Source organism: Drosophila miranda (assembly GCF_003369915.1).
Source record: "Drosophila miranda strain MSH22 chromosome Y unlocalized genomic scaffold, D.miranda_PacBio2.1 Contig_Y1_pilon, whole genome shotgun sequence".
Taxonomy (NCBI): Eukaryota; Metazoa; Arthropoda; class Insecta; order Diptera; family Drosophilidae; genus Drosophila; species Drosophila miranda.
Genome location: NW_022881603.1, coordinates 10,893,803 through 11,182,160, shown reverse-complemented (window position 1 = coordinate 11,182,160; position 288,358 = coordinate 10,893,803). Strand labels below are relative to the sequence as shown.

At 46.5% G+C, this 288,358-nt stretch overlaps 10 protein-coding genes, 1 long non-coding RNA gene and 12 pseudogenes across 15 annotated transcripts; 15 read left to right on the top strand and 8 right to left on the bottom strand.

Annotated features, from left to right (window-relative positions):
* The first annotated feature begins 2,816 nt into the window (after positions 1 to 2,816).
* LOC117191961 lies at positions 2,817 to 6,247 on the top strand (annotated as a pseudogene).
* An 8,687-nt stretch (positions 6,248 to 14,934) lies between these two features.
* LOC117191973 lies at positions 14,935 to 24,538 on the top strand (annotated as a pseudogene).
* LOC117191413 lies at positions 24,445 to 27,503 on the bottom strand (annotated as a pseudogene).
* A 13-nt stretch (positions 27,504 to 27,516) lies between these two features.
* Positions 27,517 to 30,605, top strand: LOC117191412 (annotated as a pseudogene).
* On the bottom strand, positions 30,578 to 31,357 carry LOC117191411 (spondin-1-like). Its single transcript, XM_033396287.1, has one exon. It carries the CDS (start codon positions 31,355 to 31,357, stop codon positions 30,578 to 30,580), a length of 780 nt encoding a protein of 259 aa, XP_033252178.1.
* A 10,396-nt stretch (positions 31,358 to 41,753) lies between these two features.
* LOC117191410 lies at positions 41,754 to 45,790 on the top strand (annotated as a pseudogene).
* Positions 45,791 to 49,399: 3,609 nt separating this feature from the next.
* LOC117191984 lies at positions 49,400 to 50,125 on the bottom strand. Its single transcript, XR_004474132.1, has 3 exons — positions 50,041 to 50,125; positions 49,557 to 49,974; positions 49,400 to 49,491 (listed from the first exon to the last, which is right to left on the bottom strand). It is a non-coding gene; the product is annotated as an uncharacterized LOC117191984 (long non-coding RNA).
* Positions 50,126 to 70,478: 20,353 nt separating this feature from the next.
* Positions 70,479 to 85,084, top strand: LOC117191951 (annotated as a pseudogene).
* Positions 84,679 to 168,399, bottom strand: LOC117191958 (putative helicase mov-10-B.2). 3 transcript variants are annotated; one of them, XR_004474122.1, is made up of 6 exons: positions 88,088 to 88,197; positions 87,895 to 88,028; positions 86,978 to 87,839; positions 85,570 to 86,919; positions 85,339 to 85,514; positions 84,679 to 85,262 (listed from the first exon to the last, which is right to left on the bottom strand). XR_004474122.1 is itself a non-coding variant. In XM_033396698.1 (5 exons), the coding sequence occupies exons 3-5, from the start codon at positions 87,795 to 87,797 to the stop codon at positions 85,462 to 85,464; spliced, it is 2,223 nt and encodes a 740-aa protein (XP_033252589.1). In that variant the 5' UTR covers positions 87,798 to 87,839; positions 87,895 to 88,028; positions 168,349 to 168,399; the 3' UTR covers positions 84,679 to 85,461. The 3 variants fall into 3 exon arrangements, 2 of the variants coding, with proteins under 2 accessions (XP_033252589.1, XP_033252590.1); XM_033396698.1 differs by lacking the exon at positions 88,088 to 88,197 and adding an exon at positions 168,349 to 168,399 and having other exon boundaries at positions 84,679 to 85,514; XM_033396699.1 differs by having other exon boundaries at positions 84,679 to 85,514; positions 88,088 to 88,201.
* Positions 88,320 to 91,095, top strand: LOC117190460 (annotated as a pseudogene).
* On the bottom strand, positions 91,068 to 91,853 carry LOC117190455 (spondin-1-like). Its single transcript, XM_033395528.1, has one exon. The coding sequence runs from the start codon at positions 91,851 to 91,853 to the stop codon at positions 91,068 to 91,070; it is 786 nt and encodes a 261-aa protein (XP_033251419.1).
* Positions 97,914 to 129,044, top strand: LOC117191962 (sphingosine-1-phosphate lyase-like). Its single transcript, XM_033396704.1, has 6 exons — positions 97,914 to 98,062; positions 98,345 to 98,487; positions 127,096 to 127,757; positions 127,820 to 128,268; positions 128,325 to 128,471; positions 128,534 to 129,044. Exons 2-6 carry the CDS (start codon positions 98,355 to 98,357, stop codon positions 128,892 to 128,894), a joined length of 1,752 nt encoding a protein of 583 aa, XP_033252595.1. The 5' UTR covers positions 97,914 to 98,062; positions 98,345 to 98,354; the 3' UTR covers positions 128,895 to 129,044.
* Positions 102,725 to 121,248, top strand: LOC117191964. Its single transcript, XM_033396705.1, has 2 exons — positions 102,725 to 103,511; positions 120,356 to 121,248. Exons 1-2 carry the CDS (start codon positions 102,740 to 102,742, stop codon positions 121,231 to 121,233), a joined length of 1,650 nt encoding a protein of 549 aa, XP_033252596.1. The 5' UTR covers positions 102,725 to 102,739; the 3' UTR covers positions 121,234 to 121,248.
* LOC117190454 (sphingosine-1-phosphate lyase-like) lies at positions 129,623 to 136,288 on the top strand. Its single transcript, XM_033395527.1, has 6 exons — positions 129,623 to 129,651; positions 132,183 to 132,289; positions 134,340 to 135,001; positions 135,064 to 135,512; positions 135,569 to 135,715; positions 135,778 to 136,288. Exons 1-6 carry the CDS (start codon positions 129,623 to 129,625, stop codon positions 136,136 to 136,138), a joined length of 1,755 nt encoding a protein of 584 aa, XP_033251418.1. The 3' UTR covers positions 136,139 to 136,288.
* On the top strand, positions 157,958 to 165,340 carry LOC117185920 (annotated as a pseudogene).
* Positions 164,936 to 168,439, bottom strand: LOC117191957 (annotated as a pseudogene).
* A 141-nt stretch (positions 168,440 to 168,580) lies between these two features.
* On the top strand, positions 168,581 to 171,601 carry LOC117190452 (annotated as a pseudogene).
* On the bottom strand, positions 171,574 to 172,365 carry LOC117190451 (spondin-1-like). The gene has a single exon (XM_033395524.1). The coding sequence runs from the start codon at positions 172,363 to 172,365 to the stop codon at positions 171,574 to 171,576; it is 792 nt and encodes a 263-aa protein (XP_033251415.1).
* A 5,084-nt stretch (positions 172,366 to 177,449) lies between these two features.
* Positions 177,450 to 186,404, top strand: LOC117191960 (sphingosine-1-phosphate lyase-like). Of its 3 annotated transcripts, none has more exons than XM_033396701.1 (6): positions 177,450 to 177,522; positions 183,447 to 183,607; positions 184,475 to 185,136; positions 185,199 to 185,626; positions 185,683 to 185,829; positions 185,892 to 186,404. In XM_033396701.1, the coding sequence occupies exons 1-6, from the start codon at positions 177,488 to 177,490 to the stop codon at positions 186,250 to 186,252; spliced, it is 1,794 nt and encodes a 597-aa protein (XP_033252592.1). In that variant the 5' UTR covers positions 177,450 to 177,487; the 3' UTR covers positions 186,253 to 186,404. The 3 variants fall into 3 exon arrangements, with proteins under 3 accessions (XP_033252592.1, XP_033252594.1, XP_033252593.1); XM_033396703.1 differs by lacking the exon at positions 177,450 to 177,522 and adding an exon at positions 177,958 to 178,114 and having other exon boundaries at positions 183,450 to 183,607; XM_033396702.1 differs by lacking the exon at positions 177,450 to 177,522 and adding an exon at positions 177,958 to 178,114.
* An 8,659-nt stretch (positions 186,405 to 195,063) lies between these two features.
* On the top strand, positions 195,064 to 204,018 carry LOC117191971 (annotated as a pseudogene).
* On the bottom strand, positions 203,614 to 206,977 carry LOC117190450 (putative helicase mov-10-B.2; the record flags this gene model as incomplete). Its single annotated transcript, XM_033395523.1, has 5 exons — positions 203,614 to 204,448; positions 204,504 to 205,685; positions 205,744 to 206,611; positions 206,667 to 206,800; positions 206,860 to 206,977. Coding segments are annotated over 5 exons (2,355 nt in total), but the record flags the coding sequence as incomplete, so codon positions are not given.
* Positions 206,978 to 207,256: 279 nt separating this feature from the next.
* On the top strand, positions 207,257 to 209,906 carry LOC117190449 (annotated as a pseudogene).
* A 4,014-nt stretch (positions 209,907 to 213,920) lies between these two features.
* Positions 213,921 to 217,082, top strand: LOC117189812 (sphingosine-1-phosphate lyase-like). Its single transcript, XM_033394872.1, has 5 exons — positions 213,921 to 214,304; positions 215,154 to 215,796; positions 215,859 to 216,307; positions 216,364 to 216,510; positions 216,573 to 217,082. Exons 1-5 carry the CDS (start codon positions 214,129 to 214,131, stop codon positions 216,796 to 216,798), a joined length of 1,641 nt encoding a protein of 546 aa, XP_033250763.1. The 5' UTR covers positions 213,921 to 214,128; the 3' UTR covers positions 216,799 to 217,082.
* Positions 217,083 to 288,358: the final 71,276 nt, after the last annotated feature.

The following is a 288,358-nucleotide window of genomic DNA, read 5'->3' as shown; positions in this document are numbered from 1 at the left end:
TTGCTTGTGATTTGTTCCTGTCATCCATCATACCGATCTGCCATGACAACAGATGCATCGCGGGTTGTCTTTACGACTCCCGGGCCACCTACTCCTCACCACCTCTCGGCAGACAGACAACAGGTTCAAAAACACGAAAGCGGCTTTGTTTTAAACAAACAGGTGCGAAACTACAATGAACATTTACCTACATGACTTACTCTAACTTATTCCAATATCACATTCCTTCACAGATTTATTCGATATCACAGTCCACCAGGCAATGTGTCCGTCGCAAAATCCCTGTCCATTTTTTTGTTGAACGGCAGTGACTTACGTTCACTTGCGACATCGAATAGCGACAAAATGTTCAACTGTAATTCGTAAGTCCCTATCACATATTTTATATATCCGTTAACTGCCTCCGTCTATCCATCCCTAGCATCAATCACCCCGCGCCATTAAGGACCAGCTTTACGCTCACCTTAAGCCTGCAGCAGCGACTTCTGCCGGGACAGCTAAACTGCACTTCGCGAGCTGTCGTCTTCTCCACTAAATTTATTTATTTTTTTTCATTCCACGCATCTGCCTTTACCAGCCCGAGTGACATTTCTTGTAATACCACCCGAACCTGCGTCAGTCCAGATGCATGCGAATTCGAAAATAATAATTGGGCGCCATTTGTTGCACTTGGCTTGTTTCCCAGAGGGCAATGCCGGCTAGCTGTCGACCCCAGGGCTGGGTAGTTCCCCTTGCCCGCCAAATGTAGACAAAAAAGGAGACATACTACTTCTCGGGACATCAAAACTAACAACAACCTAACAACAACAAAGAAAATCATAAACAGACGGCTATCAAGTGGGTGAAGCTTGGGTGTTATCACTTCGCGCGCCCGCCCTACCTGTGACCAAACACAACGTTCATTTTGGCCACCCTCTGCTGGAACGGTAACGGCTGGCCTAATCCATGGCTTACGCCACGCGTCCTCCCTCTATTTTAAATTTAATGCATCATGCTTCAATATATATCCAAGCTTTAATAATCGTAAATTGACAATTTCATCTTTCTCATTAATAAATAGCTATACTCAAAATTATCACTAACCACTAAGAAACACCAAAACGTTCGACACAAAGGCAAACAAGGAAATAACTGCTGAAATTTCGTTCAACCAACAGAGATACCCTCACCCATACGTAATGGAATATGTGTAGATGAGTGGATCCAGTTTTACGGGAGTTAATTTAACTCGGGCCCCTACGGAGACTTAACCTACCAAGAGCTCTTGATAAGGGTCCCCGGGACATAAACAATAAACAATATTTTTCCACAAATCGCTCGACCAAATACGGTGGACTGATGGGACCCCGCGTCACCCACTAAGGGTTAATCTTCTGGCACTGAACAGCTGATCGCAGATTTAGGTTCGTGAAAGGTGTTGGTGTTTTTACATATTTTTTTTTCAGGGGCCAAGATTTTTTGTTAAACGGTTTAAGCTAATACTAATTACCAAATAAAGGACACACGGAACAAAATAACATTTAATGTGGAACGGTGTTTGGAGTGCGGATTATGTTTTTTTTCTTTAAGTTCAAACGACGTGGGCGATCGCTGGCCGTGGCCGGTCAGCCCTAAATTTATATAGGTCCGTGTATACGTGTGCGCGTGTGTGTGTGTGTGAATAGGGTTTCGGGGTTGTTACTTGGTGAATGAGACCAAACGTGTGGCACGCACTGGAAGGCGATGCAACGATCGTGCGGGGTGGCTAGAATCGCCCTGGCAGCTAAATCGTTCTCTTTCACCCTCCCCCTTCACACGTCCCGCGCTACTTGGCTCACACACGCGCAACTGGAACGAACTCACTCAGGTTCCGTTGGGCAGTCTTCTTCTCTGCAGTCGACTTTCTCGAACTCCAGTGTCCCTCTCCAGGAAACCTTCTGGCCCGGTTCTGGTGGCTAATATTCCTTGCCGGCTGTTTGTAAAATTTTCTGCATTACAACCTATTTTATCGCCCGCCTTTTCTGTACTCACTTCAAACTTTCTGTTTTAAGCACAAAATTTCCAATTTCCCCAGTGACGGCTCCAGCTCCCCCCGATGTCCCCATACACCATCGAGCCTCCCTGGACTTCCGCTAGATGGCGCGTCGCCCTCAGCCCTGGCCACCTATCGTTCAGGTGGGACTGGAACAAAAGAGGACAAGTCTGTCCTATAAATTAGATTTGTTTTTTTTGTATGTTTTTGTTTTGTTCAATCCGTCCCCTGGCTTATCGGGTCGGAAACACCCCTGACTTCCCCGTGAGCTAGCTGGGAATGATAGGCCAGGGTGGCAAAGAGGCGGATCATAGCAAGATATCGTGGTTTTTTATATGAACAAATTAAGGATGGGGTGGACCCACAAGAGTAATTATTTGTACTATTATTGGTAATATTTTCAGCGGTTTAACTCAAATTGTTATCCAATTGAAATAAATGAGGCTCACGGGCGCTAAGTTCATTTTTTTCATTGGTATGTTTGCAGTATTTCTGTGGGTCAGACGGTCACACTGCAGCTCTCCTGCAACGAAAAAATTAGCCGTAATTTTGAATGGTCTATAAAAAAGGGTATGGACAACAGGCAAAAACAGCCAATGCAAATTGCAAGGTTCGTAGGAAATGCACCTCTCGTGTGAGGACAATCGGCTTTGTTTCTTCAAGGTATATTGGGCCAATGGGATGGATTTTACCTTAATCCGTTGGATTTTCTAGGCCGTTCTAGCCGTTGTCCACACCCTCTTTTTTCTTCCATTATGTGGAAAGTGAGTAGTAAATGTGTAGTAACCGTGTAAGTTTTCTCTCCAACGATTTTTTCTGGTAAACAGCGGTGAACGCGCGGGCAAAAGGAAAATCCATTTGTTTACACAGTTGATTTCCTTTTTTTTCAATTGTAAACCTTTGTTGCGAAAACAACGATAAAGTTAATTGCATTATAACAAGCCTGATTACAGATTACAGAGGTGAGTAACCGACAACGCACCAGCCGCCTCATCAAACACTTAGCCGAGCCTTTGTTTTCATTGCGTGCCTGCATCAGCTGGTGCAATAATATAGCATAGTGGCGTATCGTATCAACTAAATTCGAGAGATACTACATGCCCAGACCTTTATCAGCGTTTAGTCGACCACTTTGTAGCCCACATTCACGCTTCGAATCAGTTATTTGCCAGAGGCGTGCGCGTGCGGCAGTGTTTGGCTCTTACTCTCCGGAACGCAAAATCCATAACCGATTCTCATTTCAGCAGCGGAAAGATGCGCCCGTTTTCCGGCAAAGATTGCTTAAAGCCCGTCACCGAGGGCATCAATCGCGCCTTCGGTGCCCGGGAGCCCTGGCAGGTGGCCACCATCACCGCCACCACAGTGCTCGGCGGTGTCTGGCTCTGGACGTTTGTCTGTCAGAATGAAAGTGAGTTTCCACTGAGAGAGAGGTCTTCTCAAAATACATCACTATCTATAAGTAGGCACTCGTAGGCAAAAGTCAGGCCACCTAGTGTCTGTCGATTCCTTTCACGCCGTTGTCGGCGGCGTCATAAATTATAATCCATCAAACAATCTTATCTGCCACGGCTTGCACTTTCCTACGCAGCCCACCAAGTAAATACCCAGCCTAGCCGGCCCATTTTTGTTGTTTGACTCAAGAAATCGAAATCGGTACTTATGTATACCCATGTACTATGTACTTTGTGCCTTATATAATAGAGTTCGAGTGCCATGCACCCGTTGTGTGCCCTTCCTGAACTTTTGCGTTTAATCTGGGAACAGATTACAATAGATTAGAAACCAAATTTATATATACACAACAATTTATATATAGCCAAACGGCATAGCTTCTGGCTTCGATAAGAATATCCGCTAATACGCTAGTTGGAATTTAGTTTTCAATGGGCTCTCCCTTTTAGCTCCTTTATCAGTCAGGTGGCACCTGTTTGGAAGCACAAGAGATTTCTTATGACTAATCCCCTAAATGGAAAACGTTCTACGAATTCCAAAATTGGAATTACAATCGGTTTTCTAAAGCAACCAGTTGGAACCCGAATTCTTGGAAAAAGTTCCTTTCCGTTCGGCAACTTCCCACAAGACCTGTCTGGCTTCCACGATATGCTATCGTGTTCCAGCGACTACCGATCGACACATTCTCATTATAAAATGATTCATCATTTTATTTCATGGTTCGATACGCCTTTAGATAAGCATGCCTTAGGTTATTCGATAGGGGAATATTGAAATTAGTTGATCAGGCGATCATTCCTCCATCGCTTTGTTTGTTGCAGGTCTCTACACGCGTGGCAGGCGGCAGTTCTTCAGGATCGCCAAGAAAATACCCGCAGCTCGGCGACAGGTGGAGGCGGAGCTTACCAAGGCCAACAAAGACTTCGAATCGGCGATCAAGGAGAGCAACGCACACCTCACATACACGGTGACGCTGCCCGAGAAGGGTCTGAGCAAGGAGGTGATCCTGAAGCTGGTGGACGACCATCTAAAGACAGGTCACTACGAATAGCGCGACGGTCGCGTCTCCGGTGCCGTGTACGGCTACAACCCGGAGCTGGTGCAGCTCGTGACGGAGGTGTATGGCAAGGCGTCGTACACGAATCCCCTCCATGCGGACCTCTTCCCGGGCGTCTGCAAAATGGAGGCCGAGGTGGTGCGTATGGCCTGCAATCTGTTCCATGGAAGCAACAACAGCTGCGGCACCATGACAACCGGCGGCACCGAGTCCATTGTGATGGCCATGAAGGCATACCGGGACTACGCTCGCGAGTACAAGGGAATCACCAGGCCGAACATAGTCGTGCCACGCACCGCGCATGCGGCCTTCGACAAGGGTGGCCAATACATCAACATCCAAGTGAGATCTGTGGACGTCGATCCGGAGACCTTCGAGGTCGACATGAAGAAGTTCAAGCGTGCCATCAATATGAACACCATTCTGGTGAGGATTGACCCATGTTTCCCCAATTTATCCCCACTAATTCTAGCCTTATGCCGCTCCAGCTGGTTGGCTCTGCTCCCAATTTCCCCTACGGCACTATCGACGACATTGAAGCCATCGCCGCTCTGGGCGTAAAGTACGACATTCCCGTCCACGTAGACGCCTGCCTGGGGAGCTTTGTGGTGGCACTGGTCCGCAATGCCGGCTACAAGCTGCGTCCCTTTGACTTTGACGTTAAGGGCGTAACCAGCATCTCTGCCGACACGCACAAATACGGATTTGCTCCAAAGGGATCGTCGGTGATCCTGTACTCTGAGAAGAAGTTCAAGGATCACCAGTTCACAGTGACCACCGACTGGCCAGGCGGCGTCTACGGCTCACCCACTGTAAATGGTTCCCGTGCCGGAGGCATCATCGCCGCCTGCTGGGCCACCATGATGAGCTTCGGCTACGATGGCTATTTGGAGGCTACCAAGCGCATTGTGGACACGGCTCGCTACATTGAGAGGGGGTAAGACTGGGTACGAATGCACTTGGACTACGGCTGACCTTATCGAAACTCCACAGTGTTCGCGACATCGATGGCCTGTTTGTGTTGGGCAAGCCAGCCACTTCCGTCATTGCCTTTGGATCGAATGTGTTTGATATCTTCCGACTGTCGGACTCGCTCTGCAAGCTCGGCTGGAACCTGAATGCCCTGCAGTTCCCCTCTGGGTATGATAGATCTATTAAAACCATAGTTAACCATGCTTAAAATTTGGTATTCTGTCTACCAGTATCCACATCTGCGACACGGACATGCACACCCAGGCCGGAGTGGCAGACAATTTCATTGCCGACGTTCGCAGCTGCACGGCGGAGATCATGAAGGATCCTGGCCAGCCCGTGGTCGGAAAGATGGCCCTGTACGGCATGGCCCAGAGCATACCCGACCGCTCGGTAATTGGCGAGGTGACCCGCCTCTTCCTGCACTCCATGTACTACACGCCCAGCCAGAAGTACGCATCTGCCTCAGCTACTCTTCCTACAGCTCCCACCCATGCAAGCATTTCATCTGCAGCGCTACTGTTTTTAGAACCACCTAGAACTCCGTGTTATCCAAGCAATATTTATATATACCTGAAATTAGAGCTGTAATCGAGGGTACAAAAAGCGTCGTCAACAAAGTTGATTCTGTCTACGATATAATCCTACCAACCGGAGGCAGTCTTTCCTCAAAGAGCTATTTTATTAAAGTGATTGTTCTGTGTAAAGTGTTAGAAAAATATAAGTATAGTACATTTTGTATACTCATCAGTCTATTAAGAATTGATCTCATTTCTCTCGATTCTTGATCAATTTGTTGCCTTTTTCTTCGATTGTCGTGTACATTTGTTCCCCAAACAATTAACCATACTCGTAATTGCTTCAGCGTGGGCCCCTGCATTCCGGTCTGATCGGATCTGACCCGATCTGTCAGACGCTTTGCCACGCGTCGGCGTTTTAATTTAGCTGTTGCCCACATGACACGCCCATTTCCTTTGTGTAATTTATGCCGGTTTTCTCGGGCTCTGTTCAAATTGTTTCAAATAAATTTCAGTAGCGGAAACATTTATCTAAAGGACTGCCAGCCAGAATCCCGTGGACACGCGTCAAGTGTCATTTTTTCAGGAGAAATTTCGAAAAAATTAAAAATAGCCAAAAACCGAGCAACAAGTGTCATTCGGCGGAGGTGGAGATCAATTGGAGGCATTCATTTTGGACTGCAACAAAGGCGAAACCTGTCACATTAACAAGATGCCTACGCTGACACCCTGCTACCCCAGCTTCTGCCCTCCAATCCTCTGTCTTCCCTGCAGGCCTTATGGGCTCGCATTATGGCCCCAACAAATTCGGCTCAAACCGGGTTGCAAAAAAAGTTCACTTCGTAGTGACGCAGCTCTGAACGGGGCCCCAGCGACGACGACGCGCAGCTGAGCGAGGGCGGAGCAGAGAGCCGGGCAGAGCCGGGCAGAGGCAGAGAGCACCCAATGGCCTCAGAGACGCGGAGCGGCTCATTCGTTGTGCGCTCGTTGAATCGCCGAGACGTTGGAGTCGCCGTCGTCGCTGTCGTTGTCGTCGCGTGTGTGCAGCAAACAAAAAAATAAAATAAGACAATAAATATTTTTTTGAGAAAAAATAAAACCTGATTTCTTTTAAAAATTGCATAAATAAGTAAAAGTTTCCTCATTGTTGGGGCCAGCAGTTTATCGAAAGGGGAAGGGGGAAAGTGGCGCCCAGAAGGTTGATCCCACTTTTCCGTTCTACCTGTGTGAGTGCGAGTGTCTGTGTGTATGGGTGATTGTGATATGATATATGATATGAGGGCTTTAATCCATCTCAAGGGGGAGCTCCATTGACCGGACTTTGAGGATTTTCAATTACTTAGAGCGCCAGCAACTCTTCCAAAGGAATACTCGTCCGCCCCAAGGTAAGTTTGAAGCTCATTTCGGATTGGAATTTGTTGATAAGTTAAATAGCTATATTAATAGCCAATTATTTAGTCACCATTATAGCCATGAATTGTTCATTAGCAGTTTTTTCTGTATCGATAAGGTAAACACACTTGAACATTACGCATACAGAGAGACCCACCTATGGAGAAGTAAACATCTAGAACTCGAGAGCAAACAACTAGTTGTACTATAAACTGAAGTACTATAGACAGTACTATAGATGAGGTATCTATCTAATGATGGGAAAGGTTTCGTAGCGGAAGAGTGTAATTTCTTTAATGGAATACTAGATCGAGTCTAAAGATATCGGATATCTCTGTAGCTTCTATTTATTCTAGTGCTCTAGTGCTCTTTTCTATTTATTTACCTCTTTTTTCATTCACTATTTGTTCAACTTTCCATTCTCTTTATACCCATACATCTTAGCCTCAACTTATCATCGTTTATTCTTTCTCCAGACATATCTCCACCTTGAGTTTGCCTTATCATCCCCAGAGTCGAATAAATATAGCGCAGGTATTGGAAACAAAATATTAAATTAATGCGCAAAATGTTTTTATCCAGCACTCATATAGAGATTCCCATTCCTAGGCTAATTCCCATACCTCATCCGCGTTGGTATTTTGTTTGCATCTTGATAGGCTCGGACAGAGCCCAGCGTAGAGATAAGGTTCTCCGGTCGCTCAGTTTCTCTTTTGATTTTAGCCTACTACCATGCATTTTTTTTATCTTTCCGATAAGATATGGCCAGGGACACACATACCATATATTTGTGGGGTATATGGAAGTCTTGCTCTAGTTTTTGGCTTTGGTAGGCTCTCGTTTGGGTTGGTTGTTTGGTCACCGTTGGCATGCAAGGAGGCAATCAGTGGGTGCTTCCCTGCAGGATCAGATGTATTTGGTCAGATAAAAGGAGTAGGGACAACACATGGCAACCCAACTGGATCCACATATGGATGGAATCGCTCCATGGCCACCGCTGCCCCAGCCGGGCACAACAAGTCCACTCAAAGTTGTTTGCCGCACAACAACAGAAAACAACGGAAGCACAAACAAAACCAACCCGGGGCAACCCCCAGTCCCCAAGCCAAAGGATATTACATCCACCGCCGACTGGCCAGCTGGGTGCGGCTTTAATGTCTGGCGTCATTATACCATTTATAGCCATGTTTTCCGAGAACTTTCGCTCCTCCCTTCAGGGTGTTTAATCGATAAACCCACAGTGGCCCGAGGAAACTCCTTTCGGCCCGGCATTTCGCCATTTCATTGCCGGCTCCTCGGTCGCCATTTGTGTGCTAATTGCAGATCGAGGCTAAGTAACTGATTTGCTTATGGGGGCAAGGGATTGGGAGTCAGTGTGGGGGTGTTTACTGTACCCAAGCCAAATGGCTTGGACTCGTTAACTTTGACGTTAATTAGCTTTTGGAGTTTCGCGAGGCGACGCAGTCGAAACATGTGGCAGCATGAGTTGGCATGGAATGTGGTTAGCCCTGGTAGAGAAGATCAACAAAGTAGAGGCGAGTAATTGGCAGTTTTCCCCAATGGAAATTTGTTAAAAATTTAAAACTTGAATGCAGATCTAGAGATAATCATAATAATAGAATACAGAGAGGAAATTATGTACAAAATATGGATACATATATGAAATAACTATCTGTATCTTTAATAACATATTTCAAATCGCAATCTCTGACAGTTCCAGCAATAAATACCAATCAAGCAATCATCAGTTTTTCTTTTTCTTTAGTTTCTGTGGGGTTTCCTTCCCGCTCCGTCCACAAAACAAAAAAACGCAACATATTTCACAGTTGGTAAATATTTTCTATGCATATTTGCAACGCTCCAAAAAGCCCAATAAGAGGCAGGCTGGCAAATGCTTTTCTATTGCTTTCAGCAAGAGATTTGCATAAGGCTACAGATATGCACACAGATACTATTTAGGGGATACATGTATGCATGGGTAGAGCTGCAATTAACATCAAACACGGGCGGTGTACAGACAAATACTTATTGACTTCTCTGATTTGAAATTGAGATCCGGCGAACGGAACAGAACACGCCTCTGAAAGTGTTTTTCGTTTCGTCTCAAGATTCTGTGTGTAACCTTCGCACGACTAGTCGACTCTACTCTCGACTCTCGAGTCGAGTGACGTGCTGTCGAGTTCTAAGCAAACCCCGTGCGACGGGACGGGGCTTAGATGATTACCGAATGACATCAGCACTGGGAACAAAGCAGAGTCTCCAAAGTGTGACTTCAACCTGTTCGAGTACGGCTACGGGTCTGGCTATGGGTGCTGCTCTTTATGGCTTTCTTCTTCAACGGATCCAGCGAAAGCCTGTTGCCTCAATTATAATACATCTACCCATAATGATCTCCCCCTCATAATGATGATCTAACAGGTGGGAACTGCGGTTAATCGGTTTCGGGTACTGTGAATGGATCATGTTCGCGTTAATTGTGCGGTTTGTGGGGGGAAGGGGAAGTATGCTGACAAATTGCCCGACAATGCAATGAAAAACAACTTTAATTGATACAATTGAAAGTCAATGTTCACATTGATTGGTTAACACCATTAGCATTTGATTTTCTAATGCACATTCTATGCAAATACTGGAAAAGTGGAATATCTATCAAGTCTCCTAAGCATACCCTTTCTAAGTACTCAAGCCCTCGAATCGCCTTTATCTGTGGACCCAGTCGATTCCTTTGGGCATATCCATAACAAATAACGAGGGGGAACGTTGTGAGTTGCTGCGGACACCGCAACTCTACGGTTATACCCGATACTAAGTCAGTATGGCTCTCCTCCGGCAGACGCCGCTAATATTAAAAGACACGACAAAGAGTGCGTGCGAGAGAGACAGAAAATCAGTCTGAGCGTGACGTCGGGCGCTGCGAAGCCACTGAAAATTGATATGTTCCTATTGGCTATAAAAATGATCTGATCTGATCCAGATTCAGCAATCTGATAGATATGGTCATTATCTATGATTCTGCGTTTTTAGTTTTCTCGAATGTGCAATAATGTGGATGCAACAGATTTTCGTCCTTTGTGTGGGCGGAAGGGGGTGGGGCGAAATTTTGAGATACACGTTTTATAGTAAGATCTAACAGGAGTGCGGATACCAAATTTGGTTACTCTAGCCTTAATAGTCTCTGAGATTTTTGAATATTCCCAGATTTTCGTCCTTTGCGGGGGCGGAAGGGGGTGTGGCGAAATTTTGAAACAAACTCGTCTCGGTCCGATATATTAGGAGTGTGGATACCAAATTTGGTTGCACTAGCTTTTGTAGTCTCTGAGATCTAGGCGCTAATGTTTTACTCTAAGCAAAGCCGCCTATGCTACGTGTGTGTTAGAGAGAGACAGGGCGAGAAAAAATGAAATTGTTTTCTTGATGCTGGCTATAATAATACTACGATCCAATTAAGATTCCGCAGTCCTAAAGATATGGTCATTCTCTACAATTCTACGTTTTTGGTTTTCTCATATCTTTAAAATTGTGGATGCCACAGATTTTCGTCTTTTGTGGGGGCGGAAGTGGGCGGAGCGAAGTTTTGTAGCAGTGACATATCACAGAAGTCTGGATCCAAAACATCGTTGCTCTAGCTCTTATAGTCTTTGAGCACTAGGCGCTGAAGGGGACGGACAGACGGACAGACGGACGGACGGACAGACGGACAGACAGACATGGCTCAATCGACTCGGCTATTGATGCTGATCAAGAATATATATACTTTATGGGGTCGGAAACGATTCCTTCTGGACGTTACACACATCCACTTTTACCACAAATCTAATATACCCCAATACTCATTTTGAGTATCGGGTATAAAAAGAAGCCAAGCAACAGACAAGAGACACTGACATATTCTTGTCAATTTCCATTTGCAGTCAGCAGCGTCAACTAAACTAAATCAATCTTAATTAAATTAAAAAAACCCAAACCAGGAATGTCAGCTTAACTTTTGGCAAAAATCAGCCACAAAACAAAGACAAAGCAGAATTAAATAGAATTCGAGCTGCAATTGAAACGAAAAAGTAATAAAACAAGGATCGACTTATATGCTATATTCGTAGGGCAGATAAATATACTCGCAGCTTGACATAAATAGGGCGTTCCGCCTTAGCCATGTCGGTCACGTCGGGAGGCTTTGCGTGCCAGTTTTTACAAGTTTCCGATAATAAATAATAAATATTCGTACGAGCAAAAACTACGAGTATTCCATTGTCACTCTCCAGCTGCCTGGTTGGCTGTCTGACTGATTTAGATTGTAATGGCCCATCTGCATATATGGCCTAAATGGTCTCCAGTGGGGGGCATATGACCCACTTCCCTCGGCTTAATGCGCCAGCAGCCCACACTTGAGTTTCCTCATATTCAGCCTCTCTGTCTGCCATGGAATTTCCTTGACATTGAACCACATTTAGTGGCAAAGCAAAGCCCGAACACAATGCTTATTTTATAGAATGAATTCCAAAGTCAAATATCCAACCAGTTTGTGCAAAACGCAATTTATATATATGTAGATGAATTTCATTGTCTGGCTCGAAACCAGTTTTCAAAACATTTACTGTGTTCCAGCCGAAATCGCAAAGTCACTCTCTTGTTAGGATGAGATGAGTTCTTCGATCAGCAAATTTGTCATTGACGGATAGCTGTTTCTTAATTTTATATTATTTTCGAATTAAAGTACGAATTTACGAGTAATGCGCGAAGTTTCCTTTAAGCGGCAACGTCTAAAAGCTAGCCGTCGAGTGCAAAATAAAGCTTTTGCTTAAGCTTTGAAACTACGCTACGGTCAGTGTTGCTGTGCTTCAAGTTTGCTGATATTTTTGGATGAAAAACTACTACGTTTTTGATTAAAGCGATTTATTTAAACAACTAAACTAACGTTTTTTAAGTAATGAGCAATGTTTGTATTTCGTTGTAGAGGAACGGCAGTCCTCTATTTTCTTCTTTTGACTGGAAAAAAATACTCCAAGCTCGTAGTGATTCATGACATACCCCTAAAAGATATGTTTTAATTGATTTCAATTTACTATAAATGATCTAATTCAATTTCGCTCAACATTCAATTCGTTGTGGGCCACTCACAAATCGATTCGCTAATCGTTTGGCTTCACCTCCGACCACAAATCGCGCCAATGAACTGAAATGATTTCACTACAGCAGAGGAGGGAGCGACGGATGGGAGTGGAGTGGAGACGACTGGAAGAAATAGAACTTAATTAGTGGAAAATACGACGCACCGATGTTGTTGATATGTGAAGAGAGAGAGGATGGGGAGAAGCTATAAGAGCTATAGAGAGGGGCCATCTAAATGTCACTCATAGTACCATTCGGAAGTCTAATTCGATTCTGATACACTAGCGCAATATATTTAGAAGATTCCATCATAAGAAAGGAAGTGCTCTCAAAGACAAGACAGAAGTGGGAACTTCTAGAGTTCACCTGAGGCTAATTCTGAATGGATAAGGTATTGGGTTGCTCTATAATTTTATCTGTAAATATATTAGCTTGGAGTATATAATACCACGTATAATATAAACTACATGGTTCGAAGTACAAAAGAATTCTTAAATCAGAATGCTTTTCAGTACAATATCATATTAAAGAATGATAGGTTTGTTGGACTTCCTGTCAGGTTTCTTACATTTTTCCTCCTAATTTCTTTCAGTGCATAGGAAATATTAAATTTTAAGTTCACTTTTTTTTGCCTTGTTTTTGTGCTTGTGTCATGTCTTGCCATCCATACAACACATCATCTAGATTCGAGATGACTATTTATACGCACGCGCCCCTTTTTTTGTCCCGAGGGCTCTGCCGTGAAAAGCGTGAAAATCGGTAGAGCGAGATAGATGCATCGTGCACATGTATGTACATATGTATGAACCATATGTATATGCAACTGCAACATATCTTCTATTTTCGGCTGTGCTCTCAGAGCGTGACAATTATAAGAGATTATCAGGATGTTGAGGGCAAGTCAGAGTCGAGACGCGTGGGCGACCACAAACGATGCCGCCCACAACCCCGGGCGCCTCTCCCAACGACTACTACTGACTATATCTTTTTTATATATCTGCGGCAAATTTCATGAGCTACCTAATAGACTCTCTAAAGAGTTCTGTCCTCATCAGTTCAGCCAAATGTGTCGCCTCCAACTCCCCTCCCAGCTGTTTATTTATGTAATCCGCCTGCAACACCAAATGTTGCTGAGCTCGCCAAATGTTGCTGCTGCCGTTGTCACATGCAACTCCGATGGCGGTTACCTTTTTTGGCGCACTTATGCAACTTATGCAAGTACATACTTACTACACCCAGTACCAGTCGTGGACCCAATTCCCACTGGCCAGGAAACGATCCACTTTGATGTCTAGTCTTTAGGCTGATTGACTGATGGCCCGAAAGGAAGTTGCGCCAAAGACTACTTCAATTTAGAAATTCGAATATATTCAAATGGGGGGAATTGGCAGTCATTCTGCCCGATTTCAGAGTGGAATGAATGACGGTCTAAGCAGCCAAGGGTTCAGCAACATTTGGCGGCGGAACGGGCGGCAGTGTTGGCGACGGCTTTAAATAAATCAGCCGTAAAGACAAGACAAACAAGAAAGGAAGTCCAAAGACGAATTCCGAAGCTGTTGATACTCTTACATATGTATATAAACTCGCAATGTCAGCTATAAGATATACATATGTAGTGCCTTTAAACCTTCAACAGACAGATAGGCATAACTGTATTGACATGATGTGCTATATTGATCAAGATATACCATAAATTATGATTTCATCTCTTTGTGGCAAATATCTGCTCAAAACCACAACACCCTCACCAAGCGAATATCAAGAGAAGGGGAAACAGACAACCCAAAGCAGAAATTGAGGGAATAAGTTGGAAAAGAATGGTGGCCTTTGTTGCTGGTAGCAGCTACACCCACACCCACCCACCCACACCGCAGCTAAAGCCAAAACTGGAGTGCAACTATTTTTAATTCCATGCAAAATGTGCACGGCAACATGTTGCCGGCACGTCGCACAGTGGATATCAGGTGGCCAAAATCAAAAATCCAATGAGCGGCTTGGATAATACGAATAATATTCAGATTCACGCATATGATAAGTCTTTCAGAGATTTTAAAAATTCAATTTAGGTAATATGGACACTTAGAGTTCACCAATCTACGATTTGTGTTTTAGAGCGACATATGTACGTATTTATGTGTCGCAACTACGAAGGAAAAACATCCAAAATAGCCCCGCCATAAGTATGGTCCACAGTATGATTTTTAACGCCAAAAGGTCCAAAGGCCCACTGTGCGGGCAGCTTGTTGCTTGCGAGAGCTTAATGTTGCTGGCGGGATGGCGGCGATGTTGCTGCCGCTCAAAATTGAACCAGACGCCGGCGCAAGAAGAAGTCCAATTGGAAAGAGCGAAACGGTGCGGAGCGCGGAAAATGTGAAATGTGTTTAAAAATAACGAAGGCTCGGGAAAGTGAATAATCATCAGAGACGCGCGTACTCCAAATTTTGAGCAAGATGAGCAAGAAAATGTGGAACAAGATCTTTAAATCAAAGTCGCAGAAGCCTCAGCCACTGGCCAAAATCAATAAGCGGCACAGTAGGGGCATCTACGAGGAGTACCAGCAACTCAACGATTTGCTGGTCAGCGAAAAAGCTCAACTAAATTTCTGCAATCAAAGGGAAAACGAAAACGAAAATGGAAATGGCTGTGGAAATGGCAGAATTAACGTATTTGAACAGCAGCCGCTGAAGAGGTCTTTCAACTCATTGCAGCTTATTGAGGCGCAACAATCACTGCCGCAACAGCAACAGCAGCATCAGCAGCAACAGCTGTCCACATTTTCGCGCGTCCGCAATACGTTTTCCCTCAAACGCAACAGCAACGGCAGCAGCAGCAGCAGCAATAAAGGCAAGAAAAATCTGCCCAATGCCAAGTCAAGTGAGTCGGACACACCTCCAGGTGTGGGCGCAGCAACGCCCACTGAACCTGCAACAACAACAGCAGCAGCAACTAACAATAACAATCAACTGCAACGCATTCTGATTGTTGTCAATAAGATCGACGTGTTGTCCACTAACCAACCAACTAACAATCATTTGCATGCCAAACCATCAGAAACAGCAACAGCCCCAGCAATTAAGCCAAGTAATTTTCACTGCAAATTATCAACTAATACACAAATGCTAAATGAACCGTTTTAGTTTCTACAAAATTGACCAAGTGAAAGCGCTAAGTGGGGGGGAAAATGTAAATGCTGGAACAGCTGCTTAATCTGCTTCGAAGAATCCAATGCCAAGACGACCTTTTCATTGACTCCTTCTAGTACTCGTATTCTTATCAATTCCGAATGATGTCACCTCCCGTTTGACCAAATACTCGTAATGAAAGCGAAATTGAAAATCTGAATGATTTACTGAGAACTAAGAGAGGACGGGGCCCTTTCATTAGGTTCCCACTGTTTTGGTTCATGGGAAGCATCGCCAAGTGTCAAACAGTTGGAAGTTCAAAGTGTGGCCAAGAACTGGAATGAGAAAACCGTTTGTATTATGCTTTACCTTATTGCACATCAGAAAACAACACATTTATGGGCCTGATGTCTTAAGTGGCTTACAGAGCTTGCCCAACAGCGGACCGACAACAGCTGCAACGAAAAGACCCATGAAAGACTATGGAAAATGCTTGGAACCGACTAGACGCGGACTAGTGGATGGAATGGATGTGGATAGGGAATCGTTTGATTATGAAAGAAGGAACAGACACATATATAGTCTATTGAAAATTGCATTCATCACTCAGTTGTAGGGCTTTAAACTTTTGATCTAGTAAACTCTTGACCATCTGAAATCACTTGGCCGAATCATTGCCATCCATTCTCTATTCTCTCCATGCAGTCAGATCTGCTCAGGCTCCCATTGGACAGGGATGCTGTTATTATTATAGATCTCAAGTGGGATGAGTGGATTCATATAATGCAGCAGTGGATTTGATTCTGTTGCATTCTGCGGGCGTCATTAGCACCGACACGGGCCAGAGCAGTCGTGTGCAACGGCTCTTTGCTGGTTTGGGAAAAGAATGCGTAACATAAAGCTTTGCATTGATTTCAATTGAAACGAGAGAAGCTGTCCCCGCGAAGGGGGAGGAGGGAAGACTCCCAAGATGTTGCGGAAATTTCTGCTCCCCTTGTCTCATGCGTGCCGTTGATTGATGTAATCTTTGCTGGCAGCCAGTCGTGGGTGCTCCGCTGGCCTCGCATTGTAATTGGATTGCCGCTGTCTGGCAGTAGCTGCCATAATTGATGGTATTTTTTGCTTACCCCACAATGTGATGTTAATTATTAGTTTTTAATGCCCACACACAACCGAGAAAGATTTTTTCACAATTAAAACTAAATAATGGTGTAAACACTGCTTAGTTATCGATCACTGATATCTCCATGATTTAAAAATCGAAATCGAAATATTGGCTTGCAACCGCGAAAATATACATACATATATTTACATATATATACATATTTTGTGAATATACAGCATATACAAAACATTGTCAAAGTGCTCGCAGAAACAGAATTGATTTCTTACATTATCTACTTCCATATAACCGCACCACGCAGCCACATTCAACACGGAGGCCGAGTTGGAAGCGCCCGAATGCGGGCAGGAGGAGGAGCCCTCTTCGCCGCCGCTCACCCGAGGACTGCCGCTGCCCGTGCCCGAGATAGTGGCCATCAACCCCAGCGATCTGACGCCCTGTCCGTGCTGCAGCCGCACCTTCAACTTGAATGCCCTGCGCAAGCATGTCGTCGTCTGCGAGAAGATCTCAAAGAAGCGCAATACCTTTGATTCCTCGCGCCAGCACCGCGAGGGCACAGCACTTTCCACGTATGTCCTTCCCAAAAACTTTGGCCTGCCCAATGCTGAGAAGGTGTCTGGAGTTCACACCCCCACCGCTGGGAGTCGGGATCCCGTAGGCACGGGATCCACAATACCAACAGACGTGAGTACATCTGCCAATCAATCGAGCCATCGCTCAACTCCTTCTCTCTCTCTCTCTTTCTCTTTTTCTCTTCTGGATGCTGTTGCATATTCAGAGTGTGGGCTCTCCTCTGCCCATTCGTCGCAACTCCCAAACCGAGCTGGTTCGCTCTACGGCCCGAGCTTCCGTGCGTAGAGCAGGGGGCACAGCAACAGGAACAGGAGGTGCTGCAACATCGCCCGCAGGCGACCCAAACCATGTACCAGCCTGCGATCGCTCGCTGGCCAAGCGCATCAAGGGTGTGGCCTCCGAGCACTGTCCCCACTGCGAGCGGAACTTCAACGTGAAGGCCTTCGACCGGCATGTGGAGTGGTGCAAGGAGAAGGCGATTCAGGCCACCATGAAGCTGACCAACACCCAGGAGACGTCGAAAGCAAAGGAACGGCTGGACGCCAGGAAGCATACAGGCCGCCCAATCTCAAGTAAGCCTGGTTTTCGATGACATGTCCTTCGACATATGTATTCTTGTTTGACACTAGTCACACACTTGCCACAAACCCAGACACTACCAATTTATTATTCCAATTATTTTTTCTGTTTGCCGTTTCAATTTCCACTCGCAATGAATAATTATAGGACGAAGCGCTCGATCAACCGGAACAAGTACTCCGGAAACCACGAGGATCTGCTGGACGCCGGCGACATGACGGCCCCCAAGCAGAGCCTGATGTCGCTCCAATCTGCCAATCAATCGAGCCATCGCTCAACTCCTTCTCTCTCTCTCTCTTTCTCTTTTTCTCTTCTGGATGCTGTTGCATATTCAGAGTGTGGGCTCTCCTCTGCCCATTCGTCGCAACTCCCAAACCGAGCTGGTTCGCTCTACGGCCCGAGCTTCCGTGCGTAGAGCAGGGGGCACAGCAACAGGAACAGGAGGTGCTGCAACATCGCCCGCAGGCGCCCCAAACCATGTACCAGCCTGCGATCGCTCGCTGGCCAAGCGCATCAAGGGTGTGGCCTCCGAGCACTGTCCCCACTGCGAGCGGAACTTCAACGTGAAGGCCTTCGACCGGCATGTGGAGTGGTGCAAGGAGAAGGCGATTCAGGCCACCATGAAGCTGACCAACACCCAGGAGACGTCGAAAGCAAAGGAACGGCTGGACGCCAGGAAGCATACAGGCCGCCCAATCTCAAGTAAGCCTGGTTTTCGATGACATGTCCTTCGACATATGTATTCTTGTTTGACACTAGTCACACACTTGCCACAAACCCAGACACTACCAATTTATTATTCCAATTATTTTTTCTGTTTGCCGTTTCAATTTCCACTCGCAATGAATAATTATAGGACGAAGCGCTCGATCAACCGGAACAAGTACTCCGGAAACCACGAGGATCTGCTGGACGCCGGCGACATGACGGCCCCCAAGCAGAGCCTGATGTCGCTCCCCTCCACGACCTCGTCCGTGCGCAGTGATAAGTGAGTACCAAGGGATAGATATAGTTATAGATATAGAGGCTAGAGATACTTAGATACACCTAACCCAATCGCTCCTCTGTCGTTGCTTTGGTTGTCGTTGACTAATCCCCCGTATCCCCACCAGTGTCCGTAATTGTAAACGTATCCTTGTGGTAGACAGATACTTCGTATTGCGCCTTGCGCCTCACCGTAGTGAGAGCATATATATCCATCAGCGAACTCCACTCATGCTCCTCCCACTCAGCCCTCCTAAAGCAAATAAGCTGGCACGCCCCCAACCAAAGAACGGGACGCCCGCAGTCCGCAGCAAGGCCGAGGGAGCCAGGACAAAAGTCACTCAAAACACAGTCACCTTGTGCGTGACCCAAGACGACGATCCACCAGCAGCACCAGCTCTGCCAAAGGAGCGCGTCCTACGCGCCAAACGCAAGCCTATCGAGACTTGTGACCGCATCACCGAAACCATGGATCGCTTGCGAAGCCAATCCAGTGGCGAAACCCTCCAGCTGGACTGTGTGACCAATCGGGAAAGGGTCGATGCTGCCGAGGAGGAAATGTTGCCGGCACTCAAATTCGAGGATCTCAATCGGTTGATCAAGCGAAAAGGTATGGGTTTGGGTTCTATAGTCAGATGTAGGGATATACCTTGTATATATGGGATGCCATGGGGTTCCACTGACTGTAGCGTGCAGTTTCCCAATTAACTTGGCTTACGAGTACTTGTCGGATCTAAGAAGCCGGAACTTGTTCATGGTTCGTAATTAATGCGCGCCGCCGCCTCAAAAGCATTCCAAAAAGATCACCGATGCATTAAGCTCTATAAGTGGCTGTCTAGGTGCAGCTATCGTATACAATGGATGGGTTCTTAGAGGGAGAAGTGAAGGGTAACGCGAGAGTCTCGAGATAGAAATAGAACAAATAAAAATAATATATATAGTAGTCTTGTAGAGGTTCCTATAGGATCATGGCATTTAGATTTTAGATAGAAACTTTGAGAAAATAGAACCCATTCATACCAGGATTTTTTATCGAACTATAAGCTAATTGAAGCAACCTCCCATACACCCACACGCTGCCCACGTCAGGCCCTACGACCATCGTAAAAGCAACTAAAATGGATGAAACACCGCAGGAGGTGGTTAAAGTGAAGGTGCGTTCCTCCACATCGCGCGTCGCCGCATCCGCACACGGGAGCATCCCAGCTTGGAGTTGCGCAACTTGGAGCAATCACCGCCAACTAAGAAAGCGAACTCCATGCAGATATCGACCGAAGATGATATGGATTGCAGCCTTGTGCCTCTGTCGCGGAGACCGCGTGTTGCCTATTCCGATTACGAGGACGATTCGCCGCGAGCCGAGATCCAAATCAAAATGGAAACGACCACCACGCGAACTGTGTGCCGGCCCAAGAAGCGGACTGGCCAGGCCACCATGGAGATGAACAGTTCGTTACCCATGCGGGCCCTGCCCATGCCCCAGCTGCAGCAAAGCCTGGAGGCCCTCGGCCACACCATGAGCCATACCAAGCTGCCCAGACTGCACCTCGGCAGCGATCGGCTGCAGTTCGAGCGCGATGTCATTGAAATGGACAACGAATCGAGTGAGCTGGAATGTAGCAAGGAAAATATGATGAGGAGGTCCGCGAAGATCCTCGAACGCACGTCCAGTCCGAATAGCGGAGAGTTCCCGCAGGTCGAGCACAGCGACGTAGAAGCTGAGAGCGATCAGCGGCCTGTCACGAAGCTGCCTCTTGTGGCCAAGCAGAGCGGCAGCAGGATCAGTCGCTGCCTGGTGATGCTCGGGCAGGACGAGGATGGAAAAATGTACATCAAGGAGCCGCCTGCCAAGGACGACAGCCACTCGCTTCCCAATTCCCGCCGCGGAGGCACCTTCAAGAGGTTTGTAGCCTGCTAATCTGATTCACCCTCCTCCTCTTCCTCCTCATGCCATTTCACCCAGACGACAGCCAGGCTATGCACAGACGGGCGGGTTACCATTAAAGCTTTCCCACAGAAACTTTCTACCATTTTGCGCTCTTTCTCTCACTTTACTGCATCCTTTCCAATCTCCTGCATAGCGGCCTCAGTGGAGTCAGCGTCCGCGACGACAAGTACGATCCCTTCCTCTCGTCCAAACGTCAGCTGGAGGAGCTTTGCTCCCCCGGCACGCCGCCGGAGCAGGAGGAGGTTTCGGTTCCCCAACAGCCACACTAACAGCCACACCAAGTCTTTCCATGACCACCTCGTTGACCATGCCGAGCAGCAAGGCACCGCCGACCACACCGAAACCCACACCTGCCTCCAACTTCCGGCGCACTTCCTCTCTGCGGGCCCCCCGGCGCACACCGCTGCTGCCTAGTCGTCCGTTGTTTGCGACCAACTATCGCCCCACCATACAGCGGGGCCTCTCCGACGAGGGTCCCATCTCCACGAACTTCCTCAAGCCGGAAGAGTACGACGAGATGCCGGTGCGCGCCTCCTGCGTCAACGACTTCCACAGTCCACGCGTGGTCCGCCGGGATACGAGTACGTCCAACCGCAAACAGATGCTGAAGCTACCGGTGGGCGTTGGCGCTGCCAGCGAGACCACAGCTCAGGCACTGCCCGGGCGTAACGTGGCCAAGACCGACTCCCTGGCGGTGTTCCTTAAATACGAACACGAGCTGGAAGAGCTGAATGCCAAGGCAGCGGAGGTGGCAGCCGCCAGTCAGCTGACAAGCAAGGAGCTCAAGGATAAGAGCAACAACCTGAGCAAGCAGAACTCGGCCAAGAACCTGACCACGTCCAGCAATCCCGGCCAGATGCCGCCCCTGGCCCTGACCACGGTGACACCAGAATCAGCACCAGCCACAGCCCCACCCCCAGTTGCCGTGTCGGCCAAGGAGAATAACGAGAAGAGGGTGCCCAAAAACTACCAGCCCATTGCCACCCCCTTGCGGCTGGAGCACATCAGCAGACCAGCGACGGCGACGCCATCAGTCCATCAGCCCGTCAGCGGTGGGGCGAACACCCTAACACCCATCAAGCTGGAGAGCATCTTCGGCTTTGGCCGTCCGGCCGCAGCGGGCGGCGGACAGTTCATCGACCCAAAGCTGATCAACGCATGCGATAATCTGCACGTGTCCAGCGGCGTAGCCTCGGATGCCAGTTCCACGCCACAGCAGCTGTCGCAGAGCCGAAGTCGGAACAGCTCTCAGTCGACGATCACCTACGAGCGACGTCAGTCCGGAGAGGCCAGGAATCTGCTGAAGCGAAAGATGCGCTTGGGACGCAATCAGTTTCTGTACGATGCCTCGTCGGGGTGCTCCGCCGACGATGAGGCCAATCGGTCCTCAATGGAGTACGACGAGCAGTGCTGGCAGCAGCAGCAGAAGCAACTGCTGGCCAATCCACTGCCCCTGGTCAACATGCCCACCTTCGACGACTTTGACTTTGAGGAGATTCTCTCCTCATTCGAGAACGAGAATGACGACGAGCAGTTCCCGCTGTTCAAAGATTGTCGCGAATTCCTGCTGAATCGCACGACGAGCAGGCAACGCTCGTTCCATAAAGCGACTTCGACCCCACAACAGACCACTACAGCCACACTGAGACCGGCCACCACCAGTAGCATCCTTCAGCCCAAGTCACAGCCCACTAAAGACCCTTACACCCACAGATCCAACTCGAATAGTTCGAATAGCAAGGGAGGCGAGAAATTGCAGATGCAGATGCAGCGCCAGCAATCGAATGCATCCAGTGCTAGCAGCCACGACGAAAAGATGCAGCAGATGCCAGTGCAGATGGTGGGGAAGAGGCCAGTCGAGGATCAGCAGAAGCGGGAGATCTTCATCAGCATCGAGACGGAGACAAATGCCCACGGCCGTTCCCCAATTTCACCCGACTCCCTGCGCCACATGGTGGGCAACTCACAGACGCCCATCGACGTGCTGCACATCGAGAATGGCAACGAGCCGGAGCACGCTCGGTTCAGAAAGATCAGCGATACAGAGGACGCCTATGTCGACGCCCAGGGCGGGCCTGAGGATCGGGCCAGCCAGTTGGCTGGCAATGCCAACAGACTGGCCCTATTATCGAGCGACTCCGTCCAGGTCAATAACGCTAAAAATCTGATCCAGCAAATGCAGAGCGAGTTTCGGCAACTGGGCGAGGATGCCGGCGCCTCAATCCGTACCCTGTTCATCAGAAGACCCGAAGAGCAGGGTACAGCAAGGGAATTGGATCCGGAGCCAGTGCAACAGCTTCAGCAGCAGGAGCAGCATCAGTTGAAGGCCAGCTTCCCCTTGACACCCTCAGCATCAGCGGATTCCGACGAGCTAAGCAGTCTCGATGGTTATCCCATGTCCTCGTCCCACTCGTCTCGTCGCGGCGCTAGCTCCAAGCTAAGCTCCGACTCTGCCTATGGCAGGTGAGTAATCTGCCATGATGACTTTCATTGAATAATTTGTCTTGCATTTCTATTGCAGCACCAACTCCCCCTACAGCCTGTCGCGACAGCGGTCCGGCGACCTACAACCGGGTACACCACGCAACCAGAATCTGCTGCGTCCGCACACGGCCAGTGCCAAGCTGCCGAGCGCCATGACTGATGTCTCGACCCAGGCGCACACTGCCTATGGCACTCTCAAGGCACGTCAGAGGCTTTATGGCGGCGGCGGCGGCGCTATCAATAGCATTGGCAATGGCAATACCGACGGAGCAGAATCCTCCAGTGGATCGGAGCACTCTCTGACAATTTCCACGCAGCAGCCGCAGGAACAACAGAAGCACAATAGACCAGACAGCAACTACAACTACCAGCAGCAGCAACAGCAGGTGCAATCCCAGCCAGTATATAACAACAACAACAACAATGGGCAGGCGTCGCTGACTCCAACCACATCGCAGCATTCCCTGCTGAGCTGTAACTCCGCGTCCAGCCTAAGTTCGAGTATGAAGATGTCCAAGTTCTGCCACGAGTGTGGCGGCAGGTTCATCATCGAGCACGCCAAGTTCTGCATGGAGTGCGGCGTGCGGCGAATTATACTCTAATCTCGGGTCTTAACCCCACGTAGATATTGTTGTACCCCATCCCCCACTCACAAAATCACATCGCAACACACTCACCCTGATGATGGATGCTGGTGACGAAGAGCGTCGCCTCCTGGGGTCGGGGTCTTTTATAAGTGTATACCAAATGAGTTACTCACACGCAATCGAGGCAGCTAAGGAGAGCGTTTGATATGTCCTACACACAGAACAATAATAATATTTAATATATATATTTTATTATAAACCAAAAATGCGAACACAAATTTTTATATCGAACGAACGGAGACAGTCATTGCAGAAGTTCATTAAATTGAGGTTTCTCTAATTAACTTTGCATTTCTCGTTAAGTGCACATTTCTCTGACTCAAAACAAATGTAAACCATTAATCACTTTAAAAAAGAAAAATTGTTGATTAACAAAGACTGAACGAATTTATACGATAGGCGATGGACAAAAAAATTAAATGAATGACAGGCTCCTCCGCAAGCAAGATCGTAACTATTTTTAAACATTTTTCGAAAACTAACGCAGCAACTCCATTGTATTGTATTCTTTATAATCTGATTACTAATTATATAGAGACACTGCTTAAATATATACACTCTAAATGATAATGCTTACACAATTGCATCTGACTATCAATCCGGTTGAGCGTACCAAACGACATCCATTCATGGGAACTACTCATCCGGTCCGAGGAATTTCTCAAATAATACCTATTCTTTTCCTTTCGTTTACAGTGAAATAAATGGAGCGCTTATTACAGCTCTTAAAGACCGCAAGAGCAAGAGCAGCCCACTGTTACAGATAGACAAATAATACAAATAAAATTAAAAAAAAAATTAAAGTAAATGGTTACAAACAGATGCGTACTTTAGGAATGTTCTAGGCAGTCTCTGGGTCTTGCACATATAATTATCAGGGTACAGCAGCCGTTAGTCCTAGCTTATATCTCTAGAAGATTTTGTTCGATTTAGATTAGGGAAGAGCGTAGCTCTATGATATATTTAAAGCATTCATCATGGCACAGATGGCGGTAAAGATATTATCTGTAAAATAGGTGGTATAGCAAAATAAATCCAAGACTGTAGTTTAAGCACTTACCCATTTCTGGGATCACTTGCTTGGCTTTAACTAAGGCTTTTTTCGGATTTGCAGTGTTCACATTTTTGCCATCTTCCAAATCACTTATAGCCACATGTTTTACCACGAAGTGCAATGAATCTCTCTTTTTGAAGAGATACGTTTGATGTTGGATGCACTCATCAATGATGAACTTGAAGTCGGGATGATGGCGAAGAGTGACGGGATTACCAATCAGTATGAGCAGCGCCTTGGGCCGCGAAATGAGCACATTGATGCGACGCGGGTTACGCATGAACCCCATATAGCTGAACGAACGCACCAGAGTGGCAATGATGATGAGCTTCTCTCTGCCCTGATAGGTCTCCACGCTGCCAACTTCCACATTGCCGAGGCCCTGCCGCTTAAGCTTCCGAATGATTAGGTTGCCCTGAGACGTGTATGGAGCCACCACACCGATGTCTTCCTGCTTTACCTCTATATTTGGGCCGAGGCCATTTTTTATCAAGCGCTTGACGTGCCAGCACAGAACCTCTGCCTCCAGCGAATTGAAGGAGCTGGTGGTGTGCTCCTCCTTTTTGGTGACTCCATGTGTGGCCTGGAAGATGATGGGGGACTGGCCATTGGGCAGCACATCCAATTCAGCGGCAAGGTTGACCTGTTCGTCCGGAGCCTTTGCGATTAGCTCTCCGCCGTAGTAGAGCTCGTTAAAAAGACGCACGATCTCGGGATGTGACCGATAGTTACGACGCAGACGCACCTGAAGGGTGCGATCGTAGTTGCCGTTCTCGTCTACCTTGTAGCAATCCGATGCCAGTAGACACTCCATGAGAGATTGATTCAAGCCAAGGGACGCAGCCCGGCTGCTTTTGATCACTGCTCCCAGCTGCTTGTGATCTCCGGACAGAATTACATGACAATCTTTGTTCTTTTTAACACCCACAATGCCCATAATAGTCTCCGGCACGGTGGAAGCTCCAGCCTCGTCGATGAATATGTGGGTGAAAAAAAAGTCAGGCGGCCGACAGTAACCAATGTGGCCACGATGATGGTATACGTAATCACATTACGCACTCGTAGATGCTTGAAAAAATGGTCCGAGCAATTGGAGTTCTTCAGCAGCAAGGGCGGCACCAATTTCAGTACCTTCTTGAATATGCTGCGTGAATAGATTCGGATCAGCGGCTTTTCCCTTAAAAACATGAGCCGAAAGTTTCCTTCGATATACTCGCACAGTTTCATGGCAATCGTGTCGCAGGCCGAGTTCGAACCGGCTGTTACAAGGATGCGGCTTTGCGGTCGTCGAAGGCGCACCTGTAGAATGGCCTCCACAATGGTAGTGGTCTTGCCAGAGCCTGAATGGATAGAAGGTGTGAATTGTGTACGACTGTGGCTAGCATACCTGATGCTTACCTGGTGGTCCGAACACTATAAATGGAGCTTTGGGATTGGGTTCAGTCACAATCGTCTGCACCGCCTCCAACTGTTCTTCATTGTCGCCTATGGTCTCGTTCAGCAGCGAAATATGTGCTGGAGGAGCTTGCGGGGGCGGCGGTTGGATTTGCATCCAAGATGGATGTGGTTTAGCCAATTCGGAAAGGGAAAGAGGTAACGACGGAGACCTGGCATCTCCGGGAGCATATTGACAGCGCGGTACATAAAGCGAAACGGAATACGCGTGGAGCGGAGAATTACATGAAAGCGTTGCGACTGCAACACATTGTCGTCTGGAAGTTTTCCCCTACTGAACTTGAAGTGAACACTGGTGCGGCAGACCTGTTCCACACTGGCCACATGGCGGCGCATCGGATCTTTAAAAGGCAGTTGCTCATGCGGATGTGGAAACAGGGCCGATATGAGCTCCTTTGGCAGCGGCGAGGCCATTAAACTGCACTTGGGTATCAAGCAAGACAACCTCATCGATTCCCGGGGACACCACTTCCTCGGCATTTACAGAATCTCTAGCAGAGAGAGCGACACGAAATGCATTTATATGTACTTTATGAACCGCCACATCCGGCTCGATGAGCTGCGAGTACAGCTTCATTGTAGTCACATCCTCGATAGTAAGCAGAGTCAGCATCACCGAGGACGCATTGTAAAACTCCAACTTCTCGGTGCTCAAATAATGCGCAAAGATGGCGTCATTGTCGGTCAAATCGTCGTCCATAAAATTGTTTGTCTGGGCCTGCAGCATTTTCGCATTGGGCTCGTAGTACGGCAGGTCGCGCGTAAAGCCCGATGTAATGGAAAACAGTAAAATGCACTCCCTGGTACTCCTCACCTACCCGTTCTGTATCCCGATTCCCGGCATAGTTTCTCCGGCATTCGTTCCGTTTAATGGTTCCGATTTCGCTAGCTGTACCGTTTGTTTTAACCAAAAATCCACCTCGGTGCCTATATGCGACAGCTGCCGATCTAACTATAATTTGAAATTCATTATTAGCGAACTTCCACTAGTTGTGCTGCATGCTCACTTACAAGTTGCAGATTCATTCCTCTTGCGTGCATGCGTGTTGATGCCACTAAAAACAAGAATACACAAGTAAAAACAGGGACTGCGCGATAAGCATTCAGTAAAAAAAAGTTCCGTTAACTCTTAGCTCTGTCTGGTAGCTCTGCTCTGCGATTACCCAGTCGATAGTATCGAGGGCCGTTTGTTTGATCTCCTGTTGATTAACTTAACCCATTGTAGACCATTGGGTATTAAATGCACTCCAAGAATATTAAGAAACTTGAAGAACTTTAGCGCTGTTCTGGTAAAAAATATCGTTGCCCTTTTTTATGTATAGAGAAAGGACGGAGAAAAAAAACAGATAGAGAAAGTTCAGTATTATTTTCTGCGGCGTAACTCACGCTGTTCACCTGTTTAATTTGAGGGGGTTTAAGGGGGTTAAGTTTGCTGGTGTGTAATGTTTACAATGGACCAGGCCGACTCCAACGTTTAATTGAGGAAATTGAGACCAACGATGTGCCGGACGATGAGTTGGAGCAGTTCGAGGAGACGCAGCCCCTCAGGATTGTGGACATCATAGACATGGCTACAGGGGAGGCCGAAGACAGTGACCAGAACTACGACTACGAGGAGGAAGGAGCGCTAATCAAGCGCTATGTGCAGGGAGTCCAGTGCCTAGAATTCCCAGACTTCTGCACAAAGCTCGAGCCCAGCGACGAAGATGATGAAAATAATGGAGAGGAGGAAGCAGAGGAACAACCCACAGTGTCTGCGCAACGAAAACCGCCGGTGGTACAGCAGCAGGAAGGTGCTCGCTCCGGCGGTGGCGGAAATCTGGGGCGCAAGAGCCAGCTGAGCCCCGCTCTGCAAGGATTGATGGGCGAGGCGAACCTGAGCTTCGCGTACGGTCGGTATGAGACAGCCGAACGGATTTTCATGGAGATCATCCGCCAGAACCCGCTGGCCAGTGAGCCGTTCTACACGTTGGCCGAGATCTATGAAAATCGCGACGAGGTCAAGTTCCTGCACTTCTCCACTCTCGCGGCACACTTGAACCCTCAGGATCGCGACATGTGGTTAAGAGTCTCTGATTTGCTGGTGCAGCAGGGCAACATGGCCCGTGCCCGTCTTATTTATACAAAGGCCATCAAAGTGCTTCCAAAAGGTTACTTGTTAAGGCTCCGAAAAGCCCAGCTGCTGGAGAAAATGGGCGAGACGAATGCGGCCATGTTCACGTAGCTCAAGATGCTGCCCCTGATGCCGCCAGAGGAGTGGAGCACGTGCCTTAGCACGGCGAAGAATGTGGCTCGTTTCTTTCACGTCCTCGAGAAGCATGCGATAGCTCTCGAGGCCATGGAGGGGGCGTACAGTGGATGCGAAGCCCGCTTCAGCCTGGAGGATCTCAACATGTATCTCGAACTGTTGATTATCAACAAGCGATACTCCAAGGTGCTCAGTTGCCTCAGAGAGCGAACAAACTTTGAGCTGGAAGACGATCAGGAGGAGAGCCTGGAGATGATTTACTTTTGCGTCATACCCGACGACTACGCGCCCGAGCTGAGGGCCAAGCTATGTGTGAGTCTGATCCATCTGCGGGCCCACCACCTCTTGGGCTACCTCATCCAGAATGTACAGGAGCACATCCTGTCCGTGGGCCGCGTGGAACTGTACATGGACATCACGGAAGCCCTGATGCAGGAGCACAAGTATGCCGAGGCCATAGCCCTTATGAGTCCCATCACCGATGGCGATACCTTCGACTGTCCCGCCTTCGTCTGGCTGTAGCAGGCGGAGTGTCTTCGCCAGCTAAATCGCAGCAATGAGGCCATCCAATGCTACCAGAGAGTGGTTCATCTAGCCCCCGTTTGCTACGATGCCAAGTTCACGCTGTCCGCACTTCTGAAACAGCAGGGCCGGCATGAGGAGGCCGTCGAGGCCTTGGAGCAGTCTGGCGAGGTCGAGGGCCAGCCCTTGATTGCTCGCCTGCTCTACGAAAGATGCGTAATGTTGAAGCAAATCGGGCGCATCGAAGAGTTTCTGGACGTGGGATATGTTTTGCTCAGTAGACATTCCATCAAGCTGAAAAATCGCGAGGAAATGATAGCGGCGGCCAACGGCGGAAGTACCTACAACGCCGAGAGCTTAAAGGCCATTATGCAGATGCGAAGTCTGGCAGCTGGGGCAACGGGATCAACAGAGCCGGAGCTGCAGGCAAAAGTACTTACTTGTTCGATTCCGAAAGAATTCCATTCAATTGAATGATCTTTAGGATCCCGGCAAGAGTGCCGCATCAGAGGCCTCCGATCTGACCATCAAGAATGAGTATGATCTGTTTCTGGACCTGATGCGCACGGCCCACACACATGGCATGAGCAGTGCCGCTGAGAAGCTCTGCTTCGCAATGGTCACCACAAAGAGGTTCACGTATTACCATTACGAGATTGAAAGGATTATGATACTGGCCTGCTATTTCAATGACGACTGCGCCATTGCGTTTTCGTATCTGCGTGAACTCATCGCAAAGCAGCCGAACCAGATAAACTTGTGGAACCTGCTCTCCCTGCTCGTCCAGAAGGGGGAGGACATGCGGTACTGCCGCTACATAAGGCGTCTCCTGCATCGCCAGCCCCTTGTCGACCAACAGATGCGTCTCTTCCTGGGCCACTACCATCTCAACTGCAGTTCATTCAAGTACGCCCTCAACGTGTACGTGCCCATGCTACGCGAGAATCCGGATCCCCTGGTAGCGCTTTCCATAGCCGTCGTCTTCAATCAGTTGGCCCTGCAGAAGAAGGTGCTCCGGAAGTCGGCAGCCGTAGCTCACGCGGTGGCCTTTGCCGAGCGGTACAAAGAACTCCGGTCTGCTGGCGATGATTTCTGCAGGTGCGCTGCCCAGCTGGAAATCTTCTACAATATCGGAAGCATCTACCATCAGGCCAATATACTCCACCTCGCAGTCGAGTTCTACGAAAAGGCCTTGGCCGTGCATCATCCACTGATTGCCGAGTATGAGGACACTCTGGGACTTCAGCACGAGACGGCCCCTGGCAACACCTGGAAGGCCCGTCAGTATCTCATGCGTTACTGTGTGGTGTGATATATGTATTTAAGATGATCAATAGAAAATAGATGAAAATATGTAATTGTGTTTATTTGAATCTCTGTGGAGACGTACATTGAGTAATTGGCGACGATGTTTGACCAAACGCTTGGGACAGGACTGGCCGCCATGCTTCGGCTCGCTTATGACAAAGCGATGGGCCTCGGAGAAGCCGAGGCCGCAGCTGACGCTACAGGCCGACCAATTTTCCCACTCGGACATGATGCAGCCTTTGGGTAGATTGCCATCCTGGTGAGCTGTGCTCGAGGCGGAGCCTGTCATGCTGCAGGTGTGCAGACAGTCGTTCTCCGTAAGGAAGTTGTTCCGGTTTCCACGGCAACCGCCGTAGCTGAACGCATCGCAGCGATGGGCGTGCGGATTGAAGGCGTAGCGCTGGTAGCTGCCGCGGCAAGGACCAGAGTCCGGCTGTTGAACGCAAATGTCCTTGGCCAGCTCCATATTGATGTGGCAGTCCTGCGGGTTAACACACTCCTTCTGTTGATGCAGCTCCATTCGCTGCGTGCAGTTCTCCTTCTCGGGTCCGTTCTCCAGCAACAAGAGACGGGTGCGGATGGTCACGCCGCGACCACAGGTTGCTGAGCACGGGCTCCAATCACTCCACTGTGTGGTGGGACAAGTCGGATCGGGCAGCTCCACTTGCTCGTAGGTGCAGTATGGCCGCATGCACTTGTTCTTCTCCACGATGGTGATGTGCGGACAGCGCTTGCGACCCAGATGGTTGAGAAAGGTCTGCATGGTGATTCCGATTCCGCAGCTGGCAGAGGTACTGGCCATGCCGAAAACCTGGTGCGAGAACCGTCAGCGGAGCACCGGCACCAAGGAATCCAGCGGAACACCGACTGGAGACACGTTTGTGTCCCCACACACCAACCCCCCCCCCTCGCTTACTTATTTATTTCACTATTTATTTATTTGTTTTCTTGTTACGATTGAAGGTTTTGAGGATTACGTAGCCAGGAACTAGGTGTTTAGTGGAGTAGGGTAGTCAGATAATAAACAATCCAATTAATGTATCACGAAGATAGTTAAGTAAATAGGGAATAGACGATGGAAAGGAGTACGTTAGGAAAATTGGTTGATGAGTGACCCGGAGATTTTTAAAGGGTCGGGAAAGACAAGGCGTAGCCCAGAGGCACAGCGCAGGTACCAGCCGTACAACATGCCGACGACTCGGTCCCAGGACGGTAAAGCCGGCAGTAGGCCGGAAGGGCCGTCGCAAGTGGCGGAAAACGTACATGCGGGGTTGTACCAGGAGGACCCAGAGGTCGGAGCGGTAGGAGGTCAACAGCGAACCCGTAAGGACCTGGTGTTACCGTCCGAGTTAAGCTCAGCCGTGAACGCAGCCTTAGCCCAAGCACAGGAGTCCTACCGAGCGTCGCTCGGGCAGCAAATGGAAGCGCTGAGATCGTCAATGCAAGCGGACATGATAGACTTCATGCGAGAGATCAACGCTGTGGTGGGTTCGTTAAAAGCGGAGCGAACGGCGAGTGATGCGAATGGAAGGAATCGGGGATCAAATGCAACCAGTCTGGGAGGAAGTCAACAGGAAGCACCCGCGAACCAGCAAGCACATCCAACGCACTTGTTCGTGAACAACCGAACATTGGAGGCCGATCAGAGGACCCAAGCCGATCAGAGACCCGTGGAGGAGTGGCGGTTCAACGGGATGGGCGCAGGAGCAAACCCTAACAGGAATCGACCGAGTTTCGGAGAGGCTAGGCAGGAGCAAGTGCAGATACGAAGATGGGGACTTAGCTTCGACGGCGATCCAAAGGGGATGCCTGTGGCGGAATTCATATTCCTGGTGGAGCATCTACAGACGTCGTATCAGGTACCGTGGGCGGTACCTGGATGGTACTGGTACTGGATGCATGTTCGGACGGTAGAAATGCCGGACTGGCCGAATCTGAGATATGGTCTCCAGCAGCAGTTTCAAGTTCGTCGGACAGAGTTTGAGCGAGAGCAAGAGCTCAGGGAACGCCGACAACGCCACGGGGAGTCGGCGGACCAGTACATCCAGGAGATGTTGGTGTTAAGGTCGAGATTGCTGAATCCGTTCTCGGATTATGATCTAATAAAGATCATAAAGATCAATATTAGGGATGCAATTTCGAGGGTGATTTATCCAATGCAGATACCAAATCTACAGAAGCTGCGAGAAGAGTGTGCGGACGCCGAGAAACTGCTGGCGACGCGATGGACAAGGAGCGGTCCAGACCATGGGGGTAGTAGGCGCAGGGAAGATCACAAAGTACATGAATTGGATGCGAACACTCACGACCCGGAGGAACAGACCGAGGCATTGGATGCTGTCCATAGGACAAGGGAATCCGGAGGCCACCGCACCCAGCTGAAGTGCTGGAATTGCGCTCAGCCGGGTCACACCTATTTTGAGTGTGAGTCGGCCGTGCGTAACCTGTTCTGCTACAAGTGCGGGCTGGCCGGGGTCATCCTCCCTAAATGCCCTAAATGTCGGCCGGGAAACGCGAAAAGGAGCACGACGCAATTGGAGGAGTCGAGTTCCACGTCGCCGCGAAGCAGCCAATAGATAGGCCCCCCAACGTTAAATTAGATACCCCTAAGGAAAGAAGTAGCAATAAGAATATTTACACTACCATATATAAGGTTAACCAAGCGGTATTACCCGAAGCTAGATGGTCCGAGCGCAAGCCGATAAAGGAAAGACAGCGGCAGTACGAACAGGCCAGGAATCGGATAATGGGGGACGAAGTCGATGAGAGTATCCGAACGGGAGCAGTCAGAGCACAGCGGGCTCGGGACAGGTTTCAGGGGCGCAAGAGGAGGCGGCTCCAGGTGTGTGCTGCAGTCCACTCGGCAATTCGTCAGGATGACAGGCCATTCGCACGAGTGAAGTTGGGCCCGAGGACGCTGATGGGACTACTGGATACAGGGGCATCGGTGAGCATTCTGGGGAAAGGCGGCCTGGAACTGATAGGAGAATTGGAGCTGAAACTTCAAGACATAAAGAAATTCTCAGTACAAACAGCGGGCGGCACTCCTCATAAAATACTGGGACATGTGTCGACGGTAATGACGTATGGAGGCCAGAAGCAGACTATGGAGTTGTTCCTGTGTCCCTCGCTGAAACAACCGCTGTACCTAGGGGTCGATTTCTGGCGGAAGTTTGGTCTGGCTCCGCATATAGTAGGCTTAGAACGACACAAGGAATTAGCCGAAATTGATGCTGAGGTGCTGACTAGGAGTAGCCAACCAACGGAACCGCACGAGTTGACGCACACGCAGCAGAAACGTCTGGACCAGGTGAAGAACAACTTCAGGGCATTCGACACACATGGTTTGGGAAGAACGACGCTCGAAAGGCACGAAATTCAATTAATCGAGGGAGTGATTCTACCCGATATCTGTGCAAGAGCTGTTGTTTGCCGAGGTGGACGAAATGTTGCGTCTCGGAGTCATCGAAACCAGCGAGAGCCCGTGGAGCATTTTGGCAGATAGAGCTGGAGCCTGAAAGTCGGCCGTACACAGCATTCACGGTGCCGGGCAGACCACTCTATCAATTTAAATCGATGCCCTTCGGGTTGTGCAATGCAGCCCAACGGCTGTGTCGGTTGATGGATCGAGTAATTCCACAACGACTCTGAAGCCATGTCTCTGTATACTTAGACGATCTACTAGTTATTTCCCGGACGTTTGAGGAGCATATACACCTGTTAGAGGAAGTGGCCAAGTGTCTCAAGGAGGCAAACCTGACAATTGGAAGAAAAAAATCGAAATTCGGCTATAAATATTTAAAGTATTTAGGGTACACCGTAGGCGACGGCGCGCTTAGGACAGATCCGGAGAAAGTACAGGCGATCACCCAAATACCAATGCCAAGGAACGTGAGACAAATCCGGAGATTTTTGGGGACAGCTGGCTGGTATCGGCGAAATTTCTCGGCACTCTCGGCTCCTCTGACAGACTGTCTGAAAGGAAAAGGGCAATTTAAGCTGACGGAGGAGGCAGGAAAATCGTTCGAGGAGCTCAAAAAAGCACTTACCAGCGCCCCCGTGCTACATCACCCAGACTTTAAGAAGCACTTCTTCATCCAGTGTGATGCGAGTCACGTGGGGATTGGAGCAGTTCTCTTCCAGAGGGATGATGAAGGAGCAGAGCACCCGATCGCATTCTTTTCGGCGAAGCTAAGAGGGGCACAGCTCAACTATAGCGTACAAGAGAAGGAGTGTCTGGCGGCGGTAAGAGCCATAGAGAAGTTACGTGCATACGTAGAACTGATGCCATTCACGGTGATAACAGATCACGCGAGTTTGCAGTGGCTCATGCGATTCAAAGAACTGGATGGGAGGCTATCCAGGTGGTCGTTGGCTCTCCAGGCTTATGACTTCGAAATCGAGCACCGCAAAGGAAAGGAAAATATCGTCGCCGATATGCTGTCACGTCCCTTTGACGTTGACGCTATCGACTTCCTGGAGTTCGACACCACAGCCTTCGAGGATGAAGAATACCGAAGAAAAATCGAGTCGGTCCAGAGCGATGAGGATTAGTTCCCAGACCTGAAGGTGGAGGAAGGACTGCTGTTTAAGCGCACACAATTTGGCCGGCCGGAATTAGAGGAGTTTTCGTGGAAGCTATGGATCCCGGAAGCCCTGACGAGCACACTGATCCAACAGGCTCACGACAGCGATGTGGCAATGCATGGAGGAATCGCGAGGACACTGGGACGGCTGCGACAGTTCTATTATTGGCCCCGGATGACCGTGCAGGTGAAGGCATATGTGGCTGATTGTGACACCTGCAAAGAAACAAAACATTCAACACAGGTTCACCGTCCACTCATGGGGGCCGAAACCAGAACCGAGAGGACGATTCAAAAACTGTACCTGGATTTCCTGGGTCCATATCCGAGGACTCGAAGTGGCAATGTAGTCATACTAGAGGATGACTTTATGTTCTAGAGTGTAAAATCTCAACCAGATCGTATAATTATTATAGCCAGAAACAAGAAAATAATTTCATTCTTTCTCGCTCTGTCTCTCTCTAACACACAGGTTTCATGGTCGGCTTTGCCAATTGCAAAATATGAGTTCAAGGATCTCAGAACCTATAAGAGCCAGAGCAACCAAATTTGGTATCCACACTCCTGTGATATCGGACCTTGACCGTTTCGTGTCCAAATTTCGCCACACCCCCTTCCGCACCACCAAAGGACCAAAATCTGGGGCATCCACAAATCTCAGAGACTATTAAGGCTAGAGTAACCAAATTTGGTATCCGCACTTCTGTTAGATCACACTATAAAACGTATATCTCAGAATTTCGCCCCACCCTCTTCCGCCCCCACAAAGGACGAAAATCTTTTGCATCCACAATATTGCAGATTCGAGAAAACTAAAAACGCAGAAGCATAGATAATGACCATATCTATCAGATTGCTGAATCTGGATCAGATCAGATCATTTTTATAGCCAATAGGAACAAATCAATTTGCAGTGGCTACGCAGCGCCCGACGTCACGCTCAGACTGATTTTCTGTCTCTCTCGCACGCACTCTTTGTCGTGTCGTTTAACATTAGCGGCGTCTGCCGGAGGAGAGCCATACTGAATAAGTATCGGGTATAACTGTAGAGTTGCGGTGTCCGCAGCAACTCACAACGTTCCCCTCGTTTATTTATTGCACTATTTATTTATTTGTTTTCTTGTTACGATTGAAGGTTTTGAGGATTACGTAGCCAGGAACTAGGTGTTTAGTGGAGTAGGGTATACAGATAATAAACAATCCAATTAATGTATCACCAAGATAGTTAAGTAAATAGGGAATAGACGATGGAAAGGAGTACGTTAGGAAAATTGGTTGATGAGTGACCCGGAGATTTTTAAAGGGTCGGGAAAGACAAGGCGTAGCCCAGAGGCACAGCGCACGTACCAGCCGTACAACATGCCGACGACTCGGTCCCAGGACGGTAAAGCCGGCAGTAGGCCGGAAGGGCCGTCGCAAGTGGCGGAAAACGTACATGCGGGGTTGTACCAGGAGGACCCAGAGGTCGGAGCGGTAGGAGGTTAACAGCGAACCCGTAAGGACCTGGTGTTACCGTCCGAGTTAAGCTCAGCCGTGAACGCAGCCTTAGCCCAAGCACAGGAGTCCTACCGAGCGTCGCTCGGGCAGCAAATGGAAGCGCTGAGATCGTCAATGCAAGCGGACATGATAGACTTCATGCGAGAGATCAACGCTGTGGTGGGTTCGTTAAAAGCGTAGCGAACGGCGAGTGATGCGAATGGAAGGAATCGGGGATCAAATGCAACCAGTCTGGGAGGAAGTCAACAGGAAGCACTCGCGAACCAGCAAGCACATCCAACGCACTTGTTCGTGAACAACCGAACATTGGAGGCCGATCAGAGGCCCAAAGCCGATCAGAGACCCGTGGAGGAGTGGCTGTTCAACGGGATGGGCGCAGGAGCAAACCCTAACAGGAATCGACCGAGTTTCGGAGAGGCTAGGCAGGAGCAAGTGCAGATACGAAGATGGGGACTTAGCTTCGACGGCGATCCAAAGGGGATGCCTGTGGCGGAATTCATATTCCTGGTGGAGCATCTACAGACGTCGTATCAGGTACCGTGGGCGGGGGTGTTGAAAGCCTTTCACACATTGGTCAGTGGCCACGCAAGGGATTGGTACTGGATGCATGTTCGGACGGTAGAAATGCCGGACTGGCCGAATCTGAGATATGGTCTCCAGCAGCAGTTTCAAGTTCGTCGGACAGAGTTTGAGCGAGAGCAAGAGCTCAGGGAACGCCGACAACGCCACGGGGAGTCGGCGGACCAGTACATCCAGGAGATGTTGGTGTTAAGGTCGAGATTGCTGAATCCGTTCTCGGATTATGATCTAATAAAGATCATAAAGATCAATATTAGGGATGCAATTTCGAGGGTGATTTATCCAATGCAGATACCAAATCTACAGAAGCTGCGAGAAGAGTGTGCGGACGCCGAGAAACTGCTGGCGACGCGATGGACAAGGAGCGGTCCAGACCATGGGGGTAGTAGGCGCAGGGAAGATCACAAAGTACATGAATTGGATGCGAACACTCACGACCCGGAGGAACAGACCGAGGCATTGGATGCTGTCCATAGGACAAGGGAATCCGGAGGCCACCGCACCCAGCTGAAGTGCTGGAATTGCGCTCAGCCGGGTCACACCTATTTTGAGTGTGAGTCGGCCGTGCGTAACCTGTTCTGCTACAAGTGCGGGCTGGCCGGGGTCATCCTCCCTAAATGCCCTAAATGTCGGCCGGGAAACGCGAAAAGGAGCACGACGCAATTGGAGGAGTCGAGTTCCACGTCGCCGCGAAGCAGCCAATAGATAGGCCCCCCAACGTTAAATTAGATACCCCTAAGGAAAGAAGTAGCAATAAGAATATTTACACTACCATATATAAGGTTAACCAAGCGGTATTACCCGAAGCTAGATGGTCCGAGCGCAAGCCGATAAAGGAAAGACAGCGGCAGTACGAACAGGCCAGGAATCGGATAATGGGGGACGAAGTCGATGAGAGTATCCGAACGGGAGCAGTCAGAGCACAGCGGGCTCGGGACAGGTTTCAGGGGCGCAAGAGGAGGCGGCTCCAGGTGTGTGCTGCAGTCCACTCGGCAATTCGTCAGGATGACAGGCCATTCGCACGAGTGAAGTTGGGCCCGAGGACGCTGATGGGACTACTGGATACAGGGGCATCGGTGAGCATTCTGGGGAAAGGCGGCCTGGAACTGATAGGAGAATTGGAGCTGAAACTTCAAGACATAAAGAAATTCTCAGTACAAACAGCGGGCGGCACTCCTCATAAAATACTGGGACATGTGTCGACGGTAATGACGTATGGAGGCCAGAAGCAGACTATGGAGTTGTTCCTGTGTCCCTCGCTGAAACAACCGCTGTACCTAGGGGTCGATTTCTGGCGGAAGTTTGGTCTGGCTCCGCATATAGTAGGCTTAGACCGACACAAGGAATTAGCCGAAATTGATTCTGAGGTGCTGACTAGGAGTAGACCAACGGAACCGCACGAGTTGACGCACACGCAGCAGACACGTCTGGACCAGGTGAAGAACAACTTCAGGGCATTCGACACACATGGTTTGGGAAGAACGACGCTCGAAAGGCTCGAAATTCAATTAATCGAGGGAGTGATTCTACCCGATATCTGTGCAAGAGCTGTTGTTTGCCGAGGTGGACGAAATGTTGCGTCTCGGAGTCATCGAAACCAGCGAGAGCCCGTGGAGCATTTTGGCAGATAGAGCTGGAGCCTGAAAGTCGGCCGTACACAGCATTCACGGTGCCGGGCAGACCACTCTATCAATTTAAATCGATGCCCTTCGGGTTGTGCAATGCAGCCCAACGGCTGTGTCGGTTGATGGATCGAGTAATTCCACAACGACTCTGAAGCCATGTCTCTGTATACTTAGACGATCTACTAGTTATTTCCCGGACGTTTGAGGAGCATATACACCTGTTAGAGGAAGTGGCCAAGTGTCTCAAGGAGGCAAACCTGACAATTGGAAGAAAAAAATCGAAATTCGGCTATAAATATTTAAAGTATTTAGGGTACACCGTAGGCGACGGCGCGCTTAGGACAGATCCGGAGAAAGTACAGGCGATCACCCAAATACCAATGCCAAGGAACGTGAGACAAATCCGGAGATTTTTGGGGACAGCTGGCTGGTATCGGCGAAATTTCTCGGCACTCTCGGCTCCTCTGACAGACTGTCTGAAAGGAAAAGGGCAATTTAAGCTGACGGAGGAGGCAGGAAAATCGTTCGAGGAGCTCAAAAAAGCACTTACCAGCGCCCCCGTGCTACATCACCCAGACTTTAAGAAGCACTTCTTCATCCAGTGTGATGCGAGTCACGTGGGGATTGGAGCAGTTCTCTTCCAGAGGGATGATGAAGGAGCAGAGCACCCGATCGCATTCTTTTCGGCGAAGCTAAGAGGGGCACAGCTCAACTATAGCGTACAAGAGAAGGAGTGTCTGGCGGCGGTAAGAGCCATAGAGAAGTTACGTGCATACGTAGAACTGATGCCATTCACGGTGATAACAGATCACGCGAGTTTGCAGTGGCTCATGCGATTCAAAGAACTGGATGGGAGGCTATCCAGGTGGTCGTTGGCTCTCCATGCTTATGACTTCGAAATCGAGCACCGCAAAGAAAAGGAAAATATCGTCGCCGATATGCTGTCACGTCCCTTTGACGTTGACGCTATCGACTTCCTGGAGTTCGACACCACAGCCTTCGAGGATGAAGAATACCGAAGAAAAATCGAGTCGGTCCAGAGCGATGAGGATTAGTTCCCAGACCTGAAGGTGGAGGAAGGACTGCTGTTTAAGCGCACACAATTTGGCCGGCCGGAATTAGAGGAGTTTTCGTGGAAGCTATGGATCCCGGAAGCCCTGACGAGCACACTGATCCAACAGGCTCACGACAGCGATGTGGCAATGCATGGAGGAATCGCGAGGACACTGGGACGGCTGCGACAGTTCTATTATTGGCCCCGGATGACCGTGCAGGTGAAGGCATATGTGGCTGATTGTGACACCTGCAAAGAAACAAAACATTCAACACAGGTTCACCGTCCACTCATGGGGGCCGAAACCAGAACCGAGAGGACGATTCAAAAACTGTACCTGGATTTCCTGGGTCCATATCCGAGGACTCGAAGTGGCAATGTAGTCATACTAATAGTCCTCGATCACATGTCCAGATATGTCTGGTTGATGGCTTTGCCTAAGGCGACGTCTTCGGCCGTGATCCGATTCTTGCACGCCGAGGTCTCGCGCAGTTTGGCGTGCCTGAAATAGTGCATACCGATAATGGAAAGCAATTTGTGTCAGCTGAATTCTCTCAATTCCTGGATAGGAGAAGCATAACGCACCTGAAGTCGGGGAACTATGCACCGCAGGCGAACGCGGCCGAACGAGTGAACCAGACTGTACTGGCAGCAATAAGGACATACGCTAGTGAGGATCACACGCGCTGGGACGAGAAGCTGTCGGAGATCCAGTGTGTGGCTAGGAGCGTTATACACACGGGTATCGGGACGTCGCCATACTTTGTGTTGTTTGGGCAGCACATGTTTACTAGCGACCGAGATTATAAATTGGCACGCAGACTGGGCGACGTAAATGATGCACAAATGTCCCCCTTGGCGAGGAGTGACAAGATGGAAATAGTCCGAGATGAGGTCCGAGGAAACTCTCATGAAGCCTACAACAGAGCGAAGAACAGGTATAGTCGAAAAGCTCGAGAAATTAGGTACTCACCGGGTCAGGAGATATATAAGCGGAATTTCGTGTTGAGCAAATTTAAAGACAACATCAACGCGAAGTTCAGCCCAAAATACGTCAAGTGCCGAGTTAACCGGAGTATGGGCAACAGTCTGTACGAGCTGGAGACGTTGCAAGGCTCACGTATTGGGGTGTTTCACGCAAAGGATCTGAAGCAGTAGCCCAGGCATCTCAGTCGATGTAGCCAGAGACTCTCAATCTCAGGGTGTGGGCGATGGCCTACGTTTGGGGTCCCTTAATTGAAAAAGCCCGCCTGCTTGGCATTCCCGTTTCGGCGGAGTAATCCTGGAAACGGTAGTGTGGTGTTATGGGCGGTTTTGGAGAGAGCCGATAGGTATCAGGGCTGGAGAAGAAAGAGACAGCGGCATCTATAGTGGAACCTGGGAAGCAGTGGCAGAGTTGCGTGGGAGAAAAGGAAACGGGGCGAGGAAGAAAAAAGGGAGGTTTTCCGGTGGAGAATAGTGGAGGCCGCAAAATTGGTGATCGTGGAGACGGCGATCCCACCAAGACATCAGCGGCAGGCATCAACATCAGCGGAAGCGGCGGACATCGGCAGCAGCAGCCCGGTACTGGCCAGGCCGAAAACCTGGTGCGAGAACCGTCAGCGGAGCACCGGCACCAAGGAATCCAGCGGAACACCGACTGGAGACATGTTTGTGTCCCCACATACCAAAACAAAGATAAAGTGAATTGCATTATAACAAGCCTGATTACAGATTACAGAGGTGAGTAACCGACAACGCACCAGCCGCCTCATCAAACACTTAGCCGAGCCTTTGTTTTCATTGCGTGCCTGCATCAGCTGGTGCAATAATATAGCATAGAGGCGTATCGTATCAACTAAATTCGAGAGATACTACATGCCCAGACCTTTATCAGCGTTTAGTCGACCACTTTGTAGCCCACATTCACGCTTCGAATAAGTTATTTGCCAGAGGCGTGCGCGTGCGGCAGTGTTTGGCTCTTACTCTCCGGAACGCAAAATCCATAACCGGCTCTGGCTCTGGACGTTTGTCTGTCAGAATGAAAGTGAGTTTCCACTGAGATAGAGGTCTTCTCAAAATACATCACTATCTACAAGTAGGCACTCGTAGGCAAAAGTCTGGCCACCTAGTGTTTGTCGATTCCTTTCACGCCGTTGTCGGCGGCGTCTTAAATTATAATCCATCAAACAATCTTATCTGCCACGGCTTGCACTTTCCTACGCAGCCCACCAAGTAAATACCCAGCCTAGCCGGCCCATTTTTGTAGTTTGACTCAAGAAATCGAAATCGGTACTTATGTATACCCATGTACTATGTACTTTGTGCCTTATACAATAGAGTTCGAGTGCCATGCACTCGTTGTGTGCCCTTCCTGAACTTTTGCGTTTAATCTGGGAACAGATTACAATAGATTAGAAACCAAATTTATATATACACAACAATTTATATATAGCCAAACGGCATAGCTTCTGGCTTCGATAAGAATATCCGCTAATACGCTAGTTGGAATTTAGTTTTCAATGGGCTCTCCCTTGTAGCTCCTTTATCAGTCAGGTGGCACCTGTTTGGAAGCACAAGAGATTTCTTATGACTAATCCCCTAAATGGAAAACGTTCTACGAATTCCAAAATTGGAATTACAATCGGTTTTCTAAAGCAACCAGTTGGAACCCGAATTCTTGGAAAAAGTTCCTTTCCGTTCGGCAACTTCGCACAAGACCTGTCTGGCTTCCACGATATGCTATCGTGTTCCAGCGACTACCGATCGACACATTCTCATTATAAAACGAGGGGGAACGTTGTGAGTTGCTGCGGACACCGCAACTCTACGGTTATACCCGATACTAAGTCAGTATGGCTCTCCTCCGGCAGACGCCGCTAATATTAAACGACACGACAAAGAGTGCGTGCGAGAGAGACAGAAAATCAGTCTGAGCGTGACGTCGAGCGCTGCGTAGCCACTGCAAATTGATTTGTTCCTATTGGCTATTGATCTGATCTGATCCAGATTCAGCAATCTGATAGATATGGTCATTATCTATGATTCTGCGTTTTTAGTTTTCTCGAATGTGCAATATTGTGGATGCAACAGATTTTCGTCCTTTGTGTGGGCGGAAGGGGGTGGGGCGAAATTTTGAGATACACGTTTTATAGTAAGATCTAACAGGAGTGCGGATACCAAATTTGGTTACTCTAGCCTTAATAGTCTCTGAGATTTTTGAATATCCCCAGATTTTCGTCCTTTGCGGGGGCGGAAGGGGGTGTGGCGAAATTTTGAAACAAACTCGTCTCGGTCCGATATATTAGGAGTGTGGATACCAAATTTGGTTGCTCTAGCTTTTGTAGTCTCTGAGATCTAGGCGCTATTGTTTTACTCTAAGCAAAGCCGCCTATGCTACGTGTGTGTTAGAGAGAGACAGGGCGAGAAAAAATGAAATTGTTTTCTTGATGCTGGCTATAATAATAATACGATCCAATTCCGCAGTCTTAAAGATATGGACATTCTCTACAATTCTACGTTTTTGGTTTTCTCATATCTTTAAAATTGTGGATGCCACAGATTTTCGTCCTTTGTGGGGGCGGAAGTGGGCGGGGCGAAGTTTTGAAATATTTTTGTAGCAGTGTCATAACGCAGAAGGCTGGATCCAAAACATCGTTGCTCTAGCTCTTATAGTCTTTGAGCACTAGGCGCTGAAGGGGACGGACAGCCGGACAGACGGACGGACGGACAGACAGACAGGGCTGAATCGACTCGGCTATTGATGCTGATCAAGAATATATATACTTTATGGGGTCGGAAACGATTCCTTCTGGACGTTACACACATCCACTTTTACCACAAATCTAATATACCCCAATACTCATTTTGAGTATCGGGTATAATGATTCATCATTTTATTTCATGGTTCGATACGCCTTTAGATAAGCATGCATTAGGTTATTCGATAGGGGAATATTGAAATTAGTTGATCAGGCGATCATTCCTCCATCGCTTTGTTTGTTGCAGGTCTCTACACGCGTGGCAGGCGGCAGTTCTTCAGGTTCGCCAAGAAAATACCCGCAGTTCGGCGACAGGTGGAGGCGGAGCTTACCAAGGCCAACAATGACTTCGAATCGGCGATCAAGGAGAGCAACGCAGACCCCACATACACGGTGACGCTGCCCGAGAAGGGTCTGAGCAAGGAGGTGATCCTGAAGCTGGTGGACGACCATCTAAAGACAGGTCACTACGAATGGCGCGACGGTCGCGTCTCCGGTGCCGTGTACGGCTACAACCCGGAGCTGGTGCAGCTCGTGACGGAGGTGTATGGCAAGGCGTCGTACACGAATCCCCTCCATGCGGACCTCTTCCCGGGCGTCTGCAAAATGGAGGCCGAGGTGGTGCGTATGGCCTGCAATCTGTTCCATGGAAGCAACGACAGCTGCTGCACCATGACAACCGGCGGCACCGAGTCCATTGTGATGGCCATGAAGGCATACCGGGACTACGCTCGCGAGTACAAGGGAATCACCAGGCAAACATAGTCGTGCCACGCACCGCGCATGCGGCCTTCGACAAGGGTGGCCAATACTTCAACATCCATGTGAGATCTGTGGACGTCGATCCGGAGACCTTCGAGGTCGACATGAAGAAGTTCAAGCGTGCCATCAATAGGAACACCATTCTGGTGAGGATTGACCCATGTTTCCCCAATTTATCCCCACTAATTCTAGCCTTATGCCGCTCCAGCTGGTTGGCTCTGCTCCCAATTTCCCCTACGGCACTATCGACGACATCGAAGCCATCGCCGCTCTGGGCGTAAAGTACGACATTCCCGTCCACGTAGACGCCCTTTGACGTTAAGGGCGTAACCAGCATCTCTGCCGACACGCACAAATACGGATTTGCTCCAAAGGGATCGTCGGTGATCCTGTACTCTGAGAAGAAGTTCAAGGATCACCAGTTCACAGTGACCACCGACTGGCCAGGCGGCGTCTACGGCTTACCCTCTGTAAATGGTTCCCGTGCCGGAGGCATCATCGCCGCCTGCTGGGCCACCATGATGAGCTTCGGCTACGATGGCTATTTGGAGGCTACCAAGCGCATTGTAGACACGGCTCGCTACATTGAGAGGGGGTAAGACTGGGGACGAATGCACTTGGACTACGGCTGACCTTATCGAAACTCCACAGTGTTCGCGACATCGATGGCCTGTTTGTGTTTGGCAAGCCAGCCACTTCCGTCATTGCCTTTGGATCGAATGTGTTTGATATCTTCCGACTGTCGGACTCGCTCTGCAAGCTCGGCTGGAACCTGAATGCTCTGCAGTTCACCTCTGGGTATGATAGATCTATTAAAACCATAGTTAACCATGCTTAAAATTTGGTATTCAGTCTACCAGTATCCACATCTGCGTCACGGACATGCACACCCAGGCCGGAGTGGCAGACAATTTCATTGCCCACCTCCACATCCGCACGGCGGAGATCATGAAGGATCCTGGCCAGCCCGTGGTCGGAAAGATGGCCCTGTACGGCATGGCCCAGAGCATACCCGACCGCTCGGTAATTGGCGAGGTGACCCGCCTCTTCCTGCACTCCATGTACTGCACGCCCAGCCAGAAGTACGCATCTGCCTCAGCTACTGTTCCTACAGCTCCCACCCATGCAAGCATTTCATCTGCAGTGCTACTGTTTTTAGAACCACCTAGAACTCCGTGTTATCCAAGCAATATTTATATATACCTGCAATTAGAGCTGTAGTCGAGGGTACAAAAAGCGTCGTCAACAAAGTTGATTCTGTCTACGATATAATCCTACCAACCGGAGGCAGTCTTTCCTCAAAGAGCTATTTTATTAAAGTGATTGTTCTGTGTAAAGTGTTAGAAAAATATAAGTATAGTACATTTTGTATACTCATCAGTCTATTAAGAATTGATCTCAATTCTCTCGATTCTTGATCAATTTGTTGCCTTTTTCTTCGATTATCGTGTACATTTGTTCCCCAAACAATTAACCATACTCGTAATTGCTTCAGCGTGGGCCCCTGCATTCCGGTCTGATCGGATCTGACCCGATCTGGTGCGATCTGTCAGACGCTTTGCCACGCGTCGGCGTTTTAATTTAGCTGTTGCCCACCTGACACGCCCATTTCCTTTGTGTAATTTATGCCGGTTTTCTCGGGCTCTGTTCAAATTGTTTCAAATAAATTTCAGTAGCGGAAACATTTATCTAAACGACTGCCAGCCAGAATCAGCCAGTGTCATTTTTTCAGGAGAAATTTCGAAAAAATTAAAAATAGCCAAAAACCGAGCAACAAGTGCCATTCGGCGGAGGTGGAGATCAATTGGAGGCATTCATTTTGGACTGCAACAAAGGCGAAACCTGTCACATTAACAAGATGCCCACGCTGACACCCTGCTACCCCACCTTCTGCCCTCCAATCCTCTGTCTTCCCTGTAGGCCTTATGGGCTCGCATTATGGCCCCAACAAATTCGGCTCAAACCGGGTTGCAAAAAAAGTTTACTTCGTTTTAAAAAAGTTTTAAAAAAAATAATATAAGACAATAAATATTTTTTTGAGAAAAAATAAAACCTGATTTCTTTTAAAAATTGCATAAATAAGTAAAACTTTCCTCATTGTTGGGGCCAGCAGTTTATCGAAAGGGGAAGGGGGAAAGTGGCGCCCAGAAGGTTGATCCCACTTTTCCGTTCTACCTGTGTGAGTGCGAGTGTCTGTACTCATTTTGAGTATCGGGTATAAAAACGAGGGGGAACGTTGTGAGTTGCTGCGGACACCGCAACTCTACAGTTATACCCGAAACTTAGTCAGTATGGCTCTCCTCCGGCAGACGCCGCTAATATTAAACGACACGACAAAGAGTGCGTGCGAGAGAGACAGAAAATCAGTCTGAGCGTGAAGTCGGGCGCTGCGTAGCCACTGCAAACTGATTTGTTCCTTTTGGGTATAAAAATGATCCGATCTGATCCAGATTCAGCAGTCTGATAGATATGGTCATTATCTATGATTCTGCGATTTTAGTTTTCCCGAATCTGCAATATTGTGGATTCAACAGATTTTCGTTCTTTGTGGGGGCGGAAGGGGGTGGGGCGAAACTCTGAGATATACGTTTTATAGTGAGATCTAACAGAAGTGCGGATACCAAATTGGGTTACTCTAGCCTTAACAGTCTCTGATATTTGTGGATGCCCCAGATTTTCGTCCTTTGCGGGGGCGGAAGGGGGTGTGGCGAAATTTGGACACGAAACGGTCAAGGTCCGATATCACAGGAGTGTGGATACCAAATTTGGTTGCTCTGGCTCTTATAGGTTCTGAGATCCTTGAACTCATATTTTGCAATTGGCAAAGCCGACCATGAAACCTGTGTGTTAGAGAGAGACAGAGCGAGAAAGAATGAAATTGTTTTCTTGATTCTGGCTATAATAATTATACGATCTGGTTGAGATCTTACATTCTAGAACATATAGTCATCTCCTACGATTCTGCGTTTTTGGTTTTATCGTATCTTTAAAAATGTGGATGCCACAGATTTTCGTTCTTTGTGGGGCGGAAGTGGGCGGGGCGAAGTTTTGAAATATTTTTGTAGCAGTGACATATCACAGAAGTCTGGATCCAAAACAACGTTGCTCTAGCTCTTATAGTCTTTGAGCACTAGGCGCTGAAGGGGACGGACAGACGGTCGGACGGACTGGCAGACAGGGCTCAATCGACTCGGCTATTGATGCTGATCAAGAATATATATACTTTATGGGGTCGGAAACGATTCCTTCTGGACGTTACACACATCCACTTTTACCACAAATCTAATATACCCCAATACTCATTTTGAGTATCGGGTATAAAAAGGAAAAGAAACATATGCACATGGGTATTTTGGGTACTTTATCGCATGGCCTACTTATATACTTATTCGTGAAATTAGATCTTGTAAGCCGACACCTCGTACAGCTGGTGGTGGGGACGCCACGTGACCTTCAACAGGCACCGAAAGACAAGACAATGTCCACTCCAGTGCACTTATTTTCCCTCTCTCTGACATCTGTTACCGGGCCAAACCGAAAGTGATGCGGAATGGCCATGCCATGTGGGGCATGTGCAACGACTGCATTTGAAGGTGAGCTTGTCCAATTGGAACGACGACGACAGTTGGGCCCGAGACTTGGAGGCAGACAGCTGTCACAAGCTCTTTGGGGGACCAGCTCCAAGTGGGCTTTTGTTTACATCGCCTTTGGTTCAATGCTCTGTGGCAAGAAGTGGGTTCAATATTTGTGCCACATTTCAGTTCCACGTTCTGTTCTCCCGTCCCATCCCTGTGTGAGCTTGCAGCGATTGGAGCCGAGCTTAAAGCTTGAGTTTCGGACGTGGGAGTTGCATGTTTGATTCGAATTTCGGAATGAAGAAATATCTAGATACGGTTCGTCAGCGTCTCGGTATGCTTCGAGTGGGTGGTAAATCATGATGATGCTTCTCCAAGAAAACGATGAGATGTGATATTCATAAATAAATAAATTAACCAAATAAGGAAACAAGTTTGAAGTGGAAGATTTGGGGGGCATGACTTTTAGGATTGTAACAGAGCTATTTGCCCCCCTCCCATGAATCTCTCCAAGCAGCACAATCAGGAGCCTCAATTGCGTTACTCTTGACTGGCTACTCAGAGCACGTCCTCAAACGGCAGCCCTATCCCAATATGGCCCTCACATTTTGACTGTTCCGAAAACCACTTCATATGCATAACAGAACATTTGGACTGGACCTGTGAGGGTGCGGCAGGGTAGGAAAACCTTTCAACTCGAATTATGCACAATAATCTTACATAAATTTAGGTCTTATCTGTGCGTAGACCCCGAAGGAAACCAGTAATTTGGTGGAGTGGAGGAACAGAGCGCGGCATAAATTAGCTCTGGCACATGTGAAAATCGAAACGGGTTTGTCGCTTCAAGTGAACACAAAACACACAATTACAACAACAGCAGCAGCAACCATAAAAAACTTGTTCTATATTGTATAACATATGGCGTCTGGTTTATCTACGACTTTCTGAACACAACTAAGGATTTATCGATTGCGTTGTATGCGATTGACAGGCGTGTTATTAGATTAGCCTATCCATAGGCACTCGTATCTATGGAGTGACATCTTCATGGAGTAGAACATTTTCTACTTGGTCAAGTGTGGGTGGATCATTAAAGATTATTGGCCTTCAGCTCGATCTAATAATGGGCCTGGCCCTGACCTTTCATATACAGATTTTCATCGCACCAATTAGTTCCAATTCATTGAATACTTCCATGGCATGGCTCAGAGTCGAGTCTGACCATTAGCAGCGCCAAAAAAAGTATAATTAAAAGATGCCCCTCGATCCACCCGCTCACCCCAAACAGAGCTTACTCTCTCAAGCACTGAGAGAAGCTGGAGAGATACAGATACAATATCTATGTACTATGCAGGGGGTAATACTCACTCACACACAAAAGATATTTAATTGCTTTTAATGCAGATGTTGAGTTCACTTTCTTTTCGCAATTAAGAGAAAATGCTCGGGCCCGTTCTGAGAGGCTCAGTCTCGTTCGAACTGCGCCCCAATCGGGAGGCTCAAGGCGAAGTTTAGCGGCTGAAACGAATAGTAAACGGTAATTGATTTGCTTATTAGGGAAATGTGTCTGAAAAAAAACAAACCAATTTAATCATCCTCGCCAGCCTGTCCCCAGACACCTGTCTTTCCAGCCTGGTCGCTCTCATTGTCCGTTTGGAGGATTGCGTGAGCCGAGCCCCTTAAAAACCGTATCTAAGTTTAGACGATTTCATCATATTCTGCTTTGCGTATTCATTAGATAGAGATACACGCTTCTGCAGCGGTTGTCTGACGCTATTCGTAGTCTGTTGTTGGCTTTCGCAAATTAGCTTATATGCGCTTAGCTCCATTGGTGAATGTTTATTTGGTATTTGGCCTGGCGCAGCGCAATCTGTCTCTCTGGCTGTTGCTGGCTCCTCACGTTTCGTAGCTGGTGAAATGCTTAGATACTATAAAACCAGAAAGAAGAAAGGGTAGCCTCGGGCGTCGAAGCCTTGGATATGATATCATACATCATACCCTCTGAAAGATTATACAAGATATCTCTGCACTGACAGCTCGATTAAAATTCATATCTCACGCTCTGACCTTTTACAGATCCATACGACAACGAACCCAACGAGGGAGGCGCAGGCGGTGGAGGCGGAGGAGGTGTAGACGACTGGGGAGGTGGGTTGCAGGAGTAGAAGGCGCTGTGGAGGGACTGCGACCCAACTCAACTCCAATTGCAAGTCGCGGCAATCGCAGTCTCAAATTATATGCCAGCCGCAGCATTTCCATAAGTTTTTGGTGGAAACTGGCTGCGAACAAAGCGAATTTCAAATGTGAGCCAATCACAAAAACTACGGCAAAAAATAACCAAAAATAGCGTGCAAGAAAAAAGAAATATTGTGAAAAGAAAACAACAAAAGAAACAAGGCAAAAGTATTTCCAAATTTTTGAAAGTGCATTGAAAACGAAAGGTGATTAATTGGCAATGGGCAAAATCGTTAATTAATATAAATTAAAAAACCCAAAAAGATACTCCAAAAACGCGATAAAGCAACTTGCATGTTCGGATAAAGAGAGTTTGGCGCTTTTTTAAACGCCAGCGACTAAAGACGCGCTCGCGTTTTTCTTACAACAAAAAAGCGGAAGAGAGATAACAAAAAACGGGGGGGAACGTTGTGAGTTGCTGCGGACACCGCAACTCTACGGTTATACCCGATACTAAGTCAGTATGGCTCTCCTCCGACAGAGGTCGCTAATATTAAACGACACGACAAAGAGTGCGTGCGAGAGAGACAGAAAATCAGTCTGAGCGTGACGTCGGGCGCTGCGTAGCCACTGCAAATTGATTTGTTCCTATTGGCTATAAAAATGATCTGATCTGATCCAGATTCAGCAATCTGATAGATATGGTCATTATCTATGATTCTGCGTTTTTAGTTTTCTCGAATGTGCAATATTGTGGATGCAACAGATTTTCGTCTTTTGTGTGGGCGGAAGGGGGTGGGGCGAAATTTTGAGATACACGTTTTATAGTAAGATCTAACAGGAGTGCGGATACCAAATTTGGTTACTCTAGCCTTAATAGTCTCTGAGATTTTTGAATATCCCCAGATTTTCGTCCTTTGCGGGGGCGGAAGGGGGTGTGGCGAAATTTTGAAACAAACTCGTCTCGGTCCGATATATTTGGAGTGTGGATACCAAATTTGGTTGCTCTAGCTTTTGTAGTCTCTGAGATCTAGGCGCTAATGTTTTACTCTAAGCAAAGCCGCCTATGCTACGTGTGTGTTAGAGAGAGACAGGGCGAGAAAAAATGAAATTGTTTTCCTGATGCTGGCTATAATAATAGTACGATCCAATTCAGATTCCGCAGTCTTAAAGATATGGTCATTCTCTACAACTCTACGTTTTTGGTTTTCTCATATATTTAAAATTGTGGATGCCACAGATTTTCGTCCTTTGTGGGGGCTGAAGTGGGCGGGGCGAAGTTTTGAAATATTTTTGTAGCAGTGACAGATCACAGAAGTCTGGATCCAAAACATCGTTGCTCTAGCTCTTATAGTCTTTGAGCACTAGGCGCTGAAGGGGACGGACAGACGGGCGGACGGACAGACAGACAAGGCTCAATCGACTCGGCTATTGATGCTGATCAAGAATATATATACTTTATGGGGTCGGAAACGATTCCTTCTGGACGTTACACACATCCACTTTTACCACAAATCTAATATACCCCAATACTCATTTTGAGTATCGGGTATAATTAAAAGCGAGTTCATTGCATAAATTTCGCGACAGTGTGTGTTTTTTTTTTTTTTTTTTTTGTATTGGGAAAACAATATTAACAATAGTGGGTGGTGGGGGGGGATGGGTTGTTGGAATGGGAATGTTGAGGGTAGGTCCGCTCCCGCGGGACTGCCGCTAGGCATTACTTCGCGGTGCGGAGCTTGGTGTCTTCTATGGCTCTAGTTGGTTCGGCATCGCTCCAGCCTACGCAGCTCCCTTATGACGCTTGCTGCCATATTGGCAGCCGCGTGCCACGTCTGCTCGTCGGCTACCATCCGCTCGGTGAGGGTGTCTGCGCTTACTCCTAGGCTCGCCTCTCCTAGCATCTCTCATTCCCGACGAAAGCGGGGACAGGAAAAGAAGACGTGCTCCGCGTCTTCATCTACTCCTGGCCCGCAGTAGCTGCAGTACGGGTCGTCGGCGTGCTTGAAGCGGTATAGGTATTTCTTGAAGCAGCCATGCCCCGTTAGCAGTTGTCCGAGGTAGTGGTCAATCTGGCCTCTCTTCCGCTGCATCCATGGTCTCAGCTGGGGGATTAGCCGTCTCGTCCATCTTCCATTCTCGGCTTGGTCCCATCGCCGTTGCCAGCGTGCTATAGTGCCCTCGCGGCGTTCGCTACTGACTGCCATGCCGCTCTGCCGCTCGTCCGCCAGGAGGTCCAGCGGGACCATGCCTGCCACCACTAGTGCGGCGTCCTCTGACACCGTCCGGAAGCAGCATGCAACCCTGAGGGCGCAGCGTCTGTATGCGCCTCTGCTGTCCCTGCTGTATGACGCCCCCCTCATTGCTGGTGCCCACACAACCGATCCATATAGGATTATGGAGGTGACAACTCCGGCGATGAGCTGTCTGCTGCGTTGTCTTGGCCCTCCAGTGTTGGCCATCATCATACTGATGGCCGCTGTTGCTGTGGCTGCCTTCGCGCTTGCGTACTCCAGGTGCGCCTTGAATGTAAGTCGCTGGTCGAGTACTACCCCTAAATATTTTAGGGCGGGCTTGGTCCTGATGGCAGTGCTACCAACCATCACGCACGCCTGTTCGACCACCTTCCTGCTACTTTTTCCTCCGTTTTCTTCTCCGCTAGGGACAGTCCGTTCGCTGTGAGCCATGATGTTATTTTTCCCACTGCTGCGTTGCATCTCTGCTCTGCTCCGCTGATGTGCTTTGCTACCGTCGCTAGCGCGATGTCGTCCGCAAAGCCCACTAGCGTGCAGCCTTTCGGTAGTTCCAGACGCAGCATGTCGTCGTACATCGCATTCCACAGGATCGGCCCTAGGACCGAACCCTGTGGAACGCCACCGGTGATTATGTGCTGCTTCGCTCCATCCTCCGTGTCGTACAGCAATACGCGGTCCGTGAAATAACTTCGGAGCGTCCGGATGAGGTATTGGGGTGTGCCTCTCCTCGCCAGTGCATCGAGGATGCTCTTCCAGCTGGCCGAGTTGAATGCGTTCCGCACGTATAGCGTGCACACTTGGCAGTACTCCTTCGAGCCTCCTGCCCATCGAGTTCCTGCAATGACTTCTCTGGCCAATCTCGTAACCATCTGGATGGCGTCGATGGTGCTCCTCTGCTTCCTGAATCCGAACTGGAGGGTGGAGAGGCCATTCCGTTGCGTCAGCTCGGCCTCAAGTCGGTTGCATACCAGCCTCTCGAAGATCTTGCCCACACCATCTAGCATGCATAGTGGTCGGTATGCCGATGGGTCGCTAAGGTCCTTGCCTGGCTTGGGTACCTGGCGTTTCCATGCTAGTGGTACGTACCGCTCCTGGATGCACTGGTTGTACATCCGTGCGAATACCTCTGGGTGGGCACTGACCAAGCATTTCAGGGCCGCGTTGGGGATTCCGTCGGGTCCTGCCGCCTTGCCGTTCTTCAGTTTGGCAGTGACCTCCTGCACCTCCTTCACCGAGAAGGTGGTGGTGGCCGCCTGTGCCTGATCCTCGACGCTGTCTGCCTCCTGGAGTGGTGGTTGCCGGGGGAAGAGTGCGCAGACTATTTCCCTCAGCAGGACAGGGCACTTGGGGGTGGGTTGCCTACAGAGCTTTCCCATGACCAGCTTGTATGCCCCTCCGAAGGGTTCTGCATCTGCCGCCTCACAGAGCTGCTGGAAGCATTTGGCCTTGCTGCTTCTAATGGCGTCTCTAAGGGTTCTCCGATTTGCCTTGAATGCCGCCCCTTTGATCCCAAACTGTGGTGTACCTCTGGATCGCTGGTACGCGCGTCGCGCTGCGCAGCACTCCCTCCTTGCTTGGGCGATGTGCTCGTTCCACCATGGTACTGGGCGGTGTCTACTTCCTCCTAGCTTCCTTCGCTGCATAGCTGCATCACATGCCGCTACGACGGTCCTGGAGATGGATCTCGCGCTTGTTTCGGCGTCCCCGGCGGCAGCTAGGTTCTCTGCTGCTGTTAGAAGCGCGTCTGTATCCAGCGTTGCTTCTTTGTAGCCAGTCAATTTCGCTCGTTGCCCCCTTGTTGCATTCCCGATGGCGGCTGTGTCCGTCATCACAGCCAGGTGGTCGCTGTGCGTGTACGTGCTCAGGACTTGCCACTTTGCGTGGCGAGCGATCTCCGGGCTTGCAAAGGTGAGGTCTATGATAGACACTCGGCCTGCTTTGCTGTATGTCGGGGTGCTTCCTGCGTTCAGGAGACAGACGTTCAGGCTCGCAAATTCCTCCAATAGCGCTGTCCGTCGGGGCGTGTTCCTGGCACTGCCCCAGGTCGTAGCCCAGGCGTTGAAATCGCCCGCTATTATGACCGGGGATCTGTCCTTGGCGTCGTTGGCTATGTCCCTGATGACCGCCTCGTATTCGCTCTGTGTGAATCGGGGGGCTATGTAGCAGCTACAGCTACGCGACAGTGTGTGTGTGTGTGTGTGTGTGTAGTTGTTTTTTTTTTTTTCCATGGATGCGCCATGAGGAGTGGAAATCTTCATGAGATACCAATGACCCGTGCCATTGGCATGCACGATTCCTTGCTCTAGTCAAGTCATACGTACTAAAACCACCCCACACACATACACACCTCTTCCCCCCGCGGGATCACCGTTAGGTATTGCTTCGCGGGGAGGGGGGGCCTATTCTAGGCCGCTACATGCCGCTTTTTCTCGCTTCGTCTCAGGTCATCCTGGATGCGCTTGATGAGACGGTACACGTATATATAGTTATCCTCCGATGCTGTCATAAAGCTAACCAGCAACTCTGCTGGGGGGATATTCTCCGTCCATGCTGCGTATCTCTTACAGCCGTAGAGGGCGTGCTCCGGGTCTTCGATTGCGGTTGGGCACGTAGGGCAGTATGGGCTGGTATCGTGTTTATACTTATATAGGTAGCTACGATAGCCCCCATGCGCGGTTAGGAATTGCGTTATGTGGTAGTCCGCGTTGCCTCTGCTCCTTCCGATCCACTCCTTCGCGCTACTGATCAATTTATGCGTCCACCTCCCTTTGACGCTCTGATTCCACCGTTCCTGCCATGTTTCGATGGAGTCCTGTCGCGCTGTATTGCGGATGGCCGCCGTGCCGCCTATGGTTCCCTGCGCCGTACTCTTTTCGTACACTATTTTCATCTCCCTGGCCAGTATGTCCACGGGTATCATACCCGCTAGGACTAGTGCTGCGTCCTCGGACACAGTCCTGTAAGCCGAGATGACCCTCAGCGCGGCTAGCCTGTATGGAGCAGCTAACTTCCTTCGCAGGCTTTGGTTGTTTATGACCGCTGCCGCCCAGATTGGCGCTGCGTGGAGAAGGATGGAGGACACTACGCTTGCCATCAGTCTTCGGCATCCAGTCTTTGGTCCACCAACAGTTGGAAGCGTGCGGGAGAGAGCTCCTTGCATCCTCGCTGCCTTCTGGCTAGCATACTCCACATGCGAGCGGAAGGTTAGGCGGTTGCCCAACATCACTCCCAAATACTTGATGGAGTCTTGCGATTTTATCAAGTCTGCTCCTACTCGCACTGTGGCGTACTCCGTCTTCTTCCTGCTCGTGATGAGGACTGCTTCCGTCTTGTGGCCAGCCAGATCCAGACCGGCTTCCCGCATCCATCCAGAAATTAATTCAATAGCTGTATTGGCTACCAATTCGACTTTCTGGACCTCCTTAGCTACAACGACTAGGGCCAGGTCGTCAGCGAAACCGATTAGCTGGCAACCTGGGGGTAGCTGCAGTCTGAGCACGCTGTCGTACATGACGTTCCACAGGAGCGGCCCCAAGACTGATCCTTGCGGGACTCCTGCCGTAACCTCGTACGCTATCTCTCCTTGGTCCGTCTCGTAGCCCAGCACCCTGTCCGAGAAGTAACTGGAGATCATCCTCAGAAGGTATACCGGTACCCCGATTCGGTACAACGCCGTCTCGATCCTTGACCAGTTGGCCGAGTTGAAAGCGTTTCGGATGTCCAGCGTCACGATGGCACAGTACTCCTTGGTGCCCCACCTCCATCTTGTTCCTTCTATGGCCTTCGCTGCGATGCTAACTACCGTCATGATGGCGTCCACGGTCGAGCGGGATTTCCGGAATCCATATTGCGCCTCTGAGAGTGCTTCTGTTTCCTCCACGAACTCTAGAAGCCTGTTGTACAGCACTCTTTCAAGCATCTTGCCCACCGTTTCCAACAGGCAGATTGGTCTGTACGCCGATGGATCGTCTGCTGGCTTGTTGCCTTTGGGCAGCAGAATTAGACGCTGCCTCTTCCATCGTTTTGGGAATGTTCCCTCCCTGAGGCAACTGTTGAAAGTCTCCGCAAAGGGTTCCGGTCGGGTGGCCACCGCGAGCTTTAGGGCCTTGTTGGGTATTCCATCCGGCCCTGGTGCCTTCCGGTCGCCAACTCTCCTGGTTGCTTCTATGACCTCTAGTGTAGATACTGGCTCGTATGGTGGTTCCTCCTGGTCCAGGTTAGCTTCTTCCTTCTGCGGGTGCCTGGGGAACAGCGCTGTCACAATCCTATGCAGCAGTTGCGGGCACGTCGGGGTAGGGGTGCTTATTCCTCTGATCCTTTTGGTGCCTCCTTTTAAGCAGTACCCCAGGGGTCTACCTCCGCTTCGTCGCATATGTGGCGGAAGCAGTCGCTCTTACTCTTCTTGATGGCCACCTTCAGCCCGTGTTTTGCCGTGCGAAATTCCTCTTGCCTGGTTTCGAAGGCGTAGCGGCCTCTCGATCTTTGGGCACACCGTCGCGCTCGGAGACAAGCCCTTCTAAGCTCGCCTATTTCCTGCGTCCACCAGTAGCAAGGTCTTCTCGTAGAGACGGCTTCCTCCTTGGCATGGACTGATCGCATGCGTCGGCTATCCTCTGCGTCAGTTCCCGTGCCGCTTCCTCCGCTGAGATACCAGCTAGGTTCCACTCGTGTTGCCTGAAGGATTCCGAGAAGGCTGCGACGTCCAGTAGACTATCCTTCCACTTTGGCCCCGTTGTTTTTGGCTTCCTGGGGACTCTGTTGCGCTGTCCGAGCTCAAAGTGTATCGCCTGGTGGTCGCTAAATGTGAATTCGTCACCCACTCTCCAGGTGGAATGTCTACATAGCGAACTGCTCAGAAAGGTCAGATCTATTATTGAGGATCTTCCCGCCCTGCAGAAGGTCATCTTTTTCCCGTCGTTTGCCAGTCCGACGTCTAGAGACGAGAACTGCTCCAGTAGGCAGTACCCTCTTGCGTTGGTCTCTTTGCTGCCCCATTCGACGGCCCACGCATTAAAGTCCCCTGCGATGACAAAGGGTGTCCTCCCACGAGTGTCTTCCGCAATGTGTTCCAACATAGTTTGGAAACGCGACAGGTCCCAGCTCGGCGGTGCGTAACAACTGTAGAAAGTTACACCCTTGAGTCTAGCTCTTACAAAGCCCTCCTTTGACGAATCCACATCGAGCGGCGGGGTCTCGACGCCCCAGATCGCGGCCTTCCTGCACTTACTTTGTGCCCAACCGCTGCCTGGCACCGGTTTGTATGGTTCGCATACGATGACCACGTCCGGTTTCCTCTCCCTGGCGTCTTGGCTCAGTAGTGCCTGTGCCGCCTCGCAGTGGTTAAGGTTCAGCTGCATGCACCTCATCCTATCCTCTTTGCAAGTGGCTGTCTAAAGAGGGGGCACCTGCCGCTTCCTGCGATATGCCTCCAATCTTCCTTCTTTCCCTTGCAGAACATGCACTGGGGGTCCTTGTCGCAGTCTTTTGCAAGGTGGTCCTCCTTCCCGCATCTCCGGCACAGCTTAGAACGATCTACATCGCTTCTACACTGTCTGGCCATGTGGCCGAACTCCATGCAGCGGAAGCATTTGGTGACGCTGACCCTTTCCCTAAGTCTGCCTCTTACCCAGCCGACCTTCAGTCCTCCTATTTTGAGTGCCCTGCCGGCGTCCTCTGTCGGAAGTCGGACAGTTGCAATCTGCGTCTGTCCGTACCCTCTCCTTATTGATATGTCGTCCAGTGCCACGTTTGCCAACTGGACCTGGGACATGAGGGCGTCCCTTATCTCCTCCTTGGTGGTCACCTCGCCCAAGTCGCTGCATTCAACGATGACTCGCTGTTGGAGGGCGCAGACCTCTGCTGCGTCCCCTACCGACTCGCCGACCAGACTCTAGAAGGACGAGGTTTCCTCTCCTGATTTGCTGAGCTGGAGCAGGAGTTCCCCCTTTTGGGTGCGGCGGATTCTTGCCACCGCCTCTCCTAGCCCTTTTAGCTTCTCGTCTCCTTTTACCTTTCGCAGAATCTCTGCGTAGCTGCTCGGGTCTTTCGCCGCTATGATGATGGCATCCGGGCGTGCCTTATCCGTCATCACCCTAGAAGGCTTCGGCTTCCTAACTCTCGGCCTTCTTTCAACTTTCCTCCACTCCCTGTTCGGAGGCGCCGTCGGTGTCTCCCCTGTGTCGTTATCTCCTGGAGTTGGAGTTTTCGCATCCACTCCAACCGCGCAGGTTTTCGTCTGGGTGTCCACCCCTTTGCTCCTCTTGTTTTTCGGTGCTTTCCCATTTTCCTGCTTCCTTTTTGCCTCCACCGCTGTCCTAAACAACGGCGAAGTTTGGGAGGACTGGTGGGTACGGATCACCGCCTTTGCCCTATCGTCATGAAGCTGGATGGCCACCAGCTCGTAGAGCGCTCGGATGCTTTCAATGGAGTCCCTCATCGGCTGGTGGATGGAGCGCCTCTTCCCGTCTTCCAGCATCTCCACCAGCTTTGCAATTTCCTGCCCGAGATCGCGTAGCGCCGTGCTGCTCTGCCCCTTCTGGGTCTGCTCCATATGGGTCTGCTCCATCTGTTGTAGCTCCTTTTTGTTCCGATCTTTTTGAGTCCGCTCCTGGACTGCTACTGCTGTTTCTCCCGCAGGTCTCACCTCCACCGGTGATCTTGCCATCCTTGCACTCCTCGTGAATGCGTTTTCGTCCTCTGTAATTTTTGGTTGTGATTGTGGTGTTTCCATTCTTATGGGTCCCAACTCTCGGGTCGTTGTTCCTGTTCGCTTGCGCAGTCGCGTTATTAATCCCATGGTTGTCTATGCAAGCAGTGAGGCCATGCTAGGGTTGACTCTTGCCTTCACGGGGTCAAGAGTTCAGAGCCGGATCCGCGCTAGTCGAGAGCGTTGCTCAACCGAGCCTGCACCACCAACTTAATGGCGACGAATCAGGAAGCGTACCTAGGAGAACTGCCAGTTTTTAACGGGACGGGGGCGGCCTCAGCATTAGCCTAGAAACTATTTCAGCAGGATTTCACTCCGCTTACTGAAGTTCTATAATATTGACGCCGTCAGCCCAAAAACGTCTTTCCGTGCCGGTGTTTCCAGTTTTATAATCAAGGCTGTACTGGTCTCGGCCTTGATGCCGTGTTTTGTCGCCTCCTGCGACAGGCAGCGGCTCGCCGTGGTGTTTACTATTATTAGGTTCCACTACCTTTAGTACGACTGCCTCCTTGTACGTCCCATATCACCAATAGTACAGTGTCCAAAAACTTAATTTTGGCACTGTGTAGCCACCTTAATACAGTGGCGGCCTCTGGTGGGGGAACATAATCTATGCTACATGTAGGTGTAGCAGATGTAGGAGTAGATAATCCTAGATCAGCATGAGCACGCCCTCTGCCGGTGGCTCATTGGTTCCGCTGCAGTGCACTGGTCGGCAGCTGATATATCGATCAGCTGGCCTGACGAGTAACACTTGCAGTGAAGAACAAGAGCAAGACGGCCGGGCCAAAGAGTGAAAAGTTACAATTAAAACAACAAAGAATATCGAGTGCTGAAAGAGCAGGGAGAACAAGAAAGGAGGGCAAACTCACCACCCCCCTTGACCAGGTGGACCAAGGGGGGACGCATTTCGCCTTCCTGCCGTCTGGAATTGGACATGCGGCCTCGCCTGCCTTGCAAATCTCCTCGGTATGTACCGGCCACACGTGTGGGTCTCTCAATTCACCGGTTTCGCTTTTTTCCTGCAGACACTTGGCTAAATAGCCTTCCGCGCGGGAGCACCAGGAAAACGCGACCGCACTTTCTCACTTCACACTTGTGCAGCTGTGTGTGTGTGTGTGTGTGTGTGTGTGTGTGTGTGTCTAGTCTATGTGAAAATGGCAGCTTCGGAGCAGAGCAGCAGGCGGCAGCTGGAGGCGATATTCATCGCCACACCCCCGTCAACTCCCCTGATGCAGCACAACTCGGTGACGCGGACAACAACACCTCGCGAACTCCCCACAATGTATCACTTTGATTTCGGTAAGCGACAAAAACCCAACAAATACTATTGTACTTACATGTTCATGGGAACAAGCTCAAGCTCTGTGAATATAGGGTGAAGCATTGCCAGAGACCGCTCTCTTCGTGCCATTTTTATTTCAGTTGTGAGAGATCGAGAGAAAGAAGGAGTATTGAGCAGGCCTAACCGTTTATTAACACACCTCTTGTACCTTTAAGTCTTAAGTGCTTGTCGAACTCTGCAATTTTCGAATTTCGAGTTTCGAAAACAAAGACAGCGGCAAAATTCAAATTGAGTCGACTTCCGCGCAGGCGCACAAAGTGCTGCCCCTGCGGCAGCTCTTCGGTGTTGAAGGAAGTGTTTGGGAAACCACTTAAGGGAAACAAATATAATAATTAATGCAATACTTAAATCATGAATTTGTTTTATGGCGCTGTATAAATAAACGGAAAATACATACGTTAAATGAAATTTTAATAGAAGTTTTATAGATGGATAATAAAAGATTTGAATAGGAATTTACAATATAATTCAAATTTTATGGCTATTTTTTAGTTGAAAACCTTTTGAAAAAGGAGGATATAGGAAATATAAAAATTACATATAAATTTACATACATATGCTGGTAATTGTTCACGCTTTCCGCTATGATAAAATATATTACTAAAAAAACTTTCTATCGCTTGAAATCTGCAGATGACATCAGTTATTATTGCAAATTATTTGTTGATTGCAAAAAAAGAAGCAACAAAGACAAAAACAAACGAGGGGGAACGTTGTGAGTTGCTGCGGACACCGCAACTCTACAGTTATACCCGATACTTAGTCAGTATGGCTCTCCTCCGGCAGACGCCGCTAATATTAAACGACACGACAAAGAGTGCGTGCGAGAGAGACAGAAAATCAGTCTGAGCGTGACGTCGGGCGCTGCGTAGCCAGTGCAAATTGATTTGTTCCTTTTGGGTATAAAAATGATCCGATCTGATCCAGATTCAGCAGTCTGATAGATATGGTCATTATCTATGATTCTGCGTTTTTAGTTTTTCCGAATCTGCAATATTGTGGATGCAACAGATTTTCGTCCTTTGTGTGGGCGGAAGGGGGTGGGGCGAAATTCTGAGATATACGTTTCGCTTCTAGCTCTTGCTTAAGCCGGTTGTGTTTTTTTTTTTGCTCCCGCATTCTTCGCCCTTTGCCTAAATATCATACAACATTGTTGTGTCTTTGTTTTAATTTATTATCGCATCTCTTTAATTTGATTCTACTTTGTGTTAACCACCAGTGTTTTGTTTGTAAACAAATGTTTAATATAAATTCAATATTGCAACGTAACACATCGGACTCGTGCAGGCAATTTGTTATTGTTGTTTGCCCAGTCTGCTTTTCGTTATCGCTTCTTCGGTGTGCACTGTTCTCGCGCATCAGCGTTTGCATCGCCCACACTCTCTCGTGAGCATACGCGGGCTTCTCGCATTGTTGCTCTCACTCTCTCTGGATTGCCTATACTCTCCCTCTCTGTGGACTTTTCTTTTGTGTCTCTGCTTTGGTGAGTTTACTGCTCGTTTTCTGCACTTCGTTGGATCATCTGCTTTGAATTATTGCCGCTGCAGCTGATTGTCTGGCTCGCTCTGCTGTCTGCTCTCCTACTTTACCTGCGATCTCACTCCGTTCTCTTATTATTCGTGCACAGTGATTCTACTGCTGTCAATAATGGCAATCGTTTGTAGTGCAAAGAAATGTGAATTCGGTGGTGTTATCGTTGGTGATTCATTTCTTAGCTGCTGGCTGTGCGACAATTTTGCCCACATAAAATGTGCTGGTGGTGGAAATTTTGGCCGGCTGAATGATCTGATCTCGAAACGCATGGGCCTGTCTTGGTCATGTCTGGCTTGTCGGGAGATTGAGGCCGAAATGCGCACATTTATGAGACAGACTCGAACTGGGTTTCTGGATGTCCGGAAACAATTTGTGGCTCTCAACGAGAAATTTCTTGCCCTTGAATCACAGTTTCTTGGGCTCAAACTCTTGAGCGAATCGCCTAGACGGAAAATTCCGCATAATGATACCAATCTCTTGCAACCTAATCCGATTGGTACGCCTGCCTCCCACCTTCATCCATCGGAAGCATTTCCGTGTAGTCATGCCACGCCGTTGTCTGTAAATCCGCCAACGGTGGCTCCGGAGTTCTTTACACCGAGCAATGTGCTTCCTTCGAGCACCCAACTCCCCAACAGCATCAATCCCATCCCTGCAGTTTCTGTGGCCGTCACTTCTGACGCGGTGAGTGCTCCTAGTGCGGGTGTGCTGGTTGCTGACGACGTCTTGCCAATTCCTGCTCCAATTCCTGCTCCAATTCCTGCTCCAATTCCTACTCCAATTCCTGCTACAGCCATTGCTGCCAATTCCTCTGCCCTTGTACCGAGATCTCTTTTAGGAGTGGCTCCACCATCTCGATCTCGCTCGGGACTTCAACTTAAAGCAGTGGTCCCTCGGAAAGCAATATTTGTTTCTCGTCTTATTCCTGAGGCTACAACGGAGGATGTTAAACAACATCTTGCCGCTAAACTTAACACTTCGCCTGTTGATATAGTTGTGACTAAATTTACATTTAAACATAAGCGCAACATATCATCCTTTAAAATTCTTCTCCCTGATTCTTTACTATCCTGTTCTCTAGAACCGTCAATATGGCCTGAGCATACAATTGTGCATGAGTTCCTTCTCAAAGATTCGAACTCGAATCCAAGAATTACCGAACATGCTCCAAAAAACTGATGTACTATTTTTCCATGCACTATCAGAACGTTCGCAGTTTGCTGGGAAAATTGCGTCAAATTCATACTAATAGCGCGTCCTTTGATTTCGATGCCATCGCGTTTACCGAAACCTGGCTTAACTCCTCTGTCAATGATCACGAAATTTTCATTGATAGTTACACTATTTATAGAATGGACCGCCCATCTTTTGCAGGTGGGGTTCTGATTGCAGTTAAATCCGTTTTCTCATCTGAGTTATTCCCATTCAATAACATTCATGGAATTGAATTTGTTGCAGTCAAAGTTCGTGTTGGCTCCGCATTTTTCTATTTAACCTGCTCTTACATTCCTCCCAGGTCTGATGCTGAGCTTTACTTACACCACCTTTCAGCAATTAATAATGTTGTTTCTACATTAGGGTGCAATGATCGAATTATTGTCATGGGGGGACTTTAACCTCCCATTTTTTTCTTGGCTGCCTTGTAATGACGCTAACCTGTTTTTTCCCAATTGCCATAATGACTTTATCAATGGGCTAACGGATATTTCCCTTGTCCAAATTAATGCCGTTAAAAACATTAGGGACAGACTTCTTGACCTCGTTTTTGTTAACGATGGTTCTCTTGCTACTGTATCTAGAGCAAGCCCAATATCTCTCCCTGAAGATCCTTACCATCAAACTTTGTTGATATCACTGGAGTGTACACAATCTGGAGGTGCTGACAGTTCCATGGCTCCTTGTCACATAAAGTGTTTTCGCAAAACAAACTTTATTGATTTAGATCTACATCTCTCGCGTGTTGATTGGTCGTTTCTTTATTCATTACCGAACATAGATGCAACTGTTAACTCGTTTTATAGTTCTATTTACTCCGCCCTTAATACGTTTGTTCCAGATATCACTGTACCTGTATCGTCCAAGCCTCCCTGGTTCTCCAAGTATTTGTCATACTTAAAAAATAATAAATCCCGGCTCTATAAAAAGTACCAGAAGTCGGGCTCCACGTTGGCCTTAGCTCTATACTCCTCCGCTCGCTCTCTGTTCCTTGCCGTCAATAGTCAGTGCTATAATCATTACTTTTCACAATGTAGTAGTAACTTTCGTAGTGATCCTAAAAAATTATATTCGTTCGTTAATTCTAAGCGCAAGTCAAACGTTTTTCCTCCGTCCCTTCATTACCAGAACAAAACAGAAGCTTCTGCTGTTGGTATTGCAAATTTATTCGCTAACTTTTTCCAAACAACGTACTCGTCTCATATTTACAACGCATCCACTCCGTATCCGTACCAGCTACCTCAAGCTAACAGCATTTTTCAGCCCTTTTTCGAGGAAAGCGTTGTTCTGGAAGGTTTGTCATCTATGGACATATCGTTTTCTGCGGGTCCAGATAAGGTACCAAGCTGCATCTTAAAACACTGTGCCCAGTCCCTTTGCAAACCCTTGACCTTTCTCTTCAACCTCTCCTTGGAACAGTCTTGTCTCCCAGTAATTTGGAATGAGTCCTACATCATTCCGCTTCACAAAAAAGGTTCAAGATCAAACATTGAAAACTATCGTGGTATCGCAAAGCTTTCCGCCATCCCGAAGCTTCTTGAGTTCCTGGTCACCCGGCAACTGCAACATCTTTGTTGCAGCTTGATATCTCCGTCGCAACACGATTTTTTCAGACATCGTTCAACATCGACTAACCTTCTTGAGTTTTCTAACCTAATCCACCGGGGTTTTCAAATTGGTTTGCAGACGGATGTAGTTTTTACGGACTTCAGCAAGGCATTCGATTCTGTGAACCATGCTCTGCTTATTCAAAAGCTCTCTTTATTAGGGTTCCCAACGAATCTTCTAGATTGGATTTTGTCCTATCTCTCTAACCGTACTCAACGTGTTTTGTTTTCTAACGTGTTGTCAAATACTGTTAATGTTACTTCAGGTGTGCCACAGGGAAGTCATCTGGGCCCGCTTCTGTTTATTTTATTTGTAAACGACCTCCCTCAAGTTATAACATACTCTACTACACTAATGTATGCTGATGATGTCAAAATCTGTCTTTCTTACTCTGATTGGTATTTGCACACACGCCTTCAACTTGATCTAAGTGAACTACTATTGTGGTGTTCAACTAATCTTCTTTTTCTGAACCTTTCCAAATGCAAACTTATGACATTTTACCGTCGCGCTCCTCATTTTGTCTCATATGTTCTAGGAAATCATGTCCTTGAGCGAATTTCGAGTTCAAATGACCTCGGAGTCCTTTTTGATCATAAGATGTGTTTCAACACCCATATAGCTGCAACTGTAAATAAAGCTAAGGGTGTTTTAGCGTTCATCAAGCGTTGGTCCAAGGAGTTTGACGACCCGTACGTTACGAAACAACTGTACATCTCGTTAGTACGTCCTATATTGGAGTATTGTTCTTGTGTGTGGAGCCCGCAGTATAAAGAGCAGCAGGCTGTTAAAAAGCAAAAGCAATTTTTAATTTTGGCCCTTCGGAACTTTAACTGGGACTCGGGTAGAATCTTGCCACCCTACCGGTCTAGGCTAAATCTTATTGACCTGCCGTCGTTGCACCATCGCAGAATATGCAATGGCGTAATGTTCGTGCACAAGCTCCTTCTTGGGACTGTTGACTCCCAAACTCTCTTGGGTCAGATTGACTTGGCCGTTCCATCCAGACCTACCCGTACTTTTAGGCCTATCCGTCTACCCATATGTAGGTCTAATTATGCTGATCATGAACCTTTTAGGGTTTTATGCCATAATTATAACTCCCTCTGTCAAACCCTATCCCCTGAACTGTCTCTTAAACTAATTGCATGCAATATTTATAATCATTTAAATTTAGCTAACTTTTAACTTATCTTTTTCCGCCTTTAGTAACTAAGTACCATTATTAACAGATAATTTGTTAATTTAATAAATAAATAAATAGTGAGATCTAACAGAAGTGCGGATACCAAATTTGGTTACTCTAGCTTTAATAGTCTCTGAGATTTGTGGATGCCCCAGATTTTCGTCCTTTGCGGGGGCGGAAGGGGGTGTGGCGAAATTTGGACACGAAACGGTCAAGGTCCGATATCACAGGAGTGTGGACACCAAATTTGGTTGCTCTGGCTCTTATAGGTTCTGAGATCCTTGAACTCATATTTTGCAATTGGCAAAGCCGACCATGAAACCTGTGTGTTAGAGAGAGACAGAGCGAGAAAGAATGAAATTGTTTTCTTGATTCTGGCTATAATAATTATACGATCTGGTTGAGATTTTACACTCTAGAACATATAGTCATCCTCTACGATTCTGCGTTTTTGGCTTTATCGTATCTTTAAAAATGTGGATGCCACAGATTTTCGTCCTTTGTGGGGGCGGTAGTGGGCGGGGCGAAGTTTTGAAATATTTTTGTAGCAGTGACATATTACAGAAGTCTGGATACAAAACATCGTTGCTCTAGCTCTTATAGTCTTTGAGCACTAGGTGCTGAAGGGGACGGACAGACGGACAGACGGACGGACGGACAGACGGACAGACAGACATGGCTCAATCGACTCGGCTATTGATGCTGATCAAGAATATGTATACTTTATGGGGTCGGAAACGATTCCTTCTGGACGTTACACACATCCACTTTTACCACAAATCTAATATACCCCAATACTCATTTTGAGTATCGGGTATAAAAAGAAGCCAAGCAACAGACAAGAGACACTGACATATTCTTGTCAATTTCCATTTGCAGTCAGCAGCGTCAACTAAACTAAATCAGTCTTAATTAAATTAAAAAAACGCAAAACAGGAATGTCAGCTTAACTTTTGGCAAAAATCAGCCACAAAACAAAGACAAAGCAGAATTAAATAGAATTCGAGCTGCAATTGAAACGAAAAAGTAATAAAACTAGGCTCGACTTATATGCTATATTCATAGGGCAGATAAATATACTCGCAGCTTGACATAAATCGGGCGTTCCGCCTTAGCCATGTCGGTCACGTCGGGAGGCTTTGCGTGCCAGTTTTTACAAGTTTCCGATAATAAATAATAAATATTCGTACGAGCAAAAACTACGAGTATTCCATTGTCACTCTCCAGCTGCCTGGTTGGCTGTCTGACTGATTTAGATTGTAATGGCCCATCTGCATATATGGCCTAAATGGTCTCCAGTGGGGGGCATATGACCCACTTCCCTCGGCTTAATGTGCCAGCAGCCCACACTTGAGTTTCCTCCTTTTCTGCCTCTCTGTCTGCCATGGAATTTCCTTGACATTGAACCACATTTAGTGGCAAAGCAAAGCCCGAACACAATGCTTATTTTATAGAATGAATTCCAAAGTCAAATATCAAAACAGGTTGTACAAAACGCAATTTATATATATGTAGATGAATTTCATTGTCTGGCTCGAAACCAGTTTTCAAAACATTTACTGTGTTCCAGCCGAAATCGCAAAGTCACTCTCTTGTTAGGATGAGATGAGTTCTTCGATCAGCAAATTTGTCATTGACGGATAGCTGTTTCTTAATTTTATATTATTTTCGAATTAAAGTACGAATTTACGAGTAATGCGCGAAGTTTCCTTTAAGCGGCAACGGCTAAAAGCTAGCCGTCGAGTGCAAAATAAAGCTTTTGCTTAAGCTTTGAAACTACGCTACGGTCAGTGTAGCTGTGCTTCAAGTTTGCTGATATTTTTGGATGAAAATCTACTACGTTTTTGATTCAAGCGATTTATTTAAACAACTAAACTAACGTTTTTTTAAGTAATGAGCAATGTTTGTATTTCGTTGTAGAGGAACGGCAGTCCTCTATTTTCTTCTTTTGACTGGAAAAAAATACTCCAAGCTCGTAGTGATTCATGACATACCCCTAAAAGATATGTTTTAATTGATTTCAATCTACTATAAATGATCTAATTCAATTTCGCTCAACATTCAATTCGTTGTGGGCCACTCACAAATCGATTCGCTAATCGTTTGGCTTCACCTCCGACCACAAATCGCGCCAATGAACTGAAATGATTTCACTACAGCAGAGGAGGGAGCGACGGATGGGAGTGGAGTGGAGACGACTGGAAGAAATAGAACTTAATTAGTGGAAAATACGACGCACCGATGTTGTTGATATGTGAAGAGAGAGAGGATGGGGAGAAGCTATAAGAGCTATAGAGAGGGGCCATCTAAATGTCACTCATAGTACCATTCGGAAGTCTAATTCGATTCTGATACACTAGCGCAATATATTTAGAAGATTCCATCATAAGAAAGGAAGTTTTCTCAAAGAGAAGACAGAAGTGGGAACTTCTAGAGTTCACCTGAGGCTAATTCTGAATGGATAAGGTATTGGGTTGCTCTATAATTTTATCTGTAAATATATTAGCTTGGAGTATATAATACCACGTATAATATAAACTACATGGTTCGAAGTACAAAAGAATTCTTAAATCAGAATGCTTTTCAGTACAATATCATATTAAAGAATGATAGGTTTGTTGGACTTCCTGTCAGGTTTCTTACATTTTTCCTCCTAATTTCTTTCAGTGCATAGGAAATATTAAATTTTAAGTTCACTTTTTTTTGCCTTGTTTTTGTGCTTGTGTCATGTCTTGCCATCCATACAACACATCATCTAGATTCGAGATGACTATTTATACGCACGCGCCCCTTTTTTATCCCGAGGGGTCTGCCGTGAAAAGCGTGAAAATCGGTAGAGCGAGATAGATGCATCGTGCACATGTATGTACATATGTATGAACCATATGTATATGCAACTGCAACATATCTTCTATTTTCGGCTGCGCTCTCAGAGCGTGACAATTATAAGAGATTATCAGGATGTTGAGGGCAAGTCAGAGTCGAGACGCGTGGGCGACCACAAACGATGCCGCCCACAACCCCGGGCGCCTCTCCCTACGACTACTACTGACTATATCTTTTTTATATATCTTCGGCAAATTTCATGAGCTACCTAATAGACTCTCTAAAGAGTTCTGTCCTCATCAGTTCAGCCAAATATGTCGCCTCCAACTCCCCTCCCAGCTGTTTATTTATGTAATCCGCCTGCAACACCAAATGTTTCTGAGCTCGTCAAATGTTGCTGCTGCCGTTGTCACATGCAACTCCGATGGCGGTTACCTTTTTTGGCGCACTTATGCAACTTATGCAAGTAAGTTGATGTTTCTTTGGAGTGCCATAAGTGGTCATAATTACATATTATTGTACATATGTACATACTTACTACACCCAGTACCAGTCGTGGACCCAATTCCCACTGGCCAGGAAACGATCCACTTTGATGTCTAGTCTTTAGGCTGATTGACTGATGGCCCGAAAGGAAGTTGCGCCAAAGACTACTTCAATTTAGAAATTCGAATATATTCAAATGGGGGAATTGGCAGTCATTCTGCCCGATTTCAGAGTGGAATGAATTACGGTCTAAGCAGCCAAGGGTTCAGCAACATTTAGCGGCGGAACGGGCGGCAGTGTTGGCGACGGCTTTAAATAAATCAGCCGTAAAGACAAGACAAACAAGAAAGGAAGTCCAAAGACGAATTACGAAGCTGTTGATACTCTTAAACTCGCAATGTCAGCTATAAGATATATGTAGTGCCTTTAAACCTTCAACAGACAGATAGGCATAACTGTATTGACATGATGTGCTATATTGATCAAGATATACCATAATTTATGATTTCATCTCTTTGTGGCAAATATCTGCTCAAAACCACAACACCCTCACCAAGCGAATATCAAGAGAAGGGGAAACAGACAACCCAGAGCAGAAATGGAGGGAATAAGTTGGAAAAGAATGGTGGCCTTTGTTGCTGGTAGCAGCTACACCCACACCCACCCACCCACACCGCAGCTAAAGCCAAAACTGGAGTGCAACTATTTTTAATTCCATGCAAAATGTGCACGGCAGCATGTTGCCGGCACGTCGACCAGTGGATATCAGGTGGCCAAAATCAAAAATCCTATGAGCGGCTTGGATAATACGAATAATATTCAGATTCACGCATATGATAAGTCTTTCAGAGATTTTAAAAATTCAAATTTCCAGGAAATTTAATTTAGGTAATATGGACACTTAAAGTTCACCAATCTACGATTTGTGTTTTAGAGCGACATATGTACGTATTTATGTGTCGCAACTACGAAGGAAAAACATCCAAAATAGCCCCGCCATAAGTATGGTCCACAGTATGATTTTTAACGCCAAAAGGTCCAAAGGCCCACTGTGCGGGCAGCTTGTTGCTTGCGAGAGCTTAATGTTGCTGGCGGGCTGGCGGCGATGTTGCTGCCGCTCAAAATTGAACCAGACGCCGGCGCAAGAAAAAGTCCAATTGGAAAGAGCGAAACAGTGCGGAGCGCGGAAAATGTGAAATGTGTTTAAAAATAACGAAGTATCGGGAAGGTGAATAATAATTTTGAGCAAGATGAGCAAGAAAATGTGGAACAAGATCTTTAAATCAAAGTCGCAGAAGCCTCAGCCACTGGCCAAAATCAATAAGCGGCACAGTAGGGGCATCTACGAGGAGTACCAGCGACTCAACGATTTGCTGGTCAGCGAAAAAGCTCAACTGAATTTCTGCAATCAAAGGGAAAACGAAAACGAAAATGGAAATGGCTGTGGAAATGGCAGCATTAACGTATTTGAACAGCAGCCGCTGAAGAGTTCTTTCAACTCGTTGCAGCTTATTGAGGCGCAACAATCACTGCCGCAACAGCAACAGCAGCATCAGCAGCAACAGCTGTCCACATTTTCGCGCGTCCGCAATACGTTTTCCCTCAAACGCAACAGCAACGGCAGCAGCAGCAGCAGCAATAAAGGCAAGAAAAATCTGCCCAATGCCAAGTCAAGTGAGTCGGACACACCTCCAGGACCCATGAGGGAGCAGCAACGCCCACTGAACCTGCAACAACAACAGCAGCAGCAACTAACAATAACAATCAACTGCAACGCATTCTGATTGTTATCAATAAGATCGACGTGTTGTCCACTAACCAACCAACTAACAATAATTTGCATGCCAAACCATCAGAAACAGCAACAGCCCCAGCAATTAAGCCAAGTAATTATTAATGCAAATTATCAACTAATACACAAATGCTAAATGAACCGTTTTAGTTTCTACAAAATTGACCAAGTGAAAGCGCTAAGTGGGGGGGAAAATGTAAATGCTGGAACAGCTGCTTAATCTGCTTCGAAGAATCCAATGCCAAGACGACCTTTTCATTGACTTCTTCTAGTACTCGTATTCTTATCAATTCCGAATGATGTCACCTCCCGTTTGACCAAATACTCGTAATAAAAGCGAAATTGAAAATCTGAATGATTTACTGAGAACTAAGAGAGGACGGGGCCCTTTCATTAGGTTCCCAATGTTTTGGTTCATGGGAAGCATCGCCAAGTGTCAAACAGTTGGAAGTTCAAAGTGTGGCCAAGAACTGGAATGAGAAAACCGTTTGTATTATGCTTTACCTTATTGCACATCAGAAAACAACACATTTATGGGCCTGATGTCTTAAGTGGCTTATAGAGCTTGCCCAACAGCGGACCGACAACAGCTGCAACCAAAAGACCCATGAAAGACTATGGAAAATGCTTGGAACCGACTAGACGCGGACTAGTGGATGGAATGGATGTGGATAGGGAATCGTTTGATTATGAAAGAAGGAACATACACATATATAGTCTATTGAAAATTGCATTCATCACTCAGTTGTAGGGCTTTAAACTTTTGATCTAGTAAACTCTTGACCATCTGAAATCACTTGGCCGAATCATTGCCATCCATTCTCTATTCTCTCCATGCAGTCAGATCTGCTCAGGCTCCCATTGGACAGGGATGCTGTTATTATTATAGATCTCAAGTGGGAAGAGTGGATTCATATAATGTAGCAGTGGATTTGATTCTGTTGCATTCTGCGGGCGTCATTAGCTCCGACACGGGCCAGAGCAGTCGTGTGCAACGGCTCTTTGCTGGTTTGGGAAAAGAATGCGTAACATAAAACTTTGCATTGATTTCAATCGAAACGAGAGAAGCTGTCCCCGCGAAGGGGGAGGAGGGAGGACTCCCAAGATGTTGCGGAAATTTCTGCTCCCCTTGTCTCATGCGTGCCGTTGAGTGATGTAATCTTTGCTGGCAGCCAGTCGTGGGTGCTCCGCTGGCCTCGCATTGTAATTGGATTGCCGCTGTCTGGCAGTAGCTGCCATCATTGATGGTCATTTTTGCTTACCCCATAATGTGATGTTAATTATTAGTTTTTAATGCCCACACACAACCGAGAAAGCTTTTTCCACAATTAAAACTAAATAATGGTGTAAACACTGCTTAGTTATCGATCACTGATAGCTCCATGATTTGAAAATCGAAATCGAAATATTGGCTTGCAACCGCGAAAATATACATACATATATTTACATATATGTAAACTTTTAATAGCACGGTTTTATTATATGTTCTTCTTTCTTGATCGTCGTATTCGAATGAATGTGTGTTGGCATATCGATACTTGTCGAGGACAAGTATCGATATATCGAGTACATTGTTATTTCTTATAATACTATCGATGAGTAAATCTTAAACTAATATTCAAATCTTATAAACTAATATTCATATCTTACATTCGGGCAACCTGAATACAGATCGCCCACGATCTACACACTAAGGCATAAAGTTGGTTAAACATTTCTTATTCGGTATTGTCTTACTTAACATACTATTTCATCGATTAACAACATGAGACCATGGTTTTATCCTTACACCCTACCCAGGGTTTAAGAATTGCTGGTTCTAGTATACTTCGGAATGGCATTTGCGTCAACTGACAGTCCTCAATGTCGACAACCTCATAACGATCATTATCCAATACTCTATTGATCCTGTACGGTCCTCGATACTTTGGTGCGAACTTCTTATTGATCCCCGGTGTTGTGTCCACATGCCGGACTGCTACATAGTCACCAGGTTCATACTTTAATGGGGCTCTATGTTTATGAGCATACATCTTCTCATTTCTTTTCTGCGACAACCGTATGTTCTCACTTGCTAGAGTGAGAGGTGAAACTCTCTATGTTCTGACGCTAACTTCTCCTCTAGGTATTCGGTTAATTCATCTACAACGGGTCCTTTCTGGGGTATTCCAAATAACAATGTGCTAGGTGTCTTTTTCGTACTGCTGTTAACGGAGTTATTAATGGCGTGCTCTACCTTGCTCACCCGCTCCACTTGGCCATTCGCCTGCGGTGCACCTGTAGCTACCTTAATGTGCTCTATCCCTCTCTCCTGCAGAAAACTAGAGAACTCTAACGAGGTGAAACAGGTCCCACGATCTGATATTATCCTAGTAGGGCGACTATAGAAATCAAAATATTTACTTAAGGCATCCTTCGCTTCCCGCGTGCTGCTACTATTAACCGGGAACAATTTGACAAACTTAGTGAATGCATCTATTACCACAAGGAGGTGTTTTCGCTTAGATCTAATACTCGGCAACGGACCCAAATGATCAACATGTAGGGTATGAAAAGGAACACACGACTTTGGGATACTATGGAGCGTTCTGTTATGGATTGTTTTAGGCATCGAGTGTAGTATACACGGTAGACAGTTTCTGATGAACCTTGCCACTTTACTTCTCATTGACGGAAACCAGTAGGTCCTCAAAAGGTCACTCACGCAATTCTCTGCGGCCAGATGTCCTAGTTTTTCGTGTGACCGCCTTATCAACTGCTCTTCCATACACATTGGTACATAGAAACATAGTTTGTTTTCACAACTCCTCTTGTAAACAATACCATCTATCATTTCAAAATCTACTTCAATTCCATCCTCTAGCATTTTTCGAATCCTAACTACTTCCTTGTCTCGCATCTGTTCTGTTTGCAATATCAAATCAACATCTTCTGGCGTTGCACCTACTACCCCAACTATCAATGATTTTAGTAATCTTTCCTCCTGAAACTCTAACTTGTCCCTCTCTACTGTATCCTCAACACATTTTTTCTCTTTATCTGAATTCCTACTACTAATGTACTTTACTCCCCCCACCACATCGTTAACGCTTCCTCTACATTGGCTCAAATCTCTAATTTCAATCTTCCATCCATCCTCTTCCCTATATTCACTATTCTCTATGTTATCTCTAAAATCACTACCAAGGTTCTCTCTATCATCAGACTTCCACCTATTTCCCAATCTACTTCCTACTGCACTTGATTCTCCACACTCAATCGCAGGGTTCTGTACGGTACTACTACGCTCTCTACTGATATTTAATTCTCTACACTTAATCACAGGGTTTTCTCTACGGTACCTCTATGCTCACTACCAGGGTTGTCTCTACTTACACTATTCCTTGTATATTGCTTTCTACTCTCATCTTTTTCTAAATTAGACTTTTCTAAACCGTATTTGACTCTATAACCATCCTCTAACATATTCGTCACTTGATCTTGTCTGCTCAGCGCATCAACGTGCGCCATACTGGCCCCAGGTCTGTGCATAATGGAGTAATCATAGTTCTCTAACTCTAGGGACCACCGTGCTATCTTAGGACTAATTGACTTTCTGGTTAGCGTCTGTACTAACAAATTACAATCCGTGATTATTTTGAAGGACCTATGCTCCAAATATGCTCTAAAACGCTTCAATGCATAAATTATAGCCAATGTCTCTAGTTCGAAACTATGATAACGTGATTCTCTTTCTGTTGTTTTGCCGGAATAATAGGACACAGGGTGCATCTTCCCATCATCTTGTCTTTGCATCAGTATTGCGCCATAACCGTATGAACTTGCGTCTGTATGTAATTCCGTTTCTCTATTTGGGCTAAAAATGGCTAATACCGGAGGATTTGCCAACGCATTCTTAAGAGTTTCAAACGTCTTCACCTGTTCTCCATTCATGGGAAACGGACCACCTTCTGTTAACAACTGCACCAAGGGCTTAGCTGTCGTCGCAAATGACAACATGAAACGTCGAAAATACGAAAAGAATCCCAAGCATGAGTGCAGTGCTTTTACATTTTGAGGGACTGGGTATTTTTTCAATGCCTCAATATGGGAATCACTAGTAACTATTCCGTTTTGATTAACTTTATACCCCAGGAAATCGATGTTTCGATTGACAAACCTACACTTTTTTAGATTTATCTCTAAATTTTGCTCGCTAAACCGAATGCATAGTCTTTTTAATATATCCATGTGTTCTTCAACTGTTTTAGTCGCTACTAATATATCATCCATGTACACTACAATGCTTTTGTTCCTAATAAAGTCTCTCAAGAGCTCCGAAATAAATCTCTGAAAAATAGCGGATCCATTTTTTAACCCAAAGGGCATTCTCAAGTACTCATACTGTCCTTGCGGTGTCACAAACGATGTATACGGAACTGATTTTTCTTCTACGCCTATTTGATGATACCCACTTTTCAAATCTATAATGGAAAAACAGCACTTGTTTTCTAAAAACTCAAGACAGTCCTCAATAAGGGGCAATGGGAAATTATCTTTAACAATTCGTTTGTTCAGACCACGGTAATCGACACACATTCGAAGTTCTCCTGATTTTTTTTTTACTAGGACCAACGGGGAAGCATAAGGAGACTCACTATGACGGATTACTTTCTTTTCTAACAGATCATCTACTATTTCAGCTACTTTCTCTCCCTCATGGTAGGATAAACGACGCGGAGTACAATGAAATGGTGTTGTTTTTGTTACACGAATCTGCATCTGATACTTTGGTGGTGCTTTAAAGTCAAATTCTTTGTGTAAATAGTATGTCTTAATAACTTCCCTACACTTTTCTGCAAGAGTGGACCAAATTCGAAACCTACGTTAATATGTTCCTCTTCATCAATCTCTACCGACGCACAAAAGTTACTGAATTCGTCGCCTTGATTCATATTCTCGATGGCCATTTTGTCATTCCTTGAGTTTTCTTGTGTCTGATTTTTAAATGGATTAGAACGTTTGATTAGCTCGCTTCTTTCTGATTGATTACCATCTAACTTATCATATAGTCTTATGTTAATATTATTTTTACGTTCGGTGAAAAAAAACGCGCAGGTTACACTAATAGCTTTTTGCTTTAACGAACTTAATGGTGCGTGTTGCTTCGCATTGATATTTTTCTTATGAACTAATTTTACTTCAATAACTTTAAGGGCACCGCGTCCCAACAATACCGGCAAAGGCAGCATATTATCATCTACGATGTTTAATAAAACGATATATTTCTTTGTGCAAAATTCAATATGGCTCTTAAATTTTCCCCATATGGGAATTGGTTGTCCTCCTAGTCCATAGTATTTCCTAACTTCATTATAGGCTTCAACTATAGCCGACTTCGGTATCAAAGACTTATGAATAAAACTTACAGGGCTCCCTGTATCAAATAGACTAAAAATACTGACGCCTCTTTGTTCACCAAACGGAAGTCATAAAGTGATTAACTGGACAGCCGCTAAATCGTCGTTGTTTTTTTCTCCTGGTCGCTCCTCATCTTGAACTGCAGCTACCCTAGTGGCCATCTTTCGTTTCGGGCACTGCGAATATAGGTGGCTGGTACTTCAACAGTTAAAACATGCCCCATCCGGTCTCTTTGGCTGACTGCATTCCTTCATAACGTGCCCAAATTGCCGACAGTTGTAGCAACGCATTGCGCCACCACCTTGCTGCTGCCCAACTGCCATACTCACATTTAGTTTTCCCTTTGTCATACCTTCGCTACGAATTGCTACGACGCCAGGAGCTCTTCTGACCTTATCATAGGTGACCGTCTTGTCACGCAACTCGTTGAGTGTGCTGCAATATAGCATGGATGCTGCCATGCCCTTCTTGTCCTGCAGTCCCTCTACGATGAATTTGACCACATCGCTCGTGGCCATGTCTGCTTGCGACGCTATGCTGCACATTGCGACGAAATATTGCAATGCGCTTTCATTATTTGCAATTTTCCGTGCCTCCAGTCGCTTTCCAATGTCCCACGCTGTCACTTTCTGCTCAAAGACGTTGAGCAATTCTGCTCGCATCAATTGCCAAGTCAAAGGCGCCACATGGTCGATGTACGCCTTCGCCGATCCGCCTAGCAGCCGCTTCGCTAATATCCAGCAGTTGGACTCGGATACACCATGGAAATTCATAATGTCCTCAAAGTTACTTATCCAACTGGTTACAGCCTGGTCGTCATCTCCAGAAAATGGACGCATCAACGCCTCAATGTGTGTCAAGTCGATGCAATCTCTCGGCGTTTCCAACTCCATAGCCTCTTTCTCCATTTTCAATATGCTTAATTTGAGATCAGCTAAGCGCTTGCGAGAAACGTACAATTGTTCCAACTGCTGCAAACGGCGCGATTCTTCTTCGTATTCATCTGATCGCATGGTCAATTTCGAACAAGCGTTGTCTTGTCGCGGCATGAATGCTTCTCCAGCCTTCTTCACATTTTCACCATATTCTTCTGGCGCCGCTTTTACTGCGTGTTGTGCACTACGGTTGTCTCTATCTATCTCGCGCTCAACCGGGACTGCAAAAATGTCTGCCTGCATAGTCTCGTCTGCGCTTGGCGCCGTATTTCCTAGCTCATGCGTGTCTTCCATGATTTTTTTCACTGCTGTACGTAATTGGTGTATGTTGGCATCTTGATCAAAATATACGTTTTGCCTACGCAAGGTGTCGCTAAGTTCACTTTTGGTTTTCGCTCTTATGTCTGCATTGTTCATCGCAGAGTTTTTTTTTTTTTTTTTTTTTTTTTTGGCAAACCCCACACCTGATATGTAAACTTTTAATAGCACGGTTTTATTATATATTCTTCTTTCTTGATCGTCGTATTCGAATGAATGTGTGTTGGCATATCAATACTTGTCGAGGACAAGTATCGATATATCGAGTACATTGGTATTTCTTATAATACTATCGATGAGTAAATCTTAAACTAATATTCAAATCTTATAAACTAATATTCATATCTTACATATATACACATATTTTGTGAATATACAGCATATACAAAACATTGTCAAAGTGCTCGCAGAAACAGAATTGATTTCTTACATTATCTACTTCCATATAACCGCACCACGCAGCCACATTCAACACGGAGGCCGAGTTGGAAGCGCCCGAATGCGGGCAGGAAGAGGAGCCCTCTTCGCCGCCGCTCACCCGAGGACTGCCGCTGCCCGTGCCCGAGATAGTGGCCATCAACCCCAGCGATCTGACGCCCTGTCCGTGCTGCAGCCGCACCTTCAACTTGAATGCCCTGCGCAAGCATGTCGTCGTCTGCGAGAAGATCTCAAAGAAGCGCAATACCTTTGATTCCTCGCGCCAGCGCCGCGAGGGCACAGCACTTTCCACGTATGTCCTTCCTAAAAACTTTGGCCTGCCCAATGCTGAGAAGGTGTCTGGAGTTCACACCCCCACCGCTGGGAGTCGGGATCCCGTAGGCACGGGATCCACAATACCAACAGACGTGAGTACATCTGCCAATTAATCGAGCCATCGCTCAACTCCTTCTCTCTCTCTCTTTCTCTTTTTCTCTTCTGGATGCTGTTGCATATTCAGAGTGTGGGCTCTCCTCTGCCCATTCGTCGCAACTCCCAAACCGAGCTGGTTTGCTCTACGGCCCGAGCTTCCGTGCGTAGAGCAGGGGGCACAGCAACAGGAACAGGAGGTGCTGCAACATCGCCCGCAGGCGACCCAAACCATGTACCAGCCCGCGATCGCTCGCTGGCCAAGCGCATCAAGGGTGTGGCCTCCGAGCACTGTCCCCACTGCGAGCGGAACTTCAACGTGAAGGCCTTCGACCGGCATGTGGAGTGGTGCAAGGAGAAGGCGATTCAGGCCACCATGAAGCTGACCAACACCCAGGAGACGTCGAAAGCAAAGGAACGGCTGGACGCCAGGAAGCAATACAGGCCGCCCAATCTCAAGTAAGCCTGGTTTTCGATGACATGTCCTTCGACATATGTATTCTTGTTTGACACTAGTCACACACTTGCCACAAACCCAGACAGTACCAATTTATTATTCCAATTATTTTTTCTGTTTGCCGCTTCAATTTCCACACGCAATGAATAATTATAGGACGAAGCGCTCGATCAACCGGAACAAGTACTCTGGCAACCACGAGGATCTGCTGGACGCCGGCGACATGACGGCCCCCAAGCAGAGCCTGATGTCGCTCCCCTCCATGACCTCGTCCGTGCACAGTGATAAGTGAGTACCAAGGGATAGATATAGTTATAGATATAGAGGCTAGAGATACTTAGATACACCTAACCCAATCGCTCCTCTGTCGTTGCTTTGGTTGTCGTTGACTAATCCCCCGTATCCCCACCAGTATCCATAATTGTAAACGTATCCTTGTGGTAGACAGATACTTCGTATTGCGCCTTGCGCCTCACCGTAGTTAGAGCATATATATCCATCAGCGAACTCCACTCATGCTCCTCCCACTCAGCCCTCCTAAAGCAAATAAGCTGGCACGCCCCCAACCAAAGAACGGGACGCCCGCAGTCCGCAGCAAGGCCGAGGGAGCCAGGACAAAAGTCACTCAAAACACAGTCACCTTGTGCGTGACCCAAGACGACGATCCACCAGCAGCACAAGCTCCGCCAAAGGAGCGCGTCCTACGCGCCAAACGCAAGCCTATCGAGACTTGTGACCGCATCACCGAAACCATGGATCGCTTGCGAAGCCAATCCAGTGGCGAAACCCTCCAGCTGGACTGTGTGGAGGCGGCACCGCTGAAGCCAGCCGCCAGGCTCCGCAAACGGATGACCAATCGGGAAAGGGTCGATGCTGCCGAGAAGGAAATGTTGCCGGCACTCAAATTCGAGGATCTCAATCGGTTGATCAAGCGAAAAGGTATAGGTTTGGGTTCTATAGTCAGATGTAGGGATATACCTTGTATATATGGGATGCCATGGGGTTCCACTGACCGTAGCGTGCAGTTTCCCAATTAACTTGGCTTACGAGTACTTGTCGGATCTAAGAAGCCGGAACTTGTTCATGGTTCGTAATTAATGCGCGCCGCCGCCTCAAAAGCATTCCAAAAAGATCACCGATGCATTAAGCTCTATAAGTGGCTGTCTAGGTGCAGCTATGGTATACAATGGATGGGTTCTTAGAGGGAGAAGTGAAGGGTAACGCGAGAGTCTCGAGATAGAAATAGAACAAATAAAAATAATATATATAGTAGTCTTGTAGAGGTTCCTATAGGATCATGGCATTTAGATTTTAGATAGAAACTTTGAGAAAATAGAACCCATTCATACCAGGATTTTTTATCGAACTATAAGCTAATTGAAGCAACCTCCCATACACCCACACGTTGCCCACGTCAGGCCCTACGACCATCGTAAAAGCAACTAAAATGGATGAAACACCGCAGGAGGTGGTTAAAGTGAAGGTGCGTTCCTCCACATCGCTAGTGCGGCAGGCGCGTCGCCGCATCCGCACACGGGAGCATCCCAGCTTGGAGTTGCGCAACTTGGAGCAATCATCGCCAACTAAGAAAGCGAACTCCATGCAGATATCGACCGAAGATGATATGGATTGCAGCCTTGTGCCTCTGTCGCGGAGACCGCGTGTTGCCTATTCCGATTACGAGGACGATTCGCCGCGAGCCGAGATCCAAATCAAAATGGAAACGACCACCACGCGAACTGTGTGCCGGCCCAAGAAGCGGACTGGCCAGGCCACCATGGAGATGAACAGTTCGTTACCCATGCGGGCCCTGCCCATGCCCCAGCTGCAGCAAAGCCTGGAGGCCCTCGGCCACACCATGAGCCATACCAAGCTGCCCAGACTGCACCTCGGCAGCGATTGGCTGCAGTTCGAGCGCGATGTCATTGAAATGGACAACGAATCGTGTGAGCTGGAATGTAGCAAGGAAAATATGATGAGGAGGTCCGCGAAGATCCTCGGACGCACGTCCAGTCCGAATAGCGGAGAGTTCCCGCAGGTCGAGCACAGCGACGTAGAAGCTGAGAGCGATCAGCGGCCTGTCACGAAGCTGCCTCTTGTGGCCAAGCAGAGCGACAGCAGGATCAGTCGCTGCCTGGTGATGCTCGAGCAGGACGAGGATGGAAAAATGTATATCAAGGAGCCGCCTGCCAAGGACGACAGCCACTCGCTTCCCAATTCCCGCCGCGGAGGCACCTTCAAGAGGTTTGTAGCCTGCTAATCTGATTCACCCTCCTCCTCTTCCTCCTCATGCCATTTCACCCAGACGACAGCCAGGCTATGCACAGACGGGCGGGTTACCATTATAGCTTTCCCACAGAAACTTTCTACCATTTTGCGCTCTTTCTCTCACTTTACTGCATCCTTTCCAATCTCCTGCATAGCGGCCTCAGTGGAGTCAGCGTCCGCGACGACAAGTACGATCCCTTCCTCTCGTCCAAACGTCAGCTGGAGGAGCTTTGCTCCCCCGGCACGCCGCCGGAGCAGGAGGAGGTTTCGGTTCCCCCAACAGCCACACTAACAGCCACACCAAGTCTTTCCATGACCACCTCGTTGACCATGCCGAGCAGCAAGGCACCGCCGACCACACCGAAACCCACACCTGCCTCCAACTTCCGGCGCACTACCTCTCTGCGGGGCCCCCGGCGCACACCGCTGCTGCCTAGTCCGTTGTTTGCGACCAACTATCGCCCCACCATACAGCGGGGCCTCTCCGACGAGGGTCCCATCTCCACGAACTTCCTCAAGCCGGAAGAGTACGACGAGATGCCGGTGCGCGCCTCCTGCGTCAACGACTTCCACAGTCCACGCGTGGTCCGCCGGGTTACGAGTACGTCCAACGTGGACGAGTACGAGTACGCAAACAGATGCTGAAGCTACCGGTGGGCGTTGGAACTGCCAGCGAGACCACAGCTCAGGCACTGCCCGGGCGTAACGTGGCCAAGACCGACTCCCTGGCGGTGTTCCTTAAATACGAACACGAGCTGGAAGAGCTGAATGCCAAGGCAGCGGAGGTGGCAGCCGCCAGTCAGCTGACAAGCAAGGAGCTCAAGGATAAGAGCAACAACCTGAGCAAGCAGAACTCGGCCAAGAACCTGACCACGTCCAGCAATCCCGGCCAGCTGCCGCCCCTGGCCCTGACCACGGTGACACCAGAATCAGCACCAGCCACAGCCCCACCCCCAGTTGCCGTGTCGGCCAAGGAAAATAACGAGAAAAGGGTGCCCAACAACTACCAGCCCATTGCCACCCCCTTGCGGCTGGAGCACATCAGCAGACCAGCGACGGCGACGCCATCAGTCCATCAGCCCGTCAGCGGTGGGGCGAACACCCTAACACCCATCAAGCTGGAGAGCATCTTCGGCTTTGGCCGTCCGGCCGCAGCGGGCGGCGGACAGTTCATCGACCCAAAGCTGATCAACGCATGCGATAATCTGCACGTGTCCAGCGGCGGAGCCTCGGGTGCCCGTTCCCACGCCACAGCAGCTGTCGCAGAGCCGAAGTCGGAACAGCTCTCAGTCGACCATCACCTACGAGCGACGTCAGTCCGGAGAGGCCAGGAATCTGCTGAAGCGAAAGATGCGCTTGGGACGCAATCAGTTTCTGTACGATGCCTCGCCGGAGGATGCCGATGCCTCGTCGGGGTGCTCCGCCGACGATGAGGCCAATCGGTCCTCAATGGAGTACGACGAGCAGTGCTGGCAGCAGCAGCAGAAGCAACTGCTGGCCAATCCACTGCCCCTGGTCATGCCGATGGGCAACATGCCCACCTTCGACGACTTTGACTTTGAGGAGTTTCTCTCCTCATTCGAGAACGAGAATGACGACGAGCAAAGATTGTCGCGAATTCCTGCTGAATCGCACGACGAGCAGGCAACGCTCGTTCCATAAAGCGACTTCGACCCCACAACAGACCACTACAGCCACACTGAGATCGGCCACCACCAGTAGCATCCTTCAGCCCAAGTCACAGCCCACTAAAGACCCTCACACCCACAGATCCAACTCGAATAGCTCGAATAGCAAGGGAGGCGAGAAATTGCAGATGCAGATGCAGCGCCAGCAATCGAATGCATCCAGTGCTAGCAGCCACGACGAAAAGATGCAGCAGATGCCAGTGCAGATGGTGGGGAAGAGGCCAGTCGAGGATCAGCAGAAGCGGGAGATCTTCATCAGCATCGAGACGGAGACAAATGCCCACGGCCGTTCCCCAATTACACCCGACTCCCTGCGCCACATGGTGGGCAATTCACAGACGCCCATCGACGTGCTGCACATCGAGAATGGTAACGAGCCGGAGCACGCTCGGTTCAGAAAGATCAGCGATACAGAGGACGCCTATGTCGTCGCCCAGGGCGGGCCTGAGGATCGGGCCAGCCAGTTGGCTGGCAATGCCACCAGACTGGCCCTATTATCGAGCGACTCCGTCCAGGTCAATAACACTAAAAATCTGATCCAGCAAATGCAGAGCGAGTTTCGGCAACTGGGCGAGGATGCCGGCGCCTCAATCCGTACCCTGTTCATCAGAAGACCCGAAGAGCAGGGTACAGCAAGGGAATTGGATCCGGAGCCAGTGCAACAGCTTCAGCAGCAGGAGCAGCATCAGTTGAAGGCCAGCTCCCCCTTGACACCCTCAGCATCAGCGGATTCCGACGAGTTAAGCAGTCTCGATGGTTATCCCATGTCCTCGTCCCACTCGTCTCGTCGCGGCGCTAGCTCCAAGCTAAGCTCCGACTCTGCCTATGGCAGGTGAGTAATCTGCCATGATGACTTTCATTGAATAATTTGTCTTGCATTTCTATTGCAGCACCAACTCCCCCTACAGCCTGTCGCGACAGCGGTCCGGCGACCTACAACCGGGTACACCACGCAACCAGAATCTGCTGCGTCCGCACACGGCCAGTGCCAAGCTGCCGAGCGCCATGACTGATGTCTCGACCCAGGCGCACACTGCCTATGGCACTCTCAAGGCACGTCAGAGGCTTTATGGCGGCGCTATCAATAGCATTGGCAATGGCAATACCGACGGAGCAGAATCCTCCAGTGGATCGGAGCACTCTCTGACAATGTCCACGCAGCAGCCGCAGGAACAACAGAAGCACAATAGACCAGACAGCAACTACAACTACCAGCAGCAGCAACAGCAGGTGCAATCCCAGCCAGTATATAACAACAACAACAACAATGGGCAGGCGTCGCTGACTCCAACCACATCGCAGCATTCCCTGCTGAGCTGTAACTCCGCGTCCAGCCTAAGTTCGAGTATGAAGATGTCCAAGTTCTGCCACGAGTGTGGCGGCAGGTTCATCATCGAGCACGCCAAGTTCTGCATGGAGTGCGGCGTGCGGCGAATGATACTCTAATCTCGGGTCTTAACCCCACGTAGATATTGTTGTACCCCATCCCCCACTCACAAAATCACATCGCAACACACTCACCCTGATGATGGATGCTGGTGACGAAGAGCGTTGCCTCCTGGGGTCGGGGTCTTTTATAAGTGTATACCAAATGTAGTTACTCACACGCAATCGAGGCAGCTAAGGAGAGCGTTTGATATGTCCTACACACAGAACAATAATAATATTTAATATATATATTTTATTATAAACCAAAAATGCGAACACAAATTTTTATATCGAACGAACGGAGACAGTCATTGCAGAAGAAGTTCATTAAATTGAGGTTTCTCTAATTAACTTTGCATTTCTCGTTAAGTGCACATTTCTCTGACTCAAAACAAATGTAAACCATTAATCACTTTAAAAAAGTAAAATTGTTGATTAACAAAGACTGAACGAATTTATACGATAGGCGATGGACCAAAAATTTTAAATGAATGACAGGCTCCTCCGCAAGCAAGATCGTAACTATTTTTAAACATTTTTCGAAAACTAACGCGGCAACTCCATTGTATTGTATTCTTTATAATCTGATTACTAATTATATAGAGACACTGCTTAAATATATATACTCTAAATGATAATGCTTACACAATTGCATCTGACTATCAATCCGGTTGAGCGTACCAAACGACATCCATTCATGGGAACTAATCATCCGGTCCGAGGAATTTCTCAAATAATACCTATTATTTTCCTTTCGTTTACAGTGAAATAAATGGAGCGCTTATTACAGCTCTTAAAGACCGCAAGAGCAAGAGCAGCCCACTGTTACAGATAGACAAATAATACAAATAAAATTTAAAAAAAAAATTAAAGTAAATGGTTACAAACAGATGCGTACTTTAGGAATGTTCTAGGCAGTCTCTGCGTCTTGCACATATAATTATCAGGGTACGGCAGCCGTTAGTCCTAGTTTATATCTCTAGAAGATTTTGTTCGATTTAGATTAGGGAAGAGCGTAGCTCTATGATATATTTAAAGCATTCATCATGGCACAGATGGCGGTGGAGATTTTATCTGTAAAATGGGTGGTATAGCAAAATAAATCCAAGACTGTAGTTTAAGCACTTACCCATTTCTGGGATCACTTGCTTGGCTTTAACTAAGGCTTTTTTCGGATTTGCAGTGTTCACATTTTTGCCATCTTCCAAATCGCTTATAGCCACATGTTTTACCACGAAGTGCAATGAATCTCTCTTTTTGAAGAGATACGTTTGATGTTGGATGCACTCATCAATGATGAACTTGAAGTCGGGATGATGGCGCAGAGTGACGGGATTACCAATCAGTATGAGCAGCGCCTTGGGCCGCGAAACGAGCACATTGATGCGACGCGGGTTACGCATGAACCCCATATAGCTGAACGAACGCACCAGAGTGGCAATGATGATGAGCTTCTTTCTGCCCTGATAGGTCTCCACGCTGCCAACTTCCACATTGCCGAGGCCCTGCCGCTTAAGCTTCCGAATGATTAGGTTGCCCTGAGACGTGTATGGAGCCACCACACCGATGTCTTCCTGCTTTACCTCTATATTTGGGCCGAGGCCATTTTTTATCAAGCGCTTGACGTACCAGCACAGAACCTCTGCCTCCAGCGAATTGAAGGAGCTGGTGGTGTGCTCCTCCTTTTTGGTGACTCCATGTGTGGCCTGGAAGATGATGGGGAACTGGCCATTGGGCAGCACATCCCATTCAGCGGCAAGGTTGACCTGTTCGTCCGGAGCCTTTGCGATTAGCTCTCCGCCGTAGTAGAGCTCGTTAAAAAGACGCACGATCTCGGGATGTGACCGATAGTTACGACGCAGACGCACCTGAAGGGTGCGATCGTAGTTGCCGTTCTCGTCTACCTTGTAGCAATTCGATGCCAGTAGACGCTCCATGAGAGATTGATTCAAGCCAAGGGACGCAGCCCGGCTGCTTTTGATCACTGCTCCCAGCTGCTTGTGATCTCCGGACAGAATTACATGACAATCTTTGTTCTTTTTAACACCCACAATGCCCATAATAGTCTCCGGCTCGGTGGAAGCTCCAGCCTCGTCGATGAATATGTGGGTGAAAAAGTCACCAAAGCCATCGTTAGCCAGGCGGCCGACAGTAACCAATGTGGCCACGATGATGGTATACGTAATCACATTACGCACTCGTAGATGCTTGAACAAATGGTCCGAGCAATTGGAGTTCTTCAGCAGCAAGGGCGGCACCAATTTCAGTACCTTCATGAATATGCTGCGTGAATAGTTTCGGATCAGCGGCTTTTCCCTTAAAAACATGAGCCGAAAGTTTCCTTCGATATACTCGCACAGTTTCATGGCAATCGTGTCGCAGGCCGAGTTCGAACCAGCTGTTACAAGGATGCGGCTTTGCGGTCGTCGAAGGCGCACCTGTAGAATGGCCTCCACAATGGTAGTGGTCTTGCCAGTGCCTAAATGGATAGAAGGTGTGAATTGTTTACGACTGTGGCTAGCATACCTGATGCTTACCTGGTGGTCCGAACACTATAAATTGAGCTTTGGGATTGGGTCCAGCCACAATCGTCTGCACCACCTCCAACTGTTCTTCATTGTCGCCTATGGTCTCGTTCAGCAGCGAAATATGTGCTGGAGGAGCTTGCGGGGGCGGCGGTTGGATTTGCATCCAAGATGGAAGATTGCAGTCATGCAATGAAATCTTCGAGGTTTCTATCATTGGGGTTACCCAATTCGGAAAGGGAAAGAGGTAACGACGGACACCTGGCATCTCCGGGAGCATATTGACAGCGCGGTACATAAAGCGAAACGGAATACGCGTGGAGCGGAGAATTACATGAAAGCGTTGCGACTGCAACACATTGCCGTCTGGAAGTTTTCCCCTACTGAACTTGAAGTGAACACTGGTGCGGCAGACCTGTTCCACACTGGCCACATGGGGGCGCATCGGATCTTTAAAAGGCAATTGCTCATGCGGATGTGGAAACAGGGCCGATATGAGCTCCTTTGGCAGCGGCGAGGCCATTAAACTGCACTTGGGTATCAAGACAACCTCATCGATTCCCGGGGACACCACTTCCTCGGCATTAACAGAATCTCTAGCAGAGAGAGCGACACGAAATGTATTTATATGTACTTTATGAACCGCCACATCCGGCTCGATGAGCTGCGAGTACAGCTTCATTGTAGTCACATCCTCGATAGTAAGCAGAGTCAGCATCACCGAGGACGCATTGTAAAACTCCAACTTCTCGGTGCTCAAATAATGCGCAAAGATGGCGTCATTGTCGGTCAAATCGTCGTCCATAAAATTGTTTGTCTGGGCCTGCAGCATTATCGCATTGGGTACGGCAGGTTGCGCGTAAAGCCCGATGACCTGCAAAAATTTAATGGAAAACAGTAAAATGCACTCCCTGGTACTCCTCACCTACCCGTTCTGTATCCCGATTCCCGGCATAGTTTCTCCGGCATTCGTTCCGTTTAATGGTTCCGATTTCGCTAGCTGTACCGTTTGTTTTAACCAAAAATCCACCTCGGTGCCTATATGCGACAGCTGCCGATCTAACTATAATTTGAAATTCATTATTAGCGAACTTCCACTAGTTGTGCTGCATGCTCACTTACAAGTTGCAGATTCATTCCTCTTGCGTGCATGCGTGTTGATGCCACTAAAAACAAGAATACACAAGTAAAAACAGGGACTGCGCGATAAGCATTCAGTAAAAAAAAGTTCCGTTAACTCTTAGCTCTGTCTGGTAGCTCTGCTTCGGTATTTCGAACTTTGCGGTATACGGCCACATTGCGCACTTGCTCCGCTCTCCCTCTCCAGATCATACATCTTGCGAATATCTTAGAGATGCGCAGCTTTAGCTCTAACGATTACCCAGTCGATAGTATCGAGGGCCGTTTGTTTGATCTCCTGTTGATTAACTTAACCCATTGTAGACCATTGGGTATTAAATGCACTCCAAGAATATTAAGAAACTTGAAGAACTTTAGCGCTGTTCTGGTAAAAAATATCGTTGCCCTTTTTTATGTATAGAGAAAGGACGGAGAAAAAAAACAGATAGAGAAAGTTCAGTATTATTTTCTGCGGCGTAACTCACGCTGTTCACCTGTTTAATTTGAGGGGGTTTAAGGGGGTTAAGTTTGCTGGTGTGTAATGTTTACAATGGACCAGGCCGACTCCAACGTTTAATTGAGGAAATTGAGACCAACGATGTGCCGGACGATGAGTTGGAGCAGTTCGAGGAGACGCAGCCCCTCAGGATTGTGGACATCATAGACATGGCTACAGGGGAGGCCGAAGACAGTGACCAGAACTACGACTACGAGGAGTAAGGAGCGCTAATCAAGCGCTATGTGCAGGGAGTCCAGTGCCTAGAATTCCCAGACTTCTGCACAAAGCTCGAGCCCAGCGACGAAGATGATGAAAATAATGGAGAGGAGGAAGCAGAGGAACAACCCACAGTGTCTGCGCAACGAAAACCGCCGGTGGGACAGCAGCAGGAAGGTGCTCGCTCCGGCGGTGGCGGAAATCTGGGGCGCAAGAGCCAGCTGAGCCCCGCTCTGCAAGGATTGATGGGCGAGGCGAGCCTGAGCTTCGCGTACGGTCGGTATGAGACAGCCGAACGGATTTGCATGGAGATCATCCGCCAGAACCCGCTGACCAGTGAGCCACGTTCGCCGAGATCTATGAAAATCGCGACGAGGTCAAGTTCCTGCACTTCTCCACTCTCGCGGCACACTTGAAGCCGCAGGGTCGCGACATGTGGATAAGAGTCTCTGATTTGCTGGTGCAGCAGGGCAACATGGCCCGTGCCCGTCTTATTTATACAAAGGCCATCAAAGTGCTTCCAAAAGGTTACTTGTTAAGGCTCCGAAAAGCCCAGCTGCTGGAGAAAATGGGCGAGACGAATGCGGCCATGTTCACGTACCTCAAGATGCTGCCCCTGATGCCGCCAGAGGAGTAGAGCACGTGCCTTAGCACGGCGAAGAATGTGGCTCGTTTCTTTCACGTCCTCGAGAAGCATTCGATAGCTCTCGAGGCCATGGAGGGGGCGTACAGTGGATGCGAAGCCCGCTTCAGCCTGGAGGATCTCAACATGTATCTCGAACTGTTGATTATCAACAAGCGATACTCCAAGGTGCTCAGTTGCCTCAGAGAGCGAACAAACTTTGAGCTGGAAGACGATCAGGAGGAGAGCCTGGAGATGATTTACTTTTGCGTCATACCCGACGACTACGCGCCCGAGCTGAGGGCCAAGCTATGTGTGAGTCTGATCCATCTGCGGGCCCACCACCTCTTGGGCTACCTCATCCAGAGTGTCTTCGCCAGCTAAATCGCACCAATGAGGCCATCCAATGCTACCAGAGAGTGGTCCATCTAGCCCCCGTTTGCTACGATGCCAAGTTCACGCTGTCCGCACTTCTGAAACAGCAGGGCCGGCATGAGGAGGCCGTCGAGGCCTTGGAGCAGTCTGGCGAGGTCGAGGGCCAGCCCTTGATTGCTCGCCTGCTCTACGAAAGATGCGTAATGTTGAAGCAAATCGGGCGCATCGAAGAGTTTCTGGACGTGGGATATGTTTTGCTCAGTAGACATTCCATCAAGCTGAAAAATCGCGAGGAAATGATAGCGGCGGCCAACGGCGGAAGTACCTACAACGCCGAGAGCTTAAAGGCCATTATGCAGATGCGAAGTCTGGCAGCTGGGGCAACGGGATCAACAGAGCCGGAGCTGCAGGCAAAAATACTTACTTGTTCGATTCCGAAAGAATTCCATTCAATTGAATGATCTTTAGGATCCCGGAAAGAGTGCCGCATCAGAGGCCTCCGATCTGACCATCAAGGATGAGTATGATCTGTTTCTGGACCTGATGCGCACGGCCCACACACATGGCATGAGCAGTGCCGCTGAGAAGCTCTGCTTCGCAATGGTCACCACAAAGAGGTTCACGTATTACCATTACGAGATTGAAAGGATTATGATACTGACCAGATAAACTTGTGGAACCTGATCTCCCTGCTCGTCCAGAAGGGGGAGGACATGCGGTACTGCCGCTACATAAGGCGTCTCCTGCATCGCAAGCCCCTTGTCGACCAACAGATGCGTCTCTTCCTGGGCCACTACCATCTCAACTGCAGTTCATTCAAGTACGCCCTCAACGTGTACGTGCCCATGCTGCGCGAGAATCCGGATCCCCTGGTAGCGCTTTCCATAGCCGTCGTCTTCAATCAGTTGGCCCTGCAGAAGAAGGTGCTCCGGAAGTCGGCAGCCGTAGCTCAAGCGGTGGCCTTTGCCGAGCGCTACAAAGAACTCCGGTCTGCTGGCGATGATTTCTGCGGGTGCGCTGCCCAGCAGGAAATCTTCTACAATATCGGAAGCTTCTACCATCAGGCCAATATACTCCACCTCGCAGTCGAGTTCTACGAAAAGGCCTTGGCCGTGCATCATCCACTGATTGCCGAGTATGAGGACACTCTGAGACTTCAGCACGAGACGGCCTTCAACTTGCATCTCATCTACCGCGCCAATGGCAACCCCTGGAAGGCCCGTCAGTATCTCATGCGTTACTGTGTGGTGTGATATATGTATTTAAGATGATCAATAGAAAATAGGTGAAAATATGTAATTGTGTTTATTTGAATCTCTGTGGAGACGTATATTGAGTAATTGGCGACGATGTTTGACCAAACGCTTGGGACAGGACTGGCCGCCATGCTTCGGCTCGCTTATGACAAAGCGATGGGCCTCGGAGAAGCCGAGGCCGCAGCTGACGCTACAGGCCGACCAATTTTCCCACTCGGACATGATGCAGCCTTTGGGTAGATTGCCATCCTGGTGAGCTGTGCTCGAGGCGGAGCCTGTCATGCTGCACGTGTGCAGACAGTCGTTCTCCGTAAGGAAGTTGTTCCGGTTTCCACGGCAACCGCCGTAGCTGAACGCATCGCAGCGATGGGTGTGCGGATTGAAGGCGTAGCGCTGGTAGCTGCCGCGGCAAGGACCAGAGTCCGGCTGTTGAACGCAAATGTCCTTGGCCAGCTCCATATTGATGTGGCAGTCCTGCGGGTTAACACACTCCTTCTGTTGATGCAGCTCCATTCGCTGCGTGCAGTTCTTCTTCTCGGGTCCGTTCTCCAGCAACAAGAGACGGGAGCGGATGGTCACGCCGCGACCACAGGTGGCTGAGCACGGGCTCCAATCACTCCTTTGTGTGGTGGGACAAGTCGGATCGGGCAGCTCCACTTGCTCGTAGGTGCAGTGTGGCCGCATGCACTTGTTCTTCTCCACGATGGTGATGTGCGGACAGCGCTTGCGACCCAGATGGTTGACAAAGGTGCGAATCTGCATGGTGATTCCGATTCCGCAGCTGGCAGAGGTACTGGCCATGCCGAAAACCTGGTGCGAGAACCGTCAGCGGAGCACCGGCACCAAGGAATCCAGCGGAACACCGACTGGAGACACGTTTGTGTCCAACACCAACCCCCCCCCCCCCCCCCCTCCCTCGCTTACTTATTTATTTCACTATTTATTTATTTGTTTTCTTGTTACGATTGAAGGTTTTGAGGATTACGTAGCCAGGAACTAGGTGTTTAGTGGAGTAGGGTAGTCAGATAATAAACAATCCAATTAATGTATTACCAAGTTAAGTAAATAGGGAATAGACGATGGAAAGGAGTACGTTAGGAAAATTGGTTGATGAGTGACCCGGAGATTTTTAAAGGCTCGGGAAAGACAAGGCGTAGCCCAGAGGCACAGCGCAGGTACCAGCCGTACAACATGCCGACGACTCGGTTCCAGGACGGTAAAGCCGGCAGTAGGCCGGAAGGGCCGTCGCAAGTGGCGGAAAACGTACATGCGGGGTTGTACCAGGAGGACCCAGAGGTCGGAGCGGTAGGAGGTCAACAGCGAACCCGTAAGGACCTGGTGTTACCGTCCGAGTTAAGCTCAGCCGTGAACGCAGCCTTAGCCCAAGCACAGGAGACCTACCGACCGTCGCTCGGGCAGCAAATGGAAGCGCTGAGATCGTCAATGCAAGCGGACATGCTAGAGTTCATGCGAGAGATCAACGCTGTGGTGGGTTCGTTAAAAGCGGAGCGAACGGCGAGTGATGCGAATGGAAGGAATCGGGGATCAAATGCAACCAGTCTGGGAGGAGGTCAACAGGAAGCACCCGCGAACCAGCAAGCACATCCAACGCACTTGTTCGTGAACAACCGAACATTGGAGGCCGATCAGAGGACCCAAGCCGATCAGAGACCCGTGGAGGAGTGGCTGTTCAACGGTATGGGCGCAGGAGCAAACCCTAACAGGAATCGACCGAGTTTCGGAGAGGCTAGGCAGGAGCAAGTGCAGATACGAAGATGGGGACTTAGCTTCGACGGCGATCCAAAGGGGATGCCTGTGGCGGAATTCATATTCCGGGTGAGCATCTACAGACGTCGTATCAGGTACCGTGGGCGGAGGTGTTGAAAGCCTTTCACACATTGGTCAGTGGCCACGCAAGGGATTGGTACTGGATGCATGTTCGGACGGTAGGAATGCCGGACTGGCCGAATCTGAGATATGGTCTCCAGCAGCAGTTTCAAGTTCGTCGGACAGAGTTCGAGCGAGAGCAAGAGCTCAGGGAACGCCGACAACGCCACGGGGAGTCGGCGGACCAGTACATCCAGGAGATGTTGGTGTTAAGGTCGAGATTGCTGAATCCGTTCTCGGATTATGATCTAATAAAGATCATAAAGATCAATATTAGGGATGCAATTTCGAGGGTGATTTATCCAATGCAGATACCAAATCTACAGAAGCTGCGAGAAGAGTGTGCGGACGCCGAGAAACTGCTGGCGACGCGATGGACAAGGAGCGGTCCAGACCATGGGGGTAGTAGGCGCAGGGAAGATCACAAAGTACATGAATTGGATGCGAACACTCACGACCCGGAGGAACAGACCGAGGCATTGGATGCTGTCCATAGGACAAGGGAATCCGGAGGCGACCGCACCCAGCTGAAGTGCTGGAATTGCGCTCAGCCGGGTCACACCTATTTTGAGTGTGAGTCGGCCGTGCGTAACCTGTTCTGCTACAAGTGCGGGCTGGCCGGGGTCATCCTCCCTAAATGCCCTAAATGTCGGCCGGGAAACGCGAAAAGGAGCACGACGCAATTGGAGGAGTCGAGTTCCACGTCGCCGCGAAGCAGCCAATAGATAGGCCCCCCAACGTTAAATTAGATACCCCTAAGGAAAGAAGTAGCAATAAGAATATTTACACTACCATATATAAGGTTAACCAAGCGGTATTACCCGAAGCTAGATGGTCCGAGCGCAAGCCGATAAAGGAAAGACAGCGGCAGTACGAACAGGCCAGGAATCGGATAATGGGGGACGAAGTCGATGAGAGTATCCGAACGGGAGCAGTCAGAGCACAGCGGGCTCGGGACAGGTTTCAGGGGCGCAAGAGGAGGCGGCTCCAGGTGTGTGCTGCAGTCCACTCGGCAATTCGTCAGGATGACAGGCCATTCGCACGAGTGAAGTTGGGCCCGAGGACGCTGATGGGACTACTGGATACAGGGGCATCGGTGAGCCTTCTGGGGATTCTCTGATAGGAGAATTGGAGCTGAAACTTCAAGACATAAAGAAATTCTCAGTACAAACAGCGGGCGGCACTCCTCATAAAATACTGGGACATGTGTCGACGGTAATGACGTATGGAGGCCAGAAGCAGACTATGGAGTTGTTCCTGTGTCCCTCGCTGAAACAACCGCTGTACCTAGGGGTCGATTTCTGGCGGAAGTTTGGTCTGGCTCCGCATATAGTTGGCTTAGAACGACACAAGGAATTAGCCGAAATTGATGCTTAGGTGCTGACTAGGAGTAGACCAACGGAACCGCACGAGTTGACGCACACGCAGCAGACACGTCTGGACCAGGTGAAGAACAACTTCAGGGCATTCGACACACATGGTTTGGGAAGAACGACGCTCGAAAGGCTCGAAATTCAATTAATCGAGGGAGCCGTACCCGTAAAGGAGCGATTCTACCCGATATCTCCCGCGGTGCAAGAGCTGTTGTTTGCCGAGGTGGACGAAATGTTGCGTCTCGGAGTCATCGAAACCAGCGAGAGCCCGTGGAGCATTTTGGCAGATAGATCTGGAGCCTGAAAGTCGGCCGTACACAGCATTCACGGTGCCGGGCAGACCACTCTATCAATTTAAATCGATGCCCTTCGGGTTGTGCAATGCAGCCCAACGGCTGTGTCGGTTGATGGATCGAGTAATTCCACAACGACTCTGAAGCCATGTCTCTGTATACTTAGACGATCTACTAGTTATTTCCCGGACGTTTGATGAGCATATACACCTGTTAGAGGAAGTGGCCAAGTGTCTCAAGGAGGCAAACCTGACAATTGGAAGAAAAAAATCGAAATTCGGCTATAAATATTTAAAGTATTTAGGGTACATCGTAGGCGACGGCGCACTTAGGACAGATCCGGAGAAAGTACAGGCGATCACCCAAATACCAATGCCAAGGAACGTGAGACAAATCCGGAGATGTTTGGGGACAGCTGGCTGGTATCGGCGAAATTTCTCGGCACTCTCGGCTCCTCTGAAAGACTGTCTGAAAGGAAAAGGGCAATTTAAGCTGACGGAGGAGGCAGGAAAATCGTTCGAGGAGCTCAAAAAAGCACTTACCAGCGCCCCCGTGCTACATCACCCAGACTTTAAGAACCACTTCTTCATCCAGTGTGATGCGAGTCACGTGGGGATTGGAGCAGTTCTCTTCCAGAGGGATGATGAAGGAGCAGAGCACCCGATCGCATTCTTTTCGGCGAAGCTAAGAGGGGCACAGCTCAACTATAGCGTACCCGAGAAGGAGTGTCTGGCGGCGGTAAGAGCCATAGAGAAGTTCCGTGCATACGTAGAACTGACGCCATTAACGGTGATAACAGATCACGCGAGTTTGCAGTGGCTCATGCGATTCAAAGCACTGGATGGGAGGCTAGCCAGGTGGTCGTTGGCTCTCCAGGCTTATGACTTCGAAATCGAGCATCGCAAAGGAAAGGAAAATATCGTCGCCGATATGCTGTCACGTCCCTTTGACGTTGACGCTATCGCCTTCCTGAAGTTCGACACCACAGCCTTCGAGGATGAAGAATACCGAAGAAAAATCGAGTCGGTCCAGAGCGATGAGGATGAGTTCCCAGACCTGAAGGTGGAGGAAGGACTGCTGTTTAAGCGCACACAATTTGGCCGGCCGGAATTAGAGGAGTTTTCGTGGAAGCTATGGATCCCGGAAGCCCTGACGAGCACACTGATCCAACAGGCTCACGACAGCGATGTGGCAATGCATGGAGGAATCGCGAGGACACTGGGACGGCTGCGACAGTTCTATTATTGGCCCCGGATGATCGTGCAGGTGAAGGCATATGTGGCTGATTGTGACACCTGCAAAGAAACAAAACATTCAACACAGGTTCACCGTCCACTCATGGGGGCCGAACCCAGAACCGAGAGGACGATTCAAAAACTGTACCTGGATTTCCTGGGTCCATATCCGAGGACTCGAAGTGGCAATGTAGTCATACTAATAGTCCTCGATCACATGTCCAGATATGTCTGGTTGATGGCTTTGCCTAAGGCGACGTCTTCGGCCGTGATCCGATTCTTGCACGCCGAGGTCTCGCGCAGTTTGGCGTGCCTGAAATAGTGCATACCGATAATGGAAAGCAGTTTGTGTCAGCTGAATTCTCTCAATTCCTGGATAGGAGAAGCATAACGCACCTGAAGTCGGGGAACTATGCACCGCAGGCGAACGCGGCCGAACGAGTGAACAAGACTGTACTGGCAGCAATAAGGACATATGCTAGTGAGGATCACACGCGCTGGGACGAGAAGCTGACGGAGATCCAGTGTGTGGCTAGGAGCGTTATACACACGGGTATCGGGACGTCGCCATACTTTGTGTTGTTTGGGCAGCACATGTTTACTAGCGACCGAGATTATAAATTGGCACGCAGACTGGGCGCCGTAAATGATGCACAAATGTCCCCCTTGGCGAGGAGTGACAAGATGGAAATAGTCCGAGATGAGGTCCGAGGAAACTCTCATGAAGCCTACAACAGAGCGAAGAACAGGTATAATCGAAAAGCTCGAGAAATTAGGTACTCACCGGGTCAGGAGATATATAAGCGGAATTTCGTGTTGAGCAAATTTAAAGACAACATCAACGCGAAGTTCAGCCCAAAATACGTCAAGTGCCGAGTTATCCGGAGTATGGGCAACAGTCTGTACGAGCTGGAGACGTTGCAAGGCTCACGTATTGGGGTGTTTCACGCAAAGGATCTGAAGCAGTAGCCCAGGCATCTCAGTCGATGGAGCCAGAGACTCTCAATCTCAGTGTGTGGGCGATGGCCTACGTTTGGGGCCCCTTAATTGAAAAAGCCCGCCTGCTTGGCACTCCCGTTTCGGCGGAGTAATCCTGGAAACGGTAGTGTGGTGTTATGGGCGGTTTTGGAGAGAGCCGATAGGTATCAGGGCTGGAGAAGAAAGAGACAGCGGCATCTATAGTGGAACCTGGGAAGCAGTGGCAGAGTTGCGTGGGAGAAAAGGAAACGGGGCGAGGAAGAAAAAAGGGAGGTTTTCCGGTGGAGAATAGTGGAGGCCGCAAAATTGGTGATCGTGGAGACGACGATCCCACCAAGACATCAGCGGCAGGCATCAACATCAGCGGAAGCGGCGGACATCGGCAGAAGCAGCACGGTACTGGCCAGGCCGAAAACCTGATGCGAGAACCGTCAGCGGAGCACCGGCACCAAGGAATCCAGCGGAACACCGACTGGAGACACGTTTGTGTCCCCACATAACCCCGTCCACTGGCTTATCGGGTCGGAAACACCCCTGACTTCACCGTGAGCTAGCTGGGAACGATAGGCCAGGGTGGCAAAGAGGCGGATCATAGCAAGATATCGTGGTATTTTTATATGAACAAATTAAGGATGGGGTGGACCCACAAGAGCAATTATTTGTACTATTATTGGTAATATTTTCAGCGGTTTAACTCAAATTGTTATCCAATTGAAATAAATGAGGCTCACGGGCGCTAAGTTCATTTTTTTCATTGGTATGTTTGCAGTATTTCTGTGGGTCAGACGGTCACACTGCAGCTCTCCTGCAACGAAAAAATTAGCCGTAAATTTGAATGGTCTATAAAAAAGGGTATGGACAACAGGCAAAAACAGCCAATGCCAATTGCAATGTTCGTAGGAAATGCACCTCTCGTGTGAGGGCAATCGGCTTTGTTTCTTCAAGGTATATTGGGCCAATGGGGTGGATTTTACCTTAATCCGTTGGATTTTCTAGGCCGTTCTAGCTGTTGAACACACCCTCTTTTTTCTTCCATTATGTGGAAAGTGAGTAGTAAATGTGTAGTAACCGTGTAAGTTTTCTCTCCAACGATTTTTTCTGGTAAACAGCGGTGAACGCGCGGGCAAAAGGAAAATCCATTTGTTTACACAGTTGATTTCCTTTTTTTTCAATTGTAAACCTTTGTTGCGAAAACAACGATAAAGTTAATTGCATTATAACAAGCCTGATTACAGATTACAGAGGTGAGTAACCGACAACGCACCAGCCGCCTCATCAAACACTTAGCCGAGCCTTTGTTTTCATTGCGTGCCTGCATCAGCTGGTGCAATAATATAGCATAGTGGCGTATCGTATCAACTAAATTCGAGAGATACTACATGCCCAGACCTTTATCAGCGTTTAGTCGACCACTTTGTAGCCCACATTCACGCTTCGAATCAGTTATTTGCCAGAGGCGTGCGCGTGCGGCAGTGTTTGGCTCTTACTCTCCGGAACGCAAAATCCATAACCGATTCTCATTTCAGCAGCGGAAAGATGCGCCCGTTTTCCGGCAACGATTGCATCAATCGCGCCTTCGGTGCCCGGGAGCCCTGGCAGGTGGCCAGCATCACCGCCACCACAGTGCTCGGCGGTGTCTGGCTCTGGACGTTTGTCTGTCAGAATGAAAGTGAGTTTCCACTGAGAGAGAGGTCTTCTCAAAATACATCACTATCTACAAGTAGGCACTCGTAGGCAAAAGTCAGGCCACCTAGTGTCTGTCGATTCCTTTCACGCCGTTGTCAGCGGCGTCATAAATTATAATCCATCAAACAATCTTATCTGCCACGGCTTGCACTTTCCTACGCAGCCCACCAAGGAAATACCCAGCCTAGCCGGCCCATTTTTGTAGTTTGACTCAAGAAATCGAAATCGGTACTTATGTATACCCATGTACTATGTACTTTGTGCCTTATATAATAGAGTTCGAGTGCCATGCACCCGTTGTGTGCCCTTCCTGAACTTTTGCGTTTAATCTGGGAACAGATTACAATAGATTAGAAACCAAATTTATATATACACAACAATTTATATATAGCCAAACGGCATAGCTTCTGGCTTTGATAAGAATATCCGCTAATCCGCTAGTTGGAATTTAGTTTTCAATGGGCTCTCCCTTGTAGCTCCTTTATCAGTCAGGTGGCACCTGTTTGGAAGCACAAGAGATTTCTTATGACTAATCCCCTAAATGGAAAACGTTCTACGAATTCCAAAATTGGAATTACAATCGGTTTTCTAAAGCAACCAGTTGGAACCCGAATTCTTGGAAAAAGTTCCTTTCCGTTCGGCAACTTCGCACAAGACCTGTGTAACGGTTGCGGTTGGACAATACCGATTCAAAATAGGTTATCGCTATGGTGCTCGGATATCGCATGCAATAACCTTGGGCCAATTATCGCTGCAGGGCATAGTATAGTTGGGGTGGGTGCAAGCAAGCTCGAGGTAGGGAACAGCTGAGCTGAGCTGCCGTAAGTGCTGTGCAGCGCATCGCAACGGAGCTTTCGAAGCCGAGCTTTAAGATCGGTAAGCTCTTATTTAAGCAGTGCAAAAGCACCAGAACGTTCTCTTTCGAAAATTTGAATCTGTGCAGCCGGTGGCTATCTCCGCGTCGGTAGCAAATATATACCTAAATCGACCACGTGTAAGCCCAAAAGAAAAGAAAAGTAACCCAAATAAGTGCCACAAAGACAAACCGAAAAGAAATAAAACGGAACGGGGAAAATCCCACACGGTGGGCGCGCCGCAAAAATCGGGCGAAAATTAATAACCGTGCGCCGAGAAAACTGGCAAGAAACTACCCTGGCGAAAAGTGCATATTTGCCTCGCCTCGCCAGCAAGTGTTGTTCTTGTTGCAAACCCGTGCGTCCCGCAGCTCTGCCAGGAGAACCCAACGCTCGTGTCTCCGTGGAAAAGTCCGAAAAACTGGTATGTTAAAGTGCCCTGTAGGGAAAAGTTAGATTTTTTTCTTAGCCCTCGTGGTTTTGGTTCTGTTTCGCCCATAGGGCCCTGGCCCGAGCGGTAGCCACCCGGCTCTCCCAAAGTTCTGCCCCACCCACACCAAACTCCCACCCTTGACGGGAGTACTCTTCGGAGTCGACCTTGGTGTGGGGCCGAGATTTTTTTTTCCCTTTTGGAGTCGTTGAAGCATCCACCTGCCCGGCGACATAACCTCCACCGGCCATAACCCTTGCGCCATATCTAACGCACGCGCATAGAGGGCATAGAGGGCATAGAGATCACCCCCCCCTATGCGCCGCTAACTCGCTGTCTGCGACGGCCTAGAAGACGCCGCCACGGATCCGGACCCAGATTTCGTAGCATAGTGTAGTTTTAATTGTAATTTTTTTTTTTTTTTGTTCCTTCTGAGCACTTATATGACTATGTAACTTTCCTTAACTCTGCGTCACAGTCCTACCTCGATAGGCGGGAATGTGAAAGTTCCCAAAACGGAATTTATTTTTTTGCGGGTTGGAGACCGAAAAACTTAATCATAAAGTAACAGACTACAAAAAAAAAAAAAAAACCTTTTTCATACCCTCCTATTTACTAATCCCCCTCCGCCCTGGGCACACATTAACATGGTTTCCACAGCTCCACAACGAAAGGCGCCTTTCAGCGAGGGACCACTGTATTAAAGCCGTAAGTTACCCAATTTCAATTTTCTCCTTTGCGCCTGTCTTCGTCAAAATCTAAAACGCATGCGCAGCGGCCAGCCGCTGCTGATAAGAGAGCGCAACGCTTGCGTTCCACACGCTCGAAGCTTTTCGGTCTTTTCGGTGCCCATTCTGCTAAGCTTGCCTTGCTCGCATTACCTGCATTCTTTTAATGCATGGAAACGTAGCCAAGCCATACACTAACCAACATAGAAAAAAAATCTCCTCAACCCGGAAAAAAAAAAATAAATTTATAATGTTTAATTAAATTTCGTTTTGGCTCACCATTGCTGATCGCTGGTATGACCCCCGCTGCTTTTGAAAATTTTTTTGATTTTTATTTTTTTTCCTTTATACATACCTAATTTACTTATTTCGAATATCCTATATTATATTCCTATCTTTTCTATTTATACTCCACCGTTTATATATACCTATATCTATAAATTTTTTTTCCTCCTTAGGGATTAAGCCTCCTATTTTTTTTTCATTCCACTAAAATTTTTTTTTGAGTTGCCTGCTGATTGTAGTTCAATACTTGTGTTATTTTTGGAAGTGAAACTTGGTGGTTTGCTAGTTTTTGATTGAAGCAACATGTCTATGATGAAGTACAACGAAATATATTGAATGTTATTAGCAATGAACATGGAGTAGACTTATAATTTCCAAGGGACAGGGTGACGTAATGGGGTAGGGTAAGAATTTTAGGGATTTCCAGAACCTTCGCACCACTGGAAATCATGGAAGGGTGGGTATAGAATCGTGTGGGTCGACTTCCATCGCAAGACCTCACGCCCGCGAGAGTTTGGAACACGCCGACGAAAGCCACTAGTACTTTTCGGGTACGCCCTATGATTGTGCCATTTAATGTCCGTTATGCTCGGAATAGGCATAGTGTTGTTTTCGGAGTTCGCTCCCGGACGGATGTAGAGTCACGGGATTCTAAAAAATTTAAAGTTTATGTAGTAGGAGTCGAGACGCGGTCAAACGTACCCCCCCCCCCCCCCCCCCCAAGTTACCGAATGAGCACGGAACCAAAGAATCCCCCCCGGCCGTGACCTCGACATCCCCTCCAATCCATCCCCTACTCACGGATAGAAATATATCGTGGAACTGTTACATAAATTTTTGGCGCCCAACGTGGGGCAGGTTTTTTTTTCAATGCTAGCTACTGTCTATACCCAGTTGGACGCGAGGGTGTAACGTTGTTACATAAATATTTGGCGCCCAACGTGGGGCAGGTTTTTTTTTCAATGCTATCTACTGTCTATACCCAGTTGGACGCGAGGGTGTAACGTTGTTACATAAATTTTTGGCGCCCAACGTGGGTCCCTAGTCAAAGTTATAGTGACAGTAAAAAGTATTGGTAACTTTAGCAACAAAATCAGCTATTGGCTCGTCCCACCTATTGCTCGTTTGTATTCATATGCTTAATGCTGACTTTAGTTTTCTCTAAACGATCTGGTCATTGCTCCGATACAATTTCAGAATATTGCGGATTCTGCTTGGATCCTAATACTGGTTGTTCCTCTGAGTTTTATGGGGAAGTCGTCGAGTCTACGACGAAGGGAAGCTTACGTGATCATCCGGAATTGAGAAAGTAGTTCCCATGTTGACGTATCCTGTCGGGCTAGTCAAACTTGTTGTCTGGAATGTGTATATATGCTGCTTGCGTATTCATACCGAACAAGCGAGATTGGTTTAGGTCGCGTCCTCCAAGCTACAGTTAATTCAGCGGATATTAGTTTCAATAGATTGAATTGTGAGGTTGATTCGGATTTGGTATTGTTACTCTTTGCGCATAGCATACGGTTGCATACAATTGCAGAATATTGCATATTTGGTTTCGGCCGGATATCAGTACTGATTGTCCCTGTACGGGTGATGGAAGCACAGAGATGGCGGTCCCAGATTTGGTCTTCACTCATACCCTTACCATTGGCGGGTATTATTCCAGCGGCAGCGGTGGCTGCATATGGTTGTCTGGAACTAGCGCGTATGCTGCTTGCGTATCCTTGCCGAATCATATGTGGACACTTAAACCAGTGCACTGATACTAAGACAATGCAAATTAGAAACCATAGCCCAAACCAAATAAATTCTTTTGTCGCTGTTCCAAAGATTCGCAACTCCTATCCCTATCTTATTATGTCACCCATTAAATGTCACCCTAGGAAAAATTTGGTAGAATATAGTAAAAAAAAAAAAAATAAAAAAATCTAATAAAAAATGCCGCTGCGACATAGTCCTCAGCAAAACAATCCGCTGAGTTCGGAAAACTTTTGCGGCATTTGTTGCTCCGAAATGTCCAATACTCAGCCGTGTTTTTGTACTCCGTGCAATCACGTTTTCCATAAAGCATGTCTGGAAGAATGGTTCCCTCATCACGATGATTGTCCGAACTGTAGCCGAGTATGTACGTTATCGCAAGCAAAACTAGTTGTTGGCAATTGTTCTCCAAACAAGCCGCAGCCGGAACCAACAGAATTACCCGGTCCCTCGGGAATTACTACTCGAAGTCTTGCCAAAGCTTTGGAGGTCGTACAGACCCCGGCAAATGGACATTTTCAGCCAGAGACGGGAAAGATATCCGAGGGAAATGGCAAGAATACCCAATTGAGCCAAATTCCAACTGTAGGTTCAGTCCCGGTAGAACGAACCACTAGGCCAACTCGTTCCAAAAGAACTCGAGCTCCAGCCAAAAAGCAGGTCCCGAAGTTCCCGCCAGGTCGATCTTCCGGTCCGGCAGTAGTGTGTTTGTCGGGATTGGATGCTAGCCGTAGCTCCAACCAGACTAAAGCTCCGTCAGCTAATGTCGCCACTCACTCTAGCCCTTGGGAAGCAACCAACGCACGGACAGCCCCTCTAAGCCAGGGGCTGGACTTGGATGTCCTCCAACAGATAATTGAGCGCACTGTGGCCAGAGCCATATCCACTTTGCAGATTCAGCCGCCAGCGAGTCCGCAGGAAGGGTATGCGAGGCCAAATATCCCAACACCAGTTTCATGTATAAACAGCATGACTAGCCTGCGAACGGCCAAGACGGCCAACATTATGCAAAAGTGGAATGTTCCTTTTGATGGTTCTACCGAAGGTTTAGGGGTAGAAGAATTCATTTACCGAGTCAAAACATTAACCGATGAAACCTTGGATATCGATTTTCTCGGCCTTTGCAAACATTTGCACATCTTGCTGGTTGGCAAAGCGCGCGATTGGTATTGGAGATACCACAAGCAGGTAGATCGCATCGTTTGGACAGAATTTTGTGCAGCTCTTAGACAACAATATAAAGACTATCTTTCGGAGTTTATGAGCAAGGAATTGATTCGAGCTCGAAAGCAACACGTCGGAGAACCCTTCGTCGCTTTTCACGACGCCGTGGCTGGTCTTATAGATAAATTTGGCATTAAAATGGCGGAAGAGGAATTAATAGAAATATTAAAAGCAATTTTGCTTCCCGAAACCCGTCACAAAATCTTATATCAGTCCATTAGCTCAGTTGGTCAATTGAGAAGATTAGTACAGATGCAGGAAAATCTAGTGCAGGAGTTACAGAAATCTGACAAGTCTCGGCCACCGGTCGGCCGCCGTTCGATACATAGTCTGGAGGAATCGCGCCCTGAAAGCGATCAAGAAGAGTATGAGGATATCAGCGTAGAGGCCATTCAAAGTTCGACGGCTAAGCGTTCTTGTTGGAATTGTGAGGAGCTTGGACATGTGTGGGAAAATTGTATGGCAGATAGGCGGATATTTTGTTACGGCTGAGGAGCTCCGAATGTCTATAAGCCGCAGTGCCAAACATGCATTCGTAGAGCTTCGGAAAACCGTCAGAAGGGTGCATCCAACAACAGCCGGATGCCCCCAAAAAACCACCATTAATCTTGCCCGTTGACTTAGAGCGAGACAAGAAGAGTTTGGCTTCTTGTTGTGAGAAAAGAAAGGAAACGAATACGATCGTAAAGAGAAGTTGTCGGTTTTTACCCTATCCCGAACGGATTCATAAATATTTAGAGGTTCGAAACAGAATTTTTAATGAAAAACCACATGAAGCCCCAAAACGAATCCAGCGTTTAAGAAAATATTATGATAATGTCAAAAATAACCGTAGACTGTTAGTTTCCCCTATTATTAATAGTCCCAAGGATATGCAGTTATGCCGAAGTATCCTTTCTGTGTCGAACAGAACAGGGGCTGTTAGACACCGGCGCAAGTATCAGCTGTATAGGTGCTGAAGTAGCTCAGACTGATTTTTCATCCTTTTCTGAATATAAGCTAATAAAAGCCACTGCAAAAACTGCAGATGGCCAAAGTCAACAGATACTGGGGGTATTAAATGTCATCATGCGTTATCGAACTATCGAGAAACCCATGAAGTTATATATAATTCCATCCCTGACACAAAATCTAATCCTAGGTCACGATTTTTGGAGATCCTTTTCGCTGGCCCCAGACATTATTGCAGCTGTCGAGATAAGCTCGAAAGACGATGAGGCAGCCGAACCCGATCCATTACGGTATCCTTTAACTAGGCAGCAAAACCAACAACTCGAGGTAGTTAAACAGTTATTTCCCAACGCGACGGAGGGACTAGGGCGTACGGCCTTGCTTAAGCATCATATCGATGTAGGTCAGGCCGCCCCCGTAAAACAACGCTTTTACCCGGTTAGCCCAGCGGTGGAAAAGTTGCTTTATGCTGAGGTAGATCGCATGCTCCAACTAGGCGTTATCGAACCGTCATCCAGTGCTTGGAGTTCGCCAATGCGACTGGTTCTCAAGCCCAACAAAGTCCGTCTGTGTCTCGATGCTCGAAGACTGAATGAAGTCACCCGTAAGGATGCCTACCCATTACCAAGTATCGATGGTATTTTTGCCCGGTTGCCCAAGGCAGATATCATAACCAAGCTGGACCTAAAAGATGCATATTGGCAGATCGAACTCTCTGAGGATTCCAAGTCACTAACTGCTTTTACGGTCCCGGGAAGGCCTTTATATCAGTTTAAGGTTATGCCTTTTGGCCTGTGTAACGCTCCATCCACTATGTGTCGTTTGATGGATGAGATCATTCCCCCGGATTTGCGTTACTGCGTCTTTGGATACTTGGACGATCTCTGCATCGTATCAGCAGATTTCTCTTCCCATCTAGCCGTGCTGGTACGACTCGCTGAACAGTTCAGAAAAGCCAACCTGACTCTGAATATTAAGAAGAGTCAGTTCTGTGTCACCAGCGTAAATTATCTTGGATACGTCATCAGTAATGGAGGTATTTGCACTGATCCCTCCAAAGTAGCTTGTATAGTGAACTGGCCACCGCCAAGGAATCTAAAACAGGTTCGCGGCTTTCTTGGGGTCTGTGGCTGGTACCGGAGATTCATCCAGAATTTCTCTGAGCTATCCTGTCCTATCACCGAGCTTCTTTCCAAAAAAAAGAAATTTATTTGGACCCCGGAAGCACAAGTCGCAATGGACTCTTTAAAAACCGTGTTGACTTCTGCTCCAGTGCTCGAAAACCCAGACTTCGAACAGAAATTTTTCCTCCACTGTGATGCTAGTGATTTTGGTATAGGAGCCGTGCTCGTGCAATTGGTGGATCTGCAGGAAAAGCCAATAGCGTTTATGTCGAAAAAACTAAGTCGTGCGCAACGTAACTATAGCGTTACGGAGCGCGAGTGCTTGGCCGTAATTCTGGCCATCGAAAAATTCCGTTGCTATCTGGAACTGCAGGAATTCGAAGTGGTTACTGATCATTCCAGTTTGTTGTGGCTAATGCGCCAGCAAAACGTGTCGGGGAGGTTAGCTCGATGGATTTTTAGATTGCAGCAATTTAAATTCTCGATATCGCACCGAAAAGGAAAAGATCACATTGTCCCCGATGCTCTTTCCCGATTACATGAACCTGAAGTATCCGCAGTAGTGATGAGTCCTGTGATAGATCTCGAATCCGATGCCTTTCAGGATGAGAGCTACCAACAGTTAAAAGAACAGTATCAGAAAAATTCCTCTCAACTGCCCGATCTGAAGATTATCGACCAATTTCTGTACATTCGAACCGAACACTCAGATAAAAAGGCGGAGCAAGACAGTCGAAGATTGAAGACCGACGTTCTTAAACAAGCTCATGACAATCCTACTTCAGCGCATGCCGGCATGCAAAAGACCATAGAAAAAGTTCGAAGAAGTCTGTTTTGGCCCGGCTTAGCTAAAGATGTTCGAGAGTATATTCGTAGTTGTGAGGTGTGCAAAGCATGCAAAGCTCCTAATTATACTCTGCGGCCACCCATGGGAAACCACATACCAACTTGTCGACCATTTCAACGATTATACATAGATCTGCTTGGACCTTATCCACGCAGCAAAAATGGACATGTTGGTTTGCTAATTGTTTTAGATCACTTCAGTAAATACCATTGGCTACACCCCCTGAACAAATTTACTTCCGTAGTAATCCAAGAATTTCTGCTAAAGCATATCTTTCATGCATATGGGGTGCCTGAAACTATTGTTAGCGACAATGGAAAACAATTCAAAGCTACAGAATTCAACGCATTCTTGACACAGCTGGGAATTAAACATATGTACACGGCACTATACTCTCCCCAAAGTAATGCGGCGGAACGAGTAAATCGTTCATTGTTAGCTGCCGTGCGAGCATATCTTCAGCAGGATCAGACATACTGGGATCAGCATCTCTCAAGTATATCTTGTTCGCTGCGATCGTCACTACATCAGTCCTTAGGTTGTTCACCATATCGAGCCCTGTTTGGCTTAGATATGCTCACTCATGGGACGGATTATAAGCTTCTGAAGGATTTAGACTTGCTGGAAGAACCCGTTGTCCCGGTAGCTAGGTCAGACAATTTAGCTCTAATTCGAAAAGATATACAGGGCAATATTAAGAAAGCGTATGAGCGCAACGTTGCTCAATACAATTTACGAGCCAAGCCTGTGTCGTTCCGAGAAGGTCAGGAAGTATTTCACCGAAATTTTTCCTTGAGCAAATTCACGCAAAATTTTAATGCCAAATTGGCTTCTAAATTTCTGAAATGACGCGTGCGGAAAAAACTGGGTAATTGTTTCTACCTCCTGGAAAATCTGCAGGGCCGAGAAATAGGAACCTTTCATGCGAAAGACATTCGATCCTGTTTCCTGCTAATATTCCGTCTAACGGTGGCATATTATCGGGTGGTGTAACGGTTGCGGTTGGACAATACCGATTCAAAATAGGTTATCGCTATGGTGCTCGGATATCGCATGCAATAACCTTGGGCCAATTATCGCTGCAGGGCATAGTATAGTGGGGTGGGTGCAAGCAAGCTCGAGGTAGGGAACAGCTGAGCTGAGCTGCCGTAAGTGCTGTGCAGCGCATCGCAACGGAGCTTTCGAAGCCGAGCTTTAAGATCGGTAAGCTCTTATTTAAGCAGTGCAAAAGCACCAGAACGTTCTCTTTCGAAAATTTGAATCTGTGCAGCCGGTGGCTATCTCCGCGTCGGGAGCAAATATATACCTAAACCGACCACGTGTAAGCCCAAAAGAAAAGAAAAGTAACCCAAATAAGTGCCACAAAGACAAACCGAAAAGAAATAAAACGGAACGGGGAAAATCCCACACGGTGGGCGCGCCGCAAAAATCGGGCGAAAATTAATAACCGTGCGCCGAGAAAACTGGCAAGAAACTACCCTGGCGAAAAGTGCATATTTGCCTCGCCTCGCCAGCAAGTGTTGTTCTTGTTGCAAACCCGTGCGTCCCGCAGCTCTGCCAGGAGAACCCAACGCTCGTTTCTCCGTGGAAAAGTCCGAAAAACTGGTATGTTAAAGTGCCCTGTAGGGAAAAGTTAGATTTTTTTCTTAGCCCTCGTGGTTTTGGTTCTGTTTCGCCCATAGGGCCCTGGCCCCGAGCGGTAGCCACCCGGCTCTCCCAAAGTTCTGCCCCACCCACACCAAACTCCCACCCTTGACGGGAGTACTCTTCGGAGTCGACCTTGGTGTGGGGCCGAGATTTTTTTTTCCCTTTTGGAGTCGTTGAAGCATCCACCTGCCCGGCGACATAACCACCACCGGCCATAACCCTTGCGCCATATCTAACGTACGCGCATAGAGGGCAAAGAGGGCATAGAGATCACCCCCCCCTATGCGCCGCTAACTCGCTGTCTGCGACGGCCTAGAAGACGCCGCCATGGATCCGGACCCAGATTTCGTAGCATAGTGTAGTTTTAATTGTAATTTTTTTTTTTTTTTGTTCCTTCTGAGCACTTATATGACTATGTAACTTTCCTTAACTCTGCGTCACAGTCCTACCTCGATAGGCGGGAATGTGAAAGTTCCCAAAACGGAATTTATTTTTTTGCGGGTTGGAGACCGAAAAACTTAATCATAAAGTAACAGACTACAAAAAAAAAAAAAAACAAAAAAAAAACCTTTTTCATACCCCCCCTATTTACCAATCCCCCTCCGCCCTGGGCACACATTAACATGGTTTCCACAGCTCCACAACGAAAGGCGCCTTTCAGCGAGGGACCACTGTATTAAAGCCGTAAGTTACCCAATTTCAATTTTCTTCTTTGCGCCTGTCTTCGTCAAAATCTAAAACGCATGCGCAGCGGCCAGCCGCTGCTGATAAGAGAGCGCAACGCTTGCGTTCCACACGCTCGAAGCTTTTCGGTCTTTTCGGTGCCCATTCTGCTAAGCTTGCCTTGCTCGCATTACCTGCATTCTTTTAATGCATGGAAACGTAGCCAAGCCATACACTAACCAACATAGAAAAAAAATCTCCTCAGCCCGGAAAAAAAAATAAATAAATTTATACTGTTTAATTAAATTTCGTTTTGGCTCACCATTGCTGATCGCTGGTATGACCCCCGCTGCTTTTGAAAATTTTTTTGATTTTTATTTTTTTTCCTTTATACATACCTAATTTACTTATTTCGAATATCCTATATTATATTCCTATCTTTTCTATTTATACTCCACCGTTTATATATACCTATATCTATAAATTTTTTTTCCTTCTTAGGGATTAAGCCTCCTATTTTTTTTTCATTCCACTAAAATTTTTTTTGAGTTGCCTGCTGAATGTAGTTCAATACTTGTGTTATTTTTGGAAGTAAAACTTGGTTTGCTAGTTTTTGATTGAAGCAACATGTCTATGATGAAGTACAACGAAATATATTGAATGTTATTAGCAATGAACATGGAGTAGACTTATAATTTCCAAGGGACAGGGTGACGTAATGGGGTAGGGTAAGAATTTTAGGGATTTCCAGAACCTTCGCACCACTGGAAATCATGGAAGGGTGGGTATAGAATCGTGTGGGTCGACTTCCATCGCAAGACCTCACGCCCGCGAGAGTTTGGAACACGCCGACGAAAGCCACTAGTACTTTTCGGGTACGCCCTATGATTGTGCCATTTAATGTCCGTTATGCTCGGAATAGTCATAGTGTTGTTTTCGGAGTTCGCTCCCGGTAGAGTCCCGGGATTCTAAAAAATTTAAAGTTTATGTAGTAGGAGTCGAGACGCGGTCAAACGAACCCCCCCCCCCAAGTTACCGAAGGACCACGGAACCAAAGAATCCCCCCCGGCCGTGACCTCGACATCCCCTCCAATCCATCCCCTACTCACGGATAGAAATATATCGTGGAACTGTTACATAAATTTTTAGCGCCCAACGTGGGGCAGGTTTTTTTTTTTCAATGCTATCTACTGTCTATACCCAGTTGGACGCGAGGGTGTAACGTTGTTACATAAATTTTTGGCGCCCAACGTGGGTCCCTAGTCAAAGTTATAGTGACAGTAAAAAGTATTGGTAACTTTAGCAACAAAATCAGCTATTGGCTCGTCCCACCTATTGCTCGTTTGTATTCATATGCTTAATGCTGACTTTAGTTTTCTCTAAACGATCTGGTCATTGCTCCGATACAATTTCAGAATATTGCGGATTCTGCTTGGATCCTAATACTGGTTGTTCCTCTGAGTTTTATGGGGAAGTCGTCGAGTCTACGACGAAGGGAAGCTTACGTGATCATCCGGAATTGAGAAAGTAGTTCCCATGTTGACGCATCCTGTCGGGCTAGTCAAACTTGTTGTCTGGAATGTGTATATATGCTGCTTGCGTATTCATACCGAACAAGCGAGATTGGTTTAGGTCGCGTCCTCCAAGCTACAGTTAATTCAGCGGATATTAGTTTCAATAGATTGAATTGTGAGGTTGATTCGGATTTGGTATTGTTACTCTTTGCGCATAGCATACGGTTGCATACAATTGCAGAATATTGCATATTTGGTTTCGGCCGGATATCAGTACTGATTGTCCCTGTACGGGTGATGGAAGCACAGAGATGGCGGTCCCAGATTTGGTCTTCACTCATACCCTTACCATTGGCGGGTATTATTCCAGCGGCAGCGGTGGCTGCATATGGTTGTCTGGAACTAGCGCGTATGCTGCTTGCGTATCCTTGCCGAATCATATGTGGACACTTAAACCAGTGCACTGATACTAAGACAATGCAAATTAGAAACCATAGCCCAAACCAAATCAATTCTTTTGTCGCTGTTCCAAAGATTCGCAACTCCTATCCCTATCTTATTATGTCACCCATTAAATGTCACCCTAGGAAAAATTTGGTAGAATATAGTAAAAAAAAAAAAAAATAAAAAAATCTAATAAAAAATGCCGCTGCGACATAGTCCTCAGCAAAACAATCCGCTGAGTTCGGAAAACTTTTGCGGCATTTGTTGCTCCGAAATGTCCAATACTCAGCCGTGTTTTTGTACTCCGTGCAATCACGTTTTCCATAAAGCATGTCTGGAAGAATGGTTCCCTCATCACGATGATTGTCCGAACTGTAGCCGAGTATGTACGTTATCGCAAGCAAAACTAGTTGTTGGCAATTGTTCTCCAAACAAGCCGCAGCCGGAACCAACAGAATTACCCGGTCCCTCGGGAATTACTACTCGAAGTCTTGCCAAAGCTTTGGAGGTCGTACAGACCCCGGCAAATGGACATTTTCAGCCAGAGACGGGAAAGATATCCGAGGGAAATGGCAAGAATACCCAATTGAGCCAAATTCCAACTGTAGGTTCAGTCCCGGTAGAACGAACCACTAGGCCAACTCGTTCCAAAAGAACTCGAGCTCCAGCCAAAAAGCAGGTCCCGAAGTTCCCGCCAGGTCGATCTTCCGGTCCGGCAGTAGTGTGTTTGTCGGGATTGGATGCTAGCCGTAGCTCCACCCAGACTAAAGCTCCGTCAGCTAATGTCGCCACTCACTCTAGCCCTTGGGAAGCAACCAACGCACGGACAGCCCCTCTAAGCCAGGGGCTGGACTTGGATGTCCTCCAACAGATAATTGAGCGCACTGTGGCCAGAGCCATATCCACTTTGCAGATTCAGCCGCCAGCGAGTCCGCAGGAAGGGTATGCGAGGCCAAATATCCCAACACCAGTTTCATGTATAAACAGCATGACTAGCCTGCGAACGGCCAAGACGGCCAACATTATGCAAAAGTGGAATGTTCCTTTTGATGGTTCTACCGAAGGTTTAGGGGTAGAAGAATTCATTTACCGAGTCAAAACATTAACCGATGAAACCTTGGATATCGATTTTCTCGGCCTTTGCAAACATTTGCACATCTTGCTGGTTGGCAAAGCGCGCGATTGGTATTGGAGATACCACAAGCAGGTAGATCGCATCGTTTGGACAGAATTTTGTGCAGCTCTTAGACAACAATATAAAGACTATCTTTCGGAGTTTATGAGCAAGGAATTGATTCGAGCTCGAAAGCAACACGTCGGAGAACCCTTCGTCGCTTTTCACGACGCCGTGGCTGGTCTTATAGATAAATTTGGCATTAAAATGGCGGAAGAGGAATTAATAGAAATATTAAAAGCAATTTTGCTTCCCGAAACCCGTCACAAAATCTTATATAAGTCCATTAGCTCAGTTGGTCAATTGAGAAGATTAGTACAGATTGAGGAAAATCTAGTGCAGGAGTTACAGAAATCTGACAAGTCTCGGCCACCGGTCGGCCGCCGTTCGATACATAGTCTGGAGGAATCGCGCCCTGAAAGCGATCAAGAAGAGTATGAGGATATCAGCGTAGAGGCCATTCAAAGTTCGACGGCTAAGCGTTCTTGTTGGAATTGTGAGGAGCTTGGACATGTGTGGGAAAATTGTATGGCAGATAGGCGGATATTTTGTTACGGCTGAGGAGCTCCGAATGTCTATAAGCCGCAGTGCCAAACATGCATTCGTAGAGCTTCGGAAAACCGTCAGAAGGGTGCATCCAACAACAGCCGGATGCCCCCAAAAAACCACCATTAATCTTGCCCGTTGACTTAGAGCGAGACAAGAAGAGTTTGGCTTCTTGTTGTGAGAAAAGAAAGGAAACGAATACGATCGTAAAGAGAAGTTGTCGGTTTTTACCCTATCCCGAACGGATTCATAAATATTTAGAGGTTCGAAACAGAATTTTTAATGAAAAACCACATGAAGCCCCAAAACGAATCCAGCGTTTAAGAAAATATTATGATAATGTCAAAAATAACCGTAGACTGTTAGTTTCCCCTATTATTAATAGTCCCAAGGATATGCGCAGTTATGCCGAAGTATCCTTTCTGTGTCGAACAGAACAGGGGCTTTTAGACACCGGCGCAAGTATCAGCTGTATAGGTGCTGAAGTAGCTCAGACTGATTTTTCATCCTTTTCTGAATATAAGCTAATAAAAGCCACTGCAAAAACTGCAGATGGCCAAAGTCAACAGATACTGGGGGTATTAAATGTCATCATGCGTTATCGAACTATCGAGAAACCCATGAAGTTATATATAATTCCATCCCTGACACAAAATCTAATCCTAGGTCACGATTTTTGGAGATCCTTTTCGCTGGCCCCAGACATTATTGCAGCTGTCGAGATAAGCTCGAAAGACGATGAGGCAGCCGAACCCGATCCATTACGGTATCCTTTAACTAGGCAGCAAAACCAACAACTCGAGGTAGTTAAACAGTTATTTCCCAACGCGACGGAGGGACTAGGGCGTACGGCCTTGCTTAAGCATCATATCGATGTAGGTCAGGCCGCCCCCGTAAAACAACGCTTTTACCCGGTTAGCCCAGCGGTGGAAAAGTTGCTTTATGCTGAGGTAGATCGCATGCTCCAACTAGGCGTTATCGAACCGTCATCCAGTGCTTGGAGTTCGCCAATGCGACTGGTTCTCAAGCCCAACAAAGTCCGTCTGTGTCTCGATGCTCGAAGACTGAATGAAGTCACCCGTAAGGATGCCTACCCATTACCAAGTATCGATGGTATTTTTGCCCGGTTGCCCAAGGCAAATATCATAACCAAGCTGGACCTAAAAGATGCATATTGGCAGATCGAACTCTCTGAGGATTCCAAGTCACTAACTGCTTTTACGGTCCCGGGAAGGCCTTTATATCAGTTTAAGGTTATGCCTTTTGGCCTGTGTAACGCTCCATCCACTATGTGTCGTTTGATGGATGAGATCATTCCCCCGGATTTGCGTTACTGCGTCTTTGGATACTTGGACGATCTCTGCATCGTATCAGCAGATTTCTCTTCCCATCTAGCCGTGCTGGTACGACTCGCTGAACAGTTCAGAAAAGCCAACCTGACTCTGAATATTAAGAAGAGTCAGTTCTGTGTCACCAGCGTAAATTATCTTGGATACGTCATCAGTAATGGAGGTATTTGCACTGATCCCTCCAAAGTAGCTTGTATAGTGAACTGGCCACCGCCAAGGAATCTAAAACAGGTTCGCGGCTTTCTTGGGGTCTGTGGCTGGTACCGGAGATTCATCCAGAATTTCTCTGAGCTATCCTGTCCTATCACCGAGCTTCTTTCCAAAAAAAAGAAATTTATTTGGACCCCGGAAGCACAAGTCGCAATGGACTCTTTAAAAACCGTGTTGACTTCTGCTCCAGTGCTCGAAAACCCAGACTTCGAACAGAAATTTTTCCTCCACTGTGATGCTAGTGATTTTGGTATAGGAGCCGTGCTCGTGCAATTGGTGGATCTGCAGGAAAAGCCAATAGCGTTTATGTCGAAAAAACTAAGTCGTGCGCAACGTAACTATAGCGTTACGGAGCGCGAGTGCTTGGCCGTAATTCTGGCCATCGAAAAATTCCGTTGCTATCTGGAACTGCAGGAATTCGAAGTGGTTACTGATCATTCCAGTTTGTTGTGGCTAATGCGCCAGCAAAACGTGTCGGGGAGGTTAGCTCGATGGATTTTTAGATTGCAGCAATTTAAATTCTCGATATCGCACCGAAAAGGAAAAGATCACATTGTCCCCGATGCTCTTTCCCGATTACATGAACCTGAAGTATCCGCAGTAGTGATGAGTCCTGTGATAGATCTCGAATCCGATGCCTTTCAGGATGAGAGCTACCAACAGTTAAAAGAACAGTATCAGAAAAATTCCTCTCAACTGCCCGATCTGAAGATTATCGACCAATTTCTGTACATTCGAACCGAACACTCAGATAAAAAGGCGGAGCAAGACAGTCGAAGATTGAAGACCGACGTTCTTAAACAAGCTCATGACAATCCTACTTCAGCGCATGCCGGCATGCAAAAGACCATAGAAAAAGTTCGAAGAAGTCTGTTTTGGCCCGGCTTAGCTAAAGATGTTCGAGAGTATATTCGTAGTTGTGAGGTGTGCAAAGCATGCAAAGCTCCTAATTATACTCTGCGGCCACCCATGGGAAACCACATACCAACTTGTCGACCATTTCAACGATTATACATAGATCTGCTTGGACCTTATCCACGCAGCAAAAATGGACATGTTGGTTTGCTAATTGTTTTAGATCACTTCAGTAAATACCATTGGCTACACCCCCTGAACAAATTTACTTCCGTAGTAATCCAAGAATTTCTGCTAAAGCATATCTTTCATGCATATGGGGTGCCTGAAACTATTGTTAGCGACAATGGAAAACAATTCAAAGCTACAGAATTCAACGCATTCTTGACACAGCTGGGAATTAAACATATGTACACGGCACTATACTCTCCCCAAAGTAATGCGGCGGAACGAGTAAATCGTTCATTGTTAGCTGCCGTGCGAGCATATCTTCAGCAGGATCAGACATACTGGGATCAGCATCTCTCAAGTATATCTTGTTCGCTGCGATCGTCACTACATCAGTCCTTAGGTTGTTCACCATATCGAGCCCTGTTTGGCTTAGATATGCTCACTCATGGGACGGATTATAAGCTTCTGAAGGATTTAGACTTGCTGGAAGAACCCGTTGTCCCGGTAGCTAGGTCAGACAATTTAGCTCTAATTCGAAAAGATATACAGGGCAATATTAAGAAAGCGTATGAGCGCAACGTTGCTCAATACAATTTACGAGCCAAGCCTGTGTCGTTCCGAGAAGGTCAGGAAGTATTTCACCGAAATTTTTCCTTGAGCAAATTCACGCAAAATTTTAATGCCAAATTGGCTTCTAAATTTCTGAAATGTCGCGTGCGGAAAAAACTGGGTAATTGTTTCTACCTCCTGGAAAATCTGCAGGGCCGAGAAATAGGAACCTTTCATGCGAAAGACATTCGATCCTGTTTCCTGCTAATATTCCGTCTAACGGTGGCATATTATCGGGTGGTGTAACGGTTGCGGTTGGACAATACCGATTCAAAATAGGTTATCGCTATGGTGCTCGGATATCGCATGCAATAACCTTGGGCCAATTATCGCTGCAGGGCATAGTATAGTGGGGTGGGTGCAAGCAAGCTCGAGGTAGGGAACAGCTGAGCTGAGCTGCCGTAAGTGCTGTGCAGCGCATCGCAACGGAGCTTTCGAAGCCGAGCTTTAAGATCGGTAAGCTCTTATTTAAGCAGTGCAAAAGCACCAGAACGTTCTCTTTCGAAAATTTGAATCTGTGCAGCCGGTGGCTATCTCCGCGTCGGTAGCAAATATATACCTAAACCGACCACGTGTAAGCCCAAAAGAAAAGAAAAGTAACCCAAATAAGTGCCACAAAGACAAACCGAAAAGAAATAAAACGGAACGGGGAAAATCCCACACGGTGGGCGCGCCGCAAAAATCGGGCGAAAATTAATAACCGTGCGCCGAGAAAACTGGCAAGAAACTACCCTGGCGAAAAGTGCATATTTGCCTCGCCTCGCCAGCAAGTGTTGTTCTTGTTGCAAACCCGTGCGTCCCGCAGCTCTGCCAGGAGAACCCAACGCTCGTTTCTCCGTGGAAAAGTCCGAAAAACTGGTATGTTAAAGTGCCCTGTAGGGAAAAGTTAGATTTTTTTCTTAGCCCTCGTGGTTTTGGTTCTGTTTCGCCCATAGGGCCCTGGCCCCGAGCGGTAGCCACCCGGCTCTCCCAAAGTTCTGCCCCACCCACACCAAACTCCCACCCTTGACGGGAGTACTCTTCGGAGTCGACCTTGGTGTGGGGCCGAGATTTTTTTTTCCCTTTTGGAGTCGTTGAAGCATCCACCTGCCCGGCGACATAACCACCACCGGCCATAACCCTTGCGCCATATCTAACGTACGCGCATAGAGGGCAAAGAGGGCATAGAGATCCCCCCCCCCTATGCGCCGCTAACTCGCTGTCTGCGACGGCCTAGAAGACGCCGCCACGGATCCGGACCCAGATTTCGTAGCATAGTGTAGTTTTAATTGTAATTTTTTTTTTTTTTTGTTCCTTCTGAGCACTTATATGACTATGTAACTTTCCTTAACTCTGCGTCACAGTCCTACCTCGATAGGCGGGAATGTGAAAGTTCCCAAAACGGAATTTATTTTTTTGCGGGTTGGAGACCGAAAAACTTAATCATAAAGTAACAGACTACAAAAAAAAAAAAAAACAAAAAAAAAACCTTTTTCATACCCCCCCTATTTACCAATCCCCCTCCGCCCTGGGCACACATTAACATGGTTTCCACAGCTCCACAACGAAAGGCGCCTTTCAGCGAGGGACCACTGTATTAAAGCCGTAAGTTACCCAATTTCAATTTTCTTCTTTGCGCCTGTCTTCGTCAAAATCTAAAACGCATGCGCAGCGGCCAGCCGCTGCTGATAAGAGAGCGCAACGCTTGCGTTCCACACGCTCGAAGCTTTTCGGTCTTTTCGGTGCCCATTCTGCTAAGCTTGCCTTGCTCGCATTACCTGCATTCTTTTAATGCATGGAAACGTAGCCAAGCCATACACTAACCAACATAGAAAAAAAATCTCCTCAGCCCGGAAAAAAAAATAAATAAATTTATACTGTTTAATTAAATTTCGTTTTGGCTCACCATTGCTGATCGCTGGTATGACCCCCGCTGCTTTTGAAAATTTTTTTGATTTTTATTTTTTTTCCTTTATACATACCTAATTTACTTATTTCGAATATCCTATATTATATTCCTATCTTTTCTATTTATACTCCACCGTTTATATATACCTATATCTATAAATTTTTTTTCCTTCTTAGGGATTAAGCCTCCTATTTTTTTTTCATTCCACTAAAATTTTTTTTGAGTTGCCTGCTGAATGTAGTTCAATACTTGTGTTATTTTTGGAAGTAAAACTTGGTTTGCTAGTTTTTGATTGAAGCAACATGTCTATGATGAAGTACAACGAAATATATTGAATGTTATTAGCAATGAACATGGAGTAGACTTATAATTTCCAAGGGACAGGGTGACGTAATGGGGTAGGGTAAGAATTTTAGGGATTTCCAGAACCTTCGCACCACTGGAAATCATGGAAGGGTGGGTATAGAATCGTGTGGGTCGACTTCCATCGCAAGACCTCACGCCCGCGAGAGTTTGGAACACGCCGACGAAAGCCACTAGTACTTTTCGGGTACGCCCTATGATTGTGCCATTTAATGTCCGTTATGCTCGGAATAGTCATAGTGTTGTTTTCGGAGTTCGCTCCCGGTAGAGTCCCGGGATTCTAAAAAATTTAAAGTTTATGTAGTAGGAGTCGAGACGCGGTCAAACGAACCCCCCCCCCCCAAGTTACCGAATGAGCACGGAACCAAAGAATCCCCCCCCGGCCGTGACCTCGACATCCCCTCCAATCCATCCCCTACTCACGGATAGAAATATATCGTGGAACTGTTACATAAATTTTTAGCGCCCAACGTGGGGCAGGTTTTTTTTTTCAATGCTATCTACTGTCTATACCCAGTTGGACGCGAGGGTGTAACGTTGTTACATAAATTTTTGGCGCCCAACGTGGGTCCCTAGTCAAAGTTATAGTGACAGTAAAAAGTATTGGTAACTTTAGCAACAAAATCAGCTATTGGCTCGTCCCACCTATTGCTCGTTTGTATTCATATGCTTAATGCTGACTTTAGTTTTCTCTAAACGATCTGGTCATTGCTCCGATACAATTTCAGAATATTGCGGATTCTGCTTGGATCCTAATACTGGTTGTTCCTCTGAGTTTTATGGGGAAGTCGTCGAGTCTACGACGAAGGGAAGCTTAAGTGATCATCCGGAATTGAGAAAGTAGTTCCCATGTTGACGCATCCTGTCGGGCTAGTCAAACTTGTTGTCTGGAATGTGTATATATGCTGCTTGCGTATTCATACCGAACAAGCGAGATTGGTTTAGGTCGCGTCCTCCAAGCTACAGTTAATTCAGCGGATATTAGTTTCAATAGATTGAATTGTGAGGTTGATTCGGATTTGGTATTGTTACTCTTTGCGCATAGCATACGGTTGCATACAATTGCAGAATATTGCATATTTGGTTTCGGCCGGATATCAGTACTGATTATCCCTGTACGGGTGATGGAAGCACAGAGATGGCGGTCCCAGATTTGGTCTTCACTCATACCCTTACCATTGGCGGGTATTATTCCAGCGGCAGCGGTGGCCGCATATGGTTGTCTGGAACTAGCGCGTATGCTGCTTGCGTATCCTTGCCGAATCATATGTGGACACTTAAACCAGTGCACTGATACTAAGACAATGCAAATTAGAAACCATAGCCCAAACCAAATCAATTCTTTTGTCGCTGTTCCAAAGATTCGCAACTCCTATCCCTATCTTATTATGTCACCCATTAAATGTCACCCTATGAAAAATTTGGTAGAATATAGTAAAAAAAAATAAAAATAAAAAAATCTTATAAAAAATGCCGCTGCGACATAGTCCTCAGCAAAACAATCCGCTGAGTTCGGAAAACTTTTGCGGCATTTGTTGCTCCGAAATGTCCAATACTCAGCCGTGTTTTTGTACTCCGTGCAATCACGTTTTCCATAAAGCATGTCTGGAAGAATGGTTCCCTCATCACGATGATTGTCCGAACTGTAGCCGAGTATGTACGTTATCGCAAGCAAAACTAGTTGTTGGCAATTGTTCTCCAAACAAGCCGCAGCCGGAACCAACAGAATTACCCGGTCCCTCGGGAATTACTACTCGAAGTCTTGCCAAAGCTTTGGAGGTCGTACAGACCCCGGCAAATGGACATTTTCAGCCAGAGACGGGAAAGATATCCGAGGAAATGGCAAGAATACCCAATTGAGCCAAATTCCAACTGTAGGTTCAGTCCCGGTAGAACGAACCACTAGGCCAACTCGTTCCAAAAGAACTCGAGCACCAGCCAAAAAGCAGGTCCCGAAGTTCCCGCCAGGTCGATCTTCCGGTCCGGCAGTAGTGTGTTTGTCGGGATTGGATGCTAGCCGTAGCTCCAACCAGACTGAAGCTCCGTCAGCTAATGTCGCCACTCACTCTAGCCCTTGGGAAGCAACCAACGCACGGACAGCCCCTCTAAGCCAGGGGTTGGACTTGGATGTCCTCCAACAGATAATTGAGCGCACTGTGGCCAGAGCCATATCCACTTTGCAGATTCAGCCGCCAGCGAGTCCGCAGTCCACACCAGTTTCATGTATAAACAGCATGACTAGCCTGCGAACGGCCAAGACGGCCAACATTATGCAAAAGTGGAATGTTCCTTTTGATGGTTCTACCGAAGGTTTAGGGGTAGAAGAATTCATTTACCGAGTCAAAACATTAACCGATGAAACCTTGGATAGCGATTTTCTCGGCCTTTGCAAACATTTGCACATCTTGCTGGTTGGCAAAGCGCGCGATTGGTATTGGAGATACCACAAGCAGGTAGATCGCATCGTTTGGACAGAATTTTGTGCAGCTCTTAGACAACAATATAAAGACTATCGTTCGGAGTTTATGAGCAAGGAATTGATTCGAGCTCGAAAGCAACACGTCGGAGAACCCTTCGTCGCTTTTCACGACGCCGTGGCTGGTCTTATAGATAAATTTGGCATTAAAATGGCGGAAGAGGAATTAATAGAAATATTAAAAGCAAATTTGCTTCCCGAAACCCGTCACAAAATCTTATATCAGTCCATTAGCTCAGTTGGTCAATTGAGAAGATTAGTACAGATGCAGGAAAATCTAGTGCAGGAGTTACAGAAATCTGACAAGTCTCGGCCACCGGTCGGCCGCCGTTCGATACATAGTCTGGAGGAATCGCGCACTAAAAGCGATCAAGAAGAGTATGAGGATATCAGCGTAGAGGCCATTCAAAGTTCGACGGCTAAGCGTTCTTGTTGGAATTGTGAGGAGCTTGGACATGTGTGGGAAAATTGTATGGCAAATAGGCGGATATTTTGTTACGGCTGTGGAGCTCCGAATGTCTATAAGCCGCAGTGCCAAACATGCATTCGTAGAGCTTCGGAAAACCGTCAGAAGGGTGCATCCAACAACAGCCGGATGCCCCCAAAAAACCACCATTAATCTTGCCCGTTGACTTAGAGCGAGACAAGAAGAGTTTGGCTTCTTGTTGTGAGAAAAGAAAGGAAACGAATACGATCGTAAAGAGAAGTTGTCGGTTTTTACCCTATCCCGAACGGATTCATAAATATTTAGAGGTTCGAAACAGAATTTTTAATGAAAAACCACATGAAGCCCCAAAACGAATCCAGCGTTTAAGAAAATATTATGATAATGTCAAAAATAACCGTAGACTGTTAGTTTCCCCTATTATTAATAGTCCCAAGGATATGCGCAGTTATGCCGAAGTATCCTTTCTGTGTCGAACAGAACAGGGGCTGTTAGACACCGGCGCAAGTATCAGCTGTATAGGTGCTGAAGTAGCTCAGACTGATTTTTCATCCTTTTCTGAATATAAGCTAATAAAAGCCACTGCAAAAACTGCAGATGGCCAAAGTCAACAGATACTGGTATTAAATGTCATCATGCGTTATCGAACTATCGAGAAACCCATGAAGTTATATATAATTCCATCCCTGACACAAAATCTAATCCTAGGTCACGATTTTTGGAGATCCTTTTCGCTGGCCCCAGACATCATTGCAGCTGTCGAGATAAGCTCGAAAGACGATGAGGCAGCCGAACCCGATCCCTTACGGTATCCTTTAACTAGGCAGCAAAACCAACAACTCGAGGTAGTTAAACAGTTATTTCCCAACGCGACGGAGGGACTAGGGCGTACGGCCTTGCTTAAGCATCATATCGATGTAGGTCAGGCCGCCCCCGTAAAACAACGCTTTTACCCGGTTAGCCCAGCGGTGGAAAAGTTGCTTTATGCTGAGGTAGATCGCATGCTCCAACTAGGCGTTATCGAACCGTCATCCAGTGCTTGGAGTTCGCCAATGCGACTGGTTCTCAAGCCCAACAAAGTCCGTCTGTGTCTCGATGCTCGAAGACTGAATGAAGTCACCCGTAAGGATGCCTACCCATTACCAAGTATCGATGGTATTTTTGCCCGGTTGCCCAAGGCAAATATCATAACCAAGCTGGGCCTAAAAGATGCATATTGGCAGATCGAACTCTCTGAGGATTCCAAGTCACTAACTGCTTTTACGGTCCCGGGAAGGCCTTTATATCAGTTTAAGGTTATGCCTTTTGGCCTGTGTAACGCTCCATCCACTATGTGTCGTTTGATGGATGAGATCATTCCCCCGGATTTGCGTTACTGCGTCTTTGGATACTTGGACGATCTCTGCATCGTATCAGCAGATTTCTCTTCCCATCTAGCCGTGCTGGTACGACTCGCTGAACAGTTCAGAAAAGCCAACCTGACTCTGAATATTAAGAAGAGTCAGTTCTGTGTCACCAGCGTAAATTATCTTGGATACGTCATCAGTAATGGAGGTATTTGCACTGATCCCTCCAAAGTAGCTTGTATAGTGAACTGGCCACCGCCAAGGAATCTAAAACAGGTTCGCGGCTTTCTTGGGGTCTGTGGCTGGTACCGGAGATTCATCCAGAATTTCTCTGAGCTATCCTGTCCTATCACCGAGCTTCTTTCCAAAAAAAAGAAATTTATTTGGACCCCGGAAGCACAAGTCGCAATGGACTCTTTAAAAACCGTGTTGACTTCTGCTCCAGTGCTCGAAAACCCAGACTTCGAACAGAAATTTTTCCTCCACTGTGATGCTAGTGATTTTGGTATAGGAGCCGTGCTCGTGCAATTGGTGGATCTGCAGGAAAAGCCAATAGCGTTTATGTCGAAAAAACTAAGTCGTGCGCAACGTAACTATAGCGTTACGGAGCGCGAGTGCTTGGCCGTAATTCTGGCCATCGAAAAATTCCGTTGCTATCTGGAACTGCAGGAATTCGAAGTGGTTACTGATCATTCCAGTTTGTTGTGGCTAATGCGCCAGCAAAACGTGTCGGGGAGGTTAGCTCGATGGATTTTTAGATTGCAGCAATTTAAATTCTCGATATCGCACCGAAAAGGAAAAGATCACATTGTCCCCGATGCTCTTTCCCGATTACATGAACCTGAAGTATCCGCAGTAGTGATGAGTCCTGTGATAGATCTCGAATCCGATGCCTTTCAGGATGAGAGCTACCAACAGTTAAAAGAACAGTATCAGAAAAATTCCTCTCAACTGCCCGATCTGAAGATTATCGACCAATTTCTGTACATTCGAACCGAACACTCAGATAAAAAGGCGGAGCAAGACAGTCGAAGATTGAAGACCGACGTTCTTAAACAAGCTCATGACAATCCTACTTCAGCGCATGCCGGCATGCAAAAGACCATAGAAAAAGTTCGAAGAAGTCTGTTTTGGCCCGGCTTAGCTAAAGATGTTCGAGAGTATATTCGTAGTTGTGAGGTGTGCAAAGCATGCAAAGCTCCTAATTATACTCTGCGGCCACCCATGGGAAACCACATACCAACTTGTCGACCATTTCAACGATTATACATAGATCTGCTTGGACCTTATCCACGCAGCAAAAATGGACATGTTGGTTTGCTAATTGTTTTAGATCACTTCAGTAAATACCATTGGCTACACCCCCTGAACAAATTTACTTCCGTAGTAATCCAAGAATTTCTGCTAAAGCATATCTTTCATGCATATGGGGTGCCTGAAACTATTGTTAGCGACAATGGAAAACAATTCAAAGCTACAGAATTCAACGCATTCTTGACACAGCTGGGAATTAAACATATGTACACGGCACTATACTCTCCCCAAAGTAATGCGGCGGAACGAGTAAATCGTTCATTGTTAGCTGCCGTGCGAGCATATCTTCAGCAGGATCAGACATACTGGGATCAGCATCTCTCAAGTATATCTTGTTCGCTGCGATCGTCACTACATCAGTCCTTAGGTTGTTCACCATATCGAGCCCTGTTTGGCTTAGATATGCTCACTCATGGGACGGATTATAAGCTTCTGAAGGATTTAGACTTGCTGGAAGAACCCGTTGTCCCGGTAGCTAGGTCAGACAATTTAGCTCTAATTCGAAAAGATATACAGGGCAATATTAAGAAAGCGTATGAGCGCAACGTTGCTCAATACAATTTACGAGCCAAGCCTGTGTCGTTCCGAGAAGGTCAGGAAGTATTTCACCGAAATTTTTCCTTGAGCAAATTCACGCAAAATTTTAATGCCAAATTGGCTCCTAAATTTCTGAAATGTCGCGTGCGGAAAAAACTGGGTAATTGTTTCTACCTCCTGGAAAATCTGCAGGGCCGAGAAATAGGAACCTTTCATGCGAAAGACATTCGATCCTGATTCCCGCAATAACCTTGGGCCAATTATCGCTGCAGGGCATAGTATAGTGGGGTGGGTGCAAGCAAGCTCGAGGTAGGGAACAGCTGAGCTGAGCTGCCGTAAGTGCTGTGCAGCGCATCGCAACGGAGCTTTCGAAGCCGAGCTTTAAGATCGGTAAGCTCTTATTTAAGCAGTGCAAAAGCACCAGAACGTTCTCTTTCGAAAATTTGAATCTGTGCAGCCGGTGGCTATCTCCGCGTCGGTAGCAAATATATACCTAAATCGACCACGTGTACGCCCAAAACAAAAGAAAAGTAACCCAAATAAGTGCCACAAAGACAAACCGAAAAGAAATAAAACGGAACGGGGAAAATCCCACACGGTGGGCGCGCCGCAAAAATCGGGCGAAAATTAATAACCGTGCGCCGAGAAAACTGGCAAGAAACTACCCTGGCGAAAAGTGCATATTTGCCTCGCCTCGCCAGCAAGTGTTGTTCTTGTTGCAAACCCGTGCGTCCCGCAGCTCTGCCAGGAGAACCCAACGCTCGTGTCCGTGGAAAAGTCCGAAAAACTGGTATGTTAAAGTGCCCTGTAGGGAAAAGTTAGATTTTTTTCTTAGCCCTCGTGGTTTTGGTTCTGTTTCGCCCATAGGGCCCTGGCCCCGAGCGGTAGCCACCCGGCTCTCCCAAAGTTCTGCCCCACCCACACCAAACTCCCACCCTTGACGGGAGTACTCTTCGGAGTCGACCTTGGTGTGGGGCCGAGATTTTTTTTTCCCTTTTGGAGTCGTTGAAGCATCCACCTGCCCGGCGACATAACCTCCACCGGCCATAACCCTTGCGCCATATCTAACGTACGCGCATAGAGGGCATAGAGGGCATAGAGATCACCCCCCCCTATGCGGCGCTAACTAGCTGTCTGCGACGGCCTAGAAGACGCCGCCACGGATCCGGACCCAGATTTCGTAGCATAGTGTAGTTTTAATTGTAATTTTTTTTTTGTGTTCCTTCTGAGCACTTATATGGCTATGTAACTTTCCTTAACTCTGCGTCACAGTCCTACGTCGATAGGCGGGAATGTGAAAGTTCCCAAAACGGAATTTATTTTTTTGCGGGTTGGAGACCGAAAAACTTAATCATTAAAAGACTGCAAAAAAAAAAAAAACAAAAAAAAAAAAAACCTTTTTCATACCCCCCCTATTTACCAATCCCCCTCCGCCCTGGGCACACATTAACATGGTTTCCACAGCTCCACAACGAAAGGCGCCTTTCAGCGAGGGACCACTGTATTAAAGCCGTAAGTTACCCAATTTCAATTTTCTCCTTTGCGCCTGTCTTCGTCAAAATCTAAAACGCATGCGCAGCGGCCAGCCGCTGCTGATAAGAGAGCGCAACGCTTGCGTTCCACACGCTCGAAGCTTTTCGGTCTTTTTGGTGCCCATTCTGCTAAGCTTGCCTTGCTCGCATTACCTGCATTCTTTTAATGCATGGAAACGTAGCCAAGCCATACACTAACCAACATAGAAAAAAAAATCTCCTCAACCCGGAAAAAAAAAATAAATAAATTTATAATGTTTAATTAAATTTCGTTTTGGCTCACCATTGCTGATCGCTGGTATGACCCCCGCTGCTTTTGAAAATTTTTTTGATTTTTATTTTTTTTCCTTTATACATACCTAATTTACTTATTTCGAATATCCTATATTATATTCCTATCTTTTCTATTTATACTCCACCGTTTATATATACCTATATCTATAAATTTTTTTTCTTCCTTAGGGATTAAGCCTCCTACTTTTTTTTCATTCCACTAAAATTTTTTTTTGAGTTGCCTGCTGATTGTAGTTCAATACTTGTGTTATTTTTGGAAGTGAAACTTGGTTTGCTAGTTTTTGATTGAAGCAACATGTCTATGATGAAGTACAACGAAATATATTGAATGTTATTAGCAATGAACATGGAGTAGACTTATAATTTCCATGGGACAGGGTGACGTAATGGGGTAGGGTAAGAATTTTAGGGATTTCCAGAACCTTCGCACCAATGGAAATCATGGAAGGGTGGGTATAGAATCGTGTGGGTCGACTTCCATCGCAAGACCTCACGCCCGCGAGAGTTTGGAACACGCCGACGAAAGCCACTAGTACTTTTCGGGTACGCCCTATGATTGTGCCATTTAATGTCCGTTATGCTCGGAATAGGCATAGTGTTGTTTTCGGAGTTCGCTCCCGGTAGAGTCACGGGATTCTAAAAAATGTAAAGTTTATGTAGTAGGAGTCGAGACGCGGTCAAACGAAAACCCCCCCCCCCCTCCCCCCCCCCCAAGTTACCGAATGAGCACGGAACCAAAGAGTCCCCCCCGGCCGTGACCTCGACATCCCCTCCAATCCATCCCCTACTCACGGATAGAAATATATCGTGGAACTGTTACACCTGTCTGGCTTCCACGATATGCTATCGTGTTCCAGCGACTACCGATCGACACATTCTCATTATAAAATGATTCATCATTTTATTTCATGGTTCGATACGCCTTTAGATAAGCATGCATTAGGTTATTCGATAGGGGAATATTGAAATTAGTTGATCAGGCGATCATTCCTCCATCGCTTTGTTTGTTGCAGGTCTCTACACGCGTGGCAGGCGGCAGTTCTTCAGGATCGCCAAGAAAATACCCGCAGTTCGGCGACAGGTGGAGGCGGAGCTTACCAAGGCCAACAATGACTTCGAATCGGCGATCAAGGAGAGCAACGCACACCTCACATACACGGTGACGCTGCCCGAGAAGGGTCTGAGCAAGGAGGTGATCCTGAAGCTGGTGGACGACCATCTAAAGACAGGTCACTACGAATGGCGCGACGGTCGCGTCTCCGGTGCCGTGTACGGCTACAACCCGGAGCTGGTGCAGCTCGTGACGGAGGTGTATGGCAAGGCGTCGTACACGAATCCCCTCCATGCGGACCTCTTCCCGGGCGTCTGCAAAATGGAGGCCGAGGTGGTGCGTATGGCCTGCAATCTGTTCCATGGAAGCAACGACAGCTGCGGCACCATGACAACCGGCGGCACCGAGTCCATTGTGATGGCCATGAAGGCATACCGGGACTACGCTCGCGAGTACAAGGGAATCACCAGGCCGAACATAGTCGTGCCACGCACCGCGCATGCGGCCTTCGACAAGGGTGGCCAATACTTCAACATCCATGTGAGATCTGTGGACGTCGATCCGGAGACCTTCGAGGTCGACATGAAGAAGTTCAAGCGTGCCATCAATAGGAACACCATTCTGGTGAGGATTGACCCATGTTTCCCCAATTTATCCCCACTAATTCTAGCCTTATGCCGCTCCAGCTGGTTGGCTCTGCTCCCAATTTCCCCTACGGCACTATCGACGACATCGAAGCCATCGCCGCTCTGGGCGTAAAGTACGACATTCCCGTCCACGTAGACGCCTGCCTGGGGAGCTTTGTGGTGGCACTGGTCCGCAATGCCGACTACAAGCTGCGTCCCTTTGACTTTGACGTTAAGGGCGTAACCAGCATCTCTGCCGACACGCACAAATACGGATTTGCTCCAAAGGGATCGTCGGTGATCCTGTACTCTGAGAAGAAGTTCAAGGATCACCAGTTCACAGTGACCACCGAATGGCCAGGCGGCGTCTACGGCTCACCCACTGTAAATGGTTCCCGTGCCGGAGGCATCATCGCCGCCTGCTGGGCCACCATGATGAGCTTCGGCTACGATGGCTATTTGGAGGCTACCAAGCGCATTGTAGACACGGCTCGCTACATTGAGAGGGGGTAAGACTGGGTACGAATGCACTTGGACTACGGCTGACCTTATCGAAACTCCACAGTGTTCGCGACATCGATGGCCTGTTTGTGTTTGGCAAGCCAGCCACTTCCGTCATTGCCTTTGGATCGAATGTGTTTGATATCTTCCGACTGTCGGACTCGCTCTGCAAGCTCGGCTGGAACCTGAATGCCCTGCAGTTCCCCTCTGGGTATGATAGATCTATTAAAACCATAGTTAACCATGCTTAAAATTTGGTATTCTGTCTACCAGTATCCACATCTGCGTCACGGACATGCACACCCAGGCCGGAGTGGCAGACAAATTCATTGCCGACGTTCGCAGCTGCACGGCGGAGATCATGAAGGATCCTGGCCAGCCCGTGGTCGGAAAGATGGCCCTGTACGGCATGGCCCAGAGCATACCCGACCGCTCGGTATTTGGCGAGGTGACCCGCCTCTTCCTGCACTCCATGTACTACACGCCCAGCCAGAAGTACGCATCTGCCTCAGCTACTCTTCCTACAGCTCCCACCCATGCAAGCATTTCATCTGCAGTGCTACTGTTTTTAGAACCACCTAGAACTCCGTGTTATCCAAGCAATATTTATATATACCTGCAATTAGAGCTGTAATCGAGGGTACAAAAAGCGTCGTCAACAAAGTTGATTCTATCTACGATATAATCCTACCAACCGGAGGCAGTCTTTCCTCAAAGAGCTATTTTATTAAAGTGATTGTTCTGTGTAAAGTGTTAGAAAAATATAAGTATAGTACGTTTTGTATACTCATCAGTCTATTAAGAATTGATCTCAATTCTCTCGATTCTTGATCAATTTGTTGCCTTTTTCTTCGATTGTCGTGTACATTTGTTCCCCAAACAATTAACCATACTCGTAATTGCTTCAGCGTGGGCCCCTGCATTCCGGTCTGATCGGATCTGACCCGATCTGGTGCGATCTGTCAGACGCTTTGCCACGCGTCGGCGTTTTAATTTAGCTGTTGCCCACCTGACACGCCCATTTCCTTTGTGTAATTTATGCCGGTTTTCTCGGGCTCTGTTCAAATTGTTTCAAATAAATTTCAGTAGCGGAAACATTTATCTAAACGACTGCCAGCCAGAATCCCGTGCACACGCGTCAAGTGTCATTTTTTCAGGAGAAATTTCGAAAAAATTAAAAATAGCCAAAAAGCGAGCAACAAGTGCCATTCGGCGGAGGTGGAGATCAATTGAAGCATTCATTTTGGACTGCAACAAAGGCGAAACCTGTCTCATTAACAAGATGCCCACGCTGACACCCTGCTACCCCACCTTCTGCCCTGCAATCCTCTGTCTTCCCTGCAGGCCTTATGGGCTCGCATTATGGCCCCAACAAATTCGGCTCAAACCGGGTTGCAAAAAAAGTTCACTTCGTAGTGACGCAGCTCTGAACGGGGCCCCAGCGACGACGACGCGCAGCTGAGCGAGGGCGGAGCAGAGAGCCGGGCAGAGGCAGAGAGCACCCAATGGCCTCAGAGACGCGGAGCGGCTCATTCGTTGTGCGCTCGTTGAATCGCCGAGACGTTGGAGTCGCCGTCGTCGCTGTCGTTGTCGTCGCGTGTGTGCAGCAAACAAAAAAATTAAATAAGACAATAAATATTTTTTTGAGAAAAAATAAAACCTGATTTCTTTTAAAAATTGCATAAATAAGTAAAAGTTTCCTCATTGTTGGGGCCAGCAGTTTATCGAAAGCGGAAGGGGGAAAGTGGCGCCCAGAAGGTTGATCCCACTTTTCCGTTCTACCTGTGTGAGTGCGAGTGTCTGTGTGTATGGGTGATTATGATATGATATATGATATGAGAGGGCTTTAATCCATCTCTCCATCTCATCTCCACTGTGATGCTAGTGATTTTGGTATAGGAGCCGTGCTCGTGCAATTGGTGGATCTGCAGGAAAAGCCAATAGCGTTTATGTCGAAAAAACTAAGTCGTGCGCAACGTAACTATAGCGTTACGGAGCGCGAGTGCTTGGCCGTAATTCTGGCCATCGAAAAATTCCGTTGCTATCTGGAACTGCAGGAATTCGAAGTGGTTACTGATCATTCCAGTTTGTTGTGGCTAATGCGCCAGCAAAACGTGTCGGGGAGGTTAGCTCGATGGATTTTTAGATTGCAGCAATTTAAATTCTCGATATCGCACCGAAAAGGAAAAGATCACATTGTCCCCGATGCTCTTTCCCGATTACATGAACCTGAAGTATCCGCAGTAGTGATGAGTCCTGTGATAGATCTCGAATCCGATGCCTTTCAGGATGAGAGCTACCAACAGTTAAAAGAACAGTATCAGAAAAATTCCTCTCAACTGCCCGATCTGAAGATTATCGACCAATTTCTGTACATTCGAACCGAACACTCAGATAAAAAGGCGGAGCAAGACAGTCGAAGATTGAAGACCGACGTTCTTAAACAAGCTCATGACAATCCTACTTCAGCGCATGCCGGCATGCAAAAGACCATAGAAAAAGTTCGAAGAAGTCTGTTTTGGCCCGGCTTAGCTAAAGATGTTCGAGAGTATATTCGTAGTTGTGAGGTGTGCAAAGCATGCAAAGCTCCTAATTATACTCTGCGGCCACCCATGGGAAACCACATACCAACTTGTCGACCATTTCAACGATTATACATAGATCTGCTTGGACCTTATCCACGCAGCAAAAATGGACATGTTGGTTTGCTAATTGTTTTAGATCACTTCAGTAAATACCATTGGCTACACCCCCTGAACAAATTTACTTCCGTAGTAATCCAAGAATTTCTGCTAAAGCATATCTTTCATGCATATGGGGTGCCTGAAACTATTGTTAGCGACAATGGAAAACAATTCAAAGCTACAGAATTCAACGCATTCTTGACACAGCTGGGAATTAAACATATGTACACGGCACTATACTCTCCCCAAAGTAATGCGGCGGAACGAGTAAATCGTTCATTGTTAGCTGCCGTGCGAGCATATCTTCAGCAGGATCAGACATACTGGGATCAGCATCTCTCAAGTATATCTTGTTCGCTGCGATCGTCACTACATCAGTCCTTAGGTTGTTCACCATATCGAGCCCTGTTTGGCTTAGATATGCTCACTCATGGGACGGATTATAAGCTTCTGAAGGATTTAGACTTGCTGGAAGAACCCGTTGTCCCGGTAGCTAGGTCAGACAATTTAGCTCTAATTCGAAAAGATATACAGGGCAATATTAAGAAAGCGTATGAGCGCAACGTTGCTCAATACAATTTACGAGCCAAGCCTGTGTCGTTCCGAGAAGGTCAGGAAGTATTTCACCGAAATTTTTCCTTGAGCAAATTCACGCAAAATTTTAATGCCAAATTGGCTCCTAAATTTCTGAAATGTCGCGTGCGGAAAAAACTGGGTAATTGTTTCTACCTCCTGGAAAATCTGCAGGGCCGAGAAATAGGAACCTTTCATGCGAAAGACATTCGATCCTGATTCCCGCAATAACCTTGGGCCAATTATCGCTGCAGGGCATAGTATAGTGGGGTGGGTGCAAGCAAGCTCGAGGTAGGGAACAGCTGAGCTGAGCTGCCGTAAGTGCTGTGCAGCGCATCGCAACGGAGCTTTCGAAGCCGAGCTTTAAGATCGGTAAGCTCTTATTTAAGCAGTGCAAAAGCACCAGAACGTTCTCTTTCGAAAATTTGAATCTGTGCAGCCGGTGGCTATCTCCGCGTCGGTAGCAAATATATACCTAAATCGACCACGTGTACGCCCAAAACAAAAGAAAAGTAACCCAAATAAGTGCCACAAAGACAAACCGAAAAGAAATAAAACGGAACGGGGAAAATCCCACACGGTGGGCGCGCCGCAAAAATCGGGCGAAAATTAATAACCGTGCGCCGAGAAAACTGGCAAGAAACTACCCTGGCGAAAAGTGCATATTTGCCTCGCCTCGCCAGCAAGTGTTGTTCTTGTTGCAAACCCGTGCGTCCCGCAGCTCTGCCAGGAGAACCCAACGCTCGTGTCCGTGGAAAAGTCCGAAAAACTGGTATGTTAAAGTGCCCTGTAGGGAAAAGTTAGATTTTTTTCTTAGCCCTCGTGGTTTTGGTTCTGTTTCGCCCATAGGGCCCTGGCCCCGAGCGGTAGCCACCCGGCTCTCCCAAAGTTCTGCCCCACCCACACCAAACTCCCACCCTTGACGGGAGTACTCTTCGGAGTCGACCTTGGTGTGGGGCCGAGATTTTTTTTTCCCTTTTGGAGTCGTTGAAGCATCCACCTGCCCGGCGACATAACCTCCACCGGCCATAACCCTTGCGCCATATCTAACGTACGCGCATAGAGGGCATAGAGGGCATAGAGATCACCCCCCCCTATGCGGCGCTAACTAGCTGTCTGCGACGGCCTAGAAGACGCCGCCACGGATCCGGACCCAGATTTCGTAGCATAGTGTAGTTTTAATTGTAATTTTTTTTTTGTGTTCCTTCTGAGCACTTATATGGCTATGTAACTTTCCTTAACTCTGCGTCACAGTCCTACGTCGATAGGCGGGAATGTGAAAGTTCCCAAAACGGAATTTATTTTTTTGCGGGTTGGAGACCGAAAAACTTAATCATTAAAAGACTGCAAAAAAAAAAAAAACAAAAAAAAAAAAAACCTTTTTCATACCCCCCCTATTTACCAATCCCCCTCCGCCCTGGGCACACATTAACATGGTTTCCACAGCTCCACAACGAAAGGCGCCTTTCAGCGAGGGACCACTGTATTAAAGCCGTAAGTTACCCAATTTCAATTTTCTCCTTTGCGCCTGTCTTCGTCAAAATCTAAAACGCATGCGCAGCGGCCAGCCGCTGCTGATAAGAGAGCGCAACGCTTGCGTTCCACACGCTCGAAGCTTTTCGGTCTTTTTGGTGCCCATTCTGCTAAGCTTGCCTTGCTCGCATTACCTGCATTCTTTTAATGCATGGAAACGTAGCCAAGCCATACACTAACCAACATAGAAAAAAAAATCTCCTCAACCCGGAAAAAAAAAATAAATAAATTTATAATGTTTAATTAAATTTCGTTTTGGCTCACCATTGCTGATCGCTGGTATGACCCCCGCTGCTTTTGAAAATTTTTTTGATTTTTATTTTTTTTCCTTTATACATACCTAATTTACTTATTTCGAATATCCTATATTATATTCCTATCTTTTCTATTTATACTCCACCGTTTATATATACCTATATCTATAAATTTTTTTTCTTCCTTAGGGATTAAGCCTCCTACTTTTTTTTCATTCCACTAAAATTTTTTTTTGAGTTGCCTGCTGATTGTAGTTCAATACTTGTGTTATTTTTGGAAGTGAAACTTGGTTTGCTAGTTTTTGATTGAAGCAACATGTCTATGATGAAGTACAACGAAATATATTGAATGTTATTAGCAATGAACATGGAGTAGACTTATAATTTCCATGGGACAGGGTGACGTAATGGGGTAGGGTAAGAATTTTAGGGATTTCCAGAACCTTCGCACCAATGGAAATCATGGAAGGGTGGGTATAGAATCGTGTGGGTCGACTTCCATCGCAAGACCTCACGCCCGCGAGAGTTTGGAACACGCCGACGAAAGCCACTAGTACTTTTCGGGTACGCCCTATGATTGTGCCATTTAATGTCCGTTATGCTCGGAATAGGCATAGTGTTGTTTTCGGAGTTCGCTCCCGGTAGAGTCACGGGATTCTAAAAAATGTAAAGTTTATGTAGTAGGAGTCGAGACGCGGTCAAACGAAAACCCCCCCCCCCTCCCCCCCCCCCCCAAGTTACCGAATGAGCACGGAACCAAAGAGTCCCCCCCGGCCGTGACCTCGACATCCCCTCCAATCCATCCCCTACTCACGGATAGAAATATATCGTGGAACTGTTACACCTGTCTGGCTTCCACGATATGCTATCGTGTTCCAGCGACTACCGATCGACACATTCTCATTATAAAATGATTCATCATTTTATTTCATGGTTCGATACGCCTTTAGATAAGCATGCATTAGGTTATTCGATAGGGGAATATTGAAATTAGTTGATCAGGCGATCATTCCTCCATCGCTTTGTTTGTTGCAGGTCTCTACACGCGTGGCAGGCGGCAGTTCTTCAGGATCGCCAAGAAAATACCCGCAGTTCGGCGACAGGTGGAGGCGGAGCTTACCAAGGCCAACAATGACTTCGAATCGGCGATCAAGGAGAGCAACGCACACCTCACATACACGGTGACGCTGCCCGAGAAGGGTCTGAGCAAGGAGGTGATCCTGAAGCTGGTGGACGACCATCTAAAGACAGGTCACTACGAATGGCGCGACGGTCGCGTCTCCGGTGCCGTGTACGGCTACAACCCGGAGCTGGTGCAGCTCGTGACGGAGGTGTATGGCAAGGCGTCGTACACGAATCCCCTCCATGCGGACCTCTTCCCGGGCGTCTGCAAAATGGAGGCCGAGGTGGTGCGTATGGCCTGCAATCTGTTCCATGGAAGCAACGACAGCTGCGGCACCATGACAACCGGCGGCACCGAGTCCATTGTGATGGCCATGAAGGCATACCGGGACTACGCTCGCGAGTACAAGGGAATCACCAGGCCGAACATAGTCGTGCCACGCACCGCGCATGCGGCCTTCGACAAGGGTGGCCAATACTTCAACATCCATGTGAGATCTGTGGACGTCGATCCGGAGACCTTCGAGGTCGACATGAAGAAGTTCAAGCGTGCCATCAATAGGAACACCATTCTGGTGAGGATTGACCCATGTTTCCCCAATTTATCCCCACTAATTCTAGCCTTATGCCGCTCCAGCTGGTTGGCTCTGCTCCCAATTTCCCCTACAGCACTATCGACGACATCGAAGCCATCGCCGCTCTGGGCGTAAAGTACGACATTCCCGTCCACGTAGACGCCTGCCTGGGGAGCTTTGTGGTGGCACTGGTCCGCAATGCCGACTACAAGCTGCGTCCCTTTGACTTTGACGTTAAGGGCGTAACCAGCATCTCTGCCGACACGCACAAATACGGATTTGCTCCAAAGGGATCGTCGGTGATCCTGTACTCTGAGAAGAAGTTCAAGGATCACCAGTTCACAGTGACCACCGAATGGCCAGGCGGCGTCTACGGCTCACCCACTGTAAATGGTTCCCGTGCCGGAGGCATCATCGCCGCCTGCTGGGCCACCATGATGAGCTTCGGCTACGATGGCTATTTGGAGGCTACCAAGCGCATTGTAGACACGGCTCGCTACATTGAGAGGGGGTAAGACTGGGTACGAATGCACTTGGACTACGGCTGACCTTATCGAAACTCCACAGTGTTCGCGACATCGATGGCCTGTTTGTGTTTGGCAAGCCAGCCACTTCCGTCATTGCCTTTGGATCGAATGTGTTTGATATCTTCCGACTGTCGGACTCGCTCTGCAAGCTCGGCTGGAACCTGAATGCCCTGCAGTTCCCCTCTGGGTATGATAGATCTATTAAAACCATAGTTAACCATGCTTAAAATTTGGTATTCTGTCTACCAGTATCCACATCTGCGTCACGGACATGCACACCCAGGCCGGAGTGGCAGACAAATTCATTGCCGACGTTCGCAGCTGCACGGCGGAGATCATGAAGGATCCTGGCCAGCCCGTGGTCGGAAAGATGGCCCTGTACGGCATGGCCCAGAGCATACCCGACCGCTCGGTATTTGGCGAGGTGACCCGCCTCTTCCTGCACTCCATGTACTACACGCCCAGCCAGAAGTACGCATCTGCCTCAGCTACTCTTCCTACAGCTCCCACCCATGCAAGCATTTCATCTGCAGTGCTACTGTTTTTAGAACCACCTAGAACTCCGTGTTATCCAAGCAATATTTATATATACCTGCAATTAGAGCTGTAATCGAGGGTACAAAAAGCGTCGTCAACAAAGTTGATTCTATCTACGATATAATCCTACCAACCGGAGGCAGTCTTTCCTCAAAGAGCTATTTTATTAAAGTGATTGTTCTGTGTAAAGTGTTAGAAAAATATAAGTATAGTACGTTTTGTATACTCATCAGTCTATTAAGAATTGATCTCAATTCTCTCGATTCTTGATCAATTTGTTGCCTTTTTCTTCGATTGTCGTGTACATTTGTTCCCCAAACAATTAACCATACTCGTAATTGCTTCAGCGTGGGCCCCTGCATTCCGGTCTGATCGGATCTGACCCGATCTGGTGCGATCTGTCAGACGCTTTGCCACGCGTCGGCGTTTTAATTTAGCTGTTGCCCACCTGACACGCCCATTTCCTTTGTGTAATTTATGCCGGTTTTCTCGGGCTCTGTTCAAATTGTTTCAAATAAATTTCAGTAGCGGAAACATTTATCTAAACGACTGCCAGCCAGAATCCCGTGCACACGCGTCAAGTGTCATTTTTTCAGGAGAAATTTCGAAAAAATTAAAAATAGCCAAAAAGCGAGCAACAAGTGCCATTCGGCGGAGGTGGAGATCAATTGAAGCATTCATTTTGGACTGCAACAAAGGCGAAACCTGTCTCATTAACAAGATGCCCACGCTGACACCCTGCTACCCCACCTTCTGCCCTGCAATCCTCTGTCTTCCCTGCAGGCCTTATGGGCTCGCATTATGGCCCCAACAAATTCGGCTCAAACCGGGTTGCAAAAAAAGTTCACTTCGTAGTGACGCAGCTCTGAACGGGGCCCCAGCGACGACGACGCGCAGCTGAGCGAGGGCGGAGCAGAGAGCCGGGCAGAGGCAGAGAGCACCCAATGGCCTCAGAGACGCGGAGCGGCTCATTCGTTGTGCGCTCGTTGAATCGCCGAGACGTTGGAGTCGCCGTCGTCGCTGTCGTTGTCGTCGCGTGTGTGCAGCAAACAAAAAAATTAAATAAGACAATAAATATTTTTTTGAGAAAAAATAAAACCTGATTTCTTTTAAAAATTGCATAAATAAGTAAAAGTTTCCTCATTGTTGGGGCCAGCAGTTTATCGAAAGCGGAAGGGGGAAAGTGGCGCCCAGAAGGTTGATCCCACTTTTCCGTTCTACCTGTGTGAGTGCGAGTGTCTGTGTGTATGGGTGATTATGATATGATATATGATATGAGAGGGCTTTAATCCATCTCAAGGGGGAGCTCCATTGACCGGACTTTGAGGATTTTCAATTACTTAGAGCGCCAGCAACTCTTCCAAAGGAATACTCGTCCGCCCCAAGGTAAGTTTGAAGCTCATTTCGCATTGGAATTTGTTGATAAGTTAAATAGCTATATTAATAGCCAATTATTTAGTCACAATTATAGCCATGAATTGAACAAACATTCCCAGTTACGCAGCTCCGTTGACTGGTTGTATATTTTGTATTCGCGCGAGTTAGCTGTGCTGTGAGCTGTGACCGCACCGCACCGGTTTGAGTTTTCGAGTCGAGTCTGATTCGATTCCGAGTCGAGTTTTATTTCGTCGCTTCGCATAAGCGGCACCACACTTTAAAACTGTTCCGGCCGCGGAACGCGGTTTTCTTTTTGGTTGAATTCATTTTGCGGCTAAACATTGCTTCGGGGCCTGCTCCACAAGACGTACAGACCCATCGGGATCGAGCCGCCAGAGCAGCTTCTTGTTTTGTTATCAATCTACAACAACAGCAGCAGCAGGAGCAGCAGCAACAGAACAACGACAAAAAACAGAGAAAGAAACTAACAAAAACTAACATTCGTTTGGGATTGCCCGGCAGTAAAGAGCAAAGCAGAGAAGCCGAACGAGCGCATCCGCCTCTCGAATGCCTTATCAGTAGCACGGATCTAGAACTGCCGTAGGAACACACAGGAGAAGGTCCGACCCCAAACCAGGCCCAGGCCCAGGGCAAGACCCAGACCCAGGGCAAAAACCGACCACTACCACTCAATTTGGATTTGGAGTGCCATTCTCGCGCTGTCTCGTAAATTAATGTCATAAATTAATTTGGAACTCTGCCCGTCGTTGACATTGCAACCGGTGTCGGCATCTCGTTGCCGCTGTCGTCCCAACATCTTCCAAACGGACGCGTTCCTGACCGCACCCGAAATGTAGATGTTGGATTTCATTGTGCGCAGCTGGTGCTAATCACCGGCCAGGATGACCCGACCCCGATCCTTGGATAGCAGAGCCGCGGGCATCAACGTTTCCGGCTCGGTCGTCTGGCCGGCCTCATCCACAAACAGGTGGGTGAAGTGTCCGCCCGGAAATGACATCTGCATAAAGCTTTATTTACGATCGGTTTGGCAGTCGAGAACACTGTGAACGTTGTGTTGTTCACGCAAAGGTTCAACCACTTAAGAAAACCTTGTCTTAAAGATATCGGATATCTCTGTAGCTTCTATTTATTCTAGTGCTCTAGTGCTCTTTTCTATTTATTTACCTCTTTTTTCATTCACTATTTGTTCAACTTTCCATTCTCTTTATACCCATACATCTTAGCCTCAACTTATCATCGTTTATTCTTTCTCCAGACATATCTCCACCTTGAATTTGCCTTATCATCCCCAGAGTCGAATAAATATAGCGCAGGTATTGGAAACAAAATATTAAATTAATGCGCAAAATGTATTTATCAAGCACTCATATAGAGATTCCCATTCCTAGGCTAATTCCCATACCTCATCCGCGTTGGTATTTTGTTTGCATCTTGATAGGCTCGGACAGAGCCCAGCGTAGAGATAAGGTTCTCCGGTCGCTCAGTTTCTCTTTTGATTTTAGCCTACTACCATGCATTTTTTTTATCTTTCCGATAAGACATGGCCAGGGACACACATACCATATATTTGTGGGGTATATGGAAGTCTTGCTCTAGTTTTTGGCTTTGGTAGGCTCTCGTTTGGGTTGGTTGTTTGGTCACCGTTGGCATGCAAGGAGGCAATCAGTGGGTGCTTCCCTGCAGGATCAGATGTATTTGGTCAGATAAAAGGAGTAGGGACAACACATGGCAACCCAACTGGATCCACATATGGATGGAATCGCTCCATGGCCACCGCTGCCCCAGCCGGGCACAACAAGTCCACTCAAAGTTGTTTGCCGCACAACAACAGAAAACAACGGAAGCACAAACAACAACAACCCGGGGCAACCCCCAGTCCCCAGGCCAAAGGATATTACATCCACCGCCGACTGGCCAGCTGGGTGCGGCTTTAATGTCTGGCGTCATTATACCATTTATAGCCATGTTTTCCGAGAACTTTCGCTCCTCCCTTCAGGGTGTTTAATCGATACACAGTGGCCCGAGGAAACTCCTTTCGGCCCGGCATTTCGCCATTTCATTGCCGGCTCCTCGGTCGCCATTTGTGTGCTAATTGCAGATCGAGGCTAAGAAACTGATTTGCTTATGGGGCAAGGGATTGGGAGTCAGTGTGGGGGTGTTTACTGTACCCAAGCCAAATGGCTTGGACTCGTTAACTTTGACGTTAATTATCTTTTGGAATTTCGCGAGGCGACGCAGTCGAAACATGTGGCAGCATGAGTTGGCATGGAATGTGGTTAGCCCTGGTAGAGAAGATCAACAAAGTAGAGGCGAGTAATTGGCAGTTTTCCCCAATGGAAATTTGTTAAAAATTTAAAACTTGAATGCAGATCTAGAGATAATCATAATAATAGAATACAGAGAGGAAATTATGTACAAAATATGGATACATATATGAAATAACTATCTGTATCTTTAATAACATATTTCAAATCGCAATCTCTGACAGTTCCAGCAATAAATACCAATCAAGCAATCATCAGTTTTTCTTTTTCTTTAGTTTCTGTGGGGTTTCCTTCCCGCTCCGTCCACAAAACAAAAAAAACGCAACATATTTCACAGTTGGTAAATATTTTCTATGCATATTTGCAACGCTCCAAAAAGCCCAATAAGAGGCAGGCTGGCAAATGCTTTTCTATTGCTTTCAGCAAGAGATTTGCATAAGGCTACAGATATGCACACAGATACTATTTAGGGGATACATGTATGCATGGGTAGAGCTGCAATTAACATCAAACACGGGCGGTGTACAGACAAATACTTATTGACACAGTCGCGTCCGTTCTCTGATTTGAAATTGAGATCCGGCGAACGGAACAGAACACGCCTCTGAAAGTGTTTTTCGTTTCGTCTCAAGATTCTGTGTGTAACCTTCGCACGACTAGTCGACTCTACTCTCGACTCTCGAGTCGAGTGACGTGCTGTCGAGTTCTAAGCAAACCCCGTGCGACGGGACGGGGCTTAGATGATTACCGAATGACATCAGCACTGGGAACAAAGCAGAGTCTCCAAAGTGTGACTTCAACCTGTTCGAGTACGGCTACGGGTCTGGCTATGGGTGCTGCTCTTTATGGCTTTCTTCTTCAACGGATCCAGCGAAAGCCTGTTGCCTCAATTATAATACATCTACCCATAATGATCTCCCCCCTCATAATGATGATCTAACAGGTGGGAACTGCGGTTAATCGGTTTCGGGTACTGTGAATGGATCATGTTCGCGTTAATTGTGCGGTTTGTGGGGGAAGGGGAAGTATGCTGACAAATTGCCCGACAATGCAATGAAAAACGAGGGGAACGTTGTGAGTTGCTGCGGACACCGCAACTCTACGGTTATACCCGATACTAAGTCAGTATAACTCTCCTCCGGCAGACGCCGCTAATATTAAACGACACGACAAAGAGTGCGTGCGAGAGAGACAGAAAATCAGTCTGAGCGTGACGTCGGGCGCTGCGTAGCCACTGAAAATTGATTTCTTGCTTTTGGCTACAAAAATGATCCGATCTGATCCAGCTTCAGCAATCTGATAGATATGGTCATTATCTATGATTCTGCGTTTTTAGTTTTCTCGAATGTGCAATATTGTGGATGCAAATGATTTTCGTCTTTTGTGGGGGCGGAAGGGGGTGGGGCGAAATTCTGAGATATACGTTTTATAGTGAGATCTAACAGAAGTGCGGATACCAAATTTGGTTACTCTAGCCTTAATAGTCTCTGAGATTTGTGGATGTCCCAGATTTTCGTCCTTTGCGGGGGCGGAACGGGGTGTGGCGAAATTTGGACACAAAACGGTCAAGGTCCGATATCACAGGAGTGTGGATACCAAATTTGGTTGCTATGGCTCTTATAGGTTCTGAGATCCTTGAACTCATATTTTGCAATTGACAAAACCGACCATGAAACCTGTGTGTTAGAGAGAGACAGAGCGAGAAAGAATGAAATTGTTTTCTTGATTCTGGCTATAATCATTATTCGATCTGGTTCAGATTTTGCACCGTAGAAGATATGGTCATCCTCACCAATTCTGCGTTTTTGGTTTTATCGTATCTTTAAAAATGTGGATGCCACAGATTTTCGTCCTTTGTGGGGGCGGAAGTGGGCGGGGCGAAGTTTTGAAATATTTTTGTAGCAGTGACGTATCACAGAAGTCTGGATCCAAAACATCGTTAATCTAGCTCTTATAGTCTTTGAGCAATAGGCGCTGAAGGGGACGGACGGACGGACGGACAGACGGACAGACAGACAGGGCTCAATCGACTCGGCTATTGATGCTGATCAAGAATATATATACTTTATGGGGTCGGAAACGATTCCTTCTGGACGTTACACACATCCACTTTTACCACAAATCTAATATACCCCAATACTCATTTTGAGTATCGGGTATAACAACTTTAATTGATACAATTGAAAGTCAATGTTCACATTGATTGGTTAACACCATTAGCATTTGATTTTCTAATGCACATTCTATGCAAATACTGGAAAAGTGGAATATCTATCAAGTCTCCTAAGCATACCCTTTCTAAGTACTCAAGCCCTCGAATCGCCTTTATCTGTGGACCCAGTCGATTCCTTTGGGCATATCCATAACAAATAACGAGGGGGAACGTTGTGAGTTGCTGCGGAGACCGCAACTCTACGGTTATACCCGATTCTAAGCCAATATAACTCTCCTCCGGCAGACGCCGCTAATATTAAACGACACGACAAAGAGTGCGTGCGAGAGAGACAGAAAATCAGTCTGAGCGTGACGTCGGGGGCTGCGTAGCCACTGCAAATTGATTTGTTCCTTTTGGCTACAAAAATGATCCGATCTGACCCAGATTCAGCAATCTGATAGATATGGTCATTATCTATGATTCTGCGTTTTTAGTTTTCTCGAATGTGCAATATTGTGGATGCAACAGATTTTCGTCCTTTGTGGGGGCGGAAGGGGGTGGGGCGACATTATGAGATATACGTTTTATAGTGAGATCTAACAGAAGTGCGGATACCAAATTTGGTTACTCCAGCCTTAATAGTCTCTGAGATTTGTGGATGCCCCAGATTTTCGTCCTTTGCGGGGGCGGAACGGGGTGTGGCGAAATTTGGACACAAAACGGTCAAGGTCCGATATCACAGGAGTGTGGATTCCAAATTTGGTTGCTATGGCTCTTATAGGTTCTGAGATCCTTGAACTCATATTTTGCAATTGACAAAACCGACCATGAAACCTGTGTGTTAGAGAGAGACAGAGCGAGAAAGAATGAAATTGTTTTCTTGATTCTGGCTATAATAATTATACGATCTGGTTGAGATCTTACATTCTAGAACATATAGTCATCCTCTACGATTCTGCGTTTTTGGTTTTCTCATATCTTTAAAATTGTGGATGCCACAGATTTTCGTCCTTTGTGGGGGCGGAAGTGGGCGGGGCAAAGTTTTGAAATATTTTTGTAGCAGTGACATATCACAGAAGTCTGGATACAAAACATCGTTGCTCTAGCTCTTATAGTCTTTGAGCACTAGGCGCTGAAGGGGACGGACAGACGGACAGACGGACGGACGGACAGACGGACAGACGGACAGACAGACATGGCTCAATCGATTCGGCTATTGATGCTGATCAAGAATATATATACTTTATGGGGTCGGAAACGATTCCTTCTGGACGTTACACACATCCACTTTTACCACAAATCTAATATACCCCAATACTACTTTTTGAGTATCGGGTATAAAAAGAAGCCAAGCAACAGACAAGAGACACTGACATATTCTTGTCAATTTCCATTTGCAGTCAGCAGCGTCAACTAAACTAAATCAATTTTAATTAAATTAAAAAAACCCAAAACAGGAATGTCAGCTTAACTTTTGGCAAAAATCAGCCACAAAACAAAGACAAAGCAGAATTAAATAGAATTCGAGCTGCAATTGAAACGAAAAAGTAATAAAACTAGGCTCGACTTATATGCTATATTCATAGGGCAGATAAATATATTCGCAGCTTGACATAAATCGGGCGTTCCGCCTTAGCCATGTCGGTCACGTCGGGAGGCTTTGCGTGCCAGTTTTTACAAGTTTCCGATAATAAATAATAAATATTCGTACGAGCAAAAACTACGAGTATTCCATTGTCACTCTCCAGCTGCCTGGTTGGCTGTCTGACTGATTTAGATTGTAATGGCCCATCTGCATATATGGCCTAAATGGTCTCCAGTGGGGGCATATGACCCACTTCCCTCGGCTTAATGTGCCAGCAGCCCACACTTGAGTTTCCTCCTTTTCTGCCTCTCTGTCTGCCATGGAATTTCCTTGACATTGAACCACATTTAGTGGCAAAGCAAAGCCCGAACACAATGCTTATTTTATAGAATGAATTCCAAAGTCAAATATCCAACCAGTTTGTGCAAAACGCAATTTATATATATGTAGATGAATTTCATTGTCTGGCTCGAAACCAGTTTTCAAAACATTTACTGTGTTCCAGCCGAAATCGCAAAGTCACTCTCTTGTTAGGATGAGATGAGTTCTTCGATCAGCAAATTTGTCATTGACGGATAGCTGTTTCTTAATTTTATATTATTTTCGAATTAAAGTACGAATTTACGAGTAATGCGCGAAGTTTCCTTTAAGCGGCAACGGCTAAAAGCTAGCCGTCGAGTGCAAAATAAAGCTTTTGCTTAAGCTTTGAAACTACGCTACGGTCAGTGTTGCTGTGCTTCAAGTTTGCTGATATTTTTGGATGAAAAACTACTACGTTTTTGATTCAAGCGATTTATTTAAACAACTAAACTAACGTTTTTTAAGTAATGAGCAATGTTTGTATTTCGTTGTAGAGGAACGGCAGTCCTCTATTTTCTTCTTTTGACTGGAAAAAAATACTCCAGGCTCGTAGTGATTCATGACATACCCCTAAAAGATATGTTTTAATTGATTTCAATCTACTATAAATGATCTAATTCAATTTCGCTCAACATTCAATTGGTTGTGGGCCACTCACAAATCGATTCGCTAATCGTTTGGCTTCACCACCGACCACAAATCGCGCCAATGAACTGAAATGATTTCACTACAGCAGAGGAGGGAGCGACGGATGGGAGTGGAGTGGAGACGACTGGAAGAAATAGAACTTAATTAGTGGAAAATACGACGCACCGATGTTGTTGATATGTGAAGAGAGAGAGGATGGGGAGAAGCTATAAGAGCTATAGAGAGGGGCCATCTAAATGTCACTCATAGTACCATTCGGAAGTCTAATTCGATTCTGATACACTAGCGCAATATATTTAGAAGATTCCATCATAAGAAAGGAAGTGCTCTCAAAGAGAAGACAGAAGTGGGAACTTCTAGAGTTCACCTGAGGTTAATTCTGAATGGATAAGGTATTGGGTTGCTCTATAATTTTATCTGTAAATATATTAGCTTGGAGTATATAATACCACGTATAATATAAACTACATGGTTCGAAGTACAAAAGAATTCTTAAATCAGAATGCTTTTCAGTACAATATCATATTAAAGAATGATAGGTTTGTTGGACTTCCTGTCAGGTTTCTTACATTTTTCCTCCTAATTTCTTTCAGTGCATAGGAAATATTAAATTTTAAGTTCACTTTTTTTTGCCTTGTTATACCCGATACTCAAAATGAGTATTGGGGTATATTAGATTTGTGGTAAAAGTGGATGTGTGTAACGTCCAGAAGGAATCGTTTCCGACCCCATAAAGTATATATATTCTTGATCAGAATCAATAGCCTAGTCGATTGAGCCCTGTCTGTCTGTCCGTCCGTCCGTCCGTCCGTCTGTCCGTCTGTCCGTCCCCTTCAGCGCCTAGTGCTCAAAGACTATAAGAGCTAGAGCAACGATGTTTTGGATGGATCCAGACTTCTGTGATATGTCACTGCTACAAAAATATTTCAAAACTTTGCCCCGCCCACTTCCGCCCCCACAAAGGACGAAAATCTGTGGCATCCACAATTTTAAAGATATGAGAAAACCAAAAACGTAGAATTGTAGAGAATGACCATATTTTCAAGACTGCGGAATCTGAATTGGATCGTATTATTATTATAGCCAGCATCAAGAAAACAATTTCATTTTTTCTCGCCCTGTCTCTCTCTAACACACACGTAGCATAGGCGACTTTGCTTAGAGTAAAACATTAGCGCCTAGATCTCAGAGACTACAAAAGCTAGAGCAACCAAATTTGGTATCCACACTCCTAATATATCGGACCGAGACGAGTTTGTTTCAAAATTTCGCCGCACCCCCTTCCGCCCCCGCAAAGGACGAAAATCTGGGGATATTCAAAAATCTCATAGACTATTAAGGCTAGAGTAACCAAATTTGGTATCCGCACTCCTGTTAGATCTTACTATGAAACGTGTATCTCAAAATTTCGCCCCACCCCCTTCCGCCCACACAAAGGACGAAAATCTGTTGCATCCACAATATTGCACATTCGAGAAAACTAAAAACGCAGAATCATAGATAATGATCATATCTATCAGATTGCTGAATCTGGATCAGATCAGATCATTTTTATAGCCAAAAGGAACAAATCAATTTGCACTAGCTACGCAGCCCCCGACGTCACGCTCAGACTGATTTTCTGTCTCTCTCGCACGCACTCTTTGTCGTGTCGTTTAATATTAGCGGCGTCTGCCGGAGGAGAGCCATACTGACTTAGTATCGGGTATAACCGTAGAGTTGCGGTGTCCGCAGCAACTCACAACGATCCCCCTCGTTTTTGTGCTTGTGTCATGTCGCCGCCTTGCCATCCATACAACACATCATCTAGATTCGAGATGACTATTTATACGCACGCGCCGCTTTTTTTGTCCCGAGGGCTCTGCCGTGAAAAGCGTGAAAATCGGTAGAGCGAGATAGATGCATCGTGCACATGTATGTACATATGTATGTAAAGGACACTGTATCAAGCAGTTAGCACTATCCCATCTAAATTAACATTTGAACTTAAGATACCATCGATAAGACCTAACCGATATAACCAGACTTAACCGATGTTTAAAAGACCTAACCGATAAGGGGTTATCGATACGGGAGTCGGTTGTTGGAAGTAGAAGCAGAAAGTTGAACAAAAAGTCGGAAGAACAGACTCATTAATTGCACATCTTAAATCATACACTTTGTACTCTTTTTCGAAAAACACTATTAATAAACGATACATTATTATTAATCTTACATTTGGGGGCTCGTCCGCGTCGAATACAGAGCTCGGAGTGTGTGAAAAAGAAAAACAGAAGAAAGCAGAAGCTGATGCAAGAAGAGGATTGTTGAAAAGTTGTTAAAGTTGTTGTTTGTAGCTACATAAAGTTGTAAAGTTGTTGTTGGTGGCTATAAACATTAAGTTAAACAATCCAAATTCTGTGAGCCTAACAGTAGACACGGAGTTTAAGAAAAGATCGGTCGTTTAATTCGGTTGGAAAATTGTGAAATTCATTGTCGCGCCGCAGCGTCGCCTTGTCCGTGCGCAGTACGTACACAAGCAGAAAAAACACGCACAGACACGTTGTGTGTGATACACACTTATAAACAGAAAAGACAAGCACTCGTCGGGTACACAGACACAAGTCGAAAAGAGCCGCAAAATGATGCAAACACCGCCGCCGTTGCACTGGAAAGAGAGAGAGAAGGAAGAAGCTGTACCAGGAACGTCGCGCCCGAGTGCAAACGAGATGGAAGATTTAGAAAATGCAGAAAACAATACTGATGACAAGATTGATCAAATGATAAAGTTGCTAAGTTTGAAAGTGCTTTGCGATGAGCAACGAGAAATCCAAATGAAGATCGCTCCAGATAATTTTTTTTTTTTTTTTTTTTTTTTCATGTGGAAAATTTGTATTTTATTGTAAACAAGTTTACTGCTACCTTTCGTGGCAACTTAATCTAGTTTTACATTTAAGGGGAAAAACAATTGATCACAGGAGATACATACTTAAACTTAATGTTACATATATGGAGTAGGTACATACATTATTTAGAATATTTACAAAAAGTTAATGAGATGTTATAGGAGGGATCTAGTAGGGAGATCCAGTGGATGACTCCTTTTGAGTCTTCTTTTCCTTGGCGGGTTAATTAGACGTCTGGCTAGCGCATTAGGGTGACCACCAAGTCGTTGCAAGTACCTTGCTGCATGTAATTGTATAACATCGCCCACTTTGGGAACCTTTAGGTCCCTCTCGATGTCGCTGTTTCGTATGTACCATGGAGCATTGCATATTCGTCGTAGAATTTTTGACTGAGCAACTCTAATTTTATTTAAGTTGGTTTTTGACGCGATGCCGTAAACTTGAAGTGCGTATTTCCATATGGGGCTGAGGATGGACTTGTATATCGTGACTTTGCTGTACAGCGATAGCTTATTTCTTGGTGCAAGTAGCCACGCCATCTTTCCCGCTTTCGCCATCACAGACTGTCGAACCATGGTAGTATGGGTTTTGAAATTTAGTGACCTGTCGAGTACAACACCCAGGTATTTGTACGAGCTCTTGTGCGTAAGTGTGGAGCCCAGCATATTAATGCCTCCGCAAGAAAGTGTTCTCGTAGCAAAAGTAACATTAGCACATTTGCTGCTGTTGATGCCTATGTTCCATTTCTGAGCCCAGACCTCAAAGCTGCTCACATATTGTTGCAGAGCTTCCGTAGCTAGATTTATGCTTGGACTTCTGGTCAGCACTGCAGTGTCATCCGCGTAGGTTGCTATCAACACATCGTCCTCGTCCAACCCAGTTATTACCCTTGAGGAAGGCATATCGGCTGTATATAGGGTATATAACGTTGGTCCAAGAACGCTGCCTTGTGGGACGCCTGCACAGATTGGGCGCTTCGATGATTTTGCTCCATTTACAACAACTCTAAAACTTCTGTCCATTAGAAAGCTACTCACCAGCTGGAATAGCTGCGGCGGCAATATGTTTCTCAGCTTAAAGAGGAGGCCATCATGCCACACCCTGTCAAACGCTTGTTGAATGTCCATAAACACAGCTACCGAATACATTTTTTGCTCCATTGCATCAAGCGCGAAGTTGACCACTCGATGAAGTTGTTCTGGCGTGCCGTGACCTTGTCTAAATCCAAACTGCCACTTTGGAATTCTTTTCTTTACAGGTTCAAGCTGCATGATGCGGTTCAGTATCATTCTTTCCGCCATCTTCCCTAGCGCTGAGAGCAGGCTAATTGGTCTGTAGCCATCGACTTCTGTGTGTTGTTTTTCTGGCTTAGGTACCATGGAGATTAGCGCCATCTTCCAGCAGGTAGGAAAGTGTCCTATCCTAAGAATGCTGTTGAGGAGCAGCACTATAAATAGCAGCGCTTTTTTAGGCAGAAGTTTTAAAGTCCTGTTGTCCAGCAGGTCCTCACCAGGGGATTTTTTGGCCTTCAGCTTCTTAATTTGCTGCACCACCTCTTGAAATGTGACTGGGCTTGCTGGCAAGGACATTTGAAATGGCATTTCCAATTGTAGCTCGACGGCCCTTCGTGTAACAGCAGACGTAAGATTAAATGGCTTAAATCTTTGCTCTAAACCGTCTGCGAAGATATCAGCCTTTTGCTGACTAGAGTAGCACCAACCGCCTGCTGGATTTTTAATTGGCGATTTAGGCATGACTACTCTTTTAAATCGGCTTGTAAGCTTCCAGAGAGTATAGTTGAAAGATGCATCGGGGCCAGCTTTTTCTAAAATGTTATCAATGCTCGTCTGCTTGACTTTTGCAAGTACCTTTTGCAAACGGTTTGATAGTCTCAAGTAGATTTGATGAACTCGAGTATCACCCGTTCTCGCATACTCTCTTCTTACTCTTCTTTTCAGGCGCAGGAGAGCTACGGCACTTGGGGGAAGAGTATCTTGTCGTCGTTGGCTTGGTGAACATTGGTTTACAGGCGCAGCAGAAGATGCAGCCAATATTACGTTTCTCATAAATATCGAGATTGCATCTTCTATATCATCGGGACTTTTTATTTCCGTGTTGAGGTTGATTCTACTATCTAGTTCGGCTTGAAATACTTCAACGCAAGAGCCTCGAGGGAGAATTTGTTGCTTCATAGTTTTGATTTGAGGAGAATGATGCACTGATGCTACAATTGGCAGGTGATCCGAGGAGAGTTCATATTTAGTTTCGACTGACAGCTTGTTTTGCGCAATCCCGTTGACAATGAAAAAGTCGAGAGCAGAAGGTGTAAGGCGAGTGTTGTATGAGAAGAAAGTTGCCTCGCCAGTGGCAAGGATTTCGCATGTGCTACTGACGATGGCCTCTTGCAATCGCTTCCCTCGACAGCATGATCTGACGTTACCCCACCATGGGTGCTTTGCGTTAAAGTCACCGCCTGCGATGAATCTGTTCCCCAGGCTAAGAAAAAGTTGCTCAAAATCAGTTGTACTCCAAGGTTGGTTGGGTGGCAGGTATATTGAGGAGATCTTGATGCATCCAACATTAGTCGGCACACTCACGCTGGCAACTTGTATGTTTATCCTGGACATAGGTTCGTTCTGAGTATGGGCAATGGACGATCGTATGAACAGAGCAGAGCCACTTTTCGATGTTCCGCTGGGATGATCAGCGTAATATTGATCGTATCCTGGTACGAATGCTCTCCGACCAGGGCGCATATGTGTCTCTGTTATCAACATTACATCGATTTTATTAGCATTAAGGAAAAGTCTAAGTTCTTCAATGTTCTTGACTAGCCCTCGTGCATTCCATAATCCGATTTTTAATTGAAGCTTGTTCATTTTGAAATAAGCTTCTGTACCAGGTCGCGGAAGGCTTTGTTTGCCTCCATCGTATCCTGTATTAGTTTGAACATTTGATCCATTCTACTATTAAGGTCGTTTATAGCTTTTTCTAATATTTTGAATTTGCTACTAAAATGTTGATCTTCAGCACCATTAAACAACCGGGAGCTGTCATGTAATGTGTTCACGTTAATATTTTTCTCTGCACGCGGTCTTGTTATGTCTGCATAGGAGAACCCACTCCTCACATTGGCATTTGAGATGACTTGCGATCCGACTGGGTGATTTTTATTTTTGCTACTGGCAGGCATTCCATCTTCTGGTAGTCTGGCTGTCGGCTTAAGCTTCTTGCTGAGTTCAATTCGGACTGAACAACTTTTATAGCTAGATAGGTGATCTTCGCCGCAGTTTGCACAAATGGATTTGTTACTAAGACTTAGTTCGCACGATTTTGATCCAGTATAGTGGTCGCCAGAGCATTTTCCACAGACTGGCTTTTTAAGGCAGTAGTTTCGCGTATATCCAAAATCTTGGCATCTAAAGCACTGCACCAATTCTTTACTGTGCTTTGCCTTAATTACTGTTACTCTGTGCCTTCCAATTTGAGTAATCTTAAGTGCCTCTGCAATATTTGGTGTTTTCTTTAGGTTCACGTAGAACATACTCTGTCTTGTTTTTAAGTTATTTATTTCATGATCATCCTCTTCATTTATTTCAATATTACGCCAGTTTGGCTTCCTGGGGCAGTAGATGTTCATGACTGTGAAACCCTTGTCGGTGAAAGTGTGCTCAATTAAGTGTTTTGGTACATTTGGATGGATATCTCGAATAATCAATCTGTACGGCGTATCCTCTCTCAACTGATGGTGCCAGAATTCACAGTTTTGCTTCGACAGCATATCAATAACTGTTCGAAAAGCTTGGGAATTTTTTGCATATATACGCGAAACTCCAAATCTGGATGTGCGAATGTCATACTCATCAGCTGGAATTACAGAATTGAGGGCGTCTTCGAGTTTGTCCATTTTATTCACTTGCGGCACGCAAATAGCTGGAGGCTTAGGCACTATGCTCGGCTGCTGCTCATTGCTAGCTTCGTTTGCTACTAGCCCATGTTGCTCTTCTTCGTCCAGTTCCATGACAGATTCAGCTTCTTCAGATAGCGCTGCATAGCGATTATTTAGAAGTGCTACTGAAGGGGTAGTAACAGGTGTAAAATTTTGGCGGCCCTTGAATGGGTGATTTTTTGGAATAGCTGGGTGTGTAGTTTTTTTAATTGTTTTTGAGACTTTATCAGCTCTTTTTTGCTTTTTACTAATAGAGACCATCGGCATCTGAAAGCTACAATCTTTTCCTTGGGATACTTTTTTGGCTAAGCTTGAAGTAGACGCCTCAGCTCTCGAGGTGCTCGGTACTGAACATATGCTGCCAGTTACGGTATTTGCCATTGAGTAATTCGCTGGACATTTCCCTGTTGAAAAAGATAGTGTGCTCGTGGTAATAGTGCTTGTAGTCGTTGCGATCAAGCTACTATTGTAGTTAGGCGTTCCAATTGCCTTATATAGGTCTTTAGCCAAGCTGGCACGGAATTCTGCAGGTGCACCAGCTATTTTCCTCATCTTATCAGTCGCTGAAAGCTTATCACTAAGCTGGGAATGATCAGGTGAGTCTACGTCCATTTTTTGGCACTTCACGAAATTTGCTTGTTACAAATTTGTGATTGCCTAGCATCAAGAATTCTTGCTACTAAGAAAAGTTGAGCTTTTGTTGCCCTTCGTTTGCGGCTGCGCGCAGGCCGAGGGCAAGAGCTTGCCCGCTGTACGACAGCTTACTTCGCTTACTGTTCTTTGTTGTTCTCGTGTTACCGACACCGCTACGCAGTGTCTAAAAATAGATTCTCGTGCGAGATAAGCACACAGAATGCTCTTTGCGATTATTTAGAAACTTCAATGCGCGACACGTCCGTCTTCGACGAATGTATGGAAAGAACTGACCAGATAATTTTACAAAAGTTGTGAGCGATTGTGATGGAAAATCGGTTCCCATAGAAAAATGGTTTGAGATATTCGAAAAAAATGCCGACGCATATGAGCTTACTGAAAAGCAAAAGTATGTGCAGGCCAGAGGAAAAATGACCGGTGCAGCTAAGCTTTTCCTTGAAGCTGAATGCGTGTGCACCTATGAGGAACTCAAGAACGTATTATTGGATGAATTCACATGTAGCTATAACAGTGCAGACATTCATAAGCTGCTGCAAGAAAGAAAGAGGAAGAGTAGTGAGTCGATGCACGAGTACTTGCTGCAGATGAGAAAAATAGCAGCAGTCGGACATGTTGAACACGCGGCTGTTATAAGCCATATTGTGAACGGTCTGGACATAAGAAACGAGTATAAGAGTATAAGACCTTCAGGGCCTTGAAAGAAGAGTTCGATATCTATGATCGTTTGAACATATCGGAGAAGAAGGGCAATAACGAACAGCATAAAACGAGTTTCAAGCAGCAAAGTGGGCAAAGCGGTAAAAAAGAATATTGCTATAACTGTGGATCAGGAGAACACAAACGCAAAGACTGCAAAGCCGAAACGAAGTGTTTTAAGTGCAATCAGAATGGTCACATTTCGCGTAACTGTCCTTATGAAGCTGATAAAGTTGATAAAGTTCGCGTCATTTTGGATCGCAGTCGCATGAAAAAAATTCAAATAAACGGCATTGTTGTTGACTGTCTTGTGGATACAGGGTCAGATGTAACCCTAATCAAAGAGAGTATGTTGAAGACCATGAAAAACGTTAAACTTTTGAAGTGCACAACTATGTTGCGCGGTCTGGGTCAGATATCAACAAAGCCTGTTGGATACTTTAATGCAGAAGTTACCGTGGATAAGTTGCAGACCACACAGAAGTTTTTAGTAGTCCCCAGTAGCCAGATTGATTTCGACGTACTTTTGGGGCATGATTTCATTAAAAAGTTCCGTTTCGTCGCTGATATGCAAGGATACACGTTTTTGAAGCATGACGCAGATCCTGTGCCAACAGATGAGCATGCTCTTATATATAATGTAACTGAAGAGTCACCCTTTGTAGCTCCGCCGCAATATCGAAAAGACGTTGAACAGATGATAAGAAACAGTTACCAAATGCCCACAGAAGTTGCAAAGCAGTCTCCAATCCAACTGAAGATAGTTCCCGACGGAGTAATCAAGCCGTTTAATCACTCACCGAGTCGTTTATCAACAGACGAAGCCAGTGCCGTAAAGAAGCAAGTCGAAGAATGGATCGAGCAAGGAATCGTGCGCAAGTCGTCTTCAAATGTAGCGAGCAGAGTTGTCGTCGTGAAGAAAAAAGATGGTACACTTAGAGTTTGCGTAGACTACAGGAAGTTAAACAGCATGGTATTGCTGGACTGCTTCCCAGTCCCGATCATGGAGGAAGTCTTGGAAAAGCTGCAGTCGGCTAAGTGGTTTACCATAATGGACCTTGAAAACGGATTTTTCCATGTGCCTATGGAAGAGCAAAGCAAGTCGTATACGGCCTTCGTCACAAAGGAGGGATTATTCGAGTTTAATAAAGCGCCTTTCGGATTCAAGAACTCGCCAGCTGCGTTCATTCGGTTCGTAAGCTATATTTTTCAAGAATTAATCAACTCTGACATTATGCAGCTTTATATGGACGACATAATTGTTTCCGCCGCGTCGCCCGAGGTATGCATGAGGAAGACAAAGTTGGTCCTGGAGACAGCTGCGCAGTTTGGCCTAAAGATCAAGTGGAAGAAATGTAGCTTCATGCAGCCACGCATTAGCTTTCTGGGCCATATCATTGAGGACGGGAGAATCTGGCCCGGCAAAGAGAAGACAGCAGCTGTCAGTCGGTTTGCTACGCCCAAAGACATTAAAGCAGTTCAAGCATTTCTGGGACTCACAGGCTTTTTCAGAAAGTTCATCCCTGGCTATGCACAAGTTGCCCGGCCGCTCACGAATCTACTCAGGAAGGAAGCAGTTTTCAACATTGGCGAAGCAGAGCAACAGTCGCTACAAACCTTAAAGAATCTGCATGTAATCGCACCTGTATTACATTTATACTCACGAGAAGCGCCAACGGAACTCCACACGGATGCATCCAAAGAAGGTTTCGGAGCAGTTTTGTTGCAGCAGTTTGATGGCAATTTCCACCCGATTTACTATTGGAGTAAAAAGACTACACAAGCCGAGTCCAAACGTCACAGTTACTATTTGGAGGTCAAAGCTGCATACCTCGGACTCAAGAAATTTCGTCACTACCTGTTGGGGATCAAATTTGATCTTGCCACTGACTGTGCGGCGTTTAAGCAGACAACAACGAAAGTAGATATACCCAGAGAAGTTTCCCAGTGGATTCTGTATATGGAGGACTTTACATTCAAAACAGTACACCGCCCAGGGGACAGAATGAGACACGTGGACTGTCTCAGTCGTTTTCCGCAGACATGCATGTTCGTGACGACGGAGCTAACAGCTCGGATAAAGAAAGCACAGCAGGATGACGATTTCATCAAAGCCACAGTTGAGATCCTGAAGCAGCACCCATATCAAGACTACAAGCTTAAAGGAGGCCTTCTCTTCAAATCTGTAAATGGCAATGACGTTTTGGTGGTTCCAAGGCTGATGGAAAGGGAAATCATTCAAGGATCGCATGAAGTTGGTCATTTCTCCACAGCGAAGACAATGCACTCAGTTCAGCAGCAATACTGGATTCCGCACCTTGAACGGAAAGTAAATAAGTTGATTACTAATTGTATCAGTTGTATAATTTTCAGCAAAAAGTTGGGCAAACAAGAAGGCTATCTTCATTGCATTGACAAGGGTGACACACCACTATACACGCTGCACGTTGATCATTTGGGACCAATGGATGCGACAGCCAAGCAATACAAGTACATTTTTGCTGTGGTAGATGCATTCTCCAAGTTTGTGTGGCTGTTCCCAACTAAGTCAACAGGTCACGAAGAAGTTGTGAAGAGGCTGAGAGATTGGTCATTTGTGTTTGGTTTTCCCAAGCGCATAGTCAGCGACAGAGGAGCAGCGTTTACATCCAACGCATTCAGCGAGTTTCTCAACGAGAACAAAGTCGAACATGTGTGTACAACGACAGGTGTGGCGAGAGGCAACGGTCAGATTGAGCGGGTGAACCGTTCAATTTTGGGTATCATCGCAAAGCTCTCAGCTCAGGAGTCAACGAAGTGGTACAAGCATGTGCCACAGGTCCAGATGGCGATTAATTCGCATGTGCATTCTACGTTGAAGTCGTCGCCATTCGAGGTCATGTTTGGGACAAAGATGCACAGACAAGCTGAAAGTCGACTATTGGAGGTGCTCAACGAGGAGTTGGTTACGCAGTTTAACAACGAGCGCCAAGAACTGCGTGACCAAGCGAAACAAAACATTCAGAAGGCGCAAGAGGTGTACAAGCGCTATTATGATAAAAAACGACGACCTGAGCACGGCTACAGACTAGGAGACATGGTCGCGATCAAGAGGACGCAGTTCGTCGCAGGACGCAAGTTGGCCAGCGAGTATCTAGGCCCATATGAAGTCACCAAGGTAAAGCGGAACGGTCGCTACGACGTCAGAAAGATTGCTCAAGTCGAGGGGCCAAATATCACAGCAACGAGCACGGACAATATGAAGCTATGGCGTTTTGTCTCAGAGAACGATGATATATTATCATCTGGGACAGATGAAGATGAGCAGGAGGGCCGAATGTAAAGGACAGTGTATAAAGCAGTTAGCACTATCCCATCTAAATTAACATTTGAACTTAAGATACCATCGATAAGACCTAACCGATATAACCAGACTCAACCGTTGTTTAAAAGACCTAACCGATAAGGGGTTATCGATACGGGAGTCGGTTGTTGGAAGTAGAAGCAGAAAGTTGAACAAAAAGTCGGAAGAACAGACTCATTAATTGCACATCTTAAATCATACACTTTTTACTCTTTTTCGAAAAACACTATTAATAAACGATACATTATTATTAATCTTACATGTATGAACCATATGTATATGCAATTGCAACATATCTTCTATTTTCGGCTGCGCTCTCAGAGCGTGACAATTATAAGAGATTATCAGGATGTTGAGGGCAAGTCAGAGTCGAGACGCGTGGGCGACCACAAACGATGCCGCCCACAACCCCGGGCGCCTCTCCCTACGACTACTAATGACTATATCTTTTTTATATATCTGCGGCAAATTTCATGAGCTACCTAATAGACTCTCTAAAGAGTTCTGTCCTCATCAGTTCAGCCAAATGTGTCGCCTCCAACTCCCCTCCCAGCTGTTTATTTATGTAATCCGCCTGCAACACCAAATGTTTCTGAGCTCGCCAAATGTTGCTGCTGCCGTTGTCACATGCAACTCCGATGGCGGTTCCCTTTTTTGGCGCACTTATGCAACTTATGCAAGTAAGTTGATGTTTCTTTGGAGTGCCATAAGAGGACATAATTACATATTATTGTATATATGTACATACTTACTACACCCAGTACCAGTCGTGGACCCAATTCCCACTGGCCAGGAAACGATCCACTTTGATGTCTAGTCTTTAGGCTGATTGACTGATGGCCCGAAAGGAAGTCGCGCCAAAGACTACTTCAATTTAGAAATTCGAATCTATTCAAATGGGGGGAATTGGCAGTCATTCTGCTCGATTTCAGAGTGGAATGAATGACGGTCTAAGCAGCCAAGGGTTCAGCAACATTTGGCGGCAGTGTCGGCGACGGCTTTAAATAAATCAGCCGTAAAGACAAGACAAACAAGAAAGGAAGTACAAAGACGAATTCCGAAGCTGTTGATACTCTTACATATATAAACTCGCAATGTCAGCTATAAGATATACATATGTAGTGCCTTTAAACCTTCAACAGACAGATAGGCATAACTGTATTGACATGATGTGCTATATTGATCAAGATATACCATAATTTATAATTTCATCTCTTTGTGGCAAATATCTGCTCAAAACCACAACACACTCACCAAGCGAATATCAAGAGAAGGGGAAACAGACAACCCAGAGCAGAAATGGAGGGAATAAGTTGGAAAAGAATGGTGGCCTTTGTTGCTGGTAGCAGCTACACCCACACCCACCCACCCACACCGCAGCTAAAGCCAAAACTGGAGTGCAACTATTTTTAATTCCATGCAAAATGTGCACGGCAGCATGTTGCCGGCACGTCGCACAGTGGATATCAGGTGGCCAAAATCAAAAATCCTATGAGCGGCTTGGATAATACGAATAATATTCAGATTCACGCATATGATAAGTCTTTCAGAGATTTTAAAAATTCAAATTTCCAGGAAATTTAATTTAGGTAATATGGACACTTAAAGTTCACCAATATACGATTTGTGTTTTAGAGCGACATATGTACGTATTTATGTGTCGCAACTACGAAGGAAAAACATCCAAAATATCCCCGCCATAAGTATGGTCCACAGTATGATTTTTAACGCCAAAAGGTCCAAAGGCCCACTGTGCAGGCAGCTTGTTGCTTGCGAGAGCTTAATGTTGCTGGCGGGCTGGCGGCGATGTTGCTGCCGCTCAAAATTGAACCAGACGCCGGCGCAAGAAGAAGTCCAATTGGAAAGAGCGAAACGGTGCGGAGCGCGGAAAATGTGAAATGTGTTTAAAAATAACGAAGTATCGGGAAAGTGAATAATCAGAGACGCGCGTACTCCAAATTTTGAGCAAGATGAGCAAGAAAATGTGGAACAAGATCTTTAAATCAAAGTCGCAGAAGCCTCAGCCACTGGCCAAAATCAATAAGCAGCACATTAGGGGCATCTACGAGGAGTACCAGCAACTCAACGATTTGCTGGTCAGCGAAAAAGCTTAACTAAATTTCTGCAATCAAAGGGAAAACGAAAACAAAAATGGAAATGGAAATGGCTCTGGAAATGGCAGCATTAATGTATTTGAACAGCAGCCGCTGAAGAGTTTTTTCAACTCGTTGCAGCTTATTGAGGCGCAACAATCACTGCCGCAACAGCAGCAACAGCTGTCCACATTTTCGCGCGTCCGCAATACGTTTTCCCTCAAACGCAACAGCAACGGCAGCAGCAGCAGCAGCAATAAAGGCAAGAAAAATCTGCCCAATGCCAAGTCAAGTGAGTCGGACACACCTCCAGGTGTGGGCGCAGCAACGCCCACTGAACCTGCAACAACAACAGCAGCAGCAACTAACAATAACAATCAACTGCAACGCATTCTGATTGTTGTCAATAAGATCGACGTGTTGTCCACGAAATCGAAATTGAAAATCGAAATCGAAATATTGGCTTGCAACCGCGCAAATATACATACATATATTTACATATATATACATACATATTTTGTGAATATACAGCATATACAAAACATTGTCAAAGTGCTCGGAGAAACAGAATTGATTTCTTACATTATCTACTTCCATATAACCGCACCACGCAGCCACATTCAACACGGAGGCCGAGTTGGAAGCGCCCGAATGCGGGCAGGAGGAGGAGCCCTCTTCGCCGCCGCTCACCCGAGGACTGCCGCTGCCCGTGCCCGAGATAGTGGCCATCAACCCCAGCGATCTGACGCCCTGTCCGTGCTGCAGCCGCACCTTCAACTTGAATGCCCTGCGCAAGCATGTCGTCGTCTGCGAGAAGATCTCAAAGAAGCGCAATACCTTTGATTCCTCGCGCCAGCGCCGCGAGGGCACAGCACTTTCCACGTATGTCCTTCTCAAAAACTTTGGCCTGTCCAATGCTGAGAAGGTGTCTGGAGTTCACACCCCCACCGCTGGGAGTCGGGATCCCGTAGGCACGGGATCCACAATACCAACAGACGTGAGTACATCTGCCAATTAATCGAGCCATCACTCAACTCCTTCTCTCTCTCTCTTTCTCTTTTTCTCTTCTGGATGCTGTTGCATATTCAGAGTGTGGGCTCTCCTCTGCCCATTCGTCGCAACTCCCAAACCGAGCTGGTTCGCTCTACGGCCCGAGCTTCCGTGCGTAGAGCAGGGGGCACAGCAACAGGAACAGGAGGTGCTGCAACATCGCCCGCAGGCGACCCAAACCATGTACCAGCCCGCGATCGCTCGCTGGCCAAGCGCATCAAGGGTGTGGCCTCCGAGCACTGTCCCCACTGCGAGCGGAACTTCAACGTGAAGGCCTTCGACCGGCATGTGGAGTGGTGCAAGGAGAAGGCGATTCAGGCCACCATGAAGCTGACCAACACCCAGGAGACGTCGAAAGCAAAGGAACGGCTGGACGCCAGGAAGCAATACAGGCCGCCCAATCTCAAGTAAGCCTGCTTTTCGATGACATGTCCTTCGACATATGTATTCTTGTTGGACACTAGTCACACACTTGCCACAAACCCAGACACTACCAATTTATTATTCCAATTATTTTTTCTGTTTGCCGTTTCAATTTCCACTCGCAATGAATAATTATAGGACGAAGCGCTCGATCAACCGGAACAAGTACTCCGGTAACCACGAGGATCTGCTGGACGCCGGCGACATGACGGCCCCCAAGCAGAGCCTGATGTCGCTCCCCTCCATGACCTCGTCGTTGACTAATCCCCCGTATCCCCACCAGTATCCGTAATTGTAAACGTATCCTTGTGGTAGACAGATACTTCGTATTGCGCCTTGCGCCTCACCGTAGTTAGAGCATATATATCCATCAGCGAACTCCACTCATGCTCCTCCCACTCAGCCCTCCTAAAGCAAATAAGCTGGCACGCCCCCAACCAAAGAACGGGACGCCCGCAGTCCGCAGCAAGGCCGAGGGAGCCAGGACAAAAGTCACTCAAAACACAGTCACCTTGTGCGTGACCCAAGACGACGATCCACCAGCAGCACCAGCTCCGCCAAAGGAGCGCGTCCTACGCGCCAAACGCAAGCCTATCGAGACTTGTGACCGCATCACCGAAACCATGGATCGCTTGCGAAGCCAATCCAGTGGCGAAACCCTCCAGCTGGACTGTGTAGAGGCGGCACCTCTGAAGCCAGCCGCCAGGCTCCGCAAACGGATGACCAATCGGGAAAGGGTCGATGCTGCCGAGAATGAAATGTTGCCGGCACTCAAATTCGAGGATCTCAATCGGTTGATCAAGCGAAAAGGTATGGGTTTGGGTTCTATAGTCAGATGTAGGGATATACCTTGTATATATGGGATAACATGGGGTTCCACTGACCGTAGCGTGCAGTTTCCCAATTAACTTGGCTTACGAGTACTTGTCGGATCTAAGAAGCCGGAACTTGTTCATGGTTCGTAATTAATGCGCGCCGCCGCCTCAAAAGCATTCCAAAAAGATCACCGATGCATTAAGCTCTATAAGTGGCTGTCTAGGTGCAGCTATGGTATCCAATGGATGGGTTCTTAGAGGGAGAAGTGAAGGGTAACGCGAGAGTCTCGAGATAGAAATAGAACAAATAAAAATAATATATATAGTAGTCTTGTAGAGGTTCCTATAGGATCATGGCATTTAGATTTTAGATAGAAACTTTGAGAAAATAGAACCCATTCATACTAGGATTTTTTATCGAACTATAAGCTAATTGAAGCAACCTCCCATACACCCACACGCTGCCCACGTCAGGCCCTACGACCATCGTAAAAGCAACTAAAATGGATGAAACACCGCAGGAGGTGGTTAAAGTGAAGGTGCGTTCCTCCACATCGCTAGTGCGGCAGGCGCGTCGCCGCATCCGCACACGGGAGCATCCCAGCTTGGAGTTGCGCAACTTGGAGCAATCATCGCCAACTAAGAAAGCGAACTCCATGCAGATATCGACCGAAGATGATATGGATTGCAGCCTTGTGCCTCTGTCGCGGAGACCGCGTGTTGCCTATTCCGATTACGAGGACGATTCGCCGCGAGCCGAGATCCAAATCAAAATGGAAACGACCACGCGAACTGTGTGCCGGCCCAAGAAGCGGACTGGCCAGGCCACCATGGAGATGAACAGTTCGTTACCCATGCGGGCCCTGCCCATGCCCCAGCTGCAGCAAAGCCTGGAGGCCCTCGGCCACACCATGAGCCATACCAAGCTGCCCAGACTGCACCTCGGCAGCGATCGGCTGCAGTTCGAGCGCGATGTCATTGAAATGGACAACGAATCGAGTGAGCTGGAATGTAGCAAGGAAAATATGATGAGGTCCGCGAAGATCCTCGAACGCACGTCCAGTCCGAATAGCGGAGAGTTCCCGCAGGTCGAGCACAGCGACGTAGAAGCTGAGAGCGATCAGCGGCCTGTCACGAAGCTGCCTCTTGTGGCCAAGCAGAGCGGCAGCAGGATCAGTCGCTGCCTGGTGATGCTCGAGCAGGACGAGGATGGAAAAATGTACATCAAGGAGCCGCTTGCCAAGGACGACAGCCACTCGCTTCCCAATTATCGCCGCGGAGGCACCTTCAAGAGGTTTGTAGCCTGCTAATCTGATTCACCCTCCTCCTCTTCCTCCTCATGCCATTTCACCCAGACGACAGCCAGGCTATGCACAGACGGGCGGGTTACCATTATAGCTTTCCCACAGAAACTTTCTACCATTTTGCGCTCTTTCTCTCACTTTCCTGCATCCTTTCCAATCTCCTGCATAGCGGCCTCAGTGGAGTCAGCGTCCGCGGCGACAAGTACGATCCCTTCCTCTCGGCCAAAAGTCAGCTGGAGGAGCTTTGCTCCCCCGGCACGCCGCCGGAGCAGGAGGAGGTTTCGGTTCCCCCAACAGCCACACTAACAGCCACACCAAGTCTTTCCATGACCACCTCGTTGACCATGCCGAGCAGCAAGGCACCGCCGACCACACCGAAACCCACACCTGCTTCCAACTTCCGGCGCACTTCCTCTCTGCGGGGCCCCCGGCGCACACCGCTGCTGCCTAGTCGTCCGTTGTTTGCGACCAACTATCGCCCCACCATACAGCGGGGCCTCTCCGACGAGGGTCCCATCTCCACGAACTTCCTCAAGCCGGAAGAGTACGACGAGATGCCGGTGCGCGCCTCCTGCGTCAACGACTTCCACAGTCCACGCGTGGTCCGCCGGGATACGAGTACGTCCAACCGCAAACAGATGCTGAAGCTACCGGTGGGCGTTGGCGCTGCCAGCGAGACCACAGCTCAGGCACTGCCCGGGCGTAACGTTGCCAAGACCTACTCCCTGGCGGTGTTCCTTAAATACGAACACGAGCTGGAAGATCTGAATGCCAAGGCAGCGGAGGTGGCAGCCGCCAGTCAGCTGACAAGCAAGGAGCTCAAGGATAAGAGCAACAACCTGAGCAAGCAGAACTCGGCCAAGAACCTGACCACGTCCAGCAATCCCGGCCAGCTGTCGCCCCTGGCCCTGACCACGGTGACACCAGAATCAGCACCAGCCACAGCCCCACCCCCAGTTGCCGTGTCGGCCAAGGAGAATAACGAGAAGAGGGTGCCCAACAACTACCAGCCCATTGCCACCCCCTTGCGGCTGAAGCACATCAGCAGACCAGCGACGGCGACGCCATCAGTCCATCAGCCCGTCAGCGGTGGGGCGAACACCCTAACACCCATCAAGCTGGAGAGCATCTTCGGCTTTGGCCGTCCGGCCGCAGCGGGCGGAGGACTGTTCATCGACCCAAAGCTGTTCAACGCATAATCTGCACGATAATCTGCTGAAGCGAAAGATGCGCTTGGGACGCAATCAGTTTCTGTACGATGCCTCGCCGGAGGATGCCGATGCCTCGTCGGGGTGCTCCGCCGACGATGAGGCCAATCGGTCCTCAATGGAGTACGACGAGCAGTGCTGGCAGCAGCAGCAGAAGCAACTGCTGGCCAATCCAATGCCCCTGGTCATGCCGATGGGCAACATGCCCACCTTCGACGACTTTGACTTTGAGGAGTTTCTCTCCTCATTCGAGAACGAGAATGACGACGAGCAGTTCCCGCTGTTCAAAGATTGTCGCGAATTCCTGCTGAATCGCACGACTAGCAGGCAACGCTCGTTCCATAAAGCGACTTCGACCCCACAACAGACCACTACAGCCACACTGAGACCGGCCACCACCAGTAGCATCCTTCAGCCCAAGTCACAGCCCACTAAAGACCCTCACACCCACAGATCCAACTCGAATAGTTCGAATAGCAAGGGAGGAGAGAAATTGCAGATGCAGATGCAGCGCCAGCAATCGAATGTATCCAGTGCTAGCAGCCACGACGAAAAGATGCTGCAGATGCCAGTGCAGATGGTGGGGAAGAGGCCAGTCGAGGATCAGCAGAAGCGGGAGATCTTCATCAGCATCGAGACGGAGACAAATGCCCACGGCCGTTCCCCAATTTCACCCGACTCCCTGCGCCACATGGTGGGCAATTCACAGACGCCCATCGACGTGCTGCACATCGAGAATGGCAACGAGCCGGAGCACGCTCGGTTCAGAAAGATCAGCGATACAGAGGACGCCTATGTCGACGCCCAGGGCGGGCCTGAGGATCGGGCCAGCCAGTTGGCTGGCAATGCCAACAGACTGGCCCTATTATCGAGCGACTCCGTCCAGGTCAATAACGCTAAAAATCTGATCCAGCAAATGCAGTGCGAGTTTCGGCAACTGGGCGAGGATGCCGGCGCCTCAATCCGTACCCTGTTCATCAGAAGACCCGAAGAGCAGGGTACAGCAAGGGAATTGGATCCGGAGCCAGTGCAACAGCTTCAGCAGCAGGAGCAGCATCAGTTGAAGGCCAGCTCCCCCTTGACACCCTCAGCATCAGCGGATTCCGACAAGCTAAGCAGTCTCGATGGTTATCCCATGTCCTCGTCCCACTCGTCTCGTCGCGGCGCTAGCTCCAAGCTAAGCTCCGACTCTGCCTATGGCAGGTGAGTAATCTGCCATGATGACTTTCATTGAATAATTTGTCTTGCATTTCTATTGCAGCACCAACTCCCCCTACAGCCTGTCGCGACAGCGGTCCGGCGACCTACAACCGGGTACACCACGCAACCAGAATCTGCTGCGTCCGCACACGGCCAGTGCCAAGCTGCCGAGAGCCATGACTGATGTCTCGACCCAGGCGCACACTGCCTATGGCACTCTCAAGGCACGTCAGAGGCTTTATGGCGGCGGCGGCGGCGCTATCAATAGCATTGGCAATGGCAATACCGACGGAGCAGAATCCTCCAGTGGATCGGAGCACTCTCTGACAATGTCCACGCAGCAGCCGCAGGATCAACAGAAGCACAATAGACCAGATAGCAACTACAACTACCAGCAGCAGCAACAGCAGGTGCAATCCCAGCCAGTATATAACAACAACAACAACAATGGGCAGGCGTCGCCAACCACATCGCAGCATTCCCTGCTGAGCTGTAACTCCGCGTCCAGCCTAAGTTCGAGTATGAAGATGTCCAAATTCTGCCACGAGTGTGGCGGCAGGTTCATCATCGAGCACGCCAAGTTCTGCATGGAGTGCGGCGTGCGGCGAATGATACTCTAATCTCGGGTCTTAACCCCACGTAGATATTGTTGTACCCCATCCCCCACTCACAAAATCACATCGCAACACACTCACCCTGATGATGGATGCTGGTGACGAAGAGCGTCGCCTCCTGGGGTCGGGGTCTTTTATAAGTGTATACCAAATGTAGTTACTCACACGCAATCGAGGCAGCTAAGGAGAGCGTTTGATATGTCCTACACACAGAACAATAATAATATTTAATATATATATTTTATTATAAACCAAAAATGCGAACACAAATTTTTATATCGAACGAACGGAGACAGTCATTGCAGAAGAAGTTCATTAAATTGAGGTTTCTCTAATTAACTTTGCATTTCTCGTTAAGTGCACATTTCTCCGACTCAAAACAAATGTAAACCATTAATCACTTTAAAAAAGTAAAATTGTTGATTAACAAAGACTGAACGAATTTATACGATAGGCGATGGACAAAAAAATTAAATGAATGACAGGCTCCTCCGCAAGCAAGATCGTAACTATTTTTAAACATTTTTCGAAAACTAACGCAGCAACTCCATTGTATTGTATTCTTTATAATCTGATTACTAATTATATAGAGACACTGCTTAAATATATATACTCTAAATGATAATGCTTACACAATTGCATCTGACTATCAATCCGGTTGGGCGTACCAAACGACATCCATTCATGGGAACTACTCATCCGGTCCGAGGAATTTCTCAAATAATACCTATTCTTTTCCTTTCGTTTACAGTGAAATAAATGGAGCGCTTATTACAGCTCTTAAAGACCGCAAAAGCAAGAGCAGCCCACTGTTACAGATAGACAAATAATACAAATAAAATTTAAAAAAAAATTAAAGTAAATGGTTACAAACAGATGCGTACTTTAGGAATGTTCTAGGCAGTCTCTGGGTCTTGCACATATAATTATCAGGGTACGGCAGCCGTTAGTCCTAGTTTATATCTCTAGAAGATTTTGTTCGATTTAGATTAGGGAAGAGCGTAGCTCTATGATATATTTAAAGCATTCATCATGGCACAGATGGCGGTGGAGATTTTATCTGTAAAATAGGTGGTATAGCAAAATAAATCCAAGACTGTAGTTTAAGCACTTACCCATTTCTGGGATCACTTGATTGGCTTTGACTAAGGCTTTTTTCGGATTTGCAGTGTTCACATTTTTGCCATCTTCCAAATCGCTTATAGCCACATGTTTTACCACGAAGTGCAATGAATCTCTCTTTTTGAAGAGATACGTTTGATGTTGGATGCACTCATCAATGATGAACTTGAAGTCGGGATGATGGCGAAGAGTGACGGGATTACCAATCAGTATGAGCAGCGCATTGGGCCGCGAAATGAGCACATTGATGCGACGCGGGTTACGCATGAACCCCATATAGCTAAACGAACGCACCAGAGTGGCAATGATGATGAGCTTCTCTCTGCCCTGATAGGTCTCCACGCTGCCAACTTCCACATTGCCGAGGCCCTGCCGCTTAAGCTTCCGAATGATTAGGTTGCCCTGAGACGTGTATGGAGCCACCACACCGATGTCTTCCTGCTTTACCTCTATATTTGGGCCGAGGCCATTTTTTATCAAGCGCTTGACGTGCCAGCACAGAACCTCTGCCTCCAGCGAATTGAAGGAGCTGGTGGTGTGCTCCTCGTTTTTGGTGACTCCATGTGTGGCCTGGAAGATGATGGGGAACTGGCCATTGGGCAGCACATCCCATTCAGCGGCAAGGTTGACCTGTTCGTCCGGAGCCTTTGCGATTAGCTCTCCGCCGTAGTAGAGCTCGTTAAAAAGACGCACGATCTCGGGATGTGACCGATAGTTACGACGCAGACGCACCTGAAGGGTGCGATCGTAGTTGCCGTTCTCGTCTATCTTGTAGCAATCCGATGCCAGTAGACGCTCCATGAGAGATTGATTCAAGCCAAGGGACGCAGCCCGGCTGCTTTTGATCACTGCTCCCAGCTGCTTGTGATCTCCGGACAGAATTACATGACAATCTTTGTTCTTTTTAACACCCACAATGCCCATAATAGTCTCCGGCTCGGTGGAAGCTCCAGCCTCGTCGATGAATATGTGGGTGAAAAAGTCACCAAAGCCATCGTTAGCCAGGCGGCCGACAGTAACCAATGTGGCCACGATGATGGTATACGTAATCACACTACGCACTCGTAGATGCTTGAACAAATGGTCCGAGCAATTGGAGTTATTCAGCAGCAAGGGCGGCACCAATTTCAGTACCTTCTTGAATATGCTGCGTGAATAGATTCGGATCAGCGGCTTTTCCCTTAAAAACATGAGCCGAAAGTTTCCTTCGATATACTCGCACAGTTTCATGGCAATCGTGTCGCAGGCCGAGTTCGAACCGGCTGTTACAAGGATGCGGCTTTGCGGTCGTCGAAGGCGCACCTGTAGAATGGCCTCCACAATGGTAGTGGTCTTGCCAGTGCCTGAATGGATAGAAGGTGTGAATTGTGTACGACTGTGGCTAGCATACCTGATGCTTACCTGGTGGTCCGAACACTATAAATTGAGCTTTGGGATTGGGTCCAGCCACAATCGTCTGCACCGCCTCCAACTGTTCTTCATTGTCGCCTATGGTCTCGTTCAGCAGCGAAATATGTGCTGGAGGAGCTTGCGGGGGCGGCGGTTGGATTTGCATCCAAGATGGAAGATTGCAGTCATGCAATGAAATCTTCGAGGTTTCTATCATTGTGGTTAGCCAATTCGGAAAGGGAAAGAGGTAACGACGGAGACCTGGCATCTCCGGGAGCATATTGACAGCGCGGTACATAAAGCGAAACGGAATACGCGTGGAGCGGAGAATTACATGAAAGCGTTGCGACTGCAACACATTGTCGTCTGGAAGTTTTCACCTACTGAACTTGAAGTGAACACTGGTGCGGCAGACCTGTTCCACACTGGCCACATGGCGGCGCATCGGATCTTTAAAAGGCAGTTGCTCATGCGGATGTGGAAACAGGGCCGATATGAGCTCCTTTGGCAGCGGCGAGGCCATTAAACTGCACTTGGGTATCAAGACAACCTCATCGATTCCCGGGGACACCACTTCCTCGGCATTTACAGAATCTCTAGCAGAGAGAGCGACACGAAATGCATTTATATGTACTTTATGAACCGCCACATCTGGCTCGATGAGCTGCGAGTACAGCTTCATTGTAGTCACATCCTCGATAGTAAGCAGAGTCAGCATCACCGAGGACGCATTGTAAAACTCCAACTTCTCGGTGCTCAAATAATGCGCAAAGATGGCGTCATTGTCGGTCAAATCGTCGTCCATAAAATTGTTTGTCTGGGCCTGCAGCATTTTCGCATTGGGCTCGTAGTACGGCAGGTCGCGCGTAAAGCCCGATGACCTGCAAAAATGTAATGGAAAACAGTAAAATGCACTCCCTGGTACTCCTCACCTACCCGTTCTGTATCCCGATTCCCGGCATAGTTTCTCCGGCATTCGTTCCGTTTAATGGTTCCGATTTCGCTAGCTGTACCGTTTGTTTTAACCAAAATCCACGTCGGTGCCTTTATGCGACAGCTGCCGATCTAACTATAATTTGAAATTCATTATTAGCGAACTTCCACTAGTTGTGCTGCATGCTCACTTACAAGTTGCAGATTCATTCCGCTTGCGTGCATGCGCGTTGATGCCACTAAAAACAAGAATACACAAGTAAAAACAGGGACTGCGCGATAAGCATTCAGTAAAAAAAAGTTCCGTTAACTCTTAGCTCTGTCTGGTAGCTCTGCTTCGGTATTTCGAACTTTGCGGTATACGGCCACATTGCGCACTTGCTCCGCTCTCCCTCTCCAGGTCATACATCTTGCGAATATCTTAGAGATGCGCAGCCTTAGCTCTAACGATTACCCAGTCGATAGTATCGAGGGCCGTTTGTTTGATCTCCTGTTGATTAACTTAACCCATTGTAGACCATTGGGTATTAAATGCACTCCAAGAATATTAAGAAACTTGAAGAACTTTAGCGCTGTTCTGGTAAAAAATATCGTTGCCCTTTTTTATGTATAGAGAAAGGACGGAGAAAAAAAACAAATAGAGAAAGTTCAGTATTATTTTCTGCGGCGTAACTCACGCTGTTCACCTGTTTAATTTGAGGGGGTCTAAGGGGGTTAAGTTTGCTGGTGTGTAATGTTTACAATGGACCAGGCCGACTCCAACGTTTAATTGAGGAAATTGAGACCAACGATGTGCCGGACGATGAGTTGGAGCAGTTCGAGGAGACGCAGCCCCTCAGGATTGTGGACATCATAGACATGGCTACAGGGGAGGCCGAAGACAGTGACCAGAACTACGACTACGAGGAGGAAGGAGCGCTAATCAAGCGCTATGTGCAGGGAGTCCAGTGCCTAGAATTCCCAGACTTCTGCACAAAGCTCGAGCCCAGCGACGAAGATGATGAAAATAATGGAGAGGAGGAAGCAGAGGAACAACCCACAGTGTCTGCGCAACGAAAACCGCCGGTGGGACAGCAGCAGGAAGGTGCTCGCTCCGGCGGTGGCGGAAATCTGGGGCGCAAGAGCCAGCTGAGCCCCGCTCTGCAAGGATTGATGGGCGAGGCGAACCTGAGCTTCGCGTACGGTCGGTATGAGACAGCCGAACGGATTTGCATGGAGATCATCCCCCAGAACCCGCTGGCCAGTGAGCCGTTCTACACGTTGGCCGAGATCTATGAAAATCGCGACGAGGTCAAGTTCCTGCACTTCTCCACTCTCGCGGCACACTTGAACCCTCAGGATCGCGACATGTGGATAAGAGTCTCTGATTTGCTGGTGCAGCAGGGCAACATGGCTCGTGCCCGTCTTATTTTTACAAAGGCCATCAAAGTGCTTCCAAAAGGTTACTTGTTAAGGCTCCGAAAAGCCCAGCTGCTGGAGAAAATGGGCGAGACGAATGCGGCCATGTTCACGTACCTCAAGATGCTGCCCCTGATGCCGCCAGAGGAGTGGAGCACGTGCCTTAGCACGGCGAAGAATGTGGCTCGTTTCTTTTACGTCCTCGAGAAGCATGCGATAGCTCTCGAGGCCATGGAGGGGGCGTACAGTGGATGCGAAGCCCGCTTCAGCCTGGAGGATCTCAACATGTATCTCGAACTGTTGATTATCAACAAGCGATACTCCAAGGTGCTCAGTTGCCTCAGAGAGCGAACAAACTTTGAGCTGGAAGACGATCAGGAGGAGAGCCTGGAGATGATTTACTTTTGCGTCATACCCGACGACTACGCGCCCGAGCTGAGGGCCAAGCTATGTGTGAGTCTGATCCATCTGCGGGCCCACCACCTCTTGGGCTACCTCATCCAGAATGTACAGGAGCACATCACGCTGACCGTGGGCCGCGTGGAACTGTACATGGACATCACGGAAGCCCTGATGCAGGAGCACAAGTATGCCGAGGCCATAGCCCTTATGAGTCCCATCACCGATGGCGATACCTTCGACTGTCCCGCCTTCGTCTGGCTGCAGCAGGCGGAGTGTCTTCGCCAGCTAAATCGCACCAATGAGGCCGAGAGGGGGGCCGAGAGAGAGTGGTCCATCTAGCCCCCGTTTGCTACGATGCCAAGTTCACGCTGTCCGCACTTCTGAAACAGCAGGGCCGGCATGAGGAGGCCGTCGAGTCCTTGGAGCAGTCTGGCGAGGTCGAGGGCCAGCCCTTGATTGCTCGCCTGCTCTACGAAAGATGCGTAATGTTGAAGCAAATCGGGCGCATCGAAGAGTTTCTGGACGTGGGATATGTTTTGCTCAGTAGACATTCCATCAAGCTGAAAAATCGCGAGGAAATGATAGCGGCGGCCAACGGCGGAAGTACCTACAACGCCGAGAGCTTAAAGGCCATTATGCAGATGAGAAGTCTGGCAGCTGGGGCAACGGGATCAACAGAGCCGGAGCTGCAGGCAAAAATACTTACTTGTTCGATTCCGAAAGAATTCCATTCAATTGAATGATCTTTAGGATCCCGGCAAGAGTGCCGCATCAGAGGCCTCCGATCTGACCATCAAGGATGAGTATGATCTGTTTCTGGAACTGATGCGCACGGACCACACACATGGCATGAGCAGTGCCGCTGAGAAGCTCTGCTTCGCAATGGTCACCACAAAGAGGTTTACGTATTACCATTACGAGATTGAAAGGATTATGATACTGGCCTGCTATTTCAATGACGACTGCGCCATTGCGTTTTCGTATCTGCGTGAACTCATCGCAAAGCAGCCGAACCAGATAAACTTGTGGAACCTCTCCCTGCTCGTCCAGAAGGGGGAGGACATGCGGTACTGCCGCTACATAAGGCGTCTCCTGCATCGCCAGCCCCTTGTCGACCAACAGATGCGTCTCTTCCTGGGCCACTACCATCTCAACTGCAGTTCATTCAAGTACGCCCTCAACGTGTACGTGCCCATGCTGCGCGAGAATCCGGATCCCCTGGTAGCGCTTTCCATAGCCGTCGGCTTCAATCAGTTGGCCCTGCAGAAGAAGGTGCTCCGGAAGTCGGCAGCCGTAGCTCAAGCGGTGGCCTTTGCCGAGCGCTACAAAGAACTCCGGTCTGCTGGCGATGATTTCTGCAGGTGCGCTGCCCAGCAGGAAATCTTCTACAATATCGGAAGCATCTACTATCAGGCCAATATACTCCACCTCGCAGTCGAGTTCTACGAAAAGGCCTTGGCCGTGCATCATCCACTGATTGCCGAGTATGAGGACACTCTGGGACTTCAGCACGAGACGGCCTTCAACTTGCATCTCATCTACCGCGCCAATGGCAACCCCTGGAAGGCCCGTCAGTATCTCATGCGTTATTGTGTGGTGTGATATATGTATTTAAGATGATCAATAGAAAATAGGTGAAAATATGTAATTGTGTTTATTTGAATCTCTGTGGAGACGTACATTGAGTAATTGGCGACGATGTTTGACCAAACGCTTGGGACAGGACTGGCCGCCATGCACCGGCTCGCTTATGACAAAGCGATGGGCCTCGGAGAAGCCGAGGCCGCAGCTGACACTACAGGCCGACCAATTTTCCCACTCGGACATGATGCAGCCTTTGGGTAGATTGCCATCCTGGTGAGCTGTGCTCGAGGCGGAGCCTGTCATGCTGCAGGTGTGCAGACAGTCGTTCTCCGTAAGGAAGTTGTTCCGGTTTCCACGGCAACCGCCGTAGCTGAACGCATCGCAGCGATGGGTGTGCGGATTGAAGGCGTAGCGCTGGTAGCTGCCGCGGCAAGGACCAGAGTCCGGCTGTTGAACGCAAATGTCCTTGGCCAGCTCCATATTGATGTGGCAGTCCTGCGGGTTAACACACTCCTTCTGTTGATACAGCTCCATTCGCTGCGTGCAGTTCTCCTTCTCGGGTCCGTTCTCCAGCAACAAGAGACGGGTGCGGATGGTCACGCCGCGACCACAGGTGGCTGAGCACGGGCTCCAATCACTCCACTGTGTGGTGGGACAAGTCGGATCGGGCAGCTCCACTTGCAGCTCCACCGAGGTGCAGTATGGCCGCATGCACTTGTTCTTCTCCACGATGGTGATGTGCGGACAGCGCTTGCGACCAAGATGGTTGACAGAGGTGCGAGTCTGCATGGTGATTCCGATTCCGCAGCTGGCAGAGGTACTGGTCATGCCGAAAACCTGGTGCGAGAACCGTCAGCGGAGCACCGGCACCAAGGAATCCAGCGGAACACCGACTGGAGACACGTTTGTGTCCCCACACACCAACCCCCCCCCCCCCCTCGCTTACTTATTTATTTCACTATTTATTTATTTGTTTTCTTGTTACGATTGAAGGTTTTGAGGATTACGTAGCCAGGAACTAGGTGTTTAGTGGATTAGGGTAGTCAGATAATAAACAATCCAATTAATGTATCACCAAGATAGTTAAGTAAATAGGGAATAGACGATGGAAAGGAGTACGTTAGGAAAATTGGTTGATGAGTGACCCGGAGATTTTTAAAGGGTCGGGAAAGACAAGGCGTAGCCCAGAGGCACAGCGCAGGTACCAGCCGTACAACATGCCGTCGACTCGGTCCCAGGACGGTAAAGCCGGCAGTAGGCCGGAAGGGCCGTCGCAAGTGGCGGAAAACGTACATGCGGGGTTGTACCAGGAGGACCCAGAGGTCGGAGCGGTAGGAGGTCAACAGCGAACGCGTAAGGACCTGGTGTTACCGTCCGAGCTAAGCTCAGCCGTGAACGCAGCCTTAGCCCAAGCACAGGAGACCTACCGAGCGTCGCTCGGGCAGCAAATGGAAGCGCTGAGATCGTCAATGCAAGCGGACATGCTAGAGTTCATGCGAGAGATCAACGCTGTGGTGGGTTCGTTAAAAGCGGAGCGAACGGCGAGTGATGCGAATGGAAGGAATCGGGGATCAAACGCAACCAGTCTGGGAGGAGGTCAACAGAAAGCACCCGCGAACCAGCAAGCACATCCAACGCACTTGTTCGTGAACAACCGAACATTGGAGGCCGATCAGAGGACCCAAGCCGATCAGAGACCCGTGGAGGAGTGGCTGTTCAACGGGATGGGCGCAGGAGCAAACCCTAACAGGAATCGACCGAGTTTCGGAGAGGCTAGGCAGGAGCAAGTGCAGATACGAAGATGGGGACTTAGCTTCGACGGCGATCCAAAGGGGATGCCTGTGGCGGAATTCATATTCCGGGTGGAGCATCTACAGACGTCGTATCAGGTACCGTGGGCGGAGGTGTTGAAAGCCTTTCACACATTGGTCAGTGGCCACGCAAGGGATTGGTAGTGGATGCATGTTCGGACGGTAGGAATGCCGGACTGGCCGAATCTGAGATATGGTCTCCAGCAGCAGTTTCAAGTTCGTCGGACAGAGTTCGAGCGAGAGCAAGAGCTCAGGGAACGCCGACAACGCCACGGGGAGTCGGCGGACCAGTACATCCAGGAGATGTTGGTGTTAAGGTCGAGATTGCTGAATCCGTTCTCGGACTATGATCTAATAAAGATCATAAAGATCAATATTAGGGATGCAATTTCGAGGGTGATTTATCCAATGCAGATACCAAATCTACAGAAGCTGCGAGAAGAGTGTGCGGACGCCGAGAAACTGCTGGCGACGCGATGGACAAGGAGCGGTCCAGACCATGGGGGTAGTAGGCGCATGGAAGATCACAAAGTACATGAATTGGATGCGAACACTCACGACCCGGAGGAACAGACCGAGGCATTGGATGCTGTCCATAGGACAAGGGAATCCGGAGGCGACCGCACCCAGCTGAAGTGCTGGAATTGCGCTCAGCCGGGTCACACCTATTTCGAGTGTGAGTCGGCCGTGCGTAACCTGTTCTGCTACAAGTGCGGGCTGGCCGGGGTCATACTCCCTAAATGCCCTAAATGTCGGCCGGGAAACGCGAAAAGGAGCACGACACAATTGGAGGAGTCGAGTTCCACGTCGCCGCGAAGCAGCCAATAGATAGGCCCCCCAACGTTAAATTAGATACCCCTAAGGAAAGAAGTAGCAATAAGAATATTTACACTACCATATATAAGGTTAACCAAGCGGTATTACCCGAAGCTAGATGGTCCGAGCGCAAGCCGATAAAGGAAAGACAGCGGCAGTACGAACAGGCCAGGAATTCTTTTCGGCGAAGCTAAGAGGGGCACAGCTCAACTATAGCGTACAAGAGAAGGAGTGTCTGGCGGCGGTAAGAGCCATAGAGAAGTTCCGTGCATACGTAGAACTGATGCCATTCACGGTGATAACAGGTCACGCGAGTTTGCAGTGGCTCATGCGATTCAAAGCACTGGATGGGAGGCTAGCCAGGTGGTCGTTTGCTCTCCAGGCTTATGACTTCGAAATCGAGCATCGCAAAGGAAAGGAAAATATCGTCGCCGATATGCTGTCACGTCCCTTTGACGTTGACGCTATCGACTTCCTGGAGTTCGACACCACAGCCTTCGAGGATGAAGAATACCGAAGAAAAATCGAGTCGGTCCAGAGCGATGAGGATGAGTTCCCAGACCTGAAGGTGGAGGAAGGACTGCTGTTTAAGCGCACACAATTTGGCCGGCCGGAATTAGAGGAGTTTTCGTGGAAGCTATGGATCCCGGAAGCCCTGACGAGCACACTGATCCAACAGGCTCACGACAGCGATGTGGCAATGCATGGAGGAATCGCGAGGACACTGGGACGGCTGCGACAGTTCTATTATTGGCCCCGGATGACCGTGCAGGTGAAGGCATATGTGGCTGATTGTGACATCTGCAAAGAAACAAAACATTCAACACAGGTTCACCGTCCACTCATGGGGGCTGAAACCAGAACCGAGAGGACGATTCAAAAACTGTACCTGGATTTCCTGGGTCCATATCCGAGGACTCGAAGTGGCAATGTAGTCATACTAATAGTCCTCGATCACATGTCCAGATATGTCTGGTTGATGGCTTTGCCTAAGGCGACGTCTTCGGCCGTGATCCGATTCTTGCACGCCGAGGTCTCGCGCAGTTTGGCGTGCCTGAAATAGTGCATACCGATAATGGAAAGCAGTTTGTGTCAGCTGAATTCTCTCAATTCCTGGATAGGAGAAGCATAACGCACCTGAAGTCGGAGAACTATGCACCGCAGGCGAACGCGGCCGAACGAGTGAACCAGACTGTACTGGCAGCAATAAGGACATACGCTAGTGAGGATCACACGCGCTGGGACGAGAAGCTGACGGAGATCCAGTGTGTGGCTAGGAGCGTTATACACACGGGTATCGGGACGTCGCCATACTTTGTGTTGTTTGGGCAGCACATGTTTACTAGCGACCGAGATTATAAATTGGCACGCAGACTGGGCGCCGTAAATGATGCACAAATGTCCCCCTTGGCGAGGAGTGACAAGATGGAAATAGTCCGAGATGAGGTCCGAGGAAACTCTCATGAAGCCTACAACAGAGCGAAGAACAGGTATAATCGAAAAGCTCGAGAAATTAGGTACTCACCGGGTCAGGAGATATATAAGCGGAATTTCGTGTTGAGCAAATTTAAAGACAACATCAACGCGAAGTTCAGCCCAAAATACGTCAAGTGCCGAGTTATCCGGAGTATGGGCAACAGTCTGTACGAGCTGGAGACGTTGCAAGGCTCACGTATTGGGGTGTTTCACGCAAAGGATCTGAAGCAGTAGCCCAGGCATCTCAGTCGATGGAGCCAGAGACTCTCAATCTCAGGGTGTGGGCGATGGCCTACGTTTGGGGTCCCTTAATTGAAAAAGCCCGCCTGCTTGGCACTCCCGTTTCGGCACTCCCGTTTCGGTGGAGTAATCCTGGAAACGGTAGTGTGGTGTTATGGGCGGTTTTGGAGAGAGCCGATAGGTATCAGGGCTGGAGAAGAAAGAGACAGCGGCATCTATAGTGGAACCTGGGAAGCAGTGGCAGAGTTGCGTGGGAGAAAAGGAAACGGGGCAAGGAAGAAAAAAGGGAGGTTTTCCGGTGGAGAATAGTGGAGGCCGCAAAATTGGTGATCGTGGAGACGGCGATCCCACCAAGACATCAGCGGCAGGCATCAACATCAGCGGAAGCGGCGGACATCGGCAGCAGCAGGAATCCAGCGGAACACCGACTGGAGACACGTTTGTGTCCAAGGGGGAAAGAATCCGGACTTCAAAGCAGAGATACACCCACACGAATCAATATCACACACCTTCAGCCACCCACATCACACACAACCCACGCATGTATACCCTCATTCATAACACATCACATAACATCACCACATTTCACACATCTACACCCGTCCGACCCACAATTAAACAAAATATCACGATCATACAAAAAACACCACGATTAAACGTAAACATCAGCAAGCATCAGGAAGCAACAACCTCAACCAACAACAACAAGCAAAACTCGGCCGAAATAGGGCTTATTTTTTTGTTAGTATTTGTTTCCTTTTTATAAACCTAGATTATTAATTAATAATGTTCAAGAAGATAAATAAGAAAATATAATGGATATAAAATGAAAATTTGAAAAGAGTCATGAGTGAATAGAAAACGGTAGTTGGGTGGGACGAGAGCGAGAAGAAGAGCGGGACCCTGAATATGAAAAGGGAGCGAATTCAAAAGGTGGCGCTCATAGAAGGGTGGGACCCTGCTAGGGATAACGAAACCAACTATCCCCGCTGACGAAAGTGCCAAAGAGGACAAGTCTGTCCTATAAATTAGATTTGTTTTTTTTTGTATGTTTTTTTTTGTTTTTGTTTTGTTCAATCCGTCCCCTGGCTTATCGGGTCGGAAACACCCCTGACTTCACCGTGAGCTAGCTGGGAACGATAGGCCAGGGTGGCAAAGAGGCGGATCATAGCAAGATATCGTGGTATTTTTTTATGAGCAAATTAAGGATGGGGTGGACCCACAAGAGTAATTATTTGTACTATTATTGGTAATATTTTCAGCGGCTTAACTCAAATTGTTATCCAATTGAAATAAATGAAGCTCACGGGCGCTATGTTCATTTTTTTCATTGGTATGTTTGCAGTATTTCTGTGGGTCAGACGGTCACACTGCAGCTCTCCTGCAACGAAAAAATTAGCCGTAATTTTGAATGGTCTATAAAAAAGGGTATGGACAACAGGCAAAAACAGCCAATGCAAATTGCACGGTTCGTAGGAAATGCACCTCTCGTGTGAGGACAATCGGCTTTGTTTCTTCAAGGTATATTGTGCCAATGGGGTGGATTTTACCTTAATCCGTTGGATTTTCTAGGCCGTTCTAGCTGTTGTCCTCTTTTTTCTTCCATTATGTGGAAAGTGAGTAGTAAATGTGTAGTAACCGTGTAAGTTTTCTCTCCAACGATTTTTTCTGGTAAACAGCGGTGAACGCGCGGGCAAAAGGAAAATCCATTTGTTTACACAGTTGATTTCCTTTTTTTTCATTTGTAAACATTTGTTGCGAAAACAACGATAAAGTTAATTGCATTATAACAAGCCTGATTACAGATTATAGAGGTGAACCGACAACGCACCAGCCGCCTCATCAAACACTTAGCCGAGCCTTTGCTCGGCTCGCCACTTAGCATAGTGGCGTATCGTATCAACTAAATTCGAGAGATACTACATGCCCAGACCTTTATCAGCGTTTAGTCGACCACTTTGTAGCCCACATTCACGCTTCGAATCAGTTATTTGCCAGAGGCGTGCGCGTGCGGCAGTGTTTGGCTCTTACTCTCCGGAACGCAAAATCCATAACCGATTCTCATTTCTTTTTTTTTTTTTAGGATTTAAGTTACCAAGCTCCCCGTGAGTAGCGTGGGATTATTTGGCCGCCCGCCTTTTGAAGGTGGAAATTGCCAAGTCAAAGAATAGAAGATGTTGGAGTACTGTTTATAGCTTTACATCAATTTCGTCGATGAAGTCAATTAGTGTTTGGTACGCGCTTACGTTTTCTCTTTCAAAGAATTTGTAAATATCATTATATTTTCTTAGAGATGGGAAGTTTTGCCTTGCTGTGTTGTACTTTGTACAATTGAAAATTAAATGCGAGGCGTTATCGATACTATCGCATGTATCACATATGTTACATGCATTTTGGCGAGAGTGTGCCTATCGAATGCGTTACCACTAAGCAGTCTGTTGATTCTTTTAGCGTCAATGGCTTTAAGCTTAGTTTTATTTAGGAACCACGGTTTGGATGATGTTGAGGGGAAAAGCGAGCAGTAACCTCGGTGCTTGATACTAGCAAACTCGGCGTATTCTCTCTCCCATTCTGCTTTTAAGATTCTGTGTATTTCGCACATAGCGTCTTTAAGGTTCCATTTAACCACTGTGTATTTTCCTCGTCTGTGGGCTTCTTTGGCTGCTGCGTCAACTGAAGTGTTCTGAGGGATGTTAGCGTGTCCGGGAATGTAGTGAACCTCTACAGTTCTTAGATGTGGATTTTGTTGGATCTTTTCTCTGATTTTGTAGGCGATAGAGTTATCCTGAATGTTCTTCGCCAGAATGAGGGCCCCGTTTCTGCTGTCTGTCAGGAGCGCGACACGAGGAAAATTGTACAAAATAGCATGGTCTAATGCCTTCTCGATAGCAAGGAGCTCGGCGGACAACGAGGAAAGGGTTTTGTGCGTGTAATAGCTATCTAAAAAACCTGTCCTATCGTGCAGGAAAGCGGCGCTGGAATGCCCATCTGCGACTGACCCATCCGTGTAATAGATTTCAAAACCACCCTTTGTCAGCTGATCCTTCTTTTCCCCGTGGAGCAGCATGATACCTGCCTGGTCTATAGCGTGCTTGTTGGGTGCAGAACCCTTGAAAAATTCTAAGTCGGAGCTAATTTTAGTGCAAAATGAAGCTGTGTTCTCGAAAACCTCAACTCTATCTATTATGCTGCCAAACTCCCGATATGCCTTAGCGTAGCCCGTGTTTAAATCCCTATTTGCTGACACTGTTTCACTTGCTGGGAGATTAAATGCAAACACCTTAACCAACTCTTTCGCCGCCAGGAATCTCATCCTGTAGTCCGGGGGAAGTTCTCCTGCCATGTGATATATGATAGGAACGGGAGTGCAGATTATCAGACCCAGCGACTTTCTGAGGTGATGGTTGCAGTGGGATTTGATTTTGGCCAAGGCAGATTTGGACAGGTTGCAGAATGATGAGCACGCGTACTCTAGCCTACTTCTGACAAATGCCTTGTTAAATATAAGCCCTCTTTTGGGGCTGATACCATAGTGACACCCACTGAGTAATCTGAGAAATGCACAGTTTCTGTTCGATTCCGAGATGGCCAGATCAATGTGACCAGAGGCTGAGTTGTTTGCTGAGATAGTCCTGCCTAGGTATTTGATCTGCTCTACTTGTCTGATCTCAACTCCTTGATGCGAGATATTTAGCGCAGCTCTACGATTGTTGAAGTAAATCACTGTAGACTTCACCGGATTGAATGACAGGTTTAGCCTATTGCATTTTTCTTCGAACTTATCTATACTGTCTTCCAGCACACCTTTCGCAATGGAAACGTCTTTATGAAAACAAACTATGAAAAAGTCATCAGCATACTGAAACAGTAAGCAGTTATGACTGTTAATATCATGTAGTTCGGCTGTGTAAAGGTTAAAAAGGATTGGGCTGAGACAGCTACCCTGGCTAACACCTCTGTTCACCTCTACCTCGCTTTTGCCCTTTATGAGAATTCGTCTGTTAAGGAAGCTGGAGATCCAAGCCGTGAGGCTTGTATTGAACCGCATATCCCTCATCCTGTGCTCGAGTGTGTCCACTCTTACGCAGTCGAACGCTCTTTGTAAATATAGGCAAGCTGCGACAACCTGACAACCCCTCGCCTTCAGCGCCAGAACTTTGTTGATAGGGTCGTTGATGCAAAGAGCCGTGGACCTGTTTCTCCTGAAGGCATAGGACCTGACCGGCAGCAGGTCACAGTTTGCTATGTGCTCGTCCAACTTCAACTTTATCAACCCCTCTATGGATTTAAACAGCGTGTTAATCAAACAAATCGGCCTATGGTTTTGGAAGGAAGTAGGGTCTGCATTCTTCTTGGGGATGGGTACCACTTTTATCCTGCGCCAGACTTCAGGGATGACGCCACTCAGCCATACTTTATTTATAATTTCAAAAATGTCTTGTTTTTTCCCACTTGGTAGCTTTTGAAGCATCCTGAACGAGATGTCATCAGGGCCTCTAGCCGAATTGGGGTTCCTGGTTTTTAGGAAGGCCAGGAATTCTTCCAGTTCCAGGGGTTCCGGGTCGTCTGGTCCTAATAAAGGGGCAGGAATTTTCTTAGGGGGCCTACTGTTTGACGTGGGTTACTTTAACCATATTGAGAAAGTTTTTGTCATCTTCGTTCGTCCATTTGTTCCCTACATTTTTGATTTGACCGTATTTTTTGATGTTCTTCACCCTGCTCCACATAGAGGGCGATGAGGAGACCTCTTCTATAAACTTGGAAAAGTTGCGCTTTCTAAGATTTTTTACGTGATTTTGTAGATTTTTGTCAGCTTCTAAGGTTGCTCTGGCATCAGCCAATTTTTTGGTGAGGTAGAATTTTTGCCTGCAAGCGTTTCTCACGCGAAAAAGTTTTTCCGTTTCCTCGTTCCACCATTTCTTAGCAACGTACTTGTTCTTGCTTGGGAATGTGACCGTGTTTTTTAAGGTCAGGGATTTCACTTTTTCATTGAGCTCCTCCAGATTTGAGAAATCACTTGCACCCAGAATCCGGGCTATTCTGTTGTGAAGGATCTTCTTGCCTTGGAGGGGGCATTTAGGCCTTGCACTGATAATACAATTGGGAAGTGGTTGCTGTTCGTAATTTTTGTTTTGAGGACTTGCCAGTTAATAGTTCCATTTCTGTAGTTCGAAAAAGAAAGGTCAAGAACGGAGAATTGAGATGGGCTCCTGGAGAAGGTTGGCGAACCGTCGTTTAGGCAGATAAATCCGGCCTCCCGGGTGGAATTCTCAATGCTGCGACCCTTGCGATCACAGATCGGACTTCCCCAGATAGAAGACCTAGCGTTGAAGTCCCCGCCCACTATTGAGGGTATGTCAAGCGAAGCCGCGAATTCGAAAAACTTTCTTGTGCCCGATTTAAATTGTGAAACTGTTGTTGATGGCGGTGCATATATGCTAAAAATATTGAAATTGCTCTTGAGGTTGAATGTTTTTATTCCTAAAATTTCCAAGTCGTTCTCTATTTTTAAAATGCTGAATTGAATGTTTTTCCTGACGTAGATGCCAACCCCGCCGTAGCCGTCCTCTCTGGGCCTGCAGAAAAAGTTATAGTCTAAAATGCTGCAGTCCGCGTTGTTCAACACCCAAATCTCTGAGAGGATGGCAATATCTATTGCGTTCTTGTCTAGGAACATTGAGAGGAGCTGTTTGTTGTTGTGTGTCAGACTTTGAATATTTAGCTGAAGAATCTTCATTGTTGGATGTTTTGAGAACCAACTGCCATCCCTTGGGCAATCTGACGCCTATCTAGTTCTGCGTTGGAAGCATTGACAAATTCTCTAATTTCCTTAATAAATTTATTCGCTAAAGAATCCCCTTTAATGATGTTGTTTGGATCAATCAGGAACGCTGTGAGTTTGGCTCATAGTGCGTTAAGCTTATCCTGGGCCAGAGAAGATGCCACGGATGAAGATCTCACAAATTTCTCGCTCATTTGGACGTAGTCTGAGTTTATTGAGTTCTTCCACTCTGCCATGTTGGCTGCTGCCTTGGCCGCCTCTGCGTTCCGGGCGGCAACCCTATTGGATTTGGTCACTTCCGCGAAAGAGGTGACAGAATGAATTTCCCTGGCGGACTCTAAGCTGTTATTTAAGAATTCAGGGGAGCGGTTAGATTGCCAACTGGGTCTAGGAAATTCCCCTTGATCCCTTAGGTTGGGGGAAGTTCTATCAAAAAGGATCGGATATCTAGCCTTGACCTCAGCTCTAGTTAGGTTTTCCAGTGTCATGCACTTTTGAATGGCGTACGCTTTTTTCCTGGCCTCACACTGCGGGTGGGTGGCAGCATGTTCCCCCTTGCAGTTAGCACAGACCAGCCCTGAGCAGATAATATCTTTGCTGTGATCTTGTCCGCATTTGAAACATTTCGCTCCACTCTTGCAATGTTGCGCCAGATGGCCAAACCTAAAACACCTAAAACATTGAATAAGCTGAACAAAAGGTTTCACTTCTACTTTAGAATATAGAAAATTGATTTTGGTTGGTAACTGCTCTCCTCTGAACCAGAGTTTCACCCTGCCAGTAGGTACACGTTCCCCCGATGCTCTATCCCTTCGCGTAATCCGAACTATCTCCTCAATTGGGATATCCGAGGTTACAAGCTCCGCTAGCTGTTCCTCCGAGTAGTGCCCGGGGATCCCAAAAATTAACCCTGCTTTTTGGACGAAGTGCCTAAAGATTCGGGTTGAGTACCCTTGAGCAGCGAAAACACTGTTTTCCACTAGCCCGTTTGCACACTCCGACGACCCGCACACAATCTTGCACCTGCCATAGCCCATTCTAGCAACCTCCTCGATATCGCTAATGCCCTGTTTCAGCAGTAGATCGGATAGATCAAACTGGTTTATAGCAATTCTGGCATTATTCGCACTCATTTTGTCGATACAAACAATGTATGGGCCTTTATGCCCCTCATAATACTTGTTAACGATGATTTTGCGGTTACTTCCGTTTTTCGTACTCACGGAAGCCACACAAACCGCGTCAGTCTTCTCTCTCTCTTTCGTCGTAGAAATGTTTGATGTCATGCTTGTTGTCGTGTTCGTGGACATGTTTGTCGACACGTTCGTCGACAAGTTTGGTTTCTTGCACAGCAGTTTAGAAGCCAAAAGCTGCGGAGCCGTTTTTGCCGCCATCTTTACTCCTACCCGCATGGCGGATTTAGCTTCTCCTTCCCTTGTTTTCAGCGTTTCCATGCGAATTTTAACTCCCGTCGCCTTCTCCGTGGCCATCCTTGTCTTTCCTATGCTTGCCATGCTTCTCAGGGTCCAGACGGAGTTCCAAGAGCCGTTTTAAGAGTTATTCCGGAACGCCATGCAGTAAATTCCAGGTTTTTCGACTTAATTGATGAAGCTTTGGGAATTTCTTCGCGCCGTCTTCGTAGGCGTGTGAGTCACCCCCAGAAGCTTCGGAAAATGTCTTTTTGATTAAAACTATCAGCGAACGTCTTGAAATATGTTAATTTTTTCCTTCCGCAAACGCGCCATACCAGTGTTGAACAACGTTTTTGCCGATTCTCATTTCAGCAGCGGAAAGATGCGCCCGTTTTCCGGCAACGATTGCTTAAAGCCCGTCACCGTCATCAATCGCGCCTTCGGTGCCCGGGAGCCCTGGCAGGTGGCCACCATCACCGCCACCACAGTGCTCGGCGGTGTCTGGCTCTGGACGTTTGTCTGTCAGAATGAAAGTGAGTTTCCACTGAGATAGAGGTCTACTCAAAATACATCACTATCTACAAGTAGGCACTCGTAGGCAAAAGTCAGGCCACCTAGTGTCTGTCGATTCCTTTCACGCCGTTGTCGGCGGCGTCATAAATTATAAAACGTCATAAACAATCTTATCTGCCACGGCTTGCACTTTCCTACGCAGCCCACCAAGTAAATACCCAGCCTAGCCGGCCCATTTTTGTAGTTTGACTCAAGAAATCGAAATCGGTACTTATGTATACCCATGTACTATGTACTTTGTGCCTTATATAATAGAGTTCGAGTGCCATGCACCCGTTGTGTGCCCTTCCTGAACTTTTGCGTTTAATCTGGGAACAGATTACAATAGATTAGAAACCAAATTTATATATACACAACAATTTATATATAGCCAAACGGCATAGCTTCTGGCTTCGATAAGAATATCCGCTAATCCGCTAGTTGGAATTTAGTTTTCAATGGGCTCTCCCTTGTAGCTCCTTTATCAGTCAGGTGGTACCTGTTTGGAAGCACAAGAGATTTCTTATGACTAATCCCCTAAATGGAAAACGTTCTACGAATTCCAAAATTGGAATTACAATCGGTTTTCTAAAGCAACCAGTTGGAACCCGAATTCTTGGAAAAAGTTCCTTTCCGTTCGGCAACTTCGCACAAGACCTGCCTGGCTTCCACGATATGCTATCGTGTTCCAGCGACTACCGATCGACACATTCTCATTATAAAATGATTCATAATTTTATTTCATGGTTCGATACGCCTTTAGATAAGCATGCCTTAGGTTATTCGATAGGGGAATATTGAAATTAGTTGATCAGGCGATCATTCCTCCATCGCTTTGTTTGTTGCAGGTCTCTACACGCGTGGCAGGCGGCAGTTCTTCAGGATCGCCAAGAAAATACCCGCAGTTCGGCGACAGGTGCAGGCGGAGCTTACCAAGGCCAACAATGACTTCGAATCGGCGATCAAGGAGAGCAACGCACACCTCACATACACGGTGACGCTGCCCGAGAAGGGTCTGAGCAAGGAGGTGATCCTGAAGCTGGTGGACGACCATCTAAAGACAGGTCACTACGAATGGCGCGACGGTCGCGTCTCCGGTGCCGTGTACGGCTACAACCCGGAGCTGGTGCAGCTCGTGACGGAGGTGTATGGCAAGGCGTCGTACACGAATCCCCTCCATGCGGACCTCTTCCCGGGCGTCTGCAAAATGGAGGCCGAGGTGGTGCGTATGGCCTGCAATCTGTTCCATGGAAGCAACGACAGCTGCGGCACCATGACAACCGGCGGCACCGATTCCATTGTGATGGCCATGAAGGCATACCGGGACTACGCTCGCGAGTACAAGGGAATCACCAGGCCGAACATAGTCGTGCCACGCACCGCGCATGCGGCCTTCGACAAGGTTGGCCAATACTTCAACATCCATGTGAGATCTGTGGACGTCGATCCGGAGACCTTCGAGGTCGACATGAAGAAGTTCAAGCGTGCCATCAATAGGAACACCATTCTGGTGAGGATTGACCCATGTTTCCCCAATTTATCCCCACTAATTTTAGCCTTATGCCGCTCCAGCTGGTTGGCTCTGCTCCCAATTTCCCCTACGGCACTATCGACGACATCGAAGCCATCGCCGCTCTGGGCGTAAAGTACGACAGTAAAGACGCCTGCCTGGGGAGCTTTGTGGTGGCACTGGTCCGCAATGCCGGCTACAAGCTGCGTCCCTTTGACTTTGACGTTAAGGGCGTAACCAGCATCTCTGCCGACACGCACAAATACGGATTTGCTCCAAAGGGATCGTCGGTGATCCTGTACTCTGAGAAGAAGTTCAAGGATCACCAGTTCACAGTGACCACCGACTGGCCAGGCGGCGTCTACGGCTCACCCACTGTAAATGGTTCCCGTGCCGGAGGCATCATCGCCGCCTGCTGGGCCTTCGGCTACGATGGCTATTTGGAGGCTACCAAGCGCATTGTGGACACGGCTCGCTACATTGAGAGGGAGTAAGACTGGGTACGAATGCACTTGGACTACGGCTGACCTTATCGAAACTCCACAGTGTTCGCGACATCGATGGCCTGTTTGTGTTTGGCAAGCCAGCCACTTCCGTCATTGCCTTTGGATCGAATGTGTTTGATATCTTCCGACTGTCGGACTCGCTCTGCAAGCTCGGCTGGAACCTGAATGCCCTGCAGTTCCCCTCTGGGTATGATAGATCTATTAAAACCATAGTTAACCATGCTTAAAATTTGGTATTCTGTCTACCAGTATCCACATCTGCGTCACGGACATGCACACCCAGGCCGGAGTGGCAGACAAATTCATTGCCGACGTTCGCAGCTGCACGGCGGAGATCATGAAGGATCCTGGCCAGCCCGTGGTCGGAAAGATGGCCCTGTACGGCATGGCCCAGAGCATACCCGACCGCTCGGTAATTGGCGAGGTGACCCGCCTCTTCCTGCACTCCATGTACTACACGCCCAGCCAGAAGTACGCATCTGCCTCAGCTACTCTTCCTACAGCTCCCACCCATGCAAGCATTTCATCTGCAGTGCTACTGTTTTTAGAACCACCTAGAACTCCGTGTTATCCAAGCAATATTTATATATACCTGCAATTAGAGCTGTAATCGAGGGTACAAAAAGCGTCGTCAACAAAGTTGATTCTGTCTACGATATAATCCTACCAACCGGAGGCAGTCTTTCCTCAAAGAGCTATTTTATTAAAGTGATTGTTCTGTGTAAAGTGTTAGAAAAATATAAGTATAGTACATTTTGTATACTCATCAGATTCTTGATCAATTTGTTGCCTTTTTCTTCGATTGTCGTGTACATTTGTTCCCCAAACAATTAACCATACTCGTAATTGCTTCAGCGTGGGCCCCTGCATTCCGGTCTGATCGGATCTGACCCGATCTGGTGCGATCTGTCAGACGCTTTGCCACGCGTCGGAGTTTTAATTTAGCTGTTGCCCACCTGACACGCCCATTTCCTTTGTGTAATTTATGCCGGTTTTCTCGGGCTCTGTTCAAATTGTTTCAAATAAATTTCAGTAGCGGAAACATTTATCTAAACGACTGCCAGCCAGAATCCCGTGCACACGCGTCAAGTGTCATTTTTTCAGGAGAAATTTCGAAAAAATTAAAAATAGCCAAAAAGCGAGCAACAAGTGCCATTCGGCGGAGGTGGAGATCAATTGAAGCATTCATTTTGGACTGCAACAAAGGCGAAACCTGTCACATTAACAAGATGCCCACGCTGACACCCTGCTACCCCACCTTCTGCCCTGCAATCCTCTGTCTTCCCTGCAGGCCTTATGGGCTCGCATTATGGCCCCAACAAATTCGGCTCAAACCGGGTTGCAAAAAAAGTTCACTTCGTAGTGACGCAGCTCTGAACGGGCCCCAGCGACGACGACGCGCAGCTGAGCGAGGGCGGAGCAGAGAGCCGGGCAGAGGCAGAGAGCACCCAATGGCCTCAGAGATGCGGAGCGGCTCATTCGTTGTGCGCTCGTTGAATCGCCGAGACGTTGGAGTCGCCGTCGTCGCTGTCGTTGTCGTCGCGTGTGTGCAGCAAACAAAAAAATAAAATAAGACAATAAATATTTTTTTGAGAAAAAATAAAACCTGATTTCTTTTAAAAATTGCATAAATAAGTAAAACTTTCCTCATTGTTGGGGCCAGCCGTTTATCGAAAGGGGAAGGGGGAAAGTGGCGCCCAGAAGGTTGATCCCACTTTTCCGTTCTACCTGTGTGAGTGCGAGTGTCTGTGTGTATGGGTGATTGTGATATGATATATGATATGAGAGGGCTTTAATCCATCTCAAGGGGGAGCTCCATTGACCGGACTTTGAGGATTTTCAATTACTTAGAGCGCCAGCAACTCTTCCAAAGGAATACTCATCCGCCCCAAGGTAAGTTTGAAGCTCATTTCGGATTGGAATTTGTTGATAAGTTAACTAGCTATATTAATAGCCAATTATTTAGTCACCATTATAGCCATGAATTGTTCATTAGCAGTTTTTTCTGTATCGATAAGGTAAACACACTTGAACATTACGCAAACAGAGAGACCCACCTATGGAGAAGTAAACATCTAGAACTCGAGAGCAAACAACTAGTTGTACTATAAACTGAAGTACTATAGACAGTACTATAGATAAGGTATCTATCTAATGATGGGAAAGGTTTCGTAGCGGAAGAGTGTAATTTCTTTAATGGAATACTAGATCGAGTCTAAAGATATCGGATATCTCTGTAGCTTCTATTTATTCTAGTGATCTAGTGCTCTTTTCTATTTATTTACCTCTTTTTTCATTCACTATTTGTTCAACTTTCCATTCTCTTTATACCCATACATCTTAGCCTCAACTTATCATCGTTTATTCTTTCTCCAGACATATCTCCACCTTGAATTTGCCTTATTATCCCCAGAGTCGAATAAATATAGCGCAGGTATTGGAAACAAAATATTAAATTAATGCGCAAAATGTAGTTATCCAGCACTCATATAGAGATTCCCATTCCTAGGCTAATTCCCATCCCTCATCCGCGTTGGTATTTTGTTTGCATCTTGATAGGCTCGGACAGAGCCCAGCGTAGAGATAAGGTTCTCCGGTCGCTCAGTTTCTCTTTTGATTTTAGCCTACTACCATGCATTTTTTTTATCTTTCCGATAAGATATGGCCAGGGACACACATACCATATATTTGTGGGGTATATGGAAGTCTTGCTCTAGTTTTTGGCTTTGGTAGGCTCTCGTTTGGGTTGGTTGTTTGGTCACCGTTGGCATGCAAGGAGGCAATCAGTGGGTGCTTCCCTGCAGGATCAGATGTATTTGGTCAGATTAAAGGAGAAGGGACAACACATGGCAACCCAACTGGATCCACATATGGATGGAATCGCTCCATGGCCACCGCTGCCCCAGCCGGGCACAACAAGTCCACTCAAAGTTGTTTGCAGCACAACAACAGAAAACAACGGAAGCACAAACAACAACAACGCGGGGCAACCCCCAGTCCCCAAGCCAAAGGATATTACATCCACCGCCGACTGGCCAGCTGGGTGCGGCTTTAATGTCTGGCGTCATTATACCATTTATAGCCATGTAATCGATAAACCCACAGTGGCCCGAGGAAACTCCTTTCGGCCCGGCATTTCGCCATTTCATTGCCGGCTCCTCGGTCGCCATTTGTGTGCTAATTGCAGATCGAGGCTAAGTAACTGATTTGCTTATGGGGGCAAGGGATTGGGAGTCAGTGTGGGGGTGTTTACTGTACCCAAGCCAAATGGCTTGGACTCGTTAACTTTGACGTTAATTAGCTTTTGGAATTTCGCGAGGCGACGCAGTCGAACCATGTGGCAGCATGAGTTGGCATGGAATGTGGTTAGCCCTGGTAGAGAAGATCAACAAAGTAGAGGCGAGTAATTGGCAGTTTTCCCCAATGGAAATTTGTTAAAAATTTAAAACTTGAATGCAGATCTAGAGATAATCATAATAATAGAATACAGAGAGGAAATTATGTACAAAATATGGATACATATATGAAATAACTATCTGTATCTTTAATAACATATTTCAAATCGCAATCTCTTACAGTTCCAGCAATAAATACCAATCAAGCAATCATCAGTTTTTCTTTTTCTTTAGTTTCTGTGGGGTTTCCTTTCCGCTCCGTCCACAAAACAAAAAAACGCAACATATTTCACAGTTGGTAAATATTTTCTATGCGTATTTGCAACGCTCCAAAAAGCCCAATAAGAGGCAGGCTGGCAAATGCTTTTCTATTGCTTTCAGCAAGACATTTGCATAAGGCTACAGATATGCACACAGATACTATTTAGGGGATACATGTATGCATGGGTAGAGCTGCAATTAACATCAAACACGGGCGGTGTACAGAAAAATACTTATTGACAGAGTCGCGTCCGTTCTCTGATTTGAAATTGAGATCCGGCGAACGGAACAGAACAAGATTCTGTGTGTAACCTTCGCACGACTAGTCGACTCTACTCTCGACTCTCGAGTCGAGTGACGTGCTGTCGAGTTCTAAGCAAACCCCGTGCGACGGGACGGGGCTTAGATGATTACCGAATGACATCAGCACTGGGAACAAAGCAGAGTCTCCAAAGTGTGACTTCAACCTGTTCGAGTACGGCTACGGGATTTTTTATAGGTGCTGCTCTTTATGGCTTTCTTCTTCAACGGATCAAGCGAAAGCCTGTTGCCTCAATTATAGTATTATAATCTACCCATAATGATCTCCCCCTCATAATGATGATCTAACAGGTGGGAACTGCGGTTAATCGGTTTCGGGTACTGTGAATGGATCATGTTCGCGTTAATTGTGCGGTTTGTGGGGGGAAGGGGAAGTATGCTGACAATTTGCCCGACAATGCAATGAAAAACAACTTTAATTGATACAATTGAAAGTCAATGTTCACATTGATTGGTTAACACCATTAGCATTTGATTTTCTAATGCACATTCTATGCAAATACTGGAAAAAGGGAATATCTATCAAGTCTCCTAAGCATACCCTTTCTAAGTACTCAAGCCCTCGAATCGCCTTTATCTGTGGACCCAGTCGATTCCTTTGGGCATATCCATAACAAATAAAAACGAGGGGGAACGTTGTGAGTTGCTGCGGACACCGCAACTCTACAGTTATACCCGATACTTAGTCAGTATGGCTCTCCTCCGGCAGACGCCGCTAATATTAAACGACACGACAAAGAGTGCATGCGAGAGAGACAGAAAATCAGTCTGAGCGTGACGTCGGGCGCTGCGTAGCCAGTGCAAATTGATTTCTTGCTTTTGGCTACAAAAATGATCCGATATGATCCAGATTGAGCAGTCTGATAGATATGGTCATTATCTATTATTCTGCGTTTTTAGTTTTCTCGAATCTGCAATATTGTGGATGCAACAGATTTTCGTCCTTTGTGGTGCGGAAGGGGGTGGGGCGAAATTCTGAGATATTTGTTTTATAGTGAGATCTAACAGAAGTGCGGATACCAAATTGGGTTACTCTAGCCTTAACAGTCTCTGAGATTTGTGGATGCCCCAGATTTTCGTCCTTTGCGGGGGCGGAAGGGGGTGTGGCGAAATTTGGACACGAAACGGTCAAGGTCCGATATCACAGGAGTGTGGATACCAAATTTGGTTGCTCTGGCTCTTATAGGTTCTGAGATCCTTGAACTCATATTTTGCAATTGGCAAAGCCGACCATGAAACCTGTGTGTTAGAGAGAGACAGAGCGAGAAAGACTGAAATTGTTTTCTTGATTCTGGCTATAATAATTATACGATCTGGTTGAGATCTTACATTCTAGAACATATAGTCATCCTCTACGATTCTGCGTTTTTGGTTTTATCGTATCTTTAAAAATGTGGATGCCACAGATTTTCGTCCTTTGTGGGGGCGGAAGTGGGCGGGGCGAAGTTTTGAAATATTTTTGTAGCAGTGACATATCACAGAAGTCTGGATACAAAACATCGTTGCTCTAGCTCTTATAGTCTTTGAGCACTAGGCGCTGAAGGGGACGGACGGACGGACAGACGGACGGACGGACAGACGGACAGACAGACATGGCTCAATCGACTCGGCTATTGATGCTGATCAAGAATATATATACTTTATGGGGTCGGAAACGATTCCTTCTGGACGTTACACACATCCACTTTTACCACAAATCTAATATACCCCAATACTCATTTTGAGTATCGGGTATAAAAAGAAGCCAAGCAACAGACAAGAGACATTGACATATTCTTGTCAATTTCCATTTGCAGTCAGCAGCGTCGACTAAACTAAATCAATCTTAATTAAATTTAAAAAAACCAAAAGAGGAATGTCAGCTTAACTTTTGGCAAAAATCAGCCACAAAACAAAGACAAAGCAGAATTAAATAGAATTCGAGCTGCAATTGAAACGAAAAAGTAATAAAACTAGGCTCGACTTATATGCTATATTCATAGGGCAGATAAATATACTCGCAGCTTGACATAAATCGGGCGTTCCGCCTTAGCCATGTCGGTTTTTACAAGTTTCCGATAATAAATAATAAATATTCGTACGAGCAAAAACTACGAGTATTCCATTGTCACTCTCCAGCTGCCTGGTTGGCTGTCTGACTGATTTAGATTGTAATGGCCCATCTGCATATATGGCCTAAATGGTCTCCAGTGGGGGGCATATGACCCACTTCCCTCGGCTTAATGTGCCAGCAGCCCACACTTGAGTTTCCTCCTTTTCTGCCTCTCTGTCTGCCATGGAATTTCCTTGACATTGAACCACATTTAGTGGCAAAGCAAAGCCCGAACACAATGCTTATTTTATAGAATGAATTCCAAAGTCAAATATCCATTCAGTTTGTGCAAAACGCAATTTATATATATGTAGATGAATTTCATTGTCTGGCTCGAAACCAGTTTTCAAAACATTTACTGTGTTCCAGCCGAAATCGCAAAGTCACTCTCTTGTTAGGATGAGATGAGTTCTTCGATCAGCAAATTTGTCATTGACGGATAGCTGTTTCTTAATTTTATATTATTTTCAAATTAAAGTACGAATTTACGAGTAATGCGCGAAGTTTCCTTTAAGCGGCAACGGCTAAAAGCTAGCCGTCGAGTGCAAAATAAAGCTTTTGCTTAAGCTTTGAAACTACGCTACGGTCAGTGTTGCTGTGCTTCAAGTTTGCTGATATTTTTGGATGAAAAACTCCTACGTTTTTGATTCAAGCGATTTATTTAAACAACTAAACTAACGTTTTTAAGTAATGAGCAATGTTTGTATTTCGTTGTAGAGGAACGGCAGTCCTCTATTTTCTTCTTTTGACTGGAAAAAAATACTCCAAGCTCGTAGTGATTCATGACATACCCCTAAAAGATATGTTTTAATTGATTTCAATCTACTATAAATGATCTAATTCAATTTCGCTCAACATTCAATTCGTTGTGGGCCACTCACAAATCGATTCGCCTCCGACCACAAATCGCGCCAATGAACTGAAATGATTTCACTACAGCAGAGGAGGGACGGATGACGGATGGGAGTGGAGTGGAGACGACTGGAAGAAATAGAACTTAATTAGTGGAAAATACGACGCACCGATGTTGTTGATATGTGAAGAGAGAGAGGATGGGGAGAAGCTATAAGAGCTATAGAGAGGGGCCATCTATATGATGATTCGATTCTGATACACTAGCGCAATATATTTAGAAGATTCCATCATAAGAAAGGAAGTGCTCTCAAAGAGAAGACAGAAGTGGGAACTTCTAGAGTTCACCTGAGGTTAATTCTGAATGGATAAGGTATTGGGTTGCTCTATAATTTTATCTGTAAATATATTAGCTTGGAGTATATAATACCACGTATAATATAAACTACATGTTTCGAAGTACAAAAGAATTCTTAAATCAGAATGCTTTTCAGTAGAATATCATATTAAAGACTGATAGGTTTGTTGGACTTCCTGTCAGGTTTCTTACATTTTTCCTCCTAATTTCTTTCAGTGCATAGGAAATATTAAATTTTAAGTTCACTTTTTTTTGCCTTGTTTTTGTGCTTGTGTCATGTCGCCGCCTTGCCATCCATACAACACATCATCTAGATTCGAGAAGTTTGACTATTTATGCGCACGCGCCCCTTTTTTTGTCCCGAGGGGTCTGCCGTGAAAAGCGTGAAAATCGGTAGAGCGAGATAGATGCATCGTGCACATGTATGTACATATGTATGAACCATATGTATATGCAACTGCAACATATCTTCTATTTTCGGCTGCGCTCTCAGAGCGTGACAATTATAAGAGATTATCAGGATGTTGAGGGCAAGTCAGAGTCGAGACGCGTGGGCGACCACAAACGATGCCGCCCACAACCCCGGGCGCCTCTCCCTACGACTACTACTGACTATATCTTTTTTATATATCTGCGGCAAATTTCATGAGCTACCTAATAGACTCTCTAAAGAGTTCTGTCCTCATCAGTTCAGCCAAATGTGTCGCCTCCAACTCCCCTCCCAGCTGTTTATTTATGTAATCCGCCTGCAACACCAAATGTTGCTGAGCTCGCCAAATGTTGCTGCTGCCGTTGTCACATGCAACTCCGATGGCGGTTACCTTTTTTGGCGAACTTATGCAACTTATGCAAGTAAGTTGATGTTTCTTTGGAGTGCCATAAGTGGACATAATTACATATTATTGTACATATGTACATACTTACTACACCCAGTACCAGTCGTGGACCCAATTCCCACTGGCCAGGAAACGATCCACTTTGATGTCTAGTCTTTAGGCTGATTGACTGATGGCCCGAAAGGAAGTCGCGCCAAAGACTAATTCAATTTAGAAAATCGAATATATTCAAATGGGGGGAATTGGCAGTCATTCTGCCCGATTTCAGAGTGGAATGAATTACGGTCTAAGCAGCCAAGGGTTCAGCAACATTTGGCGGCGGAACGGGCGGCAGTGTTGGCGACGGCTTTAAATAAATCAGCCGTAAAGACAAGACAAACAAGAAAGGAAGTCCAAAGACGAATTCCGAAGCTGTTGATACTCTTACATATATAAACTCGCAATGTCAGCTATAAGATATACATATGTAGTGCCTTTAAACCTTCAACAGACAGATAGGCATAACTGTATTGACATGATGTGCTATATTGATCAAGATATACCATAATTTATGATTTCATCTCTTTGTGGCAAATATCTGCTCAAAACCACAACACCCTCACCAAGCGAATATCAAGAGAAGGGGAAACAGACAACCCAGAGCAGAAATGGAGGGAATAAGTTGGAAAAGAATGGTGGCCTTTGTTGCTGGTAGCAGCTACACCCACACCCACCCACCCACACCGCAGCTAAAGCCAAAACTGGAGTGCAACTATTTTTAATTCCATGCAAAATGTGCACGGTAACATGTTGCCGGCACGTCGCACAGTGGATATCAGGTGGCCAAAATCAAAAATCCTATGAGCGGCTTGGATAATACGAATAATATTCAGATTCACGCATATGATAAGTCTTTCAGAGATTTTAAAAATTCAAATTTCCAGGAAATTTAATTTAGGTAATATGGACACTTAAAGTTCACCAATCTACGATTTGTGTTTTAGAGCGACATATGTACGTATTTATGTGTCGCAACTACGAAGGAAAAACATCCAAAATAGCCCCGCCATAAGTATGGTCCAAAGTATGATTTTTAACGCCAAAAGGTCCAAAGGCCCACTGTGCGGGCAGCTTGTTGCTTGCGAGAGCTTAATGTTGCTGGCGGGCTGGCGGCGATGTTGCTGCCGCTCAAAATTGAACCAGACGCCGGCGCAAGAAGAAGTCCAATTGGAAAGAGCGAAAAGGTGCGGAGCGCGGAAAATGTGAAATGTGTTTAAAAATAACGAAGTATCGGGAAAGTGAATAATCATCAGAGACGCGCGTACTCCAAATTTTGAGGAAGATGAGCAAGAAAATGTGGAACAAGATCTTTAAATCAAAGTCGCAGAAGCCTCAGCCACTGGCCAAAATCAATAAGCGGCACAGTAGGGGCATCTACGAGGAGTACCAGCAACTCAACGATTTGCTGGTCAGCGAAAAAGCTTAACTAAATTTCTGCAATCAAAGGGAAAACGAAAACTAAAATGGAAATGGCTGTGGAAATGGCAGCATTAACGTATTTGAACAGCAGCCGCTGAAGAGTTCTTTCAACTCGTTGCAGCTTACTGAGGCGCAACAATCACTGCCGCAACAGCAACAGCAGCATCAGCAGCAACAGCTGTCCACATTTTCGCGCGTCCGCAATACGTTTTCCCTCAAACGCAACAGCAACGGCAGCAGCAGCAGCAGCAATAAAGGCAAGAAAAATCTGCCCAATGCCAAGTCAAGTGAGTCGGACACACCTCCAGGTGTGGGCGCAGCAACGCCCACTGAACCTGGAACAACAACAGCAGCAGCAACTAACAATAACAATCAACTGCAACGCATTCTGATTGTTGTCAATAAGATCGACGTGTTGTCCACTAATCATCCAACTAACAATCATTTGCATGCCAAACCATCAGAAACAGCAACAGCCCCAGCAATTAAGCCAAGTAATTTTCAATGCAAATTATCAACTAATACACAAATGCTAAATGAACCGTTTTAGTTTCTACAAAATTGACCAAGTGAAAGCGCTAAGTGGGGGGGAAAATGTAAATGCTGGAACAGCTGCTTAATCTGCTTCATAGAATCCAATGCCAAGACGACCTTTTCATTGACTCCTTCTAGTACTCGTATTCTTATCAATTCCGAATGATGTCACCTCCCGTTTGACCAAATACTCGTAATGAAAGCGAAATTGAAAATCTGAATGATTTACTGAGAACTAAGAGAGGACGGGGCCCTTTCATTAGGTTCCCACTGTTTTGGTTCATGGGAAGCATCGCCAAGTGTCAAACAGTTGGAAGTTCAAAGTGTGGCCAAGAACTGGAATGAGAAAACCGTTTGAATTATGCTTTACCTTATTGCACATCAGAAAACAACACATTTATTGGCCTGATGTCTTAAGTGGCTTATAGAGCTTGCCCAACAGCGGACCGACAACAGCTGCAACGAAAAGACCCATGAAAGACTATGGAAAATGCTTGGAACCGACTAGACGCGGACTAGTGGATGGAATGGATGTGGATAGGGAATCGTTTGATTATGAAAGAAGGAACAGACACATATATAGTCTATTGGAAATTGCATTCATCACTCAGTTGTAGGGCTTTCAACTTTTGATCTAGTAAACTCCTGACCATCTGAAATCACTTGGCCGAATCATTGCCATCCATTCTCTATTCTCTCCATGCAGTCAGATCTGCTCAGGCTCCCATTGGACAGGGATGCTGTTATTATTATAGATCTCAAGTGGGAAGAGTGGATTCATATAATGCAGCAGTGGATTTGATTCTGTTGCATTCTGCGGGCGTCATTAGCACCGACACGGGCCAGAGCAGTCGTGTGCAACGGCTCTTTGCTGGTTTGGGAAAAGAATGCGTAACATAAAACTTTGCATTGATTTCAATCGAAACGAGAGAAGCTGTCCCCGCGAAGGGGGAGGAGGGAGGACTCCCAAGATGTTGCGGAAATTTCTGCTCCCCTTGTCTCATGCGTGCCGTTGATTGATGTAATCTTTGCTGGCAGCCAGTCGTGGGTGCTCCGCTGGCCTCGCATTGTAATAGGATTGCCGCTGTCTGGCAGTAGCTGCCATCATTGATGGTCTTTTTTGCTTACCCCATAATGTGATGTTAATTATTAGTTTTTAATGCCCACACACAACCGAGAAAGATTTTTTCACAATTAAAACTAAATAATGGTGTAAACACTGCTTAGTTATCGATCACTGATATCTCCATGATTTGAAAATCGAAATCGAAATATTGGCTTGCAACCGCGAAAATATACATACATACATATATTTACATATATATACATATTTTGTGAATATACAGCATATACAAAACATTGTCAAAGTGCTCGCAGAAACACAATTGATTTCTTACATTATCTATTTCCATATAACCGCACCACGCAGCCACATTCAACACGGAGGCCGAGTTGGAAGCGCCCGAATGCGGGCAGGAGGAGGAGCCCTCTTCGCCGCCGCTCACCCGAGGACTGCCGCTGCCCGTGCCCGAGATAGTGGCCATCAACCCCAGCGATCTGACGCCCTGTCCGTGCTGCAGCCGCACCTTCAACTTGAATGCCCTGCGCAAGCATGTCGTCGTCTGCGAGAAGATCTCAAAGAAGCGCAATACCTTTGATTCCTCGCGCCAGCGCCGCGAGGGCACAGCACTTTCCACGTATGTCCTTCCCAAAAACTTTGGCCTGCCCAATGCTGAGAAGGTGTCTGGAGTTCACACCCCCACCGCTGGGAGTCGGGATCCCGTAGGCACAGGATCCACAATACCAACAGACGTGAGTACATCTGCCAATCAATCGAGCCATCGCTCAACTCCTTCTCTCTCTCTCTTTCTCTTTTTCTCTTCTGGATGCTGTTGCATATTCAGAGTGTGGGCTCTCCTCTGCCCATTCGTCGCAACTTCCGTGCGTAGAGCAGGGGGCACAGCAACAGGAACAGGAGGTGCTGCAACATCGCCCGCAGGCGACCCAAACCATGTACCAGCCCGCGATCGCTCGCTGGCCAAGCGCATCAAGGGTGTGGCCTCCGAGCACTGTCCCCACTGCGAGCGGAACTTCAACGGCATTCGACCGGCATGTGGAGTGGTGCAAGGAGAAGGCGATTCAGGCCACCATAAAGCTGACCAACACCCAGGAGACGTCGAAAGCAAAGGAACGGCTGGACGCCAGGAAGCATACAGGCCGCCCAATCTCAAGTAAGCCTGGTTTTCGATGACATGTCCTTCGACATATGTATTCTTGTTTGACACTAGTAACACACTTGCCACAAACCCAGACACTACCAATTTATTATTCCAATTATTTTTTCTGTTTGCCGTTTCAATTTCCACTCGCAATGAATAATTATAGGACGAAGCGCTCGATCAACCGGAACAAGTACTCCGGCAAACACGAGGATCTGCTGGACGCCGGCGACATGACGTCCCCCAAGCAGAGCCTGATGTCGCTCCCCTCCATGACCTCGGCCGTGCACAGTGATAAGTGAGTACCAAGGGATAGATATAGTTATAGATATAGAAGCTAAAGATACTTAGATACACCTAACCCAATCGCTCCTCTGTCGTTGCTTTGGTTGTCGTTGACTAATCCCCCGTATCCCCACCAGTATCCGTAATTGTAAACGTATCCTTGTGGTAGACAGATACTTCGTATTGCGCCTTGCGCCTCACCGTAGTGAGAGCATGTATATCCATCAGCGAACTCCACTCATGCTCCTCCCACTCAGCCCTCCTAAAGCAAATAAGCTGGCACGCCCCCAACCAAAGAACGGGACGCCCGCAGTCCGCAGCAAGGCCGAGGGAGCCAGGGCAAAAGTCACTCAAAACACAGTCACCTTGTGCGTGACCCAAGACGACGATCCACCAGCAGCACCAGCTCCGCCAAAGGAGCGCGTCCTACGCGCCAAACGCAAGCCTATCGAGACTTGTGACCGCATCACCGAAACCATGGATCGCTTGCGAAGCCAATCCAGTGGCGAAACCCTCCAGCTGGACTGTGTGGAGGCGGCACCGCTGAAGCCAGCCGCCAGGCTCCGCAAACGGATGACCAATCGGGAAAGGGTCGATGCTGCCGAGAAGGAAATGTTGCCGGCACTCAAATTCGAGGATCTCAATCGGTTGATCAAGCGAAAAGGTATAGGTTTGGGTTCTATAGTCAGATGTAGGGATATACCTTGTATATATGGGATGCCATGGGGTTCCACTGACCGTAGCGTGCAGTTTCCCAATTAACTTGGCTTACGAGTACTTGTCGGATCTAACAAGCCGGAACTTGTTCATGGTTCGTAATTAATGCGCGCCGCCGCCTCAAAAGCATTCAAAAAAGATCACCGATGCATTAAGCTCTATAAGTGGCTGTCTAGGTTCTGCTATGGTATCCAATGGATGGGTTCTTAGAGGGAGAAGTGAAGGGTAACGCGAGAGTCTCGAGATAGAAATAGAACAAATAAAAATAATATATATAGTAGTCTTGTAGAGGTTCCTATAGGATCATGGCATTTAGATTTTAGATAGAAACTTTGAGAAAATAGAACCCATTCATACCAGGATTTTTTATCGAACTATAAGCTAATTGAAGCAACCTCCCATACACCCACTCGCTACCCACGTCAGGCCCTACGACCATCGTAAAAGCAACTAAAATGGATGAAACACCGCAGGAGGTGGTTAAAGTGAAGGTGCGTTCCTCCACACCGCTAGTGCGGCAGGCGCGTCGCCGCATCCGCACACGGGAGCATTCCAGCTTGGAGTTGCGCAACTTGGAGCAATCATCGCCAACTAAGAAAGCGAACTCCATGCAGATATCGACCGAAGATGATATGGATTGCAGCCTTGTGCCTCTGTCGCGGAGACCGCGTGTTGCCTATTCCGATTACGAGGACGATTCGCCGCGAGCCGAGATCCAAATCAAAATGGAAACGACCACCACGCGAACTGTGTGCCGGCCCAAGAAGCGGACTGGCCAGGCCACCATGGAGATGAACAGTTCGTTACCCATGCGAGCCCTGCCCATGCCCCAGCTGCAGCAAAGCCTGGAGGCCCTCGGCCACACCATGAGCCATACCAAGCTGCCCAGACTGCACCTCGGCAGCGATCGGCTGCAGTTCGAGCGCGATGTCATTGAAATGGACAACGAATCGAGTGAGCTGGAATGTAGCAAGGAAAATATGATGAGGAGGTCCGCGAAGATCCTCGAACGCACGTCCAGTCTGAATAGCGGAGAGTTCCCGCAGGTCGAGCACAGCGACGTAGAAGCTTAGAGCGATCAGCGGCCTGTCACGAAGCTGCCTCTTGTGGCCAAGCAGAGCGGCAGCAGGATCAGTCGCTGCCTGGTGATGCTCGAGCAGGACGAGGATGGAAAAATGTACATCAAGGAGCTGCCTGCCAAGGACGACAGCCACTCGCTTCCCAATTCCCGCCGCGGAGGCACCTTCAAGAGGTTTGTAGCCTGCTAATCTGATTCACCCTCCTCCTCTTCCTCCTCATGCCATTTCACCCAGACGACAGCCAGGCTATGCACAGACGGGCGGGTTACCATTATAGCTTTCCCACAGAAACTTTCTACCATTTTGCGCTATTTCTCTCACTTTCCTGCATCCTTTCCAATCTCCTGCATAGCGGCCTCTGTGGAGTCAGCGTCCGCGGCGACAAGTACGATCCCATTCCTCTCGGCCAAACGTCAGCTGGAGGAGCTTTGCTCCCCCGGCACGCCGCCGGAGCAGGAGGAGGTTTCGGTTCCCCAACAGCCAAACTAACAGCCACACCAAGTCTTTCCATGACCACCTCGTTGACCAGCAAGGCACCGCCGACCACACCGAAACCCACACCTGCCTCCAACTTCCGGCGCACTTCCTCTCTGCGGGGCCCCCGGCGCACACCGCTGCTGCCTAGTCGTCCGTTGTTTGCGACCAACTATCGCCCCACCATACAGCGGGGCCTCTCCGACGAGGGTCCCATCTCCACGAACTTCCTCAAGCCGGAAGAGTACGACGAGATGCCGGTGCGCGCCTCCTGCGTCAACGACTTCCACAGTCCACGCGTGGTCCGCCGGGATACGAGTACGTCCAACCGCAAACAGATGCTGAAGCTACCGGTGGGCGTTGGCGCTGCCAGCGAGACCACAGCTCAGGCACTGCCCGGGCGTAACGTGGCCAAGACCGACACCCTGGCGGTGTTCCTTAAATACGAACACGAGCTGGAAGAGCTGAATGCCAAGGCAGCGGAGGTGGCAGCCGCCAGTCAGCTGACAAGCAAGGAGCTCAAGGATAAGAGCAACAACCTGAGCAAGCAGAGCTCGGCCAAGAACCTGACCACGTCCAGCAATCCCGGCCAGCTGCCGCCCCTGGCCCTGACAACGGTGACACCAGAATCAGCACCAGCCACAGCCCCACCCCCAGTTGCCGTGTCGGCCAAGGAGAATAACGAGAAGAGGGTGCTCAACAACTACCAGCCCATTGCCACCCCCTTGCGGCTGGAGCACATCAGCAGACCAGCGACGTCGACGCCATCAGTCCATCAGCCCGTCAGCGGTGGGGCGAACACCCTAACACCCATCAAGCTGTAGAGCATCTTCGGCTTTGGCCGTCCGGCCGCAGTGGGCGGCGGACAGTTCATCGACCCAAAGCTGATCAACGCATGCGATAATCTGCACGTGTCCAGCGGCGTAGCCTCGGATGCCAGTTCCACGCCACAGCAGCTGTCGCAGAGCCGAAGTCGGAACAGCTCTCAGTCGACCATCACCTACGAGCGACGTCAGTCCGGAGAGGCCAGGAATCTGCTGAAGCGAAAGATGCGCTTGGGACGCAATCAGTTTCTGTACGATGCCTCGCCGGAGGATGCCGATGCCTCGTCGGGGTGCTCCGCCGACGATGAGGCCAATCGGTCCTCAATGGAGTACGACGAGCAGTGCTGGCAGCAGCAGCAGAAGGAACTGCTGGCCAATCCACTGCCCCTGGTCATGCCGATGGGCAACATGCCCACCTTCGACGACTTTGACTTTGAGGAGTTTCTCTCCTCATTCGAGAACGAGAATGACGACGAGCAGTTCCCGCTGTTCAAAGATTGTCGCGAATTCCTGCTGAATCGCACGACGAGCAGGCAACGCTCGTTCCATAAAGCGACTTCGACCCCACAACAGACCACTACAGCCACACTGAGACCGGCCACCACCAGTAGCATCCTTCAGCCCAAGTCACAGCCCACTAAAGACCCTTACACCCACAGATCCAACTCGAATAGTTCGAATAGCAAGGGAGGCGAGAAATTGCAGATGCAGATGCAGCGCCAGCAATCGAATGCATCCAGTGCTAGCAGCCACGACGAAAAGATGCAGCAGATGCCAGTGCAGATGGTGGGGAAGAGGCCAGTCGAGGATCAGCAGAAGCGGGAGATCTTCATCAGCATCGAGACGGAGACAAATGCCCACGGCCGTTCCCCAATTTCACCCGACTCCCTGCGCCACATGGTGGGCAACTCACAGACGCCCATCGACGTGCTGCACATCGAGAATGGCAACGAGCCGGAGCACGCTCGGTTCAGAAAGATCAGCGATACAGAGGACGCCTATGTCGACGCCCAGGGCGGGCCTGAGGATCGGGCCAGCCAGTTGGCTGGCAATGCCAACAGACTGGCCCTATTATCGAGCGACTCCGTCCAGGTCAATAACGCTAAAAATCTGATCCAGCAATCCAGAGCGAGTTTCGGCAACTGGGCGAGGATGCCGGCGCCTCAATCCGTACCCTGTTCATCAGAAGACCCGAAGAGCAGGGTACGCAATTCCCCTTGCTGTACGCAAGGGAATTGGATCCGGAGCCAGTGCAACAGCTTCAGCAGCAGGAGCAGCATCAGTTGAAGGCCAGCTCCCCCTTGACACCCTCAGCATCAGCGGATTCCGACGAGCTAAGCAGTCGCGATGGTTATCCCATGTCCTCGTCCCACTCGTCTCGTCGCGGCGCTAGCTCCAAGCTAAGCTCCGACTCTGCCTATGGCAGGTGAGTAATCTGCCATGATGACTTTCATTGAATAATTTGTCTTGCATTTCTATTGCAGCACCAACTCCCCCTACAGCCTGTCGCGACAGCGGTCCGGCGACCTACAACCGGGTACACCACGCGACCAGAATCTGCTGCGTCCGCACACGGCCAGTGCCAAGCTGCCGAGCGCCATGACTGATGTCTCGACCCAGGCGCACACTGCCTATGGCACTCTCAAGGCACGTCAGAGGCTTTATGGCGGCGGCGGCGGCGCTATCAATAGCATTGGCAATGGCAATACCGACGGAGCAGAATCCTCCAGTGGATCGGAGCACTCTCTGACAATGTCCACGCAGCAGCCGCAGGATCAACAGAAGCACAATAGACCAGATAGCAACTACAACTACCAGCAGCAGCAACAGCAGGTGCAATCCCAGCCAGTATATAACAACAACAACAATGGGCAGGCGTCGCTGACTCCAACCACATCGCAGCATTCCCTGCTGAGCTGTAACTCCGCGTCCAGCCTAAGTTCGAGTATGAAGTTGTCCAAGTTCTGCCACGAGTGTGGCGGCAGGTTCATCATCGAGCACGCCAAGTTCTGCATGGAGTGCGGCGTGCGGCGAATGATACTCTAATCTCGGGTCTTAACCCCACGTAGATATTGTTGTACCCCATCCCCCACTCACAAAATCACATCGAAACACACTCACCCTGATGATGGATGCTGGTGACGAAGAGCGTCGCCTCCTGGGGTCGGGGTCTTTTATAAGTGTATACCAAATGTAGTTACTCACACGCAATCGAGGCAGCTAAGGAGAGCGTTTGATATGTCCTACACACAGAACAATAATAATATTTAATATATATATTTTATTATAAACCAAAAATGCGAACACAAATTTTTATATCGAACGAACGGAGACAGTCATTGCAGAAGAAGTTCATTAAATTGAGGTTTCTCTAATTAACTTTGCATTTCTCGTTAAGTGCACATTTCTCCGACTCAAAACAAATGTAAACCATTAATCACTTTAAAAAAGTAAAATTGTTGATTAACAAAGACTGAACGAATTTATACGAAAGGCGATGGACAAAAAAATTAAATGAATGACAGGCTCCTCCGCAAGCAAGATCGTAACTATTTTTAAACATTTTTCGAAAACTAACGCAGCAACTCCATTGTATTGTATTCTTTATAATCTGATTACTAATTATATAGAGACACTGCTTAAATATATATACTCTAAATGATAATGCTTACACAATTGCATCTGACTATCAATCCGGTTGAGCGTACCAAACGACATCCATTCATGGGAACTACTCATCCGGTCCGAGGAATTTCTCAAATAATACCTATTATTTTCCTTTCGTTTACAGTGCAATAAATGGAGCGCTTATTACAGCTCTTAAAGACCGCAAGAGCAAGAGCAGCCCACTGTTACAGATAGACAAATAATACAAATAAAATTTAAAAAAAAAATTAAAGTAAATGGTTACAAACAGATGCGTACTTTAGGAATGTTCTAGGCAGTCTCTGCGTCTTGCACATATAATTATCAGGGTACGGCAGCCGTTAGTCCTAGTTTATATCTCTAGAAGATTTTGTTCGATTTAGATTAGGGAAGAGCGTAGCTCTATGATATATTTAAAGCATTCATCATGGCACAGATGGCGGTGGAGATTTTATCTGTAAAATAGGTGGTATAGCAAAATAAATCCAAGACTGTAGTTTAAGCACTTACCCATTTCTGGGATCACTTGATTGGCTTTAACTAAGGCTTTTTTCGGATTTGCAGTGTTCACATTTTTGCCATCTTCCAAATCGCTTATAGCCACATGTTTTACCACGAAGTGCAATGAATCTCTCTTTTTGAAGAGATACGTTTGATGTTGGATGCACTCATCAATGATGAACTTGAAGTCGGGATGATGGCGAAGAGTGACGGGATTACCAATCAGTATGAGCAGCGCATTGGGCCGCGAAATGAGCACATTGATGCGACGCGGGTTACGCATGAACCCCATATAGCTAAACGAACGCACCAGAGTGGCAATGATGATGAGCTTCTCTCTGCCCTGATAGGTCTCCACGCTGCCAACTTCCACATTGCCGAGGCCCTGCCGCTTAAGCTTCCGAATGATTAGGTTGCCCTGAGACGTGTATGGAGCCACCACACCGATGTCTTCCTGCTTTACCTCTATATTTGGGCCGAGGCCATTTTTTATCAAGCGCTTGACGTGCCAGCACAGAACCTCTGCGTCCAGCGAATTGAAGGAGCTGGTGGTGTGCTCCTCGTTTTTGGTGACTCCATGTGTGGCCTGGAAGATGATGGGGAACTGGCCATTGGGCAGCACATCCCATTCAGCGGCAAGGTTGACCTGTTCGTCCGGAGCCTTTGCGATTAGCTCTCCGCCGTAGTAGAGCTCGTTAAAAAGACGCACGATCTCGGGATGTGACCGATAGTTACGACGCAGACGCACCTGAAGGGTGCGATCGAAGTTGCCGTTCTCTTTGTTCTTTTTAACACCCACAATGCCCATAATAGTCTCCGGCTCGGTGGAAGCTCCAGCCTCGTCGATGAATATGTGGGTGAAAAAGTCACCAAAGCCATCGTTAGCCAGGCGGCCGACAGTAACCAATGTGGCCACGATGATGGTATACGTAATCACATTACGCACTCGTAGATGCTTGAACAAATGGTCCGAGCAATTGGAGTTATTCAGCAGCAAGGGCGGCACCAATTTCAGTACCTTCTTTTCCCTTAAAAACATGAGCCGAAAGTTTCCTTCGATATACTCGCACAGTTTCATGGCAATCGTGTCGCAGGCCGAGTTCGAACCGGCTGTTACAAGGATGCGGCTTTGCGGTCGTCGAAGGCGCACCTGTAGAATGGCCTCCACAATGGTAGTGGTCTTGCCAGTGCCTGAATGGATAGAAGGTGTGAATTGTGTACGACTGTGGCTAGCATACCTGATGCTTACCTGGTGGTCCGAACACTATAAATGGAGCTTTGGGATTGGGTCCAGCCACAATCGTCTGCACCGCCTCCAACTGTTCTTCATTATCGCCTATGGTCTCGTTCAGCAGCGAAATATGTGCTGGAGGAGCTTGCGGGGGCGGCGGTTGGATTTGCATCAAAGATGGAAGATTGCAGTCATGCAATGAAATCTTCGAGGTTTCTATCATTGTGGTTAGCCAATTCGGAAAGGGAAAGAGGTAACGACGGAGACCTGGCATCTCCGGGAGCATATTGACAGCGCGGTACATAAAGCGAAACGGAATACGCGTGGAGCGGAGAATTACATGAAAGCGTTGCGACTGCAACACATTGTCGTCTGGAAGTTTTCCCCTACTGAACTTGAAGTGAACACTGGTGCGGCAGACCTGTTCCACACTGGCCACATGGCGGCGCATCTGATCTTTAAAAGGCATTTGCTCATGCGGATGTGGAAACAGGGCCGATATGAGCTCCTTTGGTAGCGGCGAGGCCATTAAACTGCACTTGGGTATCAAGACAACCTCATCGATTCCCGGGGACACCACTTCCTCGGCATTAACAGAATCGCTAGCAGAGAGAGCGACACGAAATGCATTTATATGTACTTTATGAACCGCCACATCCGGCTCGATGAGCTGCGAGTACAGCTTCATTGTAGTCACATCCTCGATAGTAAGCAGAGTCAGCATCACCGAGGACGCATTGTAAAACTCCAACTTCTCGGTGCTCAAATAATGCGCAAAGATGGCGTCATTGTCGGTCAAATCGTCGTCCATAAAATTGTTTGTCTGGGCCTGCAGCATTTTCGCATTGGGCTCGTAGTACGGCGATCGCGCGTAAAGCCCGATGACCTGCAAAAATGTAATGGAAAACAGTAAAATGCACTCCCTGGTACTCCTCACCTACCCGTTCTGTATCCCGATTCCCGGCATAGTTTCTCCGGCATTCGTTCCGTTTAATGGTTCCGATTTCGCTAGCTGTACCGTTTGTTTTAACCAAAAATCCACCTCGGTGCCTATATGCGACAGCTGCCGATCTAACTATAATTTGAAATTCATTATTAGCGAACTTCCACTAGTTGTGCTGCATGCTCACTTACAAGTTGCAGATTCATTCCTCTTGCGTGCATGCGTGTTGATGCCACTAAAAACAAGAATACACAAGTAAAAACAGGGACTGCGCGATAAGCATTCAGTAAAAAAAAGTTCCGTTAACTCTTAGCTCTGTCTGGTAGCTCTGCTCTGCGATTACCCAGTCGATAGTATCGAGGGCCGTTTGTTTGATCTCCTGTTGATTAACTTAACCCATTGTAGACCATTGGGTATTAAATGCACTCCAAGAATATTAAGAAACTTGAAGAACTTTAGCGCTGTTCTGGTAAAAAATATCGTTGCCCTTTTTTATGTATAGAGAAAGGACGGAGAAAAAAAACAGATAGAGAAAGTTCAGTATTATTTTCTGCGGCGTAACTCACGCTGTTCACCTGTTTAATTTGAGGGGGTTTAAGGGGGTTAAGTTTGCTGGTGTGTAATGTTTACAATGGACCAGGCCGACTCCAACGTTTAATTCAGGAAATTGAGACCAACGATGTGCCGGACGATGAGTTGGAGCAGTTCGAGGAGACGCAGCCCCTCAGGATTGTGGACATCATAGACATGGCTACAGGGGAGGCCGAAGACAGTGACCAGAACTACGACTACGAGGAGGAAGGAGCGCTAATCAAGCGCTATGTGCAGGGAGTCCAGTGCCTAGAATTCCCAGACTTCTGCACAAAGCTCGAGCCCAGCGACGAAGATGATGAAAATAATGGAGAGGAGGAAGCAGAGAAACAACCCACAGTGTCTGCGCAACGAAAACCGCCGGTGGGACAGCAGCAGGAAGGTGCTCGCTCCGGCGGTGGCGGAAATCTGGGGCGCAAGAGCCAGCTGAGCCCCGCTCTGCAAGGATTGATGGGCGAGGCGAACCTGAGCTTCGCGTACGGTCGGTATGAGACAGCCGAACGGATTTGCATGGAGATCATCCGCCAGAACCCGCTGGCCAGTGAGCCGTTCTACACGTTGGCCGAGATCTATGAAAATCGCGACGAGGTCAAGTTCCTGCACTTCTCCACTCTCGCGGCACACTTGAACCCTCAGGATCGCGACATGTGGATAAGAGTCTCTGATTTGCTGGTGCAGCAGGGCAACATGGCCCGTGCCCGTCTTATTTATACAAAGGCCATCAAAGTGCTTCCAAAAGGTTACTTGTTAAGGCTCCGAAAAGCCCAGCTGCTGGAGAAAATGGGCGAGTGGCTCGTTTCTTTCACGTCCTCGAGAAGCATGCGATAGCTCTCGAGGCCATGGAGGGGGCGTACAGTGGATGCGAAGCCCGCTTTAGCCTGGAGGATCTCAACATGTATCTCGAACTGTTGATTATCAACAAGCGATACTCCAAGGTGCTCAGTTGCCACAGAGAGAGAACAAACTTTGAGCTGGAAGACGATCAGGAGGAGAGCCTGGAGATGATTTACTTTTGCGTCATACCCGACGACTACGCGCCCGAGCTGAGGGCCAAGCTATGTGTGAGTCTGATCCATCTGCGGGCCCACCACCTCTTGGGCTACCTCATCCAGAATGTACAGGAGCACATCCTGTCCGTGGGCCGCGTGGAACTGTACATGGACATCACGGAAGCCCTGATGCAGGAGCACAAGTATGCCGAGGCCATAGCCCTTATGAGTCCCATCACCGATGGCAATACCTTTGACTGTCCCGCCTTCGTCTGGCTGCAGCAGGCGGAGTGTCTTCGCCAGCTAAATCGCACCAATGAGGCCATCCAATGCTACCAGAGAGTGGTCCATCTAGCCCCCGTTTGCTACGATGCCAAGTTCAAGCTGTCCGCACTTCTGAAACAGCAGGGCCGGCATGAGGAGGCCATCGAGGCCTTGGAGCAGTCTGGCGAGGTCGAGGGCCAGCCCTTGATTGATCGCCTGCTCTACGAAAGATGCGTAATGTTGAAGCAAATCGGGCGCATCGAAGAGTTTCTGGACGTGGGATATGTTTTGCTCAGTAGACATTCCATCAAGCTGAAAAATCGCGAGGAAATGATAGCGGCGGCCAACGGCGGAAGTACCTACAACGCCGAGAGCTTAAAGGCCATTATGCAGATGCGAAGTCTGGCAGCTGGGGCAACGGGATCAACAGAGCCGGAGCTGCAGGCAAAAATACTTACTTGTTCGATTCCGAAAGAATTCCATACAATTGAATGATCTTTAGGATCCCGGCAAGAGTGCCGCATCAGATCTGACCATCAAGGATGAGTATGATCTGTTTCTGGACCTGATGCGCACGGCCCACACACATGGCATGAGCAGTGCCGCTGAGAAGCTCTGCTTCGCAATGGTCACCACAAAGAGGTTCACGTATTACCATTACGAGATTGAAAGGATTATGATACTGGCCTGCTATTTCAATGACGACTGCGCCATTGCGTTTTCGTATCTGCGTGAACTCATCGCAAAGCAGCCGAACCAGATAAACTTGTGGAACCTGCTCTCCCTGCTCGTCCAGAAGGGGGAGGACATGCGGTACTGCCGCTACATAAGGCGTCTCCTGCATCGCCAGCCCCTTGTCGACCAACAGATGCGTCTCTTCCTGGGCCACTACCATCTCAACTGCAGTTCATTCAAGTACGCCCTCAACGTGTACGTGCCCATGCTACGCGAGAATCCGGATCCCCTGGTAGCGCTTTCCATAGCCGTCGTCTTCAATCAGTTGGCCCTGCAGAAGAAGGTGCTCCGGAAGTCGGCAGCCGTAGCTCAAGCGGTGGCCTTTGCCGAGCGGTACAAAGAACTCCGGTCTGCTGGCGATGATTTCTGCAGGTGCGCTGCCCAGCTGGAAATCTTCTACAATATCGGAAGCATCTACCATCAGGCCAATATACTCCACCTCGCAGTCGAGTTCTACGAAAAGGCCTTGGCCGTGCATCATCCACTGATTGCCGAGTATGAGGACACTCTGGGACTTCAGCACGAGACGGCCTTCAACTTGCATCTCATCTACCGCGCCAATGGCAACTCCTGGAAGGCCCGTCAGTATCTCATGCGTTACTGTGTGGTGTGATATATGTATTTAAGATGATCAATAGAAAATAGGTGAAAATATGTAATTGTGTTTATTTGAATCTCTGTGGAGACGTATATTGAGTAATTGGCGACGATGTTTGACCAAACGCTTGGGACAGGACTGGCCGCCATGCTTCGGCTCGCTTATGACAAAGCGATGGGCCTCGGAGAAGCCGAGGCCGCAGCTGACGCTACAGGCCGACCAATTTTCCCACTCGGACATGATGCAGCCTTTGGGTAGATTGCCATCCTGGTGAGCTGTGCTCGAGGCGGAGCCTGTCATGCTGCAGGTGTGCAGACAGTCGTTCTCCGTAAGGAAGTTGTTCCGGTTTCCACGGCAACCGCCGTAGCTGAACGCATCGCAGCGATGGGTGTGCGGATTGAAGGCGTAGCGCTGGTAGCTGCCGCGGCAAGGACCAGAGTCCGGCTGTTGAACGCAAATGTCCTTGGCCAGCTCCATATTGATGTGGCAGTCCTGCGGGTTCGACACGTCCTTCTGTTGATGCAGCTCCATTCGCTGCGTGCAGTTCTCCTTCTCGGGTCCGTTCTACAGCAACAAGAGACGGGTGCGGATGGTCACGCCGCGACCACAGGTGGCTGAGCACGGGCTCCAATCACTCCACTGTGTGGTGGGACAAGTCTGATCGGGCAGCTCCACTTGCTCGTAGGTGCAGTATGGCCGCATGCACTTGTTCTTCTCCACGATGGTGATGTGCGACCCAGATGGTTGACAAAGGTGCGAGTCTGCATGGTGATTCCGATTCCGCAGCTGGCAGAGGTACTGGCCATGCCGAAAACCTGGTGCGAGAACCGTCAGCGGAGCACCAAGGAATCCAGCGGAACACCGACTGGAGACACGTTTGTGTCCCCACACAGCGAACCCGTAAGGACCTGGTGTTACCGTCCGAGTTAAGCTCAGCCGTGAACGCAGCCTTAGCCCAAGCACAGGAGACCTACCGAGCGTCGCTCGGGCAGCAAATGGAAGCGCTGAGATCGTCAATGCAAGCGGACATGCTAGAGTTCATGCGAGAGATCATGCGGAGGTGTTGAAAGCCTTACACACATTGGTCAGTGGCCACGCAAGGGATTGGTACTGGATGCATGTTCGGACGGTAGGAATGCCGGACTGGCCGAATCTGAGATATGGTCTCCAGCAGCAGCTTCAAGTTCGTCGGACAGAGTTCGAGCGAGAGCAAAAGCTCAGGGAACGCCGACAACGCCACGGGGAGTCGGCGGACCAGTACATCCAGGAGATGTTGGTGTTAAGGTCGAGATTGCTGAATCCGTTCTCGGATTATGATCTAATAAAGATCATAAAGATCAATATTAGGGATGCAATTTCGAGGGTGATTTATCCAATGCAGATACCAAATCTACAGAAGCTGCGAGAAGAGTGTGCGGACGCCGAGAAACTGCTGGCGACGCGATGGACAAGGAGCGGTCCAGACCATGGGGGTAGTAGGCGCAGGGAAGATCACAAAGTACATGAATTGGATGCGAACAATCACGACCCGGAGGCACAGACCGAGGCATTGCATGCTGTCCATAGGACAAGGGAATCCGGAGGCGACCGCACCCAGCTGAAGTGCTGGAATTGCGCTCAGCCGGGTCACACCTATTTTGAGTGTGAGTCGGCCGTGCGTAACCTGTTCTGCTACAAGTGCGGGCTGGCCGGGGTCATCCTCCCTAAATGCCCTAAATGTCGGCCGGGAAACGCGAAAAGGAGCAATTGGAGGAGTCGAGTTCCACGTCGCCGCGAAGCAGCCAATAGATAGGCCCCCAACGTTAAATTAGATACCCCTAAGGAAAGAAGTAGCAATAAGAATATTTACACTACCATATATAAGGTTAACCAAGCGGTATTACCCGAAGCTAGATGGTCCGAGCGCAAGCCGATAAAGGAAAGACAGCGGCAGTACGAACAGGCCAGGAATCGGATAATGGGGGACGAAGTCGATGAGAGTATCCGAACGGGAGCAGTCAGAGCACAGCGGGCTCGGGACAGATTTCAGGGGCGCAAGAGGAGGCGGCTCCAGGTGTGTGCTGCAGTCCACTCGGCAATTCGTCAGGATGACAGGCCATTCGCACGAGTGAAGTTGGGCCCGAGGACGCTGATGGGACTACTGGATACAGGGGCATCGGTGAGCCTTCTGGGGATTCTCTGATAGGAGAATTGGAGCTGAAACTTCAAGACATAAAGAAATTCTCAGTACAAACAGCGGGCGGCACTCCTCATAAAATACTGGGACATGTGTCGACGGTAATGACGTATGGAGGCCAGAAGCAGACTATGGAGTTGTTCCTGTGTCCTTCGCTGAAACAACCGCTGTACCTAGGGGTCGATTTCTGGCGAAAGTTTGGTCTGCCTCCGCATAAAGTAGGCTTAGAACGACACAAGGAATTAGCCGAAATTGATGCTGAGGTGCTGACTAGGAGTAGACCAACGGAACCGCACGAGTTGACGCACACGCAGCAGACACGTCTGGAAGCCCTGACGAGCACACTGATCCAACAGGCTCACGACAGCGATGTGGCAATGCATGGAGGAATCGCGAGGACACTGGGACGGCTGCGACAGTTCTATTATTGGCCCCGGATGACCGTGCAGGTGAAGGCATATGTGGCTGATTGTGACACCTGCAAAGAAACAAAACATTCAACACGGGTTGACCGTCCACTCATGGGGGCCGAAACCAGAACCGAGAGGACGATTCAAAAACTGTACCTGGATTTCCTGGGTCCATATCCGAGGACTCCAAGTGGCAATGTAGTCATACTAATAGTCCTCGATCACATGTCCAGATATGTCTGGTTGATGGCTTTGCCTAAGGCGACGTCTTCGGCCGTGATCCGATTCTTGCACGCCGAGGTCTCGCGCAGTTTGGCGTGCCTGAAATAGTGCATACCGATAATGGAAAGCAATTTGTGTCAGCTGAATTCTCTCAATTCCTGGATAGGAGAAGCATAACGCACCTGAAGTCGGGGAACTATGCACCGCAGGCGAACGCGGCCGAACGAGTAAACCAGACTGTACTGGCAGCAATAAGGACATACGCTAGTGAGGATCACACGCGCTGGGACGAGAAGCTGACGGAGATCCAGAGTGTGGCTAGGAGCGTTATACACACGGGTTTCGGGACGTCGCCATACTTTGTGTTGTTTGGGCAGCACATGTTTACTAGCGGCCGAGATTATAAATTGGCACGCAGACTGGGCGCCGTAAATGATGCACAAATGTCCCCCTTGGCGAGGAGTGACAAGATGGAAATAGTCCGAGATGAGGTCCGAGGAAACTCTCATGAAGCCTACAACAGAGCGAAGAACAGGTATAATCGAAAAGCTCGAGAAATTAGGTACTCACCGGGTCAGGAGATATATAAGCGGAATTTCGTGTTGAGCAAATTTAAAGACAACATCAACGCGAAGTTCAGCCCAAAATACGTCAAGTGCCGAGTGATCCGGAGTATGGGCAACAGTCTGTACGAGCTGGAGACGTTGCAAGGCTCACGTATTGGGGTGTTTCACGCAAAGGATCTGAAGCAGTAGCCCAGGCATCTCAGTCGATGGAGCCAGAGACTCTCAATCTCAGGATGTGGGCGATGGCCTACGTTTGGGGCCCCTTAATTGAAAAAGCCCGCCTGCTTGGCACTCCCGTTTCGGCGGAGTAATCCTGGAAACGGTAGTGTGGTGAGGTTTTCCGGTGGAGAATAGTGGAGGCCGCAAAATTGGTGATCGTGGAGACGACGATCCCACCAAGACATCAGCGGCAGGCATCAACATCAGCGGAAGCGGCGGACATCGGCAGCAGCAGCCCGGTACTGGCCAGGCCGAAAACCTGGTGCGAGAACCGTCAGCGGAGCACCGGCACCAAGGAATCCAGCGGAACACCGACTGGAGACACGTTTGTGTCCCCACATACCAAAACAACGATAAAGTTAATTGCATTATAACAAGCCTGATTACAGATTACAGAGGTGAGTAACCGACAACGCACCAGCCGCCTCATCAAACACTTAGCCGAGCCTTTGTTTTCATTGCGTGCCTGCATCAGCTGGTGCAATAATATAGCATAGTGGCGTATCGTATCAACTAAATTCGAGAGATACTACATGCCCAGACCTTTATCAGCGTTTAGTCGACCACTTTGTAGCCCACATTCACGCTTCGAATCAGTTATTTGCCAGAGGCGTGCGCGTGCGGCAGTGTTTGGCTCTTACTCTCCGGAACGCAAAATCCATAACCGATTCTCATTTCAGCAGCGGAAAGATGCGCCCGTTTTCCGGCAACGATTGCTTAAAGCCCGTCACCGAGGGCATCAATCGCGCCTTCGGTGCCCGGGAGCCCTGGCAGGTGGCCACCATCACCGCCACCACAGTGCTCGGCGATGTCTGGCTCTGGACGTTTGTCTGTCAGAATGAAAGTGAGTTTCCACTGAGAGAGAGGTCTTCTCAAAATACATCACTATCTACAAGTAGGCACTCGTAGGCAAAAGTCAGGCCACCTAGTGTCTGTCGATTCCTTTCACGCCATTGTCGGCGGCGTCATAAATTATAATCCATCAAACAATCTTATCTGCCACGGCTTGCACTTTCCTACGCAGCCCACCAAGTAAATACCCAGCCTAGCCGGCCCATTTTTGTAGTTTGACTCAAGAAATCGAAATCGGTACTTATGTATACCCATGTACTATGTACTTTGTGCCTTATATAATAGAGTTCGAGTGCCATGCACCCGTTGTGTGCCCTTCCTGAACTTTTGCGTTTAATCTGGGAACAGATTACAATAGATTAGAAACCAAATTTATATATACACAACAATTTATATATAGCCAAACGGCATAGCTTCTGGCTTCGATAAGAATATCCGCTAATCCGCTAGTTGGAATTTAGTTTTCAATGGGCTCTCCCTTGTAGCTCCTTTATCAGTCAGGTGGTACCTGTTTGGAAGCACAAGAGATTTCTTATGACTAATCCCCTAAATGGAAAACGTTCTACGAATTCCAAAATTGGAATTACAATCGGTTTTCTAAAGCAACCAGTTGGAACCCGAATTCTTGGAAAAAGTTCCTTTCCGTTCGGCAACTTCGCACAAGACCTGTCTGGCTTCCACGATATGCTATCGTGTTCCAGCGACTACCGATCGACACATTCTCATTATAAAATGATTCATAATTTTATTTCATGGTTCGATACGCCTTTAGATAAGCATGCATTAGGTTATTCGATAGGGGAATATTGAAATTAGTTGATCAGGCGATCATTCCTCCATCGCTTTGTTGGTTGCAGTTGCAGGCGGCAGTTCTTCAGGTTCGCCAAGAAAATGCCCGCAGTTCGGCGACAGGTGGAGGCGGAGCTTACCAAGGCCAACAATGACTTCGAATCGGCGATCAAGGAGAGCAACGCACACCTCACATACACGGTGACGCTGCCCGAGAAGGGTCTGAGCAAGGAGGTGATCCTGAAGCTGGTGGACGACCATCTAAAGACAGGTCACTACGAATGGCGCGACGGTCGCGTCTCCGGTGCCGTGTACGGCTACAACCCGGAGCTGGTGCAGCTCGTGACGGAGGTGTATGGCAAGGCGTCGTACACGAATCCCCTCCATGCGGACCTCTTCCCGGGCGTCTACAAAATGGAGGCCGAGGTGGTGCGTATGGCCTGCAATCTGTTCCATGGAAGCAACGACAGCTGCGGCACCATGACAACCGGCGGCACCGAGTCCATTGTGATGGCCATGAAGGCATACCGGGACTACGCTCGCGAGTACAAGGGAATCACCAGGCCGAACATAGTCGTGCCACGCACCGCGCATGCGGCCTTCGACAAGGTTGGCCAATACTTCAACATCCATGTGAGATCTGTGGACGTCGATCCGGAGACCTTCGAGGTCGACATGAAGAAGTTCAAGCGTGCCATCAATAGGAACACCATTCTGGTGAGGATTGACCCATGTTTCCCCAATTTATCCCCACTAATTCTAGCCTTATGCCGCTACAGCTGGTTGGCTCTGCTCCCAATTTCCCCTACGGCACTATCGACGACATCGAAGCCATCGCCGCTCTGGGCGTAAAGTACGACATTCCCGTCCACGTAGACGCCTGCCTGGGGAGCTTTGTGGTGGCACTGGTCCGCAATGCCGACTACAAGCTGCGTCCCTTTGACTTTGACGTTAAGGGCGTAACCAGCATCTCTGCCGACACGCACAAATGCGGATTTGCTCCAAAGGGATCGTCGGTGATCCTGTACTCTGAGAAGAAGTTCAAGGATCACCAGTTCACAGTGACCACCGACTGGCCAGGCGGCGTCTACGGCTCACCCACTGTAAATGGTTCCCGTGCCGGAGGCATCATCGCCGCCTGCTGGGCCACCATGATGAGCTTCGGCTACGATGGCTATTTGGAGGCTACCAAGCGCATTGTGGACACGGCTCGCTACATTGAGAGGGGGTAAGACTGGGTACGAATGCACTTGGACTACGGCTGACCTTATCGAAACTCCACAGTGTTCGCGACAGCGATGGCCTGTTTGTGTTTGGCAAGCCAGCCACTTCCGTCATTGCCTTTGGATCGAATGTGTTTGATATCTTCCGACTGTCGGACTCGCTCTGCAAGCTCGGCTGGAACCTGAATGCCCTGCAGTTCCCCTCTGGGTATGATAGATCTATTAAAACCATAGTTAACCATGCTTAAAATTTGGTATTCTGTCTACCAGTATCCACATCTGCGTCACGGACATGCACACCCAGGCCGGAGTGGCAGACAATTTCATTGCCGACGTTCGCAGCTGCACGGCGGAGATCATGAAGGATCCTGGCCAGCCCGTGGTCGGAAAGATGGCCCTGAACGGCATGGCCCAGAGCATACCCGACCGCTCGGTAATTGGCGAGGTGACCCGCCTCTTCCTGCACTCCATGTACTACACGCCCAGCCAGAAGTAGGCATCTGCCTCAGCTACTCTTCCTACAGCTCCCACCCTGCAAGCATTTCATCTGCAGTGCTACTGTTTTTAGAACCACCTAGAACTCCGTGTTATCCAAGCAATATTTATATATACCTGCAATTAGAGCTGTAATCGAGGGTACAAAAAGCGTCGTCAACAAAGTTGATTCTGTCTACGATATAATCCTACCAACCGGAGGCAGTCTTTCCTCAAAGAGCTATTTTATTAAAGTGATTATTCTGTGTAAAGTGTTAGAAAAATATAAGTATAGTACATTTTGTATACTCATCAGTCTATTAAGAATTGATCTCAATTCTCTCGATTCTTGATCAATTTTTTGCCTTTTTCTTCGATTGTCGTGTACATTTGTTCCCCAAACAATTAACCATACTCGTAATTGCTTCAGCGTGGGCCCCTGCATTCCGGTCTGATCGGATCTGACCCGATCTGGTGCGATCTGTCAGACGCTTTGCCACGCGTCGGCGTTTTAATTTAGCTGTTGCCCACCTGACACGCCCATTTCCTTTGTGTAATTTATGCCGGTTTTCTCGGGCTCTGTTCAAATTGTTTCAAATAAATTTCAGTAGCGGAAACATTTATCTAAACGACTGCCAGCCAGAATCCCGTGGACACGCGTCAAGTGTCATTTTTTCAGGAGAAATTTCGAAAAAATTAAAAATAGCCAAAAAGCGAGCAACAAGTGCCATTCGGCGGAGGTGGAGATCAATTGAAGCATTCATTTTGGACTGCAACAAAGGCGAAACCTGTCACATTAACAAGATGCCCACGCTGACACCCTGCTACCCCAGCTTCTGCCCTCCGAGCTCTGTCTTCCCTGCAGGCCTTATGGGCTCGCATTATGGCCCCAACAAATTCGGCTCAAACCGGGTTGCAAAAAAAGTTCACTTCGTAGTGACGCAGCTCTGAACGGGGCCCCAGCGACGACGACGCGCAGCTGAGCGAGGGCGGAGCAGAGAGCCGGGCAGAGCCGGGCAGAGGCAGAGAGCACCCAATGGCCTCAGAGACGCGGAGCGGCTCATTCGTTGTGCGCTCGTTGAATCGCCGAGACGTTGGAGTCGCCGTCGTCGCTGTCGTTGTCGTCGCGTGTGTGCAGCAAACAAAAAAATAAAATAAGACAATAAATATTTTTTTGAGAGAAAATAAAACCTGATTTCTTTTAAAAATTGCATAAATAAGTAAAACTTTCCTCATTGTTGGGGCCAGCAGTTTATCGAAAGGGGAAGGGGGAAAGTGGCGCCCAGAAGGTTGATCCCACTTTTCCGTTCTACCTGTGTGAGTGCGAGTGTCTGTGTGTATGGGTGATTGTGATATGATATATGATATGAGAGGGCTTTAATCCATCTCAAGGGGGAGCTCCATTGACCGGACTTTGAGGATTTTCAATTACTTAGAGCGCCAGCAACTCTTCCAAAGGAATACTCGTCCGCCCCAAGGTAAGTTTGAAGCTCATTTCGGATTGGAATTTGTTGATAAGTTAAATAGCTATATTAATAGCCAATTATTTAGTCACCATTATAGCCATGAATTGTTCATTAGCAGTTTTTTCTGTATCGATAAGGTAAACACACTTGAACATTACGCATACAGAGAGACCCACCTATGGAGAAGTAAACATCTAGAACTCGAGAGCAAACAACTAGTTGTACTATAAACTGAAGTACTATAGACAGTACTATAGATAAGGTATCTATCTAATGATGGGAAAGGTTTCGTAGCGGAAGAGTGTAATTTCTTTAATGGAACACTAGATCGAGTCTAAAGATATCGGATATCTCTGTAGCTTCTATTTATTCTAGTGCTCTAGTGCTCTTTTCTATTTATTTACCTCTTTTTTCATTCACTATTTGTTCAACTTTCCATTCTCTTTATACCCATACATCTTAGCCTCAACTTATCATCGTTTATTCTTTCTCCAGACATATCTCCACCTTGAATTTGCCTTATCATCCCCAGAGTCGAATAAATATAGCGCAGGTATTGGAAACAAAATATTAAATTAATGCGCAAAATGTATTTATCAAGCACTCATATAGAGATTCCCATTCCTAGGCTAATTCCCATACCTCATCCGCGTTGGTATTTTGTTTGCATCTTGATAGGCTCGGACAGAGCCCAGCGTAGAGATAAGGTTCTCCGGTCGCTCAGTTTCTCTTTTGATTTTAGCCTACTACCATGCATTTTTTTTATCTATCCGATAAGATATGGCCAGGGACACACATACCATATATTTGTGGGGTATATGGAAGTCTTGCTCTAGTTGTTGGCTTTGGTAGGCTCTCGTTTGGGTTGGTTGTTTGGTCACCGTTGGCATGCAAGGAGGCAATCAGTGGGTGCTTCCCTGCAGGATCAGATGTATTTGGTCAGATAAAAGGAGTAGGGACAACACATGGCAACCCAACTGGATCCACATATGTATGGAATCGCTCCATGGCCACCGCTGCCCCAGCCGGGCACAACAAGTTCACTCAAAGTTGTTTGCCGCACAACAACAGAAAACAACGGAAGCACAAACAACAACAACCCGGGGCAACCCCCAGTCCCCAAGCCAAAGGATATTACATCCACCGCCGACTGGCCAGCTGGGTGCGGCTTTAATGTCTGGCGTCATTATACCATTTATAGCCATGTTTTCCGAGAACTTTCGCTCCTCCTTTCAGGGTGTTTAATCGATAAGCCCACAGTGGCCCGAGGAAACTCCTTTCGGCCCGGCATTTCGCCATTTCATTGCCGGCTCCTCGGTCGCCATTTGTGTGCTAATTTCAGATCGAGGCTAAGTAACTGATTTGCTTATGGGGGCAAGGGATTGGGAGTCAGTGTGGGGGTGTTTACTGTACCCAAGCCAAATGGCTTGAACTCGTTAACTTTGACGTTAATTATCTTTTGGAATTTCGCGAGGCGACGCAGTCGAAACATGTGGCAGCATGAGTTGGCATGGAATGTGGTTAGCCCTGGTAGAGAAGATCAACAAAGTAGAGGCGAGTAATTGGCAGTTTTACCCAATGGAAATTTGTTAAAAATTTAAAACTTGAATGCAGATCTAGAGATAATCATAATAATAGAATACAGAGAGGAAATTATGTACAAAATATGGATACATATATGAAATAACTATCTGTATCTTTAATAACATATTTCAAATCGCAATCTCTGACAGTTCCAGCAATAAATACCAATCAAGCAATCATCAGTTTTTCTTTTTCTTTAGTTTCTGTGGGGTTTCCTTCCCGCTCCGTCCACAAAACAAAAAAACGCAACATATTTCACAGTTGGTAAATATTTTCTATGCATATTTGCAACGCTCCAAAAAGCCCAATAAGAGGCAGGCTGGCAAATGCTTTTCTATTGCTTTCAGCAAGAGATTTGCATAAGGCTACAGATATGCACACAGATACTATTTAGGGGATACATGTATGCATGGGTAGTGCTGCAATTAACATCAAACACGGGCGGTGTACAGACAAATACTTATTGACAGAGTCGCGTCCGTTCTCTGATTTGAAATTGAGATCCGGCGAACGGAACAGAACACGCCTCTGAAAGTGTTTTTCGTTTCGTCTCAAGATTCTGTGTGTAACCTTCGCACGACTAGTCGACTCTACTCTCGACTCTCGAGTCGAGTGACGTGCTGTCGAGTTCTAAGCAAACCCCGTGCGACGGGACGGGGCTTAGATGATTACCGAATGACATCAGCACTGGGAACAAAGCAGAGTCTCCAAAGTGTGACTTCAACCTGTTCGAGTACGGCTACGGGTGTGGCTATGGGTGCTGCTCTTTATGGCTTTCTTCTTCAACGGATCCAGCGAAAGCCTGTTGCCTCAATTATAATGTATCTACCCATAATGATCTCCCCCTCATAATGATGATCTAACAGGTGGGAACTGCGGTTAATCGGTTTCGGGTACTGTGAATGGATCAAGTTCGCGTTAATTGTGCGGTTTGTGGGGGGAAGGGGAAGTATGCTGACAATTTGCCCGACAATGCAATGAAAAACAACTTTAATTGATACAATTGAAAGTCAATGTTCACATTGATTGGTTAACACCATTAGCATTTGATTTTCTAATGCACATTCTATGCAAATACTGGAAAAGTGGAATATCTATCAAGTCTCCTAAGCATACCCTTTCTAATTACTCAATCCCTCGAATCGCCTTTATCTGTGGACCCAGTCGATTAATTTGGGCATATCCATAACAAATAACGAGGGGGAACGTTGTGAGTTGCTGCGGACACCGCAACTCTACGGTTATACCCGATACTAAGTCAGTATGGCTCTCCTCCGGCAGACGCCGCTAATATTAAGCGACACGACAAAGAGTGCGTGCGAGAGAGACAGAAAATCAGTCTGAACGTGACGTCGGGCGCTGCGTAGCCACTGCAAATTGATTTGTGGGGTCTTTATGGGGTCGGAAACGATTCCTTCTGGACGTTACACACATCCACTTTTACCACAAATCTAATATACCCCAATACTCATTTTGGGTATCCGGTATAAAAACGAGGGGGAACGTTGTGAGTTGCTGCGGACACCGCAACTCTACAGTTATACCCGATACTTAGTCAGTATGGCTCTCCTCCGGCAGACGCCGCTAATATTAAACGACACGACAAAGAGTGCGTGCGAGAGAGACAGAAAATCAGTCTGAGCGTGACGTCGGGCGCTGCGTAGCCAGTGCAAATTGATTTGTTCCTTTTGGGTATAAAAATGATCCGATCTGATCCAGATTCAGCAGTCTGATAGATATGGTCATTATCTATGATTCTGCGTTTTTAGTTTTCTCGAATCTGCAATACTGTGGATGCAACAGATTTTCGTCTTTTGTGGGGTCGGAAGGGGGTGTGGCGAAATTTGGACACCAAACGGTCAAGGTCCGATATCACAGGAGTGTGGATATCAAATTTGGTTGCTCTGGCTCTTATAGGTTCTGAGATCCTTGAACTCATATTTTGCAATTGGCAAAGCCGACCATGAAACCTGTGTGTTAGAGAGATACAGAGCGAGAAAGAATGAAATTGTTTTCTTGATTCTGGCTATAATAATTATACGATCTGGTTGAGATCTTACATTCTAGAACATATAGTCATCCTCTACGATTCTGCGTTTTTGGTTTTATCGTATCTTTAAAAATGTGGATGCCACAGATTTTCGTTCTTTGTGGGGCGGAAGTGGGCGGGGCGAAGTTTTGAAATATTTTTGTAGCAGTGACATATCACAGAAGTCTTGATCCAAAACAACGTTGCTCTAGCTCTTATAGTCTTTGAGCACTAGGCGCTGAAGGGGACGGACAGACGGTCGGGCGGACAGACAGACAGGGCTCGGCTCGGCTCGACTCGGCTATTGATGCTGATCAAGAATATATATACTTTATGGGGTCGGAAACGATTCCTTCTGGACGTTACACACATCCACTTTTACCACAAATCTAATATACCCCAATACTCATTTTGAGTATCGGGTATAAAAAGGAAAAGAAACATATGCACATGGGTATTTTAGGTACTTTATCGCATGGCCTACTTATATACTTATTCGTGAAATTAGATCTTGTAAGCCGACACCTCGTACAGCTGGTGGTGGGGACGCCCCGTGCCCTTCAACAGGCACCGAAAGACAAGACAATGTCCACTCCAGTGCGCTTATTTTCCCTCTCTCTGACATCTGTTACCGGGCCAAACCGAAAGTGATGCGGAATGGCCATGCCATGTGGGGCATGTGCAACGACTGCATTTGAAGGTGAGCTTGTCCAATTGGAACGACGACGACAGTTGGGCCCGAGACTTGGAGGCAGACAGCTGTCACAAGCTCTTTGGGGGACCAGCTCCAAGTGGGCTTTTGTTTACATCGCCTTTGGTTCAATGCTCTGTGGCAAGAAGTGGGTTCAATATTTGTGCCACATTTCAGTTCCACGTTCTGTTCTCCCGTCCCATCCCTGTGTGAGATTGCAGCGATTGGAGCCGAGCTTAAAGCTTGAGTTGCGGACGTGGGAGTTGCATGTTTGATTCGAATTTCGGAATGAAGAAATATCTAGATATGGTTCGTCAGCGTCTCGGTATGCTTCGAGTGGGTGGTAAATCATGATGATTCTTCTCCAAGAAAACGATGAGATGTGATATTCATAAATAAATAAATTAGCCAAATAAGGAAACAAGTTTGAAGTGGAAGATTTGGGGGGCATGACTTTTAGGATTGTAACAGAGCTATTTGCCCCCCTCCCATGAATCTCTCCAAGCAGCACAATCAGGAGCCTCAATTGCGTTACTCTTGACTGGCTACTCAGAGCACGTCCTCAAACAGCAGCCCTATCCCAATATGGCCCTCACATTTATGACTGTTCCGAAAACCACTTCATATGCATAACAGAACATTTGGACTGGACCTGTGAGGGTGCGGCAGGGTAGGAAAACCTTTCAACTCGAATTATGCACAATAATCTTACATAAATTTAGGTCTTATCTGTGCGTAGACCCCGAAGGAAACCAGTAATTTGGTGGAGTGGAGGAACAGAGCGCGGCATAAATTAGCTCTGGCACATGTGAAAATCGAAACGGGTTTGTCGCTTCAAGTGAACACAAAACACACAATTACCCAACAACAACAGCAGCAGCAACCATAAAAAACTTGTTCTATATTGTATAACATATGGCGTCTGGTTTATCTACGACTTTCTGAACACAACTAAGGATTTATCGATTGCGTTGTATGCGATTGACAGGCGTGTTATTAGATTAGCCTATCCATAGGCACTCGTATCTATGGAGTGACATCTTCATGGAGTATAACATTTTCTACTTGGTCAAGTGTGGGTGGATCATTACAGATTATTGGCCTTCAGCTCGATCTAATAATGGGCCTGGCCCTGACCTTTCCTATACAGATTTTCATCGCACCAATTAGTTCCAATTCATTGAATACTTCCATGGCAAGGCTCAGAGTCGAGTCTGACCATTAGCAGCGCCAAAAAAAGTATAATTAGAAGATGCCCCTCGATCCACCCGCTCACCCCAAACAGAGCTTACTCTCTCAAGCACTGAGAGAAGCTGGAGAGATACAGATACAATATCTATGGACTATGCAGGGGGTAATACTCACTCACACACAAAAGATATTTAATTGCTTTTAATGCAGATGTTGAGTTCACTTTCATTTCGCAATTAAGAGAAAATGCTCGGGCCCGTTCTGAGAGGCTCAGTCTCGTTCGAACTGCGCCCCAATCGGGAGGCTCAAGGCGAAGTTTAGCGGCTGAAACGAATAGTAAACGGTAATTGATTGGCTTATTAGGGAAATGTGTCTGAAAAAAAAAAAAACCAATTTAATCATCCTCGCCAGCCTGTCCCCAGACACCTGTCTTTCCAGCTTGGTCGCTCTCATTGTCCGTTTGGAGGATTGCGTGAGCCGAGCCCCTTAAAAACCGTATCTAAGTTTAGACGATTTCATCATATTCTGCTTTGCGTATTCATTAGATAGAGATACACGCTTCTGCAGCGGTTGTCTGACGCTATTCGTAGTCTGTTGTTGGCTTTCGCAAATTAGCTTATATGCGCTTAGCTCCATTGGTGAATGTTTATTTGGTATTTGGCCTGGCGCAGCGCAATCTGTCTCTCTGGCTGTTGCTGGCTCCTCACGTTTCGTAGCTGCTGAAATGCTTAGATACTATAAAACCAGAAAGAAGAAAGGGTAGCCTCGGGCGTCGAAGCCTTGGATATGATATCATACATCATACCCTCTGAAAGATTATACAAGATATCTCTGCACTGACAGCTCGATTAAAATTCATATCTCACGCTCTGACCTTTTACAGATCCATACGACAACGAACCCAACGAGGGTGGCGCAGGCGGTGGAGGAGGCGGAGGAGGTGTAGACGACTGTGGAGGTGGGTTGCAGGAGTAGAAGGCGCTGTGGAGGGACTGCGACCCAACTCAACTCCAATTGCAAGTCGCGGCAATCGCAGTCTCAAATTATATGCAATGGAATTATATGGAAACTGGCTGCGAACAAAGCGAATTTCAAATGTGAGCCAATCACAAAAACTACGGCAAAAAATAACCAAAAATAGCGTGCAAGAAAAAAGAAATATTGTGAAAAGAAAACAACAAAAGAAACAAGGCAAAAGTATTTCCAAATTTTTGAAAGTGCATTGAAAACGAAAGGTGATTAATTGGCAATGAGGCAAAATCGTTAATGAATATAAATTAAAACACCCAAAAAGATACTGCAAAAACGCGATAAAGCAACTTGCATGTTCGGATAAAGAGAGTTTGGCGCTTTTTTAAACGCCGGCGACAAAAGACGCGCTCGCGTTTTTCTTACAACAAAAAAGCGGAAGAGAGATAACAAAAAACGAGGGGAAACGTTGTGAGTTGCTGCGGACACCGCAACTCTACGGTTATACCCGATACTAAGTCAGTATGGCTCTCCTCCGGCAGACGCCGCTAATATTAAACGACACGATAAAGAGTGCGTGCGAGAGAGACAGAAAATCAGTCTGAGCGTGACGTCGGGCGCTGCGTAGCCACTGCAAATTGATTTGTTCCTATTGGCTATAAAAATGATCTGATCTGATCCAGATTCAGCAATCTGATAGATATGGTCATTATCTATGATTCTGCGTTTTTAGTTTTCTCGAATGTGCAATATTGTGGATGCAACAGATTTTCGTCCTTTGTGTGGGCGGAAGGGGGTGGGGCGAAATTTTGAGATACACGTTTTATAGTAAGATCTAACAGGAGTGCGGATACCAAATTTGGTTACTCTAGCCTTAATAGTCTCTGAGATTTTTGAATATCCCCAGATTTTCGTCCTTTGCGGGGGCGGAAGGGGGTGTGGCGAAATTTTGAAACAAACTCGTCTCGGTCCGATATATTTGGAGTGTGGATACCAAATTTGGTTGCTCTAGCTTTTGTAGTCTCTGAGATCTAGGCGCTAATGTTTTACTCTAAGCAAAGCCGCCTATGCTACGTGTGTGTTAGAGAGAGACAGGGCGAGAAAAAATGAAATTGTTTTCTTGATGCTGGTTATAATAATAATACGATCCAATTCATGGTCATTCTCTACAATTCTACGTTTTTGGTTTTCTCATATCTTTAAAATTGTGGATGCCACAGATTTTCGTCCTTTGTGGGGGCGGAAGGGGGCGGGGCGAAGTTTTGAAATATTTTTGTAGCAGTGACATATCACAGAAGTCTGGATCCAAAACATCGTTGCTCTAGCTCTTATAGTCTTTGAGCACTAGGCGCTGAAGGGGACGGACAGACGGACAGACGGACGGACGGACAGACAGACAGGGCTCAATCGACTCGGCTATTGATGCTGATCAAGAATATATATACTTTATGGGGTCGGAAACGATTCCTTCTGGACGTTACACACAACCACTTTTACCACAAATCTAATATACCCCAATACTCATTTTTAGTATCGGGTATAATTAAAAGCGAGTTCATTGCATAAATTTCGCGACTGTGTGTGTGTGTGTGTTTTTTTTTTTTTTTTTTTCCATGGATACGCCACGGCGGGTGAGAATCTCTAAGAGACGCGACCGGCCCGTACCAGTCAACGAACTGGACTACCCCTTCGGGGCTTCCCAGCTAAACTCACCACCACGCACAGCTGCACACCTCATTCCCCGCGGGATCACCGCAAAGTATTACTTCGCGGGATGGGTTGCCTACGTTAGGCACTCTCCTCTACGCGTCGCTCCCTTTCGCATCTTCTCAGATCGCTCTGGATGGCTATTAGGGTGTTGCTAACGCGCTGCCAGTTCTCGTCGGACTCTGTCATGAACGCCATTAGCTCCTCTGGTCGTGGGAAATACTCTGCACTTGAGCGGTACCTCGTGCAGTGGTAGATCACATGCTCCGGATCCTCGCTCTCATTCGAACACTCAGGACACTCGTGAGTATCCTCGTGTTTGAACCTATGTAGATACTTCCTGTATCCTCCGTGACCCGTCAGGAATTTGGTGAGGTGGTAGTTCATCTCTCCGCTTCTCCGCCCTATCCATGACTCAATGTCCGTGATTAGTCTATGGGTCCACCGTCCATTTGTGGCCGTGTCCCATCTTGCCTGCCATTTTTCTATCGACGCCCGCCTTTCCGACGCACGGATGGTTTCTAGCGATGCATTAGTTCGCATCCCTGCGCGCGCTTCATATACATGCGTCATCTCGAGCGCTAGTATATCCACCGGTATCATGGCCGCGAGGACCAGGGCTGCGTTATCCGACACCGTCCTATATCCAGACACTACTCGACGAGCGCAGAGCCGATATGGCACTGACATCTTTCTTCTTAGACTCCTGTTGCCGGATAGGGTTGAAGACCACACCGGCGCAGCGTACAGTAGGATCGAGGCCACTACTCTCGCCAGGAGTATGCGACGACCTGCCTTGGGTCCACCAATATTGGGGAGCATCCTTGCGAGTGCTGCCTGCATCCGGGAGGCTTTTTGACTCGCGTACTCGATGTGGGCCCGGTAGTTCAATCGGTTATCCAGCATCACGCCTAGGTACCGGATTGACTCCTGCGACTTAATAGTCGCATTACCCACGCGAAACGTCGCGTACTCCACCTTCTTCCGACTCGTGATGAGTACAGCCTCCGTTTTGTGGCCAGCCAGGTCCAATCCCGCGTTTTCCATCCAGTTGGATACGATCCGGATTGCCTCGTTGGCCGTCGCCTCGACATCTCGGAGCTCTTTGGCTACCACGACCAGGGCGAGATCGTCAGCGAAACCGACAAGCGTGCATCCCTGCGGGAGCTGGAGTCTCAGGACGTCGTCGTACATTATGTTCCACAGTAGAGGTCCTAAGACTGATCCCTGTGGAACTCCGGCTGTCACCCTGTAGAGCTTTGGTCAGTACCCTACCCGACAGGTAGCTGGCTATTATCCGAAGCAGGTAGGTGGGAACTCCAATTCTCCCGAGCGCCTCGTTTATCCGAGACCAGTTCGCTGAGTTAAACGCGTTACGGATATCCAGGGTCACCACCGCGCAGTACTCCTTTGTGCCAAATCTCCATCTTATTCCCTCGATCGCTCTGGATGCAATGTCGGTGACTGCCTTGATGGCGTCGACCGTTGATTTGGCCTTCCGGAATCCGTACTGGGACTCCGATAAGGCCTCCTTCTCCTGGATCACAACTTGCAGTCGGTTGTAGACGATTCTCTCCAGGGTTTTGCCGACCGTATCCAGCAAACATATTTGGCGGTATCCTGATGGTTCCTCCGGGGACTTATTTCCTTTGGGTAGAAGTATTAGCCGCTGCACTTTCCACTGCTCTGGAAACACTCCTTCCCGTAGGCATTTGTTGAACGTGTCAACAAATACTTCTGGTCTGGTGGTTGCTCCAAGCTTCAATGCCTTGTTTGGGATACCGTCCGGTCCTGGTGCCTTTTTATCCCCAATTCTCCTGGTAGCCGCTATCACCTCCTCAACAGAAATCTGTTGCCACAGCTCGGAGTCTTGGCTCGAGACGCTCTCCTCCCTATACGGGTGCTGTGGGAATAGGGCCTCCACGATGCTACGAAGCAGGATGGGGCAGGTCACTTCCGGTGTTGACTGGCTCGTTATCCTCTTGGTGACGACCTTATATGCCGTCCCCCAAGGGTTGACGTCCGCCTCCTCGCATATCTGCCTGAAGCAGGCTGACTTGCTCTCCTTTATGGCACGTTTAAGGGCTCTTTTCGCTGATCGGAGTTCCTCTCCCCTGGTTTCGAACTCAGGCCGACCTCGTGCTCTCTGGTAGCACCGTCTTGCTCGTAGGCAGGCTTTCCTTAGCTGGTTAACCTCCGCATTCCACCAGTAGCAGGGCGCTCCTCTTTTGCAAGGCTTCCTTCTTGGCATTGCCACATCACATACCTCCTCCATGAGCTTCGCCAGTTTCTGAGCCAGGCCCTCTGCCGTTTCTCGCGCAGGGCTCCAGCTGGCGTTGCGCAGATATTCCGTGAAGGTTTCAACATCCACGTGGTCGCCCTTCCATTTAGGTCCGGTAATTTTGGCTAGCTGTCTTTTCGTTGCTGCTCCGCATTCGAAGTGGATCGCCTGGTGGTCGCTGAACGTAAGCTCCTCGCTTACTCTCCACGTAGATCCCCTATGGAGTGAGACGCTCATGAAGGTTAGGTCGATAATGGACCCTCGACCCGCCTTGAAGTAGGTTAGCTTCCTGCCATCGTTTGCGAGTATTACGTCCAAGGACGCAAATTCCTCGAGCAGACACGTGCCTCTGGCGTTGGTTTCCTTACTGCCCCACTCTACGGACCACGCATTAAAGTCTCCCGCTATTATTACGGGGGCTCTTCCGCGCGCGCCTTCCGCTATATGCGCTAGCATACTTTGGAAGCGCGCTAGGTTCCCTCTCGGCGGGGCATAGCAGCTATAGAAGGTTACCTCTCTAAGCCTCGCTCTAACAAATCCTTCGTTGGCTGCGCATATCTCCTGGGGGTGGATTTGTACGGCCCAGATGGCCGCCTTGCCGCAACTGCTGCTGGTCCAACCGCTTCCTGGTATCGCCCTGAATGGCTCGCAGATGAGCACGACTTCGGTCTTCCTCTCCCTGACTGCTTGTCTCAGGAGAGACTGAGCTTCGCAATGGTTTAAGTTCAGCTGAGTACACCTCACGCTGATCTTTTAGTCAGGGCGTTCCTAAACTGGGGGCATCTACCGCTGCCGGCCACGTGCTTCCAGTCTGCGCTCGTTCCCTTGCAGAGCATGCACTGTGGTTCCAGGCTACAGTCCTTTGCCAGGTGGTTCTCCTTTCCACATCTTCTACACAGCTTGGACCTATCTACTTTGCTACTGCACTGTCGTGCCATATGCCCAAACTCGAGACATCTGAAGCATTTGGTGACGCTGATTCGCTCACGCAGTCTGCATCTTACCCAGCCTACTTTTAGGACTCCTATTTTCAGAGCCTTTTGAGCGCTCTCCGCTGGCAGCCTGATTGTGGCCGTCTGGGTTCCGCCGTATGCCTTTCTCAGCTGGATGTCATCCGCAGACAGCTCCGCCAATTCCACCTGGCTTCTCAGAGCCTCGCATATATCCTCCGTGGTGGTTATTTCGTCCAGGTCCTTGCACTCTACGGTCACCCGGTGCGACAGTCTACGGACTTCTGCGTGCTCCTTCAGCGTATTGGCTACCAGGCTTTTAAACGTCTCCGTCTCCTCTCCCGACTTGTTGAGCTGTAGAAGTAGCTCTCCTTTTTGGGTCCTCCTGATCCTGGCGACCGCATCACCGAGTCCACGCAGGGTTTCGTCCGTCCTAACCTTACGCAGTATCTCTGCATAGGTCTTTTCACCTTTGGTGGCAATGACGATGGCGTCTGGTCGCGTCTTGTCCGCGAGCGCTCCAGTCGGCTTTTGCGGCCTCTTCCTTCTGCGCCGGTTGGTCACCGTCAGAAATGGGGTCTCCTCCGGCTCCTTTCTCTCCCTTTCAGCGTGGGCGTCCTTTTCAACTGCTACTCCTGGTGTGGTCTGGACCTCGACCGCTGCCTTGGTCCTCTTTGTCCGGGGTGTTGGTGCACCTGCAGCCTGTTTCCTCTTAGGCTCCGGGAGAGGTCTAAAAATCGGTGACGTCTGAGAGGACTGGTGGGTCCTGATCACCGCCTTAGCTCATTCGTCGTGCAGCTGGATAGCAACCAGCTCATACAGCACCCTTATGCTCTCGATCGAGTCCCGAATGGGTTGGTGTATGGATCGCCTCTTGCCATCCTCGAGCATCTCCACTAGCTGCGTGATCTCTCGTCCTAGATCGCGCAGCGCTGTGCTGCCCTGAGCATTTTGGTGCTGCTCCGGGCCAGGGAGGGCCGGCAGCGTGGCGTCGGTCCGCTCACCAGTTGGCGTTCTCGCCATTTTTTTGCTTTTATTGAAGCCTTCTGAGTCGTTCGTCGTTATGGGTGTGATACTTTTACTCATTTTGTTGGGTCCCAACTCGTAAGCCGTTGTCCTTGTCTGTTGTACAGTCGCGTTATGATCCCATGGTTGTCTATGCAAGCAGGGAGGCCATGCGAGGGTTGACTCCCGCCCTTATGGGGTCGGGAGTTCAGAGCCGGATCCGCGCTAGTCAGGAGTGACTCAACTGAGCCTGTACGTCCAATTTAATGGCTACGGAACAAGGAGCGTGCTTAGAGATTTGCCAATTTTTCACGGGAACGGGGGCAGAAGCAGCATTAACCTAGCAGCAATTTCGGCGGGGTTTCATTCCGCGTACTAAAGTGCTAGAATGCTGGCTTCCGTCAGCCCTGGGGTCATCAATCCAAAAATGGGGGGTCCAGTTCCTATCCTAAAACTTTAATGGTCTCCGTCTTAGTCGCCTTCTCGTATTAGCTAGGTGTTTCACAAGTGTGTTAGACCTATCCGGGGGATACCTGGCTTGTGCCGGCGGTTACGTGTTGCTTTAGTGCTCTTTAGAGGGAGAAGAACATCCCCGTGTCTTCTTAGTCGCCTCATACGACAAGCTGTGACATGCTGTGGTGGTATTCTACTGCCCGCTTACCACACGGGTGTGTGTGTGTGTGTGTGTTTTTTTTTTTTTTTTTGCCATGGATACGCCACGGCGGGTGAGAATCTCTAAGAGACCGCGACCGGCCCGTACCAGTCAACGAACTGGACTACCCCTTCGGGGCTTCCCAGCTAAACTCACCACCACGCACAACTGCACACCTCATTCCCCGCGGGATCACCGCAAAGTATTACTTCGCGGGGATGGGTTGCCTACGTTAGGCACTCTCCTCTACGCGTCGCTCCCTTTCGCATCTTCTCAGCTCGCTCTGGATGGCTATTAGGGTGTTGCTAACGCGCTGCCAGTTCTCGTCGGACTCCGTCATGAACGCCATTAGCTCCTCTGGTCGTGGGAAATACTCTGCACTTGAGCGGTACCTCGTGCAGTGGTAGATCACATGCTCCGAATCCTCGCTCTCATTCGAACACTCAGGACACTCGTGAGTATCCTCGTGTTTGAACCTATGTAGATACTTCCTGTATGCTCCGTGACCCGTCAGGAATTTGGTGAGGTGGTAGTTCATCTCTCCGCTTCTCCGCCCTATCCATGACTCAATGTCCGGGATTAGTCTATGGGTCCACCGTCCATTTGTGGCCGTGTCCCATCTTGCCTGCCATTTTTCTATCGACGCCCGCCTTTCCGACGCACGGATGGTCTCTAGCGATGCATTAGTTCGCATCCCTGCGCGCGCTTCATATACATGCGTCATCTCGAGCGCTAGTATATCCACCGGTATCATGGCCGCGAGGACCAGGGCTGCGTTATCCGACACCGTCCTATATCCAGACACTACTCGACGAGCGCAGAGCCGATATGGCACTGACATCTTTCTTCTTAGACTCCTGTTGCCGGATAGGGTTGAAGACCACACCGGCGCAGCGTACAGTAGGATCGAGGCCACTACTCTCGCCAGGAGTATGCGACGACCTGCCTTGGGTCCACCAATATTGGGGAGCATCCTTGCGAGTGCTGCCTGCATCCGGGAGGCTTTTTGACTCGCGTACTCGATGTGGGCCCGGTAGTTCAATCGGTTATCCAGCATCACGCCTAGGTACCGGATTGACTCCTGCGACTTAATAGTCGCATTACCCACGCGAAACGTCGCGTACTCCACCTTCTTCCGACTCGTGATGAGTACAGCCTCCGTTTTGTGGCCAGCCAGGTCCAATCCCGCGTTTTCCATCCAGTTGGATACGATCCGGATTGCCTCGTTGGCCGTCGCCTCGACATCTCGGAGCTCTTTGGCTACCACGACCAGGGCGAGATCGTCAGCGAAACCGACAAGCGTGCATCCCTGCGGGAGCTGGAGTCTCGGGACGTCGTCGTACATTATGTTCCACAGTAGAGGTCCTAAGACTGATCCCTGTGGAACTCCGGCTGTCACCCTGTAGAGCTTTGGTCAGTACCCTACCCGACAGGTAGCTGGCTATTATCCGAAGCAGGTAGGTGGGAACTCCAATTCTCCCGAGCGCCTCGTTTATCCGAGACCAGTTCGCTGAGTTAAACGCGTTACGGATATCCAGGGTCACCACCGCGCAGTACTCCTTTGTGCCAAATCTCCATCTTATTCCCTCGATCGCTCTGGATGCAATGTCGGTGACTGCCTTGATGGCGTCGACCGTTGATTTGGCCTTCCGGAATCCGTACTGGGACTCCGATAAGACCTCCTTCTCCTGGATCACAACTTGCAGTCGGTTGTAGACGATTCTCTCCAGGGTTTTGCCGACCGTATCCAGCAAACATATTGGGCGGTATCCTGAAGGTTCCTCCGGGGACTTATTTCCTTTGGGTAGAAGTATTAGCCGCTGCACTTTCCACTGCTCTGGAAACACTCCTTCCCGTAGGCATTTGTTGAACGTGTCAACAAATACTTCTGGTCTGGTGGTTGCTCCAAGCTTCAATGCCTTGTTTGGGATTCCGTCCGGTCCTGGTGCCTTTTTATCCCCAATTCTCCTGGTAGCCGCTATCACCTCCTCAACAGAAATCTGTTGCCACAGCTCGGAGTCTTGGCTCGGGCAGGTCACTTCCGGTGTTGACTGGCTCCTTATCCTCTTGGTGACGACCTTATATGCCGTCCCCCAAGGGTTGACGTCCGCCTCCTCGCATATCTGCCTGAAGCAGGCTGACTTGCTCTCCTTTATGGCACGTTTAAGGGCTCTTTTCGCTGATCGGAGTTCCTCTCCCCTGGTTTCGAACTCAGGCCGACCTCGTGCTCTCTGGTAGCACCGTCTTGCTCGTAGGCAGGCTTTCCTTAGCTGGTTAACCTCCGCATTCCACCAGTAGCAGGGCGCTCCTCTTTTGCAAGGCTTCCATCTTGGCATTGCCACATCACATACCTCCTCCATGAGCTTCGCCAGTTTCTGAGCCAGGCCCTCTGCCGTTTCTCGCGCAGGGCCGCAACGCCAGCTGGCGTTGCGCAGATATTCCATGAAGGTTTCCACATCCAGGTGGTGGCCCTTCCATTTAGGTCCGGTAATTTTGGCTAGCTGTCTTTTCGTTGCTGCTCCGCATTCGAAGTGGATCGCCTGGTGGTCGCTGAACGTAAGCTCCTCGCTTACTCTCCACGTAGATCCCCTATGGAGTGAGACGCTCATGAAGGTTAGGTCGATAATGGACCCTCGACCCGCCTTGAAGTAGGTTGCCATCGTTTGCGAGTATTACGTCCAAGGACGCAAATTCCTCGAGCAGACACGTGCCTCTGGCGTTGGTTTCCTTACTGCCCCACTCTACGGACCACGCATTAAAGTCTCCCGCTATTATTACGGGGGCTCTTCCGCGCGCGTCTTCCGCTATATGCGCTAGCATACTTTGGAAGCGCGCTAGGTTCCCTCTCGGCGGGGCATAGCAGCTATAGAAGGTTACCTCTCTAAGCCTCGCTCTAACAAATCCTTCGTTGGCTGCGCATATCTCCTGGGGGTGGATTTGTACGGCCCAGATGGCCGCCTTGCCGCAACTGCTGCTGGTCCAACCGCTTCCTGGTATCGCCCTGAATGGCTCGCAGATGAGACTTCGGTCTTCCTCTCCCTGACTGCTTGTCTCAGGAGAGACTGAGCAGCTTCGCAATGGTTTAAGTTCAGCTGAGTACACCTCATGCTGATCTTTTAGTCAGGGCGTTCCTAAACTGGGGGCATCTACCGCTGCCGGCCACGTGCTTCCAGTCTGCGCTCGTTCCCTTGCAGAAAATGCACTGTGGTTCCAGGCTACAGTCCTTTGCCAGGTGGTTCTCCTTTCCACATCTTCTCCACAGCTTGGACCTATCTACTTTGCTACTGCACTGTCGTGCCATATGCCCAAACTCGAGACATCTGAAGCATTTGGTGACGCTGATTCGCTCACGCAGTCTGCATCTTACCCAGCCTACTTTTAGGACTCCTATTTTCAGAGCCTTTTGAGCGCTCTCCGCTGGCAGCCTGATTGTGGCCGTCTGGGCTCCGCCGTATGCCTTTCTCAGCTGGATGTCATCCGCAGACAGCTCCGCCAATTCCACCTGGCTTCTCAGAGCCTCGCATATATCCTCCGTGGTGGTTATTTCGTCCAGGTCCTTGCACTCTACGGTCACCCGGTGCGACAGGCTACGGACTTCTGCGTGCTCCTTCAGCGTATTGGCTACCAGGCTTTTAAACGTCTCCGTCTCCTCTCCCGACTTGTTGAGCTGTAGGAGTAGCTCTCCTTTTTGGGTCCTCTTGATCCTGGCGACCGCATCACCGAGTCCACGCAGGGTTTCGTCCGTCCTAACTTTGCGCAGTATCTCTGCATAGGACTTTTCACCTTTGGTGGCAATGACGATGGCGTCTGGTCGCGTCTTGTCCGCGAGCACTCCAGTCGGCTTTTGCGGCCTCTTCCTTCTGCGCCGGTTGGTCACCGTCAGAAATGGGGTCTCCTCCGGCTCCTTTCTCTCCCTTTCAGCGTGGGCGTCCTTTTCAACTGCTACTCCTGGTGTGGTCTGGACCTCCCCCGCTGCCTTGGTCCTCTTTGTCCGGGGTGTTGGTGCACCTGCCACCTGTTTCCTCTTAGGCTCCGGGAGAGGTCTGAAAATCGGTGACGTCTGAGAGGACTGGTGGGTCCTGATCACCGCCTTAGCTCCTTCGTCGTGCTGCTGGATAGCAACCAGCTCATATTCTTCTCCCTGATTCTTTACTATCCTGTTCTCTAGAACCGTCAATATGGCCTGAGCATACAATTGTGCATGAGTTCCTTCTCAAAGATTCGAACTCGAATCCAAGAATTACCGAACATGCTCCAAAAAACTGATGTACTATTTTTCCATGCACTATCAGAACGTTCGCAGTTTGCTGGGAAAATTGCGTCAAATTCATACTAATAGCGCGTCCTTTGATTTCGATGCCATCGCGGTTACGGAAACCTGGCTTAACTCCTCTGTCAATGATCACGAAATTTTCATTGATAGTTACACTATTTATAGAATGGACCGCCCATCTTTTGCAGGTGGGATTCTGATAGCAGTTAAATCTGTTTTCTCATCTGAGTTATTCCCATTCAATAACATTCATGGAATTGAATTTGTTGCAGTCAAAGTTCGTGTTGGCTCCGCATTTTTCTATTTAACCTGCTCTTACATTCCTACCAGGTCTGATGCTGAGCTTTACTTACACCACCTTTCAGCAATTAATAATGTTGTTTCTACATTAGGGTGCAATGATCGAATTATTGTCATGGGGGACTTTAACCTCCCATTTCTTTCTTGGCTGCCTTGTAATGACGCTAACCTGGTTTTTCCCAATTGCCATAATGACTTTATCAATGGGCTAACGGATATTTCCCTTGTCCAAATTAATGCCGTTAAAAACATTAGGGACAGACTTCTTGACCTCGTTTTTGTTAACGATGGTTCTCTTGCTACTGTATCTAGAGCAAGCCCAATATCTCTCCCTGAAGATCCTTACCATCCAACTTTGTTGATATCACTGGAGTGTACACAATCTGGAGGTGCTGACAGTTCCATGGCTCCTTGTCACATAAAGTGTTTTCGCAAAACAAACTTTATTGATTTAGATCTACATTTCTCGCGTGTTGATTGGTCGTTTCTTTATTCATTACCGAACATAGATGACACTGTTAACTCGTTTTATAGTTCTATTTACTCCGCCCTTAATACGTTTGTTCCAGATATCACTGTACCTGTATCGTCCAAGCCTCCCTGGTTCTCCAAGTATTTGTCATACTTAAAAAATAATAAATCCCGGCTCTATAAAAAGTACCAGAAGTCGGGCTCCACGTTGGCCTTAGCTCTATACTCCTCCGCTCGCTCTCTGTTCCTTGCCGTCAATAGTCAGTGCTATAATCATTACCTTTCACAATGTAGTAGTAACTTTCGTAGTGATCCTAAAAAATTCTATTCGTTCGTTAATTCTAAGCGCAAGTCAAACGTTTTTCCTCCGTCCCTTCATTACCAGAACAAAACAGAAGCTTCTGCTGTTGGTATTGCAAATTTATTCGCTAACTTTTTCCAAACAACGTACTCGTCTCATATTTACAACGCATCCACTCCGTATCCGTACCAGCTACCTCAAGCTAACAGCATTTTTCTGCCCTTTTTCGAGGAAAGCGTTGTTCTGGAAGGTTTGTCATCTATGGACATATCGTTTTCTGCGGGTCCAGATAAGGTACCAAGTTGCATCTTAAAACACTGTGCCCAGTCCCTTTGCAAACCCTTTCCTTTCTCTTCAACCTCTCCTTGGAACAGTCTTGTCTCCCAGTAATTTGGAATGAGTCCTACATCATTCCGCTTCACAAAAAAGGTTCAAGATCAAACATTGAAAACTATTAATCCACCGGGGTTTTCAAATTGGTTTGCAGACGGATGTAGTTTTTACGGACTTCAGCAAGGCATTCGATTCTGTGAACCATGCTCTGCTTATTCAAAAGCTCTCTTTAGTAGGGTTCCAACGAATCTTCTAGATTGGATTTTGTCCTATCTCTCTAACCGTACTCAACGTGTTTTGTTTTCTAACGTGTTGTCAAATACTGTTAATGTTACTTCAGGTGTGCCACAGGGAAGTCATCTGGGCCCGCTTCTGTTTATTTTATTTGTGAACGACCTTCCTCAAGTTATAACATACTCTACTACACTAATGTATGCTGATGATGTCAAAATCTGTCTTTCTCACTCTGATTGGTATTTGCACACACGCCTTCAACTTGATCTAAGTGAACTACTATTGTGGTGTTCAACTAATCTTCTCTTTCTGAACCTTCCCAAATGCAAACTTATGACATTTTACCGTCGCGCTCCTCATTTTGTCTCATATGTTCTAGGAAATCATGTCCTTGAGCGAATTTCGAGTTCAAATGACCTCGGAGTCCGTTTTGATCATAAGATGTGTTTCAACACCCATATAGCTGCAACTGTAAATAAAGCTAAGGGTGTTTTAGCGTTCATCAAGCGTTGGTCCAAGGAGTTTGACGACCCGTACGTTACGAAACAACTGTACATCTCGTTAGTACGTCCTATATTGGAGTATTGTTCTTGTGTGTGGAGCCCGCAGTATAAAGAGCAGCAGGCTGTTATTGAATCCGTGCAAAAGCAATTTTTAATTTTTGCCCTTCGGAACTTTAACTGGGACTCGGGTAGAATCTTGCCACCCTACCGGTCTAGGCTAAATCTTATTGACCTGCCGTCGTTGCACCATCGCAGAATATGCAATGGCGTAATGTTCGTGCACAAGCTCCTTTTTGGGACTGTTGACTCCCAAACTCTCTTGGGTCAGATTGACTTGGCTGTTCCATCCAGACCTACCCGTACTTTTAGGCCTATCCGTCTACCCATATGGAGGTCTAATTATGCTGATCATGAACCTTTTAGGGTTTTATGCCATAATTATAACTCCCTCTGTCAAACCCTATCCCCTGAACTGTCTCTTAAACTAATTGCATGCAATATTTATAATCATTTAAATTTAGCTAACTTTTAACTTATCTTTTTCCGCCTTTAGTAACTAAGTACCATTATTAACAGATAATTTGTTAATTTAATAAATAAATAAATAGTGAGATCTAACAGAAGTGCGGATACCAAATTTGGTTACTCTAGCTTTAATAGTCTCTGAGATTTGTGGATGCCCCAGATTTTCGTCCTTTGCGGGGGCGGAAGGGGGTGCGGCGAAATTTGGACACGAAACGGTCAAGGTCCGATATCACAGGAGTGTGGATACCAAATTTGGTTGCTCTGGCTCTTATAGGTTCTGAGATCCTTGAACTCATATTTTGCAATTGGCAAAGCCGACCATGAAACCTGTGTGTTAGAGAGAGACAGAGCGAGAAAGACTGAAATTGTTTTCTTGATTCTGGCTATAATAATTATACGATCTGGTTGAGATCTTACATTCTAGAACATATAGTCATCCTCTACGATTCTGCGTTTTTGGTTTTATCGTATCTTTAAAAATGTGGATGCCACAGATTTTCGTTCTTTGTGGGGGCGGAAGTGGGCGGGGCGAAGTTTTGAAATAATTTTGTAGCAGTGACATATCACAGAAGTCTGGATCCAAAACAACGTTGCTCTAGCTCTTATAGTCTTTGAGCACTAGGCGCTGAAGGGGACGGACAGACGGACAGACGGACGGACGGACAGACGGACAGACAGACATGGCTCAATCGACTCGGCTATTGATGCTGATCAAGAATATGTGTACTTTATGGGGTCGGAAACGATTCCTTCTGGACGTTACACACATCCACTTTTACCACAAATCTAATATACCCCAATACTCATTTTGAGTATCGGGTATAAAAAGAAGCCAAGCAACAGACAAGAGATACTGACATATTCTTGTCAATTTCCATTTGCAGTCAGCAGCGTCGACTAAACTAAATCAATCTTAATTAAATTAAAAAAACCGAAAACAGGAATGTCAGCTTAACTTTTGGCAAAAATCAGCCACAAAACAAAGACAAAGCAGAATTAAATAGAATTCGAGCTGCAATTGAAACGAAAAAGTAATAAAACTAGGATCGACTGATATGCTATATTCATAGGGCAGATAAATATACTCGCAGCTTGACATAAATCGGGCGTTCCGCCTTAGCCATGTCGGTCACGTCGGGAGGCTTTGCGTGCCAGTTTTTACAAGTTTCCGATAATAAATAATAAATATTCATACGAGCAAAAACTACGAGTATTCCATTGTCACTCTCCAGCTGCCTGGTTGGCTGTCTGACTGATTTAGATTGTAATGGCCCATCTGCATATATGGCCTAAATGGTCTCCAGTGGGGGGCATATGACCCACTTCCCTCGGCTTAATGTGCCAGCAGCCCACACTTGAGTTTCCTCCTTTTCTGCCTCTCTGTCTGTGGCAAAGCAAAGCCCGAACACAATGATTATTTTATAGAATGAGTTCCAAAGTCAAATATCCAACCAGTTTGTACAAAACGCAATTTATATATATAATTAAATATGCGACACTTCAGTTTACGTTTTAAAAAAGGTTTTATTCTTCACTTAAACTTTAGCGTACATTGATTAGTTATTTCCCCGACGATGACTGAGGTCTGAAGTCTTGAACGGAATTAACTTTGGTTGAATTCTCCGACGGTGTCGCGATTGACGTTTGTCTTGAACAGAACTGAGTTGGCTTCTTAGATGCAGACTATTTATATTATGATGCTCGGTTTGGGATTCGGATTTGGATTCGGAGGCGTTGGCTTCGACTTCGGCTTCGGAGATGGAGTACGTGACTCGATCGATATGTGGGAAAGGCGGCTTTTGATGAAAGGCTTCCGCTGCGTATGATCGGTGTTCCATTACTTGGGGGTGGCTGAGAATAGGGCCTCTGATTGGTCAGCTAGGATGGTGTGATTCTTGAGAATCGATTCGTAATTGATCTCTGAAGAGTGGCGTGATTCTGGTGCGGCTGGATTCTAGTGCGGCTGGATTCTAGGGCGGCATCTATTGTTTTATGTTCAACTTCCAGTTTAGGGTGTTTGTTTACATTGCCTGCAATCGGCTGCGCGTGGTCCATTTCGAGCGTGAGATTGTTTATGAGGGTTCGAAGCTGAGGGTGTCGTATTGTTTATAGTATTGTGGGTGCAGGGTAATAGACATAGACAAGGGTATGCGGAGCATGGACTATAGATATGTCACTCCCCCATTGTTAGATTTAAGCCTGTCCTCAGGCGATTATCCTTGGATATAGTTCGGGTGCGTCCCCTGCTGGGGATTCCTCGTCTTCGTCTGAAGGTGTTTCTATGTGCGGGTAGGTTTTAGGCTTATTGCTTTTACTTAGATTTAACAATTTGTAGCTTAATCCTATTATGATTATGACAAATAGTAGTATTAAGCTTACATGTAATACATTATTTAATCGCGTATTTTCTATTACGATTTCTTTGGTTTGCAAATAAGACAATGGTTTAATTTTTGTTACGTTATTGTTGATGTAGATGCTTTGTGCAAATTCTGGTATGGAGTTGGATATTAAGAATTCGTTTAACTGTACACTGCAATTATGTATTTTTATTAATGCGTTACCTTCTACTTTTATTTCTTGGTTTAGGCAATTTGGGTTTAATATGGTTTTTGGTAATTTCCAAGTTAACAATTGGGTTGGGTTCTATGAAACTTATTTGAAAGTTTTGGTGTGCTTTGGTGTATGGACATTTTGTTTCTACTTGTTTGACTATTCCTGAAATACATTCGTCATTTATTTTTCGTTTTGATTCTTTTTCATATACCTCGTTTTCTAGAACGTAATAATTGTTTTGCGTTAGGTCAGTGAGGATGTTATTATCTTCATCTGGATATGGGACAATTTTAAGTATAGGAATATTTCTGATCTCTCGTGGGATGTTGGAAATTATTAGTATTTCGTTAGTGTCTGTTTTCAACCAGGTAGATGTTTTGATATTTAATAATTTCTCTGAATCGATGTGTTTCAGGTAATCCTGCCTCAATAATTTTGGATTAAAGATCCCTTATCTTGTTGTTCAATATCCTCTATGTACTCTGTAAAATGTTGGAGGTTAAATATTAATATCTCTAGTTGCTTATTTCTATCATTATCCTTGTTTAATTTATTGACAACTTCTATGCCAGAATTTACTGCTTGAATTACTAAGTTTAATTCGTTAGCTTGAACACTGTGGCTAGCCAGATTGTTTATTTTTCCTTCTAATTCGACTTTATCACCTTGATCTAATGTTCCAAATAGATATTTATATACTGTGCCTACTGCATTTATAAGGCCTCTTTTGTTTCTTTTGGCTATTTTGATGCCGTTGAATTCACGTTGCGATTTCTCGACTAAATATTAAACTTGGATTTAGTTATTAAATTGGGTTGCCTGTTCTAGTAAACTCTGATATGTTTCATCTGTTCTTGTTATATTAATTGTTAGATAATGGTATTCATAATTAATGGGTATGTTAATGGTATTTGTTTTGAATATGAGATATCCATTCCTTGAGTTGATGGGATCTATCTCTATATTCTGTCCGGAAGACTGTAGGACGGTGAACATTAGTAAGATTATAATCTTAATCATGTTGTAGCTCCGGATTCCCAGTACTCTCTTCGGGTACTCTGCAATTATCGTATTTACTTTTATTAGATTTTTTCTTTCTTTTGAATTTCGTTTTATAGTGGGTGATTTTCCTCCCTCTATTTTTCTCTTGAAAGTGCTTTTCGTCTACCTGCCTAATTTCCCCTGTTCTTTTGAACGGGTTGGTTGTTTTTGTTTTAACTAGGGGTGCATTCTTGTAGCGTGTGTCTACTTCAAAGTCGATTCTATCGTTATTCAAATGATTGATCTTCCTAACTTTATTCAGTTGAGTGTTATAATCTGGTAGTCCGGCGTACAGGAAGACATCAGCTGGGGATCTTTTTGTAGTATTATGAACCGTTTTATGGTTATAAGTGTATAGAATTAACTTGAATTTTGTGAGCTTGTTTTCTATGTTATCCTCACTTGAAATGATTCTTAATTTTTCATTGATCGTTTTATGTAGTCGTTCTACATCAGAAACTCCGTTTTTACTGGTGGTGATTTCGATTTTCACATTTTCCGCATTCAACCATGCTTGCAATGCTGCGCACATAAAGGCTGAATCTTTGTCGGCTTTAATTCCCTGTGGCTTGCCCATTTCGTTAAAGACTTTTATGATGGCTCTCTTGGTTTCTAACCAGTCACGACTCTTAACTTCTACAAGGGTAGCGAATTTAGAATATACATCAATGCATGATAGGAATTGTTGATTGCCTACCAAATAGAAATCCATGACATACTTTTCTCTGATATTTTGTATTTCAGGGATGATTTCGAAGGTTAGATTGGTGTTACGATGCTCAGTTTTAGCAACGTTGCACGTAGGACACTCATTGATAATATTTTGGATTAACTTTTGATAATCGGGGTAGTAGAATTTTCCTTTAAACCAATTAGTGGTCTTTTCGATACCTGGGTGAAGTAGCTCTTTATGATTCTTCAATATTTGTTCTTTGAATTCGGAGTAGTTGGGAATATTTATGAGTTTGGTACTGGATTTAATCAGTTTAGTGAAGTGATTTGGACTGATTATCTCCAGGAATGCCCTTTGGAACAGTGGGAAGTCTACTTCGTTATGGAAATATAGTGCACTCTTTTTGGTACACACATATTCCTTTATTATATCTTTTGCTAATGATTCTGTCATTTCGGTATATGAAATGTGTATCAGTATCTTGTGGAAATAGTGGGATGTTTCTACCTTATCCTCATTACCTTTAATCAGTTCTATTTGCCTATTATAGTAATTGATTGGTCTCTCTGTAAGTGGAATATAATTTGTATTATCTTCTTGCGCGCTATGGACCGTTGCACAATCACTATTAATGGTTTCCCCGAGTAGGTTTTCGTTAATCTTTACTCTTGATAGCGCATCGGCTACATGGTTCTCCTTTCCGGGTAAATATTTTATTTTGAAATCAAATTCATTTAATTTGATCTTCCATCGTTGTAGCTTCATATTTGGTTCCTTGAGGTTATTCAACCAAATCAAGGGTTTGTGATCACTTAATCCCTCAAACGTTCTACCAAACAGGTATGATCTGTAATACTTAGTTGCCCAAACTATAGCTAGTAATTCCTTTTCTATTGCTGAATAATTGATTTCGTGTTCGTTTAAGGTTCTACTTGCATAGCAGATTGGTTTGTGGTCTTGCGACAACACTGCTCCTAATGCAATGTTACTTGCATCGGTTGTCACCGTGAACATTTTGTTGAAATCTGGGAATGCGAGGATGGGGTCTGAGGTGATAAGTACTTTCAATTTTTCGAAGTCCTCGACGTATTTTTCCTCTGTTGGGTCTATGGCTGTTCGTTTCTTTAATTTGAGTGTCATAGGTTTTGCTATATTAGCGAAGTTGGGAATGAATTTCCTATAGAATCCACATAAACCTATGAATAATTTTATTTTTGTGGTTGTATTGGGTATTGGGAAGTTTATTATGGCAGATATTTTCTTTGGATTAGGAACTATGCCGTTAGTTGTTACTACATGGCCTAGGAATTCCGTTTCTTTCTTCAGGAATTCACACTTATTTGTAGCTTTACATTTACATTTACATTACACTTACATTTGTAGCTTTAAGTTGGCGTCTCTCAACTTTCCAAATACTCTCCTTAGTGACAACAGGTGTTCTTCCAATGAAGTGGAAAATATAATGATGTCGTCTAAGTATACGAGGCAATCTTTGCAGATTAACTCTTCTAGCAGATTGTTCATACATCTTTGGAAGGTAGCGGGGGCAGTGGTTAGCCCAAAGGGCATACGAGTGAACTCGTAATGACCATGCTTCGTGGAGAAAGCTGTTTTTGGGATTGAGCTAGGTTCCATAGGAATTTGATGGAATCCCTTAGCTAAATCGATTGTTGTGAAATATTGGCACCTACCTAGTTTATCTAGTATTTCGTCCATTCTGGGTGTAGGAAATTTATCCTTTATTGTCACCTCGCTTAGACTTCTATAATCTACTACCATACGATATTTCTGCTTTCCTGAAGCATCTATTTTCTTTGGTATCATAGCGATGGGTGCACAATAGGGAGAGTTCGACTTACGAATGATTCCCTGTCTAATCATATCTTTGATTTGTTGTGTCACTTCTTGATCGTGTATTTGAGCATATTTATATGGTCGACGATATACAGGATCTTCGTGATGGGTTTTAATTTCGTGCTTTATAGTACTAGTGAAGGTCAAAATGTCACCTTCTTTATACTGCACGTCCTTAAATTCATAGAGAACTTTCTTTAGTTTCTCCTTTTCTTCGTCATTTAAATGTTCCAACCTTAGCTGGTTGCATTCCCTTAATTCATTCTCTAATGCGGAAGCGAAGTATTGCTCTCCTTCAGGAGATGGGTCAAGGCACTTAGGTGTAGATATATCTTCCTTTGAAGATGGCTTAACACCTTTGTGTGCGGTCTTGCCGACGGCAATTGCTTCTCCACTTTGGATGATTGGGTATGACCTTTCTCCTAACGTTACCGTTTCATTTCGGTAATCGATGACGGCTTTGCTGGCCATCAAATATTCTCTGCCTAAGAGTATGTCATAATTTTCAGAAAAATTATGAATATAAAATTTTTGTTTTGTCGGACAGTTTTTGGTTGCATTACGTGTAATGCTCTGAGTCAGACGGACGGGTCCATTGATGGTATGGACGGTGAAGTTGTCGCTATCGACTTTGGAATCTGTATAGTTTTCTTTTATTATATTTATTGACGATCCCGAGTCCGCGATACCTCTTAATTTTTTATTATTTACGATTATTTCTATATATGGTCTTCCTCGATTTCTTCCGAGGCACTCTGCTGAAAATTTACATCCATTTTCATTTGTCCGCTTTGGCTTTCCCTAGATCGTTTGACTGGCTGATTTGGTGCACTGCTACCTGCCTGTGTCTGATTGATTTGATAGTTTGTGGGATTCTGTACTCTGCCCTGGTTTAAGGAATTTCTAAATTCGTTAAATAATCCTTTATTATTTACGGCATTATTTCCTGAATTATTTCGATTCGATCCATGATTATTTCTGGAAGTACTTGGGTTTTGATTGTTATAATCGTTACTACTATAGCGAGGGTAATAAGTTCCAACATTCCTACGATTGTTATTTCCGTTTCTTGAATGTTCGTGATTCTTGTTATCAGTTACGAAATTTTCGTAGATTCCTAACTCTTGAGCTGATATTTCTAGATTAGCCATAGTAGAAATGTCTTTCTTTGCTAAAATGATGAACAGTTTATTGGGTAGAGCATCTTCTATGGTATGTCTGGTGGCATTTGCCAGAGCGTTTTTAAAGATTATCTTATTTTCTGGGCTAGTCTCCAGATTTAGTTTACTTACTATAACATTTGACTTAATTTCTAGTTCCTCTACGAACTTACGAATATTCCCATTGAATTTGGTGTCGTGTAATTGTTGTAGCAGCGTTTCGTATGGAGTGTGGTTGTTGAATTTGCTGATTAGGGCTGCTTTTAGATCGGTCCAGGTGTTGGGTTGAAGGCTTTGTGATAAAAGTTGTGCTCGTCCGCACAGTTGACCCTCAGTGGCTCCGTACATGATGCTTTGTTGCCGGATGTCTTCTGTTGAGTACAATTCGGAGATGTACTCGATCCTACTTATGAACGAGCTTAGGCGTTCTTGGCATCCGTCGTATGGTGGAATTTGCCTGATTGACTTCAAGGCTTGGTTCAGGTGTATTTCTGTTAGCGGCATGTTGATTTCTTTTTATTTATTTACTTTTTTCCTAATATTAATTGAGTTTCAATCGTGTGTAGATTCTTTGGCGGATCTCTTTAGTATTAGCGTTACTTTTTCTCTTTTCACTGTAGGTTATTACGCACTGTAACTGTCACTACGCCAATTGATCGTCTTAAAAAAAGGGATTCACTTTTAACTGAGATCCTACTGGCTGCGCCAATTAAATATGCGACACTTCAGTTTACGTTTTAAAAAAGGTTTTATTCTTCACTTAAACTTTAGCGTACATTGATTAGTTATTTCCCCGACGGTGACTGAGGTCTGAAGTCTTGAACGGAATTAACTTTGGTTGAATTCTCCGACGGTGTCGCGATTGACGTTTGTCTTGAACAGAACTGAGTTGGCTTCTTAGATGCAGACTATTTATATTATGATGCTCGGTTTGGGATTCGGATTTGGATTCGGAGGCGTTGGCTTCGACTTCGGCTTCGGAGATGGAGTACGTGACTCGATCGATATGTGGGAAAGGCGGCTTTTGATGAAAGGCTTCCGCTGCGTATGATCGGTGTTCCATTACTTGGGGGTGGCTGAGAATAGGGACTCTGATTGGTCAGCTAGGATGGTGTGATTCTTGAGAATCGATTCGTAATTGATCTCTGAAGAGTGGCGTGATTCTGGTGCGGCTGGATTCTAGTGCGGCTGGATTCTAGGGCGGCATCTATTGTTTTATGTTCAACTTCCAGTTTAGGGTGTTTGTTTACATTGCCTGTTTGAGATTGTTTATGAGGGTTCGAAGCTGAGGGTGTCGTATTGTTTATAGTATTGTGGGTGCAGGGGAATAGACATAGACAAGGGTATGCGGAGCATGGACTATAGATATGTCACTATATGTAGATGAATTTCATTGTCTGGCTCGAAACCAGTTTTCAAAACATTTACTGTGTTCCAGCCGAAATCGCAAAGTCACTCTCTTGTTAGGATGAGATGAGTTCTTCGATCAGCAAATTTGTCATTGACGGATAGCTGTTTCTTAATTTTATATTATTTTCGAATTAAAGTACGAATTTACGAGTAATGCGCGAAGTTTCCTTTAAGCGGCAACGGCTAAAAGCTAGCCGTCGAGTGCAAAATAAAGCTTTTGCTTAAGCTTTGAAACTACGCTACGGTCAGTGTTGCTGTGCTTCAAGTTTGCTGATATTTTTGGATGAAAAACTACTACGTTTTTGATTCAAGCGATTTATTTAAACAACTAAACTAGCGTTTTTTTTAAGTAATGAGCAATGTTTGTGTTTCGTTGTAGAGGAACGGCAGTCCTCTATTTTCTTCTTTTGACTGGAAAAAAATACTCCAAGCTCGTAGTGATTCATGACATACCCCTAAAAGATATGTTTTAATTGATTTCAATCTACTATAAATGATCTAATTCAATTTCGCTCAACATTCAATTCGTTGTGGGCCACTCACAAATCGATTCGCTAATCGTTTGGCTTCACCTCCGACCACAAATCGCGCCAATGAACTGAAATGATTTCACTACAGCAGAGGAGGGAGCGACGGATGGGAGTGGAGTGGAGACGACTGGAAGAAATAGAACTTAATTAGTGGAAAATACGACGCACCGATGTTGTTGATATGTGAAGAGAGAGAGGATGGGGAGAAGCTATAAGAGCTATAGAGAGGGGCCATCTAAATGTCACTCATAGTATCATTCGGAAGTCTAATTCGATTCTGATACACTAGCTCAATATATTTAGAAGATTCCATCATAAGAAAGGAAGTGCTCTCAAAGAGAAGACAGAAGTGGGAACTTCTAGAGTTCACCTGAGGTTAATTCTGAATGGATAAGGTATTGGGTTGCTCTATAATTTTATCTGTAAATATATTAGCTTGGAGTATATAATACCACGTATAATATAAACTACATGGTTCGAAGTACAAAAGAACTCTTAAATCAGAATGCTTTTCAGTACAATATCATATTAAAGAATGATAGGTTTGTTGGACTTCCTGTCAGGTTTCTTAAATTTTTCCTCCTAATTTCTTTCAGTGCATAGGAAATATTAAATTTTAAGTTCACTTTTTTTTGCCTGTTTTTGTGCTTGTGTCATGTCGCCGCCTTGCCATCCATACAACACATCATCTAGATTCGAGATGACTATTTATACGCACGCGCCCCTTTTTTTGTGAAAAGCGTGAAAATCGGTAGAGCGAGATAGATGCATCGTGCACATGTATGTACATATGTATGAACCATATGTATATGCAACTGCAACATATCTTCTATTTTCGGCTGCGCTCTCAGAGCGTGAGAATTATAAGAGATTATCAGGATGTTGAGGGCAAGTCAGAGTCGAGACGCGTGGGCGACCACAAACGATGCCGCCCACAACCCCGGGCGCCTCTCCCTACGACTACTACTGACTATATCTTTTTTATATATCTGCGGCAAATTTCATGAGCTACCTAATAGACTCTCTAAAGAGTTCTGTCCTCATCAGTTCAGCCAAATGTGTCGCCTCCAACTCCCCTCCCAGCTGTTTATTTATGTAATCCGCCTGCAACACCAAATGTTGCTGAGCTCGCCAAATGTTGCTGCTGCCGTTGTCACATGCAACTCCGATGGCGGTTACCTTTTTTGGCGCACTTATGCAACTTATGCAAGTAAGTTGATGTTTCTTTGGAGGGCCATAAGTGGACATAATTACATATTATTGTACATATGTACATACTAACTACACCCAGTACCAGTCGTGGACCCAATTCCCACTGGCCAGGAAACGATCCACTTTGATGTCTAGTCTTTAGGCTGATTGACTGATGGCCCGAAAGGAAGTCGCGCCAAAGACTACTTCAATTTAGAAATTCGAATATATTCAAATGGGGGGAATTGGCAGTCATTCTGCCCGATTTCAGAGTGGAATGAATGACGGTCTAAGCAGCCAAGGGTTCAGCAACATTTGGCGGCGGAACGGGCGGCAGTGTCGGCGACGGCTTTAAATAAATCAGCCGTAAAGACAAGACAAACAAGAAAGGAAGTCCAAAGACGAATTCCGAAGCTGTTGATACTCTTACATATATAAACTCGCAACGTCAGCTATAAGATATATGTAGTGCCTTTAAACCTTCAACAGACAGATAGGCATAACTGTATTGACATGATGTGCTATATTGATCAAGATATACCATAATTTATGATTTCATCTCTTTGTGGCAAATATCTGCTCAAAACCACAACACCCTCACCAAGCGAATATCAAGAGAAGGGGAAACAGACTACCCAGAGCAGAAATGGAGGGAATAAGTTGGAAAAGAATGGTGGCCTTTATTGCTGGTAGCAGCTACACCCACACCCACCCATCCACACCGCAGCTAAAGCCAAAACTGGAGTGCAACTATTTTTAATTCCATGCAAAATGTGCACGGCAACATGTTGCCGGCACGTCGCACAGTGGATATCAGGTGGCCAAAATCAAAAATCCTATGAGCGGCTTGGATAATACGAATAATATTCAGATTCACGCATATGATAAATCTTTCAGAGATTTTAAAAATTCAAATTTTCAGAAAATTTAATTTAGGTAATATGGACACTTAAAGTTCACCAATCTACGATTTGTGTTTTAGAGCGACATATGTACGTATTTATGTGTCGCAACTACGAAGGAAAAACATCCAAAATAGCCCCGCCATAAGTATGGTCCACAGTATGATTTTTAACGCCAAAAGGTCCAAAGGCCCACTGTGCGGGCAGCTTGTTGCTTGCGAGAGCTTAATGTTGCTGGCGGGCTGGCGGCGATGTTGCTGCCGCTCAAAATTGAACCAGACGCCGGCGCAAGAAAAAGTCCAATTGGAAAGAGCGAAACGGTGCGGAGCGCGGAAAATGTGAAATGTGTTTAAAAATAACGAAGTATCGGGAAGGTGAATAATCATCAGAGACGCGCGTACTCCAAATTTTGAGCAAGATGAGCAAGAAAATGTGGAACAAGATCTTTAAATCAAAGTCGCAGAAGCCTCAGCCACTGGCCAAAATCAATAAGCGGCACAGTAGGGGCATCTACGAGGAGTACCAGCAACTCAACGATTTGCTGGTCAGCGGAAAAGCTCAACTGAATTTCTGCAATCAAAGGGAAAACGAAAACGAAAATGGAAATGGTTGTGGAAATGGCAGCATTAACGTATTTGAACAGCAGCCGCTGAAGAGTTCTTTCAACTCGTTGCAGCTTATTGAGGCGCAACAATCACTGCCGCAACAGCAGCATCAGCAGCAACAGCTGTCCACATTTTCGCGCGTCCGCAATACGTTTTCCCTCAAACGCAACAGCAACGGCAGCAGCAGCAGCAGCAATAAAGGCAAGAAAAATCTGCCCAATGCCAAGTCAAGTGAGTCGGACACACCTCCAGGTGTGGGCGCAGCAACGCCCACTGAACCTGGAACAACAACAGCAGCAGCAACTAACAATAACAATCAACTGCAACGCATTCTGATTGTTGTCAATAAGATCGACGTGTTGTCCACTAACCAACCAACTAACAATCATTTGCATGCCAAACCATCAGAAACAGCAACAGCCCCAGCAATTAAGCCAAGTAATTTTCAATGCAAATTATCAACTAATAAACAAATGCTAAATGAACCGTTTTAGTTTCTACAAAATTGACCAAGTGAAAGCGCTAAGTGGGGGGGAAAATGTAAATGCTGGAACAGCTGCTTAATCTGCTTCGAAGAATCCAATGCCAAGACGACCTTTTCATTGCCTCCTTCTAGTACTCGTATTCTTATCAATTCCGAATGATGTCACCTCCCGTTTGACCAAATACTCGTAATGAAAGCGAAATTGAAAATCTGAATGATTTACTGAGAACTAAGAGAGGACGGGGCCCTTTCATTAGGTTCCCACTGTTTTGGTTCATGGGAAGCATCGCCAAGTGTCAAACAGTTGGAAGTTCAAAGTGTGGCCAAGAACTGGAATGAGAAAACCGTTTGTATAATGCTTTACCTTATTGCACATCAGAAAACAACACATTTATGGGCCTGATGTCTTAAGTGGCTTATAGAGCTTGCCCAACAGCGGACCGACAACAGCTGCAACGAAAAGACCCATGAAAGACTATGGAAAATGCTTGGAACCGACTAGACGCGGACTAGTGGATGGAATGGATGTGGATAGGGAATCGTTTTATTATGAAAGAAGGAACAGACACATATATAGTCTATTGAAAATTGCATTCATCACTCAGTTGTAGGGCTTTCAACTTTTGATCTAGTAAACTCCTGACCATCTGAAATCACTTGGCCGAATCATTGCCATCCATTCTCTATTCTCTCAGGCTCCCATTGGACAGGGATGCTGTTATTATTATAGATCTCAAGTGGGAAGAGTGGATTCATATAATGCAGCAGTGGATTTGATTCTGTTGCATTCTGCGGGCGTCATTAGCACCGACACGGGCCAGAGCAGTCGTGTGCAACGGCTCTTTGCTGGTTTGGGAAAAGAATAAACATAACATAAAACTTTGCATTGATTTCAATTGAAACGAGAGAAGCTGTCCCCGCGAAGGGGGAGGAGGGAGGACTCCCAAGATGTTGCGGAAATTTCTGCTCCCCTTGTCTCATGCGTGCCGTTGATTGATGTAATCTTTGCTGGCAGCCAGTCGTGGGTGCTCCGCTGGCCTCGCATTGTAATTGGATTGCCGCTGTCTGGCAGTAGCTGCCATCATTGATGGTCTTTTTTGCTTACCCCATAATGTGATGTTAATTATTAGTTTTTAATGCCCACACACAACCGAGAAAGATTTTTCCACAATTAAAACTAAATAATGGTGTAAACACTGCTTAGTTATCGATCACTGATAGCTCCATGATTTGAAAATCGAAATCGAAATATTGGCTTGCAACCGCGAAAATATACATACATATATTTACATATATGTAAACTTTTAATAGCACGGTTTTATTATATGTTCTTCTTTCTTGATCTTCGTATTCGAATGAATGTGTGTTGGCATATCGATACTTGTCGAGGACAAGTTCAACATCGACTAACCTTCTTGAGTTTTCTAACCTAATCCACCGGGGTTTTCAAATTGGTTTGCAGACGGATGTAGTTTTTACGGACTTCAGCAAGGCATTCGATTCTGTGAACCATGCTCTGCTTATTCAAAAGCTCTCTTTATTAGGGTTCCCAACGAATCTTCTAGATTGGATTTTGTCCTATCTCTCTAACCGTACTCAACGTGTTTTGTTTTCTAACGTGTTGTCAAACTTTTGATCTAGTAAACTCCTGACCATCTGAAATCACTTGGCCGAATCATTGCCATCCATTCTCTATTCTCTCAGGCTCCCATTGGACAGGGATGCTGTTATTATTATAGATCTCAAGTGGGAAGAGTGGATTCATATAATGCAGCAGTGGATTTGATTCTGTTGCATTCTGCGGGCGTCATTAGCACCGACACGGGCCAGAGCAGTCGTGTGCAACGGCTCTTTGCTGGTTTGGGAAAAGAATAAACATAACATAAAACTTTGCATTGATTTCAATTGAAACGAGAGAAGCTGTCCCCGCGAAGGGGGAGGAGGGAGGACTCCCAAGATGTTGCGGAAATTTCTGCTCCCCTTGTCTCATGCGGGCCGTTGATTGATGTAATCTTTGCTGGCAGCCAGTCGTGGGTGCTCCGCTGGCCTCGCATTGTAATTGGATTGCCGCTGTCTGGCAGTAGCTGCCATCATTGATGGTCTTTTTTGCTTACCCCATAATGTGATGTTAATTATTAGTTTTTAATGCCCACACACAACCGAGAAAGATTTTTTCACAATTAAAACTAAATAATGGTGTAAACACTGCTTAGTTATCGATCACTGATAGCTCCATGATTTGAAAATCGAAATCGAAATATTGGCTTGCAACCGCGAAAATATACATACATATATTTACATATATGTAAACTTTTAATAGCACGGTTTTATTATATGTTCTTCTTTCTTGATCGTCGTATTCGAATGAATGTGTGTTGGCATATCGATACTTGTCGAGGACAAGTTCAACATCGACTAACCTTCTTGAGTTTACTAACCTAATCCACCGGGGTTTTCAAATTGGTTTGCAGACGGATGTAGTTTTTACGGACTTCAGCAAGGCATTCGATTCTGTGAACCATGCTCTGCTTATTCAAAAGCTCTCTTTATTAGGGTTCCCAACGAATCTTCTAGATTGGATTTTGTCCTATCTCTCTAACCGTACTCAACGTGTTTTGTTTTCTAACGTGTTGTCAAATACTGTTAATGTTACTTCAGGTGTGCCACAGGGAAGTCATCTGGGCCCGCTTCTGTTTATTTTATTTGAGAACAACCTTCCTCAAGTTATAACATACTCTACTACACTAATGTATGCTGATGATGTCAAAATCTGTCTTTCTTACTCTGATTGGTATTTGCACACACGCCTTCAACTTGATCTAAGTGAACTACTATTGTGGTGTTCAACTAATCTTCTTTTTCTGAACCTTTCCAAATGCAAACTTATGACATTTTACCGTCGCGCTCCTCATTTTGTCTCATATGTTCTAGTTCAAATGACCTCGGAGTCCTTTTTGATCATAAGATGTGTTTCAACACCCATATAGCTGCAACTGTAAATAAAGCTAAGGGTGTTTTAGCGTTCATCAAACGTTGGTCCAAGGAGTTTGCCGACCCGTACGTTACGAAACAACTGTACATCTCGTTAGTACGTCCTATATTTGGTACTGGATTTAATCAGTTTAGTGAAGTGATTTGGACTGATTATCTCCAGGAATGCCCTTTGGAACAGTGGGAAGTCTACTTCGTTATGGAAACATAGTGCACTCTTTTTGGTACACACATATTCCTTTATTATATCTTTTGCTAATGATTCTGTCATTTCGGTATATGTGATTTTTATCAGTATCTTGTGGAAATAGTGGGATGTTTGTACCTTATCCTCATTACCTTTAATCAGTTCTATTTGCCTATTATAGTAATTGATTGGTCTCTCTGTAAGTGGAATATAATTTGTATTATCTTCTTGCGCGCTATGGACCGTTGCACAATCACTATTAATGGTTTCCCCGAGTAGGTTTTCGTTAATCTTTACTCTTGATAGCGCATCGGCTACATGGTTCTCCTTTCCGGGTAAATATTTTATTTTGAAATCAAATTCATTTAATTTGATCTTCCATCGTTGTAGCTTCATATTTGGTTCCTTGAGGTTATTCAACCAAATCAAGGGTTTGTGATCACTTAATACCTCAAACGTTCTACCAAACAGGTATGATCTGTAATACTTAGTTGCCCAAACTATAGCTAGTAATTCCTTTTCTATTGCTGAATAATTGATTTCGTGTTCGTTTAAGGTTCTACTTGCATAGCAGATTGGTTTGTGGTCTTGCGACAACACTGCTCCTAATGCAATGTTACTTGCATCGGTTGTCACCGTGAACATTTTGTTGAAATCTTGGAATGCGAGGATGGGGTCTGAGGTGATAAGTACTTTCAATTTTTCGAAGTCCTCGACGTATTTTTCCTCTGTTGGGTCTATGGCTGTTCGTTTCTTTAATTTGAGTGTCATAGGTTTTGCTATATTAGCGAAGTTGGGAATGAATTTCCTATAGAATCCACATAAACCTATGAATAATTTTATTTTTGTGGTTGTATTGGGTATTGGGAAGTTTATTATGGCAGATATTTTCTTTGGATTAGGAACTATGCCGTTAGTTGTTACTACATGGCCTAGGAATTCCGTTTCTTTCTTCAGGAATTCACACTTATTTGTAGCTTTACATTTACATTTACATTACACTTACATTTGTAGCTTTAAGTTGGCGTCTCTCAACTTTCCAAATACTCTCCTTAGTGACAACAGGTGTTCTTCCAATGAAGTGGAAAATATAATGATGTCGTCTAAGTATACGAGGCAATCTTTGCAGATTAACTCTTCTAGCAGATTGTTCATACATCTTTGGAAGGTAGCGGGGGCAGTGGTTAGCCCAAAGGGCATACGAGTGAACTCGTAATGACCATGCTTCGTGGAGAAAGCTGTTTTTGGGATTGAGCTAGGTTCCATAGGAATTTGATGGAATCCCTTAGCTAAATCGATTGTTGTGAAATATTGGCACCTACCTAGTTTATCTAGTATTTCGTCCATTCTGGGTGTAGGAAATTTATCCTTTATTGTCACCTCGCTTAGACTTCTATAATCTACTACCATACGATATTTCTGCTTTCCTGAAGCATCTATTTTCTTTGGTATCATAGCGATGGGTGCACAATAGGGAGAGTTCGACTTACGAATGATTCCCTGTCTAATCATATCTTTGATTTGTTGTGTCACTTCTTGATCGTGTATTTGAGCATATTTATATGGTCGACGATATACAGGATCTTCGTGATGGGTTTTAATTTCGTGCTTTATAGTACTAGTGAAGGTCAAAATGTCACCTTCTTTATACTGCACGTCCTTAAATTCATAGAGAACTTTCTTTAGTTTCTCCTTTTCTTCGTCATTTAAATGTTCCAACCTTAGCTGGTTGCATTCCCTTAATTCATTCTCTAATGCGGAAGCGAAGTATTGCTCTCCTTCAGGAGATGGGTCAAGGCACTTAGGTGTAGATATATCTTCCTTTGAAGATGGCTTAACACCTTTGTGTGCGGTCTTGCCGACGGCAATTGCTTCTCCACTTTGGATGATTGGGTATGACCTTTCTCCTAACGTTACCGTTTCATTTCGGTAATCGATGACGGCTTTGCTGGCCATCAAATATTCTCTGCCTAAGAGTATGTCATAATTTTCAGAAAAATTATGAATATAAAATTTTTGTTTTGTCGGACAGTTTTTGGTTGCATTACGTGTAATGCTCTGAGTCAGACGGACGGGTCCATTGATGGTATGGACGGTGAAGTTGTCGCTATCGACTTTGGAATCTGTATAGTTTTCTTTTATTATATTTATTGACGATCCCGAGTCCGCGATACCTCTTAATTTTTTATTATTTACGATTATTTCTATATATGGTCTTCCTCGATTTCTTCCGAGGCACTCTGCTGAAAATTTACATCCATTTTCATTTGTCCGCTTTGGATTTCCCTAGATCGTTTGACTGGCTGATTTGGTGCACTGCTACCTGCCTGTGTCTGATTGATTTGATAGTTTGTGGGATTCTGTACTCTGCCCTGGTTTAAGGAATTTCTAAATTCGTTAAATAATCCTTTATTATTTACGGCATTATTTCCTGAATTATTTCGATTCGATCCATGATTATTTCTGGAAGTACTTGGGTTTTAATTGTTATAATCGTTACTACTATAGCGAGGGTAATAAGTTCCAACATTCCTACGATTGTTATTTCCGTTTCTTGAATGTTCGTGATTCTTGTTATCAGTTACGAAATTTTCGTAGATTCCTAACTCTTGAGCTGATATTTCTAGATTAGCCATAGTAGAAATGTCTTTCTTTGCTAAAATGATGAACAGTTTATTGGGTAGAGCATCTTCTATGGTATGTCTGGTGGCATTTGCCAGAGCGTTTTTAAAGATTATCTTATTTTCTGGGCTAGTCTCCAGATTTAGTTTACTTACTATAACATTTGACTTAATTTCTAGTTCCTCTACGAACTTACGAATATTCCCATTGAATTTGGTGTCGTGTAATTGTTGTAGCAGCGTTTCGTATGGAGTGTGGTTGTTGAATTTGCTGATTAGGGCTGCTTTTAGATCGGTCCAGGTGTTGGGTTGAAGGCTTTGTGATAAAAGTTGTGCTCGTCCGCACAGTTGACCCTCAGTGGCTCCGTACATGATGCTTTGTTGCCGGATGTCTTCTGTTGAGTACAATTCGGAGATGTACTCGATCCTACTTATGAACGAGCTTAGGCGTTCTTGGCATCCGTCGTATGGTGGAATTTGCCTGATTGACTTCAAGGCTTGGTTCAGGTGTATTTCTGTTAGCGGCATGTTGATTTCTTTTTATTTATTTACTTTTTTCCTAATATTAATTGAGTTTCAATCGTGTGTAGATTCTTTGGCGGATCTCTTTAGTATTAGCGTTACTTTTTCTCTTTTCACTGTAGGTTATTACGCACTGTAACTGTCACTACGCCAATTGATCGTCTTAAAAAAAGGGATTCACTTTTAACTGAGATCCTACTGGCTGCGCCAATTAAATATGCGACACTTCAGTTTACGTTTTAAAAAAGGTTTTATTCTTCACTTAAACTTTAGCGTACATTGATTAGTTATTTCCCCGACGGTGACTGAGGTCTGAAGTCTTGAACGGAATTAACTTTGGTTGAATTCTCCGACGGTGTCGCGATTGACGTTTGTCTTGAACAGAACTGAGTTGGCTTCTTAGATGCAGACTATTTATATTATGATGCTCGGTTTGGGATTCGGATTTGGATTCGGAGGCGTTGGCTTCGACTTCGGCTTCGGAGATGGAGTACGTGACTCGATCGATATGTGGGAAAGGCGGCTTTTGATGAAAGGCTTCCGCTGCGTATGATCGGTGTTCCATTACTTGGGGGTGGCTGAGAATAGGGACTCTGATTGGTCAGCTAGGATGGTGTGATTCTTGAGAATCGATTCGTAATTGATCTCTGAAGAGTGGCGTGATTCTGGTGCGGCTGGATTCTAGGGCGGCATCTATTGTTTTATGTTCAACTTCCAGTTTAGGGTGTTTGTTTACATTGCCTGTTTGAGATTGTTTATGAGGGTTCGAAGCTGAGGGTGTCGTATTGTTTATAGTATTGTGGGTGCAGGGTAATAGACATAGACAAGGGTATGCGGAGCATGGACTATAGATATGTCACTATATGTAGATGAATTTCATTGTCTGGCTCGAAACCAGTTTTCAAAACATTTACTGTGTTCCAGCCGAAATCGCAAAGTCACTCTCTTGTTAGGATGAGATGAGTTCTTCGATCAGCAAATTTGTCATTGACGGATAGCTGTTTCTTAATTTTATATTATTTTCGAATTAAAGTACGAATTTACGAGTAATGCGCGAAGTTTCCTTTAAGCGGCAACGGCTAAAAGCTAGCCGTCGAGTGCAAAATAAAGCTTTTGCTTAAGCTTTGAAACTACGCTACGGTCAGTGTTGCTGTGCTTCAAGTTTGCTGATATTTTTGGATGAAAAACTACTACGTTTTTGATTAAAGCGATTTATTTAAACAACTAAACTAACGTTTTTTAAGTAATGAGCAATGTTTGTATTTCGTTGTAGAGGAACGGCAGTCCTCTATTTTCTTCTTTTGACTGGAAAAAAATACTCCAAGCTCGTAGTGATTCATGACATACCCCTAAAAGATATGTTTTAATTGATTTCAATCTACTATAAATGATCTAATTCAATTTCGCTCAACATTCAATTCGTTGTGGGCCACTCACAAATCGATTCGCTAATCGTTTGGCTTCACCTCCGCCCACAAATCGCGCCAATGAACTGAAATGATTTCACTACAGCAGAGGAGGGAGCGATGGATGGGAGTGGAGTGGAGACGACTGGAAGAAATAGAACTTAATTAGTGGAAAATACGACGCACCGATGTTGTTGATATGTGAAGAGAGAGAGGATGGGGAGAACCTATAAGAGCTATAGAGAGGGGCCATCTAAATGTCACTCATAGTACCATTCGGAAGTCTAATTCGATTCTGATACACTAGCGCAATATATTTAGAAGATTCCATCATAAGAAAGGAAGAGCTCTCAAAGAGAAGACAGAAGTGGGAACTTCTAGAGTTCACCTGAGGTTAATTCTGAATGGATAAGGTATTGGGTTGCTCTATAATTTTATCTGTAAATATATTAGCTTGGAGTATATAATACCACGTATAATATAAACTACATGGTTCGAAGTACAAAAGAACTCTTAAATCAGAATGCTTTTCAGTACAATATCATATTAAAGAATGATAGGTTTGTTGGACTTCCTGTCAGGTTTCATACATTTTTCCTCCTAATTTCTTTCAGTGCATAGGAAATATTAAATTTTAAGTTCACTTTTTTTTGCCTGTTTTTGTGCTTGTGTCATGTCGCCGCCTTGCCATCCATACAACACATCATCTAGATTCGAGATGACTATTTATACGCACGCGCCCCTTTTTTTGTGAAAAGCGTGAAAATCGGTAGAGCGAGATAGATGCATCGTGCACATGTATGTACATATGTATGAACCATATGTATATGCAACTGCAACATATCTTCTATTTTCGGCTGCGCTCTCAGAGTGTGAGAATTATAAGAGATTATCAGGATGTTGAGGGCAAGTCAGAGTCGAGACGCGTGGGCGACCACAAACGATGCCGCCCACAACCCCGGGCGCCTCTCCCTACGACTACTACTGACTATATCTTTTTTATATATCTGCGGCAAATTTCATGAGCTACCTAATAGACTCTCTAAAGAGTTCTGTCCTCATCAGTTCAGCCAAATGTGTCGCCTCCAACTCCCCTCCCAGCTGTTTATTTATGTAATTCCCCTTCAACACCAAATGTTGCTGAGCTCGCCAAATGTTGCTGCTGCCGTTGTCACATGCAACTCCGATGGCGGTTACCTTTTTTGGCGCACTTATGCAACTTATGCAAGTAAGTTGATGTTTCTTTGGAGTGCCATAAGTGGACATAATTACCTATTATTGTACATATGTACATACTTACTACACCCAGTACCAGTCGTGGACCCAATTCCCACTGGCCAGGAAACGATCCACTTTGATGTCTAGTCTTTAGGCTGATTGACTGATGGCCCGAAAGGAAGTCGCGCCAAAGACTACTTCAATTTAGAAATTCGAATATATTCAAATGGGGGGAATTGGCAGTCATTCTGCCCGATTTCAGAGTGGAATGAATGACGGTCTAAGCAGCCAAGGGTTCAGCAACATTTGGCGGCGGAACGGGCGGCAGTGTCGGCGACGGCTTTAAATAAATCAGCCGTAAAGACAAGACAAACAAGAAAGGAAGTCCAAAGACGAATTCCGAAGCTGTTGATACTCTTACATATATAAACTCGCAACGTCAGCTATAAGATATATGTAGTGCCTTTAAACCTTCAACAGACAGATAGGCATAACTGTATTGACATGATGTGCTATATTGATCAAGATATACCATAATTTATGATTTCATCTCTTTGTGGCAAATATCTGCTCAAAACCACAATACCCTCACCAAGCGAATATCAAGAGAAGGGGAAACAGACTACCCAGAGCAGAAATGGAGGGAATAAGTTGGAAAAGAATGGTGGCCTTTGTTGCTGGTAGCAGCTACACCCACACCCACCCATCCACACCGCAGCTAAAGCCAAAACTGGAGTGCAACTATTTTTAATTCCATGCAAAATGTGCACGGCAACATGTTGCCGGCACGTCGCACAGTGGATATCAGGTGGCCAAAATCAAAAATCCTATGAGCGGCTTGGATAATACGAATAATATTCAGATTCACGCATATGATAAATCTTTCAGAGATTTTAAAAATTCAAATTTTCAGAAAATTTAATTTAGGTAATATGGACACTTAAAGTTCACCAATCTACGATTTGTGTTTTAGAGCGACATATGTACGTATTTATGTGTCGCAACTACGAAGGAAAAACATCCAAAATAGCCCCGCCATAAGTATGGTCCACAGTATGATTTTTAACGCCAAAAGGTCCAAAGGCCCACTGTGCGGGCAGCTTGTTGCTTGCGAGAGCTTAATGTTGCTGGCGGGCTGGCGGCGATGTTGCTGCCGCTCAAAATTGAACCAGACGCCGGCGCAAGAAAAAGTCCAATTGGAAAGAGCAAAACGGTGCGGAGCGCGGAAAATGTGAAATGTGTTTAAAAATAACGAAGTATCGGGAAGGTGAATAATCATCAGAGACGCGCGTACTCCAAATTTTGAGCAAGATGAGCAAGAAAATGTGGAACAAGATCTTTAAATCAAAGTCGCAGAAGCCTCAGCCACTGGCCAAAATCAATAAGCGGCACAGTAGGGGCATCTACGAGGAGTACCAGCAACTCAACGATTTGCTGGTCAGCGAAAAAGCTCAACTGAATTTCTGCAATCAAAGGGAAAACGAAAACGAAAATGGAAATGGTTGTGGAAATGGCAGCATTAACGTATTTGAACAGCAGCCGCTGAAGAGTTCTTTCAACTCGTTGCAGCTTATTGAGGCGCAACAATCACTGCCGCAACAGCAGCATCAGCAGCAACAGCTGTCCACATTTTCGCGCGTCCGCAATACGTTTTCCCTCAAACGCAACAGCAACGGCAGCAGCAGCAGCAGCAGCAATAAAGGCAAGAAAAATCTGCCCAATGCCAAGTCAAGTGAGTCGGACACACCTCCAGGTGTGGGCGCAGCAACGCCCACTGAACCTGGAACAACAACAGCAGCAGCAACTAACAATAACAATCAACTGCAACGCATTCTGATTGTTGTCAATAAGATCGACGTGTTGTCCACTAACCAACCAACTAACAATCATTTGCATGCCAAACCATCAGAAACAGCAACAGCCCCAGCAATTAAGCCAAGTAATTTTCAATGCAAATTATCAACTAATAAACAAATGCTAAATGAACCGTTTTAGTTTCTTCATTGACTCCTTCTAGTACTCGTATTCTTATCAATTCCGAATGATGTCACCTCCCGTTTGACCAAATACTCGTAATGAAAGCGAAATTGAAAATCTGAATGATTTACTGAGAACTAAGAGAGGACGGGGCCCTTTCATTAGGTTCCCACTGTTTTGGTTCATGGGAAGCATCGCCAAGTGTCAAACAGTTGGAAGTTCAAAGTGTGGCCAAGAACTGGAATGAGAAAACCGTTTGTATAATGCTTTACCTTATTGCACATCAGAAAACAACACATTTATGGGCCTGATGTCTTAAGTGGCTTATAGAGCTTGCCCAACAGCGGACCGACAACAGCTGCAACGAAAAGACCCATGAAAGACTATGGAAAATGCTTGGAACCGACTAGACGCGGACTAGTGGATGGAATGGATGTGGATAGGGAATCGTTTGATTATGAAAGAAGGAACAGACACATATATAGTCTATTGAAAATTGCATTCATCACTCAGTTGTAGGGCTTTCAACTTTTGATCTAGTAAACTCCTGACCATCTGAAATCACTTGGCCGAATCATGGCCATCCATTCTCTATTCTCTCAGGCTCCCATTGGACAGGGATGCTGTTATTATTATAGATCTCAAGTGGGAAGAGTGGATTCATATAATGCAGCATTGGATTTGATTCTGTTGCATTCTGCGGGCGTCATTAGCACCGACACGGGCCAGAGCAGTCGTGTGCAACGGCTCTTTGCTGGTTTGGGAAAAGAATAAACATAACATAAAACTTTGCATTGATTTCAATTGAAACGAGAGAAGCTGTCCCCGCGAAGGGGGAGGAGGGAGGACTCCCAAGATGTTGCGGAAATTTCTGCTCCCCTTGTCTCATGCGTGCCGTTGATTGATGTAATCTTTGCTGGCAGCCAGTCGTGGGTGCTCCGCTGGCCTCGCATTGTAATTGGATTGCCGCTGTCTGGCAGTAGCTGCCATCATTGATGGTCTTTTTTGCTTACCCCATAATGTGATGTTAATTATTAGTTTTTAATGCCCACACACAACCGAGAAAGATTTTTTCACAATTAAAACTAAATAATGGTGTAAACACTGCTTAGTTATCGATCACTGATAGCTCCATGATTTGAAAATCGAAATCGAAATATTGGCTTGCAACCGCGAAAATATACATACATATATTTACATATATGTAAACTTTTAATAGCACGGTTTTATTATATGTTCTTCTTTCTTGATCGTCGTATTCGAATGAATGTGTGTTGGCATATCGATACTTGTCGAGGACAAGTTCAACATCGACTAACCTTCTTGAGTTTTCTAACCTAATCCACCGGGGTTTTCAAATTGGTTTGCAGACGGATGTAGTTTTTACGGACTTCAGCAAGGCATTCGATTCTGTGAACCATGCTCTGCTTATTCAAAAGCTCTCTTTATTAGGGTTCCCAACGAATCTTCTAGATTGGATTTTGTCCTATCTCTCTAACCGTACTCAACGTGTTTTGTTTTCTAACGTGTTGTCAAACTTTTGATCTAGTAAACTCCTGACCATCTGAAATCACTTGGCCGAATCATTGCCATCCATTCTCTATTCTCTCAGGCTCCCATTGGACAGGGATGCTGTTATTATTATAGATCTCAAGTGGGAAGAGTGGATTCATATAATGCAGCAGTGGATTTGATTCTGTTGCATTCTGCGGGCGTCATTAGCACCGACACGGGCCAGAGCAGTCGTGTGCAACGGCTCTTTGCTGGTTTGGGAAAAGAATAAACATAACATAAAACTTTGCATTGATTTCAATTGAAACGAGAGAAGCTGTCCCCGCGAAGGGGAGGAGGGAGGACTCCCAAGATGTTGCGGAAATTTCTGCTCCCCTTGTCTCATGCGTGCCGTTGATTGATGTAATCTTTGCTGGCAGCCAGTCGTGGGTGCTCCGCTGGCCTCGCATTGTAATTGGATTGCCGCTGTCTGGCAGTAGCTGCCATCATTGATGGTCTTTTTTGCTTACCCCATAATGTGATGTTAATTATTAGTTTTTAATGCCCACACACAACCGAGAAAGATTTTTTCACAATTAAAACTAAATAATGGTGTAAACACTGCTTAGTTATCGATCACTGATAGCTCCATGATTTGAAATTCGAAATCGAAATATTGGCTTGCAACCGCGAAAATATACATACATATATTTACATATATGTAAACTTTTAATAGCACGGTTTTATTATATGTTCTTCTTTCTTGATCGTCGTATTCGAATGAATGTGTGTTGGCATATCGATACTTGTCGAGGACAAGTTCAACATCGACTAACCTTCTTGAGTTTTCTAACCTAATCCACCGGGGTTTTCAAATTGGTTTGCAGACGGATGTAGTTTTTACGGACTTCAGCAAGGCATTCGATTCTGTGAACCATGCTCTGCTTATTCAAAAGCTCTCTTTATTAGGGTTCCCAACGAATCTTCTAGATTGGATTTTGTCCTATCTCTCTAACCGTACTCAACGTATTTTGTTTTCTAACGTGTTGTCAAATACTGTTAATGTTACTTCAGGTGTGCCACAGGGAAGTCATCTGGGCCCGCTTCTGTTTATTTTATTTGTGAACGACCTTCCTCAAGTTATAACATACTCTACTACACTAATGTATGCTGATGATGTCAAAATCTGTCTTTCTTACTCTGATTGGTATTTGCACACACGCCTTCAACTTGATCTAAGTGAACTACTATTGTGGTGTTCAACTAATCTTCTTTTTCTGAACCTTTCCAAATGCAAACTTATGACATTTTACCGTCGCGCTCCTCATTTTGTCTCATATGTTCTAGGAAATCATGTCCTTGAGCGAATTTCGAGTTCAAATGACCTCGGAGTCCTTTTTGATCATAAGATGTGTTTCAACACCCATATAGCTGCAACTGTAAATAAAGCTAAGGGTGTTTTAGCGTTCATCAAACGTTGGTCCAAGGAGTTTGCCGACCCGTACGTTACGAAACAACTGTACATCTCGTTAGTACGTCCTATATTGGAGTATTGTTCTTGTGTGTGGAGCCCGCAGTATAAAGAGCAGCAGGCTGTTATTGAATCCGTGCAAAAGCAATTTTTAATTTTTGCCCTTCGGAACTTTAACTGGGACTCGGGTAGAATTTTGCCACCCTACCGGTCTAGGCTAAATCTTAATGCTGATCATGAACCTTTTAGGGTTTTATGCCATAATTATAACTCCCTCTGTAAAACCCTATCCCCTGAACTGTCTCTTAAACTAATTGCATGCAATATTTATAATCATTTAAATTTAGCTAACTTTTAACTTATCTTTTTCCGCCTTTAGTAACTAAGTACCATTATTAACAGATAATTTGTTAATTTAATAAATAAATAAATAGTGAGATCTAACAGAAGTGCGGATACCAAATTTGGTTACTCTAGCTTTAATAGTCTCTGAGATTTGTGGATGCCCCAGATTTTCGTCCTTTGCGGGGCGGAAGGGGGTGTGGCGAAATTTGGACACGAAACTGTCAAGGTCCGATATCACAGAAGTGTGGATACCAAATTTGGTTGCTCTGGCTCTTATAGGTTCTGAGATCCTTGAACTCATATTTTGCAATTGGCAAAGCCGACCATGAAACCTGTGTGTTAGAGAGAGACAGAGCGAGAAAGAATGAAATTGTTTTCTTGATTCTGGCTATAATAATTATACGACCTGGTTGAGATTTTACACTCTAGAAAATATAGTCATCCTCTACGATTCTGCGCTTTTAGCTTTATCGTATCTTTAAAAATGTGGATGCCACAGATTTTCGTCCTTTGTGGGGGCGGAAGTGGGCGGGGCGAAGTTTTGAAATATTTTTGCAACAGTGACATATCTCAGAAGTCTGGATACAAAACATCGTTGCTCTAGCTCTTATAGTCTTTGAGCACTAGGCGCTGAAGGGGACGGACAGACGGACGGACGGACAGACGGACAGGCAGACATTGCTCAATCGACTCGGCTATTGATGCTGATCAAGAATATATATAATTTATGGGGTCGGAAACGATTCCTTCTGGACGTTACACACATCCACTTTTACCACAAATCTAATATACCCCAATACTCATTTTGAGTATCGGGTATAAAAAAAATTGGCAAATATCTGTGACTGTGAAAAATAAATATAACGAGGGGGAACGTTGTTGGTTGCTGCGGACACCGCAACTCTACAGTTATACCCGATACTAAGTCAGTATGGCTCTCCTCCGGCAGACGCCGCTAATATTAAACGACACGACAAAGAGTGCGTGCGAGAGAGACAGAAAATCAGTCTGAGCGTGACGTCGGGCGCTGCGTAGCCACTGCAAATTGATTTGTTCCTATTGGCTATAAAAATGATCTGATCTGATCCAGATTCAGCAATCTGATAGATATGGTCATTATCTATGATTCTGCGTTTTTAGTTTTCTCGAATGTGCAATATTGTAGATGCAACAGATTTTCGTCCTTTGTGTGGGCGGAAGGGGGTGGGGCGAAATTTTGAGATACACGTTTTATAGTAAGATCTAACAGGAGTGCGGATACCAAATTTGGTTACTCTAGCCTTAATAGTCTCTGAGATTTTTGAATATCCCCAGATTTTCGTCCTTTGCGGGGGCGGAAGGGGGCGGGGACGGACAGACGGACGGACGGATAGACGGACAGACAGACATGGCTCAATCGACTCGGCTATTGATGCTGATCAAGAATATGTATACTTTATGGGGTCGGAAACGATTCCTTCTGGACGTTACACACATCCACTTTTACCACAAATCTAATATACCCCAATACTCATTTTGAGTATCGGGTATAAAAAGAAGCCAAGCAACAGACAAGAGATACTGACATATTCTTGTCAATTTCCATTTGCAGTCAGCAGCGTCGACTAAACTAAATCAATCTTAATTAAATTAAAAAAACCCAAAACAGGAATGTCAGCTTAACTTTTGGCAAAAATCAGCCACAAAACAAAGACAAAGCAGAATTAAATAGAATTCGAGCTGCAATTGAAACGAAAAAGTAATAAAACTAGGATCGACTGATATGCTATATTCATAGGGCAGATAAATATACTCGCAGCTTGACTTAAATCGGGCGTTCCGCCTTAGCCATGTCGGTCACGTCGGGAGGCTTTGCGTGCCAGTTTTTACAAGTTTCCGATAATAAATAATAAATATTCATACGAGCAAAAACTACGAGTATTCCATTGTCACTCTCCAGCTGCCTGGTTGGCTGTCTGACTGATTTAGATTGTAATGGCCCATCTGCATATATGGCCTAATTGGTCTCCAGTGGGGGGCATAGACCCACTTCCCTCGGCTTAATGTGCCAGCAGCCCACACTTGAGTTTCCTCCTTTTCTGCCTCTCTGTCTGCCATGGAATTTCCTTGACATTGAACCACATTTAGTGGCAAAGCAAAGCCCGAACACAATGCTTATTTTATAGAATGAATTCCAAAGTCAAATATCCAACCAGTTTGTACAAAACGCAATTTATATATATGTAGATGAATTTCATTGTCTGGCTCGAAACCAGTTTTCAAAACATTTACTGTGTTCCAGCCGAAATCGCAAAGTCACTCTCTTGTTAGGATGAGATGAGTTCTTCGATCAGCAAATTTGTCATTGACGGATAGCTGTTTCTTAATTTTATATTATTTTCGAATTAAAGTACGAATTTACGAGTAATGCGCGAAGTTTCCTTTAAGCGGCAACGGCTAAAAGCTAGCCGTCGAGTGCAAAATAAAGCTTTTGCTTAAGCTTTGAAACTACGCTACGGTCAGTGTTGCTGTGCTTCAAGTTTGCTGATATTTTTGGATGAAAAACTACTACGTTTTTGATTCAAGCGATTTATTTAAACAACTAAACTAACGTTTTTTTAAGTAATGAGCAATGTTTGTATTTCGTTGTAGAGGAACGGCAGTCCTCTATTTTCTTCTTTTGACTGGAAAAAAATACTCCAAGCTCGTAGTGATTCATGACATACCCCTAACAGATATGTTTTAATTGATTTCAATCTACTATAAATGATCTAATTCAATTTCGCTCAACATTCAATTCGTTGTGGGCCACTCACAAATCGATTCGCTAATCGTTTGGCTTCACCTCCGACCACAAATCTCGCCAATGAACTGAAATGATTTCACTACAGCAGAGGAGGGAGCGACGGATGGGAGTGGAGTGGAGACGACTGGAAGAAATAGAACTTAATTAGTGGAAAATACGACGCACCGATTTTGTTGATATGTGAAGAGAGAGAGGATGGGGAGAAGCTATAAGAGCTATAGAGAGGGGCCATCTAAATGTCACTCATAGTATCATTCGGAAGTCTAATTCGATTCTGATACACTAGCGCAATATATTTAGAAGATTCCATCATAAGAAAGGAAGTGCTCTCAAAGAGAAGACAGAAGTGGGAACTTCTAGAGTTCACCTGAGGTTAATTCTGAATGGATAAGGTATTGGGTTGCTCTATAATTTTATCTGTAAATATATTAGCTTGGAGTATATAATACCACGTATAATATAAACTACATGGTTCGAAGTACAAAAGAATTCTTAAATCAGAATGCTTTTCAGTACAATATCATATTAAAGAATGATAGGTTTGTTGGACTTCTTGTCAGGTTTCTTACATTTTTCCTCCTAATTTCATTCAGTGCATAGGAAATATTAAATTTTAAGTTCACTTTTTTTTACCTTGTTTTTGTGCTTGTGTCATGTCGCCGCCTTGCCATCCATACAACACATCATCTAGATTCGAGATGACTATTTATACGCACGCGCCCCTTTTTTTGTCCCGAGGGCTCTGCCGTGAAAAGCGTGAAAATCGGTAGAGCGAGATAGATGCATCGTGCAAATTAAATAACTGCGGTAGCGGATTGTGTTTTTAAAAAGTTTTTATTTTACTTCTAACTTCACTGATATAGATTTAAGTAGAGGGTCACAAAGGATTCCGGGCAAAGGGTTTGCGCGATCTTAATTTTTAGCTCGACTTTGCGGTGTCGCTTCTGGATCAAGACAGACTTGAACTTTCTGATCTTTGCATCTTTGCATTCCCTTTCGGGAATAGTTTTTCTATAAACATTTCAATTGATTTCGCCATCCCGAGTATTGGATTTCGTCATCCAAAGAGAGAACTGTAAAATGCCTAAAGTGCAGGATCTACAGAAAGCCGGTAGTGAGATTGTTTATGAGAAGCCGGGTGTGGGCAAACATTGGTTTTCCATTTAGGCGAGTGTCAAAGATTGGGATTGCGGTGGGAGCCCTTGCGATTGTACATCTTAGAAATCAATTAGGCGGAGGCCCAAGATTGAAATTGTTTTCGTTTTGGAAAGCCAAAGATTGTTTACAACTCGTATAAGAGCTCAATAGAATTGGGTACGTTAACTCCCCCCATTCTTAGATGTTTCGTCCCGATACATTTTGAAGTTCTGATAGAGCTCTAATTTCTTCTGACAGTATTTGAATGTTGCTTTCCACTATTTCTTCTGACGGTATTCCTATTGATTTAATAAGTACAAATTTGGTTAATTTATAGCCGAAGTAAAATAACATTATCAATATCAAAATGATTAAAAATAATGTTGTTAATGGTAAGGCCGTATTACCTAATATTATAAGGGGATTTAAAATATGAACATTATTAAAAGAAAATTGTTTATCATTCGATTGTACATAATCAACTAATTCAAAATCGCTATATATATGATGCGATATGTATTTTAGAATTTTACCCTTATCATTTCTGTGGGTTATATTATTTATTATAATTGTGTTGTTGAATATAAGGAGATACGAACCTACCAAAGTAGTATTGTCTACGTTATTTTTGCCTGAAACTAATATGGCACCATCCTGAATGATGTCTATTTCTTTGTTTTTTTTTCCCTTTTTTTAGTGCAGTTGGCTTTAAAGCCATTAAGTAAATTGGTGAAACAGGTCTTCTTTAAATTTATTTGTGCGTAATTGTTAAAAAATTCAGTTTTAAAATTATTCATTAAATAGTATTTCTCCTTACATTCACAAATTTTTCACTTATAACTAACATTCCATCATTCTGTGAGATGGCTCTTGCATGGTAAAACTTGCAAATATCTTTAATTTGAGGATATTTTATATAAATGATTATTAAATCTGCATTTCGAATTATTTTAACCGTTGCAATGTCCAGTAGATCAGACAGTTCAACAGGATGTTTTTCATGCTTATAAATGTCCTCTATTTCATTTTTATTTAAAGTTTTTGTATTGAAAATGTTTAAGAGGGTTATGGTATCAACTAAATTTAGTAGGTCAAAAGATATTAATTTTAAACGATGCTTTCTCAGTATCGTTTCTTCATTGAAGATGACATTTTTTAATGAATTTGATAGCAATTCAATTTCTTTGAAAAATTTGGAATTTATTACAAATTGTTTATTATTATTTTCAGTTAATTCATTTACTTTATTTTGTATTTTCAAAAAGTCGTCATGATCAGGGCTGCCTGCTATCCATTTCCAAATGGTACCTAATTCATTTATTCCCCTTTAATTCCGTTTTGGAACTAATTCTGAAATCATTAATTTTAATAGACTTAAGTCCATTGATATTTCCCACTCATCGTCTGAATTAATTGATTTGTTGACATATTTGGATTCTTTATCAATTATCTCTCTATAAAAACTCAAATTAGTAATATGGAAAAGTTCAGCGTATGTTTCATAAGTGTAAACGTCTCTGTCGTCTTTGAGCAATAGATAGTCACTATGCGTATAGTCAATTACTTCCGAAGTCGTCAATATAACAAAAGTCAGTATTAGTATATTCGCATACATTTTCTGGAAAAAAAATATTTAATATTTGATGTTATCTTTATGTATAATTCTGTTTCTATTGTTGATTATTGTGGCGATAATGTTTTTTATCCCCAATCGGCCGACTAATTATTTCGAATTAAATAAAACTCGGCGCAGAAATAAAATTACGATATGTTCTTTAATGCGTGACATCCAAATTGCAAGTGTGGCTTGCCTGCCCTTTACATTGCCGCTCCGATCGCTAAGCGCAGCTTCGCTCGGCCGACGTCGGTAGGCAGACGCAAAGCGGAGATAGCGAAGAGCCAGCTGGCAGAGAGCGTTTAGCAGGGCAAGCAAGCGCAGAGCTTTAACAAACAAATGAGTGACATAGACATAAGTAACAAACAAAATAAGCGGCTGAGGGCCAAGAATTAGGTGCTATTTGGCAAGCAGCTAATCGGCTGGGTTCTGCTCCGAACATTCACCCCCGTTGGAAGGCAAAGGCTTTCAACAGATCCATCCTGAAGGGGCAGAACCGCTATTTTTCCAACGGCCCCCTTGAAAAGGCCTTTTTGAGTGCGGATGACGGCTACTCTGATGGTTCCATCTTTTCCTGGGATGACGCTCTCAATGCGGCCAAGCGGCCACCTTAATGGTGGCAGCGTTTCCTCCTTGATCATGACGAGCGCTCCTAGCTTGATGTTTGGAGACGATGACCGCCACTTGCTCCGCTCCTGAAGAATCGAAAGATACGCCGTGCTCCATTTTCTCCAAAACGCCTGCTTCATTTGACACAGCCGCTGCCATCGACTAAGTAGGTTGACCCGGAGATGCGCCACATCTGGCTCGTCGAATGCAGCTTTCGGGGCTCCATTGAGAAAGTGGTTTGGCGTGAGCACATCTAGATCATCGGGACTTTCTGTAATTGCATAAAGCGGACGGGAATTTAACAAAGCAGAGATTTCACAAGCCAAGGTCTGAATTTCATCAAGAGTAAAAATGTAGGTCCCGACGATGCGATGAAAATGATATTTAGCTGCTTTAACAGCCGCCTCCCACAAACCCCCAAAATGAGGTGAGCGAGGGGGATGAATTTCCAGTCGATTCCACTAGAAACGCAGAGATGTGACACAGCTGACGTATGAGGATCGCTGAGGAACATTTGCCGAAGCTCCAAAAGCTCATTTTTTGCTCCTACAAAATTTGTAGCGTTGTCTGACCAGATGATTCGAGGTTTGGGACGTAGACTTATAAAACGCCTTAATGCTGCCAGAAAGGATTCTGTAGATAGATCCCGAACGACTTCCAAATGGCCTGCTTCTGACTTCCGACTTGTGATAAAAGGGTCCGCAAAAATCAACGCCCGTTGTGTGGAATGCTGGATTAGTCCTTACGCGATCCGCAGGCAAGTTTCCCATGATATGTTCCCTCAGCACTGGCTTCAAACGAAAGCATCTAACACATTTGCGAATGATTCCCGCAACATATTTGCGTCCACCAATAGGCCAGAATTTTTGCCGAAGCAGTCCGAGCAATCCTTGAGCTCCTGCGTGGAGAAACCTTTCGTGAAAGAAGATAATAATAGAGACAGTGACAGGATGTCCCTTAGGAAGCAGGATCGGGTGCTTCGCGTCGTAGTCCAATTCGGCATTTTGGAGGCGGCCTCCAACACGCAGCAATCCAAAGCTATCCAGAAATGGATTCAGTGAGGCCATCGTGCTTTTTGGGGGTAGGGCCTGTTTGCTGGCGAGGGCCCTTATCTCTTCCGAAAATTGTTGCTGCTGTATTGCCCTTATGAGGAAATGCGTACCATTTTTGATGTCGATTACGGTAAGTTGACCCTTCGACCGCGCTATGCCTTTGTCCTTGAGAATGTAGAATCGATATATGTAAGCAAAGACGCGCTGCATGGATCCGAATGAGTTTTGAAATTTGCAATCGTACGATACATCCCTTTCATTTGAAACAACCAATGCTGCATGACGACGTTCTGGTACATCGGTCGGCAATTGCAAGCCTGCAGGCCACTCTGAGCTCTCAAGACGCAAGAATGGTGGTCCAGAGATCCAAAGGCTGCTATCCATTAGTTCAGCGGGCGTGGCTCCACGTGATATGATGTCGGCAGGATTCAACTTTGTGGGCACGTGATGCCAAGTCATTCCAGCGGTGAGCTCCTGAATCCGCTGAACTCGATTAGAAACAAATATATTAAAATTCAATGGTGATTCTCGAATCCAGGCAAGGGCTATGGACGAATCCGACCAGCAATGTATTTGGCATGGAGCTGATAATCCCTTAACTATGGTGGACACTAGTTCGGCTAATACGAGGGCAGTGGACAGCTCAAGCTTGGGGATAGTCATACTTTTCAAGGGCGCGACTCTGGATTTAGAGCATAAGAGATGACTTTGCACAATGCCAAGAGCTTCCGAACGCATGTATACACAGGCGCCATATGCTGCTTGGCTCGCATCACAAAACGCGTGCATTTCTAATCTGGCTTGCTGCCGAAGCACGTAACGTGGAAACTTAAAGTTTTTAACCATCGACAACTGCGAAGTCAGCTCAATCCAAGTCGTATGTAGATCCTGGGGCAGGCTTTCGTCCCAATTCAACTTTAGGCTTTCTTTCCATAGCGACTGCATAAATATTTTAGCTTTTGTGATGATGGGAGAGATGAGCCCTAGAGGATCGTAGAACCTAGCTAGTGTAGACAGGACCGAACGCTTCGATATTGGGCCTGCAGCGGTTCCGACGTGAGCGAAGCTAAACAGAAGATTGTCCGTGGTGGGATCCCAAACTAGACCAAGCGCCTTGGTTACTTCAGTCCCGTCATGAAAGGTAAGGAACTTTTCGCGATCCGCCTCCGATACGCCTTCCAAAGCAGCGGGTTCATTGGAACACCATTTACGTATGGGAAAACATCCTTTCGAAAGTAGCTCCTTTACCTGCTGACGAATCTTGATGACAGAATCAATGCTGTCCCCTCCAGATATGAGATCATCGACATAGAAATCTCTTCGAACAACATCAGCGCCAAGCGGAAAACGCAACTCTTCATCATTTGCCAATTGATGCATAGCACGAAATGCTAAGAAAGCGGCAGGTTTGGTTCCGTAAGTAACAGTCTCCAACTTGAACACCTGAATCTCCTCCTTCGGGTCATTGCGCCATAGGATGCACTGCACGTGCGTATCGGGATGGGAAACGCGTACACAGCGGTACATTTTGCAGAGACATTTTCGCATCATTCAGTGATACTCCAGACGCTGTTTTGGCAGATCCATCGAACACTACGCGTAATTTGGTGGTTGTACTATCCTGCTTGTGGACGCAATGGTGAGGCAAGAAGTACTGCGGGAGGTCTGACTGCCGCGAAGCTGGCGACATGTGTCCTAAATCACGATACTCCTGAAGAAACTCCATATATTTTGCCTTAAGCTGTGCATTTTTTGCTAGCTTCCTCTCCAAATTGAGAAATCTACGTAGCGCCTGCTGATACGATTCTCCTAATTCCTCTAGACTGAATTTGGTTGGCAAACGCACGGAGTAAGCTCCGGACTCTAGGCGCATGCAGTTTGTGACGAAATGCTGTTCGCAATGAACATCTTCCTCCGAAATTGATGAGGGCGAATAATCTCCATCGACTTCCCAAAACCGCCTTACAATATCGCACAAATTAGTCTCGCAAGCGGAGATGACAGGGGATCTTCAACGGCTGCTAGCGCCGCACGGGCTTTCTCAGAGTTTTTAATACTTCCTGACACTATCCAGCCAAGTTTCGTCTTCTGCAATGTTGGCAATTGGTCTGACAGTCGAATCTGTCCAACGCACATTAATTCGAAAAACAAACCAGCACCTATCACCAGATCGACACGCTGGGGCTTGGCGAAATTAGGATCAGCCAGTTTTAGATTATTTGGCATTGGCCAATCCTTTGCGTCTAGGCCGAAGTTAGGCTGCATTCCTGTGATTGAGGCAGTGATAATTGCAGAGAGGAAACCGCGATAGCTTTCGTCTTGAGATTGCAGGACGATGTCCACAGCCTTGCTGGATGGTAGGATTGACTCTCCAATACCGGCGATTTTAACGTGAGACGGGTGAGGATCTAACTGCAGCTGATTGGCGAGTCTCGATGTTATAAAGTTAACCTGAGAAGCGGAATCTAAAATGGCACGACATGGAATAAGCGATCCAAAACGGCCCCTGACATATACGATTGCAGTAGCTAGCAGCACGTTTTGGCTAGGCAGAGATTTTTGACTCGAGGGGGGAGGGCTAATATATTTGCTTGCTACTAGGGCACTTGCAGGATCATGCTGGGTCGATTCCGTGCTCGGCGACGGCAACTCAGCGTCAGCGCCCGACTGCATGTGGAGCAGTGTGTGATGCTTGGCTTGGCAATTTCTACATGCCCCTGACTTGCAGCGTTGCAATGAATGGCCTTTGTTGAGGCAGTTTAGACATAAATGGCGCTTCTTCACCTCCTTGTATCGAGAAAAAACAGGGAGATCTATAAATGCCTGGCATCGGGATATGTAGTGATCGGAGAATTTGCAATACTTGCATGTTGAGCTATTATGATCGTTAATGGAGGTGATTAGGGTGCTAGGTTTACTTTCTCCCACCTGCTGGCTAGGAATTGTTACCATAGCCGATCCCAAATTTTCCAGCATCCGACATCTTGCTTCCAAGAATGAGGCCATGCTTGACCACCGAGGCAATCCTGACGTCGGCAAGTTCTCTTCCCATTTCTCCTTGGTCTTGTGGTCCAATTTCGTGCCTATTATGAAGATCAGCAACCCATCGGAAATCTCCTGCGGGGTCGCCAAGGTCTGAAGTGCACGCGTATCCATCGTATCCAGCGCAGCACCATCTAGACATCCACGAAGATATTGGAATTTTTCGATGATTGGCATACGATGGTCTTTGTGCACCATTGTCGAAAACATCGCGTGGAATTCTGGCCAATCCATGTAGCTCCCACCGAATCGCGGAAGCTGCAACTCGGGCATTCGAGAACGGCCTATACTATTATAGGCGAACAACGACGAATTCCCCTCGAGAGTATGCCGAGCCGTTGAATTGGCAACATTTACCGTGCGAGCAGCCATCAACTCCCGCGACAGCCTGGACCTAACCTTGACATAAACATTCGAAAAGTCCAGCCGGGCATCATGGGCTAACTGCAGGAAATCCAGCCTTTCAAGGCTCGTTTGAGCGGCATCGAAATCCGCATTCATTCGCTCGATCTACTCTAAGCGAGCTTGAAGTTCTGCCTCATCTAACTCGGCAAGCTCTTCCTTGGTGAGAAAGCGATCCATGGCCTTTAGTTGGCGCGCGATGGACTCGGCCTTGTGCTTGTAGAAATCTACATCACTCGGCATTGCTGCGTTCGCGACATTGGTAGGCTCAGGTGCTGCCATGTTGAGGTTTTAAAAGAGTCACTCAGCACGACCGAAAAAGACACCCTGTATACGTATAAACGTGGGAACCGAAAGCAAAGGGATTACAGCTAATGCCTTTAGCTGTGCGGCTGTGCGAGCTGTCCGATTCCGCTTTGTACTCCGCTTGTGTGTATTAGTGAGTTCGCTGCACTGCCTACCGCACTGCACTGACCGAATTGTCGCGACAGAGAAATTAATAGCCAGCAATGCGTGTATGTAGGTGTATGTAAGTGTGTTTTAGCACCGAATTGTGCTTAACCGCCGAAAATTTGCTAGGGCTAACGAATGTCGATCGCGAATGATTATTAATTGACACTGCAAGTCAGAGATCACGTCGGGGTCACCAAATTTTATGTGGCGATAATGTTTTTTATCCCCAATCGGCCGACTAATTATTTCGAATTAAATAAAACTCGGCGCAGAAATAAAATTACGATATGTTCTTTAATGCGTGACATCCAAATTGCAAGTGTGGCTTGCCTGCCCTTTACATTGCCGCTCCGATCGCTAAGCGCAGCTTCGCTCGGCCGACGTCGGTAGGCAGACGCAAAGCGGAGATAGCGAAGAGCGAGCTGGCAGAGAGCGTTTAGCAGGGCAAGCAAGCGCAGAGCTTTAACAAACAAATGAGTGACATAGACATAAGTAACAAACAAAATAAGCGGCTGAGGGCCAAGAATTAGGTGATATTTGGCAAGCAGCTAATCGGCTGGGTTCTGCTCCGAACAATTATAATTTTATTCGGTCAATTTTCCTTAACTACCTGCTTTTTGTATCGGGATTGAAGTTTATTTCTTTCCCCGAATTTCTTTTCATAAACTACTTCTCCTATTTTATAATCTTTTTCTCTTCTATCTTTGTTATGTAGCTTAAGCATTTTGGTCTGAGCTTCCTTAAGTAATATTGGATTATGCTTGTGTTCTATTTTGTTATACAATATGTCATATGGCATTTGATTGGTCGTTGAATGTATCGTCAGGTTATATTTCAGTGCCGCCCTTAATATTATTTCTGAATAATCTGTTAGATTTAGTTCATCCTTGATGCACCGCGCTATTTCTGTTAGTGTGGAATGTACCCTTTCTACCTGACCATGTGAGGTGCTGTGTCTGGGATCAGCATAATAAATAGTTAAGTTACTTCTTTGTATGAATGATCTAAATTGTGCTGAAGTAAAGCTTGGTTCGTTGTCAGTCATTAAAGATGTTGCTAACGGAAAGTGTTGCAAAATTTCCATTACCTTATTTTCAATGTTTAATTTACTTTGAATTTCCTTGACCACCAAGTATTTGGAATAAGAATCTATACAAGTTATGAATGTTAGGTTTTGGGCATAGTATATGTCTAAGTGTAATTGATCTCCTTCTTTTGCTGGAATGGGAGCTTCCCCAATTGGAATTTTTACAGGGTGTCTGTGATATTTGTTTTTGTTACAGATCTCACAATTTTTTATATATTCATTTAATTTTTTGCGCAGGTTTGGCCAATAATACAGCTTAGTTATTTAGAGCATAAGAGATGACTTTGCACAATGCCAAGAGCTTCCGAACGCATGTATACACAGGCGCCATATTCTGCTTGGCTCGCATCACAAAACGCGTGCATTTCTAATCTGGCTTGCTGCCGAAGCACGTAACGTGGAAACTTAAAGTTTTTAACCATCGACAACTGCGAAGTCAGCTCAATCCAAGTCGTATGTAGATCCTGGGGCAGGCTTTCGTCCCAATTCAACTTTAGGCTTTCTTTCCATAGCGACTGCATAAATATTTTAGCTTTTGTGATGATGGGAGAGATGAGCCCTAGAGGATCGTAGAACCTAGCTAGTGTAGACAGGACCGAACGCTTCGATATTGGGCCTGCAGCGGTTCCGACGTGAGCGAAGCTAAACAGAAGATTGTCCGTGGTGGGATCCCAAACTAGACCAAGCGCCTTGGTTACTTCAGTCCCGTCATGAAAGGTAAGGAACTTTTCGCGATCCGCCTCCGATACGCCTTCCAAAGCAGCGGGTTCATTGGAACACCATTTACGTATGGGAAAACATCCTTTCGAAAGTAGCTCCTTTACCTGCTGACGAATCTTGATGACAGAATCAATGCTGTCCCCTCCAGATATGAGATCATCGACATAGAAATCTCTTCGAACAACATCAGCGCCAAGCGGAAAACGCAACTCTTCATCATTTGCCAATTGATGCATAGCACGAAATGCTAAGAAAGCGGCAGGTTTGGTTCCGTAAGTAACAGTCTCCAACTTGAACACCTGAATCTCCTCCTTCGGGTCATTGCGCCATAGGATGCACTGCACGTGCGTATCGGGATGGGAAACGCGTACACAGCGGTACATTTTGCAGAGACATTTTCGCATCATTCAGTGATACTCCAGACGCTGTTTTGGCAGATCCATCGAACACTACGCGTAATTTGGTGGTTGTACTATCCTGCTTGTGGACGCAATGGTGAGGCAAGAAGTACTGCGGGAGGTCTGACTGCCGCGAAGCTGGCGACATGTGTCCTAAATCACGATACTCCTGAAGAAACTCCATATATTTTGCCTTAAGCTGTGCATTTTTTGCTAGCTTCCTCTCCAAATTGAGTAATCTACGTAGCGCCTGCTGATACGATTCTCCTAATTCCTCTAGACTGAATTTGGTTGGCAAACGCACGGAGTAAGCTCCGGACTCTAGGCGCATGCAGTTTGTGACGAAATGCTGTTCGCAATGAACATCTTCCTCCGAAATTGATGAGGGCGAATAATCTCCATCGACTTCCCAAAACCGCCTTACAATATCGCACAAATTAGTCTCGCAAGCGGAGATGACAGGGGGATCTTCAACGGCTGCTAGCGCCGCACGGGCTTTCTCAGAGTTTTTAATACTTCCTGACACTATCCAGCCAAGTTTCGTCTTCTGCAATGTTGGCAATTGGTCTGACAGTCGAATCTGTCCAACGCACATTAATTCGAAAAACAAACCAGCACCTATCACCAGATCGACACGCTGGGGCTTGGCGAAATTAGGATCAGCCAGTTTTAGATTATTTGGCATTGGCCAATCCTTTGCGTCTAGGCCGAAGTTAGGCTGCATTCCTGTGATTGAGGCAGTGATAATTGCAGAGAGGAAACCGCGATAGCTTTCGTCTTGAGATTGCAGGACGATGTCCACAGCCTTGCTGGATGGTAGGATTGACTCTCCAATACCGGCGATTTTAACGTGAGACGGGTGAGGATCTAACTGCAGCTGATTGGCGAGTCTCGATGTTATAAAGTTAACCTGAGAAGCGGAATCTAAAATGGCACGACATGGAATAAGCGATCCAAAACGGCCCCTGACATATACGATTGCAGTAGCTAGCAGCACGTTTTGGCTAGGCAGAGATTTTTGACTCGAGGGGGAGGGCTAATATATTTGCTTGCTACTAGGGCACTTGCAGGATCATGCTGGGTCGATTCCGTGCTCGGCGACGGCAACTCAGCGTCAGCGCCCGACTGCATGTGGAGCAGTGTGTGATGCTTGGCTTGGCAATTTCTACATGCCCCTGACTTGCAGCGTTGCAATGAATGGCCTTTGTTGAGGCAGTTTAGACATAAATGGCGCTTCTTCACCTCCTTGTATCGAGAAAAAACAGGGAGATCTATAAATGCCTGGCATCGGGATATGTAGTGATCGGAGAATTTGCAATACTTGCATGTTGAGCTATTATGATCGTTAATGGAGGTGATTAGGGTGCTAGGTTTACTTTCTCCCACCTGCTGGCTAGGAATTGTTACCATAGCCGATCCCAAATTTTCCAGCATCCGACATCTTGCTTCCAAGAATGAGGCCATGCTTGACCACCGAGGCAATCCTGACGTCGGCAAGTTCTCTTCCCATTTCTCCTTGGTCTTGTGGTCCAATTTCGTGCCTATTATGAAGATCAGCAACCCATCGGAAATCTCCTGCGGGGTCGCCAAGGTCTGAAGTGCACGCGTATCCATCGTATCCAGCGCAGCACCATCTAGACATCCACGAAGATATTGGAATTTTTCGATGATTGGCATACGATGGTCTTTGTGCACCATTGTCGAAAACATCGCGTGGAATTCTGGCCAATCCATGTAGCTCCCACCGAATCGCGGAAGCTGCAACTCGGGCATTCGAGAACGGCCTATACTATTATAGGCGAACAACGACGAATTCCCCTCGAGAGTATGCCGAGCCGTTGAATTGGCAACATTTACCGTGCGAGCAGCCATCAACTCCCGCGACAGCCTGGACCTAACCTTGACATAAACATTCGAAAAGTCCAGCCGGGCATCATGGGCTAACTGCAGGAAATCCAGCCTTTCAAGGCTCGTTTGAGCGGCATCGAAATCCGCATTCATTCGCTCGATCTACTCTAAGCGAGCTTGAAGTTCTGCCTCATCTAACTCGGCAAGCTCTTCCTTGGTGAGAAAGCGATCCATGGCCTTTAGTTGGCGCGCGATGGACTCGGCCTTGTGCTTGTAGAAATCTACATCACTCGGCATTGCTGCGTTCGCGACATTGGTAGGCTCAGGTGCTGCCATGTTGAGGTTTTAAAAGAGTCACTCAGCACGACCGAAAAAGACACCCTGTATACGTATAAACGTGGGAACCGAAAGCAAAGGGATTACAGCTAATGCCTTTAGCTGTGCGGCTGTGCGAGCTGTCCGATTCCGCTTTGTACTCCGCTTGTGTGTATTAGTGAGTTCGCTGCACTGCCTACCGCACTGCACTGACCGAATTGTCGCGACAGAGAAATTAATAGCCAGCAATGCGTGTATGTAGGTGTATGTAAGTGTGTTTTAGCACCGAATTGTGCTTAACCGCCGAAAATTTGCTAGGGCTAACGAATGTCGATCGCGAATGATTATTAATTGACACTGCAAGTCAGAGATCACGTCGGGGTCACCAAATTTTATGTGGCGATAATGTTTTTTATCCCCAATCGGCCGACTAATTATTTCGAATTAAATAAAACTCGACGCAGAAATAAAATTACGATATGTTCTTTAATGCGTGACATCCAAATTGCAAGTGTGGCTTGCCTGCCCTTTACATTGCCGCTCCGATCGCTAAGCGCAGCTTCGCTCGGCCGACGTCGGTAGGCAGACGCAAAGCGGAGATAGCGAAGAGCGTGCTGGCAGAGAGCGTTTAGCAGGGCAAGCAAGCGCAGAGCTTTAACAAACAAATGAGTGACATAGACATAAGTAACAAACAAAATAAGCGGCTGAGGGCCAAGAATTAGGTGATATTTGGCAAGCAGCTAATCGGCTGGGTTCTGCTCCGAACAATTATAATTTTATTCGGTCAATTTTCCTTAACTACCTGCTTTTTGTATCGGGATTGAAGTTTATTTCTTTCCCCGAATTTCTTTTCATAAACTACTTCTCCTATTTTATAATCTTTTTCTCTTCTATCTATGTTATGTAGCTTAAGCATTTTGGTCTGAGCTTCCTTAAGTAATATTGGATTATGCTTGTGTTCTATTTTGTTATACAATATGTCATATGGCATTTGATTGGTCGTTGAATGTATCGTCAGGTTATATTTCAGTGCCGCCCTTAATATTATTTCTGAATAATCTGTTAGATTTAGTTCATCCTTGATGCACCGCGCTATTTCTGTTAGTGTGGAATGTACCCTTTCTACCTGACCATGTGAGGTGCTGTGTCTGGGATCAGCATAATAAATAGTTAAGTTACTTCTTTGTATGAATGATCTAAATTGTGCTGAAGTAAAGCTTGGTTCGTTGTCAGTCATTAAAGATGTTGCTAACGGAAAGTGTTGCAAAATTTCCATTACCTTATTTTCAATGTTTAATTTACTTTGAATTTCCTTGACCACCAAGTATTTGGAATAAGAATCTATACAAGTTATGAATGTTAGGTTTTGGGCATAGTATATGTCTAAGTGTAATTGATCTCCTTCTTTTGCTGGAATGGGAGCTTCCCCAATTGGAATTTTTACAGGGTGTCTGTGATATTTGTTTTTGTTACAGATCTCACAATTTTTTATATATTCATTTAATTTTTTGTGCAGGTTTGGCCAATAATACAGCTTAGTTATTTGTTTGTAATTTTCGTCTAGTCCTCTATGGGCTCTGCAATGTGTTTCTACTATAATTATAGCTTTATCTTCTGAATTTACTACATCTTGGAGGAACTTTCTCGTGAAGAGAAATTTATTTATGAAGTTTTCCTTTAGCTTATTTTGGATTAGGTATAAATCTTCTAAAGTGCAGTGTATTCCTGTGTTTAAGTGAGGCTGAATAAATTCTTTTAAAATGATTAGCAGATTGTCTACCGTATCAAATTCAATAATATGTCGGGTATTTTCATAAACTCTTTCTAACTCATGAACTGTGCTGCTGTTTAAATTGGTTTAGAGGCTTGCTAGTCTCTTGAATGACGTTTTCAAAACTACTCTCTGCTGAATGCTGAGTATTTATGTCTGATTCTGATTCTGTCTGGTCGACATCACTATCTGTCATATGATTTATTTTAATCCGAGATAAAGCGTCCGCTACTACGTTAGTTGAGCCTGGCTTATAAATGATTTTTGGTGTGAAACTTTCTATGAAGTAATACCAACGTTTCATTTCAACATTTGGATTTTTTTGCGACATTGTAAAGGACAAAGGTTGGTGATCTGTATGTATTTCAATTCCACTCACTCCGTATAAATAGTTTCGCAAATTTTTTAATGCCCATACAATAACTAATAATTCCTTTTTATTAGTAGCATATAATTGCTCGGTTTTACTTAAAGTTTTAGAAATAAATGTTATGGGATTCCCATCTTGCGACAAAACTGCACCTATTGCTATGTCCGATGCATCTGTGGTTAATGTGAATTTTTTATTGTAATCTGGTTGTACTAATTCAATATGTGCTATTAAACTGTCCTTTAAATTATTAAATGCTCCCATTGCTGGTTCATCCAGCTGTATTAATGTTTTCTTGGATGCCCTTCGTGAAACTTTCCCATTTACTCCACTCAGATATTTTGTTAATGGTTTGGCAATTGTAGCATAATTTCGGACAAATTTTCTGTAATACCCTGTTAGTCCTAAGAAGCTACGTAGCTCTCTGATATTTTTAGGAATTGGATAGTTTTGTATTGTGGAGATTTTGTCTGGATCTGTTTTAATGATATTTTGGGAAACAATGTATCCCAGAAATTTGGTTTCCAATTGAAAGAATTTAGACTTTTCTAGGGAAATTTTCATGTTAGCGTTTTGCAATATCTGTATTATATGAATTAGATCTTTATAATGTTGTTCTATAGTTTTTGAAAATAATATTATATCGTCCATATAGACGTGACAAGTTTTCCCAACTTGTTCTCTAAGTATATCGTCCATTGCCCTTTGGAAAATTCTGGGAGCGTTCGTCAATCCCATAGGCATTCTTAGAAATTCATATTTGCCGTTATTTATGGAAAAAGATGTTTTTTCAATATCTGATTCCCTCATTAAAATCTGATAGAAACCTGACTCTAAGTCAATGGCCGAGAAATACTTTGCCTTACCTAAATTGGCAAGGATTACTGAAGGATCTTGCATAGGGTATCTATCCGGTATGGTGTTTTCATTAAGTTTCTTAAAGTCTATTACTAATCTATGTTTAGGAGTTCCGTCCTCATTTACTCCCTTCTTTGGTACTACTATTACCGGTGAATTATATGGGCTTTTACTAGGTCTGATTATACCTTCATCTAACATTTTACTTATTTCGTTATTAACGAAATCGTTAACCGAATAAGCGTATGGATACTGCTTGCCATATACCGGTCTATCATGTTCAGTGTTAATCTCTCCTTTTATATCCGTTCTGAACGGTAACTGTAAATTTATATTGGCATGGTCTTCTTCGATGAAAGATACCATTTTCTCTCTGAGATTTTCTAAATTGTCCTCTTTGTAGGTTATTGTGTTATACAATTTCTACGACGGCGCGTTCAGGATTTTTGCATCCCAAACTTTTAAATTGTTCATTGTCGGATAAATCAACGACGGCGTGTTCAGGATTCTTTAATCCCAAACTATTCGAACTTTTAGTGTCGGATAATTCAACGACGGCGTGATCAGGATATTTTAATCCCAAACTATTAAAACTTTGGATGTCGGATAATTCAACGACGGCGGGTTCAGGATATTTTAATCCTTAACTATTAAAACTTTGGATGTCGGATAATTCAACGACGGCGGGTTCAGGATATTTGAATCCCAAACTATTAACTATATAAACTTCCTTCTACCTTTACTGAATCACTTTTCATTTCTTTTTCTTCTTCAAAATATTTTTTTATTATATATTCCTTCAACGGAAGGATGGTTTTTCCTTCTATAAAGGTTAATTTGTTTAAAGAAAGGACCTCGTCATATATTAGTTTCTCCTCATTGTCTTTATAACTTAAAGTCCCCTTTCCTGTATCAATAACAGCTCCGATTTTCTTTAATAGATTAAATCCTATTAGTAAATCTGCCTCCATTCCATCTATTTCATAAAACACTTGTTTTGTGTTGAAAATAGTTATATTATGGAAATATTTAATTATTGAAAACCCATTCACTGTAGCAACTTTCTTATAAATTGATAATTCTTTTTTATTTTCGTAAATTCCCTTTTTTATATAACAGGAAGTTGCTCCCGTATCTATCAAAACTTTTAATTCTCTGTTTATTTTTTTATCTACTCTTTTTAAGTAGGGCAGACCTACTTCGGGGGCTGATCTAAAAAATGGTCCTCCTCAATGTTATTTATCCGCATTGCTTTATTAGCCGGTTGTTCCGACATTTCGTTTGGCTTTCGTTTCTGCGCCTGATTTTCGTTAATTGCCCTAAAATGCTGAGCTTGGTTATAATTGTTATTATTTCTCCTATAATAACCGTTAGTATTCTCCCGATAATTTCTATTATTATTATTTCCCCTGAATTGATTGCTGTTCTGTCGGTTCTTGATTTGTATCGATTCGACTACATCCATTGGTTCTGGGGCCTGATTTTGTTGTCTATTACCCAAGAAATAGGGTTGTCCCCATGACATGTTATTCCTCTGAAGATCCCTTTTTTGGTCGAATGGTGAACTATTAGTCCTTGGTTGTCGTTGGTTGAATCTTAATGTATTGTAGTTATTATTCCCTGAATTTCTGGGGCCACTGAATTGGTAGGCAAATTGGGCCCGAATGTTATTTGATTGTGTTGGACAGAATTTCGCTGCCGTTGCAAGGGAAGTTCTTGTACCGAAAAGTAAAAACGCAACCATTCATATGTAAGGTTTATTTGTGACTAATAAATGCTCTGCTCGCAGGCAGATAGAGACCGAAACGAAAGGGAGAACAAAAAGGGAGATAAGAGAACGTCGCTTCGTTACGTCTCTCACTCATACATACGTCTACATACTCATATGTCTGTCAATACATGCGTGCATTGCTAGAGATGGTCATTCTTCAACACCCTTCCTCAATGCGTGCATGCTTACAAATTCCATTTAACTCAATTTAAACTTAACAATTTTGTAAATTCGACATGCTTTCTCTTAGGGAGATTCTTGGTCAAGATATCTGCAATCATATCTGTTGTACTAGCATACTTTAACTTAACTTGACCTTCTTCTACAATCTGTCGTACAAAGTGATATCTAATATCAATATGCTTGGTCCTTGAGTGATGCACTGGGTTCCTAGCCAGCTCTTGTGCGCTCAGATTATCGCCATATAAGGTAGTTGAGGTAGCTTCATCTCCACAGCCAATTTCAATGATTAAGCGACGTAAGAATATGGACTCCTTACACGCAGCCGACAGTGCCATGTATTCTGCCTCCGTGCTGCTAAGTGCCACGCTGCGTTGTTTCTCAGATCCCCAAGAAATTGGGCCACCTGCCAAAAAATAAACATAGCCCGTATACGACTTCCGGTTAGTTCGATCGCCGCCCCAATCCGCATCCACATATCCAGTAAGTGGCTGGTGACACCCTTTGTAGTGTAGTTTGAAGTTCATCGTCGCTGCCAAGTACCTCAGAACGTGCTTCACACCAGCCAGATGCTCTGCGTGCGGATCGGTAATCCTCTGGGCCAACTTTGCAACTGAATGCAAAATGTCCGGTCTGGTTGTGAGTGCCAGCCACATCAGCTCACCAATCATGGATTGATACATGACAGGATCAACCTTTTGACACTGCTCATTAGTACAATCCACCTGGAACCCCGCATCCAACGGAGTAGCCACTGGTCTACATTTGTCCATGTCGTGAGCTTGCAATAGTTCCTTGATGTATTGCGAGTGGCCTATGGTGATAGGCCCAAGCTCACCTTCACGGTGCACCTCCATGCTTAAAAACAGCTCTGGAACACCTTTGTCGATACATTCGAACGCATTTGAAATAGCCGATTTGATACCGAGCATGTCCTCTTTGGACTGGCATGCTATAAGTAAATCGTCAACATATACCAAGATTAACGATAAGTTACCTTTCCCTCTCTGCTGGTAAAGGCACGGCTCGTTGTCACAGGAAACAAAACCCAGATTAGTCAGGACGCCATTCAGCTTCGAATTCCATTCCCTTCCTGACTGCTTCAATCCATATATTGCCTTTTTAAGCAGCATAGCCTTCGCTGGATAAGCTCGATCAATGTACCCTTGTGGTTGCTTCATGTACACCGTATCGCTCAGGTCACTGTTGAGGTATGCCGTACATACATCCATTTGGTTGACATATAATTTCAATTCTGCTGCTAGCGCAAGAATAAATCGAACGCTCTCCAGTCTGCAGACTGGAGAAAATGTTTCCGCATAGTTTATGCCGTACTGCTGGGAGCAACCTTTTGCCACCAGCCGCGCCTTAAAACGTTCGATTTGACCATCTTTGTCGCGTTTCAGGCTATATACCCATTTGCATCCAACTGCTCGTTGTCCTGCCGGTAAGTCTGCCAACTGCCATGTCTCGTTTGCCATTAATGCCTCATATTCGCGTTGCATCGCTTCGGACCAATGTGATGCATGAATACTGATCAACGCCTCCTCGTAGGATACTGGAATCTTTACGTCGCTGGCAATCAGAGCACCAAGAATGTTGTACTCCTTTCTCGGACGGCCAGGTTTGCCGGTCCGAATCAGCCTTGGTCTGCCAGGTCCAACGCGAGGAGCTGGCTCATCTGACTCAACCTTTTCTGTTGCGCTCTCGTACCCATCAGTACCGCTGCTACTGGGATTCTCCCCGTCAACGCTTGCACCATGGCTGCTGTCTCCACCGCTGCTGTCAATGTCATCAGTATCGCCGCCTGACTGCATGCTAACTTCTGCCTTCGGAAGTTCGAATGTGACTGTATCCTTGTCGTCTTGGATCTCGTCAAAGAGAACATCTCGCCTCTCAATCACCTGATGAGACACAGGGTCATACAGTCGATAGCCCTTAGCCGCTACTGAATATCCAATCATGCGATATTCTTTGCCTTTTGGTTGAAGTTTACTCTTCCTTGGACCCTTGTCCAAAGCTACTGCAACGGAGCCAAAAACCTTTAGATGACCAACAAAAGGTTTCTTACCAGTCCACGCTTCCATAGGCGTCATACTGGTTAGCGCCTTGGTCGGTGATCGATTCCGTACATACACAGCTGCGTTGACTGCCTCAGCCCACAAGGATTCGCCTAATCCTGACTGGACCAGCATACATCTTGACATTTCCACCAGAGTGCGGTTTGCCCTCTCAGCAACGCCGTTTTGCTGTGGAGTGTACGCCACTGTCAGCTGCCTCTCAATCCCATTAGTTTTCAGAAATTCATCAAACGATTTGTTGACAAATTCACCGCCATTGTCGCTCCGGATACATTTGAGACTTTTTCACGTTTGCCGTTCAACCAGGGTTTTGAACTCGACGAACTTCTGGAAGACTTCATCCTTTGTCCGCAGGAAATACACAAATATACGCCTTGATTTGTCATCGATGAAGGTTAGAAAATACTTTGATCCAGCAAGCGACTGTGTGCCAAAGGGCCCGCACACATCTGCATGAACTAGTTCCAATATATCTTGAGCTCTACTGGTGGTTGCAACAGGAAATGGTTGCGCATGAATCTTGCTGACCATACATGTTTTGCAATTCATATTCGCCGGGAAAACCATATTTTCAATGCCGCGCACCATTCCTTTGCTGATCAAATCTTTCATACTACTGATGTTCAAGTGGCCGTACCGTTTATGCCACAGGGCACCATCAGCCTTAACCGCCGCAAAACAGTTGTTTTGTTTTCCTCGAAACATATACAAGTTTCCAACTCTGTTCGCCTTTACAATGCATTCGCCATTTTGGATAACTCGTGCATATTCTTGTCCAAAAGTGACGAAACATTTATTCTGTACAGCGCGGCTCACCGAGAAATAATTTCCATTCATTTCGGGCACATAGAGAACATTCTTTAACAGCAGCGTGCATATCTCTGTCTTCAGCTCTACTTCCCCTTTTCCTTCAGCTTTTAGGAAACTCTCGAACTTTGTGAATAACTGTTTCTCACAACACATGTGGCTTGTGGCACCACTATCCAAA

Excerpts from the sequence above, each read along its gene's own strand:
- LOC117189812 (XM_033394872.1), top strand. The coding sequence starts at position 214,129 with ATGCGCCCGTTTTCCGGCAACGATTGCTTAAAGCCCGTCACCGAGGGC. Across the intron at positions 215,797-215,858 it reads TCAATAGGAACACCATTCTG|CTGGTTGGCTCTGCTCCCAA; the intron begins GTGAGGATTGAC and ends ATGCCGCTACAG. Across the intron at positions 216,511-216,572 it reads GCCCTGCAGTTCCCCTCTGG|TATCCACATCTGCGTCACGG; the intron begins GTATGATAGATC and ends TCTGTCTACCAG.
- LOC117191960 (XM_033396701.1), top strand. The coding sequence starts at position 177,488 with ATGTGGAAAGTGAGTAGTAAATGTGTAGTAACCGT. Across the intron at positions 183,608-184,474 it reads GTTTGTCTGTCAGAATGAAA|GTCTCTACACGCGTGGCAGG; the intron begins GTGAGTTTCCAC and ends TGTTTGTTGCAG. Across the intron at positions 185,830-185,891 it reads GCCCTGCAGTTCCCCTCTGG|TATCCACATCTGCGTCACGG; the intron begins GTATGATAGATC and ends TCTGTCTACCAG.
- LOC117190455 (XM_033395528.1), bottom strand. The coding sequence starts at position 91,853 with ATGGCCAGTACCTCTGCCAGCTGCGGAATCGGAATCACCATGCAGATT.
- LOC117190451 (XM_033395524.1), bottom strand. The coding sequence starts at position 172,365 with ATGACCAGTACCTCTGCCAGCTGCGGAATCGGAATCACCATGCAGACT.
- LOC117191962 (XM_033396704.1), top strand. The coding sequence starts at position 98,355 with ATGCGCCCGTTTTCCGGCAACGATTGCATCAATCGCGCCTTCGGTGCC. Across the intron at positions 98,488-127,095 it reads GTTTGTCTGTCAGAATGAAA|GTCTCTACACGCGTGGCAGG; the intron begins GTGAGTTTCCAC and ends TGTTTGTTGCAG. Across the intron at positions 128,269-128,324 it reads GCTCGCTACATTGAGAGGGG|TGTTCGCGACATCGATGGCC; the intron begins GTAAGACTGGGT and ends GAAACTCCACAG.
- LOC117191964 (XM_033396705.1), top strand. The coding sequence starts at position 102,740 with ATGCCGCTGCGACATAGTCCTCAGCAAAACAATCCGCTGAGTTCGGAA. Across the intron at positions 103,512-120,355 it reads GCCAAATATCCCAACACCAG|TTTCATGTATAAACAGCATG; the intron begins TTTCATGTATAA and ends AGTCCACACCAG.
- LOC117191958 (XM_033396698.1), bottom strand. The coding sequence starts at position 87,797 with ATGCTGCAGGCCCAGACAAACAATTTTATGGACGACGATTTGACCGAC. Across the intron at positions 86,920-86,977 it reads TATAGTGTTCGGACCACCAG|GCACTGGCAAGACCACTACC; the intron begins GTAAGCATCAGG and ends CTATCCATTTAG. Across the intron at positions 85,515-85,569 it reads GCAAGTGATCCCAGAAATGG|ATAAAATCTCCACCGCCATC; the intron begins GTAAGTGCTTAA and ends CCCATTTTACAG.
- LOC117190454 (XM_033395527.1), top strand. The coding sequence starts at position 129,623 with ATGGCCCCAACAAATTCGGCTCAAACCGG. Across the intron at positions 129,652-132,182 it reads ACAAATTCGGCTCAAACCGG|TTTGCCTCGCCTCGCCAGCA; the intron begins GTTGCAAAAAAA and ends GAAAAGTGCATA. Across the intron at positions 132,290-134,339 it reads TGGAAAAGTCCGAAAAACTG|GTCTCTACACGCGTGGCAGG; the intron begins GTATGTTAAAGT and ends TGTTTGTTGCAG.
- LOC117191411 (XM_033396287.1), bottom strand. The coding sequence starts at position 31,357 with ATGGCCAGTACCTCTGCCAGCTGCGGAATCGGAATCACCATGCAGACC.